Source organism: Schistocerca nitens, chromosome 5 (assembly GCF_023898315.1).
Source record: "Schistocerca nitens isolate TAMUIC-IGC-003100 chromosome 5, iqSchNite1.1, whole genome shotgun sequence".
Taxonomy (NCBI): Eukaryota; Metazoa; Arthropoda; class Insecta; order Orthoptera; family Acrididae; genus Schistocerca; species Schistocerca nitens.
The window spans coordinates 396,403,459-396,663,531 of NC_064618.1; the positions used below are offsets into that span (position 1 = coordinate 396,403,459).

Here is a 260,073-nt window from a genome sequence, read left to right on the forward strand (position 1 = left end):
GATTCCCCGTCAGGACCTAAGATATCCATACCACTTAGCCTCCAGTAATTTCCACAGTGGAATTTTTCGTTCGCTCAATTCAGTCAAAGATGGTACCCCTAGATGCTGTGTGGACTCCCCTTCTTCATGATTTGTTCCACGTTAGGTTCACAAGTACGACACCAGTAACACTTGGCCACACACCGTTTCATGGTTCAGTGAGGTGTGATCAAAAATTAATGGGAGTTTTCGTTTTTCTTAAAGAATCCTTATTTAATCACCAACATGAATTTTGTTGCCTTCAAACAAATCCCCCTCAGATATAACACACTTGCTTGGAAGTATTTCTGGAACTCACTTTTCATTATGGTGTTCATTTCCATCAGTGATTCTGCTTTTACCTGATCCCCTGGTGGCAAAACAATTTCCTTTCATAGTTCTCTTAGCCTCGAGAATAGAAAGAATTTGCAGGAGGCCATGTCTGGTGAATACAGGGGCAGAGGCAACATAATGGTTTTTTTTTTTTTTTATTTTCAAAAATTCACAAACAGGCATTGAGGTGTGAGCAGGAGTATTATCATGATGCAATTTGCATGTGTGATTTTGCCACAATTCTGGTCATTTCTTCGGACTGCTTCACACAAACGGCACACAAGTTCTAGGTAGTATTTCTTATTGACAGTATGACCATAAGGCAGGGATTCATGATCCACTATCCCATTTTACTCAAAGCAGATAGTGAGAAGAACCTTCACATGTGACTGAACTTGAATTATTTTCAGACTTGGCTCTTCAGGCAGTTTGATTGGGACAATTTGGCCCTGGTTTCAATGTCATACCCATATAACTATGTTTCATCACCTGTTATAACATTCTTTACAAGTTCTGGATCTCTGTCGACTTCACTCAGCATTTCCTGAGTGACATCGATTGTGGTCAAAATTCAAAAATTTTCAAAGAAACTTTGCTACTACATGTTTCACGCTCAAAACATCTGAAAAAATTGTGTGCCATGAGACAAAGGATATGCTGACATTGTCAGCAACCACTCTGATGGTGATTTGGAAATTTTGTAGAATTATTTTCTTTTCTTCTTCCACATTCTTGTCACTAATTATGGCAGCACGTCCAGGGCAGTCATCTTGTTCATTGTCTTCTTGACTTACTATGAAATATTTATATCATTCATAAATGCTTCTCTTACTCATATTAGATTCGCCAAAAGCCACAGTCAATCTTTCAAATAAGGCACTGCAATTTATTTCATTTTTCAAGCAAAATTCAATGCAAATTGTTTGATCTAAAATTTTCGAAGGTAAAAATTCGCCAAGCACTTGAAAACACACTTGAAATTTTCAATTGTTAACAATAAACTAAATATTCAAAATAGCTGAAAATCCAAACGCACACCAGGAACATGTGTCCTAACAAGATAAAAAAATTTTGAAAATCGGATGTATAAAGCCCATGAAATTAAAAAATTTCCATTATTTTTTGATCACACCTCGTATGACCCCATGGCCTGATAACATGTATCATATTCGTGCCTCACTACTTCCTCATGCATCACCGCCAGAAATGTAACATGAGGTCCAAGTTTTGTTTTCTTGCGTAACAAATCATTGTGCACAATGAATGATGGCTACATTGCAAATAATTTACAGTTCGCATCAGCTGCTTGTGCTTTCTTCAACTCCACAAAGTTGTGACTCACTCTTCATAACACACACACATTCCTCCTGATGTTGTCTGCATAACCTGATTTGTGCCAGCAAGTCGATGGATTGCCCCAAAGTAGAAGTTTGGTGCCCAACACATTAATCTACGTAATGAATCTTTGAACACTAGTGGTGTGGCTCAGTGGCAGTTGGCTCTCGGCCATACTTTGAAGTGGATGTGTGTGGGGTCTGTGTGGGGCTCTGTGAGCGGGCCGTTGTTTACTTTCACTGATAGTGTTGTTGTTGTTGTGGTCTTCAGTCCTGAGACTGGTTTGATGCAGCTCTCCATGCTACTCTATCCTGTGCAAGCTTCTTCATCTCCCAGTACCTACTGCAACCTACATCCTTCTGAATCTGCTTAGTGTATTGATCTCTTGGTCTCCCTCTACAACTTTTACCCTCCACGCTGCCCTCCAATGCTAAATTTGTGATCCCTTGATGCCTCAAAACATGTCCTACCAACCGATCCCTTCTTCTAGTCAAGTTGTGCCACAAACTTCTCTTCTCCCCAATCCTATTCAATACCTCCTCATTAGTTACGTGATCTACCCACCTTATCTTCAGCATTCTTCTGTAGCACCACATTTCGAAAGCTTCTATTCTCTTCTTGTCCAAACTGGTTATCGTCCATGTTTCACTTCCATACATGGCTACACTCCATACAAATACTTTCAGAAACGACTTCCTGACACTTAAATATATACTCGATGTTAACAAATTTCTCTTCTTCAGAAACGATTTCCTTGCCATTGCCAGTCTACATTTTATATCCTCTCTACTTCGACCATCATCAGTTATTTTACTCCCTAAATAGCAAAACTCCTTTACTACTTTAAGTGTCTCATTTCCTAATCTAATCCCCTCAGCATCACCCGATTTAATTTGACTACATTCCATTATCCTCGTTTTGCTTTTGTTGATGTTCATCTTATATCCTCCTTTCAAGACACTGTCCATTCCGTTCAACTGCTCTTCCGAGTCCTTTGCTGTCTCTGACAGAATTACAATGTCATCGGCGAACCTCAAAGTTTTTACTTCTTCTCCATGAATTTTAATACCTACTCCGAATTTCTCTTTTGTTTCCTTTACTGCCTGCTCAATATACAGATTGAATAACATCGGGGAGAGGCTACAACCCTGTCTCACTCCTTTCCCAACCACTGCTTCCCTTTCATGCCCCTCGACTCTTATAACTGCCATCTGGTTTCTGATAGTGGTATATTATTGTAAAAAGATCACCTTGAATGACAATGGGGGTCTTGTACAGAAAGGTCACAATAAAATTAATGTTCCACGCCCAGTATGCACAGCCTAATGCATATGAAGTAGAGTTTTTCCTGCATGAAGTAATGCAAGTCAATCCACAGGAACTTCTCAGTATACATCTTTAAATTGTCTAAAGCACAGTTTATCTAAAATTTTTCAATGAAGCAGCTTGTGAATGGCTTATTCTCTGTTCCACTGATGGATATCGTTTCCACCATTCGGACGGCAATGAGGGTGAAGTGACTGTTGACCACGCAAGACTTGGTGTTTGGAACATGTAAATCTTCAAGCTGCCATTTGAAATTCTAGCCACACTTGTTATGGACAAGCTGCAACCTTTTATGGAAGTACTAAGTCATGTAGAAAAAAGCAGCACTTGTTCGAGATGTATCCTGTTCTGGACAGAGTGCATCATGTGTGTGCAAATCGAATTGCGCAAACACATCCCATCACACATGACTTGATGGCTGTCGAGTGCAGACTTTTTCAGAGTGCGGGCAGCGAGGGCATGTTTGTACTGAATGCCTGTATAGGTGCCTCATATAGATACCACATGCAGACACGATGCCTACATGTCAACTGACGACGCTGCCTATTACATACGTTGAGATAGCACGGAACATGACAGACGTGAATCTTATTCCATACCAGTTACCGACCCCTGAGGGACTGGTTTCCGAGCCCACAACGACGTGACCTGCATTGGAACCATCGACAGCAGTGACCATGCCAGCACCCCAGCCATGTGAGGCAGGAGATCGATTCAAGCTCTTTAAAAATGGGAAACATGGAATCATAAAAGACTTGATTTTTTACTGGTCAAATTGATCACTAAGCAAATCCTTTTTAGTGTACAAATGTTTAGCACCATCAGTCCCTTCCCTTTGGAAGCATGGTGTAAAACCACTGGGTTCTTGAGTGTGGGTGGTTGGTGGCCACTGGATTAGAGGTGTTCCGCAAAGGCAGAATTATGTTTAACTTGCCCCTTCCTTGTCACTGGGTGTTCCAGAAGGCTAGTTTTAAAATCTCTTCCTGGCTTGTCAATGTAAGATGCTTGAAATTCACAGCACTTAAGTTTATATAGGCCAGAGGCAGCATATTTATCTTTTGAGGGATGCTCATTGTTAATGTAGTGATATTGTATTTTGTTGGAGCTGGTAAATACTAATCTTACATTTTGACCCTGAAAAAGTTTAGCTAGAGTGTAAGATACATTGCCTAAAAATGGAAGCTTGGAAAATTTGTAATTTCGAGGTGCAGGGCTAACAGTAGTTTTTCAGTCATCCCGTGATGTTTTCTCACATATATAATTTGTCAGTAGTCATTATTAAAAGTGACATATTTAAGATTTTCCAATTCCTTTGGAATGGATTCTGCACTAAGAGGAATTTCAGTTATAAGAAATATCATAGATCTAAAATATCTCATCTTGTACTTATGAGGATGACATAACATGGCATGTATAAATGAGTGGTTTGTAGAAGGCTTACGGTAAATGTCAAATTTGATGACATTATTAATGAGGTGAAGTTGCAGATCTAAGAAGTTATGAATAGTAAAGGCATTCTTGACTTCCTTGGTCTCACTAATAGTCTCATCAAGTCTGACACATACCTTAAGCCTTCTACAAGTGACTCAATTATATGTGCCACATCATGTCATCCTCATACGTACAAGATGAATTACATTAGATCTATGATACATTGTCTCTCTGGAATTCCTCTTAGCACACAATCCATTACAAAAGAAATAGAAATTCTTAAATATGTCACTTTTAATAATGGCTCCAGCCTACCCACCATTGAGAAATTATACAGGGTGGTCCATTGATCGCGACCGGGTCAAATACCTCACGAAATAAGTGTCAATTGAAAAACTACAAAGAACGGAACTTGTCTAGCTTGAAGGTGGAAACCAGATGGCACTACGTTTGGCCCACTAGATGGTGCTGCCATAGGTCAAATGGATATCAACTGCGTATTTTTAAATAGGAACCCCCATTTTTTATTACATATTCGTGTAGTACGTAAATAAATATGAACATTTTAGTTGGACCTCTTTTTTTGCTTTCTGATAGATGACGCTGTAATAGTCACAAACATATGGCTCACAATTTTAGATGAACAATTGGTAACAGGTAGGTTTTTTAAATTAAAATACAGAACGTAGGTATGTTTGAACATTTTATTTCGGTTGTTCCAATGTGATACATGTACCTTTGGAACTTATGCTGACACTTATGAGAACACATGCTGTTACAGCATGATTACCTGTAAATACCACATTAATGCAATAAATGCTCAAAATGATGTCAGTCAACCTCAATGCATTTGACAATACGTGTAATGACATTCCTCTCAACAGCGAGTAGTTCACCTTCTGTAATGTTCACATACGTATTGACAATGCGCTGACGCATGTTGTCACAAATTGTTGGTGGATCACGATAGCAAATATCCTTCAAATTTCCCCACAGAAAGAAATCCGAGAACGTCAGATCTGGTGAACGTGCTGGCCATGGTATGGTGCTTCGACGACCAATCCACCTGTCATGAAATATGTTGTTCAATACTACTTCAACCGAACGCGAGCTATGTGCTGGACATCCATCATGTTGGAAGTACATCGCCATTCTGTCATGCAGTGAAACATCTTGTAGTAACATCGGTAGAACATTACGTAGGAAATCAGCATACATTGCACCATTTAGATTGCCATCGTTAAAATCGGGGCTAATTATCCTTCCTCCCATAATGCCGCACCATACATTAACCCGCCAAGGTCGCTGATGTTCCACTTGTTGCAGCCATTGTGGATTTTGTGTTGCCCAATAGTGCATATTATGCTGGTTTACATTACCGCTGTTGGTGAATGACGCTTCGTTGCTAAATAGAACGTGTGCAAAAAAATCTGTCATCGTCCTTTCTCTTGTGCCCAGTGGTAGAACTGTACATGATGTGCAAAGTCGTGGCCATGCAATTCCTGGTGCATAGAAATATGGTACGGTGCAATCGATGTTGATGTAGCATTCTCAACACTGACGTTTTTGAGATTCCCGATTCTCGTGCAATTTGTCTGCTACTGATGTGCGGATTAGCCATGACAGCAGCTAAAACACCTACTTGGGCATCATCATTTGTTGCAGGTCATGGCTGAAGTTTCACATATGGCTGAACACTTCCTCTTTCCTTAAATAATGTAACTATCCAGCGAACGGTCCGTACACTTGGATGATGTCGTCCAGGATACCGAGCAGCATACATAGCACATGCCTGTTGGGCATTTTGATCACAATAGCCATACATCAACATGATATCGTCCTTTTCTGCAATTGGTAAATGGTCCATTTTAACACAGGTAATGTATCACGAAGCAAATACTGTCTGCACTGGTGGAATGTTACGTGATACCACGTACTTATACTTTAGTGACTATTACAGCGCCATCTATCACAAAGCGAAAAAAGTGGTCAAACTAAAACATTCATATTTCTTTATGTACTACACGAATATGTAATAAAAAAATAGGGGATCCTATTTTAAAAAATGCAGTTGATATCCGCTTGACCTATGGCAGTGCCATCTAGCGGGCCAACCATAGCGTTGTCTAGTTTACCCCTTCAAGTTAGATGAGTTTCATTCTTTGTAGTTTTTTCATTTGATTCTTATTTCGTGAGATATTTGGCCCAGTCACTATCAATGGACCACCCTGTATATGCAAAACAACACTGCCTGTGACAAAGAAACTACTGTTACTCCTGTACTTCAAAATTGCATATTTTATTAGCTTCCATCTTTTGATAATGTATCTTATGGTCTAACTAAACACTTTTGAGATCAAAATATAAGAATGTTGTTTACCACCTCTAACAAAATCCAATATTTTTTATGGATTTTGTGATGCCTTAGGCTATTTTCAAGTTTATAAAATGGAAGCTTTATAAATTAGTTGCATTAGTATCACTTACATTAAATTCATAAGTGATAGTAATGCATCCAATGTGTAATGCTTCCGTTTTAGATACCTGAAAATGGCCTAAGGCTGAAACTGTACAATTGTAGATCAAACAAAGAGAACAGCTGCTGAATGCATCACAAAATCGTTCAAAAAATTCATTGCAGCTGCAGGCCTTATCGCAATGATGATTATAAAATCCAATATCATTATATTCATAGTGGGTGTCCACAAAAAGATAAATATGCTGCCTCTGGTGTACATAAACTTGAGTGCTGTGAATATCAAGCACCTTACATTGGTGAGATAGGAAAGGCTTTTAAAACTAGGTTTCAGGAACATTTAGTCACAAGGAAAGGCCAGGTTAAACAAAATTCCGCCATTGCAGAACACCTCTAATCCAGCGGCTACCAACAACCCGCACTCAGGAACATAATGTTTTACACCATGCTCCCAAAGGGAATAGATTTAACCTTCTTGACAAGACTGAAATTGTTAAACTTTCAAAAAGTAAGAAGGGTACATCGCTTAATTATCAGATGTCCAATAAAAATCAAGTTTTCTATGGTTCCATGCTCCCATTTTTAAATAAAGTATGATTTTTTTAGTTCCTCTAGTTTTTTTTATGACTGAGGTCTCTGTTACTTACCTAGTTGTCTCAGTTTCTCCTTTTGTTCTCAACTGCTCCTGTTCCCGGTGTTTTTCTCTAGTCCGTTTTTATGGTTTGCTTTGTAGTTTATTCCATTTAGCATCATAATATAATTGATGCATGCCTCTTGCCAGTAACTTTTAAAAAAAATATGTAAGTTATCATATACATATTGCCATGCCATTTGTTTGGCTAGTTTTCTGATTCCTACTTTGCTGTTATTGAAGTCTAGGTTAGTATCATGCTGGGTTCAAAAAATAGTTCAAATGGCTCTGAGCACTATGGGACTTAACATCTGAGGTCATCAGTCCCCTGGACTTAGAACAACTTAAACCTAACTAACCTAAAGACAGCACACACATCCATGCCTGAGGCAGCATTTGAACCTGTGACTGTAGCAGCAGCGCAGTTCCTGACTGAAGCGCCTAGAACCACTCGGCCACAATGGCCGGCTCATGCTGGATTAATTGTAATGTCATTCTCCCCTTATATTTCCAGATAACCTGATGATGCCCTACCTATGTGAAATGTGTTGTTCTTAAGTTAATAAAGAACACTGTGAAATCTATGACTATTTGTAATATTGGTCACAACAAGGTTGCTTTATCACCACAACATGATGGAATGGGAAAAATTTTACCTCCTATAGCTCCTGCTAAGTCTTTATGAATCTCAGCCCATACCTTCCTCTATACATCAGATGGTAACTCTGAAAAAATGCATCTGATGCTCTCTACGCTGCTTCGTGCAGAAGTATGTTATTAGTATCATCACTGTATGTCAGCTCATATGTATTCACATTAAGCTCCCTAATTCTGGCCACAAAAGTCGCGATGAAGTCACCCTGCCTTTGTGACATGCTGGTTAACACATCCCTGCAGTACATGCATTTATTCTTCCTCCTACAACACTGTAAGAAGGTTTTCTTCAGAACTTCAAAAATATCTGAGCATTTCTTAACTGCTCATGATATATTATCTATATTTTTGCATCTCCCACAAAGCATAGCCTGGCCATATTTAATATCATTGTCTTTCTGATCAACAACTCATATTTACAGCTGTCAACAGGTTATCTACAAATCCTGACTGATCCCCCCCTGCCTTGCCCAAGAAAGGAAACGCTAGGGAAGCATTATTGGCATCTATGATGGGTACTGACAAACTGGATGAGGGTCTATCCTCTCTTAATGCTTCTACCTGCTTCTGTAAGTTCATATTATCTGCCTGCATTTGAGCCATTTGCTTTAGCAAAACCTGAACTACCTCCACAGTCATAACCCCTCATTTTCTGTTGTAAAGACTGTGTCTACAACAACAGGAAGAAAAAGAAAATACACTACTGGCCATTAAAGTTGCTACACCACGAAGATGATGTGCTACAGAAGCGAAATTTAACCGACAGGAAGAAGATGCTGTGATATGCAAATGATTAGCTTTTCAGAGCATTCACACAAGGTTGGTGCTGGTGGTGACACCTACAATGTGCTGACATGAGGAAAGTTTCTAACCGATTTCTCATACACAAACAGAAGTTGACAGGCGTTGCCTGGTGAAACATTGTTGTGATGCCTCGTGTAAGGAGGAGAAATGTGTACCATCACGTTTCCAACTTTGATAAAGGTCGGATTGTAGCCTATCATGATTGCGGTTTATCATATCATGACATTGCTGCTCTTGTTGGTCGAGATCCAATGACTGTTAGCAGAATATGGAATCTGTGGGTTCGGGAGGGTAATATGGAATGCCGTGCTGGATCCCAACGGCCTCATATCACTAGCAGCCGAGATGACAGGCATCTTATCCACATAACTGTAACAGATTGTGCAGCCATGTCTCAATCCCTGAGTCAAAAGATGGGGACGTTTGCAAGACAACAACCATCTGCACGAACAGTTGGACGATGTTTTGCAGCAGCATGGACTATCAGCTCAGAGACCATGGCTGCGGTTACCCTTGACACTGCATCACAGACAGGAATGCCTGTGATGGTGTACTCAATGACGAACCTGGGTGCATGAATGGCAAAATGTAATTTTTTCGGATGAATCCAGGTTCTGTTTACAGCATCATGATGGTCGCATCCGTGTTAGGTGACATCGCAGTGAACGCACATTGGAAGTGTGTATTCATCATCGCTATACTGGCGTATCACCCGGCGTGATGGTATGGGGTGTCATTGGTTACAGGTCTCTGTCACCTCTTGTTCACATTGATGGCACTTTGAACAGTGGACGTTACATTTCAGATGTGTTACGACCTGTGGCTCTACCCTTCATTCGATCCCTGCGAAACCCTACATTTCAGCAGGATAATTCACGACTGCATGTTGCAGATCCTGTATGGGTCTTTCTGGATACAGAAAATGTTCGACTACTGCCCTGGCCAGTACATTTTCCAGATGTCACCAATTGAAAACATCTGGTCAATGGTGGCCGAGCAACTGGCTCGTCACAATACGCTAGTCACTACTCTTGATGAACTGTGGTATCGTGTTGAAGCTTCATGGGCAGCTGAACCTGTACACGCCATCCAAGCTCCGTTTGACTCAATGCCCAGGCGTATCAAGGCCGTTATTAGAGCCAGAGGTGGTTGTTCTGGGTACTGATTTCTCAGCATGTATGCACCCAAATTGCGTGAAAATGTAATCACATGTCAGTTCTAGTATAATATATTTGTCCAATGAATACCTGTTTATCATCTGCATTTCTTCTTGGTGTCGCAATTTTAATGGCCAGTAGTGTATAATTAGAAAAATATCACAGGAAGAATACCAAAAGGAAAGAACTTAATACTAATATCTGCGTCAACTCATGACTGCATACACTCCAAATCCATTCACCTGAGTGCTAACCATGTGCATTGTCTACAGTGTCTAGTATATTTCCCAGGCTGCCTACATTTAAAACCAATCACTGCTGAAGGCTGTGCATATGGAGCACTACACCCCAGAAAATTACAGTGTCCACACATAACTGGGCACAGCCTCCATTAGTTTCTCTAGTGTTCAACCTAAATGCACTCAGACCACTGCCTGAGTCCAATTTCATGAACTGAACCTTGAAACCAACCTTTCAATCCTCCAACATAACCATTCTGTTGTCAATCACTAATGGAAAGCAGCCAAAAACCAGTTCGTTCTCACTTACAATGTTGAGATGACGATGCTGAATACCAGCCCACGATATCATTTGTTGTTCTGGCTCTGTCCTGACACCAGTGTAATGGGGCTGGGTGCTGCAAACACTGATTAATTACCAGGATGGCCATCTCACAACTTGGGACATGAGGCACTGAGTTTTTTAACATCACTCACTCAGTGGTTCATGGAATCAGAAGAGTTCATTTGGAAAAATTCACTATTTATCAGTAAGATGGCTGAGGTGGTGACTCAGTGGTGTGTGTTTACCTCTTGGCAGCAGAATCTACCTCAGCATTACACAAGGCGGTGTGTGCTTAGCCACGGTTGTGTGTGGACACTGGCCAGGAGAGTGGCCTCGGTGAAATACAGACATCAGCATGTGGCTTTATGGATGTGAAACTGAGGTAAGGAATTTCTGCAGCAGTAGGTGAGTGTGTATTTGACAGCAAGCAGCTCTGGCAGTGGGTCAGGTGCAATATGTGCTGGAGCACAGGGTGTTCATATGGTTAACACCTTACAGTTAATAGTGTGTATCTATTTGTGTTGTCAGCAGGCTCTAAACCCAAGACACCTTGGAGATGCCCAGAAATTGGATGTAGTTACCTTTGAGGTGGCCCTTTCTTGGTGGCTCCAGCTCCAGACCCAGAATCACATGAGACAAAGGGAAACAGCAGCAAAAAACAGACAAAAATCAGTCAAATACAGCTCTCCTCTACAAATTGCAGGCCCAACAAGCTGTCAGTGAGCCATGTCAGGTCCGGTATGGACTAAGGTCTTTTTTTTTGGGTATCCTTGAGTTCTCTTGTTGTTGCATGTTTTGTTATTTTGGTCTAAAAGTTGGTGCCTCCTTTATTGTAAAATTTTTGATCTCAGAGGGCTACATTATTAGGTTAGTGCTTCATTATTTTAGTATATGTATCCATACACCATTTTTTATGGCTGTTTAATTCCAGTTGAGCAAATATTTCATAGTGTATTATATTATCATATTAGGACTATAGTATTTGATAAAGTGAGTGCTGTTTCCTTGTTTGTTCCTTCTCATGCATGTGCTCTGCGTTATTATACTATTTAATAAAGTTACATTTTCTTAAGATTTTATAACCATACAAACCCCAGTCACTTTCCACTTCCATCATTTTCTGCACCACATGGATGAAGCAACTTGATGTAGATGGAGCTGGTTGGCCCACGTGAAACCATCTTGGGCATGAATTATGCCTCAGCGTGGCAGCAGTCAAACACAAGATACTGCTAGGTCCGAATGGTGAGTATATATAGTGGGTTTACTTTGTTATGACAGGGCCCTGCCTCTGAAGCAGCACAGCATCAGGCCACGGCTCACCACTGCAATAGACTGGATTCTAGCACCAGGCTGCATTACCAATATTGTGGCCCCAGGAGCAGGAATTTACAGACAACAGTTTTGCCCACCTCATCGCAGGTTGTGAAGTCTGCTTCATTTATACCTTTTTTTCTTATAATTTGAGTGTACTTTATGTATTCATATGCAAGAAGTACTTTCCACTACATCAGTACTAGAATCCAGAGATTTGACAATTTTTAATACGATCAGCTCTTTCACACTCTTAATGCTAAGTGGAAGTTTGTTATTAGGCAGAGTCCCCATCAGTTATTTTAAGTCCGCAGCTCATGGTCGTGCGGTAGCGTTCTCGCTTCCCGCGCCCGGGTTCGATTCCCGGCGGGGTCAGGGATTTTCTTTGCCTCGTGATGACTGGGTGTTGTGTGATGTCTTTATGTTAGTTAGGTTTAAGTAGTTCTAAGTTCTAGCTGACTGATGACCATAGATGTTAAGTCCCATAGTGCTCAGAGCCATTTGAACCATTTAGTTATTTTAAGCAGTTTATTATCAAAAATTATAATTGTCTCTAGACTTAGTGTTTTATTCACAGAAGTCTCTATGCAGTGGTGCTGTGCACTTTAAGGCCAAATCACACCAGAAGTCAATGGAGTAGAACGGCAGGCACCATCACAGTCAAATGCTGGTGTATTTACACTGGGCAGACAGTCAACACAATGTCACTTCACAATCGCCCTGTCCCAAAGAATGAAAGTGAAACTATGAGTTAGTATCTGTCTTAGACCTAACCTACACATAATACGAAAATTCAGAATACAATATTAAGTAATGTGCAATTTATTTACTAATGAGTTAAGCAAACTTCATAGTGGGTGTTCTTTTTAAAGTTTTGTTGAAACTGTTTCACACACTTACATGCGGTTTCAATTTTCTTCAAGATAAAGATGATGCAGTTAATTTCATTTGTGATTTTTATTATCGGCCTTTCAGTTTCTTAAACTGATTTCTAAATATACTTCATGAGAACATGTAGTTTCAAGGCATCTGGTTTCATAAAGTCAGGGGCTCCACTGAGGGAAATAACGGACCTAACAACATCAACTGACGTAGCTAATTTGAATAAAGACGATTTCGATGTTAATAGGAGGATCAAATGATGTCTATAGAAACAAGACTTACAAGGTTATTACAGAAATGAGGAAATGTTTAAATAATTTAGCCCACACAAATGTACTCATTGTGAACATCCCACATTGTCATGATTTAGCACCGCGGCCGCGTGTGAACCGCGAAATTAATGTTGTAAACGAGTGGATCACTGAAATATGCACTAACTTTAAGAATGTTGATATTGTAGATAGAAAAAGATTGGAGCGAAGCTTCCATACAGTCCATGGACTTCATTTAAATATGCCAGGAAAGAAATTACTAGCCGAAAAAATATGTACTCGCATTTCGAAGAAGAGTGAAGAAAAAAGTATAAGTGACAAACAAATGGAGATTAAGAAGTGCTTTAGACGAGTTACAAGCTGTGCGATTGGCCAAACACAAATTACCAAGTGGTTTAAACTGATTGGGCGAGAAACAAACAATGAAGTCATAAGCCAAACTAAAATTACGAAATGGTTTAAACCGAAGAAGACAGATGTGGATGAAGCAAAACTTATACAAGATCCAGAAGTTAACTCACCTGCTGATTGCCACCAGCAAACAGAAGCCACACACAAGGAAAATACCGAAAATTTTTTAGGGTAAGTGCTGTATTAGAAATGCCATTAGATAAAGAATCAGAAATGGTTTGAACTAAAATTACTAAATACCCACATTTTGCTGTACTACCCCATAACATTCAGTCACTCACAAATAAAGTTTCCATGTTGGAAGCACTACTCCAGTATGCACTAAATATAGACATAATTTGCATTACCGAACACTGGCTATGAAATGACGAAGTAAAATTAACCTCAATCTCAGGATATGGATTAGCAAGTCATTTTAGCCAAGAGTTTTCCAGACATGGTGGCTCTGCTATCTTTGTGAAAAAACACATAAAGTTCTGTGATGTCAGTAAAAGTTATATTGACTCAATTGAAAAGGACTTTCAACTTTCCATTATTAAATTGCCAGAGCTTAATTTCATAGTTATTAACATATATAGAGTAGAAACCTACCAGTCTTCATGAATAAACTAGAGGTTCTGCTGAACAGGATCAGTACACTAAATATAAAGATAGTGCTTTGTGGGGATTTCAGTATTGATTTTTCAAAAGACAGCAGCACCACAGATGCTTTGATAAATATGACCAACACATTCAGTATGATCCCCACAATACACTGCCCAACAAGATTAACAGAATGCACAAATTCTATTATTGACCAAATATTCATCTCGGAAACAAATTACAGATCCACAAGCAGAGTACTGTGCATGGGTTATAGTGATCATGAGGCACAGCTGATGTGTATAGAAATGCCAACAAGTTGTAGCAGTTCCAAAAAAGTAGTTGAAAAAAGAACCTTTTCTGAAGATAACATTAGAAATTTTAATCTCTTATTGGCAAAGGAAAACTGGGAAAGCACTGCCACTCAGAATAATGTTGATAGCATGTACATGAGTTTTCAGGGCATCTTTCTTTGCTATTTTAATGTAGCATTTCCAAAAGTAGTAAAAACAGTAAAACCTAACAATAATAAGCAATGGGTAACTAAAGGCATAAAAACTTCCAGTGAGAGAAACAGACTTCTGCAGTACTGTTGTAAGAAATATAGAGTAAGCCAAGAATTCACAGATTATTCAAAAGCCTACAAAAGAATCTATTGTAGAGTAGTCAAAGAGGCAAAAATTATGTGGAATGACAATTTGATAAGAAACTCATCTAACAAAATGATATCCACTTGGAGAGTTAAAAAGAAAGAAACTTGTAGTTCAGCGGCAAAGAAAAAGAATGCATCATTAACACTAGAAGGCTCAAATCATAGAACCAACTTCATTTGTGGAACAATTCAATGAATACTTCACTTCACTAACTGAAGACCTCATTCAAGTACACTGTCAAGGACCAGTCTCAAGTTTCTCCAGCAAGTCAGTGATCTCGACTGCTCCTATGTACGTTTATGAAACAAACTCCAATGAAATTATAAGTAAAATTAAATCATTAAGCAATAAAATGTCAAGTGGTCTTGATGAAGTATCTGATTTCATATTAAAAGCATGTGCTCACCACATAGCAAACCCATTGGCAAAATTTTTCAACCTCTCTTTAAAAACTGGTGTATTTCCAGATATTTTTAAAATAGCAAAAGTTTCTCCACTGCTAAAAAAAGGTTCTTCTGAAAAAATATCAAACTACCGACCCGTGTCACAGTTACGTTCCTTCACAAAAATTCTAGAAAAGCTCTTCTATGACAGGCTTTTAAGTTTCATAAATAAATATGCACCTCTTACAGGACAACAACATGGTTTTAGAAAGTCTAAATCCACACAGACAGCAATTTTCGAATTCTTAGACTGCATTTTAAAATCCCTTGATCAACATAAATTAGCTGCAGGTATTTTTATAGCTCTATCAAAAGCCTTTACAGTCTGCACCATAACATGCTGCTCGAAAAATTAGAAAGACAAGGAGTAAGAGGTGTAGCACATAGCTGGTTGTGTTCATACATTAAAAAAACACGCAGGGAGAAAGTATCACTTCAGTATGAATTCAACAAACTGAATCACACAAGAAACAACTCCTCTTTTCTAGCGAATTAACAATCAAATATGGTGTACCACAGGGCTCAATCTTAGGTCCACTACTCGTCTTGATTTATGTGGACAACTTAATTGAATATATGAGTCCCACAAAACCTATCCTGTTTGCCGATGACACCAGCATATTGCTCACTGGATCCAGTCAAGAAACTTTGCAGTCCACAGCAGAAAGTTCTATGAAAAGACTTTCTGAGTGGTTCACAAAAAACGAACTCATTATAAATACCGAAAAAACTGTGTGTGTTGATTTTCATTTAATTCCCCCAACTAATCAAATGTCTATTCAAGCACAATTAAAAAATGATCCCCTAGAAAATGTGTCACAAAATTTTTGGGACTGTGGGTTTAGCAAGACAAAGTGGGACACACATATAAATAACATGTCTAGAAAACTATCATCTGTGTGCTATGGCCTAAGAATTTTACAGGCTACAACAAGCAAAACAACAGTACTGCAGGCATAATATGCACAGTTCCACTCACTAGTCCAATATGGGATTGCTTTCTGGGGATACTCAACTCACAGTGTAAAGGTTTTCAGAATGCAAAAAAGAGCTCTAAGAATAATTTGTGGCCTTAAAAAGATGGAGCCTTGTAAGTCCCATTTTACTGAGCTTGGTATTCTAAATGTTCCAAGTTTATTCAATTATGAAACAATCTTGTTCACTAGGGACTACCTCCTGAAAACAGACAAACTGCTACAGAACAAAAATGTGCACATCTATAGAACCAGAGGGAGATCAAACATACATAAAAAATATCACAGAACAACCACGTATCAGAGGAGCATAATTAACATTGGTGTAATACTACACAATAAGACACAATAAGAGACCAGAGGAAATAAAAAATGCTACTCATCCAATATTTAAAGCTAAACTAAAAGCATTTCTAATTAAGCACTGTTTCTAGTGTCAGAGAATTTCTGAATAAGTAACAAAATTAATTGTAATAGGTACCTATTTTTAATTTGTCTACTATTTTGATTATACTATGTATTATTTAACTTATCTTTGGCCTGTCCAATATCAATTGTACAATTTGTGCTGTATGATACAACTGGACCAATAAAAAATCAAATCAAATCATCTAGGAACTTTGTGATCATTATTCCAACCATACATACTGGAAAGACCACCAGTGAATAAAGGAGGAAAGGCAAATTGGTTTATAATTTGAGAAAAGAGAGGTGAACACTCTTGAAATCAAACAATGAACTGTTTGATATTAGCGGGTGATTTGAGATGCGAGTTGAGCCCTGATTCAGATACGTCACATTGTTAAACAAAACAAATGAAGAAATATGATGAGAAAACCTCCATGGAAGAATTCCTGGAGAGCCTTCCAACACTGTCACCACTTTACTGCACGAAATTGTTTCCTCATCTGTACTTTGAGCCTGTTGTACAATCCAAACTATGCCTTTACAGGCTCTACAAATAAAATGCAATGAGGAGAATTTTCCATCTCTTAGTGTGGCCACTGACAGTTTGATTTTTGACGAGAGTAACCTTACATTATTTTCCATAAAGAAAAATCTGAGAGACTTATGTTGGAGTTGAATGCACAGGAAACTTGACTGAAGGAATTTGGAAGCACCACAGAGAACAGAGACAGCAACCAAACACAACAAGAAGAAAATAAGAAAGATATCCACTAGAAACAGCTGACTGTATACCATGAACTTTAAGTCATGAAATTAACTCCACATTTACAGGAAAACATAGTTTTTTATACAACAAAATTGGCTGTCCATAATATTATAGTGTGCAGTCTGGAACATCATGATGCAGTATTTATGTACTGTATATACTCTCTCAAGAACAACTGAGGGAAATCCTGTCCAAGGCATTTTGTTTCCTGACATCTGCATGTTAGAATAAGAATGGGACATTAGAAAATGCTCTTCTAAAAGTAGCAACTGGTACAGACATACTGATTAACAGAAGTTTTTGGAGAGAGGTCGTACTCAGATGGATGTGACTCAGTCAGTCAAGAGCAAGCTTAAAGGATGTGAAGTTATACTTGCTAGTCAATATCCCTTGATATCTAAAGACGTGAAAAACAGCCATAACTTTATGAATTGAATTTTTTACTAATGTAGTTGTTGTGGTCTTCAGTCCAAAGAATGGTTTGATGCAGCTCTCCATGCTACTCTATCCTGTGCAAAGTTCTGCATCTCCCAGTACCTACTGCAAACTACATCCTTCTGAATCTATTTAGTGTATTCATCTCTTGGTCTCCCTCTAGGATTTTTACCCTCCACACTGCCCTCCAATATTAAATCGGTGATCCCTTGATGCCTCAGAATATGCCCTACCAACTGATCCCTTCTTCTAGTCAAGTTGTGCCACAAACTCCTGTTCTCCCAAATTCTATTCAATACCTCCTCATTTGCTATGTGATCTACCCATCTAATCTTCAGCATTCTTCTGTAGCACCACATTTCGAAAGCTTCTATTCTCTTCTTGTCTAAACTATTTATCATCCACGTTTCACTTCCATACATGGCTACACTCCATACAAATACTTTCAGAAACGGCTTCTGACACTTAAATCTATACTCGATGTTAACGAATTTCTCTTCTTCAGAAATGCTTTCCTTGCCATAGTCAGTCAACATTTTATATCCTCTCTACTTTGACCATCATCAGTTATTTTGCTCCCCAAATAGCAAAACTCCTTTACTACTTCAAGTGTCTCATTTCCTAATCTAATTCCCTCAGCATCACCCGTCTTAATTCGACTACATTCCATTATCCTCATTTTGCTTTTGTTGATGTTCATCTTATATCCTCCTTTCAAGACACCGTCCATTCCCTTCAGCTGCTCTTCCAGGTCCTTCGCTGTCATAGGCAAACCTCAAAGTTTTTATTTCTTCTCCACAGATTTTAATTCCTACTCCGAATTTTTCTTTTGTTTCCTTTACTGCTTGCTCAATATACAGATTGAATAACATCGGGGATGGGCTACAACCCTGTCTCACTCCCTTCCCAACCATTGCTTCCCTTTTATCCCCCTCGACTCTTATAACTGCCATCTGGTTCTGTACAAATTGTAAATATCCTTTCGCTCTTTGCATTTTACTCCTGCCACCTTCAGAATTTTAAAGAAAGTATTCCAGTCAACATTGTCAAAAGCTTTCTCTAAGTCTACAAATGCTAGAAATGTAGGTTTGCCTTTCCTTAATCTATTTTCTAAGATAAGTTGTAGGGCCAGTATTGCCTCACAAGTTCAAACATTTCTACGGAATCCAAACTGATCTTCCCCGAGGTCGGCTTCTACCAGTTTTTTCATTTGTCTGCAAAGAATTCGTGTTAGTATTTTGCAGCCATGGCTTATTAAACTGGTAGTTCAGTAATTTTCACATCTGTCAACACCTGCTTTCTTTGGGATTGGAATTATTATATTCTTCTTGAAGTCTGATGGTATTTCTCCTGTCTCATACATCTTGCTCACTAGATGGTAGAGTTGTGTTAGGCCTGGCTCTCCCAACGCTGTCAGTAGTTCTAATTGAATGTTGTCTACTCCCGGGGCCTTGTTTCAACTTAGGTCTTTCAGTGCTCTGTCAAACTCTTCACGCAGTATCATATCTCCTATTTCATCTTCATCTACATTCTCTTCCATTTCTATAATATTGTCCTCAAGTACATCGCCTGTGTATAAACCCTCTATATACTCCTTCCACTTTTCTGCTTTCCGTTCTTTGCTTGGAACTGGGTTTCAATCCTAGCTCTTGACATCCATGCAAGTGGTTCTCTTTTCTCCAAAGGTCTCTTTAATTTTCCTGTAGGCAGTATCTATCTTACCCCTATTGATATGCGCCTCTACATCCTTATATTTGTCCTCTAGCCATCCCTGCTCAGCCATTTTGCACTTCCTGTCGATCACATTTTTGAGACGTTTGTATTCCTTTTTGTCTGCTTCATTTAGTGCATTTTTATATTTCCTCCTTTCATCAATTAAATTCAACAACTCTTCTGTTACCCAATGATTTCTATTAGCCCTCGTCTTTTTACCTACTTGATCCTCTGCTACCTTCACTATTTCATCTCTCAAAGCTACCAATTCTTCTTCTACTGTATTTCTTTCCCCCATTCTTGTCAATCGTTCACTAATACTCTCCTTGAAGCTCTCTACAACCTCTAGTTCTTTCAGTTTATCCACGTCCCCTCTCCTCAAATTCTCACCTTTTTGCAGTTTCTTCAGTTTTAATCTACAGTTCATAACCAATAGATTGTGGTCAGAGTCCACATCTGCCCCTGGAAATGTCTCACAATTTAAAACCTGGTTCCTAAATCTCTGTCTTATCATTATATCATCTATCTGATACCTTTTAGTATATCCGGGATTCTTCCATGTATACAACCTTCTTTTATGATTCTTGAACCAAGTGTTAGCTATGATTAAGTTATTCTCTGTGCAAAATTCTACCAGGCGGCTTCCTCTTTCATTCCTTATTCCCATTCCATGTTCACCTACTACATTTCCTTCTCTTCCTTTCCCTACTATCGAGTTCCAGTCACCCATGACTATTAAATTTTCATCTCCCTTCACTATCTGAATAATTCCATTTATCTCATCATACATTTCATCAATCTCTTCGTCATCTGCAGAGCTAGGTGGCATATAAACTTGTACTACTGTGGTAGGTGTGGGCTTCGTATCTATCTTGGCCATAATAATGCGTTCACTATCCTGTTTTGTAGTAGCTTACCCACATTGCTATTTTCCTGTTCATTATTAAACCTAGTCCTGCATCACCCCTATTTCATTTTGTATTTATAGCCCTGTATTCACCTGATCAGAAGTCTTATTCCTCCTGCCACCGAACTTCACTAATTCCAATTATATCTAACTTTAACCTATCCATTTTCCTTTTTAAATTTTCTAACCTACCTGCCCGATTAAGGGATCTGACATTCCACGCTCCGATCCGTAGAACGCCAGTTTCCTTTCTCCTGATAACAACGTCCTCCTGAGTAGTCCCTGCCCAGGGATCCGAATGACTGTTTTACCTCCGGAATATTTTACCCAAGAGGACACCATCATCATTTAACCATACAGTAAAGATGCATGCCCTCGGGAAAAATTACAGCTGTAGTTTCCCCTTGTTTTCAGCCATTCGCAGTACCAGCACAGCAAGTCTGTTTTGGTTAGTGTTACAAGGCCAGATCAATCAATCATCTAGACTGTTGCCCCTGTAACTACTGAAAAGGCTGCTGCCCCTCTTCAGGAACCACACATTTGTCTGGCCTCTCAAAAGATACCCCTACGTTGTGGTTGCACCTACGGTACGGCCGTATTGCTGAGGCACACAAGCTGCCCCACCAATGGCAAGGTCCATGGTTCAAGGAGGGGGGGGGGTTGTAATATTACTCCTTTTTCATTAACTGTGACCCAGTTACACCTGTAAGAGCTGTACAGCATTAGCTTACTGTTACAAATCTCGAAGCAATACGGTAGAGTCTGGGAGCTATTATTTGTTACGAGGGCAAGAAATCCTGAGACATTCAAGAAAATTTTTGGAGAACTTTCTTCCAGAAGCTATGCAAAGTAGTTCTGAAAATTAGTGAAGCCAATGGGATCAGTTACAATAACTTAAATCCATTCTCCTTAGGACTGTCATGGCTACTGCGACAGCAGTCTTTACAAAGTAAGCTCTTCTTGGAGATTACTGATTCAGCAGCATCATCTTTTGTTGCTGCTGAAGAAACTAATAATTTATTGTTGCTTGTTTAATCATTATGGAAGTATCTTATCTGCAAGCTTGTTGAGTTTGTAATTGATATCTGATGACCAAGTAAATCTTTGTAGCCATAAGCTTGACACATTCTAGATCCAAATAAGCTAATTACTATAGGGGTGTATGGAAAAAGTACACATTAGATAAAAAATAAGTCACTTATACTAGTGCAGTAATTAGAGAATGTAAACAAACATAACTTCTTTAATAGTCTTTCAATAATTAGAGAATGTAAACAAACATAACTTCTTTAATAGTCTTTCTGAAGTAATTCCAGTTACTATCATGACAATGCAGACAGCACAATAGAAGTCACAGCAAACAAATATCATCAACTTACAAATTACACCAAACAGTAGCCCATGAGGAAAAATGAGATACTTTAACGTATCAGTATAAATAAAAATAAAGTAAATTGGGCAATTTGTTGACTGTTTTGTTAGATAATGATCATCGCATATACTTCTCCAACAAATGATGACTTGAGTCACTGACAGTCCACTCAATGTCAATAATTGTTACAGATTTCCTGAAACCAAGATTTAGTTTTTTCACAGTTAATGTTAACACAATGTGGACACCGTGTCAAAAATTTTGGTGAAACTGTCTGGCCACGTTTTAGATGTGTCAAAACAATATCTGCAAGTGCTTCAATGAAAAGTGGATGGTCATTTGGGGCAGCAGCACGGCGTATTGTCACATTTCCAAGCTGAAAATAGGTAAGATGAGTATAAGTATATATAGATTGGAAAATTAGACAAACAATATAACAAATAACATTTTTACATATTATATTTGTGCAGGAATATTTAGGTCCAATCCAACTGGACCACAAGCTTCCAGATTTTAGTCTCTGTTTAAAATCCATTAGTTGCTAGAGATGTTCAAAGACCTTAAGTGAGTAGTAATTTTGGACTGGGTGAGTGGTAGGAAATGGGAAGAGAAGTGAGGAAAGGGAGGAACAGGTCATAAAGGTTTACAAAAGCTCATGTTGGGGTGGGGCAAGCAACTACCTGTGGGAAAGGTTAGGGGATGAGTATGCTGGATGGAACATTGAGATAAATAAAGGATGTGCTGTGAAGTGTAAGGAGAAGCATTCCATGTAGAAAATTAGTGAATGCCTAAGATCAACAAAAGATGCTAGTCACCCCCTAGCCACCCAAGGGGTATATAAAATTCTGTGTAGTTGTGGCAGGGTTTACACGTTTGACAGAGCACAAAAGAAACTGTCGCTTGGGACATATCAACAAATCGGCAGTAGCGGAACACGTTTTTAAGGATGGAGATAACGAAATAAAATTTGGTGAGACAAGCGTGCTAGCGAGAACGTCGCATTATTATACACGTATGTATAGAGAGGCAATTGAAATCCACAAACATCAATACAATTTTAATCGTAAAGAAGAAGGATTAAAATTGGACAAGATATGGCGGTCAACGTTGCATCAATCACGTGACAATCGATTGCCTGCAATCGAGAGAACAGACGATAGCCAGAGATAGCTACACATCGACGCCACGTGACGTGCGGTGGCGCCCTCTATGATCTCCATATAAGCGGCGGCCCCAGCTCCTAGCAGCCAGTCGTCGACTCACCTCGGAAGATGTTCTCCGTAGTTGAGAATGAAACATCAGGGAGAAGAAGTTCTACAGATCGATCACGGCAATTTAGCCCGAAAGTGTTTACTGATGATGTAAGGAGAAGGATAAAGATTGTGAGACAGAGTGATCAGAAACAGGAATAGATTGCAAAGAGGTAGTTCAGATGGTGAACTAGACATGGGACAGAGTGTGAGAGGTTAGACGGGGGTGGGGGGAGGGGGCGGGCAGTGGTGACTGAAGCCAGGGGCGGTTATGCAAATGAAGGATATGTTGCAGAGCTAGTTATCATTTGCTCAGATCAGAAAAGATCATGTAATGGGTTGATAACTGAAATGGGTTGGGTTGCGGAGCAGTTGATAACGTTATTTGCATTATTTTGTAAAGATGACACATTAAGTTGCAGACAGGCACAATTAAAAGACACTTACACATAAGGTTTCTGGCACAAGCTTCCAGAGTTGTCAGTCGTGTACATGACATTTGCTTGCTTGTGTGAATGATTGGTGTGTGTTTTCTATTTCTGACAAAGGTTGTGGCCAAAAGATTATTTGTAAGTGTCTTTTAATAGTGATCGTCTACAATTTAATGTGTGATCCTTACGGTAAGTAGCAGTCTATCTTTTCCTACATTGTTGGTTCCCAACCGTGATTCTCCATTGTTTGATTTTACATTACTTTGTGTAGGATAGTCTAAGATGGTCTTCAGCCACTATTTAGCAGTGGACTTTCATCTGGATTGATAGTTTATGCTCTTGGTGTGCAGTGCTCCAAGTGCAGTTGATAGATGATATGGAATACGAGGTGGTGGGTGACTATATTGAATAGGTCTATCATTTGGCCTTCCACAGACATAATGATTCATGGAGCCGGAAGGTTGGAACAGGTAGGAGCATGGGTATAAATGTAGGATGGATGTGTGGCAGAATACCACTGACAGTGAACTTTGAAATTTAAGTGAATTTCCGCCCATTTTACATGATTATCAGCTGTTCAGCATCTCCCCTATTTGATGAGTAGTGGAAATCTGCCCTCTTGTACATAATTTGGATTCACATATATATCCATCATAGAAATAAAGTTGATTCTAAAGTAAAATTTGTGTACTTGTTTTTCAATCTCTAATCCATTTTGTAGGAAGTACTATCTGCTTTCTACATATGATAATGTTTTTTAAAAGAAGAAAGAATACCATACTAAAGTTTAATAGCCTGTTGATGATGCGGTTATTAAAGCACACGCTCCTATAGGAAAATGATGGGGAAGGAAATCAGCAATGTCCTAGTAAACAAACCATATTGGTGTTCACATTAAATGAGTTATGGCAGTGATCGGCAAACTCATTAGTCAAAAGAGCCACATATCAGCAGTACATTGACTGTTATTAACTTAATGAAGATACTTCTAAGCTGGCCTTGCTTAAAAAGACCTCAGTGTGACTGAGGTACTTTAGCTGAGGTTGATCCCTTCCAACTCTCCCATCTACAGGTTGATCCCTTCCAACTCGCCCATCTACAGGTTGATCCCTTCCAACTTGCCCATCTACAGGTTGATCCCTTCCAACTCGCCCATCTACTTTTAAGACTCACATAAATCTCAGTTTTATGTCCATATGACTGAGGTACTTTAGTTGAGATTGATCTCTTCCAACTCGCCCATCTACTTATAAGAATCACATAAATCGCAGTTTTATGTCCATGTGACATTCCCAGATAACAAGCTGTAATTTTGAAGAATAAATAAATAAATATTTCTTTTGTCTACAACATTTGATTCTCTATAGGTCCAACATACCTCTCTCAGAATTTGACACTACATTTTCATTCACTCCACAACCTTCACCAAAATTTATTTAATTAACTCTATTTAAAATTTTAAGTCTTAGTTGAATGTCAGGTACGAGGAATAAAACTTGATATCATACTTAATAACTCAATTATTCTCTGATAAAATTAAACTGAAAGGTATCCATTAAATTATTTGCTGGCAATGACTGACAAAAACTGATGCGAATAGTGGCCATGCATCACCTTAGAAAGTTTGGGCAAGTCAAGTTTCTACATTGCTGATTTTAATTTTAAGCACAATTTCATGCTTGAAAATCTGTTCACATGATTACGTAGACCTCAATAAGGAAAGACAGAGACAGGTTGAATTGCCACCTGCAGGAGTATGGATTTTAGCTACATTAGTCTTTGCTGCTGGGATGTGCACTCAGTAGTATGTTGTAGAACATGATGCAAAGACATGACTTGATGATACACATTGACATTTTATCCTTCTGAAAATGTACATGAGCGGTGGCTGCATATGAGGTTTTGTGAAGAGCCACACTCAAAATGCCAAAGAGCTAGATGTGGCTCACACGCTGCAGTTTGCTGGCCTATGATTTAGGGACATCTCCCAAAAATTAAACCTGGATGGTCGATTGGGGATTTGAATGACCATCCTCCTGAATTTGAGTCCATTATCTTCCTGTTGTGCCATCTCTCTCAGTGATATTAAGTTTTATATGAACACTGCTCTTTTCTGCAGACTTTTCTTCAACTAAAATTGTTCATTAAATATTTTATTTATGTTTGATGACTAGATACTGCAGTCAGTGACACAAAATTACATTTATTTATGTGAGTACTCATTTTTAATTGTGAAGCTAATCACCAGATGTTGCAGAATTGTGTTTATGAATGTAAAGCTACAGGCTTGATTTGTGTGAAATGTTATACACATGTTTGATTTTAAAGAAACAATAGGAAGTTATACAAGTAACATAACTTAAGTTGTCACAAATTTACAGAGGATATGTGATCACACAACTACCTATTACATGAGAGATTTAATTTCTTCTAAATTTTCAAACATCTAAATCTTTTACTACTCAATCAAATATTATTATTCTGTCCTCTAAGGAGATGAGAGACTGTATGGATGTAGTGACTTCACTTTTCTTAGCAATCCATATGTGGAGCAGATGGTTACCATCAGGGAACAGAACCACATCATCAACTCCTGGTTTTGCAGAGCCTTTCTTCTGGCAAACTTCACAAAATTTTGAAGTACTTCTTTTCTCACCATTCCAGAAGTCTGGCATTAAATTTCTGTCAATGACACATCCTCTTTTCTGTCGTCACTGTCATAGATCCCAGGAGTCTAGGCATTTATACCAGTTTTTCTCTAAAAGAAAGTGTGCAGGAGTGAAACTGGGATAAGGTAACTGTCAGTCTGGGAAAGTTATTGGTATGTATGACTTTTGCATTTGGATTTATGTCATCCGTTACACACTAAAATTTTAAGTACTACTCGCTCTTACATTTACCCTAAGTCTTGCCCAGGTATCATAATTCCTGAACTTATCAAGCCTTATGCATAACTTTTTTTCTGATGTGTGCCTGATAATGACCAAATGTAGAAATAAAAAAATACAGATTCTATAGAAAACCTGTTCTCTTCCAAAAAGTGTATGTCTCTGTGGATCCCAATCTGCACAAGACAACTATGAAATATTTTTCACTTTATAAAAATCACAACTGTATTATTATAATTTGTTTGAGTCGAAAACTTGTGGGTACTGTTAAAATTGTTCAATTGACCCTCTACATAATGAACATAAGGAAAAATCACAGATGTTAAGTCCCATAGTGCTCAGAGCCATTTGAAAAATCACAGAAAAAATTTGAAAATTAGAAAAGGAGACTGACTATAGCTTGCACAGTTAATGTACTTAATTCTTGTAGAAGCAACAGGAAAAACAATACAATCATTACTGTAATAAGATGTGGGTTAACACTGTTCTGAATGACACACACACACACACACACACACACACACACACACACACACACGAGCGCACGCGCGACTGGGCGCAGCTCACACGCATGACGACTCTCTGGTTGCTGAGGGGTGTGTGTGTGTGTGTGAGAGAGAGAGAGAGAGAGAGAGAGAGAGAGAGAGAGAGAGAGAGAGAGAGAGAGCGAGCATGTGCCTGTGTGCGTGCGTGCATGCATGTTTTATCTAATACAAAAGAAGCCTTTTTGGCCGAAAGCTTACTTGTTTGACAGTCTTTTGGTTGTCCCCGTCTGCAACTCAACATCTCTGCCATATGGCGAATATAGCAATCTATCCTTTTCATAATATTGTCAACAGTGTTCGTTGATTATTTGCAGTAGAAGGTGTTAACAGGATTCAGTAAACTACCTATCTGTAAGTCTTGTATAATGTGTATGACCAGTGATCAACAGTATAGAAATTGCAAGTATTTTAATTTAATTAGATAACGATGTTTTTTGTGAGTGTATCAAAAACAGACCAAGAGCTCAGTATTGGCATCACTATATGGCAGAGAATAAGACATTTGTTTTTAAGAACAACTTTTCCTGCAATTATTATTTTTATTTTTTATTTTTTTGGAATGATTCACAGAAACTACAGAAGACTTAAAGCTTGGTAACTGATCTAAGTTTTAATGTAGTGTTTCCTAAACAGGAGGCAATTGGTTGACTTCCTGATCATCTTGTTAAAATATAAATTCCAACACTGACAACACTTTTACCTCTACAAATGCGTCTCTACAGATTGACTAATTTATTACGTCAAAATTTCTTGCAGCAAATAAAAGTTCAGTGAGTAATATTACCTCTTTTCCTAGGTCTTTGCAATACTCAATATCCATTTCATGAAGAGTCTCAATGTGTTCATTCACAAAAGCAATGGGAACAAGAATGAAATTCTTCCTTCCCTGTTTCACATATCCTATAAAGAAAGACAATCATAAAATATAGCTGAACTAGAAAATACAACCAAATAAAGACAGTAAAAAACTTTCAATAGGTGGCAGCAGACTTACAGATAACACAAACAGAGAATGACACTACAACTTTTGGAATTCCTTTGCCCAAAACGATGGAGGAAAGAGGGCTGACAAGGGATTGTTGAGCAGAGTGATAATGAGGGTCGCATATGTCTTGGGCTATAGGAGCTGTCAAAGGATAAACAGTAAGATAACACAATACGGCTACTGAATACTGTCCTTGCTCATAGTTATGATAGAAAACACAGATACAGAATTTTATGACATCTAACAGAAGAAAAAGAAAAACAAATAGAAATTAAAACTATCAAAGCAAAAGTTTTCCAAAAAAATTACCACTGGGTATTTTAGTCAATTATGAAATTCCATTTAAAAGTATTGGTCTTGTAACGGAAGAGCATAAACATAAGCTGATATATTTGTGATCGAATTTAGTTCACCAGATTTTGAAGTCAGTAGTTTTAATGTTACACACAGTGACACTAACGCACAGTTATAAACGGATGCAGGGGTGTGCTTGGTGAACACACCAAATAAAATCAGTTTTGAATCATTTCATATAATCTTCAAATGTCTACACTTTCTTGGGGATTACAAGTGCTCCTGTAACGAAGCATTTATCTTTTAGTACTCATACCATGTAGCACTATATTCAATGAAAAGGGGCATGGAAATCATTGAACACTTGGTTTTAAAGATTACCTGTATAGTTCCTGGGGATCCCAATGCACAAATCAGGCATAATTAATAATTTCCATACTGGGGAAGGCTGCGATATTTAGAGATCAGAACTATGGTGCTAGGGTTCTCTAAACCGTCATACTAAAAGTGGCATATTTTGAAGAGACCTTTAATGTGGTGTGTGTTAGCTTAGCTGCATGCTTAATGTTTATCACATTTGTCACATTTTCCATTTTGAAGCTGAGACATTTAACATTTTTTTGTTGGAATTAATTAGTTCATGTGATGAAACAGTGATGTTCCCTGTGATTGGCTGATAAAACCAAATGGGCAGCCCCCATGTTTGTTTAAGTATCTGTGAAGCTAACATGCCATATTTGTTGGTTTTCATACTGTACTTGTGTACTCCAAAAGTTTTTGTGACACGTTGGAAATGCAGCTTGACAGGCTATAATCCATTATTGAGAGTTATATTTTAACATATCTTCTGGGGTGGCTCCACCAGAGAGCCTTTAACTATGAATGTGCCTGGTGAAAATTAACAGTGTAGTTTCTGTGTAGCAGTGGATTCCATGGAATACAGATTCCAGGGTACCAAGTGGGAATATCATCATGCGTTTCAGTATAACTATTCAAAGAAACAAATGGGAAATAAACATTGCCATACAGACACAGTCAATAAATGTTGCAAGCTGAGTACGGTATGACATCTGGCTAATTTACCTATCATGAGGAGGCAGTGACAGGTAGTAATAACAGTTACATATTTCTACAGGGATCGATTGTATGTGGAACGTTTTTTAATATGTGTAATCTTCATTTGTGTTCAGAGAAAAGGTTATCAGTATTTATAAAATGAACACTGTAGTTGAATATAGCAATGAAAAGTGGAAGCATACATGCACTCCATAGGTGTAGTGTTTCCACTGGTTTGATTCACTTTTTGGTGCCTGTCATAATTTTTCAGTTACAGATTACAGAGGCACATAATACAAAAGGGGGGGGGGGGGGGGGTGGAATTGTTACCAGCTATAAGATGGCTGTATTGTGGTGCATTTTATGTAACAATACATTTAAATAATTTCAATACAACACTTTCAGGGGACAGGCTACTAATTATTTATGTGTGTGACACAATTAATGCATCAATGAACGAACTGTGTCAATCTGAAAGGTAGCTTAGTACAGGAAATTTACGTAAAGACACAGACTTTGTGGTTTATTAACAAAATATTGAACAATTTCAATCACAGTTTTAACATAAGGGTACAGGATCTGCACAGCTACAAAATGAATAGAAATTATTTATCATTCTATTTCTTTAGTTGCACCATATCCGGCAATCTTAGAAATGTAATTAGAAGTGAATGATTAAGAAAACTGCACTCTATTAATTTATAGGTATTACAGGAGCACAAATTTTATTAAAATGGTATCATTTTATTTTCAAGCTAAATAGAAATGCACTTGACCCAAGTCTACGTATCAACATCACGTTGCAAACTGCTTTTTTCTGTTGTAAAAAGAATAAAAACTGAAGAAAGGTCCAGTTTCACAATACAACAGTGGTGAAACATTGTGGCAATACGGGGTCTGACACAAAATATTTCCAAATAAGCAGCAACCAGTTGCAAAATCATGTTTTCTTTATTTACTTTTGCAAATCGATTTCAACTGATTAACAGCCATCATCGGTATTTGTAGCCCGATGATGGCTGTTAATCGGTTGAAATCGATTTGCAAAAGTAAATAAAGAAAACATGATTTTGCGACTGGTTGCTGCTTATTTGGTAATTTTATGGTTTACAGTTGCTGCACAACTTGGGAACCATATGTAGCCCACCATTCACAAAATATTTCATCATGTGTGAATTTAAAGAAATGTCACATTTCACAAATGTAATAAAATGTTAGTATTTTTTACTTGGGTTGAATTTTGCTGTTAAACACATCTTGTTAACATTTATTTGGTAAGTGGTATTCAAATTATTGTAATCAAGGTGTTGACTGCTTGTGCAAGAGCCATTAGCTCAGCTTTGCAGGCAAGCACCTTTCTATCCGACTACCTACTCGTGAGATATTCCCCCCGGCCCTCCTCCCCCCAGCCACTTCTGCCCATTGCACATGTCATGGCAGGCACTCAAGTTGGAACAGCATGTTACAGTGGTTATAAGCATATTAATTCCTGTAAAAAAGTTGTTTTCATTGTTTCCATGTGCAAAGATTTATAGCCTGGAATAAGGCTTTATCATGTAAAACAAATGTCTTCCAGTACCTGGAACTCATAGGTCTGACAGGTATGGGTGATGTTGACTGAAGTCAAAATACATCAGGTGTGTTTATTACATTGTTTCAGTGTTCTCTGTCCCCAGAAAAGATGTTTTGCAATTCTGAAAGTTACAAACTTTCATAAAAAATCCTTAAACTGAGATACTCAGCATAACACCCGCAAGCACTCCTTATGCACACATGACCACCAATCTCATCTCGGGTCAGAATGCAGCTATCATGTGGGGTGCAGGCAGCAACCTGGAGGGTGCAGGGAGGGGAGGGATAGTAGTATACGGGTGGGGAGAGAGACAAATGCTGTCTGGTGGAGTGTTCAGGGACTAGAATGCCAATAAGTGTAGTGTCAGGAGGTTGTGGGGCAGGGAGATGGGGAAAAAAGGAGCGAGAAAGGAGAGGAGTGGGGAAAGATGAGCAGGTGCATTGGCAGAGGGTGGCAGATAAACATGTTGGGAGATGAGAATGGGGACGGGTTGATAGGACAGAGGGGATGGAAACTTGGGTGGACAGTGTGGGGACAGTATGCTAACAGTAGGTTGAGGCCAGGATAATTATGGAAGTGGAGAATGTATTGTGAGGATAACTCCCATCTGTGCCATTCAGAAAAGCTGGTGGTGTGGGGGAAGGATCCAGATGGCTTGGGTGGTGAAGTAACCACTAAAATAAGTATGTTATGTTAGCTGCATGTTGTTATGTTATGTTCAGCTGCATGTTGTGCCACAGAGTGGTCTACTTTGCTGTTGGCCACAGTTTGGCAGTGGCTGTTCATTGTGGTGGACAGCTGGTTGACCATCATAACAATATAAAAAGCTGTACAATGATTACAGCAGAGCTGGTAAATGATAGGGCTGGTTTCACAGGTGGCCGATCCCTGATGGGATAGGATAAACTTGTGACAGGACTGGAATATGAAGTGCTGCCCAGGTGGATTGGGCAGATCTTGCATCTTGGTCTTTTACAAGGATATGTCCCTTGTGGCAAGGGTTGGGAATGGGAGTGTTATAGGGATGGACTAGAATGTTGTGGAGGTTGGGTGGGTGACGGAACACCGCTTTAGGAGGGGTGGAAAGTATCTTGTGTAGGATCTCCCTCTTTTCACGGCATGATGATAAGTAATCAAAGCCCTTGCAAAGGATATGGTTCAGTTGTTCTAGTCAGTGGTGGTACTAATCTGATTCAAGTTCAATGATGATTGGCTGGTTGGTCTGTGGGGGTTGAAGGGACCAGACTACAAAGGCCATCAGTTTCATTGATGACATCTTCAGGATCTGGACTCAGGGCCAAGATACTGTATCTTCATTCCTTCACAACCTCAATACCTTCTCTGCCATCCAGTTCACGTGGTCCTCCTCAACCCAGTGTTCCACCATCCTGGATGATGACCTCCTCCTCTCTGATGGCTCCATTCATATCTCAGTCCATATTAAACTCACCAACCACCAACAGTACCTGCATTTCAACAGCTGTCATCTCTTTCACACCAGAAAGTCCCCCCCACACATCTGGCCACCTGGGGACGGCATATCTGCTGTGATAAGAATTCCCTTGCTCAGTATGCTGAGGGTCTCACCAAGGCCTTAACCGAAAGGCACTATCCCCAGATCTAGTGTGCAAACAGTACTCCCGTGCCATTTCCCCTCACACCAACAATCCTCCCACCACACTCAAGAACAGCCACAAAGGAATTTCCCCTCGTCACCCAGTACCACCCTGGACTGTAGAAACTGAATCACATACTTCATCAGAGCTTCATGCCATGAAATGAGGAACATCCTACCCGAGATATTCCTAAAGAGGTGTTCTGTTGCCCACCCAGCCTCCACAACATCCTAGTCCATCCCTACGCCACTCCCAATCCTAGCCCCTTGATACAAGGATCATATCCCTGCAGAAGATACAGGTGCAAGATCTGCCCAATCCACCAGCCCAGAACTTAATATTCCAGTCGTCACAGGTTTATCCTATCCCATCAGGGATTGGCCACCTGTGAAAGCAGCCCTGTCATTTACCAGCTCTGCTGTAATCATTGCACAGCTCTTTATACTGTTATGACGGTCAACCAGCTGTCCACCACAACGAACAGCCACTGCCAAACTGTGGCCAACAGCAAAGTAGACCACCCTGTGGCACAACATACAGCTGAACATAACATACTTATTTTAGTGGCTGCTTCACCACCCAAGCCATCTGGACCCTTTCCTCCACCTTCAGATTTTCTGAACTGCACAGATGGGAGTTATCCTTACAACACCTTCTCTGCTCCTGTAATTATAACGACCTCAACCTACTGTAACATACTGTCCCCACTCTCCATCCACGAGTTTCAACCCCATCTGTCCTATAATCTCCCCATACTTATCTCCCATGCTGTTCAATTGCCACCTTTTGCTAATGTACCTGCTGATCTTTCCCCACTCCTCCCCTTTTTCACTCCTTTTTTTCGACCTCCCTGCCCCGCAATCTACTGACAATGCACTTATTGGCATTCTAGTCCCTGCATACTACACCAGACAGTGTTTGTCTTTCTCCCCACACATACACTACTATCACTTCCCTTTCCCCACCCCCTCCAGATTGCTGCTTGCATTGCACATAATAGCTGCATTCCCACCCAAGATGCTGGAGTTGGCAGTCATGTGTGCTTGAGGTGTGCTTGCTTGTGTGTATGAATGGTGTGTGTTTTTCTTTTGCTGATGAAGGCTGTGGCCGAAAGCTTTGAGTAAGTGTCTTTTAATTGTGCTTGGCTGCAACTTAACATGACTTCCTTATGGTAAGTAGCAATCTGTAATTTCCTACACTGCTGATATTCCTAACTGGAGTTTGCAATGTTTCATTTTCCCTATTTTCCTTAGAATTTTGAGCCTCTTGCACCATTTGACAATGCTGAATGCTTCTTCCATGTCAACAGATCCTATGAATGTGTCTTGCTTTTTCTTTAGTCTTGCTTCTGTTATTAACTGTAGCGTCAGAACTGCCTCTCTTGTGCCTTTACCTTTTGTAAAGTCAGTCTGGACGTCATCTAACAGATCCTCAATTTTCTTTTACATTCTTCTGTGTATTATTCTGTCAGCAACTTGGATGCATGAGCTGTTAAGCCAATTGTGTGATAATTCACACACATGTGAGCCCTTGCAGTCTTTGTAACTGTGTAGATGATATTTTTTTGAAAGTCGGACTGTACATTGCCAGATTCATATATTCTACACACCAGTGTGAATAGTCCTTTTGGTGCTGCTTGCCCCAGTGACTTTAGAAATACTGATGGAATGTTATTGATCTTGTCTGCCTTATTTGATCTTAAGTTTACCAATGCTCTTTTAAATTCTGATTCTAGTACTGGATCCTCTGTCTCTACCTGTTTCTTCCTCAATCACATCAGAAAAGTCTCCCTCTCATAGAGGCCTCCAATGTACTCTTTCCACCTATCCGCTCTCTCCTCTGCATTTAACAGTGGAATTCCCATTGCACTCTTAATGTTACCACCCTTGCTTTCAGTGGTCACCGAACACTGTTTTGAGTTTTCTATATGCGGAGTCAGTCTTTCCGACAATCATTTCTTTTTTGATTTCTTCATGTTTTCATACACCCATTTCACCTTAGCTTCCCTGCATTTCCTATTTATTTCATTCCTAAGTGGCTTTTATTCCTGAATTTCCCTAAACATTTTTGTACTTCCTTGTTTCATCAATCAACTAAAGTATTTTTTCTGTCACCAATGGTTACTTCGCAGTTATCTTCTTCGTACCTGTTTTTCTTTCCAGCTTCTTTGATTCCTTATCGCAGTATCTATAGCCTTAGAGAACTTCAAGCATACTTCTTCGTTCCTTAGAACTTCCATACTCCAGTTTTTTGCGTATGTCTTATAATCCAGTATCTGATATTGGAATCCCTGCCTGAGCATGCTGTAATGTAACTGATACCTTCCCATATCTCCCAGCCTTTTCCAAGTATACCTCCTCCTCTTGTGGTTCTTGAACAGAGTATTCTCTATTACTAGCTGAAATTTATTGCAGAAGTCAATTAGTCTTTCTCCTCCCTCATTCCTAGTATCAAGCCCATGTTTTCCCATAACCCTTTCTTCTATTCCTTCCCTTACAATCGCATTCCAGTCTCAGGTGACTATTATATTTTCACCTCCCTTTATGTATTGAATTTAGATAACTGTCATACATATCCTCAATGTTATTTCGATGTTTGCATCAGCATCTTGTAACCTGTGAATCAGAAACAAAATAAATTCAAAATATCCAAATGGCAATCCGTTTTTTGCTCTTCATCAGTTCTTTCTACTGGAATTTGAAACCAGCTATTTCATTAATTATCTCTGCTGTATCTATGTTTATGTTATTTTTGGCTGCACATATCTCAAATTAAGATGTAGAACTATTGTTGAACAGTTTCCTGGCAGGAAATTAAACTGAGTTGACATGATGTGTTATATGTCATATACATTTCCCGTTTCACTTATTATTCTGTCAATATTTTGAAGCAATCTAGCTTAAACAGTTTCACTCCACTCCTTAGTTGGCTGAATTGGCAAAAATAGGAAGCCTACCATTAAATAGCATATTATTTGCCTCAACATCCAGTGGCTAACCTTTGAGGTCCTACAATACAGTAGAGAAGTAAAAGTAAAAAATCCATTGTTGAAATGGGCTAGCTGCATAGACAGCAGCCGTATGAACAACATGCACTGTTGACACATAACCAAAATTATGTATGTTAAGTCCTGCATTCTAACCTCCTCCCCCCAACTCTATTGCCATTCATGGGGGAAATGTTGCAAATTGCAATTGGGCCCATCTGTCAGTAGTGTTCCGTTGTGGAGCAATATCATTGAAACTTGTATATTCTTGCATTGTTTTTAAAATAAATAAAGTAGAATGTTTGCTAAAAATACCCTTTACTGTACTAAGTACGGAAGAGAAGCTAGAAATCAAGGGGGTTAGGTGTACGTCAACCAACTACAAAATTACACATACAAATGTTGTTATTAGGTATAGTATTTTTTGAGTTAGGCACACATTTATAAATATATAATTACCATACTTACAATTTTTCTAATCTTTTTTAAGCCATAAGACATAAATGGAAGTTATATAAAAATATTCAGAGCAATTCTGTTAGAAAGTTTATTAACTTTTTTCTGGGCCCCGCCAATGAAAATGAGCACCAGCTGCCGGTGACTAGTGTGTGTACAGACCCTGCTCCCTATTTAGTGAACCGTAGTAGAAATACATTTTCTGCTACCATGGATGTTTGAGCTGAATTGATTGTAACGCCCAGTTACAACATCCCAACAACGTAAAACTTGCAGAGACTTTGTACTGTGGTGTACTGGACTATGATGAATGTTTTATTGCTTCAGTTTAATTCAATATCACTGAGCAACTGGCCATCACCGTGGCCGATTTTGCATAAATCTTTGGCTTGGATAAGGAGCATTAATTCCTCGTCTGTTTTCCCCCTTGCTGCTTTGACAAACACATATCCCCATACAAAATCATTATTCTTCTGTAAGTTTCTTTATATTTTCATTTTCACTGTTAAAAAAAGTGATAATAAATCAGTATTCTTTTATTGAGTGCACCTCAAGTGAAATAGTCTGATAATGTTATGCTGCTTATGCATCTAAACTCTATTGTCAGGTTTCAGCCACCCTTAAAGTAATTTATAACAATACCTCTTGATGCCCTTTGCAACAACACAATCAGCCTAGATGATAAAGGTGTTGTATTTTGAAATTTGGTCACAAATTTTAAGTATAATTTAAGAAATGTATATTATCAGATAAATATAAATGACATTCTGACATTTCTTAAACTATGTGGATTAGTCACACATTCAACAATTTTTGATGTCTTTTAATCTTTAAGAGAAAAACATACTCTGTCAGAGCTGAATTCCAGAAGTGTACCGATCAATGCCAAGTAATGAAAGTTAGGTAGTTAAGATTAAATAAGTCACTGATGTAGTCCAGATTAAATATATTAAAGTTAATTGGCTATCAAGTGAATTTCACTATCAGTTTGGAAAGATCATTTCCTTTACAACATCTAAAATCTTACATGTTACCCATTTGAAATGATGGTGAACTTAGTTATACTTAAAAAATAGTGTTACCTTTTAGAGCATCATCAGTAAATGGCGCAAGCCATGGCAATGGTCCAACTTTGGACTGCCATACCAAATTAAAAGGGTTGCAGTAACCCAGCTCATTCATAACAGCTTGTACAGTTGCACCAACTTCTGATGGATATGGATCTCCGCGGTTCACAGCCTGCAACATTAGGAAAGAAAATTTTTCATTTTGTCTTTGTTGGAATACCAATAATGCTGTTGTCAAAGCTTTGGGATCGTTGAGTTACAGAGACATGAGTCACCTTAATTGGATGAACTCGAAGAGTAGTTCAGTACATAAACTATAAAACTTTTTTCACTTGCACCACTCTAAAACCTTTCTTAATGAATTTCAAATAACACAATGTGGGCAACACAATAGGCATAAAGTTTTTATCCACTGGACAACTGTCTACTAACAGTCTTTCTGTGAGACACTAGAGCTTTTGGATATACCCCAGGACACTGGCATACAATCTGTTGGTCAAGATACAATAAATTTCCTCTTTCTCATTTGCTATGGTCAAAGCACAAGATATTTATAAATTAGTTACACAAAAGTAGGCTTTAATTGTGAAAAGGGTAAATAACTTACAGAAATCTCCCATGCCTTATCTTTCCAGTCTCCCACCACCTCCCAAAGTCCCACTGTCCAGCCACAGAGGAGCATTCCTCTCATAACTCAGTACCACCGAGGACTGGAGCAACTGAATTGCATTCTCCACCAGAGTTTTGATTACCTTTCATCATGCCCTGAAATGAGAAATGTCCTGCTGACTATCCTTCCCACCCCTCCCACAGTGGTATTCCGCAGTCCACCGAACCTACAGAATGTACTCATCCATCCTTACACATCTCCTGCCCCCAGTGCCTTACCTCATGGCTCATACCCCTGTAATAGATCTAGATGCAAGACCTGTCCCATACATACTCCCACCACCACCTACTTCAGTCTGGTCACTAACATCACCTATCCCATCAAAGGCAGGGCTACATGTGAAACCAGTCATGTGGTCTACAAGCTAAGCTGCAACAACTGTACTTTATTCTATATTAGCACGACACCCAATAAGCTGTCTCTTCACATGAATGGACATTGACAGAGTTGCCAAGAAACAGCTAGACCACCCATTTGCTGAGCATGTTGGGCAACACAACATTCTTCATTTTAATGACTGCTTCACAGCCTGTGCCACCTGGATCCTTCTCACCAACACCAGCTTTTCTGAATTGCGCAGGTGGTAACTTTCCCTGCAATACATCCTACGTTCCCGTAACCCTCCTGGCCTCAACCTTCTCTAGTCACTGTCCTCACCCATAAAGCCACTTCCCTATTCCCACTCAAGAACTACGCAGCCATCATTCCACCATCACACCCAGTCTTTGTATTTCTCCCCTTTTCTGCTAGTCCCCCCCCTCCCCCCTCTCCCCAGCCCACCATCTCACCTGCAGTACTTCACTGTCCAGCACCCCCACCATACTGTCCCTTCCCACCCCAGCCTCCTCCTCACACCCACCCAGTCACCACTCCAATTATGCACTGGTGCTGATGCTCGCAGTGTGGTTTCAGTTGCCTGAGACTGCAGTTGTGTGTGCGCGAGTTGCATTGTGTGTGCGCGAGTTGCGTTTGCATTTGTGTGTGTGTGTGTATGTGTGTGTGTGTGTGTGAGAGAGAGAGAGAGAGAGAGAAAGATCTATTGTTGATGAATGCCTTAACGGCCGAAAGCTTTGATCGTGAGAGTCTTTTTGTTGGGCCTATCTGCGACTCAGCATCTCCGCTATGTGGTGAGTAGCAACTTTCCGTTTCATAATATTGTTACAGTCCATCCTGGATTTTTCATTGTTTGATTTTACACAAATGTTTGATACAGCACTGAATTCAGTATATCTTCAAGTTTTATTTCTGACTAACAATGTTAGTTAACGAGCTGCGACAACAGATGATGCAAGCAGTTGCCACCATACATCAAGGCTTGCTTCATAGGATTTAGCAGGAAACTGATTTCAGATGGGACATATGCTGCATTTAAAAAGGTAACCACATTGAACATTTGTAAATAAAATTTGATGAGGTACTGCATTCAGAGCTGTATCAAACATTTCTATCCGTTGTTTACCTTTTTCACAACTGAAGGTTACTTTTTGTATAAGTAATTTATGAGCACCCTGTACTTTTGTAAAACCTTTTTCAGCCCTGGGAATGAAGCAAGGAAAGAAGATTAAGGTTTAGTGTATCAACAAAAATGAGGTCATTACAGATGAAGCTTAAGACTGGAATGAACAACGAAACTGGTCACGCCCTTTTCAAAGGGAATGTACCAACACTTGCTCAAGTGATTTGAAGATACCAAATCTAGGGTAAGGGATGGGAATTTTAACATTGTTTCTATTGATTGTACATCTACTTTCTTAACAACTGTACCATCTCAAATTCAGCCCTAGAATGATTTAGTTATCATGCCTGTGGTTGCATAGTGATACATTCATGTCAAATGGAAAATATTACCTAATAATGTTTCAGTGTTAATCAGAAATTGAAAAGAAAAAACAAACAGGTATACGAACTATTTATATAATAGGCAGTGATACAGACAATGTTATACACACAGAATCTTTACAATAAATTGTAACATCTTTGTCAGGCTACACCCCCTATACATATCATCAGCTTATGAGAAGAGCAGAATAAAACACAAGATTAGAAGATGCAAGTCATAACACACTAGCACTAGAAATAATGAAAGTGTTATTAACACTTGTATGTTAATGTACAAACTGATAAAAATTCATTCATGAGAAAACAGAAAAAAATAATTAACTATGCTTGCATTTCTTACTGCAAACAAAGTCTGAGCTTTTTTAGTGTGATTTATGGTATGAAAATGGCATGTTATAAAATATGAGTGTGGACTGGTGCGTTCAATAGAATTGTGTCCAGTTCTGTTAACTGTTGGGTAAGAACTATTCTTGTGACAATTTTGTTGAAACTTCAATACGGAAAGGATACTACATAGAGAAGGCATTGAGTCACAGACAGGCACAATGGAAAAGATTGCTTTAAATGTTCAGCTTTCAGACTATGTAATGTGAAAGCTGACCATTTATAGCATTCTGTTTCATTGTGCCTATCTGCGACTCCGTGCCTCCTCTTGTGGTGATTAGCAACGTATCCTTTCAATAATGTTGTTATTCCATCCTGGACTTTCCATTGTTTAATTTTGTTGTAACTTCAGTACAGATGAAACAAAAATGTATTAGTTGGCTGTGGTCCTAAATGGTCAGTATTATGTTTTGTACAAAGAATCTACTATGCAGAAATAAATAAGCTTCATATAAAATTATGGACTGAGGCCCAGATTCAGACAGATGCGAAGACAGTTCACTGGGCTCTACATCAGAGTTCAATACTGCTTATAAAGGAACAAACAAGCACAGCCTATTTGGCACCCAATTAAGATTTCTTCTAAGGAAATGATTGATGAAATTCTTGGTATTGTGTCACACAGCTGCAGCATTAAGGTTAACTAGATTTGTAAGATAGTAAGCATTTCATAAGTAACATCCTGGATGAAATTCTTCATACAAAGAGACAGAATGTGGAATGGGATCAGTGTTTGTCGATTACGGAAGAAAAATACTCACAAGAGGAGATTTTGAAATCATGCCTGGAAGAATAGAAATAAACAATTTATAGTGTCATTCTGTAATGGTGGAATAAACATTTTCTCCCATTCTCACAGAAAGACCCTCACAATATTGACTCTGTAAAGAAACAGCAACCACTGCACAATAGGTGTACTACAATGGATAGGGCTATAAATATGGAGATGCTGAATGAAATGCATTTGGATGTCAAAAGACTATGCATAAAGCATTCAATAACTATTGTAGCAGTATCTTCTCGAAAGAGCTCTCACAAAACTGAAAGAAATTTCAGTCACATGTATGGGCTGTCGGTGGTACCATAGTTACTGTCCAGACACCCATGCACGACAAAGAAATAAGAATTGGGGATAGAAAAGTAAAAGCAGAACTCTATTTTGAAACAATCATTTACTAAGGAAGATACAAGCATTCTGGTGAATTTTAATTCTCATATCACTACAAAGATGAGTAATACAGACATTGGTGTCAGTGGTTCTGATAAACAACTAAAATTGCTAAAACTGGACAAAGCTGTAGGGCCTGATGGAATACTCATCAGGTTCTGTAAAGAATTTGCAGACGAGTTAGCTTCCCTTCAACTGCAACATACTGTAGGTTCCTCATACTAAGAATTATGCACAGTGGCTGGATGAAGCACAAGCCATACCCATCTACAAAGCATGTAGCAGAAGTGACTAACGAAACAACCATCCAATATCATCAACATTAAACTCTTGTAAAATCTTTGTACTGAGGTATGTTAAACAGAATGACTTCCTTTGTGCCCAATAGCATGGATTTCAAAAACATAAGCCATTTGAAAAGTAATTCACATTTTTCTCACATGACGTCATAAAAGCTACAGATCAAGACAATTATATGGACAAAAAACTTCCCTGTAGGTATTATTGGCATGTAAATATCACGAAACAATGATAGGAAACCATGTGTGGAAGAGGACTGCATAGATTAGGGAAAATGAGGTAATTTAATGTTTAAATAATGTTGAACTGAAACCTGGCAGTCTGGTAAGCAGGTAGACGAATAACGAGTTGTAATCTATGTAGGTGGGATCAGACACATCTCACTGGGGCCAATTTCTTTTTCCTGTGCAATTGTTACCCCTTTCTTCCAGTTGTTAGTCACCCTTCCCTCCAACACGCTGCACACAATTTCTCCCCTCGCTCACTCCACTCAATACAAACCTTTAAGGCATGGTGCCAGTGCAATGTAGCAGTGCAGGTGTACCTGTGTGTATGCATGCATGTGTTTTACAAATGTCCCGGTGTCTCCAAAGAAAGATTCATTAAAAAATATCAGCTACACTCTTAGTCCTGTTTATGTAACTACCAATGACTCAACTACATGTTAACTGTTACCTTTATTACTTCCTTCACCAACAAGCATCTTTTACATTATTTTTAATATTCTTGCTATTCTGTCCAAGTTTTCTTCAAAAAGAACAATTTCATCTTTAATTTTGTTATTACTGATAAAACCCACCCCTTGTTCTGCACCTCAATAGCAAAAGACATTTTCTGAGAGTAGCCCTATCTGATCCCTGCTTCCACTTAATAGTATTTAGTCCCACACCCAGCTGCCTGTCATCAGTACACTGCATCCTCCAGATTTTAGTCCCTCTATGAATATGGTGTACTGACAGTTTATGTTGGTATACTGATAGTTGTTTGTTAATAAATATACAGATTAAGTTTCTGAGTTTCTTCTCTTTTGTTTATGTATGCTTTGATTTATTTAATATCACAGAAGCTTCTCCTTCTTGATGCGATCTGTGGATCACGATTAATACACTGAAATCTGGAAATACAGCTATATGGTGCAAATGTTGCATTACCTTAAGTGGAAGTGAATGTGCTGAAAATAAAATCATCACATTTTTTTGTTCATCAGGAGAAAATTCTCGTAACTCAGTGCGAATTCTTTCAGCAACTGTCTTAACTAACAGTGGATGAGTTGGCCAGCGATCTATCACACTCCATTGACAGCCTTTCCTTAATGGCCTGAAAAGGAAGTTCCATAAATTTAAGGATACTGAATTTATTCAATAACTCCACACATTGAAAATGACCATAATATTTTGATACAAAGAAGTTTAAGAAATACAGCTTTATATATCATATGTAATGCTTCTTATTTGTCAAACTGTATCTTATAATAGCAAGACAGGACACTACTCAAAAAGAAAGTTTTTTTTTTAATTTTTTTTATACAACTGTGCTGAGGTCTTCATGAAGTAGTCTCAAAAATATGTTCAATAACCCAAAATGTAACAAAATTATTTTGAAACATAATAAATATGCTGAAGCAGAAGCTCCATCTCCCAAAAGCTTCAACAATACAGTGATAATGTAGCAATTCATTCTCAAGTGTAATGCATAGTGGAAAAACAGCTAATGCTGTGCTAGGCAACTACAGTTAATAATTACATTCTTTCAGTTTCTTTTTCTTGTCATGGAAAGCAAAACATTTTAATGAGACCAAAATGGATAAAGTAACTGGAATATCATCAGGAGAGAGAATGCTGGGTGTATTTACTTGTAAGAGAAAGCAACATGTCAGTGTACCACCATCTCTAAAAATAGGGAAGACCATTTACATCTTTAGGTCAAAAGTGCAAGATTTTTTGGCTTACTGATGGCAACCAATGCAAGCCACTAATTTTCTGCAGGCATAACTTTTCCAAAGACAGTGAAGTGACAATGTATATAGCAATGGCAATTTGTAGCACGACACTTTCTTTCTTTCAAGTCTCGCTTGCTATTGCATCAAATAAAAGAATTTTATGTATTCTCACATGGCCTATTTCCCAGAAGAACTGTACCCTTTTTCCTTTGGATTTACAAGCTGTGGATTATGTAATAATGATTCCAAAATGATTTATTCCATAAGATATCACTTTAGGTGCAGTTGTGTTATGGAAAAGTAATTCATTGAAATATTGAAAAGCAGCAAATACAGAGTGACAATTACTGAAGTATATGAAAAAAATGTAAATTAGTTACAAACGACGGCATGCACACACTTTATTCAACACGTAAACATCACTACAGATATTCAGATTTAGGTTATGACAAGTTCGATATGCCTGCCATCACTGGCGATGATGTGGTGCAGATGAATAGCAAAATTCTGCATGACCCGCTGAAGTGTCGGAAATTGATGCTGTCGATGACCTCCTGAATGGCTGTTTTCAGCTCAGCAATGGTTTTGAAGTTATTGATGTACATCTTGTCTTTAAATACAGCTCCACAAAAAGGAGTCACATGTGAAACTTCCTGGCAGATTAAAACTGTGTGCCCGACCGAGACTCGAACTCGGGACCTTCGCCTTCCGCGGGCAAGTGCTATACCATCTGAGCTACTGAAGCACGACTTACCCCCGGTACTCACAGCTTTACTTCTGCCAGTGCCTCGTCTCCTACCTTCCAAACTTTACAGAAGCTCTCCTGCGAACCTTGCAGAACTAGCACTCCTGAAAGAAAGGATATTACGAAGGTTAGGTGCACGGCGGAAAGACACTCTTGGTGGAGTGGGGAGGATTTCATGAAGGATGGATCTCATTTCATGAAATCTTCCCCACTCCACCAAGAGTGTCTTTCTGCCGTCCACCTAACCTTCGTAACCTGTTAGTTCATCCCTATGAAATCCCCAAACCACCTTCCCTACCGTCTGGCTCCTATCCTTGTAACCGCCCCCCGGTGTAAAACCTGTCCCATGCACCCTCCCACCACCACCTACTCCAGTCCTGTAACCCGGAAGGTGTACACGATCAAAGGCAGAGCCACGTGTGAAAGCACCCACGTGATTTACCAACTGACCTGCCTACACTGTGACGCATTCTATGTGGGAATGACCAGCAACAAACTGTCCATTCGCATGAATGGACACAGGTAGACAGTGTTTGTTGGTATTGAGGATCACCCTGTGGCTAAACATGCCTTGGTGCACGGCCAGCACATCTTGGCACAGTGTTACACCGTCCGGGTTATCTGGATACTTCCCACCAACACCAACCTATCCTAACTCCGGAGATGGGAACTTGCTCTTCAATATATCCTCTCTTCCCGTTACCCACCAGGCCTCAATCTCCGCTAATTTCAAGTTGCTGCCACTCATACCTCACCTGTCATTCAACATCTTTGCCTCTTCACTTCCGCCTCGACTGACATCTCTGCCCAAACCCTTTGTCTTTAAAAATGTCTGCTTGTGTCTGTATATGTGTGGATGGATGTGTGTGTGTGTGTGTGTGTGTGTGTGCGCGAGTGTATACCTGTCCTTTTTTCCCCCTAAGGTAAGTCTTTCCGCTCCCGGGATTGGAATGACTCCTTACCCTCTCCCTTAAAACCCACATCCTTTCGTCTTTCCCTCTCCTTCCCCTCTTTCCTGATGAGGCAACAGTTTGTTGCGAAAGCTTGAATTTTGTGTGTTTGTTTGTGTTTGTTTGTGTGTCTATCGACCTGCCAGCGCTTTCGTTCGGTAAGTCACATCATCTTTGTTTTTACATATATTTTTCCCACGTGGAATGTTTCCCTCTATTATATTGATATCAGTAATTTGAACCCAACAATTACGTTTGTTATTGTCACTGTTGCATTTCGAAATCTTTTCTGTCATCTTATTTTCTCTTTCTGTTTTTGCCAGTAGTTTCACTTTGTATTCACCTTCTCCTTTTTACCGTAATCTGCTATACAATTTTATCCCGCCTATATATACGTAACCCAGTTCCAAACCATAACAAAAAAAATTTTTTTTACCGCTTTCAACACTACCGCTGCTATAAAATCCACCATTTCTAGTTCAGAAATAGTTCCTTTCACCTTTTAAACAAACATTTCGGCTAATTCTAATAACTTTCGATTTATTTCCATTTCCGTTTTTCCCACATCACTGATAATTTTTATCCGCTTCCCACAGGTTTTAACGTCATTATTTCCTCGTCAGACAATTGTCAGCCTCATTTTCATAATCTGCCCCCACAAAACCACTCCTTTTAATATATTACATGCAGTTTTTTCGAAATTTTCCCGAATTTCTCCGTCCTTTAACGCGTTTTGGCGGCAACACAACCACCTAACCTTTGTGCACATTGTTGTCTTCCAACCCAAGTCCAACATAGCCCAGCTGTAACCAACACCTTCTCACCTTTTTTCACACCAGATCTCCAGTTACTTTCCAGTTCACCTTTATCTCTCCCCATATATTTCTATTTTCGTTTTCATATCAGCCTCATGTACACTTTCCACCTTCTAATACCATGTCACCCTCACAACACCCCCAAAACGACCCCATTAAGTTTTATTTACATTCCCTCCGCAAACATGCCTTCGCCCTAGCCAGATTACGCTCCCATATTCTATTTTCTCAGGCTTGTCTGACATTTGGCATTACCCCCAAAGGCCTCACACTTCAAGTTCCCATCTCTGGTTGCAACCCTTCTTTCCATCAGTCCCTATACCAGTTCCAAACTGAACAATCCACTGCCCTCACCCACCTAATCCTTCACCTACACATCAACTCAGCCAATGAACATACCCGTCAACTCCTATCCTTAATAAAAGTCCTTAATCTTTCCTCTCCCACATCCACACCGGCTGTTCAGAGCATTCTCCTACAGGCCAACCGTAAATTAGAACAGCATGCCACCCTCCACCTCAAAAAACTATCCAATCTCCTGGTTTCCCACCTCCGGAAAGGCAACTCACTCACCCTTCACAACCTTTCCAGCAAACCTCAACCTCCTCTCATTGCACACCAACCCAGTCTCTCCCATCTACTCAATCTCCCACTTCCAGCTCCACTCCCTCCAAAACCTCAAAATTCCAATCAACACAACCTGGAACCACAACACCCCAATTCAGTAGTTAACCTTTCCTCCAAACCTCTCTCCCAATCCGAAACCTCTGGCCCATCCAAAGGCCTCACCTTCAGCCCCACTCCCAGATTCAACCAAACAGCCCTCGTCAAAGATTTATTGTCCTACACTCGTACTCTCTGCTGGAAATATCACTTTGCCACGAAGAAAAATGATCCTAATCCTACTCCTAATGATCAAACTCTCCAAGACACCATCCAAATTGAACCCTGCCTGGAACAGTTCCGTCCTCCGTCGCAGCGGGACCCACCTCCTCTTCCTCAAAATCACCCTCTCCAAACCTTCCAGGAATTTCTGACTTCCAGCCTTGCATCTCAATCCTTCTTAAAAAACCTTAATCCTACTACCAACATCACCACTGCTGAAGCCCAGGCTATCCGTGATCTGAGGGCTGACCGATCCATCGTCATTCTTCCGGCGGACAAGGGTTCCACGACCGTGGTACTTGATCGTCGGGAGTATGTGGCTGAGGGACTGCGTCAGCTTTCAGACAACACCACATACAAAGTTTGCCAAGGTAACCCCATTCCCGATGTCCAGGTGGAGCTTCAAGGAATCCTCAGAACCTTAGGCCCCCTGCAAAACCTTTCACCTGACTCCATCAACCTCCTGACCCCACCGACACCCCGCACCCCTACCTTCTACCTTCTTCCTAAAATCCACAAACCCAATCATCCCGGCCGCCCCATTGAAGCTGGTTACCAGGCCCCCACAGAACGTATCTCTGCCTACGTAGATCAACACCTTCAACCCATTACATGCAGTCTCCCATCCTTCATCAAAGACACCAACCACTTTCTCGAACGCCTGGAATCCTTACCCAATCTGTTACCCCCGGAAACCATCCTTGTAACCATTGATGCCACTTCCTTATACACAAATATTCCGCACGTCCAGGGCCTCGCTGTGATGGAGCACTTCCTTTCACGCCGATCACCTGCCACCCTACCTAAAACCTCTTTCCTCATCACCTTAGCCAGCTTCATCTTGACCCACAACTTCTTCACTTTTGAAGGCCAGACATACCAACAATTAAAGGGAACAGCCATGGGTACCAGGATGGCCCCCTCGTACGCCAACCTATTCATGGGTCGCTTAGAGGAAGCCTTCTTGGTTACCCAGGCCTGCCAACCCAAAGTTTGGTACAGATTTATTGATGACATCTTCATGATCTGGACTCACAGTGAAGAAGAACTTCAGAATTTCCTCTCCAACCTCAATTCCTTTGGTTCCATCAGATTCACCTGGTCCTACTCCAAATCCCATGCCACTTTCCTTGACGTTGACCTCCACCTGTCCAATGGCCAGCTTCACACGTCCGTCCACATCAAACCCACCAACAAGCAACAGTACCTGCATTATGACAGCTGCCACCCATTCCACATCCAACGGTCCCTTCCCTACAGCCTAGGTCTTCGTGGCAAACGAATCTGCTCCAGTCCGGAATCCCTGAAGCATTACACCAACAACCTGACAACAGCTTTCGCATCTCGCAACTACCCTCCCAACCCGGTACAGAAGCAAATAACCAGAGCCACTTCCTCATCCCCTCGAACCCAGAATCCCCCACAGAAGGACCACAAAAGTGCCCCACTTGTGACAGGATACCTTCCGGGACTGGACCAGACTCTGAATGTGGCTCTCCAGCAAGGATACGACTTCCTCAAATCCTGCCCTGAAATGAGATCCATCCTTCATGAAATCCTCCCCACTCCACCAAGAGTGTCTTTCCGCCGTCCACCTAACCTTCGTAACCTGTTAGTTCATCCCTATGAAATCCCCAAACCACCTTCCCTACCCTCTGGTTCCTATCCTTGTAACCACCCCCGGTGTAAAACCTGTCCCATGCACCCTCCCACCACCACCTACTCCAGTCCTGTAACCCGGAAGGTGTACACGATCAAAGGCAGAGCCACATGTGAAAGCACCCACGTGATTTACCAACTGACCTGCCTACACTGTGATGCATTCTATGTGGGAATGACCAGCAACAAACTGTCCATTCGCATGAATTGACACAGGCAGACAGTATTTGTTGGTAATGAGGATCACCCTGTGGCTAAACATGCCTTGGTGCACGGCCAGCACATCTTGGCACAGTGTTACACCGTCCGGGTTATCTGGATACTTCCCACCAACACCAACCTATCCGAACTCCGGAGATGGGAACTTGCTCTTCAATATATCCTCTCTTCCCGTTACCCACCAGGCCTCAATCTCCGCTAATTTCAAGTTGCCGCCACTCATACCTCACCTGTCGTTCAACATCATCTTTGCCTCTTCAGTTCCGCCTCGACTGACATCTCTGCCCAAACCCTTTGTCTTTAAATATGTCTGCTTGTGTCTGTATATGTGTGGATGGATATGTGTGTGTGTGCGAGTGTATACCTGTCCTTTTTTCCCCCTAAGGTAAGTCTTTCCGCTCCCGGAATTGGAATGACTCCTTACCCTCTCCCTTAAAACCCACATCCTTTCGTCTCTCCCTCTCCTTCCCCTCTTTCCTGATGAGGCAACAGTTTGTTGCGAAAGCTTGAATTTTGTGTGTGTGTTTGTCTGTCTATCAACCTGCCAGCGCTTTCGTTCGGTAAGTCACATCATCTTTGTTTTTACATATACAGGGTGATTCAAAAAGAATACCACAACTTTAAAAATGTGTATTTAATGAAAGAAACATAATATAACCTTCTGTTATACATCATTACAAAGAGTATTTAAAAAGGTTTTTTTTCACTCAAAAACAAGTTCAGAGATGTTCAATATGGCCCCCTCCAGACACACGAGCAATATCAACCCGATGCTCCAACTCGCTCCACACTCTCTATAGCATATCAGGCGTAACAGTTTGGATAGCTGCTGTTATTTCTCGTTTCAAATCATCAATGATGGCTGGGAGAGGTGGCCGAAACACCATACCCTTAACATACCGCAATAAGAAAAAATCACAGGGGGTAAGATCAGGGCTTCTTGGAGGCCAGTGATGAAGTGCTCTGTCACGGGCTGCCTGGCGGCCGATCCATCGCCTCGGGTAGTTGACGTTCAGGTAGTTATGGACAGATAAGTGCCAATGTGGTGGCGCTCCATCCTGCTGAAATATGAATTGTTGTGCTTCTTGTTCGAGCTGAGGGAACAGCCAATTCTCTAACAATTCCAGATACTGTAGTCCAGTTACAGTAGCACCTTCAAAGAGAAAGGGACCAAAAACTTTATCGGCTGAAATGGCACAGAAAACGTTCACCTTAGGCGAGTCACGTTCATACTGAGTTGAATCCCGCGGATTCTCAGTGCCCCATATACAGACATTGTGACGGTTGACTTTCCCGTTAGTGTGGAAAGTTTCTTTATCACTAAACACAATCTTTGAAACGAAAGATTCATCTGTTTCCATTTGAGCAAGGATAAAATCACAGAAATCGATTCTTTTAATCTTATCAGCTGCAGACAGTGCTTGAACCAATTTCAGACGATAAGGTTTCATAACTAACCTTTTTCGTAGGACTCTACATACAGTTGATTGTGGAATTTGCAGCTCTCTGCTAGCTCTGCGAGTTGATTTTCCTGGGCTGCGAACAAATGCTTGCTGGATGCGTGCTACATTTTCATCACTCGTTCTCGGCCGTCCAGAACTTTTCCCTTTGCACAAACACCCATTCTCTGTAAACTGTTTATAGCAACGTTTAGTACACCACCTATCAGGAGGTTTAACACCATACTTCGTTCGAAATGCACGCTGAACACCTGTCGTCGATTCACTTCTGCCGTACTCAATAACACAAAAAGCTTTCTGTTGAGCGGTCGCCATCTTAGCATCAACTGACGCTGACGCCTAGTCAACAGCGCCTCAAGCGAACAAATGTACAACTAAATGAAAATTTATAGCTCCCTTAATTCGCCGACAGATAGTGCTTAGCTCTGCCTTTTGTCATTGCAGAGTTTTAAATTCCTAAAGTTATGGTATTCTTTTTGAATCACCCTGTATTTGTCCCACGTGGAATGTTCCCCTATATATATATATATATATATATATATATATATATATAAAAAGAAAGATGATGAGACTTACCAAACAAAAGCACTGGCAGGTCGATAGACACACAAACAAACACAAATATACACACAAAATTCAAGCTTTCGCAACAAACTGTTGCCTCATCAGGAAAGAGGGAAGGAGAGGGAAAGACGAAAGGATGTGGGTTTTAAGGGAGAGGGTAAGGAGTCATTCCAATCCCAGGAGCGGAAAGACTTACCTTAGGGGGAAAAAAGGAAAAAAGGAGGAAAAAAGGACAGGTATACACTGGCACACACACACATATCCATCCACACATACAGACATTCCACGTAGGAAAAATATATCTAAAAACAAAGATGATGTGACTTACCAAATGAAAGTGCTGGCAGGTCGACAGACACACAAACATACACACAAAATTCAAGCTTTCGCAACAAACTGTTGCCTCATCAGGAAAGAGGGGAAGGAGAGGGAAAGACGAAAGGATGTGGGTTTTAAGGGAGAGGGTAAGGAGTCATTCCAATTCCGGGAGCGGAAAGACTTACCTTAGGGGGAAAAAAGGACGGGTATACACTCGCACACACACACACATATCCATCCACACATATACAGACACAAGCAGACATATTTAAAGACAAAGAGTTTGGGCAGAGATGTCAGTCGAGGCAGAAGTGCAGAGGCAAAGATGTTGTTGAATGACAGGTGAGGTATGAGTGGCAGCAACTTGAAATTAGCGGAGATTGAGGCCTGGTGGATAACGGGAAGAGAGGATATATTGAAGAGCAAGTTCCAATCTCCGGAGTTCGGATAGGTTGGTGTTAGTGGGAAGTATCCAGATAACCCGGACGGTGTAACACTGTGCCAAGATGTGCTGGCCGTGCACCAAGGCATGTTTAGCCACAGGGTGATCCTCATTACCAACACACACTGTCTGCCTGTGTCCATTCATGCGAATGGACAGTTTGTTGCTGGTCATTTCCACATAGAATGCATCACAGTGTAGGCAGGTCAGTTGGTAAATCACGTGGGTGCTTTCACACGTGGCTCTGCCTTTGATCGTGTACACCTTCCGGGTTACAGGACTGGAGTAGGTGGTGGTGGGAGGGTGCATGGGACAGGTTTTACACCGGGGCGGTTACAAGGGTAGGAGCCAGAGGGTAGGGAAGGTGGTTTGGGGATTTCATAGGGATGAACTAACAGGTTACGAAGGTTAGGTGGACGGCGGAAAGACACTCTTGGTGGAGTGGGGAGGATTTCATGAAGGATGGATCTCATTTCAGGGCAGGATTTGAGGAAGTCTTATCCCTGCTGGAGAGCCACATTCAGAATCTGATCCAGTCCCGGAAAGTATCCTGTCACAAGTGGGGCACTTTTGTGGTTCTTCTGTGGGAGGTTCTGGGTTTGAGAGGATGAGGACGTGGCTCTGGTTATTTGCTTCTGTACCAGGTCGGGAGGGTAGTTGCGGGATGCGAAAGCTGTTGTCAGGTTGTTGGTGTAATGCTTCAGGGATTCCGGACAGGAGCAGATTCGTTTGCCACGAAGACCTAGGCTGTAGGGAAGGGACCGTTTGATGTGGAATGGGTGGCAGCTGTCATAATGCAGGTACTGTTGCTTGTTGGTGGGTTTGATGTGGACGGACGTGTGAAGCTGGCCATTGGACAGGTGGAGGTCAACATCAAGGAAAGTGGCATGGGATTTGGAGTAGGACCAGGTGAATCTGATGGAACCAAAGGAGTTGAGGTTGGAGAGGAAATTCTGGAGTTCTTCTTCACTGTGAGTCCAGATCATGAAGATGTCATCAATAAATCTGTACCAAACTTTGGGTTGGCAGGCCTGGGTAACCAAGAAGGTTTCCTCTAAGCGACCCATGAATAGGTTGGCGTACGAGGGGGCCATCCTGGTACCCATGGCTGTTCCCTTTAATTGTTGGTATGTCTGGTCTTCAAAAGTGAAGAAGTTGTGGGTCAGGATGAAGCTGGCTAAGGTGTTCCATGTGGGAAGAAAAATATATCTAAAAACAAAGATGATGTGAATTACCAAACGAAAGTGCTGGCAGGTCGATAGACACACAAACAAACACAAACATACATACAAAATTCAAGCTTTCGCAACAAACTGTTGCCTCATCAGGAAAGAGGGAAAGACGAAAGACGAAAGGATGTAGGTTTTAAGGGAGAGGATTTATTTCTAACTGAGAAGCCAAATACAAATTTTCATAGCTATAGCTTCAAAAATGCTTTCATAATGAAATATTTGCATAAAACTTTTCATGTCCTTTTTCACCTCCTTAAGGGTTGAATTCCAAAACACTGAAAGAGATGTTTTTTACAATTCTGACAGAGAAGCCAAATACAAAAGTTTATGTATTTAGCTTTAAAAATTTTTTCATGAAATATTTTCATAAAGCGTTTATTCCATTTTTCAGCCCCTTACTGATTGAATTTCCAAAAGTACTGAAACACCTTCTTTTAAAAATTTGTAACTGATAAATCAAATACCAATTTTCATAGTTGCACTAGTTCTTTAATAATGATTTATTTTTTAAAAAAGCTTTCTTTACTATTTTACCCCTTAGGGGGTTGAATTTCCAAAAATTCTGAAACACATCTCTTTTTTTATTCCTTACCAAGAAACCAAATGCCAACCTTCATAGTTCTAACTTCAAAATTGTCTTACTTGTGACATATTTTCAAAAAAACCTTCCGCCCCATATTTCACCCCCTTAGGAATGGAATTCTGAAAAATCCCTTCTTTATTGATGTTATAGTGTAAGACCAACATCCTCTTCAACTTTCAATTTTCTGTCTTTTGCAGTTTGGGCTGGGTGATGATGAGTCTAGTGAATCAGTCAGGACATTTCCATTTATACACAGAGATTGCAAGCAAACATCTTCATTTCTGGTGCCTCCACCCCTTTCTTGGTCTATCTAATGATCTCTTTGCTTTTGGCCAATAGTTCTTCATTATGTTGGGTAGTTACCTTCTTTCATTCTTGTGACATGATCGCTTCATTTTTTTCTATACTCCTCAGCCTGTGTTGTTATCTCTCAAAACTAAAACTACTTATTTAGCTCATTTTTTAAAAACAGTGTGACTGTTTATATCATGAATAGGCCTTGTAATCTCAAGACAAATGTGTGCAAACTTTGAAATGAAATGTTTGATCTCTAGAAATTTTTCATTCAGAATTTTTCTCAAATCCTCCATAAAAGGAGAAGGTTAGCTAGAACTCTATGTCATGAGGAAGATTTCACTGCTCCCTTTCTCCTCCACTGATTATAAAGCACATATGCTTCATTTATTACTTAACATCCACAGTGTTTCATTACCTATACATGAATGTAACCACAATGAAACTATTTAAATTCGGAAATTTGTCGGCATTTTTCTTCTTAAATAATGCAAAAATCTTATCTATGACTGTACTGTCTTGCTGCTTGGTCCACACTGAGTTAAAAAGAGTGGAGAGCAACAAGACAGTGAGAGTGTCTCTTATTTTGTTAAAAATCTTCTTATCTTTCTTATAGTCCATGCAGTGAAACACTGCATTTAATGCACACACTAATTACCAATGGTGTAATGAGAAGTAATGTATTTCCATTGACAAACGTGAGAAAAGTAAAACTTACCTTCCTTTAAAGTATTTGTAAATGGCATTGAAGCTGGAGCCTGTTGTAGCACAGCTGTATTGTGGATACTGGGAGAATATGACAACACGTTCCACTTGGTCACTGTAAATAGAATTAATGAAGGGTGCTACAGAATGTGTGGTTAAGATTATTGACTGTTAATACTAAGATAAGTGTGGTTGTGACTATTCTTCATGCTCAGTGGAACACACCAAAATATTCCTAAGTGAATGTTAGAGGAATAATAGATAAGTCCGGCATATGAAATTATTTATTCCTTCATGATCTGTGGATCCCACAAAGAAGGAGAAACTTCTGAGATGTGGCACAAGTTCAGATATACGTTAACAAGAGTCAAAGACATCATATAAACTTAATCTGTCTAATACACTAACAATAAACTATCATTACACTAAATTTTATTGAGTAAATTAGTTAGAAAGCTGCTACTTCAAAAAAAAACTGTTGTCTATCTGTAACAATGGAAAATCTAGGATAGAATAATAATGGTATTATGAAAATGATAGATTACTACTTAGCATATAGAGGAGACTGAGTCACTGGCAGGGACAATGATAAAACTGCTATACATTTAAGCTTTCGGCCACAAGGCGTTCTTCAAATCCCCCCCCACACACACACACAACTACTATGAGCACATCACATGCACCTGACAGGAGCAGCAGTCTGGCATAGGTGGTGGGAGTCAGGAGGAGACGTGTTGGGAGGCATAACAGGGTAGGGGTGGGAGAAGGTATAGTGCTGCTTATGGGAGATTTTTTGGGGTGAGGGGCAGCAGCAAAGGAAAGAAGTAGAGAAGAGGGAAAAGATTAGTGGGTGTATTGGCAGAATAGTAGGCTGTGTAGTGATGGAATGGGAGCAGGGAAGGGGATAGAGAGGTGGACTAGAACTAGTGATGGTTGAGGCTAAGGAGGTTAAGGGAACATAGGATACATTCCAAGGAGGGTTCCCATCTGAGCAGTTCAGAGAAGCTGGTGTTGGTAGGGAGGATCCAAATGGTGTAGGCTGTGAGGCACGAATTTAAGTGAAGCATATTTTGTTGTGCAGCATGTTCAGCAACTGGGTGGTCCAACTGTCTCCTGACCACAGTTTGTTGGCAGCCATTCATGCAGACACACAGCCTGTCAGTAGTCATGCCTATGTAGAAAGCAGCAGCAGCAGTGAGGATACCCTGCCCACATTCCTCCAGAACTTCAACACCTTCCCTGTCATTCGCTTCACCTGGTCCTCCTCAACCCAGCAAGCCACCTTCCTTGATGTTCGAGCTCCACCTCATTATCTCCATCCTTATCATACCTTCCAACAACCAGCAACACATCCACTTCAACAGATGCCACCCATTCAATACCTAGAAGTCCCTCCCATACAATCTACCCAGCTGTGGCCATCACATCTGTTGTGACGAGCAGTCCCTCTTGAAATATACCAAGGGTCTCACTGAGGCCTTTGTAGACCACAATTACCCTCCCAACATTGTACAGAAACAGATCTCCCATGCCTTATCTCTCCAGTCACCCACCACCTCCCAAAGACCCACCATCCATCCACAGAGGAGTGTTGCCCTCCTGACTTACTACAACCCAGAACTGGAGCAACTGAATCACGTTCTCAGCCAAGATTTCAATTACCTCTCATCATGCCCTAAAACAAGGAAAATCCATCCCAGTTTCCTTACCACCCCTCTCACAGTGGTATTCCACTGTCCAGTATACCTATCACCTGTCCATCCATACACTCTCTGCTCCCATCTCCTTACCTCATGGCTCATATCCCTGCAAGAGGCCTATTGCCAAAACCTGTCCCATACATCCTCCCACAACCACCTACTCCAGTCCAGTCACAGGCATTTCCCATCCCATCAAAGTCAGGGCTACCTGTGAAAGCAGCCACGTGATCTACACACTAATCAACAACTACTGTGATGCTTTCTGCGTGGGCTTCATAACTAACAAGCTGCCTATTTGCATGAATGATGAATGGTCAACGACAAATTGTGCGCAGGAGAAAGCTGGGCACCCAGTTGCTTAACATTCTGCCCAACAGAATGTGCTTCACTTCAATGACTGCTTCACAACCTGTGACATCTGGATCCTTCCTGCCAACACCAACTTTTCTAAACTGTATATGGGTACTCTTCTTCCAAATACCTTACATTCCTATAAGCCCCCTCCCGGACTCAACCTTCATTAGCCCCTGCCCTCCACTTATCTCTCCTATTCCTTGTTCCCACTCCAGCATAAAACAGCATTTATTCCACCAACACACCCACTAATCTTTTCCTCCTCCTCTACTTCTCTCCTTTTCCAATCCCCTACTGAAATATACCAAATGCATCTGTCCCTGCCACATCCCTGCACTCTCCTAAAAGCAGCACTACACCTTCCCCCACCTGTCATGCTATCTTCCCTCTCCCCACCCCATGCCTCTTCCTTATCACCACCACCTACAACTGATTACTGCCCCCATCAGGTGAATTTGTTGCCCCTTTCAGAAGAATGCCTTTTAATCGAAAGCTTAAATGTGTCAAAAACCGATCACTGTGCCTGTCTGTGATTCAGTGCCCCCTCTACATGGTGAGTAGCCATCTATCCTTTTCATGCTGCCGCTATTAGTGGCTTAATATTTACTTCCATTACAAATTCAAGTAGTGAAGCACTTCTATTATATAAAATTTCTCTACAGCTGTCTCAACAATACCATATGCACTCTTATGAGGACAAAAATACTATTTTATTCATTCCTCTTCTTTTCTTTAGTGTTAAAGGAGGTTAATTATCTTAATAAAATTGCAATATTGCAAGAAGTAAATTAAACTTGGGTATACATTTGTTATAAATATTTTGAAAAAGGGCGAGTAAAAATGAACAATGAAAAACAAATTTCGTTCATAGACCTATATCTGTGACAAGTCTAGCTGATAGAAAATGCATTCACTATAAACAGTCACTTACAGAACCTAACAAAAATATGAAGCAGAACTATACTACTACATTGAGATTTTCTTCACTGCCAATAATAAAAGTAAACATTTAATTTTAAATTTTGTAAATATTTATTAATTATTAAATTCCTTTCATTGTGGGGATATCTATAATGTGCTAATGTACTATGCATTTAGTTAGAAGTTTCCTAGTAATCTTCACACATTCCAACATTTTTCTTTTCTTCTCTCTTTTTTTACTTAGTTAAATGAGTGAAAGAAACAAAGTAATGAAACAGAGTTACTGCCCAATACTTACAATCAGGAGGTGACATTTTCAAAAATGGTTCAAATGGCTCTGAGCACTGTGGGACTCAACTGCTGAGGTCATTAGTCCCCTAGAACTTAGAACTAGTTAAACCTAACTAACCTAAGGACATCACAAACATCCATGCCCGAGGCAGGATTCGAACCTGCGACCGTAGCGGTCTTGCGGTTCCAGACTGCAGCGCCTTTAACCGCACGGCCACTTCGGCCGGCAGGTGACATTTTTACTGTCACTAATAAGCACACATTAAAAGTCATGAAACTATCCTACCTTTTGAACTATTAGTTCATTCCTCAGGCTGGCCCTGAGCACTATGGGACTCAACTGCTGAGGTTATTAGTCCCCTAGAACTTAGAACTAGTTAAACCTAACTAACCTAAGGACATCACAAACATCCATGCCCGAGGCAGGATTCGAACCTGCGACCGTAGCGGTCTTGCGGTTCCAGACTGCAGCGCCTTTAACCGCACGGCCACTTCGGCCGGCCATTCCTCAGGGATGAAAGAAGAATAGGGTAGGATGGTATTGGATGCAGATTTCTGGACCTGCACTGTGGGGTGGAATAAAAAAGCTGAGAAAGCAGAGACCATTGAACTCTGGGCTCAATAAATAATGCAGAAATATCATGAGGAAAAAGTTAATAGAAATTCATGTGTATATAAAAAGATTGATGTGTGAAGTAAAAAGCTTCCATTGTCATAACATAGCGAAAGATCTTGCCAAGAAATCAAGAAAATTCTGGTTCTAAGCGAAATCATTAAGTCAATCGTGAGCTTCTGTCTAGTCATTCATCAACCATTCAGGTGTCAGTCTGGCAGGAGGATCGAAGAGACGTGCCATCGTTTGACCTTTACACAGACTCCCATAAGGAGGACATAGTAATAGGCATCTGTGGTATAGAGAAGTAACTGAAAGAATTGAAAACAAGTAAGTCACATGGTCCAGTTGGAATCCCAGTTTGTTTATACAGACATTGCTCTATGGTACTGTCCCCTTACTTAATTAGCATTTACCTCTAATCTCTCATCCACTGAAAAGTCCTAAATGACTGAAAAAATATGCAAATGACTACTGTACATAAAAGCATAAAATAAGTGACATACAAAATCATAGACCGCACAATGGAAAATCCGGAATGGAATGACGACAATATTATGAAACAAGATAGATTGCTACTCACCACATAGCAGAGGTGTTGAGTAGCAGACAGGCACAAGAAAATGACTAATAAACACATTAGGTTTTGGCCAGAAGACCTTCTTCTGAAATAAACAACATACACACACATACATGCAAATACAGCTCACATGCAAAGGAGGAGGGAGTGCATGGGTACCAGTGGGGAACGGTAAACTGCTGTCTGTGCTGTCTTACAGGGGTGAGGTGGAGAGAGTGTAGGGCAGCTAGGTGCAGTCGGGAGGATAGATGGAAGGGGGGGGGGGGGCAGAAAAGGAGAGAAGTAAAAGGACTATGGGTGCATATGTGGAACAGAAGGTTGCGTAGTGCTGGAGTGGGAACAGGGAAGGGGATAGGTGGGTAAAGAACAATGACTAACGAAGATTGAGGCCAGGAGAGTTTGGAATGAAGAATATATTGCAAAGAGAGTTCCCACCAGTGCAGTTCAAAAAAGGTGGTGTTGGTAGGAAGGATCCAGGTGGCACAGGCTGTGAAGCAGTCATTAAAATGAAGAATGTTGTGTTGGCCAACATGCTCAGCAACTGGGTGGTCCAGCTGTTTCTTGGACACTCTATGTCAGTGGCCATTCATTCGATCAGACAGCTTGTTGGTTGTCATACTCGTATAGAATAAAGTACAGTGGTTGCAACTTAGCTGGTTTCGCAGGTAGTGCAGCATTTGATGGACAGGTGATGCTTATGATTGGGCTGGAGTAGATTGTGATGGGAGGATGTATGGGACAGTCTATTACAGGGATATGAGCCATGAGACAAGGGTTTGGGAGCAGAGGTTGTGCAAGGATGGATGAAGATACCGTTCAGCTTCGGTGGAAGCGATGAGGATGAAAGTGAGTAGGACATTACTCATTTCAGGGCATGATGAGAGATAGTCAAAACTCTGGCGGAGAATGCGATTCTGATGCTCCAGGTCTGGTTGGTAATGAGTCATGAGGAGAATGCTCTTTTGTGATCACATGGTGAGACTTTGGGAGGTGGTGGGTGAATGGAGAGATAATGCATGGGAGATCTGTTTCTGTACAAGGTTGTAAGGGTAATTACAGTCTGTTTAGGCCTCAATGAGACCCTTGGTATATTTCAAGAGGGACTGCTCGTCACTCCAGATGTGACGGCCATGGGTGGCGCGGCTTGTATGGGGGGGAGGGGGGGGGCGCTTCTTGGCGTCAAATGGATGGCAGCTGTTGAAGTGGAGGTATTGCTGGTGGCTGGTAGGTTCGATATGGACGGAGGTACTGATGTAGAAATCTCTGAGGTGGAGATCAAACTTAAACTTCGGGGAAGCGGGGAAGGTGGCTTGTTGGGTTGACAACCAGCTGAAGCAAATGAAGCAGAAGGTGTTGAAGTTCTGGAGGAATGTGGATAGGGTGTCCTTGCCCTCAATCCAGATCATGAAGATGTCATCAGTGCATTGGAACCAGGTGAGGAGTTTGGGATTCTGGGTTGTTAGGAAGAATTCCTCTTGATGGCCCACGAATACGTTGGCAGAAAATAGTGTTATGCAGGTGTCCAGTGCCGTACTGCAGATTTGTTTTAAGTGATATCTTCTAAGGAGAAGTAATTCTCAGTGAAGATGTAGCTGGTCATGGTGACAATGAATGAGGTTGTAGGTTGGGAATACTTCATGCCTTGGATCAGGTAGTGTTCAATAGCAGCTAGGCAATGAGCATTAGGGAGGTGGTATAAACAGTGATGAGCAGGGCACCATGCGGTAAAGGAACAGGAAGTGTGGAGAGTCCATGGAGGAAATGATTGGTATCTTTTATACTACAGGCAAGTATTCTTAACGTCGAACTGCTGTGGAACTCATGAACATATTCTGATTTAGAAAGCATCACACGTGTAAAACTCAGCTTGCCTTTTCTTACACAATATCCTGTGAACCATGGATGAAGGGAAACAGGCAGATTTCATATTCCTAGATTTTTGAAATGCATTTGAACACAATGCCACACTAGATTGGTAACAAGGGTGCGAGCATATGAAATAAGGTTTCCACATATATGATTGGCTCAACAACTCCTTAAATAATAGAACCCAGTTTGTTGTCCTTGACAATGAATGTTCATCAGAAACAGGCGTGTTATCAATAGTGCCCCACAGAACGTGAGGTCTGCTCTTGTTTCTATATACATAAATAATCTGATAAACAGGGTGAGTGGCAATCTGCAACTGTTTTCTGATGACACTGTTGTGTGTTTTCTGGTGACTGTAAGAGGATACAGATGGCTTGGATAGAATTTCTAATTGGGGAGATGAATGGCAGCTTGCCCCAATTGTATAAAAATGTGAGTTAATGCAGACGACTAGTAAAAGTAATCCAGTACTGTTTGAATACAGTATCAGTGGTATGCTGCTTGACAGTCATATCACCTAAAAATCTAGTGTTGCAAAAAGCAATATGATACACAGTGAGCATGTAAGGTGGGTAGTAGAAAAGGCAAGTAGTCATTTTCAGTTTACTTGTAGAATCTTACACAAGAGTAACTCACATGTCAAGCAGAGTGCATATGCAATGCTGGTGTGACCCATTCTTGAATATTGCTTCAGTGTTTGGGATCCCCACAAGGTTAGATTAAAAATAAACATTGAAGCAATTTATAGGCATGCTGCTAGATTTGTTACCGGCATGCTCTGTCAACACACGAGTATTATGAAGATGCTCCATGAACTCGAATGGGAATTCCTAGAGCGAAGGTGATGTTCTTTTTGCAAAAGACTATTGAGAGAACTTAGAAAACCAGCATTTGCCATTTTCTGAAGAATGATTCCACTGCTGCCAACATACATTTCCCCATAAGGATTGCCAAGATAAGGTAAGAGAAATTAGAGCACAAATGAAGGCATACAGACAGACATATTTCCCTTGCGTCATTTACAAGTGGAATATGAAGAGAAATAACTAGTAATGGTAAAAGGTACCCTGCACCATGGATCATGTGGTGGCTTGCGGAGTATTACATAAGGTTGAAAGGGACACACAGATCACTCAAATCCCAGGATGAGAGCCCCCTCCCCGTTGTGAACATGAATGAACATGAAGGGGAACAAGAATAAAGGGGAGGTGTCAGAGAAAGTAGCTGACAACCTTGTCTGCTGCACTCATTCATGCTGCAAACAATGAAACAGGGGCTTCAACAGAAGAACAGTGGGGTGTTGTGTGTTTCATAATAATAGAAGGAGTGGGGGAACAGAAATTCATCAAATAGTGGCACAAGTGTATGGAGCCCACTGCATGTCTGTTACTAAGGTCTAGGTGTGGCGCAAGTGATTCTGAGAAGGATGGATAACATTAGCCACAGATGTGTGATTTGGAAAATTTGGAGGGTGACCAATGTTTGCTACAGGCTTATTTGGCACACTGTCCAGCAATACCATGGCTTCAGGTGCTTGATACAAATGACATTTCACTAACTTGGAATGATCATGCAGAAAGAATTGCAAGAAAAATAATAAGTTCATGTGTGCTGAATGAAACTGATTACTTTTTTCATGCTAGATTTATTGTATTAATGTACATGCAGACATTCTGTTACTTCCCTTTCTGTACCAATTTATAAAAGCAACATCACGCACATTATTTAGTTTCTTGGCACTTGTCTTTCACATCATCGCAACTGACTCAGATTTAATACTTCCAAGGAAGGCAGCTCTGCAGTAGACATGGATTTATGTTGTTCACTTTGCTACTACTTGACAGTTAATAAGGACTGACAGGCCTGGTTTCTGTTATTATGCAGGTCTCACAAATTCTCCACTCAAGTCACACTAAACTTTGCAACAAATCTGTCAGAGAAAATTCAAGGTCCTTATCATGAATTACATTTTCTTTATTTAACGTCAAATGTCTAATTTTCTGCACTATGTCAGCAAAATACTGTACAGTATCATAAAACATAAGAAACTTAAGAGGAGTAAAATAAGTCGGTGCACTTACGCCAAAACACACGAAACAGTTCAATAGTTATGGATATCTCTCTTTTGGTCCATTAGCTGTTTAAGCGTCCATGACACAATCAGACTTAAGATTACTTTCATAACATCAAAGCACTTAAATTTCAATTAATATAGGATGCATTACAATTTAGTACTTGATCATTTCCTCACTTTCCACTGACTTCAGAAAACATACTCAAGAAACATAAGCTTGTTTCCTGGACAGCATGCTGGAAGGGGTTACAGAATTATGGATATCTTAATGACAAGACATTTGGCATACAACAATGTCCAAAACATTTTATTCAGAAAGTTCTGAAACTTTTCAACAGTAGATTTGTGCCACAATAACAGAGTTATTATGGTGTAGCATCACTCCTAACTGTCTCACATGCTTTGCATGTTCTCTATGAAGTGTGTCAAAAGTTATGTTGATGGTCAGTCTCTATCCAGCAAATGGGCTGTGAGTAGACTTGGAAGATTTCTTGGTGGTAGTTGACTGTCAGCAATTCATCCCCTTATCTCCTTGCTGCATTCCAAAAATGCTCTGCAGATTCAAATTAGGTGACTCCTTTTGCCAGTCTTTTTTTGTGGACCTCTAAGGAATTCATCCATCAAAATAGCTCTATGGTGATGTACATTACTGTTTATGATGAGAATATCTAGACAAACAGCACCTCTGAAAAGTCACACATGTTGTTCCAGAATAAGATCCACCCCCCCACCCCCACCCCCCTTGTGAAATACAACTTTGAAATTGTGGGGCAGATTCCTACAGAAACCTGAAACTGATAGCAGTGACATTTTTGTGGAAAATTTAAGTGTATATTGGGGGAATACACAAATGGGAAATGGAGGTAATGTATTTGTCGCAGTAGACAAGAAATTGAAATCCACTGAGGTAGAAATTGAAGCTGTATGTGAGATTATCTGGGCAAGACTCAATATCAAAAGTGAGCATAAATTGATAATTCAGTCCTTCTATTACCCACCAGACTCATCTCCTAATGTAACTAAAAACTTTGGAAAAAACCTCATTTCGCTTGTATGTAAGTTCCCAACCATACTGTAATCATGAGTGGAGCTTTAGTCATCCAACAATTATTTGGGAAAATTACAGTTTTGTTAGTGATAGGCATGATAAGACATTCTGTGAAACTTTACTAACTGCTCTCTGAAAATTAACCAGAACATGTAGCTAGGAACCACACTCAGATGGAAATATATTTGATCTAATGGCAACAAATAGATCTGACCTCTTTGAGGACACCCATATCAAAACTGGCATCAGTGACCATGATGCGGTTGTGATAACAATTGAAACAAGCAGAAAGATATATATGTTCAGGAAACTAGATAAAAAAAATCAGTAGTGTCATACCTCAATGAGGAACTTGAAGCTTACAGCACAGGGCACAAGCATCTAGAGGAACTATAGCTCAAGTTTAAAACAATAGCTGATCCTGCATGGGATAGATATGTAGCCAGCAGAACAGTACATAATCAGAGGGAACCTCCGTGGTATACAGTCACTGTAAGGAAACTTCTAAAGAAACTGAGATTATTGCACAATAGGTGTAAAATAAAGTGTAGGGCTACAGATAGAGAGGTGCTGAATGAAACACAATTTGGCTGTAAATAGAGCAATGCATGATGCCTTCAATGACTACCATATCAGAATATTGTCATGTGATCTTTCACAGAACCCAAAGAAATTCTGCTCATATGTAAAGGCTGTTAGTGACATCAAAGTTAGTTTCCACTCCTCCGTGAATGAGATGGGAACTGAAATTGAGGGTAGCAGAGCAAAAGCTACAATGCTCAACTCCATTTTCAAATGTTCCTTAACAAAGAAAAACCCAGGAGAATTGCCCCAATTTAATCCTCATACCATTGAAAAGATGAATGAAATAAGTATTAGTGTCAGCGGTGTTGAGAAACAGCTGAAATCATTAAAACTGAACAAGCTCCAGGGCCCAATGGAATTCCTGTCAGATTCTATACTGAACTTGCAGCTGAGTTAGCCCCTCTTCTAACTAAAATCTATTGTGGATTCCTTGAACAAAAGCCATGTCCAGTTCTTGGAAAACCACATGGGTCACACCCATCTACAAGAAGGGTAGTAGAAGTGATTCACAAAAACACCATCCAATATTCTTGATGTCGATTTGTTGTAGGATCTTGGAACATATTCTGAGCTCAAACGTGAGGTATCTGGAACAGAATGCCCCCCTCTATGCCAACCAGCAGGAATTTCGACTCACACTTTTCTCACAAAATACTGAAAGCTTCGGATCAAGGCAACCAGATAGATGCAGTATTTCTTGATTTCTGAAAAGCATGCAGTGTACCACACCTATGGTTATTGTCAAAAGTCCAATCATACGGGGTATCAAGTGAAATTTGTGACTGGATTGAGGGCTTTTTGGTAGGGATGATGCAACATGTTATCTTGGATGGAGAGTCATCATCAGATGTAAAGTAGCTTTGGATGTGCCCCAGGGAAGTGTATTGGGACCCTTGCTGTTCATGTTGTATATTAATTACCTTGAAGAAAATATTAATAGTAAAATCTGCCTTTTGTAGATGTGCTGTTATCTACAATGAAGTACAATCTGGAAAAAGTTGCATAAAGATTCAGTCAGATCTTGATAAGATTTCAAAGTGGTGCAGAGATTGGCAACTTGCTTTAAATGTTCAGAAATGTAAAATTTTGTACTTCACGAAATGAAAAAATTTGGTATCCTATGACTATAATATCAACGAGTCACTGTTGGAATCGGCAAACTCACACAAATACCTGTGTGCAAGACTTTGTAGGGATACGAAATGGAATGATCACATAGGTTCAGTCATGAGTAAAGCAGGTGGCACATTTCAATTTAAGGGTAGAATACAGGGGAAGTGCAATCAATCTACAAAGGAGATTGCTTAAAAAAAAACTTGCATGACCAGCTCTAGAATACTGCTCAAATGAGTGTGACCCATACCAGATAGGACTAACAGGGGATACTGAACGTATACAGAGAAGGGCACCACAAATGGTCACACATTTGTTTAATCTGTGGGAGAGTACAACAGAGATACTGAAGAAACTGAAGTGGTAGACCCTTGAAGATAGACGTGAACCATCCCGAGGAAGTCTATTAACAAAGTCTCAAGAACCGGCCTTAAATGATCACTCTACGAATATACCACAACCCCCTACTTATCACTCGCATAGGGATAGTGGGGATAAGATCAGAAAAATTACTTTACACACAGAGACATTCAAACAATCATTCTACCAACATTCCATACGTGAATGCAACAGGACGAAACCCTAATAACTGGTACAATGGGTTGTACCCTCCACCATGCACCTCATGCTGGTTTACAGAGTGTAGATACAAAAAAAAAGTAATTTGGACTGCACGGCTGAGACATAATCTCAGATGACAACTTAAACTGGGATTAATATTGTCCATAAAATAATAACAGATATGTTTTATATACTGAAATTTTAAAACCTGCTCAACAATGTTACTGTACACAATGTCTAATCTTGTATCATTTCAAAACTACTTTTTGTAAATTTAATGTCTCATTTAAAATCAATTATGTCAGTTCAAAACAATGGTGACTACAGACCATTTGCATGCACTTCTCCATAATGGTACACCAGAATCACTCACACACACACACACACACACACACACACACACAGTCAGGCTGACCTGAGGAGCCAGAGACAGTGGTCTTGTGTGTGTGTTTTTTGTCTATTTTGACAAAGGCTTGGTTGGCCGAAAGCTCACTTTCCAACTGTCTTTTTGTTGTGCATATCTGTGACTCAGGACTTTCACTCGTCCAACATGATATCTCCTAAAACGAGGACTCCACCACAGTTAAACTGATCTCTTTCCATGACTATGGCTTCAGCAAAAGATCTTTCAGGAGGGGGGGGGGGGGATCGAAGAGCCTCACCGGTTCATCTGACAAATAGGTTTTGGGCACTGTCTGTGTCTGATAAATATCCTGAGCCAGATGCATTTGCTTGCAATGTTTCAGGGGAAGCCTCTCAGCCTGCTAGATCTGGGCAGTCATTTTAGTGTGCATTGGGCCCCTCAGGAATATGGCTGCCAAGAAGAGGAAGGAATCCAGTGTGCACTGTGTTTGCATACTGAGAGGAGTCATTCCAGATGTGGAATAGGTGCTTCTGGACACCATGAAGAGCACAGGGTGCAGCCAACTGCAGGTGGTGTCTCATGTTGGTACAAATGATGTGTGTCACTTTGGATTGGAAGAGATTCTCTCTGGTTTTGGGCCAGTGGCTGAAGTGGTAAAGGTTGCCAGTCTTGCTTTTGTGATGAATGTGGAGCTCACCATCTGCAGCACTGCAATAGAACTGACTGCGGACCTTTGATACAGAGCCAAGTGGAGGGTCTGTATCTGAGGCTCAGACAGTTCTGTGACTGTGTAGGGTGCAGATTCCTCAACTTGTGCCATAAGATGATGGGGTTTCAGGTTCTGCTTTACATGTTATGGGTCCGCTACACTCCGCTACACTCCGCTACATGAGTAGCAGGGCCTATACTGTATGGATTGGGTGGTTTCTTAGGTTAGAAGGGCTTTGGAAAGCGTAGAAATGTCTTCAGTCTCAAAGGAAGCAGGATGAAGACACACTTGGTGAACCAGTGTTATTGTACCTGTAAACTGTCATTGCTGTGTTGGGAAAGAACCAGAGCTCCAAGCACTAACCAAATGCACTGAAGCTCAAATCATTATAGGTGCACGAAGCTAGCTAAAGCCAGAGATAAATTCAGATGAATTTTTTACAAAGCACCTAACCATGTTGAGAAAGGATAGATTAAATACAGTTTGTGGTGGAGATTTTACAGCTGTCAGAAGTATTTTACCTTGTAGTTAAATTGAAGTAGATAGTTCCTGTGAGTCAGCATGGATAAAGCTTGTAGTTGATAACTGGAATAAGTTAATAATTGGTTCCTTTTACCAACCACCAACTAAGGTCAGATCATGAAGTTACTGAACAGTTCAAGGAAAACTTGAGTCATCTCAAATCCATACCTGACTCGTACTATCATAGTTGGTAGTGACTTCAATCTACCTTCGATATGTTGGCGAAAATACTTGTTCAGAGCCAGTGGTAGGTATAAAACATGGTCAGAAATCATACTGAAAACTTTATCTGAAAATTATTTTGAACTATTAGTTCAGAAGCCCATTTGAAGTGTAAATGCTTGTAAAAACATACTTGGCCTCTTAGCAACAAATAATTCTGTGCAAACAGGGAGCACTGTGATGGATACAGGGATTAGTGAGCATAACGTCACTGTAGCAAGACTGAATACTGTAACATTCAAATCCACCAAAATCTATGTAAGCATAGATCAGATGTGGTTTATGTTCAAAGAAGTAGTATTGATGGCAATTGAGATATACATACCAAATAAATCAATGAGGGATGGTACTGATCCTCCCATGGTACACAAAACAGGGCAGAACACTGATGCAAAAGCAATGATAAAAACATGCCAAATTTAAAAGAACACAAAACCCCAGGATTGGTGAAGTTTTACAGAAGGTTGCAAGTTTAGTGTGAACTTTAATGTGAGATGCTTTTAATTGTTTCCATAATGAAACTCTGTCTCGAATCTGGGAGAAAACCCAAAGAGTGTCTTGTCATATGTAAAGTACACCAGCGACAAGATGCAATCAGTACTCAGTATAGACACTGTGTGATAGCAATGGCAATGTTACTGATGACATTGCCACTAACGGTTTCCCAAAATTCCTTCATCAAAGATGAAGTAAATAGTCCAGAAATCAAATTAAGAACAACTGCTAACATGAGTAATTTAGTTGTAGATATTCTCAGTGTAGTGAAGCAGCTTAAATCATGTAATGAAGGCAATGCCTCCAGTCCAGATTGTATACGAGTTAGGTTCCTTTCAGAGTACGCTGATACAACAGCTCCATACTTAGCAATGATACACAACCACACACTCATTAAAAGATCAATACCTGAAGACTGGAAAGCTGCACAGGTCACATCAATACTCAAGAAAGTAAATAGAAGTAATCTGCTGAATTAAAAATCCTTACCACTTGAATCGATTTGCAGTAGGATTTTAGAACATATACAATGTTCGAACTTCACAAATTACCTTAAAGGAAATGATTTATTGACAAACAGCCAATGTGGATTCATAAAATATTGTTCTTGTGAAACACAACTAGCTATTTATTTCTCGTGAAGTATTGAGTGCTATCAATTGGCGATGTCAAACTGATACCATAGTTTTCAGTTTCCAGAAAATTTGTGACACGATACATCATAAGCAAGTTCCAATCAAATTGTGTGCCTGTGGAGTATTGTATCAGCTGTGTCACTGGATTTGTGATTTCCTATCAGAAAGGTCACAGTTCATAGCAACTGATGGAAAGTCATCGCCTAAAACAGAAGTAAACCTGGCATTCCCCAAGGAAGCGTTATAGGCCCTCTGTTATTCATGATCTGTATAAGTGATGTAGGAAACAATGTGAGCAGTCCTCTTAGATTGTTTGCAGATGATGCTGTCATTTGCTGCCTTGTCAGCTGACCAAAAGCACATGCAAAATGGTATAGACAAGATATTTGTGTAGTGCGAAAAGTGGCAAGCGATTTTAAATAGTGAAAACCGTTAAATAATCCACATGAGTGCTATTAAAAATCTGCTAAATTCCAGCTACCATGATAAATCACGCAAATATAAAGGCTGGGAATTCAACTAAATACTTAGCGATTGCAACGGCAAATAACATAAACTGGAATGATCACACAGATAATGTCGTGGGGAAAGAGAACGAAAGACCATGATTTACTGGCAGAACATTGAAAAATACATCCGACTGGCTGAGGAAGTGAAGGACATGTGGTATCAGGATAAATTTGACATTATACCAATTACACTATCAACTACAGGAGTCATACCACACAATATCCACCAGTACATCAACACAATACAGCTACATCCAAAGTATATATACAACTACAGAAATCTGTAATTATTGATACATATTCAATTACCCGAAAGTTCCTAAATGCAATGTAACATATACCGTACAGTTAAAAGGAAGTCACGCTTCATCAAGGTCCGCGTCACTTTCTATTTTTAACCAGACATAATGTCTGAGAAAGGAAAGAATAATAATAATAACAGTAATAAAAGAAAATCACAAAAAATGATGAAAGGCAGTTGCAGATGAATGATGTGTCAAATTTAAAAAACTGAAAAATTTACAACTTTTTAAGTTTCAATTCTTTTTATAGTATTAGTACATCTATATGTGTGTGTTGAAACACATAGACAGACAGACTATTTTCAAGTGTGCCTATATATCCACCATTTATCTTCTGTGAGTCATTTCCTGTACTCAATTTTTACTATTTCTTACATCAGCCAGTAAAAATTTATTTTCTGAGAAAATGATGTTTCACTTGTAACACTGGACTTACTTTTCTATTTTTTCCAGAGTTTCTTCTGTGAGAGGGTTAGCATATCGGAAGGCAATATAATGTTTGTGCGGAGCAGTTTCTGGTGACACACGATCAAGTTTCTTACATAATAAATTTCCCTGAAACAAAATGAAACAGTTTTAACAAAGTCATCATGCATTTTTAAATAAAATCATTATATGCTAGAGGAAATAAATAATTTATTATGTAATACAATTATTAATTTCTCTGCAATGAACAACAAAATCTCAGTTTTTTTTTAATATTATCCTGTGAGTCCAATTTCAATCAACTCCAAGTTGTTGATAATATAGGGTAAAGCTTAAGTACCTCTATGGTTGCAACATGTCATAATTGCACTGGGTGGCAAGTGTGTCAAAAAAGTATGAGCATACTGATCTTTGCCATGTCTCAAATGGCGCCCATATTGAGAACCTGTAATTCCAGTTAAAAACTAATAGAGATACTCTAACACTGATAGGTCTCTATTTTCTGTATATCTTACAGTTTGCATGTCATCATCTTCTAAAAAACCAGAGGTTAAGGGTTTTCATTACCTGCAGATCTGTCCATTTTAGAATTGGAGAGCCACCACCTATTTCAGTGTATTTCTTCTGCACTTCAGGTGTTCTTCTTTTGGCAATGTATGGACCTAATGTTCTGGTAAAATAAATCATCATTAAATTCTTCAATAAAACAATACAGAACAAATGTAACCCCATAATATCTACAATTTGTCTTCTTTATATATATTTCTCACAAGCTAGTACCCATTGCATTTTGATTTTCTTATTTTATTGGGTTACCCCAAAGTGGGTTGGAAAATAAAGGCAAATTTAGGAACATAACTTCTTATATATAACAAGAGGAGACCAATTACAAGATGGGAGCAAAGATAATCATAGTTTATTGTTATCCTGGGCATTACTGAAATAGGCCCAATTAATTAATTTTGTTACTGGATTTTGTTAGTTATTAATTTCTAACTATATAACAAATTCTGGGGAAGCTCCTTGAATTAAACAATTATAAAAAGACTTTCATCTTAGAGAAGAGAGTATACATGTTTGAATTAAAATGCAATGAAAAAATATTATATCATAAATTATCAAATAGAACTACCAACGAGATATGTATTAATTTAGAAAACAAAGCATATGGAGCCAAATAAATAAACATATGGATGATGAAGTGTAGTGCTTCCAGTTTTATATGGCAGTTTCCACTTTCTGAAAAAATAAAAACCATTATGTTACTTTGTTAAACATATAAATTTCTTTTAAATGAATTATGAAATGAACCAGTTCAGACTCATCAATGGCTATTAACTGCACAAACTGTGATGGCTAATGGTGTATGATGATGGTGGTGATGATGATGATAATCATGATCATGATCATGATGATAGGAAATAGTTTACTTTACATTGTCATCTTTAGTGCACTTACCAAAATAATGAGTGAGTGAGTGTTGATAAAAATGATTGTACATTAAAAATTATCAGTATAACAAATATTAAACACCTTTCAATCTACAGAACAAGTTAACAGATAAAAATACAGAACACTACTGCACATAGGTTAATAAACTAAAAATGGATAATACAGCCACTCTCCAACAAACAGAACATCAAATCTGGAAATTAAAACTGCAATCCAAATATCACACAGAACGACTGGGTTCTCCATCATTATCCTCCCCCTTCTCACTCCCCTGATTATAATGGAACTACTTTACTGTGTTTTTCTCTATGAGGGAAAACTTCAATATCATCAACTCACTCTTCTTTTTCTATGCAATTTTTAAATATTTTTACAGTCAGTTCTCAAGTAGAATAAGTCGTCCCCCCCCCACACACACACCATTTTCTATGGCCAGATATCATTTCTGCATGACTTATTACAGTCAGTTATCTCACTGATTCTCTGGAGATAAAAACAACCGGGTTTGGAAGCTTTCTGTTTATTTTAATGATTACTGAGTGTTCTTCATCAGTCTATTACATGTTGGATTATTCAGTGCAAGACTATCAATTAACAATTCGAATAGGAGATGCCGTAGAAAAGACATTACATGATGTAAACTCTGAGAGCGTGGTTGACTGCCATACAGGTGACGTGTTTCAGTTCTGGCCACTACCAGGGAGTATTGGAATAGGATCTACTCAGCATCATAATACCAACTGAGCTGAAGAGCTATCCATCCACACATATACAGACACAAGCAGACATATTGCAATTGAAATATGTCTGCTTGTGTCTGTATATATGTGTGTGTGTGTGTGTGTGTGTGTGTGTGTGTGTGTGTGTGTGTGTGCGCGCGAGTGTATACCCGTCCTTTTTCCCCCCTAAGGTAAGTCTTTCCGCTCCCAGCATTGGAATGACTCCTTACCCTCTCCCTTAAAACCCACATCCTTTCGTCTTTCCCTCTCCTTCCCTCTTTCCTGATGAGGCAACAGTTTGTTGCGAAAGCTTGAATTTTGTGTGTATGTTTGTGTTTGTTTGTGTGTCTATCGACCTGCCAGCGCTTTCGTTCGGTAAGTCACATCATCTTTGTTTTTAGATACATTTTTCCCACGTGGAATGTTTCCCTCTATTATATTTATATATATATATACACACACAGATGATATATATGATGATATATATACACAAATGATGTGACTTACCAAACGAAAGTGCTGGCAGGTCGATCGACACACAAACATACACACAAAATTCAAGCTTTCGCAACCAACGGTTGCTTCATCAGGAAAGAGGGAAGGAGAGGGAAAGACGAAAGGATGTGGGTTTTAAGGGAGAGGGTAAGGAGTCATTCCAATCCCGGGAGCTGAAAGACTTACCTTAGGGGGAAAAAGGACAGGTATACACTCGCACACACACACATATCCATCTGCACATACACAGACACAAGCAGACATTTGTAAAGCCAAAGAGTTTGGGCAGAGATGTCAGACGAGGCGGAAGTACAGAGGCAAAGATGTTGTTGGAAGACAGGTGAGGTATGAGCGGCAGCAAATTGAAATTAGCAGAGATTGAGGCCTGGCGGATAACGAGAAGAGAGGATATACTGAAGGGCAAGTTCCCATCTCCGGAGTTCTGACAGGTTGGTGTTAGTGGGAAGTATCCAGATAACCCGGACGGTGTAACACTGTGCGGTGTAACACTGTGCCAAGATGTGCTGGCTGTGCACCAAGGCATGTTTAGCCACAGGGTGATCCTCATTACCAACAAACACTGTCTTGCCTGTGTCCATTCATGCGAATGGACAGTTTGTTGCTGGTCATTCCCACATAGAAAGCTTCACAGTGTAGGCAGGTCAGTTGGTAAATCACGTGGGTGCTTTCGCATGTGGCTCTGCCTTTGATCGTGTACACCTTCCGGGTTAAAGGACTGGAGTAGGTGGTGGTGGGAGGGTGAATGGGACAGGTTTTACACCTGGGGCGGTTACAAGGGTAGGAGCCAGAGGGTAGGGAAGGTGGTTTGGGGATTTCATAGGGATAAACTAAGAGGTTACGAAGGTTACGTGGACGGCAGAAAGACATTCTTGGTGGAGTGGGGAGGATTTCATGAAGGTTGAGTACACATCATATCACTCCTTCCATCAAAGAAAATCTCTGGCAGTAACAGGAATGGAACCTGGCTTCTCCACATAGCAGTCCCATGACCACTTAGCTGTCGAGATGGACAGGATCTATCATGCATATTGTTTAAAAGGAGGGGTTAACTCAGCAGCAAAGTCTGACAGAATTTGAAAGGGAGTCCACTCGATTTTGGGGTCTTGTTCAATTTCAGCAATTTCAACTGTTTCTTGATGCCACTGACAACAACATCTATATCATTCACATATGCAGTGGTATAAGAACCGATCTGAGAAGGTAGTCCTGGATCCTCCTTTAGAAATAAATATTTGAAAGTTGAGTTTAGTAATTCTGCTTTTGGCTTGCTACCCTCAGTTCATGTTTCTGTGTTGTGCACAAGTGTCTGAATGCCAACTTTGGTGCTGCTGACAGTCTTTTTTTTTTTTTTTTTTTTTTTTTTTTTTGAGACAGGTCTTTCAATAGGATTTTGTTATAGTATTCATTCACGACTTTGGGCATCACCTTTTGACAGCTAACCATGTTTCATTTAGCATTCTAACCAACTTTCATCTTCAAGAGTTTCTCTCATGTTTGAACTCATTAATCCAGCTGCAAATATTCACACACCAATTTGCATTTGGCCCTACCTTACATACAAAATCATCATGCAGAAATGCTCTCATGTCAACCCCATTGATACCTCACTATAACTGGTGCACAAAACTAAACAAGTGTACGGCTGGTGTCCCACCTAGTAGACCAAGCAAGGTGAAACTTGCATGTTTTACCAAGAACTGGTGTCACTGCCAAGCACATTTCTTGGAACTGAAACAGTCAACTGCAGCATAGGAGACTTCAAAAATGAATGACCTTTGCACAAATTTCAGTATTAGCATATTAACTGTAACCTGTGCTGTTCCAGTTGTATGTTGTGATGGCTTATCTTACTTTACCCTCCTCCTCCCTACAACTACTAATCATCATCTATGTGCATTGTTCCCACCCCCTTGCTGCCCTTATTTTACCAGCATTTTATTTTAACTGTTTATTTTATACAGAGAGCAGGGAGAGTAATGACTGTATCATTGTTTAAGAATGTATTGTATTTTTCTTTGACACAATCTAGGGGAACAGAGTGAATATAATGTGTAAAAAAAAACCAAAGACTTTCACTTAATAGTTTGTCTACTTATTTGTCATGAACATTTTGCCAATCATTCTTATTCTGGAAGACAGTGACTATCTTTAATGGGAGGGGTGAATCCTTCATCAACTTATGTGTTCCAGTAAATTTAAAGATGTAAAAGTAATTTAATTATGTACAATTATTGAGGCTAACTTGGCACAAAAATCTCCATAGTAGAAGCACGCTCCACTTCAGACTATTCTAACCTAGGACAAAAAGCACATAATTTCCTGACAATTTTACAGAACACAGAAATACACTTTCTTACTTACCCTTGTACAGGCAGTTGAATCATATCTCTATCTGTCATTATTCTAAGCAAATATTCATGGACTTCATCTGTTGTCTTGGGACCACCCATGTTCAGCATAAGGATTGCTGTCTTTGGTGCAGTCACAGATTCTGACAAGGGTTGTGATGCTGCTTTTGTAGACAAATATTTCAGTTGTTTCATGTTATTAGTTACTGGAAGATGTCGACCTGACCAGAAAGAATACCAGGAGGTAATGAAGCATAGTAAAATATTATAGTGGAAGTTTTACATTTGGAAAATAACATTGAAATAACAGATTTCCTGAATGGGAATAAAACTGCACTCTTATCCTTCTGGGGACTGAATGGCTACAATTTTTAAGACACTGGTCATAAAGAGGAGTCACACTATAATAACAAAGTCAAGTGTTTCTGCAGAAACTAGGTGCACTTGCTTCAACCTTTCAAAGTAGCTGCTTTCTTCCTAATATGAATACATAAAGTAAGAAGTTACCTAAAGAGGCTACATGATAATCCTTAAAAATGAGTGACATAAAACCCAGTAACTGCCTGACACAACCATTATGTAACTGAGTTCATCTAGAAGCAAGTAACAATATAACAAACATATGTATGACAAATGCTTAAAAACTATGAGACTTTGGAAAAAGTCAAATCATGAAACACTCAGAGAGAAGATGGTCATTTTGGAGAAACAGTAGTGACTGTGGCATTCTCTCTGCACAGTGTGAATGATAAAGTGCATGTAGGGCTAGTGTAAAATAACTTGGCACCTGTGCAGAAACGCATTCTTATTCTCAACACTGGACGAGTCCACTTCTTTGTTTTGAAGGGCACTTACCTTAGTATGCTGTTGTCTGCTGAGCTGTGCACTTCACCTGCTAGAAGCAACCATCAGAGTTGTCAAATTATTTGTCTTACTGGCATATCTTGTTAACAGTACAATTCACAGGTTTGTTAGCTGTAGCTTAGAAGTTCTGCTTGTGAGTAGCCTTCAGTTTCTGAATTGCACCTCCCTCACTGTGCAATGACTGCTTGCAATTGAACCTCCACTGTTATCGTTGTCCAAAACCCTACCATGTCCTCAGTACAGGCACATGTACTCTACCAGAATGTTCTGAAAGATCCATGAAAAATCATCATAGAGTTCTTCAAACACTTACCAATCCCCAACTATCATTATCACTCAGATTTTGTGTGGTCATCAACGAAGATAAAATTCGACTTTGCAGGATGGTTGGTCGTCTTATCCGGTTCAAGTTTGCAGGCTAATTGCAAAATATCACTACTGGAATTATTGGTTGTACAGTATATGGAAGCAGGAAATACAATTTCAACTGCCTCTAGTTGTGATATGGGAAACTGTGTGTCTTTTCCTTAGTGGAGACAGCTCAGAGTGCACTGTTGAACATTGTATCTCTGAGATGTTTCATTTTTTCTGAAAATCTGCAAGGTCTATGCCTGTCATCCAATGGATTACTTATTTATTTATTCATTTACTTTTGTTAACTCATTCTAAGGGTGAAATTGAGGGTAAATCACTACAAATCTGCCAAGAGATTCCTAACAATTATCAGTCTTCTGTGAAACATTCGAGCATGCCTTGCTGATGATGTTATGATGGATGACTTTTTTTAATGTCATCGTTAAGCAGTAAATTTATCTGCAATAAATGGTCTGCTGTTTTATTGCATTTTCTATGATTTGAAATACTATCAAACAACCCACTTTCAAATCACAGTAATGGCTGTCACAGTGTGAGCAATCTCTCTCTCTCTTTTTAACTTTAACTGAATTTTCCTTTGATTGAGGTCTGCCATCAATAATACGCATAGTATCTCACAAAGATTGAGCTAGTTTATGAAGAAAATACATTTAGTCACAGTCGAGTGACATACTGCTAAATGGAAATACTGAACTCTTTCACATAAGAGTTAAGCTTATTTGAAGTTTCTATTCCATTTCTAAAGACACTGATAAAACAATATATTTTCTTCTGAATATAATAGAGGGAAACATTCCACGTGGGAAAAATATATCTAAAAACAAAGATGCTGTGACTTACCAAACGAAGCGCTGGCAGGTCGATAGACACACAAACTAACACAAACACACAAAATTCAAGCTTTCGCAACAAACTGTTGCCTCATCAGGAAAGAGGGAAGGAGAGGGAAAGACGAAAGGATGTGGGTTTTAAGGGAGAGGGTAAGGGGTCATTCCAATCCCGGGAGCGGAAAGACTTACCTTAGGGGGAAAAAAGGACAGGTATACACTCGCACACACACACACATATCCATCCACACATATACAGACACAAGCAGACATATTTAAAGACAAAGAGTTTGGGCAGAGATGTCAGATGAGGCGGAAGTGCAGAGGCAAAGATGTTGTTGAATGACAGGTGAGGTATGAGTGGCAGCAACTTGAAATTAGCGGAGATTGAGGCCTGGTGGGTAACGGGAAGAGAGGATATATTGAAGAGCAGGTTCCCATCTCCGGAGTTCGGATAGGTTGGTGTTGGTGGGAAGTATCCAGATAACCTGGACAGTGTAACATTGTGCCAAGATGTGCTGGCCGTGCACCAAGGCATGTTTAGCCACAGGGTGATCCTCATTACCAACAAACACTGTCTGCCTGTGTCCATTCATGCAAATGGACAGTTTGTTACTGGTCATTCCCACATAGAATGCGTCACAGTGTAGGCAGGTCAGTTAGTAAATCACGTGGGTGCTTTCACACGTGGCTCTGCCAGCCCCACTCCCAGATTCAACCAAACAGCCCTCGTCAAAGATTTATTGTCCTACACTCGTACTCTCTGCTGGAAATATCACTTTGCCACGAAGAAAAATGATCCTAATCCTACTCCTAATGATCCAACTCCCCAAGACACTATACAAATTGAACCCTGCCTGGAACAGTTCCGTCCTCCATCACAGCGGGACCCACCTCCTCTTCCTCAATATCACCCTCTCCAAACCTTCCAGGAATTTCTGACTTCCAGCCTTGCCTCTCAATCCTTCTTAAAAAACCTTAATCCTACTACCAACATCACCACTGCTGAAGCCCAGGCTATCCGTGATCTGAAGGCTGACCAATCCATCGTCATTTTTCCGGCGGACAAGGGTTCCACGACCGTAGTACTTGATCGTCGGGAGTACGTGGCCGAGGGACTGCGTCAGCTTTCAGAAAACACCACATACAAAGTTTGCCAAGGTAATCCCATTCCTGATGTCCAGGCGGAGCTTCAAGGAATCCTCAGAACCTTATGCCCCCTGCAAAACCTTTCACCTGACTCCATCAACCTCCTGACCCCACCAACACCCCACACCCCTACCTTCTACCTTCTTCCTAAAATTCACAAACCCAATCATCCCGGCCGCCCCATTGTAGCTGGTTACCAAGCCCCCACAGAACGTATCTCTGCCTACGTAGATCAACACCTTCAACCCATTACATGCAGTCTCCCATCCTTCATCAAAGACACCAACCACTTTCTCGAACGCCTGGAATCCTTACCCAATCTGTTACCCCCGGAAACCATCCTTGTAACCATTGATGCCACTTCCTTATACACAAATATTCCGCACGTCCAGGGCCTCGCTGCGATGGAGAACTTCCTTTCACACCGATCACCTGCCACCCTACCTAAAACCTCCTGACCCACAACTTCTTCACTTTTGAAGGCCAGACATACCAACAATTAAAGGGAACAGCCATGGGTACCAGGACGGCCCCCCTCGTACGCCAACCTATTCATGGGTCGCTTAGAGGGAGCCTTCTTGGTTACCCAGGTCTGCCAACCCAAAGTTTGGTACAGATTTATTGATGACATCTTCATGATCTGGACTCACAGTGAAGAAGAACTCCAGAATTTCCTCTCCAACCTCAACTCCTTTGGTTCCATCAGATTCACGTGGTCCTACTCCAAATCCCACGCCACTTTCCTTGACATTGACCTCCATCTGTCTAATGGCCAGCTTCACACGTCTGTCCACATCAAACCCACCAACAAGCAACAGTACCTCCATTATGACAGCTGCCACCCATTCCACATCAAACGGTCCCTTTCCCTACAGCCTAGGTCTTCGTGGCAAACGAATCTGCTCCAGTCTGGAATCCCTGAACCATTACACCAACAACCTGACAACAGCTTTAGCATCCAGCAACTACCCTCCCGACCTGGTACAGAAGCAAATAACCAGAGCCACTTCCTCATCCCCTCAAACCCAGAACCTCCCACAGAAGAACCACAAAAGTGCCCCACTTGTGACAGGATACTTTCCGGGACTGGACCAGACTCTGAATGTGGCTCTCCAGCAGGGATACGACATCCTCAAATCCTGCCCTGAAATGAGATCCATCCTTCATGAAATCCTCCCCACTCCACCAAGAGTGTCTTTTCGCCGTCCACCTAACCTTCATAACCTGTTAGTTCATCCCTATGAAATCCCCAAACCACCTTCCCTACCCTCTGGCTCCTACCCTTGTAACCGCCCCCGGTGTAAAACCTGTCCCATGCACCCTCCCACCACCACCTACTCCAGTCCTGTAACCCGGAAGGTGTACACAATCAAAGGCAGAGCCACGTGTGAAAGCACCCACGTGATTTACCAACTGACCTGCCTACACTGTGACGCATTCTATGTGGGAATGACCAGCAACAAACTGTCCATTCGCATGAATGGACACAGGCAGACAGTGTTTGTTGGTAATGAGGATCACCCTGTGGCTAAACATGCCTTGGTGCACGGCCAGCACATCTTGGCACAGTGTTACATCGTCCAGGTTATCTGGATACTTCCCACTAACACCAACCTATCCGAACTCCGGAGATGGGAACTTGCTCTTCAATATATCCTCTCTTCCCGTTACCCACCAGGCCTCAATCTCCGCTAATTTCAAGTTGCTGCCACTCATACCTCACCTGTCATTCAACAACATCTTTGCCTCTGCACTTCCGCCTCGTCTGACATCTCTGCCCAAACTCTTTGTCTTTAAATATGTCTGCTTGTGTCTGTATATGTGTGGATGGATATGTGTGTGTGTGCGCGCGAGTGTATACCTGTCCTTTTTTCCCCCTAAGGTAAGTCTTTCCGCTCCCGGGATTGGAATGACCCCTTACCCTCTCCCTTAAAACCCACATCCTTTCGTCTTTCCCTCTCCTTCCCTCTTTCCTGATGAGGCAACAGTTTGTTGCGAAAGCTTGAATTTTGTGTGTTTGTGTTAGTTTGTGTGTCTATCGACCTGCCAGCGCTTCGTTTGGTAAGTCACAGCATCTTTTTTTAAATATATTTTCTTCTTTATACAAAATTAAAAACTGCAAATGATAAACTTCAGACTGACATGGTCGACAAGGCTATGTCTTTCAGTATTCTCCCCAATGATAAAATTCCAGTCTACCTCCTCTTTTAACTATAACATTAATTTAATGGAATTACTGACATGCTGAGGAAATGCTGATTTATGAGCTCATCCTGCAAAAATACATGTTCAATGTTCATCTATAAAGAAAAATTGCATGAGTTAGTCCCATCAAATTAAAACAAGAAAATACATCTGAATAAATAGAAATGGAAATTTAGAAGAAAGCTTATGACGTCAGAATTCAGATGTTACCAGAATGATGTCTTTTATACGCAGAAACAGTGATAAGTAAAACTTAAAAACTGCAATTATTCTACAGACAACAGTGAGCCAATATGAGGAGATAACAAGGGAATGGGAGCATGCCAAGTTAAATTTCTCCATAATCATCCTCTCTGCAATATAAAAATCAAACTACACAAAGGCACATGACACGTAATCACTGAGATTTATTTCTCATTTAAAGTATGATGCACAAAAGTCACTCAAATTTAATTATAAAAATCATAGCAATTTTTCCCTAGTTAACAGTTTTGATTTACATTTGATCCTGTCTTGAGATTCACATTTATTTATCACCAATTTCTACTGCAATAAGTTGCAAATCTGATTACTTTTGATTAAAATTTCCTGAGTAGAAGAGTCTCTTGAGTGAATAGCACAAATAAGCATTCATCACTTTAATTTAGAAGCCCCTGACATATAATAACATAGCATAATCCATACCAAAATTGTAAATCCACATACCAATACTGTAAATCCACTTGGAAGATTTGTGCGAATAGCTGTCAGATTGTGAAATAACCTGTAATGCTTAATTCAGAAGCCAAGTCAGACATATCTCCAAATTCGCTTTCACCAATGATATGGAATCAACTACTTCAGATACGAAATATTCACATGAAATGCTGATCATTGCCAAATATCTCAACAAGTAGGTTAAGAGTTTCTAGCTTTTAACCCCATTGAGGGCACAGAATATAAGAACTGCATATTACGCATACTTTGTCAACATTTTTATTTGATTAAATAGCAGCTCCAGCTACATAAAAAACATATCTTATTTAGTGAAAATAAATACATTACATGCAGCTGGAGCTGCTATTTAATCAAATACAACAACAGTTGTGGATGACCTATGTCAAAGATGAGGAGTATTTTGTACAAAATAATAAATATTTTTATTTGTCCTTCAAAGAGCATATGAGCACAGTAACGAGATAACTTTATTGTGAAAAGAGGAGTTACTACTCACCATATAGTGGAGATGCTGAGTTGCTGATGGGCACAATAAAAAACTATCACACATAAAGCTTTCGGCCAGTAAGGCCTTACTGGCCGAAAGCTTTATGTGTGACAATCTGCAACTCAATATCTTCTCTATATGGTGAGTAGCAACTTTCCTTTTCATAATATTGTTACAATCCTTCCTGGATTTTCTACTGTTTGATTAATGAGATAACTTGCAATTTAGAGGAATACAAAGCACAAAATTTATCTTCTGTTTCTAATGTAACTATATACCTTCATGAATATTATGCAAGGTTAATCTGAACTCTGTCACCAAAATTTTGGAGATCATTCAGGGAAATCTCCTGTGTATTTTGGTATATGGAATCTGCAACCTCTGGCAACTGATTAGAGTGATAACATAATTATGATTTAGTCATTTTGTTGTTCCAGTTAACTTTATTTCTGTGAAAATGTCCTCACAACAGTGAACAAGTCTGTGATATGCAAACAGCGAAATGTAAAATAAAAATCACAGAGTAATGCAAGTACTGTGATATAGTTGGCTTTACAGCAGGAAGAACTCACTGGGGTGTAAATGTGCCATTTTACACTGCACAATGTGATTACTGGCCAAATCTTCCATTGCTAAACCTATCTACACTGCTGTGTATCACTGTTAACACAATTAACACTACCTTGAATGCAAGCACTATCCTGAATGCAAGCATACACTGAGGTGACAAAAGTCATGGGATAGCAAAACGCACATATACAGTTCGTGGTAGTATCATGTATACGAGTTATAAAAGGGCAGTGCATTGGCAGAGCTGTCATTTGTGCTCAGGCGATTTATGTGAAACACTTTCCTAAGTGATTATGGCTGCATGCATGACAGGAATTAACAGACTCTGAATGTGGAATGGTAGTTGGAACTAGACACACGAGACATTCTATTTCAGAAATCATTAGGGATTCAATATTCCAATTTCTGCAGAGTCAAGAGTGTGTTGAGGATACCAAGTTTCAGGCATTACCTCTCACCATGGCCAACGAAGTGCACGATGGCCTTCACTTAATGACCAAGAGCCACGGCATTTGCATGGAGCTGTCAGTGCTAACAGACAAACAACACTACATGAATAAATCGATGTGGGCAGCATGACATCATTGCAGTGCGTCTCCTGAGCTCTCGACCATATTGGTTGGACCTTAGATGACTGGAAAACAGTGGCATGGTCAGATGAATTCTGATTACAGTTGGCAAGAGCTGATGGTAGGGTCTGAGTGTGGTGCAGATCCCATGAAGCAATAGACCCAAGTTGTCAAAAAGGCATTGTACAAGCTGGAGGTGGTTCCATAATGGTGTGGCTATGTTTACATGGAGTGGACTGTGTCCTCTGGTCCAACTGGACCAGTCATTGATTGGAAATGGTTATGTTTGGCTGCTTGGAGACCATTTGCAGCCATTTATGGACTTCATATTCCTAAACAAATATGTTTTTTTCATGGATGACAATGCCACAATTGTTCATCATTGGTTTGAAGAACATTTTGAATAATTCAAGAGAATGATTCAGCCACTCAGATTGCCTGACATGTATCCCATCAAACATTTATGGGACATAATCAAGAGGTCAGTCTGTGCACCAAATCCTACACCAGTAATACTTTTGCAATTACAGACAGCTATAGAGGCACCATGGCTCAATATTTCTGCAGGGGATTTTCAGTGACATGTTGAGTCCATGCCATGTCAAATTGCTGCTTTATGCCAGGCAAAAGAAAGCCTGACGAGGAGGTACCATAACCCATGGCTTTTGTCACCTTAGCGTAAGGTCAAAGAGTGAAGTAGGCATAACTGTTGTCAAAAGCAAGTATTTTGGGTGAATGGAACAAATTTGTTTCAAGCAAGGCATATGGTAGTCCTATATATGTTGACATCTGTACTATCATACAAATATTTTCATTACAATGCTCTTGCTGAGAGAAATGGCAGTAAGAGATCAAACTAAATGTAGTCACCCTACAACAATACACTGAAGACCATGAGTGCCTTATACAAAAATATTCTGTATTTGTCTCTGAACAACACCTGAAATTATGTCAGTGGAGTTCAGGTTCATTTCCATATTAAGTCAGTTAACAAAGCTTCATGTACCAGCATTAAATGATTACTCCAGGGAATATAACAACCCTCTACGTATCGCTCACACAGTGATCATGAAGATAAGATTAGAATAATTACTGCACACACAGAGGCATTCAAACAATCATTCTTCCCGCACTCCACAAGTGAAAGTAGGTCTAACAGGAAGAAACCCTGATAACTGGTACAATGGGATACACCCACTGCCATGCACCTCAAGGTGGTTTGCAGAGTGTAGATGCAGATGTTGGAGCAGATTAACAGTACTGGTACATCCAAATACAGTCATACTTGGTTTAATTTTTTTCACAAGTCTCACAGCTGTGTAGGTACCAAATACACTATCTGGCAAGTCAAATTATGCAAAGAAACCACGTTAATTTTATGTAATGCATGGTGAATGCTATCTGTTTCCTGGATACTGTACGCTGCAGAGGGATGAAAAAAAAAAAGCAGTGGCAGGGAATGGAGGTCGAAGATACTGGATCGAGCAGGAAGAAGTAGAGGGAAATATAACTGCTACGTGCACTGTAGAAGTTTTCCCTCAAATCACATATAATTTGTTGGTCTTGTTTACTCGTCGGCAGAGCGTGACAGCTATGTCTGCACACTCTCTACTTCTAAAACTTTTTTTCGTATTATGTGACACACACACACACAGAGAGAGAGAGAGAGAGAGAGAGAGAGAGAGAGAGAGAACGTACTGCAGAAAGCACTTACCTATTACTAAGCGTATAGTGTTCATCATGGTGTGACTCAGAATTTCAGTAACTGTTTGGACTATCTATCAAAAATCTTCTCTACAATCTCGCTATTTAGTCTCAGGACGACAATCACGTGCGAGAGAACTACCCTAATGATGACACCAAAAGTGCTCGTCACTTCTCTGTCGTGATGTAACTGTGGCTACAAAAAATAACAAGCCAGAAATAATGGTTCTCTTGATAAAGAAAGTTGCTTCATGAAGATAACATTGTGTTTATATAAACAGCTGATCTGGTCTAAAGGACGCTTTCATGCTTCTCGTTTTTCATTTCACCAGCATGCTGCCAATATAACGAAAACTCTTGCATACGTCAGCCGACACTGAGTCGGGAAAGACAATACATAACATTTTATTTGGTGTACATATCATGTAGTCTATACCACAAGGCAAGAAATAACTTGAAAACTAGTTTCTGTTTGTTAATTCAAGGAAGCAGCTTGTTAATACTTTTCTTGTCCAACCGAACCTCTGTTTAGACCTAATCATAGAAACGCTGAAGCGCCAATTTTTACATCTGGGAGCTAAAATTTGCAATGGACTTCACAATAAGACTTTTACTATGTCCCGATTCGTGACATCCTTACAAGTACCAAGCAAATTTCCACTGATGTCAGGCTGTCTTTAACAGGTAAGTCAGATAACAAGACACTTAAAATAATGGAGTGGTATCGGCAGTGAGTAGCACCCTAACGTATTTATTCATTTTTGGGATAATACACTGCTAAATTTGATCAACTTTTGAGTTATTCTTCTATTAGCTTTCAGAAAATTACAGGTGTCTCGGTGCTAATGCGGACTGATATGGCTGTGGTTTTGTACAATTATATCTGATTGTGTTACAGCTATCGAAAATTTAAGTTTCCCGTAATTTGGGAGCAATAATAAGCACTTGTCTGCTGATTTAGTTCATGAATACACGCCCAGATATACATCATCGTATTTATAAAAGATGAACTTTTGTTGCAAGCTCACATCTTACACTCCTCATTCCTACGCATGACGCATGTTTTGCTTCGCTCTAGCTCTAGACGGAAGCATAAAATGTGATGGTTGTGAGTTTAGTGGCAACGCGTCGCAGGAATATGGTGGTGGCGGTACAATGTGAAATATGCTGTCAGTAGTTGGCCGCATAGTGCTATTGTTGGTGGATCTATATAAATTATTCATTTTTTTGTTATTTGTATTAAAATCATACGGGTGTCTTGTTCCAAAATGTTTTCGCTTTTTATTTCTTCAGTGTTGGTCACACATTTTCGACAGTGGTTTGTTTTTTGCGCTAAAGAGTCAAGTGTCAGAACTCAGATTCAGTTTTCTGTGTTGCAGTGACACTTTGATAAACGGTGTGCAGTTGCCGGCAATCGTGTTGAATAGTTGATTATATCGAAACGTTTAATTTGTTGGAAATAGGAGCTCACTGTCGAAGTTGAATAAGCAGGCGCCATGAAATAATAGTAACGTTATGTGGACATTGTCAAATGAGTTTGGGTTAAGTCTTATTTAGTAATTGTATAGCAAATTACTCTTAAGAATTGCAAATATTGTGCTGTCATGGAAAATAAGGAAAGTGAGATTGTGCTGCTTATTTTACTTGGTTTGCCAGCTAGTGGCAAAACAACATTATCAAAAGTGTTGATGAAGTTGAGTGGCGACGTTAATGTTTCTGGATCCGTGGGTGAAAAAAATCACAGTATAATTCATATTTGTTATGATGCATTAGTGCCACTACTTTCGCTTGAACAAACTAAGTGGAGTGAAACTCGTAAGAAGGTTGTTTTCGTAGTTGAAAATATTATTTGCCTCCTGAAAACACAGAACTATTCAGAACTAGACGACTACTTGCAGTGTATGCAAATAGAGAAGACCAAAAGGCACATTTCACAAGCTACAAATGAAACTACAATGGTCCTCATAGATGACAATATGTATTACAGTAGTATGCGGTATGAATATTTTAAAATGGCAAGAAAATATACAATAAGTTTTGCAGAAATCTGTTTACACTGTTCAGCAGAGGTGGCTTGTAGTCGCAACTCGCAGAGATCAGATGATCGTGTGGCACAAGATACTATTATTAGAATGGCAGGAAAACTGTGCTGCCCCAGTAAGAAAAATTCGTGGGAGAAATGGTTCTGTTGTCTCTCTTCAGAATCGCCATTTGATAAGAGAGATGCACAAGCTGCATTCCGGGTTATAGAGGATAGCCTTAAGGAACCAGTTTTACCTGTGAATAATGAAGATGATGAGAATGCACATAAAAAATGTGCTCCTAATCTCATTCATGAAGCTGATATTGCTCTGCGGAAAGTTATAGGTAGTAAAATAAAGCAACTATCTGCAAGCACTGCTACTGGTAAAAATAAGCAATCCTTAATTTTAAAGAAACAGTTACTCCTACAAGAATTGAAAAGTGGTGTTCTGGAGGTGCCAGAAGCCATATATAAAATGTTTGATACCAGAAGTGATGAACTGCAGGAAGAATTACAACAGTGGTGGCTAACTTTTTTTTTATGAGGAGTGTTTAGGTCCAATACAGTAAATGCAACTGTGAGAACTGGCAGAAAGCACTGGAAACACAGGTAACTTCACAAATTTTGTATTGTGATTGTGTACCAAAATAACAACTACACAGTAGTTTTTACTTTAAATCATGGTTTTTAATTAATGAGCTATTGGTGTAGTTATCTTCCAACTGAATTGGGATTGGCCAGATGGTAAATCATCTAGATATCTTTGTGTATTACTAAAGACTGGGTATAAAATGTATACTGGCTATAGCAAGGAAAGTGTTTATGAAGAAGAGAAATTTGTTAACATTGAGTATAGATTCAAGTTTCTGGAAGTCTTTTCTGAAAGTATTTCTATGGAGTGTAGCCATGTATGGAAGTGAAATGTGGATGATAAATAGTTTAGACAAGAAGAGAACAGAAGCTTTTGAAATGTGGTGCTACAGAAGAATGCTGAAGTTAGATGGGTGGATCACATAACTAATGAGGAGGTGCTCAATAGAATTGGGGAGAGGAGGAATGTGTAGCACAACTTGACTAGAAAAAGGGATTGGTTGATAGGACACATTCTGAGGCATCAAGGGATCACCAATTTAGTATTGGAGGGAAGTGTGGAGGGTAAAAATCATAGAGGTAGACCAAGAGATGAATACACTATGTATGTATGTATGTTGCAGTAGTTACTTGGAGATAAAGTGGCTTGCACAGGACAGAGTAGCATGGAGGGCTGCATCAAACCAGTCTCTGGACTGAAGACGACAACAACAACAACAACAATATTACTAAAGACTAACATGAAGCATCTGATTTGAAAGTGTATACTCTAAACCATTTGCACATTGTACACAGATGCATTATAGCTTACAAGAAAATCTGAGTTCACCACAGAAAATTAATACGTAAGACATTGTGGTAGTTCTACAGATCAAATACTATATGGACTATTATCCTAATCACTAATGCTTGCTATATTCTGTTAGTGATTTTTAGTGTCAAGAAGTTTTTGGCTACGGTCAATTACATGAGGTAATTTGTGTGCAACATCAGACACATTTTGAGAAACATCTCCTTAAAGTCCTTTCTTGAGAACATCTGACTGAGAAAATAGCACTTTCCAGTTGACACAATCATGTTTTTAATGTCCAATACTGTTCCTACAGAGACTAGGCACTACATTAAAGTGTACAATGAGTTTCTTACAAAATGACAACAAAGCACTTCACCTTAATTTTAATAAAAGAAATAATGCTGTCTTTTGTGTGCAGTTTTAATTGGTGTGGGTTCAGAAAAGGCCTAATGTATTGATACTTCTGCTGTGAAAGGTTCATCACTTCGAGAAGCAGTTATTGGGGTAGTGATACATATATGCCAAACACTACCGCATCAAGCGTGTCTGTCTGCTCTGAAAAGCAATTTCTTTTATTGCAGAGAATGTAAGTGAAACATTGAAGCAGCCCTACATAGTTTTTTATTATTTTTAACAATATAATGAAAAAGGTGGATTGCTACTCACTTTATAGAAAATGCATTACTTCAGAAGAAAAGAATTTTGGCTGAGTCATTTCGTTGCATCTGTCTGTGACAGAGTGTCTCCTCTGTATGGCAGGTAGCAGTCTATCCTTGTCATAATATTATTGTTAGTCCCTTATTTGATTTTTAATTTATAATTGTCACTGCTAGGAACACCCTCTTTCTACAAAGCAACTACAGCTTGGTAGTGCCTTGAGAGCAATTTGCGACCCTGTATGTTGTTAACTTTCAGTGTCATGCAAGGTGCACTGTTATTTTTACACATGAAAACTTTTCTGCCTGGCATAAATTGTTTTTCTGTTTTATGTTCTTATCAGAAATGGGCAGTCTGAGATTATATCTAATGAATTTTTCAGAAAATGCCGTAAAATGGAGCATTTAATGAAAATTTGTATATGATGTCTACAGAAAAGATTCTACATGTATGAATGTTGGGTAACAATAACCATAAGTTTATCCTATCTGTATAATATCTAAATAAATGTCTCTTGAGACTTCCATAACAGTTTTATAGTTCAGTTCTTGCTGCAGATCTCTAGAGGAAAAAGCGTTGGTTGTACTAAACAGAAATGCAGTCAGTGAATCTAGAAGGATGCAGCATTTCAGTGGATGCAGAAATGCTCGCCCATGAGCAAAAATAGCATCACAAACTTGGAAAATCATTTAATATCATTCCAAGATGCATGAACAATATTTTGAAGAAGTAAAAAGTAAGAGGTGAACTTTCATAATTTGGAAGAGGAACTGTAGTCATTGTTATAGAATAGATACTGTTGTAAATGATCATGCTAATAGACAGGTATACATGGATGTTTTAGAGTTTGATGCAAATTCTTGCTTATTGTAGAACTTAAATTTCACATTTTCTCAAAGTAATCTTCATGAAGTTCTTTCATCCACCAATCGCATAGTAAAGGCTCAAAAATATGATTCCCAGGAAAGTGCTATTCTGGAATTTTTCAAAACACAGTGCCTTCATGGAGATCTAGACAAGGCCTGTGTGTGCTCGAGCTGGGCAATAAGGTGGACATTTAGGACATGTTAGTTGCTCCTCATTATGTTTAAGCTAACACACTTCTTTTGACCGTGTGAATTATAATAGGCAATTGGATTCGATAGTTACAGCAGCATGGATGGCGAACTTACTCCCAAGGTACATGCACCACTTCAACACATGCCCGATCTACAATTACCATAATCTTTATGAAAACTCTCAACAAAATGCTATCATTAATATTTTCAGTTCCACCAATTAGTGAACCGAGCGAGGTGGCGCAGTGGTTAGACACTGGACTCGCATTCGGGAGGACGATGGTTCAATCCCGCGTCCGGCCATCCTGATTTAGGTTTTCCGTGATTTCCCTAAATCACTCCAGGCAAATGCCGGGATGGTTCCTCTGAAAGGGCACGGCCGACTTCCTTCCCCATCCTTCCCTAATCCGATGAGACCGATGACCACGCTGTCTGGTCTCCTTCCCCAAACAACCAACCAACCACCAATTAGTGCCTTTTATTACTGGTTGCGTACAATGTGCATACTTGTGATTGTGATGATGTTTGGTCTGTGGGGCACTCAACTGCGCAGTTATCAACGCCCGTACAAATTCCCAATCTTTGCTCAGTCCAATCTCTCCACTTTCAGGAATGATGATGAAAGGATGAGGGCAACACAAACACCCAGTCATCTCAAGGCAGGTACAAATCCATGACCCTGCCAGAAATCAAACCTGGGATCGCGTGCTCGGGAAGCGAGAACGAGACCACGAGCTGCGGACACTTGTGACTGTGTTTTTAAGAAGGCTCAGAATAATATTGCAGCAATAAAACATGATTGAGAAAAAAAAAACGAAAATAAAACTTACGTTGCAAAGGAAATGTCCCATATACAACAAAACTCAGTGCTCATACAAGTGTCTGCCAACAGCAAAATGTGTCAAACGCAGTAAGAAGACTATGTAATGCTTCATAACGACAAAGTGCCTCCGATGAGCGTGATGTCGCAGCTGTTTACGTTAGATTTGTTTGAGCAGTTGCGAGTGAACTCGTACGCGTGTGCAGTTGAGTAGCATATGAGTAGTACCTTCTCCCGCTTCTGGCGACAGAAGTGTGGCTGTATAAGTAGTAGCAGCAAGCAGTCAGATGCTACCCAGAAAAATTTTACTGGCGCGCCCAAGCTGCCAGATTCAGGCATGCACAACAGGCCCAGATTTAGGGAGTGGGTGGTTAACCGGGGTATCTTCCCCGGGCAGCAATTTAAGGGGGGGCTGGGGCGCCAAATTCATATTCTCGAGGGGAAAAAACGTTGTTTCACAAAACGCCTAGCATCCAGGGTACGTTGGTCAATGAATTATTTTTATGATTTTGAAATGCATCCCTGTTGGTTTTTGAACATTAAGTAGATTTCCGAATGAATCATAAGTTCATTTTTGAATACGAGCATAGCGTATGTGATGTCTCTGCCAGGGGAATCCCCAGTGCATCTAGAAATAAATTCCTGCAGACCAAAGTGGACGGGGCTATATGAGCTGAGCAGAATAAAGCCGAACGGGTGGATGCCAATCGCTGTTGGATGCTAATCACTGTTTGTGTGGTTGCTGGGTTTGCGAATGATCAGCATTGTTATAATTACTAGCGAAATCCGTAGGTTCAGACTACCAGAATGGAAATAAATGACTAACAGGAATAACAAGTAAGAAAGATTACGTATTATCTTTGCGTTGTATCCAAGAAAATTAATTTTGGCAGAAATTTTTTGGCCAGACCGCTACACTAGTACGGCCAGTTGTAGAGTCCCTGGCTAGCAGCCGCTTAAGTTCTATTTTGGGAGTAGCGTGGAAAATGCATTGTGCAAGCACGTAATAATGCCTAACTGGGGAATAAACGCGGGATAACTAAACTGGGTGATTGTGACAGGGCTAGTGAAGTTAACCGGAGAATAAGTTTTGACACTGGAAGGAATAGTTATAGAATTAGTGATGACAAGATTTGTTATTAGAACGAGGAAGGAGATGAAATGGAGATGTCACATAAATTATGGAAGAATACAATAATTCCAAAGCTATATAAAAATTTTGTGCTATTACTTTCCGATCTCATGCTTGAGGAACTGGAGTATATGAATGACTGCAAAACTATTTCCTAACATAAAGATTTTTGCTTCTAGTAGGCCTAATAGGTATGTCATATTGGTACTTCATGAATTATATTCTGTCGTGTTATAAAAATGACCATTTGTGCCAAAACAGTCTCGTTTATTTGGTGTGTGTTGCAACTGCTGCAATATTAGGCAGGCCCATTTTGTTTTATGTAACAGACGGTGTCAAAATACATGTAATGAAATCGAGAAACCGCACCTGTCTTGGGTACTATTTGTATTAACAGCTTTTTCAGTATTAGAGAATGACATTTAGTTTTTTCATGTAGCAAAATGTTTGACGAACTTTGATGAGGTAATAGATTCTTTCCCAGAAAGGAAAGCATGCCATGTAAAGCTGTAGCAAGAGTAGAGAGGAAAAAAATGCCAGGACTTAAGGACTGAAGAAATGTGTATTGTCTTGCTTGTCTCTTGTCTTTACTGGTTCTATGTAACCTATATTTAATTTTATGTCACACAAAACAGCAAGTTATTAGCTAATAGGCAATAGAGAGTGCAAATTTTCTGAGGAGTTCTTGTTCCCCCCGTTACAAATCATCCCGTCCAGTATTAAATGTGAGTTTGTTTTAAGATGGGCAGGATGTCAAGCCGGCCTACTGGAAGCAGGATAGGCACCACGGAACATTTTAATTTCCATTGTCCTGGATATAGTTTGATGGCATCCATTAAAAAATATTACATGTCTGAATTCCACAGAGCGAAATACAGTGACGTGCGGTAGAACAAATCTGTGTGAAGAGGCGTGGCAATGCACTTTGGCACACTTAAGACCAATAACATGTCTTACATTTCCTCGAACACATATTTTTTACGTGTCAGATTCTTCAGAAAGATGTGCGCTACAAAATGAAGATATTTTTTTGAAAAGCCGATTTTTCGTTTTTTTGGTGGGGGGGTCGTACATCAAACGCTCCGGGGAGGGGAGCGGGGGGTATCACTATCTAGTATTGCCTCGGTCCAGAAATATCGTGGATCCAGGGCTGATGTACAGAGCAGTGTGAACTAGAGTGGGGAGGTGGGTAGTCTCCACCTGAGCCGTGTTTACATTTAGTTATTTTGCTGTTTCCTCTTCATTTATTGCTCTCATATCAAATGAAAACAAAACGGATTTCTGTGGCCAGGAGCTATCAACTGAATTACAATACATTCAAATAATTACAGAAGGCTATAATATGTTGTTAGTTTCAGATTTTATTTTATTTCCACCTTTCTGACAGTCAAGGGGGAAACCACTTAACAAAAGCAAGACCTCTCTGGCCCAGCTTGAAATACTAGCCAAATTCCTTTCAGAGTATGCTGATACAATAGTTCCATATTTAGCAGTCGTATACAACAGCTCACTCATAGAAAGTTCTGTACCTGAAGACTGGACAGTTGCACAAGTCACACCAATACCCAAGAAAGGAAATAGGAGGAATTACAGATCCATATCACTAACATCAATTTGCAGTAAGGTTTTGGAACATATACTGTGTTCGAACATTATGAATTACCTTGAAGAAAATGATTTATTGACAAATAATCAGCACGAACTCAGAAAATATAATTTTTGTTAGACACAACTAGCTCTTGATTCTCATAAAGTAATGAGTGCTGTTGACAGGGGAGTAAAACTGATTCCATATTTTTAGATTTTCAGAAGGCTTTTGACATCGTTCCTCACAAGCAACTTCTAATCAGATTGCTTGCACTATGGAGTATGGCCTCAGTTGTGCGACACGGTTCTGAGTTCCTGTCAGAAAGGTCACAGTTCGTAGCAGTTGATGGAAAGTCATTGAGTAAAACAGAAGTAATATCTGGCATTCCCCAGGGAAGTGTTATAAGCCCTTTGCTGTACCCGGTCTATATAAACAACATACGAGGAAATTTGAGCAGTCCTCTTAGATTGTTTGCAGATGATGCTGTCATTAACCATCTTGTAAAGTCATTATATGATCAAAAACAATCATTAATGATTTAGACAGTATATCTGTATGGTCCAAAAAGGGGTAGTTGACTCTAAATAATGAAAAAATATTGTCATCCCACGTGAGTACTAAAATAAATCTGCTGAATTTTGGTTCACAATAAATTGCACAGATCTGAAGGCTATAAAATCAACTGAATACTTAGGGATTACAATTACAATTTACTTAAATTGGAAAGACCACATTGCTAATGTTGTGGGTAAAGTAGGCCAAAGATTGTGGTTTATTGGCACAGCACTTACAATGTGTAATAAGTCTATTGAAGATATTGCTTACACCATCCTTGTCTGCCCTCTTCTGGAGTATTGCGGTGTGGGATGTGCATCAGATGGAACTGACAGAGGACAGCAAAAAATTCAAAGAAGGGCAGCTTGTTTTGTACTATTGCAAAATAGGGGAGAGAGTGCCATGGACATAATACATGAATTGGGGTGGTAATCATTAAAACAAAGGTGTTTTTTGTTACAGCAGAACCTTCTCGTGAAATTTCAGTCACCAACTTCTCATCTGGATGCAAAACTATTATGTTGGTGTCCACATACATAGGGGGGAATTATCATCATGATAGAAACCAGTTCTCACACAGAAAGATTAAAAGTGCTGGTTTTCCAATGCACTGTTCAAGAGTGGAACGGTAGAGAAATATCTTGAAGGTGGTTTGATAAACCCTCTGCCAACCAATTAATTTTTGAATTGCAGAGTAATGATGTAGATGTAGAACAAGAAATAAAGCAGGCAAACATCTACTGACAAAATTTCAAACACTAAACGTTATTTCTCTAGGGTTAGAAGGTGCAGGTTCAGCCAACTGCTGTATTCGCTAATATGAAGGACTAGTATAAGATTTTCGAGAAACGTGCTGACTGAATCCAAAGAGTACACTTGATCTGCCTTTTCAATCACCACCTGAACCTGAAGCTTTCCCCCATTGCTAAGGGAAGATGTAGGGCAAAATTGTGAAAAAGTTTGAATTTTTTTAATTGCATAATTTATTAGATTGATTCTTTAAGAATAACATCACAAAGTTTCATAATCAATTTCTGGCTAGAAATATGTTCTAAAAAAGTTTGTTTCGGCATCTGTGCCTGTCACGCCCCCTCTTTCCATGCAGCGATCCACACCTTCTTTATGCTCGAAATTTATTGTGCCTTAATTTTTCATTCACGCAATTGAAACGAAATGCAGATGAATCTAGAAGGCTATGAGAAAGATTATCCTTGCCTGTTCCTCTGTTTACAATATGTTTAATATTATATGCTACAAACTTAATCAGTTTTTAGTCTTGCATATGTCAACCTGTCTTGCTTGAAGTGGGTCGTAACAGTGGACACATATTCAAAAAAGTAAAGAAATGTCGAATTTCAGATGTAAAAGGTATAGGTAATTTAAATAACAATGTTACAGATGCTGCTCTTAAATGCAAAGAACAGTTATTGACAACCTCACTGAGTTCATCGAAGAAGAAAATTAGTGAAGGAATTGATGATGCTATGTACAGTACTAAAGACAAGTTTTCCAGTGGACTTAGGTTGATTGACATTGAAATACTTGCCCATATGATTAACGTTTCATGTGCACATGGTAATTCTAGGCCAAAGGGCATTAGACTGTATGATGACAGTGACAGAATTGGTGTTGTTAAGTAATATACATATTTTGTGTAAAGTTTGTAAATATGACAATATTATGAAAAGGGTAGTTGCTACTCACTGTATAGTGGAGATGCTGAGTAGCATATAGCACTACAAAAAGATTGTCAGAAAGTGAGCTGCTTCGAATTGAGACAAAACACACACACACGCACACACAAACACAAACACACAAAAAACATGACCACAGTCTCTAGCAGCTGAATGCCAGAGACGGTGGTCTCGTGTGTGTGTGTGGGGGGGGGGGGCAAAAGCTCATTTCCGACAGTATTTTTGTTAGGCCTATCTGCCACTCAACATCTGTGCTATATGGTAAGTAATGTAAGGGTCTATGGATTGCTTGCAGCCGTACAGTACGTTGACACATGCTTGCCAGCCGACTGTCTGGAATGCTGACAATTTGCTTGGTCAGTAGACGCACGTCCAGCCACACTGCGACGGAGAGTACGCGACTGGCCGCCGTCTGCAGCATGCAGTATTAACTAGCGCGGCCTCGGGCGTGAACATGTCTCTTTTCTTAGCTCACCATGGAGCCTTTGATATGACCGTAATTAGCCGGCGTTTAGTATGTCAGACACAGTGATGATGGGTGCACGCAGCGTGCTTGTTTTATAATCTGCCTTTCTTAATAAAACTGTTTAAACTTATTTCTCATGTTCGCATATTACCATACCTAAAGGGACACACACACCCCCCCCCCCCCCCGCTTACAAATCCTGACAAAATATTCCTGCAATCATCATCGGGGGCAACAACACAAACTACCCTCTTGTAAAAGTGGTGTCAGCATGGGGATAATTATGGAAAATCTACAGTCCTGAAGAGGTGCAGCACAACGTGAACTTCAAGCAGTAACAGCATGAACATCTTCCGGCTACACGTGGACATCCAATGCTGGAATTCACATTGGTCTACTCCAGTTTGGCTAGAATATGAAAGGCAGTGATGGATTTTTATTTTACATTTGAGTGAATCATTGGCGTTAAATTAGACGAAATGTTGCAATCCAGTCAGAGTAACATTGTCGATCTACAAACTGTTATTAATGAACTGCAAGAAGAGAACAGCAGTTAAAAGCAGAAAGAAGCGAGCGTAACATTCCAAGAGACTTGTCAAATGATAGTTCATGCAGTACAGGTGTAACTACAACAAAGAATTTTTCATTATTGTGTTCAGTACAATGTTTAGCAGGAAACCCGAAGATGATGTGAAAGTGTTGTTTCATAAACTTGAGGGTGTCGCCCTGTTAAGCTCGTGGATAGATTCTGATAAGGTAGTGCTTGCCAAATTAAGAATTCAGGGAGCAACACAAGGTTTCATTAGCACGGAGCCTACTTTCGTGAAAACAGAAGATTACAATGAGTTTAGAATGATTGTTGTTCAGAGATTTAAACATAAAAACACGATCAGATTTTACAGAGAGCAACTTCACAGTTTGCGAATGTGACGAAAGGAATCTATTGAGCAGTTTGCCGACAGAATTCGAAACATCAACGCTCAAACGTACGAGTTAGTAGAAGGTGGAAATGAAAATCGCGTTCAGTTGTTCGAAGCCAACCAGAGAGCCTTGGACACATTCATTCATGGGTTGCACAGAGAGAAAGTAAGCAAAGCTGTTAGATTTGCACGATGTAAAACATTCCAGGAAGCAGTAGAATCATCTGTTGGTTTCATTGAAGCACTAAGACGACTGAATGAGGCGCATAAACAAGAACGCAGAGTTTTCAACACAACGGTACAATGCTACAGATGCAATAAGCTGAGTCACAAACGTAAGGATTGTAAAGAGAATCAAATCTGCTATCATTGCAGGATGCGGGGTCCTGTTTTGAGAGATTGTCGCAACAAGAAGAAAGGTAATGCGAACAACAGACAATCTGCCAGATCTTTAAATGAGTATGGGGACATACGGGCCACCACTCCGTCCACCCATTGCTGTGGACAGTGATTCCTGTTAGTTCCAGCAAAAATCAGACCGAAAAGGACTTCGTGATAGGTGCTGTATATTGTGGGACAAACATCAAACTACCTATTGACACAGGAGTACAGACCTCATTAATGTGGTGTTGCATAGGTAAACAGGATAAATTGGAACCACCGCTAATAAAAGTGCGAGGGTTAAATGGAGGAAAGCTATGTAACTATGGAGAAGTTGACGTAGAATTAACTCTTGGCCAAGGCCAAGATAAAGGTGAAAATAAGGATAAATACACAGTTTCAAATAATGAAATGCGTTACGACGGTGTACTTGGATTTGATTTATTGTCTGCTAACGAGGCAGAGATATTTGTTGCAGAAAGAAGGATCAGACTAGGCCGCAGTAACTACAACCTAGGAAATCGTTCTTCAGATCGTACTCAAAGGAGCAGCAATACTGACGTCATGGGAATGGACCGCCCAAACAATGCATCAGTTCAAACCATCCGAATCGATGTTCAAATTGATCAGCCTCAACAAATGCCCAAGGCAGCAGGAAAGACAATCTATGTTGAAGTTAAGTCACCCCAATGCAAGGAAGGATTAATTGAGTGATCCGAGAAAGTGAGTTATTGGATACAATGCATTGTTATGTTGTTAGAAGTGTAGGTGTCGCTACAATGGTGAGACAGAATGTCGCAAAAGTACAGGTTCGAATAATGAATATGAGCAATGAGGATGTTGTTTTGCCATGAGGAACAAAACTTGTTGAAATGTCTAGCGTAAGTAAAAGTGACATAATACAGATTCCAGATGAAGTAACAAATGCTGCAGTTATAAACACAGATTTTTGTAACAGTACCGCAAAAATGCAACGAGGAGACAAAGTTAATAATGAACTGAAGCAAGATTTCGAAGAAGATAAAACATTTGACAGCTGATGAACAGAAGATTTTAGCGCCTGTTTTGTTGGAGTATGCAGATTTATTCCGAGACCATGCAAATTTACCTGTCACTCATTTAGTTCAGCATCATATTCATACAGGGAATGCAGCCCCAATCACACAGAAACCTTGCGGAATACCATTCAGTCAAAGAGAGTTGGTAGAAGACATTGTTAAAGAACAATTAGAAGCCAGAATTATAAAACCAAGAGATCCTTCATACCCACCGTGGTGTTCGCCTGTTGTAATTGTAAAGAAGAAATCAATTTTTGGAGAACCACAGTACCGTCTTTGTGTTGAACACTGATGTTTGAATGCAGTGACCACACCCGACATTTACCCCTTACCATATTTAGTGGAAACCTTGGATTACTTGGGCAGATGTCGCATTTTTTCAGTATGTGATTTAACAAGTAGTTATCACCAGTTAACAGTGCATCCAGATGCTCAAGCAAAAACTTCATTTGTAACAGCAACAGGAGTATACAAGTATCTTCATATGCCATTTGGACTTCGTAATGTTCCAGCTACATTTCAACGCCTGATGGATTCAATTTTACGAGGGCTCACCCCAACACAAGCACTTGTTTACCTTGATGATGTAATAAATTTTGGTGAAAACATGAAGCAGCATACTGAGAGACTACAAGCTGTTTTTGAGCATATAAGAAGCGCAAACCTGTATTTATCAATAGATAAATGTCATTTTGCACAAAGTAAAGTTAACTATCTTGGTCATGTTATAGCTAGTGAAGGTGCTCGACCTGATTCAAAATTAATTGAAGATGTAAATAATTTTCCTGAACCACAGAATTTGAAAGAACTACAATCATTCCTGGGATTGTCAAATTTGTACAGACGATTTATAGCCAGTTATGTGAATATAGCACGTCCAATGACACAGATACTGCAGAAAGGAGCCACATTTAATTGGTCAACAGAATGCAAAAAGGCAATGGAAGAACTTAAAATTGCTCTAACCACAGCCCCAGTGTTAGCCTATCCGGATTTCAGTAAACCTTTTATTCTTTCAACAGATGTATCCAATTTTGCCATAGGTGCAATCTTGTCTCAAGAAATTGATGGTTATGAACATCCCGTCTCATTTGCTTCCAGACAATTAAACAAAGCAGAATGTAATTATACTACTACTGAAAGGAGCTTTGTGCTTTGGTTCTTGGTATAATACATAACAAATGTTTCTTATCAGGAAGAGAATTTACAGTTATTACAGATCATGCCGCACTTAAATGGTTATTGAGCTTAAAGGATCCAAGTTTCAGATTAACAAGATGGGCATTAAGACTGAGTGAGTACCAATTTAAGGTTATTCACCAACCTGGTAAACAACATGTGAATGCTGATGCAGTGAGTCGAAAAGTCAATGTTTGTGTTACAATAAGCCAAGAAGAAGAGTTAAATGCGGCTCAGGAAGAATATCCACAATGCAAATTATGGAAAAATGATCAACGTTTTGTCGAAATAGATGGTTTATTGTACAAAATCACTAGTAAAGGAAACTGCCTAGTTATTCCAAAAAGCATGAAAGAGCAAATCACGATAGAGCAACACGATTCTTTATTATCAGGACATTGTAGTAAAAAAGCAACAAACATTAAAATAGCTCAAATGTTTTGGTGTCCGAGCCGCAAAGCTGATGTTTTCGAGTTTGTTTCGCAATGTGATTTCTGTAACAGACAGAATAATGTAGGAAAAAGTAGAGCATCATTGCAAGAACAGCCAGAAACAAGTGAACCATTTGAACGAGTAGGACTAGATGTCGTAGGACTGTTGCCTAAGACTAAAGACGGAAACAAATATATATTGACAATGTTAGGTCATTTCTCTAGATACCTTCTCATGATACCAATACCTGATCAGAACACTGAGACTATAGCTAAAGTTTTTATAAAATAATGTATTCTTGAGTTTGGACCATCATTAAGTATAATTAGCGATCAAGGAACGAATTTTATGAGTGAATCACTTAAACAGACTTGTAAGTTCATGCAAATAACTCGGTTAAGTCTGCACCAGCACGCCCTGAAGGAAATGGGAGAGTCAATCGAGTCCACAGAACAATTATTAAAATGGTTAGCCATTATGTGAGCAGCAAACACGACAATTGGGATGTCTGTTTACCGTACTTGGTAAGTTGTCACAATGCCAAAATGCACAGCTCAATTGCCCTAAAACCATTAGAGATCGTAGTTGGAAGAAAAATGCATTCACCCTTGGACTTTGCACAATTGACTGCCGGAATCAGCAATAAACACGTAAGGGATCTAGCACACAAGCTAAAGGAAGCATGGAGGGGAGTGAAACAGCGGAATCATCAATCCTTTCTTCAGCAAGCAAGACAACATGACTGCCAAGCAGCAGTGCCACAGTATCAAATTGGAGATCTTATGTATCTGAGCAATGTGGTGTTAAAGAAGAGTCAAGTCGAAAAGTTTAAGAAGTTTTGGAAAGGACCATTTTCAATCTTGGAGGTATTGTCGCCAGTCACACTTAAGCTCCAACTGCCCTTTCATTTGATTGTCATTCATGTCAATCATGTAAAGCCATTTCTGGGTAGATTTCCTGTAGTATCGCAAGACGATGACAACGAGAGGCAGACCTGCTATTCTCAAACCCGGGAAGCAAGAATCGCGAGGTCACAGTCCAGACTTCGAGGCCGCGCCATCGCCACGTTCCGAGCGATCCTATTCCAGACGTCCATACAATCTACGTAAACATGTGTAGTGTGTGAGAGTGGAGTGCAATGCGTGCTTATGTGAATGTGTTGTGAACATTTAGTATTGAAGCTATTGCAGGAGTGCACAAGTGAAACTAAACCTTTTATTCTACAGGTTACCACAAGAAACTCATTTATTTTATGTTCGTTGCTAACTCTAGTATTTAGAACTAATTAACCATGTTCATTTTTATTCTAATGTTTGCTATGATAGCGTATTCTACTAATGCTGTAGTAATAGTACCACAGAGTACAGGTGTTTTGTTTGACCCAAGATCAGATATGGTAGTTTCAACAAGTAATACAAAACTTGTCCTCAAGTACAGTCTGAGTGAAATCCAGCAACAGTTCAATTCTGTAAAGAAGCAAATTGATCTAATTCATTCTGTTAAGGGCAATGATATGATTTTGGAAATGGATACATCTTGGTACTTGGTATAATAACTGGATCACAGCCAAAATGCAGGTAGAGTCTACATTTGCTAATTATGAACAAGAAATTTACTGTTTTTTTAAAGCTTTTGCCACACAAAACTCTAATTAGGCATAAACGTGCCTGGTTTGATTTTGGAGGGAGTATCCTTTGTACTGTATTTGGTACTTTAACTAGTAGAGATCTACTGGAAGTTAAAGGCAAAATATTAACTCTTGAACAACATTCCAGTATAGGTTCAACTAACCTCTCTAATGAAATTATCATATTAAGAATATGCAAAGAACCATTACTAACCACACGGTTTTCATTGAACAGATTGTAAAACAATTTATCTCACATTTCCACATAATTCGTAATGAAATGACTGCAAATATTCAAGAACTATTCCAAGGATTAAATGCTGTGAGTGCACACTTAGATTTAAACACTCTTTTGTTAAGGATTACTGATAGTTTATCAAATGCTAGAACTGATGCCCTTAACTCAAGAACAGCCTTAGAAAGTAGCTCAAATGATTATTTGAGCAGTGTACTACTAGGCCTACATCCAGAACAATTTTTACAGATCCTACTATCAATTGAACGAAAGCTAGATGCAACGTATACTATGCTTTACCCTGTTAACTCTTAAAATTTATATGCTTAGTACAAGTTAACCACCACACACTCTTTAATGATTGAAGATGAATTAACTGCTGTTGTTCCTATGCCCATTGCTAGATCAAAGCATAATTTTGAAATATATAAGATTTATACTTACCCTGTGAAATGGAGACAGGTAGGTATTCATGTAAAGTATGTACTTAATGATTATCTACTGATCAGCAAGGATTGAAGATATTTTGTGTCCCTAAATGAAGATGATTTGCATATGTATAAACGTAGTCATCAGTTAATTTGCCCTGAATCGGCAGTATTCTTAGACAGTAGAGTGTGCAGCTGTGAGAAAGAATTGTTTATGAATCACACCCAAGAGATGATTGCCCTAGAATTTTAACACATCTTTATCATCTATTTCTTAAACGATGTTCTGAAGGTATAATTTTCTCATTTAATTCCACCCTTGATGTCACATTTACATGTAAAAGCTATGATACACCTGAGCTACCCTTTACACTAAAATTGAACAATAGTGGATTAATCTTGAATGTCACACATTGTGATTTATCATGTGAACTATTTTATGCACCTAGTGTGTTGCCAACTACATTTCATGCAACTGTACATTTGCCATTAACGAGAATGTTATCTGTTTATTACAATGATTCATACATATTAACATATGGAAAGCATTCCTTATCAAGTTTCTCTGAAGGACATCCATGAAAATGTAATCTCTTCAAATAAAGAGTTAAATTTCATTGAAGCTGCAAATAGAATTAAATCCTCCGATTCATCCAGTAACTTAATTCATACTTGATTGTCAGTATTGTGTTTTTATTGCTTTTATTGATTTGTCTTTTGTCAGCAGCATTTGTCGTGTACGAAATTGTCATGTTGAAGGCATGCTTCTCTGTATCAAATGTTACTGTGTCTGCAAATGAAATACATGTTGCAATGCCTTCTGATGCCACAAATGGCGAAATAGATTCATAATGCTCGGGAGGTCATTTTGAGCCACCTATGGTTGCTCTTTTTCTCTGGGGAGAGTGATGTAACGGTCTACAGATTGCACGCAGCCGTACAGAACATTGACACGTGCTCGCCAGCCGACCTGTCTGGAATGCTGACAATTTGCTTGGTCAGTAGACGTGCGTCCGGCCGCACTGCATCGGAGAGTACACGACTGGCCGCTGCCCGCAGTATTAACTAACATGGCCTCGGGTGCGAATATCTCTTTTCTTAGCTCAGCATGGTGCCTTCGATACAACTGTAATTAGCCAGAGGGTGTCAGATACAGTGATGATGGCTGCGAGTAGCGTGCGTGTTTTATAATCCACGTTTGTTAGTAAAACTGTTTAAACTTATTTCTTGTGTTCACGTATTACCATGCCTCAAAGACCTACCGCTTTCAAATCCTGACAAAATATTCGTGTAATCATCATCTGGGGCAAGAACACAAAATACACCCCCTTATAGTAGCAAGTTCCCTTTTCATAAAAATGTTACGTTCCATCCTTGATCTTCCATTGTTTGTAAATCAGTTCAAGACTTCTGCTGTCCACGGGAAGATGTATGAACGTGAATACAAGATTGTATTATGCTATGAGATGCTTAGATGTAGGCTGAGAAAGTACATATTTGTTTTTTGGCTTGATGAACATGCCTGCACCAGTGACTAGGTTCAGTGATTACATCAGGACACTTCTCAGTGCTCTTGAAGTTAAGTACAATGAGGTCATGAAAGCAGTTGTTGAGGAAGCTGCAGATATGAACAATGAAGAAGGAGGAGGACACTGTGTAGTCAAGACAGATCTGTGTGTCTCTTGTGATGGAACTTGTTGAAGAGGGCCCATACATCACTTCATGGTGAATCATCTGCCATTAGTGTGGATTTGGGGAAAATCTTCCAAGGAATTAGCAAAAATTGCTGTCAATGTGACACAAGAAAGAACAATGATGGCAGTGAAGAAGAAAGGTGGCAGTAGGAACACAAGAAAGCATGCAGCAAGAATTACCAGGGGCCAAGGGGTGGGAGGGAAGCAGCTGGGATGAAACTAATATTCCAAAGGTCAATTGAACAATATGGTGTTAGGTACGTAAAGTATCTAGGTGATGGAGATTCCAGTGGTTTTAAGACTGATTTAGAGAGCAATCCTTATGGCTCATAAACTACAACTGAAAATCTGGAATGTGAGGGGCATGTTCAAAAGCAAATGGGAGGTAGACTTCTCAGATTGAAGGAAGAAATGAAAGGCAAGAAATTAGAAGATGGAAAACCACTGGGTGGTGTTAACAAACTGACAGACAAGGAAATTCACACTTTACAAATATATTATGGAAAATTATCAGGGATAACTTACATAGTGCGAAAACAATGCAGCAAGCCGTGTGAGCAATATTCTTTCACAAACTTTTCGCAGATGATAACCCCCAATATTCTCTTTGTGACATATTGTGGTGCGAATATCTTCAGACAGTAGCCAATGGGAAGCCAAACACTAACAAACATGGTTTGCCACTTGCTGTTTTAGATATTATAGAACCAAGTTTCAGATGCCTAGCCGATACTGAAAAAATGTGTACGAGGGAAAACACAGAATACAAATGAGAACTACAATCACCTTATATAGATGCATTGTCCAAAAACAGTATCTGTGTCTTCAGTTGTTGCAAAGATTAGCTGCATATGATGCATGTCTAGTATAAATGTAGGTAGGATTAAGTGCCTGCGGAGACTAGGCTTCCATACAGTTGCATTCACTCTTAAGATGTTCAGAAGCATCAATAAAGTGTGACTGCACAAAGCTCAGGCAGCGGAAGAGAAAATGCAAAAGTTGGCTAGGCAAAGGAGGCAGGGGAAAAGATTACTCCAGAAGATGAGGAAGAGAATAAAGATTATGGATATGGACAACATTAGTCACTAGAGGTACAGCAAAACTGTCAAAAATTGAAATAAAAACTTTAAAAGTGAACTGTCATAAACTGACTTTTTGAGCTATAATTTACCTTTTCTCAGGAACTATAAAAGCTAACATCCTGAAATTTCTTATAGTTCTTAAGAATTACGTACTGAATAAGCCTGTGCAGCACTTTCTTATCTTTTCTCTGAGAAAAGCTCTCCTTTAAATTTTGAGAGAAATAGAGCAGTCCCAGGTAACATAAAATGTGTGCATCTGCATCTACATACATATTCCGCAAGCTACTGTGTGGTGCATGGTGGAGGTCACCTTGTACCACTACTAGTCATTTCCTTTCCTGTTCCACTTGCAAATAGAATGAGGGGAAAAACAACTGTCTTTATACTTCCGTATGAGGCTTAATTCCTGTTATCTCATCTTCATGGTCCTTATACAAAGTGTACATTGGCAGCAGTAGAATTGTTCTGCAGTCAGCTTCAAATGCTGGTTTTCAAATTTTCTCAGTAGTGTTCCTTAAAACGAATGGTGCCCCCTCTCCCCCTCCCCCCTCATGAATTCCCTTTTGAGTTTGCAAAGCATCTCTATGTGCTCGTTCTATCTCATATTGCTTTGCAGCGGTACTTCTAGGTATTTTAATTGACATAACTGTCAGGGGGATTCTTTTTCCTACTCATATTCATTAACTTAAATTTTTCTACATTTAGAACTATCTGTCATTCATCATGGCAATTAGAAGTTTTCTCTGTCATCTCGTATACTCCTACAGCCACTCTCGTCTCTGATGAACACTCGTCATTGAGGACAATGCATTGGGTTCTATTACTTAAGAAGTCGTCGTCACTCACATATCTGAAACAATATTCTGTATGTTTTTATATTTGTTAACAGTTTGGAGTGGAACATCATGTTGAATGCTGTTTGAAAATATGGGAGTATGGAATCTTACCTGTTGCCTTTCATCCATTGTTTGCAAAATATCACGTGAGAAAAGAGCAAGCTGAGTTTCACACAAGCAATGCTTTATAAAACTGTTCTGATTTGTGAACAGAAGCCTTTCCATCTCAAGAAAATCTGTGATGTTAGAATTGAGGATATGTTGAAGAATTCTGCAGAAAATTGATATTAAGGATATTGGTCTATAACTTTATGGCTCCATTCTTGTATCCTTTTTATATACAGGAGTCATCTGCACTTTTTCCAATCACTTGGGACTTCATGCTGCGTGAGAGCTTCATGATTAATGCAAGCTAAGTAAAGGGCCGATGCCATAGTATACTCTTTGTAAAACCGAATTGGTTTCCATCCAGATCTGGCACCTCCCCCCCCCCCCCCCCCCCCCCAACTCTTCCTGTTGTTTTTCTATGCCAGCGATATGTATATTTCTTTGTGTGCAGTGGTCAAAGAATGGGTATGGTTGCATGATTTTCCTGCATGAATGATTTCTTAAAAGCATAATTTAAAACTTCAGCTTCCCATTTGCTATCTTCTACTGCCACACCAGACTGATCAACAGGTGACTGGATAGAAGTCTTAGACATGCCAAGCAATTTTACTTAAGACCAGAATTTTCTTGGGTTCTGTTTTGCTAAGGTTTGGTAGTTGTATGCTTCATGCCTTGATCTTTTTACAGATGCACAAATCTCTACAAACGTTTTCCTGTCATTATTTGTGCATCATGCATATTGTTCAGAGCTGAATTCAAGGTGTGGACATGTTATTCATTGTGAACTTGCATGTTCTTGGTAGGATGAGGCAGGCTGTGTAGAAAAGGAGAAATATGGGAGCAGGAGGCACATCAACACACTCATGTCTAGGGACGTAACTTGGTACGTGAGATATGGATGTACATCTGCAGACAGCAGGTTTCTTTATCTTGCGTAGTGAGAGATGACACACGCTTCAGGGGTCCCAATTTATTCTGTGTATGCTTCCTTCCACCAAATGCCTTGAATGCCCTTTTGGCGAGTTGGATCCATTGTCTCTGCATATCAGTATGTACTGTAACTCATCACAGTTCAGGTGACTTTCCATTCTTTGAGCATCTTGTGTTGATTGGTTAGCAGAGGAATATCTGTGGGATAACTCGTAGCAAAGATGTAATTCTAATTGGTATGACTACATGAGTTGTTCTGCAGTGTTAAATTGGAGATTGCTTTGTGGTTCTGCAGTCTATTTATCCAGTTTGATGATCCACGATAGCTGACTGCAACCTGTCATTAACACATTCTTGACCACAAAAGTTAACTGCTGGTAGTGATTATTCCAGAAATCAGGGTACACTCTTGTTACAGTGGCATATGGGAAGCCCATTGTGTGCAATCCCTCAGAGATGGGGTGCTCCATGTAATAGGCAGCTGTGGATAGAGCCTACTACAAACACAAACTGTATTAATATCACACAGCTTGCTTACATTATGGTTACCACGTCACACCATTCGCCAGTACAAAGTCTAACAACATTCCAGTTGCGGCATGTTGAAATACTGAATTTGCCCTGGTGATCTGGCTGCTCTTTCCCCAATATATCAACTATCTTTAATTCAAATGCTCATGAGTGTAGTGCTGCTATTGCAACAAATTTCTGGAAAGCTCAGTTACATGTAATTTTAGTGCACTGTCCTTACACACTGAATGCAGCAATTTTCACCATTGTGAGGTTATATTTCAGCATGACACACAACTCTCTCTGCAAACAAGAAATTTATTTGTATTATTATTTGAGAACTTCTTGGTGATATTTAAGAAATCATCATAAATCTGCAAGCAGAAATGAGAATCAAAAATAATGATAATTAAAATACTATTATAGAAGTAAAATTTGCATCAAACTCTTTTTATTAGCCAGTATGAAGAAGCTATAGTTTTAATTGTGTTGTATAAACAAACACAGTACAACTTGGCCTGCGTGAATGACAAAAGTTTAAGTTATAACTAAAATACATCACTCTTATGTTTTTTGTTACTCATTAGCTACTGTTACTGGATTACTGCATAATAGGTGCTAAATAAAGTGTAGGGCTGTAGGTAGAGAGATGCCGAATGAAACACATTGGCTGTCAAGAGAGCAATGTGTGATGCCTTCAGAGTCTGCTGTAGCAGAATACTGTCAAATGACATTTCACAAAATAGAAAGGAATTCTGGTCATATGTAAAGGCTGTCAGTGGCACCAAAGTTAGTGTCCGCAAATGAGACAGGAACTGAAATTGAGGGTAGCAAAGCAAAAGCTGAAATGCTTAACTGTTTTCAAATATTCCTTTACAAAGGAAGACCCAGGAGAATTGCCCCAATTTAGCACTTGTACCACTGAAAAGATGAATGAAATAAGTATTAGTGTCAGTGATGTCAAGAAACAGCTGAAATTGTTAAAACTGAACAAAGCTCCAGGCCCTGATGGAATCCCTGTCAGATTCTGTAGTGAATTTGCAGCTATGTTAGCCCCTCTTCTTGTTATAATCTATCATAGATCCCTCGAACAAAAGACCATGCAAAGTTCTTGGAAAAAGTCACTGTACTCCCATCTACAAGAAGGGTAGTAGAAATGATCCACGAAACTACCATACAATATCCTTGACATCATTTTATTTTAGAATCTTAGCACATTTTCTGAGCTCAAACATAATGAGGTATCTTGAACAGAATAACCACCTCAATGCCAACCAGCATGGTTTTTGAAAACATTGATCATATGAAACACAACTCGAACTTTTCTCACATGACATACTGAAAGCTCTGGATCAAGGCAACCAGGTAGATGCAGTGTTTCTTGATTTCCAAAAAGCATGTGACTCAGTACCGCACCTATGCTTATTGTCAAAAGTACACTCATATGGGATATCAAGTGAAATTTGTGACTGGATTAAGGACTTTTTGGTAGGGAAGACAGCATGTTATCTTTGATGAGGATCCATCATTAGATGTAGAAGTAACTCCAGATCTGCCCCAGGAAAGTTTGTTGGGACCCTTGCTGTTCATGTTCTATATTGATGACCTTGCAGGCAATATTAATAGTAAAATTAGGCTTTTTACAGATGATGCAATTATCTATAATGAAGTATTATCTGAGAGAAGCTGCATAAATATTCAGTCAGATCCTAATAAGATTTCAGCTGATGCAGAGATTGGCAACATGGTCTAAATGTTCAGAAATCTAAAATTTTGCACATCACAAAACGATAAAACATAATATCCTATGACTATAATATCAATGAGTCACTGTTGGAATTGGTCAACTCATACAAGTACCTGGGTTAACACCTTGTAGGGATATGAAATGGAATGATAACATAGGTACAGTCGTGGGCAAAGCAGGTGGTAGACTTAGGGTTATTGGTAGACTACTGAGAAAGTGCAATCTGTCTACAAAAGAGATTGTCTACAAATCATTTGTGCAACCCATCTTAGAATATTGCTGAAAAGTGTGGGGGATCCATACCAGGTAGAACTAACAGGGGATGTTGAATGTATACAGAGACAGGCAGCATGAATTGTCACAGGTTTGTTTAATACATGGGAGAGTGTCACAGAGATACTGAAATGGCAGACTCTTGAAGACAAACATAAACTATCCCGAGAAAGCCTATTAGCAAATTTTCAAGAACTGGCTGTAAATAATCACTCTAGGAATGTACTTCAACCCCCTACTTATCCCTCGCAAAGGAATCGTGAGAATAAGATTAGAATAATTGCTGCATGCACAGAGGCATTCAGACAATAATTCTTCCCATGCTCCATACGTGAATGGAACAGGAAGAAACCCTAATAACTGGTACAATGGGATGTACCCTCTTCCATGCACCTCAGAGTGGTTTGCAGAGTATAGATGTAATGTAGATTAGCTACTGAAAATACATTAGCATATAAAAAACATTTCAAGATTTATTTTGTCTGATAGCAGTATTATCTCAAAATATTACTACAGTGCAAGAGAGGCAGAAGAAAAGACATGCAGAGCGCACACAAAATACTTATGTAAACAAATGCCCTTGGAAAAAAGAATAAATTCTCAAAATGCTCATGCTAAATATGAAAAAATACGTAACTGCCACTGTGTTTCATTAATTAAATAAAGAATGAAAATTCTTTCGATGCGTGGAGGGTCCTGATGTAAGGTAATTTCCTAAGTGAACTGTTTTCTGCTGTTTATAAACTTCAAGTGAATGTTACATTTATGGCTTTTATGTTATGACCATCTGTTTGCAACTGAAGAAAGGCAGCATTTGTTTTGCCACGTGTTTCACCTCAATTTATTATGGCATCAGTAGTTGTGTTTGTTGGTACTGTTATACATGTGTTCTTGCTGAACTGCAGGGCTGTTCTGCTTGTATCACTAAACACAATTTTCAGCATGCGCGCGCACACACACACACACACACACACACACACACACACACACCACAATTTCCAACACTGGAAAAATTTTACAATAAAAGGTGGTACTGTATGCAGATTCTACGCATACAAGTGAAAACAGAAAACACACTTCCTAAAACGGTACTATGATAGGAGTGTTACGGGAGTGTCATAACCCGACATGTGACAACTTTGTACATGTTAAATATTTACATTCAATAATTTGTTGCTTATCACTGTAACCATGATGATGTATTTATTTTTACAGTCTCTTTCATTGATTATCCTATGAGCCTGATGTCGACCTCAAAATGAAAGATGTTATGTATTTATGTGTGAACTTATTTTATGATGTACAATTAATACAGATTGTCAAAGGTTCTGCCAATGAATAGATTCAGTATTTAGTTTTATTCTGGAATATCAACATAATATCTATCTACAACTGCCATAGTAACTTTATTGGATTCAAAACTTATCCAACCAGAAAATTTCTTTAGTTACAGGAATAAGTGACAGATGATTACAAATCTGGGGAAAGGACTGGATGCTCCAACAGTTTGTACTTAATTTTTTCCTGTTGTCAAAGCACCTTTGTGGAAAGTGCTTTGTCCTGATGAAACATATTTTTTCCTTCTTTTGCAGTCAAAACTAAATCTTATACATTGTTTTTGTTATTATTATTATATGACCATGTTGGTCCAAAGAATCCCATAGAAGACAAGTAATATCTCCCACATCCGTAGTCTTCAGTAAGTAATGTGTACCTCTTGGGTCATGCCACATAGTAAGTACTGGAGAGGACTAGACTGGTTTTGGTTAAGAGTTTATGTGATAAACCTAGGGTGCTTGAGCTGGAAGCTGATGATTACCACCGTCCTCTGTAACTGTAACCCCCGTGTTGGATGATTGCGGTATGGTAAATCAGTGGCACAAGGAATGTATTTATATCTAGTGTGTAGCAGACAGTGCTTCTGATAACACTACCCAATTCATTTGAAAATGTGTCTGTGAAAAATGATTGTCACTAAACCTCCACATCAGCTCTCTTTAGACATGTGTGGGAGGAAGTAATATGCTACCTGACTCTTCCCAAAACATACTCTCTCAGAATTTTAATAATAAACCTATTTGCGATTGCCTCTCTTGTTGTATCTGCTGCTGGAGTTTGTTGAAAATTTCTGTAACTCTATTGCGACAACTAAACAGTCCCATAGCAAAACACACTGTTCTTCATAGGATCTTATCTCTCTCTTGTGTGGGTGGGGACTGTCATCCATAAAAAGAAAATCCAGACCTACCACACTCCTAAACAGACACACATGATCCAGAATAATCTCCCTGCAACACTGGTGCTGTAACAGTATGTCAAGCAAAAATATGTAGTGGCATTCGGCCATTATGTATAATGCCTGCCCCCACACCATAATGCCTGAACCATACCAGTGACATTTATGGATATTCTGTGGTGTATAATGTGTTCCCCCTCTGCCCACACTAACGAGTAGCCAGAATTACTTGCCACAGTGAAGCAGGTTTCATCGGAGAACATCTTTCTCGATGATGGCATAGTTGAAGTGGGATGGATTTAACAAGCTTTTGAGCATACAAACCAGCCCAATTTAACTGTCACAAAATGGTTCTGGCAAAGAGAGATGCACTGGCACCAGTACCGGTAGCGCTTGCAAGGTCTGCAGCGACCTGCCAAGGAATGAGATGTCTGTTCCTTTTCGCCAGTAGGGCTATATAGCGATCCCCTTGTGGCGTGATGGCCTGTCTAAAACCACTGGCATGCTTTTACATATTATATCCACTTACAGTGGCCTTTTTTAATCACGAGATGACATGTTTGGACACACCCATTACTGTGACCACAGTAGTGACACTTTGACTGGCTTGCACTCAAATGATGCCTTGCACATGTGTTGCTGCACCACACACAGAACGTCGCACTAATGAGTTGTCCACCTACCTTCATCAAACACCAGTACTGCATGAACGGTCAAAAGCACACTGAGCAATCATGCACAGGCTTTGCTGCAGTTAACACGTCTCGCCCTTTGCATTTCACTTTACTATCATTGGTTGAGTGTCATGTAGTTAGTGTCAGCTATTCCTTATAGCAATTATGAAGCAGTGTTGTTCTTGCTTAATGATGGCAGTGAAATTATAGACGTACATGGAATATTGATAATCTTTCTCCTCGTATAGCATCTGCTAATAGAATAGAATAGAATAGAATAGAATAGGATGGGGGTGGAGAGGTACACTATGAACCTTCTTTCACACACTGCATAGTGGCATGCAAAGTACGGGTGTGGATGTAATAATTTGCAGATCCATCAGTTACCTTCTGCACAATCTTCTCAGTCTCTTAACTTTTTAAAAAACAGAACTACTTAATTAAAAAGCTATAATGTATTTACTTGCATTCTGTGTGTGTGTGTTTCAGTGAAGGTGAATCTATCCACTGTTGTGAAGAAGAATGTTGACTTAAGTGCCAGCATTGGAACTGGAATTGTAAAATGGTGGAAATGGTAGAGGAGAAATGCTTTTGGATTATATGGGGATATATAAACCATTGGAAGTGTTTGACAGATGCATACACAAACACAGATGTAACAAATGATAAAAATTCCATCTAAGTATCGAAGAATGGGTAGCAATTGCTGGTAAGAGTTTATAGGTTAACAACTATAGATTTTTAGAGAGAATGTGAAGGAAATAGTCAATGTTTCTCATAACAGGAAGACTGCCACATTTAAAAAAGAAGTGACAACTACATATCTAATAATTTTGTCACTTGTTAGCTGACATGATGTAAAATGTGACACAAATAGTTATTGTTTTACAAAAAAAAATATCAACTGGAAAAGTGTGGCTGAAAAAAATCTACTCACAGATAGTCAACAGTATTAACCATAACAGATGTGTTAAGAAGCATTTTCACTCCTGTCAACATGTGGAGGCAGTATGTTGGTTATCTCTGCATAGGCACTGTAGCACCCAGGGTGGGCTGGGGTGTCACACGTGTCAAAGATTCACCCTCCATTGCTGGTGGTGGATATCTAAATCTTGGATTATGAATTAAAGATGCTACCCCACAGTCCTATCCAGCAATAGAGAGAATATTTGACAATAGCAACCCATCATGCTGGTGAAATGCCAGAAAAATAATTAACCCTTAACCCACAAGGTGTGGTCTCAGAGAAAGCAAAAATTTTTGCTTTTATATCCCCACTACCCTCCTTGAATCGCAACCCTACATTTTCTCGATGTCACCTCCTTTGTTTGCTGTTTACACCTTGCAGGATCAAGTCAGTTTAAATGATCTTTTTGATGAAATTGTTTGTCGGAGGAAGATTTCAGTGATATAGATCAGAGGGCTGGAAAAGATGGTGTTTTTACAACAACCAGTGACCACAATTCTGCTGCTAGCGGAGAATCATTTAGAGACAGAAGCTTAGAACAATTGTGGTGGGGTCCTCTGTTTCCCATATAAAACACTTAAAGTGCTACTTAGAATCTAATGTATTCTCTGTGATGATAAAGAAAACGGTGGATCACAACACTGATTATAACTTCCACAAATTGTCTTTTTGTACCTATTGAGGGCAATTTTTATGTGCAAGTTTGAACCCCTGAGACATAATTTTTGAGAATGTAAAATTCAGTTCTGTTTATGTGTAGTACCTAAAAAAAACACGCAAAATGTGTGATAAAAAGTAAATTCCAGCAAGCTTAACCCTTCGCAATAAGATCAATAATATTTAAAAACACTAAAGTAATTCTAAAACTAAATGTCACTTAACTTTAATTAAAATTTTCAAATGATTTGCACCTTAAATCTGTTTAAATATAGAGGTCCAGAGACCACATCTCGTATGCATTATAGAAAAGTCACCTCGTGAGTTATGGGTTAACCATTTCATTCCCAGTGTTGTTCCTAGGCAATACAGTATATTGTGTATCAATCCTTAAAGTCATCTTGTCATTAAGGGACAGGCTTCTAGTATGACATTTTGCCACTTGTTGGTGCATGTACCCACTTCTTGCATGAATCTCTCCAGCTATGACGTCGTGTTACATTATTGTCTACACATGACTGTTGATGTGGTGTATTTATGTTTATTTTACGCATGAATTTTTATTTCTTTGGTACTATGATGAAGATTACACTTGCATTATTGCTCTGACAATGGTCACCATCAACAAAATAATGTCTGACTTAATAATATACCTTGATACAAACGTATCCATGAACAATGTAGGGATTAAAAGGTTAGTAACTGTCAAGAAAAAAATAAATAAATAATAGCCTATATTTTGCTGTTTATATTGGAAAAAAAGTGATAAATTGAGACCTTATTACTATACATATTACATTTTCTTTGTTTCAGGTTTTGCTGTGACTAGCCAACAAGCTGGGCTTCGATCAGGGGCGAAAACTTGTATATACTGCAATGACCTTTAAGACAAACTAGACTGTGACAATGGAACATTACATTAAAAAACAAATGACCATTGAAGAAATTCCTGAACTTCTTGATTTTGTAAACATGTCAGAAATTAATGCTATATCTGACAATATTGATGAACACTTTATTTTTGTATGATAAAGTGAGCTAGTGACGAAGCTCAAAATCTTGATCATACCAGTGAAGTTCATTAAGTCCTTTCTGTCCATCCCTGCAATAACTACTGCCAGTGTATCTGATGTAAATTTGTCTGTATCAGGGCCTACTACAACCACAAATTTATCGAGTAATTCACCTTCTTCTCAGACAAAAAAAAAATCATACAGATGAGTGGAATGCAAGAAAATAGATTTTGAACTGCCCAATATTACATGGTGGAATTACCTCCTGCCCCCTCCAGCAAATTTGAAAACTCCTCTCATGTATTTCAAAACATTTGTTACACACGATATTATAAAAAGAAATTTGTATTCAAAGCAACTTGTAAGCTCATCGAAAAGATGGAGAGGTACTCAACTGTACACAGGTTGAAACTGAACAGCTTATGGGACTTTTATTCCAAATGGGACTGGTAAAAATGCCAGCTAACAAATTGCACTGGCTCCGCAGCATGTAGATATCATCCTACTGCAGATATAATGAATTTAAATAGGTTCCAAAAACTTACAAGTATTTTCATACAGAGGGTAACACCAACCGAAAATCAAGAACAGGTCCAAAATATGGTAAACTATTGGAAATACGGCCATTGCTTGATACTCTTCTTCAAGGTATGAAAGCAATTTCACTAGAAGAATAAAATTCCATCGACAAACACAGTGTACATTTCAGAGGCTGCCGTATATTAGAAATTAACCACCCAAATTGGGATTCAAGATTTTCATGCGAGCTGGTTTATCTGGAATTATGTATAATTTTCATTCTTATGTGGGCAAAGATACTTGTGGTGATTTTGGACTTGGTTTTTCTGCGGACATAGTAATGGCACTTTGAAATTTTTTTCTTGGTAAATCTTGAGAAAGTATTCTTTAATAACTGGTTCTCATCCTTGCAACTGGCAGTAGTATTAAAAGTTAAAGGTATACTCTGTATTGGTACTATTAGAAAGGGCAGAACGGGGTATTGTCCTTTGGTAAATGAAAGAGATCTGAAAGAAGCGGAGCATGGTTGAGAGTTGAAACTAACAAGTGGAGGCCATGAAGTTTGGAATGTGTATTTACTGCAAATTTTGTACACTTATAGTACTCCATGAGGACAACAAAATGTGTAAGCAGTAGCGCGTACTTCTCAAGTGTTATTGAGAAAATCGCAAGATAATTTCAGTCATCAAATATGTACCTGTGTGTGGCCGTTATCACAAAGCAGGTGCAGCCAAGTGGTTAGTGTTCAAGCCCCGTAATCATAGGTCGTTGGTCGCTGGATTGAGTCCCGTTCATCACTTTTTTTTTCCAACACAGTCATATTCTTTACTATTTATATTACAATTGATATAATGGGAAAAATACTTGTAATCAGATGAACTTTTATTAAATTTACAATGTTATTTGGCAGTCTACAAAGTTTTATCATCGCAAATAATATAATATTCATAACTACCAACTAGTAAACGACCAACGAGGGGAGGGCCAGGGTAGAATGGGGATCATTTGACGGTTAACTTGTATAGCGGTGAGACCTTGCTTATGTAGCAGGAAGAAATAATGTACGTGCGAATTGTTCGTGAAGTATAAAACCTTACATCGTGACTAGAAAAATGGAAGTGGCACCTGGTTCGTTGAGAAATGCAGACGAGGATTACTACGAGTGTACGAAGTTTGCAATAAATCTGCATTCCAATCATCATGGCCTCCCCTTTTAAGTCTAACCTGTCCCTAATCTAGTGGTTTGATTGGAAAGCCGTCAATTTCATATGCTGCCATAGAGCTGGAATCTAAAAGCAAAAGGTGGTGTGCTACAGAAAAGAGTCTGTAGATGTGGACAGATCATTTGTTGTAAAATAGTACAACAAATTCATGAGAGGGATAAACCTGACGTGCTTTTGGGGTGGTATAGAAATAGAACTGACATATGATCTAAGAGGTGGTATATGAGACTGGTATTCTGTTATTGGTGTTTTTTTCTGGGGGGCAGGGGCGGGGGGTTAGCAGTCATAAAAAGTTCGCTATTGTACATACGTCATCAACAGCAGCTGGGGAAAACCAGTGAGTACTTACTGATGTAATTTCAAGCTGATATATCAACAGATTTGACACAGAGTGGAAAATTTGATATGAAAAGGAAAGGGACACCAAGCATTTGAGAAGAATCTATGGAAAAGAAAGGTGCAACAAATCTAACTGCTAATGTCAGATATGACAAAAAATGGTCATTGGGCACAGTATGATGTCAAGCAAGCATGGTGCAAACTCTGCCCAAAAAGCTGTGCACATATCTGCAGAAAATATGGTGTACATTTGTGTACGATAGCAAAAAAAAAATTGTTTTTACCACATGAAGTAATGTGCATTTATAGAAACTGTTGCTGTCTTTATATCAGTTGTCAGTTTTTCACAGTGTAGGTAATTTTTGTTTTTCATTAACTTTTATTCCATTTTTGTACCCAGTAATTCTAACAGTAAACACTTCACAAAATAAATGTTAACTTGTTTCAGATTTATAATATTTTCCATCTCTTGGGTTAGTGTTATGTTTCTCATTTCATTTGACTGTTGAGTCACCACTGTTGGTGTGCACTGTATTAATACAGAAGAAGATAGTGAATTTCAATATCTCGATTGCTGAATTCATAATATGGAAATGAAAGGTTGAACAGGTGTCAGCCAAAAATCACAGGATGACAGCAAACTGGCAATATGTTAACATGGAAATCTTGCAGTTTGCTTGTGTGTTTCTTATTTGTTGTGAATTGCTCAATAAATATTGAAATTAATTGTATTATGAGACTCTCTCCTGCATACCACCTGATATTATTATTGTTACATAATTTTACATTATGAAATTGTAACATGTGTTAGTATCATTTATCCCTTACAACTCAGCTATTGATATCACATTATCCAAAAGCTTTTATCCATAAAAGTTTTACTTCTGTTGGCTTCTCACTATGGAAATTAACAAAGCACCCTGTGTTCAACTTAACAATGCTGACAGTCTTCCAAAAGCAGTGTAATGAAATAATGCACCCAGTTCACAAATATTATGTACAATATCAGCAATTCATTAATATTTCAGGTGGTAGTTGATGTGCATAAGGGAAACTAGTCTGTGTTCCTTCTCCTCGTACACTGATGGATGCCACAGCACATGCCCTGCTGACCATCTCAGTTAACAACAACTTTGGGCAGCGTGCGAGGAAGAATGCCAGTGCACCCAAGAATGAATCTCCAGCACCCTATAACATAAAGACACATATTTATATTTTCTGTTGGCAACAATTTTGGTGAGGTATTTGACAGATACCACCAGTACAGTTTAGATGATGGGATTCGTGAATATGATGAAAACTGTGACACTCTCTTAGGAAACGCTTTTCCAGCAAACGTCCAGACTAACAAAGACAACCTGCAAACCTCTTACAAGATAGCATCTACTGTGAAGTTTAAGAGGTAGTTTGGTTTTCTGTGTTTGTTTTATTGTTTATTTTTAAATATTCTCATAATTCAAAATTCAAATGTGTTTTTTTTTTTTTTTTTTTTTTAAGCTGATACTCAACACTATTGAACAAGTTCGATTCTAAGAAAATGAATTCAGCAGATTATTTTCCCAAATACAATAATAAATTACAATCTTGCACAGCTGTATTATTGCACAATGTAAGCAAACATTAGATAAATACCCTAAAACTTTCACAGTGTGCATCCCCCCCCCCCCCCCATAAGTAAAAACTCACGTGCCCTACTCTGTCCGTAAAAAAAACCTAATGTAACAGACCTAAACACATTTATATTGAAGCAAATGACAGCACAAAAAAATTATTCACAGAAAATCTGTCTTGAAAAAAATATTTAAAATTTGTCATCTGTGGAATCTGGAATGGAGTTAGTGATTAGCAATAATTCAGTCACTTCAGCTGGTCCATTGAGTATGTGACTCATACAATGATGAGGCAAAAAATTATGACTGTCTGCTTAAAAGCATGTTGATCCAACTTTGGAACACAATACAACAGCAATTCTGTATGGTATAAATTAGGCAAGTCCCTGGTAGGTTTCTGGAGATGTTTAAGCTCAGGTCATGCAAAAATTTTGGACCAGTGGTTTCTGGACACAGAGCTGGCACCTGTTACATCCCAGATGTGTTCCACTGGGTTCAGATCAAGTGAATTTGGTGGCCAAGACACCAATATGAGTTCTCTGTCACAATCCTCAAACCACTGTAAGATGATTCTGGCCAAGTGTGTGGGCAGTTACTCTGCTGGAAGACACCAATGCTATCACCATCAAGAAAGATATTGAGCTTAAAGGGATGCAGGCGGTACACAATAATATCTACGTAGTCTGCAGCTGTCATGGTACCTTCATTTACTAAAATACATCTCTCATATCCCCCCCCCCAATACTATAAAACTACCCCAACTAGATTGCATCTTTGATGTGGAGCATGTTTCAAGCAGTAGTTCACCCGTACAATGATGTATCCGGAAACTATGATTGTCTAGGTGTAACAAGAAATGTGATTCATCAGACAAACTTCCATTGATTCACAGTCCAATCTCAATGATCCTCCGCCCACTGCATTTGTTGACAATGTCAGATTAACATGGGAATGTGCAGGGGATTGTGTGCTGTGGAACGACATGTTCAATAATATGCTGAACAGTGGCAGCCTACACTGATTTATGTAGCAGACAGTGTTCAACTTCCCCGTTTTTTTGGTGCGGCATAGATGCCCAACATCTTGTTATTTATTTATGGTTTCACCATCTTTCAACACGTTTCCATAGATGCTCATGACAGCAGCTTGCAAACAACTGACCAGCTTTGAAATTTTTACAATATCTGTCCGTAGATGCTGAGCCGCAACAATCCATCCTTGGTCTAACTTGCTTATGTCAATGGATTTCCCATGACCCTGTATCTTCGTTATAATGATTCCCCATTCATTTCTGCTCAGCTCATGTACTTTCCTTATCATGTCACATGCCTGCAACACCAACAGGTGGCAACCTATCTCGCGATGAGCTGTACAACCAACATGCCTTTACATTTTAAATGCCCCCTTACTCTGTCACTTTGATTTCCTCAATTTAAGAGAAGAAAACAAAAATAAATTGAATAAATGACCACCTCATGTTTAAAAACAGGTGCAGTGATATATAACAAAACCAAATACTTGAAAAAATAGGAAGTAGTTGATAGAACTTACTGTTGAATCGACAACTGGTGCAGCACCAAAAGTACTCTTATGCTGTGGAACTGGTATATGGATTGCATCCTTTCCTCCAGCTTCTGCAACTACTGCTCCAAATTCACCCAGTGTCAGGACGATGGAACATCGACCAGATTTGGACCTCTTTTGCAGATCTTTTGCTACCAGAATTGCTTCACTGACGGATGATGCAGAATGGCCTGATATTGTTTCAGCCTACAGTTAACACAACGAATTTGCAATTAGGTGCTGATATGATATGCTTGTAAAAGTGTTTCATTAGTGGTAGAATAATTCTCAGAGTAGTAGTGTATAGTAGAGAAATATGAAAATAAAAAGTGTACCACTAAAACAAATATAGCAGTACAATCAAAACTTAATTTTTCGTAGAGAATGTTACAGAAATTGAGCTTCTTATGGTAACTAAACAATAACTGCGTTACTGCAGATGACATTTCCAAATATTCACCTGGACTATAAGTTTGATATTTGGTTCAACAAAGATCACAATAAATATGTGCAATACACAAAAGAAATGTACCATCAAGACTTTTTTGATTACAGTGAAACCCTTATTTAGCATTTTTGTGTGGGCCAGACTTAAAAAAAGCAAAATTGAGGAAAATGGGTGAATTGAGGAAAATGGGTGAATTGAGAAAATGTGAACCCCCCCCCCCCAAAAAAAGGAGCAAAAACACATGTAATTGACATATATGATTAAAAATTGCAGTCCTCTCCAATACTCTGTATAAAATCTGACTAAGTGAAGGAAATTAACTGTACAATACAATGTTTATACAATAATTTGTGGTAATGAATTCCATCAGTTCTTTCAAAATCACATATGTGTAACAGCAAGTAAGCTACGACTACAAATTATACATTCAAAACATGCGTTTTTGAGAGATCATCCTTTGTGCTCAGCCAGAATAAACCAAAAAATTGGCGAACATATTGAACTAAAACACAAGCATCACAGCAGCTATGTGGTTAAAACACAAGCATAAATAGGGACATCTGCTTAATGATATACTCTGTCACCACTGCTGTTACTGTTTAATGCTTTTCTTATGAGCTACACTTCATATGCTCACTGCTGTTAAAATGTTATTTTATGCTTGATGAGACAAAGCAAGATGTGAAAAAATGAGTTTACTTCCACAATTGACGTCACAAGCTTATTAGAATTGGCTCAGTGCATTTCTGTATACTATGTAAAACGTAAATTTGAAAGAAAGCTCAGGTGCTACAGTTTCGCTTCATGCCCTTTCTCACTGCTGCCAGTCTTTACAATCCACAGTATGTGGTGCAAAGTATATACATGAGTAGGGCATGTAGTTGTTGCAACTGTATCAAGTCCAATTTGAACACAAAAGTCTTTAAAATGTGCTATTGCAAAACCCTTGTTTTATTTCCATGTGATGTGTCATGGCACATCATCTGCATGAAAAGTACTTTTTCAGCACTTCTCAAAATGCTTTCACCCCTACCTGCATTCCTGTCACTGCAGGGCCACTCCCTCTCTCCACATGGCTAGTAGGTGAGCCATTTTACATATGTTAGTGTGGTGTGGTGGCTGCAATGGATATTGGGTGAAGTCACCAGCCAATAAGAGTTCACTAGCCAGAAATGGGCAATGTTTCCTCGATTATGACAAAGCATATTCTTTGAGTCTGTGTTTGAATTTAAAAGGTTGCACCGAACATGGATTACATCAGTATTACCTCTTTCACAAATATTCCCTTAACTCCGCCACCACCCGTGGTGCAAACCATCTGTCTTTTGTGCCACTTATAACTCTTTCAGTAAAACCAGTGTCAACAGGAAGAAAACGGGATGAAGTCAAGCAAGACGTCGCGTAAGAACTTAGAATTGAGTAAACCTTACTAGGAGGGGGTGGGGGAACAGGGAATTTGTAGCATTAATCTTACAGGTTTTTCAAAGGGGCTATGAATTTATGGTGCAGAATTGTGAAAAACGTAAAATGGGGAATGTAAAAATCGAAGTTCACAGTAATGATTATAAAAAATAATGCCGTACCTGTGTTATGATACTAAGAAAAACATTAATTTTTGTAATTAGTGCTACTCCATTTTCCATTATCAATAAAATATGAGTGCGGCTCATGTGAGAACATTAAAAGTGTGACAAATTCAAATGAGGACAAGAATTTTTATATTTATCAACAAGCTTTTCCAAACACCAAGGGCAAAGAGCCATGAGGGAACACAATACTACCACATTTATCACAATATAGCAATGAACAACCATCCTTACCACAACAGGCACATCCTGTGTCAGCAGCTAAACACATGGGATAACTTGCAGACTGTCAACAATGATCACACTTGAGGTGGCAAAGACCCGAACATAGAATCTACCCCAATATTCACACAAACATCATTAAAGTTATGCTGATGTTTGAGAAAGTCGTTAAAAAATCTTACTCATCCTGTTGAATTCTGTTAACTCATAATTTATTTTTTTAGGTGATTGAAATATATTGGTATCATAGACTTTCATGCATGACAACTGTCTCGTCACATTTAGTGCACATACATTTTTTGCATCAAGATAAGCATAGGATAGACAAACTGCACAACAGTAGCATATTTTATCATAACCAAATCATTGGTACGTGACCCAAAGGACACTCCATCTTTTAGGTTGTGCAGTAATCAGGATTATCAAATACCAATGTGCCAAAGGTGTACCATGAGTATCGTAACTCTTAGGAAAATCTGCAATGGTGAAGGCAACTGCTGTGGTTAAGGCATATTAATGACAGTGATTGCCACTGACTACTGATTGTAACAATGGACAAATTTGTCATAATGTGGCAAAACATTCATTACTTTTGTGCTGGATGGTGATAAAAATCAGAGAGTAACTTTATCAAGAACCACCTCCTTGCATGGGGTACAGACACCAATACTCCACAGCACATCACATGACATTAGGACAGGTACAGGAACATTGTCGTTGGACATTCAAAGCAAGGGAAAAGATCTCCTGGACTGATGAGTTGCAATACACACAGACAACAGGATGTGAGTACTTTGAAACTCTCATAAGACGATGAACATCACTTTGCCAACAGTGCACTTTTCTGGCAGTTGTTAGAGAACAGTTCCATAACTATTTTTTAAAGCACAGACAACTACTGCTTAACCCTTTTGTTGCTGTGGATGTCCATACATGTCCTGCATTGCCGTTACCCAGGTGCTGTGGACATGGGTTTTCCTAGAGTGCATCCTGAGCCGCTGACCTCACTGCTGCAACAAATTGCTTCCTTATCTAGGGGGAATAAAAAAGTTTCAAGTATTTATCATGCAACTATGCACCTCATTGCCTCCTATCATTTGCAAAACACCTCGTTTTGGTATCTTAAATAATTTATGAGATGTGATGATGGTAATATCAACATGATTTGCGATGCATGAGGACATGAATGGGTGTGTTACGTGTGACCAACTGTCACATATAAAGCCCAATGACTAGAGAATGAAATGAGGTATTGTTCTGCTCTCAATTTTGAATAAAATTTTGATATCTTATGTGCATTTCACAAACTGCAGTGTATGATCTAAAACCAACTACACAAAACATTTACGCAATGCTTTTTTACCTCTGCAAAATCTGTAAAATTTTGTGCAATATTTTACTTAATTTGATGCAGCAAAGTTAAGAATGACAGGTAACAAAAAGAAATTCAGTTCTTTATTGAGCGAAGATATCAGACTAGAAGATTTGCAAAAACCAAATTTTTTCAGTTGATATTTTTAAAAAATGCACCAGCATTTGGTGAGCCATACAGCCACAGCAAAAGCTGCCCTCAGCACGGAATGCAAACATAACATCTGCAATAGTGAAAGGGTTAATAATGCTCAAATTCACCAATTGTGGTGATGAAGTCATGCTATTTCATTTTCATCAAATCAATCTTTGAAATGATCTTCTCCATCACCTTTCATGGAAAATTTTATTGGCAATTCCATAGCTGATGAAGCATTTGTCTGTAAATAGACATTTTACAGTTATGTTGCCAAAACTAGAAGCAATAATGAAAGACAGATAAATAAAGAAATAAAATAAAAACCCTGTAGTCATGGACCGTCTATTTCCAGAACAATATGGGGCCATTTTTATTTTAGCAGATACAATATTGTACTCAGAACAATGCCTCCATGACAAAATGGGTATGATTATTTAAAATGATTTCGAATCACACTACCTTTCTTTCCGGTGTGGCCGCAGGAGCCAATGAACATACATCCCCCCTTCTCATTACAGAACCTCCATCACGCTTTATTAGTTTTCCTTTGCGTGATACTCTACACATGTAAACATCTCATGTGGCGGTAATAGTATAAAAGTAGACTTACCAGACAGCTAATATGCTGCTGTTAGAGAGAGTGAGAGAGAGAGAGAGAGAGACAATAACACACAAAACAAAAATAAAAGAGAAACCACTGAAATCTAAAATACTTTGACTTTTGGTAGTGACATGTTCATTACGAATTATTGGAGTAGTCAGTTTCTGTCACTATTTCATTGACACTTTGTTTGCTTTAAGAATATCAAGTTTACTCACTTTTGCATCAGTTGTCATCCCCTTACAGACAATAGTCTTACAAGCACAAGAATCAGCCAGACAAAAATTTTGCAAGAAAAAATGTTGGTTTGGTATTTATCTTCTCCACAACTAGATTTATGTGAAAGATATAACATTTGTGATTGATTACAGTGATGTCTTGATGTTTGTGCACTCAAACAGTGTATCACCTTTTTACCTCTTAATAAACACGACACTGCACTGGTAATGCTGGTGGTCACTCTCTAACATTTGTACTAAGTACTGTTTGTAACAATTTTTCTGCTAAGAACCTCACTGTGTACTACTATATCATCTCCAACCAGCTTCAACAAGATACTAAGATGATGTACTAAATTATTTATATGTACTGGTGATAGCTGCACATACAGCACCACTGATGATTGCCAATGACACAATTATACCATATTTATCCGATTATTTCCAAAATTCATCATTAAAAAAATATGGGGTCATCTTATATTTGCAGATTAAACTACTGTTGCTGAGGTCAACATTTTCACATTGTTTAACAGGTTAATATAGGGTCATCTTATATTTACAAATGATGCTTTAGCTACTTGCTAGCGAAAGGGATTTATGAGATACTATGAACCAGCCACTACAACACTCTAATACCCTGCTTAAAAACTGGCAATTTTGTGAAACACAGGAGGAAATAACATTAAACTCTATCACCTTACAAACTTTTCTTGTATTTGGATAGGTTTGCAATAAAAGTTGTTATAAATACATACTGGGTGATCAAGAAGTCAGTATAAATTTGAAAACTTAATAAACCATGGAATAATGTAGATAGAGCGGTAAAAATTGACACACGTTTGGAATGACATGGGATTTTATTAGAAAAAAAGTTCACAAAATGTACGACAGATGGCGCTGGACAGCAAAACGTCAGTGACTGCGCATGGCAATCGTGTATAAAAGGAGCTGTAATGAGAGAGAGAATCAGATGCGCCAGCAGTCGCATAATGTTGATGGTACCTGAAACGGCGCTTTTAGTGAAGCTGTATTATCAGAATGGGGAATGTGCTAGTTCAGCGTTACGATCCTATCGCCATAGGAAGGGGATTCAAATCGGTAAAGGTCCGTTGACAAATGCAGCTGTAGCGAGAATGATTTCGAAGTTCGAAGCCATGGGTTGTTTAGACAATAGACCCCGTTGTGACCTACCGAGCACAAGGTGTAATGCTGCTGAGACATTTCAGGAAGAAATGGAGACTGTAGCGGGTTCATCTATGCATGGGGAAGTCAGTGCTCGTGTAGTCGCACGTCGCACCGGCATTCCATACACTACTGTTTGGTTGGCACTGAGGCGTACCCCCCGATGCTATCCGTACAAAATCCATTGGCATCATGAACTGTTACCTGGTGATTTAGTGAAGCGGAGGGCATTTGCGTTGTGGGCACTTCAAAAGATGGCGGAAGATGACGATTGGTTGAGTAACGTGTTGTGGACCGACGAAGCTAATTTCACGCTCCAAGGGTCTGTCAACCCCCACAACTGCAGAATTTGGGCTACCGAAAATCCTAGAACTGTCGTGGAAACTCCATTGCACAACTAGAAAGTCGCGTTGTGGGTTGGATTTACCACAGCTACTGTTATCGGGCCTTTTTTCTTCGAGGAAACGCGTGATTCTTGTTTTGTAACTGCTACCGTGACGGGTGAGAGGTACGTCGATACGTTACAGAATTGCATCATCCCCAGCCTGGCTGATAAACACCTGCTGGAACATACAATGTTTATGCAGGATGGCGCTCTACCCCATATTGCTAGACACGTGAAATATCTCTTGCGCATGTCGTTTGGTGATGATCGTGTGCTCAGCCGCCACTTTCGTCATGCTTGGCCTCCCAGGTCCCCAGACCTCAGTCCGTGTGATTATTGGCTTTGGGGTTACCTGAAGTCGCAAGTGTATCGTGATCAACCGACATCTCTAGGAATGCTGAAAGACAACATCTAATGCCAGTGCCTCACCATAACTCCGGACATGCTTTACAGTGCTGTTGACAACATTATTCCTCGACTATAGGTATTGTTGAGGAATGATGGTGGACATATCGATAATTTCCTGTAAAGAACATCATATTTGCTTTGTCTTACTTTGTTATGCTAATTATTGTTATTCTGATCAGATGAAGTGCTATCTGTCGTACATTTGTGAACTTTTGTATTTTTTTGGTTCTAATAACACCCCATGTCATTCCAAGCATGTGTGTCAATTTGTACCTCTCTATCTACATTATTCCGTGATTTATTCAGTTTTCAAATTTATACTAACTTTTTGATCACCCAGTATATTTATGCTGCTTTTACCATATTTTACAGACCAAGACACATCTTAATTTTTAATCAATTTTAATAACATTTTTACAACTTTTATTAGTAAACTGCAAATCGTCATCTGAACTTTCTTCTTCTTGCTCTTCATTGTCATCACTGTCCTCTTCATATACAAGAGAGTCTTCACTGCTCTCAGAAGCATTACTTATGCCACACTTCTTGAAAGATTTAACAATAATGTCTTCTCTCACTCTATACCACGACTGTTTTGTCCACTGACACGTTTGTTTGATAGTGGATCATTTTAAAGCTTCCTTTGGCATGGATTCATGTTGGGATTCATCCATCAACCATTTGTTCCATTCCTTTCTCATACACACTTTAAAAGTTTATTTAGCGAGAAATCAAAAGGTTACCATTGTGAAGTAAGTCCTTCCAGAATAATATCAAGCTTTGTATTCCCCGTCTCAATTTCTCTTTCACAGAATTTTTCAAATAACTACTAAACTTATCTAACACATGAAGAGAATTCTCGTTCAATAAAGCACCTTTCCTGCTCTCCCATACTCTGTTAATCTGTAATTTCAGACCAGCTTCTTCCATCCAAACCTTGTCATGTACATAAACACCACCTGGTGGTATTTTAGGCGGTTTTGGTATTGTTTTGCATTTGAAAATGGATTAAGTTTAGTACTGTCAGCACAACAGGAAAGGACAACAGTGTGGTGCAATTTTTTTCCTGTCCACGTGTGTTTACAGTTACAATTTTAGCATCTTTCTGCTACTCAGTACTTCAAATGTCAGAGTAGCTTCGTCCATATTCACTATTTGGCTTAGTTCCACACTGATTTTCTTTCAATGTTGAATAATAAAGCAATGGAAAGATAATATTTTCTCTTCGTACCCTTGTGACAATTCCTGAGATATTTTGGTTTTGGTTCACATGCTAAGTCCATGATGCTTTATAAACCCATAGCACCAACCAACTTCATCTTTAAAGTCTGCTAAGTTCCACTGTAGCACTAGCTTGCGAGCGTGTATTTGAACCATTTTCATACTAACTCCAATGCCATTTTGATGGTGTCCTTGAATTCATTTCAATACATCATATTCTAATTTTCGTCATTTTGCACTCAGTCCTCTATATGCACATATAGTCTTCTTCCTTTTTTACAATTCCGCAAATTGCAAATGTTTTTTTCTGGAGGGCCAAAATGCTGCTCAGCTTCTGTTTCCATGTTGCTCTGCATAAGCTTTTACTTTCAATTTCTAGCCAGCATCATATGAATACTTTTTTTCCATTACAACACTAGCTACTAACAAAAATACTGTACTGTTATCCATAACACAAATCAATTTCAATTCAAGGTCACTGGCACCATAGACTGCAATGATGCATCATAGGCTAGACAGTGTTCTGGGTTTGTGATGGCGGGCGTGAGGGAGACAGTGTTAGCAAGCTTTTGAATCCCCGCAACTCATGTTCGTCTCATGCCAATCGAATCCAGTGTTGCCAGACAGAGATGGGTATAGAGTATAGATATACACTGAAGCACCAAGGAACTGGTATATGCATGTGCATTCAAGTACAGAGATATGTCAACAGGCAGAACAGGGCGCTGTAGTCAGAAATACCTATATAAGACAACAAGTGGCTGGCATAGTTGTTAAATTGGTTACTCCTGCTACAATGGCAGGTTATCAAAATTTAAGCGAGTTTGAATGTGATGTTATAGTCAGCGCATGAGTGATGGGACACAGGTAGCGACGAAATGGGGATTTTCCCGTACGACCATTTCACGAGCACATCATGAATATCAGGAATCCGGTAAAACATCAAATCTCCGACATCGCTGTGGCCGGAAAAAGAACCTGCAAGAACAGGACCAATGATTACTGAAGAGAATCGTTTATCATGACAGAAAAGCAACCCTTCTGCAAATTGCAGCACATTTCAATGCTGGGCCATCAACACGTGTCAGTGTGCAAACCATTCAATGAAATATCCTCGATATGGGCTTTCAGAGCCGAAGGCCCACTTGTGTACCCTCAATGACTGCATGACACAAAGCTTTACACCTCGCCTGGGCCCATCATCACCGACATTGGACTGTTGATAGCTCGAAACATGTTGCCTGGTCGAATGAGTCTCATTTCATATTGTATCGAACGGCTGTACATGCTGGTGGAGGCTCTGTAATGGTGTAGGGTGTGTGCAGGTGGAGTGATACGGGACCCTTGATACATCTAGATGTGACTGACAGGTGACGCATACATAAGCATCGTGTCTGACCACCTTCATCCAGTCATGTCCATTGTGCATTGCGACAGACTTGGGCACTTCCAGCAGGACAATGGGACGGCCCATACATCCAGAATTGCTGCAGAGTGGCTCCAGGAACACTCTTCAACGTTTAAACACTTCCGCTGGCCACCAAACTCCCCAGATGTGAACATTACAGATTATATACGGGATACCATGCAGTGTGCTGTTCTGAAGAGATCTCCACCCCCACATACTACTACAGATTTATGAGCAACTCTGCAGGATTCATAGTTTCAATTTCCTCCAGCACGACTTCAGATATTAGTCGAGTCCATGCCATGTCGTGTTGCTGCACTTCTGTGTGCTTGCGGGGGGCATTACATGATATTAGGCAGGTATACCAGTTTCTTTGGCTCTTCAGTGTAGACATATAGTGTAAGACAGACCTGAATTTTGGAAGCAGTTTTTCAAAGAAAAAGTGTATCTTATAGTCCGTAAAATATGGTAAGTAAAGGTAACATTCAAAGGCAAGAATCTTGTCCTTAAAAAACCATTTTTGACACTGCACTGAAGTAAAAATTTTATTTGGTTATGAGCAACTAATAATTTACCAAGTGGGTTCCAAATGAGAAATTCAGATGCTGTACATGTATTAGAATTCTGGAAAAAATTGTTATCAGTTTTAGAACAAGATGATGACACTCAAATGGAACGAGAAGAAAAATTAGTCCAGAATGAAAAGTCTAACAAATTAAAGAAAGCATATTAAACTAACTGCAAATGTTCTCGCAAGAATGAATTAAACCAGAATGACCCATTGTGGAGACAGACGTCACCAGATCGCGGGATGAGCGAATGTTCGAGAATTGAACTGAACAGTGATACTGATCTTTTCTTCATGTATTAGTTGCTGTTGTTACATATGACCTGCACCCTACAAGATATTGCATCCATGTTTCACTGCTGCTGAAACACAGCATTACAGAAAGTTTGAGGGGGGGGGACAGTGATCCAGCTTGGCTAATAACTGCGACGAGTGCAGAGAGAGGAGTATGAGCAGGCATAAATTTCATCGTGCACCCAACCATGTGAATGTACACTGTGTACTTTAGCTTTTTATGAACATCTAACATGTTTTAACTGCAGTCTGCCCAAATCCATTTGCACTTGGAATCCAACTGACTTTAAAATTGCACCAACTTTCAACAATAGCGTACATTTTCGCAGGAGATGGTAAAAGTCTAGATGGGGACCAATGGTGTACTTAATGTGTTCTGTGGTGCAATGTTGTTGAGATCCCATAAAAAAGCTTGAAATTTTGATTAGTCAGAATATGTTAAAATAAATTTTCTCAAGGGGTCTCTTTAAAAAGCTGAGTTGTCATATATTCAGGGTCATCTTAATTTCCTTCAAAGGGGAAAAGAAAGTAAATTAAGAGTTTAGTGTGCAGTTGACTATGAAGTCATTAGAATTGGAGCACAAGCTTGGATTTGGGAAATAAACAGACTGTGCCCTGTTCAAAAGAACCATACCAGCATTTGCCATCATTTGCAGAAACCGCAGAAAATTTAAATCTGCATGATCAGATGGCGATATGAACACCAGTGCTGCAGCCTATATGTGTCTCCTCACTCAACTACGTGCCATGGGATCTGTAATCTCTGTTTCTCATTTACTACTGTCCATTTTACTGTACAAAGATCATACTTTAACATGGAATCATGAATTATTTAGAAACTGCATTCACAACAAAGCATGTGAATATTATGGATCCATGCACATATACAGTCTTCCAGTCTCTAATTATTTCTGATTTTTCTCAAGTTAGTTTTGCTGAGTGTTCAATTACATGCTTATTCCTTCTGCTTCTTCCTTAACAGTACCTCCGCATTGTTTTCTCCATTCAGCAGTCACAACAATGAGTCAATCACCCACCTTCACACTTATGAACTAACTTTTTAAATTTGTTTTCTTGAGGGCCTGCAGTGTGATATATGCCTTGTGGAGACATTATAGGTAGAGAAATCCAAATTTCTGCTATGTATTCAGTGCTTTATTGGTTTGCGGTAGACCTATTTTGGCCACAGTGCCATTTTCTAGCTGTCTGTGAATAAGACACAATTTTGTTAACTTTGTTTCTATTGTTATGAATAATTATTGACAATATTAAGCGATTACACAATAGTACTTACACCTAGCTGTTCTTGATGTCCATGAAGTGTCAATTGGTGCTGTCTCTGTCTAATGATTTGGTTGTTATATCTCATAGGTTATGTGATTATATGATGGTAGCAGCTGTACTGCAATACCTCAACTGTTAAAGTTGTTGCAGATGAGACTTTTTTGTTGGCTACAGCCTTTTTGTTCTGTTTACAAGTTTTTGTAAGTTGACAACTTTATTCGACAGAAAATCAACAATATTATGTGGTTACAGTTTTGTTTTAATTTATTAATCTACGAGTGATTTGATCCTTGCTGTTAATTTTATCTTCACGTGTAAAACGTCGTTGGCTGTGTTTGTTTATCCGTTACCTATATTTTAGATGTCAATAAAATTGTCAAAGTGTTTGTGTTTAAGATCTATTTGTTCATTTAATAAGTCCTGTGAGTAGTTATATAAGTGCATGTAAATTTATATTTCTTTCAAGATATTCATGGTTCTGCCCTTCTGTATTATGTGTAATCTTTGCTTTGCTTGTTCTATCTCTTCAACTTCATGCTTTTCTGTTTTCATGTGATTGAAGAAAACAGATGAATTTGTATAACTAATTCTGGTGTATTTTTGATGTATCTAATTCCAAAATTTCTTTCCATTTGTCCTGTATGAAATTTAGCACAATCTTGACATTTGATTTAGTATATGGCTGAATTTGTGTGGACTGGTGATTTTGTTTTCCCCGAGTCAATTTGTGTTTCGTTTGATAGGTCAATCTTACTCCAATATTAATTACTTTTGTATACATTGTGGGAGTGAACAGTGATAAATGTTGTTACAAATATTTACTATCAAAAACAGTCTTGATCACAATTTATTTATTCCAATGACCAGTTTCAACCACTACTGTGGTCATCTTCAGCCCAATAAGGAAGAACCACCTCCTGGTGGTAAATCACATAAACACACACATTTCCATACTAGTGATTTACCACCAGAAGGAGGTTCTTACTTATTGGTCTGAAGATGACCACAGTAGTGGACGAAACCGGTCACCGGGATAAATAAATTGTGATCAAGACTGTTCTTGATAGTAAAAATTACTCCCAAATTTTTCGGTAATGCATTTAATTTGTCAGATATATTTCCTATGTATGTTGTAGGACTGTGTACAATTTTCTGTTTCACTGGTGATTCTTCTAGTAGTTTCATTCCTTTATGGGTATCACTGTATGCTGACTTGGTGGTTTGTTTGTACAGTTGAGTTGTTAGGTTTGGGTTATAGTCATTTTGTTGTGCTATATATTGTAGAATTCCTGATTCCTTCTGATTTCAGCTTATTCTAGTGGTAGATTGATTGGTCATTTTATCATAGTACGGAAATGTGTGTGTTTATGTGCTTAGAGTGACTTGATTTTGCATTTATGTTGTTGTCTGTCATTTTGGAGTTTCTGAAAATTTCGAAGTTGTGTGTGTGATTAATATTTTTGATTTTCCGGTGGAGAAAATGTATTGTTTTATTAGTCCCTGATTTGACAGTAAACTTCATTTTCGGATGTAGCTTGTTCAATGCTTGATGTATTTGTTGAATGTCTGTGTTGGTTCTGTCTATTAAGAGCAAAGTATCATTTCTAAGTCCGAATTTTTTTCTGAGGTATTTAATAAGATGTCTGCTACTGTGCTTGCAATGGTGCAACTCATAGCTACTCCATTCTCTTGTATTTAATAGTTCGTTGTTGAATTCAAAATAATTTTTTGCCGGTTTTAATTTTAGCAGTTCAGTGATGTCTTATATACCAACAATAAATTTTTTTCTGTATTGGAGTAGGTTGTGCTCTACAGTTCTTACAGTTTCCTGGACTGATATATTTGTGTAAAGGATGGTGATGTCAAATGATACAAATTTCCCATTTGCTTGAATTTTTATATCTTTTATTTTGTTTGCCAGCATTCAAGAATTTTTGATTGTGAATTATTTGCTATATGTGCAATACTTTGAAAGCAGGTTGTTTAGTTTTTTACTCATGAGGTAGGTGGAGCCATTTGTGCAGTTGATTACAGGACATATAGGAATAAATTCTTGGGGATTTTAGGTTGGTAATATAATTTGGTTCCTTTGTTCAAAGCTATATTTGTTCTTTTTTCATCATCTGTAAATATTGTTTTGTGAGGTTTGATGGCTTTTTCAGTATGAGCTGCAAATTTATTAGTAGAGTCCCAACTGATTTTGTGATATTGTAAGCTGTCAGGAAACTGTTTACTTTGTTATGTAATCATTTTGGTTTCTTATAACCAGACTATTGCTTTTATGATTATCGCATTGTTTGTGATGAGTTTGTGGTTTATTTGATTTAGTACAGAGTGGACTGTTTTATTTTGCTGGTCATATATATGTTTATGGATTACGGTTTTTTTGTTCTGTGGGACACTTGTACTGCCATTGTGTTCTGGTGTTTTATTGGCATCTTCACTGAAGTAATTGTGACATACATAGGAAATATGTGTGACAATTTAAATGCATTACTGAAAAATACAAGAGTAAGATTAGCTTGACAAATAGGAAGAAATCTTGGAATCAGATATCAAGAACACAGCAGAAGAAGTGATACAAATCCATCCAGTTTCATCATTCACACAAAAATAGAAAACCACAAAGCAAACCAGACAGAATGAGCAATGCATGTATTACACATAATACTGAAGGGAATAACCATGAATTCTCTGAAGACATAGAATTTTATATTCACGCATATAACTACCCACAGAGCATAAAACGAAGAAACTGTTCTTAAACACAAACACATACTGAAAATTTCATTAACATCTTAAATATAGATAACAGATAAAAATGCATAGTCAATAACATTTTACAAGCAAAGATTAAATAAACAGCAAAGACCAAATCACTAATACACAGAAACTCCGAGAATAATAAATCAATACAAAATTGTAATCACATAACACCACTTGTATTCTGTCAAATAAAGCTGTCAAAAATAAACAAACAGAACAAAAAGGGCACAGCCAACAAACAAAATAGCATTTATAACAACAGTAACAATCTAGATATGGCAGTATAGCTGCCACAATCATATAACTGTGCCACCTGTAAGACACCATTACACAGGGGCAGCATTAATTGATGTTTTATGGATGTCAAGAACAGCTAGACGTAAGTTATATTGTATAATCACCCTATATTCTCAATAATTATACATAAGGTTAGCAAAATCATATATTATTTTTCAGGCAACTAGGAAGTGGCACTGTAGCTCAAACAGACATATCGCAAGCCAGTAAAGCACTAAATGCATAAGAGTGATTTGGATTTTTCTACTCATAAAGTCCCTGCAAGACACACATTGTGCTGCGGGCCCTCAACAATAAAAACAATGGCACTTAAATCATATCATGTCATGGAGCACACCCTGTGTTACATAACCTCAAAAGTAAAAATGGTTGAACTAATAACTTTACCACAAAAAATACAAAAATCAAAAAATGTATGTAGCTCACTTAAAACTTAGCAATAGTACTAATCTTTAAATATACAACCAAATATGTTGTTTATACCAGCCAGCAAGTACATGCAACCAACAAAAAGAAAATTCAGCACCTGATAAACATCTCACAAAGAAACCAGTACAAAAATACACACTGCCATTTCAATTCAATACAAGAACAAAGAAATCTAACAAATATTATACTCACAGATAATGAAATAAAACCATTAGACGAAGGCCTAAAATATAAGATACAGTCTACACCTAATACTGTAACAATACAAAAAAGGCATAGCAACAACAAAAGTCATGACTGATTCAGTGAAATTGCCAATAAGGTACAGAAAAAGACTTAATCCATCAACATACATATGAGCAACAAAAGAAAACAGACTACTCTATACTAAGTAGAATACACCATGAACACATCATAAACAATGCAACAGCCAAAAAGCACATAAAGGTAATAGTATGATTACATTAAACCAAAATGATCACATATCCAAAGTAACCATTTTCTTTAAAGCTAACAATATCACAAGAATCGAGAGTGGCCCTCCCAATAAATTTGCAGCACAGGCTAAAAAGGTCATCAACTCTCGCAACACAATATTTACAGATTATGAAAAAAGAGCAGATGTAGTTATGAACCCAAAGACACCAAAATTACATTGTTAACCTAAGATCCATAAAGAATTTATTCCTATATGTCATATAGTCAGTTGCATAGGCAGCCCCACCTACCTCATTAGTAAAAAACTGAACAATATACATACAAAGTATATCACATATAACAAAAATCCACCATAAAAAATTCACAAATGCAGCCAAACAAAATAAAAGATATAAAAATTCCAGCAAATGGGAAATTTTGTATCATTTGACATCACCAACCACTACACAAATATACCAGTCAACGAAACCATAAGAACTGTAGAGCACAACCTACTCCAAAATGGGAAAACATCTACCGTCAGTATACACGACATTAATGAACTGCTTACATTAATATCAACAAAAAAATTATAGTGGACATCTTATTAAACACCTTATAACAACAGTTTTTCAGAACCCCACACCAACAAGTAAACACACACATCCAAAAATGAAATTTACAATGGAATTAGATAATAATAAATAATAAATTTTCTAGCCCGGAAAATCAAAAATATTAACACCACACTCAACTTAAAAATTTTCAGAAAATCCGTAATGACAGACAACATCATAAATGCAAAGCATGTCATCCTAAAGCAAATAAACACACACACATTTCCATACTGTGATCAACAGACTAACCAACCAACCAATAGAACAAGCTGCAATGCAAAGAAACTAGCAGTTCTACTGTTTACAGTACAACAAAATGACTATAAAATAAAAATAAAAGAAACCAAGTACACACACTGAAACACATAAATACATGAAACCTCTAAAACAATCACCAATGACACAGAAGATCTTATGCATACCTAGAACATACATCGGAAATATATCCAACAAATTAAATGCATTACTGAAAAATACGGAAGTAAAATTTAGCCTACTGAACCAAACAAAATCTAAAAACAAGAATTCACACTGGGAAAACAAAACTACCAGTCCATACAATTTCGGCCATATACTAAATCATATGTCAAGATTGCAATAAATGTTATATGGCACAAACAGGAAGAAATTTTGGAATTAGGTACTAAGAACACACCAGAAACTGATACAAATCCATCCTTTTTCATGAATCACTTAAAAACAGAAAACCGTACTAAGAACACACCGGAAACTGATACAAATCCATCCTTTTTCATGAATCACTTAAAAACAGAAAACCACAAAGTAGACCAGAATGAGCTATGCAAATATTACTCATAGTACCAAGGGAAAGAACTGTGAATAACCTAGAAGAAATACAAATTTATATGCACACATGTAACTATCAAATGGCAGATTAAACGAACAAACTGATCTTAAATACAAACACTATACTGACAATTTTATTGACATTTTAAATATAGATAATGGATAAATGTATACTGCCAATAACATTTTATAAACAAAAATAAAATTAATAAAAAATGGTTCAAATGGCTCTGAGCACTATGGGACTCAACTGCTGAGGTCATTAGTCCCCTAGAACTTAGAACTAGTTAAACCTAACTAACCTAAGGACATCACACACATCCATGCCCGAGGCAGGATTCGAACCTGCGACCGTAGCGGTCTCGCGGTTCCAGACTGCAGCGCCAGAACCGCGCGGCCACTTCGGCCGGCAATAAAATTAATAGCAAATATCAAATCACTAATACATAAAACTCATAGGTCAATAAATCAATACAAAATTGTAAACATATAACATCACTGGTGTTCTGTCAAAAAACAACCACCAGAAAAAAGGACATAGCCAACAAAAAAGTCTCTTCTACATCAATATTAATGATTGTGATATGGCAGTATAGCTGCCACAATCTTGTAATCACCTCACCTGTGAGACTTCACAACCAAATTATTACACAGTAACGTCACCATACGATGTTTTGTGGATGTCAAGGACAGATAGACGTAAATTATATTGTGTAAACACCAAATTTTGTCAATAACTATACTTGAGAATAGAAACAAAGATTAACGAGACCATGTATTATTTGCAGGTAGCTGAAATAGGCCTTTCGCAAACCAATAAAGCACTAAATATGTAGCAGCAATTAGGATTTCTCTATTTATAATGTTTTTATGAATTCAGAACTTGTCTTTCAACATCAACTGTGTGTTTCTCTCTTCAGATTTCTTTCCACATTTTTGAATATATATTCAGCTTTTATTACCTGAGGGATGGCACAAGTGCACACACACACACACACACACACACACACACACACACACACACACACACACACACACAGTTAACTGTTTCACAGACCTAATTACCACCTTTTCAGATACATTCGTTCTGTCCCCTTTTTGGAATAATAAACCTAAAATTCTCCAAGAGTTTGCCCACATTTGGTAATTTTTGTCTTTATTCTGTGGGTGCTCCACTAGTACAACCCAAGTACGGTATTTTCTAACAAGCATTCACGATTTTTTCCACTACATCACTTTTATAACGATTAATCACTTTGTATTAAAAGACACCATCACAAAATAAATTTCTGTTTTGTTTGAACATACAATGTTATGCTCCTCTGCAACTTTTTGTGTGACACTATTGCGGTGTACTATTTACATTTGGTAACATAAAGAATTGGACCTTTTTCTCTGCTTAGTGCTTGAAGAAGGCCTGTATTCTGTAAATAATGTCCCTTGCTTGTTTATGGAGTATTTGTCATTGCAACCAAAACCCCTGACTACATGTAACAGGTTTATTCATTAAATAACTCACTACAGTCATGTTTAAGTTTGCATTGATATAGATCTTCAAAGCAACTAACCTCAAGCTGGCTGTCCAAGATCGTTGTATCAGCTACACATAACAAGTCCTAACTTGTCAGCATTTGCTTGTTACTCTGACTTTAGTCAAAGTCTAATATGATTATTCAATTTTGAATAAATTTCACCTGAATCTCATCACATTTACCAATCACGGTTCCATTCTTTTAAAGTTCAAGGATTTCAATAAGATGATGAACAAAGAGTTAGGCTACCTTTGCAGTAATAACAGCAAAATGTAATTCTTATTTGAATATTCGTAAAACACAAACCTCAACTTCATTGACACACAATATGTCAACAAGGTCGTAAATCTCTGGAGGAAGGCAGGAACTGGCTGGTGCTACATTCAGGATGGAAATTCCTGTAGAGAGAAGTGTACACAGTTAGGCTGTTTTACTGAATAACATTTATCTATCTAGGATCCAGCCAGGAGTAGAACCTTTGAATCCAGATACTTAAGAAGTATATGAAGTCCCCCTAGGACACATTCATCGGTGTACGCCATCTAAAAATCAGAATAGTTAACTTGATGAATCGAGTTTAGAGTGCACAGTGTTAAGTGCTCCAGGAGGTCCAAAATCAAACTGAACCACATTAGTAATCACAGCAGGGACATACTACTGTGTTGAGTTAACATATTTATGTCTGACTGTCACAGATACTGTAGCTGCTCAACTGCTTGTTCTCTGAGAGACTGAATGGCAAAATTTTCCAAGGTAGGTGTTATAAAACCTTCATGAGCACACAAATAATGGTAGAAAACCTAGGTGACAGACAGCCCAAACAGAAATTTTGCACTATAAGAAGCTGGCCTCCATCTAGACTAAGTGGAACTGGGACTTGAACACAAAATCTAGTTGCCAATTAGAATCATGCCCTCCTATAGCAACACATTAAGAATTTATAGATAAGAACAGTGAGCTGGCTGGCCAGTTTTCAGTAAAACTGTAATACAAAGTATCAGCTGCTCCCAGTTTCTTTGCATTCAGTAATTTAAAATATGTAGTTTCAGAGGTATGTTCAGGTAAAAAAAAACATTTTTTTTCTTTCTGGGAAATTAAACACAGCTTTTGTTGGTCACTCATCCTGGCACTGCAACACAGTAGTGTAGTTGATATGTGACTATTAGAAAAATAGAAAATTGAGAAGTCATCCACAAACAGAAAGTATTGCACCAACTCATTTCCAAAAATTACATATAAAGTAACATTTCACAACAAAGAATCACAGTAAAATGGGAAAACAATGATGGAAGTCTCTTACATACAACTGGTGGATGGGGCAATGAGTTGTACGGACTAAAATTACGCACACAGATTGTGGTCAATTATGTCCTCTTGGATCTTCCCTTGTCAAATGTTACGGGTGGTAGTGGTGATAGTGTTGTTGTTGTTGTTGTTGGTGGTGGTGGTGGTGTCAGCAGCAGAGTACGTGCATCACACCCTGTTGCACTCAACTCATTTCATTTCCTCTTGATCCAGCTGCTGCAGCATGCTTGTCAAATGTATCAAGTGTAACTGGTAAGTGCAGATCGCTGATAGATGACTGCAAGACTAGGCCTGCAGAGGGGAAAAACATAGTTATATTTGTTAATGATAATGATGATGAAAGGAAATGGGGAAAACCCAGTGCTGTCATATAGCCAATTCCTCTTACAAAGCATCGAGGAAGTGATTGATCTTAATGTCATCATCATCATTGTCATCTGCTTTCAATTCAGAAGAGATTACAGGGATATACTGAATTTAATGCAGGACTTTTGTGCAGAGTCTAGCAATTATGAAATGTATGCCACCAACTCGCCTCTCATTATCGATTAAATGTGTTGATAGAAATCCTTCCCTTACAAGGATTTGTACTGGCTAGGCATGAATAGAGAATGGCATCAGCAGAGTGCTTAGTGTCCTCATCCGTGGATGCAGATGATATAAATGTGCATGAAAACTATTAAAATAAGCACAATATTGTTGTTTTCAGAATGGATCATAACAGCACTATTTCTGTTGGGACTTTGCATGTAACACAAAATGTTATTAATTCTTTGAATGTCAAGGTAAAGATCTACTGTTAGACCCCCCCCCCCCCCCCCGCCCACCCAAAAAAATTATAATAAAATTGCCTGAACTGTCAGAGTGCCAATTTATCAGCACACTGTTTACTTTCTCGTAGCTTATAAAATTCAACACCAGATGTAGCTAGCGTGCTCAGTATTGATGCTCAACATTTAGACTTACTCATAAACCAATAGTTATCAACTTCTGAGTGTTGTAGTGCTACTGCATTGTTTGTTTGTTGATATCTCACTTTGTAATGCTTGTTTACATTTTGTTATTTCATCTGATGATGTTCTTGTGCAGTAACGTTATTTCATATTGTTTCCGTGATATTTTTCTTTAAGTTAAGTTTTCAGTTTGTTTATTTCATTCACGTCTGTAATTTATTTGTTAAAAATGTGTCCAACACTAAAATGAGTATTTCAGTGAAAGGAGCAGTGCTACAGAAGGTGACAATGATGTTCTTGCTGCTATACTGATTAAAAGTGAAGACAGAATGGAAAATACACAGTACACTGAAGTGACTGCACCTGAAATTCTACAGCCATTACCACATCCATTTCACAAGTTGCCTAGACCAAAAGATATAAGATATGCCACCAATGGAATCTTCTACAACTGAATATTTCAATTTATTTTCACTACAGCATTACTTTAACTAATTGTCACTGAAACAAATCACTCATTACTCAGTTTATGTCTACAAATACTGCTACTTTGTCCAGCCCATATGAAAATGGAAGAATGTCACAATAGCCAAGGTAAGGGGTATTACAGCATGCTTATTGAATATGGGACTCAACGGAAGTCCTACACTGTTTCCATACCATTTAACACATTCCCATGGTTTGGTAAAATGTATTCTCCTATAAAACACAAGTGTTACGTGATACGCAACTGGATACTGGGCAGATAAAGAACTGCATACATTGGGCACACTGTACTGTACAATCGAATAATATTAAAAATTTTACTTTTCTTATGTCACTTTACAAAGAAATTTGTAAAATAAATGTTATGGACATTAATTAGCTTTCCCTGAATAACGTGTACTGTTAATTATATAAAATCAAATTCACATTATTTTGTAAAAATACTTTTTATTTTGTCACTTATAATCAATTTAAAGTGAAGATGTATGACAATCAGGGTATACCATAATAACTGCATACTTATGTGGGTAAGTCATATTTTTTCATTTTTTAAAAACTGAATGCAGTATGACAAGTGGCAATTTAAACAAAACTCTGTTTGGCAGTATAAAAACAACATTTTTAGCTTTCACCACTCAAAATGGCTGATTGCAAAAAGGTTAAAGTAAGCAGCATTGTTTTTTTTTTTTTTTAAAATTGTGGACCAAGGTGTTTCAAACACACTAAATACAGTCTAACTCTGGAACCATATACTGAGACAAATACAAAGTAGCTTGTATGATAACAATGCTCTACACAAAGATGTCTTTTATAAAATATTTTCAATATTCTTGCCATATCAGAGTTGAGTAAAATCCCAAGCATATGATTTTCCCACCAGCACTGTCATATGTAACTGACAGTACTGACTACAATTGTTACGTCCTTTAACAACCAGTAATTACTCAGTAATTAGTTGACAAATATCATCATCATGGCATTAAGAAACCACGATACATTTCTCTGCTGCCAGAGACAAATTCAATATTTGCAATGGGAGGACATTAGTAATGCCACCACTCAAGTCAGGATGTATACAATACACCGAGCATTATTTTATGCTTGTGTATGTAGCTCTCACTTTCAGGAGAGTCAGTTTTACAATTTGTTTCTACTGGAACTCAGGTTAATTAATCTAATTTCTACCACTTACAGCACACATGAATATTTGGACTCTGATACAATATTGTTATGATAATGTGGACAGCTGTTTTAGGAATGGATACAATGGAATGGCTGGAACAGAAATTCATGCCTCCTAATTAATGTGACATGTGCAGTTTAGCCCACTCTGCCTGAAAAGTCCTCAGGTTCTCTGAAAATGAACTCATCTTGTATTATTCAGTCACTGCTGAACTGTAACTTAGCAGCAGAAAAATGCTGTTGAACTGAGCAATGGACAGAAAAGATGTACTTAAGAAATGGGCACAGATTCCACAGTGGATTACGTTAGTTATGTGGTCTACCCAATGCTGCATACTATTTCAGTGTTCTCAAAAATTCAACTGGTTGCCAACAATTAATTTGTCTTCCTGTGAATTAGCAGTTTGCTGTTTTCATCTGATGTATCTTTTGTGTTAACTTCATTGGTAAACAATTTTTACTGGAGAATTATAAGAACTGACTAATGTATCTACATACAGACTTGGTATAGCAAATCACCAGTCTCTTCACCCACTGAGTTTCTGACTCAGCTTTTCTCACCATTAAGAATTGTGGTTATGCCATATTGCCTGATTTAACATCTGTTTTTCCACTATTGAATCAAGAGGGCAGTACAGATGAATGTACAGGAAACACTGATAGAGTATTGTTATGAATCAGCGCCAACAGAAAAAAAAAAAAAAAAAGAGCTGTGCCAGTTGCACTGCAAAAGACATAACGCTATCCTGTGTGGCTCAGTCAGCAAGTTGTTGCCCAACAGCCTGTCCGACGCCCTGTGAATGGATTTATTTGAGTTTATAAGTTCCATTTAGGTTTCGTGAGCAGGTAGGAGATCATAAGCATCTATTCAAAACAGAGCCCTGGATGCTGAAGTGTGTAATCTTCTAGAACACAATTCATTCCTTTAAGTACGCCAAAGGGCTGGTGGCAGTGATAAGCCGTCAGCTCAGAAAAGCTGAATTCTCCAGGAACATGGATAGAACAACCAGAGCACCACCATGTGGTAGCTGAAGCTTCAGTAGCGGCATGGATAACATAGGTACAACTGTGTAGATGGAGTCTGAAGGCATTTTTCTGAAACATTTGCTTTTTATCTGCTCACCCAGAAACACGAGTCTACATTATTTCAGTGTGATTAACATTTGCCATTCTGGGCACTGGGAGGACTAGAATGATTTATTTACAATATTTATATAACTTGCATACATTCTGCTCTGTTTTATTGGATGGACATATAAACACGTTAACAGCTGCAATCTATTTGTACACTGTAGTAAAACAACCCCTGTCTCTTATTATTTACTGCTGACTCACTGTTTAGGGCAAATTTTGAAAAGGGTGTGGGAGGTGGGAGAAGTTTTATTTCATTCTTTAAAATGCAGTTTTGTATGAAACACCATATGATGAGTTTACAATGGAATATAAAACATGCTAGGAGTATGCTGATATTGCTGACATTGAACTTATAACATACTTGGCAACAGTACATAGAAATGTCTTTTGTTGTGTTTGAGAGTGCACCAGTAATATATTGCCATTAAACTGACACCAAAGTCAGCTGTAGCTAAGTATAGCTGAAACAAGTATCAGTCTCAAAAGTTATACAGCACAACTGAATATAACTGAACATTTTGGGCCTGAAACATGCAAAGCTAAAAATGAGGATAAAGTTAATTTATTGCACCAAACAAATAAAGGCTTGAAAAAATAAAATTAATGCTCTTCTGATTTGTTTAGATACATTGCACTCTAATAGTTGTACAGATATAATCTGTATTTTTAAACATTGTTTGACCACTGATAAAGCAAAAGAGAAACAAGGTAGGGGAGAATAGCGCAAAACCAGTTCGCCAGTTGGCTCTCTGCTCTCCGCTGAGGAGTCAAAACATTAGACCAACGGAGTAAGAAGAAAAATAACTGCGAGAAACAGATCGACAAGTGCGACTGTGCCGGCTTCAGTATAAATTAGTTGTATTCTCCGAACCGTATAGCACGCAGCTGCAGCCTCGTAACAAATCTAAGCGATCAGACCGCCTCTTCATTCCGAGGTAAGTGATAGGTGTGCCTCGGGCAGTCGCAGCGGCGACGCTCTTCCAGCAAGAGGTAGAAAACGCAGCAAGCGGCCTGGACAGACTTCTGTTGGGTGGCCAGATCAAGCTTCGTTAGACAGGTCAGAAGCTAGCTCGGCTGGTTTCCCGTGGCACGCAAGAACCGACCGGAACTGTATGGGTCGCCGAGACAGCGTCCATTTATTACAAATGTCTGGGGGAGGGGGGGAGGGGGAGAGGGGGGGAGGAGTAAGGAAGGAGGCACGGATGCCCTGACCAGTGAGTGGAGGCCCACCTGTCTTCTTCCAGCGGGCGCGGGGAAAGTGACAGCGGACTCGGAGCGGCCGCATGTTGCAGTCGACAGGTTCGATTGGCGTCCCGAGGGGAAGACTACTGCTGCTCACTAAGGCAGGCAGACCGACCTGGCGGTGGAGTGGAGTGGCGGTGCGTGCTCTTTTATTATCGTGCTCGCCACACCGGAACACGCGGCTGCTGCGGACACGGCGGTAAATCTCCCTAGGAGAGGATATTAGCCGCTACTGCCGGACATGAGAAAGAGAGTCAGAATGAAACAAGAACGGCAGAGAGAGAGAGAGAGAGAGAGAGAGAGAGAGAGAGAGAGAGAGAGACGGGCGGGGAGGGGGGCTGCTCAAGACAGCCGACAGTCGTTAATGCCGAGATGGATAGCGATCGCGCCCACAGTAACGAGCTCGAGGTGATGGCCTGCCAAGGCCGCGCAAAAATTGGCAGCGATTCACCAGGCTCCCAACTGCACTTGAGAGCGGAAAAGATATAACGTGCACCCTTGGTTTCTAGAGCAACTAAGTTTATTGTAGCTACTTTGCTCATAAGGTGAGAGAAGAAGTCATGTATATTCCAGTCAGTGTTGTCATCGTCCTTTATTTCAGAATGAGGGCACTTAGGCCGACCGGAGTGGCCGAGCGGTTCTAGGCACTACAGTCTGGAACCGCGCAACCGCTACGGTCGCAGGTTCGAATCCTGCCTCGGGCATGGATGTGTTCGAAAATGGTTATGCAAGAACTTCACTTAGCATCCAGCTAATGCAGGTCAGATACGAGGAAAGGCGGAGATGCTACTTACATTATGAAGGGGTACGAATATAAAACATTGCTATTACTAAATTTTGAAGCTTATGCTACAGAAGCAGATATTTACCGAAAGATAACAGTAATAATCACAATATGCAGCGCTCCATCTGGTTATTTTGAACTGTTAATGAAACAACTTGAGGCATTATTAAACTTTTTATGTCATAAACAGAATGAGATAATACTAATTGGAGGTTTAAATTTAAATTTTATGGAGCACACCTATTCTGTTGTTTTACTTGAGTCCCTTGTCATTTCACTTGATCCCAGGCCCATCACACAGTCACAGCAAGAGGTTGATGAGAACCACCAGCACTGCTCCCAGTGTGTCACATCATGATGCTCAATTTCTGACGGTATTGAAAACAACTCAACAACTAGCATGGCACATGACTTGAATAATGAGAAGTGGAAATAGCAGATTAATAACTGAAAAAGGAATTGAGCAATTCAAGAATATTTGCAACGTACAGATCAGAAAGATGTACACAAACACTTTGTGTTGACGAAAAAATACAACGCTTTCTATAAAATCATGAGACGGAATTGCTGGCTATCACTTACCTTCATGAGGCAAAATATTAAGTACTTCTTCGTACTGCCAGTATGTTACCAGACACACGAAAATGTACATGGCAAGAAAGAGAGAGAGAGAGAGAGAGAGAGAGGGGGGGGGGGAGGGAGAGAGGGGGGGAGAGGGGGGGGAGTTAAAGAGGGCAGGTCCATCAGACCCCAAGATGAGAGACACCTATCTGATGTGAGGACAAGGGGACACAAAGATCTTTCTCTTTGCCTATTATATTCTTTCTTAGGAGCACTAAACATTTGGCCTCCTGAAAGCAAATAATTACCACCAAGTATCACAGTTCTGGTTTTTTGAAGGGAATTTTCCTTTTGAGATAATGTATTCTGTAACATCGTTCATAGCCTATTATGAAAACTGTTGTTCTAAAAATTAACCCATATATGCAAATTTTGTGTTCCCAAACACTTGGTTAAAAATGAATTTTAAATATCATGCAACACTTTACTTAACATAAACACAGATTGTAAGTTCAAATAACATTAAAAATTGCATTGTAAAATTTTAACAAAGTTACCAAATCATCAAAATGTATCTACTTTCAACCAAAAATAAAATTGTATAGAAAAAGATAAGGAATATTTGGAATACAATAAAAAATGTGACAGAAAAAATGAATCTGGGAAATGGTAAAAATTCTTTTAAGGTAAATAATGAACTGATGAAAGATAACTATAAAACTGCAGAAACTTAACTTTGTTCTGACATTAGCACACAATTTAGGTTTCAACAGTTTATCACTGGTTTGTTTACAGCATTCAAGAAAAGTGCTCCAAACTGAATTTGACAAAAATCAACTACACCCTACATCCGGCTGATCTACCTTGCATACCAGCTGGCAAGCAGCTGGCAGTCAACAGTTACAAGTGGGCAAGGGTGGAGAAACAGATGACATGTGAGCAGTTGGGCAGCTAGGTTGAAGCCTTTGCAAACAGTTCTGCATTGGCCAAACACATGCAGACAGGATTGGCCATGTGATTTGTATGTGTGCAGAATGTGTCTAATAGGGTCGCCTGGTGGGTAGCCTGTACTAGCTGCACCTGCACCTGAAGGAACTGAAGAGAGCCCAGAAATGCTTGCATTCTCTGCGGTACCATTGGAACAGCGTACCCTACATGTTCAAAGAAGTTTTCAGAGTTTTCAGCATCTTCAAAAATAAATGTTTATGTGTAGTAAAGTTCAGTAGTTCAACTGAGCCTCGTAGTATATGAAGTGACCTGTGTAATGAATTTTTGCCTATTTTCTCAAACTTACTTAAACATGCTGTTTTCAAACCACTTCATAATAACGGAGATAAAACAATATTAAGAGAATTACCTCACCATCGTATTATTGCCAGTATTTTCAAACTTTTTGGGGAAGTATAATTTAAAGACACTTAGTGTGCAAAAAACATTCTTAGTTGCAAATAGCTTGAATTTCAAAAAGGATTGACAATTAAACTGACTACATTTAACTTGACAGATGATATCAAACAAGGGAAATTCCATGTAGGAATAACAACAATGTTCGAAAAGATAGGTTGCTACTTATCATAAAGATGACAAGCTAAGTTGCAGATAGGCACATTTTTTCCCCACCTCCCTGCCCTATAGCCTGACACTGCCTATTGGCATTCTAGTCCCTGCACACACTGCCAGACAGTGCTCCTCCCTTCCCCCACCCATGCACTGCTATCACTTCCCCTTCAGACTGATGATACCGTCCCACATCATAGCTGCATTCTGGCCCCAGTTTTGCTGGAGTTGGTGGTCATATGGGTGTGAGGTGTGCTAGCTTGTGTGAATGAATGGTATGTGTTTCTCTTTTTCAACGAAGGCTTTGCCCGAAAGCTCTGTGTAGAAGCCTTAATTGTGCCTTTCTGCAATGTTGCATGTTATCTTTATGGTAAGTAGCAATCTATTTTTTCCTATATTGTTAATATAAGGGGCGTTCAAAAAGAAGCGAGCTGGAGGCATAATCACAGAAACCAGTACCAGTATTTTAGAAGTATTGATCCTGGCTGTTGAGACACTTGTCGCACTGTGATACAAGGCGGTAAATGGCTGTCTCATAAAATTCCCAGGGCTGTGATGTTAACCAGTCCTGCAAGTACAGATGGACGTCGTCGTCTGAGGTGAATCGTTTGCCCCTCAGAGCCTTTTTAAGGGGACCAAAAATGGCGTAATCACAGGGAGAGAGGTCCGGACTGTATGGAGGATGGCCGGGGACCTCCCATTTAAATTTCTGCAGCAGTGCCGTGACTGTGTTGGCTGCGTGAGGCTTTGCATTGTTGTGGAGCAGAATGACCCCATGCATGAGACTGCCTGGTTGTTTTGATTTGATCGCTTGGCGAAGGGTGGTCAAAATTTGTGAGTAACGCTGAGCATTCACTGTTGTCCCATGCTGCAGCAAGTGAATCAGAAGGGGGCCATCTTGGTCAAAGAAGAACATCAGCATAACCTTTCCCGCACTCATGTCGATGGCCTTGGCTTTTTCTGGTGGTGATGACCCTGGATGCTTCCAGTGGAGACACTGTCATTTTGATTCTGGGTCGAAGTGATGACACCACAACTCACCTCCAGCCACCACTCGTCCCAGGAACGCATTCCCTTCCTGAGCATAGCGCTGCAGATGAGCAAGACATTGGGCCATTCAACATGCTTCCTGGTGTGGTTGAAGACTGTGGGGCATCCATTGGGCGCACACTTTGCGCCTGTGCAGTCGTTCCTTCATGATGGTGTGAACACTACTCACACTCAATCTGACCACAGCGGCATCCACCAGCTGGTCGATGTCATCGGTAATGCAGTGTGGTGCTCCAGACCATGCATCATCAGCTAACAACACCTGTTCTTCCCTGAAATGCTTGTGCCACACCTTGTCACCCTCGCAAGGGACATGCAGTGTTCACTGTGCACTTGTGATATTCATCGATAAATGTCTGTTCCTCCAACTCCTTCCGTTGTCAGAAAACTAACATTATCTCTTCTTTTGACACCTCCATGCACTGTTTGTAATGTGACTGGCAGCACTGGGCGATTGATGCATGCTACTGCTAGCTCCGTATAGTCGTGTGACATGCACGCGTGCCCTCCTAGCAACAGGCTGTGAACTTCCACACTCTGGTCGGAACCACACCTCATTACACACACCACGATATTGCCCTCCTGTCACTGGTTTGCGCATTCCAGACTCCGGCTCGTTTCTTTTTGAACGTCCCTTATAGGTGATATATTGGTATAAATAAATCAGAAATTACCATAATGAGAATATTTTGCAACTTGACTAAGACTTTTTGTTGTGTAATATGTACACACAAACACACACACACACACACACACACACACACACACACACACACACGGTTCCGGCAAGACTTTTACAATGGAGGAAAAATGGCTAGGCAGCCAGTAAACAAAAGGAGTGATTGAAGAAACAGTTAACGACACTCGAAAATAAGTATGTGAAATTTTAAAGTTGAAGTGTTTATAACCTAAATAAATGGTAAAGGAGGTACTATATAGAGAGCTATGAGGAAAGTTGGAAGAAAGGTTGGAATATATTTTAAAGAAGCACAAGTAATGGGTGCACTTGTAATTGGATATGTTTGTTTGTGCACCAGTGAAATGCATGATAGTGCAATGTAATCATAAATAAACACTTGTGGTCAGCTAACTGTCAAGTTCGGCAACAAGACTCACCAGTGAAGAATGTGTCAGAAACAGCACTGGAATTAAATGTGCGGAAAGGGACCGTCACCATGAGAGCATGATGGGCCGTTACGACATTGGTGTTTGAACTGACAAGGGAACCTCCCCATCGCACCCCCCCTCAGATTTAGTTATAAGTTGGCACAGTGTATAGGTATTGAAAAACTGAACACAGATCAATCGAGAAAACAGGAAGGAGCTGTGTGGAACTATGAAAAAAATAAGCAAAATATACAAACTGAGTAGTCCATGCTCAACATATATAACATTAAGGATAGTATTACCTCAGTAGCGCCGTGTTCCTGTGGTTAGCGTGAGCAGCTGTGGAACCAGAGGTCCTTGGTTCGAATCTTCCCCCGAGTGAAAATTTTAATTTTTTATTTTCAGACAATTATCAAAGTTCAGGCACACACACACACACACACAATCAACTTCGCTCTCCAAAATTCCAGGACATGTTCAGATTTGCTTGGACATATGCAGGATTTGACGGTCTACACACAGAAAAATTTGAAAACGTTAAAAATATGTTTTGACAGAGCACAGGGAAAACGGTGCGACTGTTGCAGTCATTTGTTACAGTTTATGTGACAAACTCTTATGTTTTCATCACTTTTTTGGGAGTGATTATCACATCCACAAGAAAACCTAAATCGGGCAAGGTAGAAGAATCTTTTTACCCATTCGCCAATTGTACAAGTTAGGTGGGTCGACAACATATTCCTGTCATGTGACACACTCACCAGTGTCGTATAGAATATATCAGACGTGTTTTCCTGCGGAGGAATCGGTTGACCTATGACCTTGCGATCAAATGTTTTCGGTTTCCATTGGAGAGGCACGTCCTTTCGTCTACTAATCGCACGGTTTTGCGGTGCGGTCGCAAAACACAGACACTAAACTTATTACAGTGAACAAAGACGTCAATGAGCGAACTGACAGATCATAACTGCGAAAATAAAGAAATTAAATTTTTCACTCGAGGGAGGACTTGAACCAAGGATCTCTCGTTCCACTGCTGCTCACGCTAACCACGGGACCACGGCGCTCCTGATCTCATACTGTCCTTGATGTTGCATATGTTGCACATAGACTACTCAGTTTGTGTATTTTGCTTATTTTTTCATAGTTCCACACAACTTCTTCCTGTTTTCCTGATTTATCTGTGTTCAGTTTTTCAAGGGCTATCCACTGTGCCAACTTATAACTAAATCTGAGGGGGGTGCGATGGGGAGGTTCCCTTGTGAGAAACAGAGGGTGGCCAGTGTGTATTTTGAAGGTAGGTACTACAAAGGAGAAAAAAAATATGGACATATTAAAGAATAAAGAATGAACAAGTGAGGTGTAGTTAAGTAAATAAGACAGTAACAAAGGTGAAAGGAAATGAAATGAAAGAGATCTGAATTGGCATTGCCACACTGCTGCCATGGACTGTGGTGGCACTGTGATGCTTTAGCTAGGTGAAAATATACTATGATGTCAGTTAATGCTACATTGAAAAGTAGAAACATGTAATAAAATGATGAAACCAGACGCACTATACAAACTAAGTACTGTTGCTGCTGCTGGCTACAGCTCGTTCTAAAGATTACTGCCCCTGTGCTGCTATACGTTTGTTATTGTTGTTGTTGCTATCACTGTAAGTCCGACGATTGGTTTCATGCAACTCTCCATCTCACTCTATCGTGTGCAAGCCTCTTCGCCTCTGCATTACTACTGCAACTTACCTACAGTGGAGAATCCTTGGTCTCCATCAACAAAATATGGCCCAAATGATGTCACATTTATTTATTGTCAGTGTAACTACTGTTTAAGATGAGCTACTGGAACTGAGAACAACAACTCAGACTGAAGGTTTTGCTGACATGGCTCTACTAAAAAGCACAACACAATGGGAGTTGTGGTGTTTATGCCACATTGTGGGCCATGATTTATTGTATCATATATAATTGCTTACAGTGCTGTACCTATGTGAGCCAATAGGAATGAGAGGTTGCTCACTCCACAAGTCGCAGATGATGATGTCATATGGACAGGCAGGGAGTGTGTAACAGCTATGAGCATATGACACATCGTTCTGGAGTTCCAACAGATAATGGGGAATACTGTGTCAGATTTGGCGCCAAACTGAATAACTTCCAGTATTCATATTTAATGTTTAAATGAGTAATAAACTTTTCTTACAATGCTGAACACTTTACCCACACTGATATCTACATAACTACAATTTCAATTATCCAAAATTGTCCTGCAATAATTAGTAAAACATTCAATTTAATGTTATGAGTGATCGTCAGACTTACCCAACCAATCACAAAAGTGTGCCCTGTGCACGCAGGTGGGAAAGAATTAGGACAGCTCATCCAGTACAGTATTGCCATCAAGAGTGTGAATATAAGAGGGTAATCCCAAGAGTAAGGTCTCCTATTTTTTATAAGTACATAGAACTGTTTATTTCCACAATGGTTTACATCAGTTTACAGCTTGAACATTTAGCTATTTTTCGACATAATCACCATTTCTGTAAATGCATTTTTGTAGACGCTGTGGCAGTTTTTGTATGCCGAAATATACCAGCTCACCGCCATGCTGTTCAGAAAGTTATGAACCTCTTCTTTCACCTTGTCGTCGGTGCTGAATTGCTTTCCGGCCAAATGTACTTTTAACCTAGGGAACAGATGATAGTCAATGGGCACCAAGTCAGGAATATAGGGTGGGTGGGTGATTATGTTCCACTGAAACTGTTGCAGGAGAGCAACGGTTTGCCGAGCAATGTGTGGGCGAGCGTTGTCATGGAGAATGTGTACGCCCTTGCTCAACATTCCTCTTCTCTGGTTCTGAATTGCCCATTCGAATTTTTTCAGAGTCTCACAGTACCTGTCAGCGTTAATTGTGGTCCCAGCGATTCAGATCCGACAACGAGGCGAAAGAAGAGGTTCATAACTTTCTGAACAGCATGGCGGTGAGCTGGTATGACATGGGCATATAAAAACTGCCACAGCGTCTACAAAAATGCATCGACAGAAATGGTCACTATGTCGAAAAACAGCTAAATGTTCATGCTGTAAACTGATGTAAACCATTGTAGAAATAAAGAGGTCTACGTACTTATAAAAAAATAGGAGACCTTACTTTTGGGATTACCCCCATATATGCTGACTTTTATGCTGAATGATGCAACATTTAGCACTGAAGAAATACGGAAACAGACATGATGTATTGTTTTGTGAATGTTTTAGTACTTGACGGCTTATAATCAGTCTATGTGACTGTTACTGTGATTAGTTATTTCTGACTGGCTCTCAGGAAATTCATTTTCCTAATTTTGGTTTAAATTAATACATGAGGTGGCATCCCATGTATTGAGACTTTATTATGGCACTGTAATATTGTTCCCAAAAGCCACACCCAGATTCTTTAGATTGCATGTTAGAAGCTATAGCTGAGGGAGAAGAACTTCAATAGGACAGCAAGACAACTTTAGGACAAGCAACGGTAAGCATGTCTCCTCCCGGTTTTTTTGCATTAAAAATGTTACAACAGAAGAATGGAAGAAGGAGAACATATTAAGAAGAATGCAGAAAATGAACAGACAGGCAGTGAAAATGCCAATGATGATGGTTTGCTGATGCTTCTACATCAACGTCCTCTGCAGAATGACTCTCATTGCCCTTAGTGACGATACACGGGTCAGAACAAGAGCAGAAAACATTACTAAGATTCAGATGTGTATTGTAGAGTATGTCTCACGGAAGACCATTAACCAAATGTTCCTGATTTAAGGCCATTCCTGTATGGAATGTTTTATAAGTTTTCTTTCTCTCACTCAAGGCATGAATTTTGGTTCCATGACTTTACACGATGAAACCTAGGACTACCAAGTTCAGCAATAATATAGTTGAATGTCCTCTCACCACCTGTCATAACTGAGAAATATGAGATTCTGCAGCAATTACTTCCATTTCTGCCTCCAATTTATCATCCATTCTATATAAATCTTATACCAAATCAAAAATATTTGTTCATCATCATCATCATCTTGATCTCACGGATTAGCATGTTGTCTATCCTGAACTCACAAACAAAATCATTCCCATCTTTTTCCAGGTCTTCCAGCATCTCTTTTGCCATTCAGCTTGTATTTCAGGATCTTCTGAGGAATTCTGTGCCCTGGTCTTCTCATGAGGTGTCGTCTCCAGTCTTCACAATATTTCTGAACTTTTTCATTCAGGCTGAAAATATTTAATTCTGTTATAATATCTTAATTTCCAATCATATTTCTTCTTGTGCAGTACTTCATCTTTCTTAGGAACCTCATCTCTGCTGTTTGAATTTATTTATTTTGGTAACCCAGCTTTCACTTCCGTAGGATAACACGGGAACCACCATTACTTTACAGAATTTCACGATGGTTTCTTTTTGTACTTTATGGTCTAATGTTTTGCCAATGGTACCACAGACAGCTTGGAATCTGTGTATTTTATTTTCAATATCAGAGTCAAAATAAAAACTTGAAGCAAAGCATAAATATGAGATTTGAGACACTTGTTCTGGAACTGAAGTGTCCAAAATAATTTTTGATCTGACTTGATGTTTTCCTAGGAATGCCATTATTTTTGTTTTGCTGCTAGAAATTTCATTCAGCTGTGTACTGATCTTTGGAGGTCATCACCAATCTTTCGAACAATAATGATGACATCAGCGAACCAAAATACATTCAGGTATTCATCATTCATTATCTTAGTTAATTAGTTAGGATCTTCTGTGGATCATTTTGCACAATAGTCCACAATGACGTGGAATGAGTCATTACAGATTCACATAGCAAATTAATTTGTAAATATGGTTACATTCTGAACATTTCTAATTCTTTCTTTCTTTTTTCGGAGCCACCACATTTTACACATTACAGTAATTCAAATTCTTCTATGAAATAGGAGTTGTCAAGGAGAAACTTTGTGAGTGAGACAGTTCACAGAAAACCAGTCAATGACACTTTTAAGATCTTTGTTTGCCTTTTCTTCTGTTTCTGTATGTATGCTTGGATTGATTACAATGCTAGTGTCATCTGCAAAATGAACTGATTCTGCTTGTTGTATACTAAACAGAATCAAAAGTGGACCTAAGATTGAACCTTGGGGGAACCCCACATACATGTTTCTCCCCAGTAAGAATTATGTGCCTGGATTATATTGCTTAAATTACTGAGTACAACTTTCTGCATTCTTTTGGTCGGGTATGATGTTATCCATGGTTTGCTATATCATCAATCCCAATTACCTAAGAGACTACTGTGATTCACATAGTCAAATGCTTTAGACATGTCGTAAAAGATATCAGCTATAGCTATTTTATTATTGTGCTTGTAAAATATGGTTAGTGAACATGTAAATGGCATTCTCAGTATAGCAACCCTTCTGAACCCAAAAGTGTGATTTGCTAAGGATACCATTGTTGATAACATGAGATACTATTCTAGAATACATCACCTTCTCAAAAATTTTTGAGAATGATATCAGCAGTGAAACACGTCAGTAGTTATTGACATCTCTCTTATCACTTTTCTTAAAGCGGGGTTTAACAAAGGCATATTTCAGTCTCTCTGAAAAAATGCCTTGAGTTAGTGGTGCATTACATATTTCAGATAAGACTGGACTTATTACACGGAAACAAATTTTTAGTACTCTATTGGAAACACCATCAAAGCCAGATGATCTTTTATTTTTGAGAGAATGTATGATTTTCTTAATTTCAAAAGAAGAAGTTGTAATTCATTCATGTGATTGAATTTTATGAATGTTACATTGTCAACATACTGCTGTGAATTTGCTCTTGAACTGTCTGTCCCTATGCTTTCTACTATATTTAAGAGATGATTATTATATGCATTTGCTACCCATGGTCCTTCCACTCAGTTCAGCAGTGCTGTTGTGTTATTCTGTGGGCAGTTGTCCTGTCTCTTGCTTCACTGCATTCCGTATTGCCTTAAGGCTGTTGTCGAAAGTACTGATTTCTGACATTAGGTGCATGTTCTTTAATTTTTTTAAATAACCTTTCTTAGTAAATTTGAGTATTTTTGGCAGTGTGCAAATTCTGCAGGATCCCTACTTGTTCTTGCCAAAATTTACATTTTCTTTTCCCTTTCACAAGATACTTTAATGCCTCTAGTAATCCATGGTTTTTTACCTGGCTGTTTAGTGTCCTTTCTGACTAGCTTATGTGGAAAGATATTGTCAAATAATGATATGAATTTACCATGAAACAGATTAAATTTAATGTTAGCATTTAGTTCATTATAAATTACATCCCACATCATCTCCTGTAAACTATTCTTAAAAACATCTGTCCCAGAGTCATTAATTATTCTAACTGATTTCCACTGAGGAATATCCATACTATAAGGTGCTATGTTATTTATCCTGTGAAATTGAGACAATTTGTTACTGTGGAAACAGCTTTTCTTGCTTTGAGATTCATCAAAGAAAACATTATCAATTATGATCATACTATCTTTATCCATCCATGGTGGAAAGTTAATTATAGAGCCCAAATTGTAGGATCCAAATAAGGTTTCCATTTCAGTTTTTCTCTCGGAGTTCTTTAGAACATCTACACTGAAGTCACTACAGACTGCTGCTGTCTGCCAGATAGCATATTAAGGAATCCAGATTCCTCATAAATAGTTCAATCACAGGTATCTTGCTAAGTGTGATGGCTCCCAAGTGTAGCAACAGGCCCTGCACTCATATGAGATTTCGTTTCAGTCAGCTCAATTTAAGAGTTCACACAGCTCACAGCAGCATTTACCAGGGCTGGTCATGGTGCTGCAGGACCTCCACAAACCTCTTATTTGTGTGTGTGCTACTCCTATTTCATCCAAGTCACTCCTAATGCAGTAACTACTGTTTTTAGCCAGGCTGTTCCTTGCTCCACCAACTATACGAACCTGATTCTCCTTGCCAAAACCTCTGTCCTGTGTCACCTGGCTAAGGCTAGCATTTGGCTTCACAATACTTGTGACCTGGTACTTTATTTGCCATAAGTCTATTACACCTTCCTGTGACCTACAGCTGGAAGAGCTGTACTCCTACTTCAGGCAACAAGTCAAATTTATTGAATACTGTTAGCTCAAATGTAGATGAAGTTGAAGAGCTGTTCCCCTTTTGCCCATTGCTTGTTACCTTTACCCAGTTCCCAAGATCTTTTTCCCCCTCAATTTACCTAGTTCAAATTTTGTGAGCTCTAATTCAGCCTGAAGGGCACAAATCTTTGCCTCCTGCCCAGTGATTCTCATTTCCTTGTTGCTTTTTTCTAAATTTCCATCTGCAAAGAATGAAGTAAATGTAAATGTTAAAAAGGGTGGGTGATAGTCCATACTATTGCCTAATGCCTTAGTTAATAACTGAACAATGGTAACTCTAAGGAGGAATATCAACAGTGTTGGAAAAGACAGACTGCTACTCACAATAAAGAAAACACTTCAATGTCTGCAACTTGATGTGTCTTCTTTATGGGATAGACATATCCCACAATAAAAACAAATAGGAGTATTTGTACGTATATGTTCTCAGAGCTTATGTTTCTTACTGCAACATAGTTGATTCATTTGCCTTATCCCCTTCATAATACGATTAATCAATGAAAGTTATGAGTACGGATTAATGTAGTATGTGAAAAAAGGGCAAAATAATGTACTGAATTGCTGTGGGTCATTTCAAACCTGATGATAATCAGGGTCAAAGGCATGTAAGTGACATCCTTGAAGGCAGAGGGGTGTAGACTATGGGTAAAAACATAACTGTGGACAACATGCTGAATTTAATTTTCAATGATGCTGTACATACATACAACTTCATTAATAACCACTACATATGGGTGGTCACTGTAGACAATGTAACAAATGAACAAAGAATTTTAAATCTGATACAAATATTGAAGCTCTTTTTCCTCAGAATCATGAATCTGTCACTTGCATTCCATTGCGTATACACAACTCAATTTCAAAGCAAAAGCAAACAAGGCTCAATCTTTGTCTGTATTCCATGAAAATAAGTCTTCCTGCTATAACAAACAGTATAAAAACAAACAAAAAGGGCCATTCCATTTGATTCATTTACAAATACAGTACTTAAGAAATAAATTGCACTTGCTGCAAGCTTTCGCAGTACACAAGTTTTATGATAACAAAAAACTTATTTCCTGACCAATACTGCAGAGTAACTTCACTTGATTTAGCTGGCACTGGGACACAATATGAGTGCTCCATGAACACCACAATGAAACATAGTGTTAGGTGTCTATTGGCCACTGAATGGAGAGTTGGATCTTTCTTCAACATCTTCATTAAGATAATTGGCCAAGTTGGACACAATGTGTGTGTGTGTGTGTGTGTGTGTGTGTGTGTGTGTAGGGAAGTTGGACACAATGACCAAATAATACTTAAACATTGACACAAATTCCTATAATAAATTACTACATACATTTAATTCATATAATCTTGCAAATTTAATAACTTCAGGTAGCCAAACCAATAGATTTAACTTCCAGTGGGATAGAATTAGCGAACATGAAGATGACAGGCTTAAGTTTAGTAACCAAGTATTCCACTTATTTAATCATTATTGCCAACAAATTAATTACTTAAATGTGGATCCTCCAGAAACTGCTAAATTAATTCAGCAGAAATGAAGCCTAAGCACTGCAAACATAAATCACCAGAGACCAGAACTTTGGCAGAATACCTTTTGTATGTTTCTGTCATTTCTTAATATAAATTACTAATCACCAAAATAAATGCTTTTTGTTGTCTTTCTGATTAGCATTTATACCTTTATTATTTAAAAAGAACGAGTGTCATCTGAAAATGAGGTACCAGTAGGAAACTGTTATAACTATCGCTAGTGTTTACTTGGCTTCTATCGGATCACTTATCCTTCAGAAGAAACAATGAGTTCCAAAACTAAAACATGGTTTCACTATTGTTCAAAATTTCTCTCCCTTTCACTTTTCATTGTCATGTTGTGCAAAGTAGTTAGTAACATGTCAAAATTCAGTTTTCCTTTAGACAGTGAATTGCACAGTTAATTTAATATTTTTGGATCTGATGCATTTTCTACTGTCAGTAAACCACATCCAAGCAAAAAATGTGAGCCTTCACTGAACTATGAAAAGAAATAATTCATTTCTCAACATACCAGAACTATATACAAAAATGAAAGGCGGGGGGATGAAGTTTTCTTTGCTTCCGATAGCAATTGCAACACTGACTCATAAATTGTGACTTCCATTCAACTAATGTGAAGTTTTTATTGACACTGGAATCTATTTGTGGAAACTACGGAATCCTACACTGAGACAATTTTTAGAGAAGTATATGGATGAATTTGTGCCCAGTGAATCAGTTTGCAAAAATGTTACTTAAGTGAATGTTACGATAAAGTAATGAGAAATCATTAAAGATGAGGTAAAAAATAAAAAGTAATGGAATTCAATTGAATGAGTCAAGTGATCCTATGGGTCATTTCATTGCCAATGTCATTGTTGGACCATTTGATCCTTCAGAAGGAGAATCCTGCTTACAACAGAGTGTCAGGAAAAAGCCAATAATTCAATTATCACACAATTGTTTATTTATTCATTGCAGTTAATGTGGCCTGAAGAATTTAACATGAAAATACATTACCTTCCGTCTCAGATATTGTACCATGCATAAGAAAGGCTGGGCTAACTTTAAGACTGCTATTAGCAAGCAAACTTTATGTGATCTGCATAGCACATGATTTTCACTAGTGTGAGAGAAGATATGGAATTTGTTCCCAGATGCTGACAAACTGATTTCCAGTGTTCATAAGATTTTTGTGAAAGCCGAGACACGGATTCTGACGTTTAAAGACTTTGCTTCAGATATTTCTCTGCCTCCTCAACATATCTTAATGAGATGGAGGACATGGATTTCAGTGACAGTTTACTATGTTCCAGTTTCCTGAGCATAGCTAAGCTGGTCATCAATCTGGATGATGAAGCATCTTCAATCAAAGCAATAAACGAACTTCTCGAAGCTTTGGAAGTAAGAAACGACTTAACTTTCATTCCAGCCGAGACTGGTTTCTTATCGCACACCAGTGATGTGCCAGCTTCAAGAAATAGGGCAGCAAAAATTGTGGATGACGTAGTACAAAGATTGGAGAGTGTTCGGGAAACATAGTTCATCAGTTAGAGGAAAGAGAAAAAGAGGTTTTTCGAAAAATCCTGCTTTTGGCAAACCTTGAAACACTTCAAGAATTCTACAACATAACAATTATGTTGCAGTAGAAATGGACCCTACATACAACAGTTCAATCTTTTATATTTGCTCCAATTAACTCTGTAATTGATCAGTTCAATCTTTTATATTTGCTCCAATTAACTCTGTAATTGACGGACTGAACAGAGGACGTTTTGGTAGGGAGGACACAGCATGTTATCTCGGATGGAGGGTTATTGTCAGATGTACAAGTAACTTAGGGTGTGCCCCAGGGAAACGTGTTGGGACCCTTCTGTTCATATTGTATATTAATGACCTAGCAGACACTATTAATAGTAAAATAAGGATTTTTGTAAATGATGCAGTTACCTACAATGGAGCACTATCTGAAAGAAGCTGCATAAATATTCAGTCAGATCTTGATAAGATTTCAAAGTGGTGCAGAGTGTGACAACTTGCTCCAAAGGTTCAGAAATGTAAAATTTTGCACTTAAAAAAACGAAAAAACGTAGTATCCTATGACTATAATATCACTGAGTCATTGTTGGAATCTGCCAACTCATACAAATATGCGAGTGTAAGGAATGATCACACAGGTTCAGTTATGGGTAAAGCAGATAGACTTCAGTTTACTGGGGAGGTGCAATCAGTCTACAAAGGTGATTGCTTCCAAAATCACTCATGCGACTGGTTCTCAAATATTGCTCAAGCGCGTGGGGCTGGTAGGTATTGAACGTATACAGAGAGGGGCAGCACGAATGGTCACAGATTTGTTTAATCTGTGGGAGAGTGTCACAGAAGTATGGAAGGAACTGAACTGGAAGACTCTTGAAGATAGACATTAACTATCCTGAGAAAGCCTATTTATAAAGTTTCAGGAACTGCTTTAAATGATTACTGTAGAAATGTACTGCAACTCCCTACATATTGCTCACATACGGATCATGAAGGATAAGAATAGAATAATTACTACATGCACAGAGGTACTCAATCATTCTTACTGCACTCCATTCGTGAATGGAACAGGAAGAAACCCTAATAACTCGTACAATGAGATGTACCCTTTGCCATGCACCTCACAGTAGTTTGCAGAGTGCAGATGTAGATGTGGATATATGGTCTGGGCTATAGGGAGACCTGTCGTGATGCTCTTATCCAAAAGAAATACCTAATTGTATTTATATAAGAAACAAACACAGATATTACAGACAAAACCTAAATTAAAAGTAACACAGCATAATCCATAAATGAGTGCCTCAATATAGTACAACTAATTGCCAGAACCCATAAGGTCACATACTGGGCTCACATTTAAAACAAAGGTAAAATCAGTCCTTGTAAATAAATGTCTGCATTAATTAAAAGAATATAAGCTAAATATATGATGTATTTAACTTTCTAGGTAAATATGATATGTATTAAAACTCTGCACACAAGTGTGATATGTGTTAAACCTTTAAACACAATACGATATTTACAAAAGACATAATTTGATGACTACATGCAAAAAGAAATGTAAATAAAGAAAATACTGTTGTTATTTCACCATAGATTTTACAATATCCTTTCCAAGATTAAAAAAATAGTGGAGCAATTAACTGAGGAGAACTGTAAAATGAACAATACCTTGCAATGAACTTATCTAACAAGTCAAACTGCCACTAGCACTATACAAGATTTTATGGTAACTAGAAAAATGAAAGGAAACCAAATAATACAAGATTAAATCTGAGATTTTTACAAACTAGAGCCCTTTATTTTGTATTCTCGGGAGAATGTTGGAACATGTATTTCATAGATATGGGATGAGAGGGACACCCAACACTTCTTAAGAGATGTGGAGAAAAACATTTAGGAAGAGGCAACACTGGGGATATACATCAAGGAAAAAACAAAAGGTTCATGACAGAAGGAAAAAAAGCATTGTGATAAAATATATCTGTATTACAAAAAAATTCATCATGAGGAAATTTCTAAAGCTTACCCTTATTTCCTTGCATGAGCTGAAGAGTATGCATTGTAGTCTTAAGAGGTGTCTCCATTTGGAAAAGGACAATCTTAGCATTTATAATCATTTCCTTGGCGTTATTTATGTCTTGTTCATCAAGATATGTATTAGCTCCAGGTACAATCACTATCTGGTTTTCCCCTGCAGAACAAAGGCACATGAATATTCAATTTACAATTGATATGGATTTCAAATTGTTTAAGAGATACAATTACATATGTTGCAGTAAAAAAGTAACTACTAAGATATGGACATCACATTCTCCTGAGTTAGGGTTTTTTCTGTCAAATTGACACCTGCACCAACATACAGAACCAATTCATGTTCTAACAGAACTAATGTGTAGAGTCATCTTCCTAAGATACTTGTGGAACACACAACTGCACCAACAAACAGCAATTACCCAGACAACTATGCTCTGGAGTTGTTGTCCAAAGTACTTAATGAGAAACAGATGGGAGAATAACTGTTTATTAGTCACATGCATTGACTATATGTCAAAACTAGATAAGTCACATTCACTACTGCTTAATTTGTAACACAATAATTAATTTATCGTTAACTTTGAAACCAAGTTTACCTTTGGCTTCATAGTTACAAGAGAGAGAGAGAGAGAGAGAGAGGTCACTGAATTAAGGAATAAAATATTAATTTATGGATACTAACAAAACTTAAATCAAATAAAGAAATTTGAGATGGGTAGTGAAAAGCCTCTTGTCGAACATTTTGGATTTTGAGCAACTGAAATTTTTATGTTCAATTAGTAAAAAAAGGGCGGATTTCTATCTCTAAATTTGAATGAGTTATGACAGGTTGGATAATAGTGACGAAAAGTAGGTGTTTTTGAGATAATGCAATTTAAAGTTTCACTTTAATATCACTGTTTCACTTTATTATCATTGTTTAATTTAATATATTGAAAGACAAATTATGCATATGTTAAGCTTAAAATGTTCTTTGTAAAATGGTACAGACTTTTTAAGTTAATATTACACATTACATTATTAACACCTTTGTTACAGTGTACAAAAATTTAAAGCCAAATACATTGGCCTAAAATTGATAAAAAATTGTGTACCCTGCACAGCAACTTATATGGCACAATACTGGTATTTTTATTGTATATTATCGCAACTTTGAGACTAAATTCGGATTCTGAAGCAATTAATGGGTCCAAAACTACCTAAAATTTTCAATTCACAAAAACTTCCAATATTAGATTACTGAGATTGCAGATTTTATAGAGGCCAAAAGATCTGATTTTCTGCTTTTAAATTACTTATGTCCAAAGGGGTTCAAATTTGTTCACAACCAGCATTTTTGCCTCTTCTTCTTAGGTTCTGGAATATCTGGCTGATCAGGTTCTTCCTCAGGATCATCATTGTCACTGACTTGAGGTTCTGCTTCAGAGCCTCATTCTGTTTCAGGACATAGATTGTCTTTTTATTCCTCTTTGCAATATGTCTTGATGTTTTTAAAAAGATAATCTTGTCATTGCATTGTCATCCCTGCTGGCATTACCGCACAGGAAACTGTAATGGGTCCATTTCCTTTGGGAAAGATGTGGTGCACAAATTCATTTCCATCAATTTCCATTTTCAACGTACACTGTCTTTGCAGCTAATGATGAACTCAAAGTGGATATATTTAGTTATGTGTAGTACTTTGTTAGCTTAACTACTCTTTAAGATATTTAGCCAGTCACATGTATTCACAGTAAATTCTCCTTTTTCATTTCTAGCAGAAACAGCAGAGTTAACATATGTTGTAGCTGTAGGTTTTTGTTGCTACAGTAACGTCAGCTGGTAGCTGGCATTTTAAGAAGCCAACTGCAAATAGGTAATATTTGTAGGCATTTACAGCTCTAAGGAAAAAGGGACCACTTGTCTTATTTGGTATGATTGTACTCACAAAATGTTCTTTTTTATACAGAGCTCATCTGAGTTCCTTGAAATGCCTGTAAAATTCTGGTGATACTATTTTGTGAAGCATTATATACACAGCTGTAATATTTAGAGAAGGGCCTCTTGTTGGGCCAATGTTATTTCCAATGAAATGACACAACTTCAGAGACTTTGTTGGTCTCCTACAGATATGATTTTATGCATACCAACTGAACTGGTGAGGGAAAATTTATACCTTGGTCAGGAATTGAACCCAGGTCTCCTGCTTACTGGGCAGGTGGGTTAGCCACTAAGCCACCTTGGCACAGTGGTGTGTAAGGGGGAATTTACAGTAGACTGGGAAGGCAGTGAGAATTTGGATTGAAGGGGGAGGCATGCCAGGGTAATCCATGCAGTTGAGTGAACCACTGTGGTGACATGGTTTAGTGGCTAACAGACCTGTCTAGTATGAGACCAGAGTTTGATCCCCGATCTTGGTACAAATTTTCTCTCACTGCTTCAGTCTGTATATTATTATTTCCCCACGCTGACAAGAGGTCCATTTTCAGAGGACTGACATTGATTGCTTTAATGGTGTTATTGATTCTTTTGGATTCAAATATATATATATATATATATATATATATATATATATATATATATATATATATAAAAAGAAAGATGATGAGACTTACCAAACAAAAGCGCTGGCAGGTCGATAGACACACAAACAAACACAAATATACACACAAAATTCAAGCTTTCGCAACAAACTGTTGCCTCATCAGGAAAGAGGGGTAGGAGAGGGAAAGACGAAAGGATGTGGGTTTTAAGGGAGAGGATAAGGAGTCATTCCAATCCCGGGATTGGAATGACTCCTTATCCTCTCCCTTAAAACCCACATCCTTTCGTCTTTCCCTCTCCTTCCCCTCTTTCCTGATGAGGCAACAGTTTGTTGCGAAAGCTTGAATTTTGTGTGTATATTTGTGTTTGTTTGTGTGTCTATCGACCTGCCAGCGCTTTTGTTTGGTAAGTCTCATCATCTTTCTTTTTAGATATATTTTTCCACGTGGAATGTTTCCCTCTGTTATATTCATATCATAATTTGAACCCAACAATGACGTTTGTTATTGTCACTGTTACATTTCGAAGTCTTTTCTGTCGTCTTATTTCCTCCTTCTGTTTTTGCCAGTAGTTTCCCTTTGTATTCACCTTCTCTTTTTTACCGTACTCCACTATACAATTTTATCCCGCCGATATATACTCAACAATACGTAATAATACGTAACCCACTTCCAAAACATAACCAAAAAAATTTTTTCTTCCGCTACTGCTAAAATCCACCGTTTCGAGTTCACAAACATTTCCTTTCAGCTATTAAACAACCTTTTCGGCTAGTTTTAATAACTTTTGCTTTATTTCGATTTCCGTTTTTTCACATCACCGATCATTTTTAGCCGCTTCCCACAGGTTTTAACGTCATTATTTCTCCACCAGACAATTGTTAGCCTCATTTCCATAATCTGCCACCACCATACCACTACTTTTAATACATCCTCACGTAGTTTTTTCGAAATTTTCCCGAATTTCTCCACCCTTTAACGTGTTTTGGCGGCAACACAACCACCTAACTTTTATGCACATCGTTATCTACCTACACCATTTCACCACAGGATCAACATAACCCAGCTCCAACCAACCCCTTTTCGCCTCTTTTCACACCAGATCTCCATTTGCTTCCTACTTCACCCTCACCCTTATCTCTCCCCACATATTTTTATATTCATTTTCATTTCAGCCTCATGTTACACTTTCGACCTTCTAGTACCATGTCACCCGCACAACACCCCCACAACGACCCCATTAAGTTTTATTTACATTCCCTCCGCAGACATGCCTTCGCCCTAGCCAGATTACGCTCCCATATTCTATTTTCTCAGGCTTGTCTCACATTTGGCATTACCCCCAAAGGCCTCACACTTAAAGTTCCCATCTCTGGCTGCAACCCTTCCTTCCATCAGTCCCTTAAAATTTAAAATTAAAAAATAAAAAATTGAAGTCTTTCCGCTCCCGGGATTGGAATGACTCCTTATCCTCTCCCTTAAAACCCACATCCTTTCGTCTTTCCCTCTCCTTCCCCTCTTTCCTGATGAGGCAACAGTTTGTTGCGAAAGCTTGAATTTTGTGTGTATATTTGTGTTTGTTTGTGTGTCTATCGACCTGCCAGCGCTTTTGTTTGGTAAGTCTCATCATCTCATCATCTTTCTTTTTAGATATATTTTTCCACGTGGAATGTTTCCCTCTGTTATATATATATATATATATATATATATATATATATATATATATATATATATATATATATATATATATATATATATATATATATGATGTGACTTACCAAACGAAAGCGCTGGCACGTCGATACCATATTTATATGGTAACAAACACAAACATACACAAAGAGTTTGGGCAGAGATGTCAGATATATCTGCGCTGGCAGGTCGATAGACACACAAACATACACACAAAGAGTTTGGGCAGAGATGTCAGTCGAGGCGGAAGTGCAGAGGCAAAGATGTTGTTGAACGACATGAGGCTCCTTTCAATTTCTGTCTTGCAAATAAATATGGTAAATATCTAAATCTGCACATACCCACAATGCCACTGATAATGATGTGCAGAATATGGACAAGTGTGTAGACACTTCGCTGACTGCCTGTCTAATGTTCTATGCAAAGCTTAACAACACTATCAGAACTGAATGGACACACTGCAGTTGTACCAGATGTTACATATCATGGCAATTGTCAAATCATTTGCCTACACAATGATATATGTATGTGTAAAAAATAACTAAGGCTCATTAAAAAGTGAAGTCATGTGGCATGAGTAGCAGGGAGGCCCTGAAGGCCATGTTTGGTTGACTAACTGGAAAGGTTTTTCCTATCCTCTGTGCCTGTAGAAACCTTTCCTTCACAAATTACGAAAGCTGAATGTGTAACCATATCTGTTCAGAGTAGATGACTGTAATGGTGTGTGTGCCTATTTTGTGTTGGAGGTGATCAGAGAAGGAAGAGAGTGAAACCTGCTGCTGGCACACTCCTCTCGAAGAGCACCAAGGGGTCCACCATGCTTAACGTCCCCATCTGACAGATGGATCACCGTCAACAGTGTCATATGCCCTCACTTCATGAGACACTGCAGAAAGATTTGGGATTTAATCCAGGACTTTGGCACAGAGACTGGTGATCAGGGACATTATACCACCACCACCACTCCTATCGCCTCTGCTGTAATGGCAAAGGGAAAATTGTCAACAGCATGCAGCATACCTGGGAAGTCACCCTTTCAAATACTGAACAGCTCCAATGGTGATTAACTTTGCTGATCTGACAGAAACCGGTGTATCCAACTCGGCATCACTGTTAGCTACTGGATCATTCATTCTGGGCATGCAATCCTATTTCCTCTTGAATGAGAGAGCTCCAATGAGAAGAAAGCATTGGACTGAACAGAGGCAATATGGAAGTTTCTGAATCTGCCAATCCGCTTTAACCTGTGATGTCATCTAGATGGCGGACATCTATTTCCAGCATACACAATATGGAAACCAAAATGTCACTAAATACACCTGCAAACAAAGATATAAAGATGCGAAGTATTTCACTCTGACGAAAAACAAAACTAATGGGGTAACTGAAGGCAGTAAGGGGTTTAGGTCAGGGACAAGTTAAACATACAATATTAAGGATAACATTACCATTCCAAACCAAACACAAACGAAATACAACAAACACGAAATCCTTGAGAACAAACACACACACACACACACACACACACACACACACACACACACACACACACAATCATTACTAAACAACACTGAAAACTGCCACATCCACTCATCCCTGGTTTGAGAAGCAGCAACTTCATTCCTGCACACTGCTAACACATCACACATTCCACCAAGAGGCCATATAATTGTAGAAATTCAATTGTATGCACCTTACTGTCATCCACAGCAGCAACCAACAAATGATTAGTAAATTTTGTTTAACATCCATTAAAATAAATAAACAAATAAAATAGCTTTCAAACTATTAACAACATGACAACCTAACAATTTCAGAACCAAAAACAAATCTGCAGCCAATAACTAATAGCATCGAAATAACACCCTATGAAGGCAACAAAAACAAATTCCCACAACATTGAGTGACGCTCAGCACTAAGTCCAATGCTGCAGTAATATCACTCAAAAACAATTTAGAAACATAAGCATCCCACAGTGTGTCACCGCTTACTCCAACATGCACTCTTCAAACACAATCCATTTCAAATTTGCTGCACCTCACCTCACTTATGTTGCACATCACACTACAGTGTTTCCAAGCCAACGGGTGGAATCAGGCCCTTCCACTGACCTGAACAACACACTAAACTAGCAAATTACGAAGCAGAATTGCTGGCCAGTATTTATCTTCTAAAGAGAAATTTGTAGTACTGCTGATGCACACACGGAAAAGTAAAACTGAAATACTATCTAGACTTTGGAACTTACAGCTTCTTTGCCATGTAGGACGGAGGGATGGGTTAGGGAAGACCAAAAAGGAAAGGCAGGTCAGTAAGACCACCAGAGGAGAAAGACCCACCTCGTAGTGAGGATGAGAGTGCACAAAGACAAATGGACAAAACTGCTCGGCACTGAACTAAAAACCAAAAAATATTTTAAACTTTTTATCAACACAATCATTTCCAAGAGCATGCTTTTCAGTTAGCAGCAGATTCTTCTCAAAACAATAATCATTGCAATAATCAGTGTTGTGTCCAGGACTGAGCAGTTATGATTCAATATACAGTCATGATACTGACCACTATCAGCCACTGTTATCTGGGCCATTCCACTGGAGACACCTTTCGTAATTGTGACATGCTTTGTATTAATCCCACCATTCTGTAGCTCCTCGAGGTACTCCTTTGCGAACACATCATCACCCAACTGCAAAAGTGAACATATAAACAAAATATCATCTGTTTTAAATGACTGCTTTCATAAAACTGCATTATTTTTTCCCTTAAATCATCACTACACTGGTAATGCTACAAAAAGCTTAAATTGCTCTGCCACTTCTTTTTTCTTTACTTTTTTCTGCCAGGGGTGTAATGGGACATTATATGGACACCTTTGAGATTCCATAAACAGTATCAGAAACATATAGATGCTCAATAAGTTGCAATGCAGGAGGGCAGTGGAACATAACATTAATGGCATATACTTTTAATACAGTTTTGTTCAATCAAGTAATGATAATTTTTAAACAGAATTCTGTGCCTTCTCTAAAAACTACCTAGAACATATCATTTGGAAACACATTCCTGATGAAAATATATTAGATCTGCTGGTAAAAAATAGATCTGACCTCTTTGACGCTACTGCACAATGGTGGAGAATATAGCACAGAGTCACAGATAGAGAGACGCTGAATGGAACACATTTGGCTGAAAAGAGGGCAATGCATGAAGCCTTCAACGATTACAGTAACAGAATATTATCAAAAGATTTCTCACAAAACCAGAAGAAATTCTGGTCATATGTAAATACTGTTAGTGGCATCCAAGTTAAGAGTCCAGACCCTTATGGATGAGTCACAAACTGAAAATGAAGGTAGCAAATCAAAAGGAGAAATGCTGGATTTCATTTTCAAATGTTTATTTCCAATGAAAAATCCACAAGTAATATCCCAGTTTAATACTTGTGCTACTGCACAGATAAATGAAACATATTAGTTTCAGTAGGGCTGAAAAACAGCCAAAATTGTTAGAACAAAACTCCAGGGTCCAATGGAATCCCTATCAAACTATTTATGAAAAAAGCAGTTGAGCCAACCCCTCTTTTAACTACAATATACCACTAACACCCCCCCCCCCCCCCCCCCCGAAAGAAAAGAAGTCCAATGGTTGGAAGAAAAGTACAACTTACACCTGACTACTAGAAGACCAGTCCACAGAACTACCATCCAATTTCCTTGAAATCCATTTGTTGTAAAATCTTAAAACACATTTTGAACCAAAACATAATGAAGTGTCTTGAATGGAATGACCGCCTCCATAACAACCAGCAGGGATTCTGAAAACATCGATCATGTGAAATCCAACTCACTTTTCTCAAATTATATCCTGAAAGCCATGGATCAAGGAAGTCAGGTAAATGCAGAATTTCTTGACTTTCAAAAAGTCTTTTTACTGAGCAGCACATAAGTGCTTATTATCAAAAGTCTGATGTGTGGGGTATAATACAAAATTTGTGAGTCAATTGATGATTTCCTTGTAGGGAGGATGCAGAATGTTATCCTGAAAGAAGAGTCATCAACAGATGTAGCAGCAACTTCAGGTGTTCCCCAGGGAAATGAGTTGGGACCCATGCAGCTCAGCTTGTATAATAATGATCTTGCAAATGATATTAGAGCCAACTTTAGACTTTTTGCACTTCACAAAATGAAAAGAAAATGTAGTATTCAATGCCTAATATATCAATGAGTCACAGTTGGAATCAACCAATTCATACAAATACCTGGGTGTATAACATGCAAAAACGAAATTATTAATCTAGCCACAGACAGTGAAATGTTTGGTATAATAAATCCTAATACAGCGAATGATAGAAAATCTAATTTTCCCAGTCATGATCATAGAAAAGGATGCTTAATTCCATTTATGTGTGACGTAAACAAAAACTTTGAATTTGTGAAATTATACAGAAAGTATGCTCACAATGAAAACAATCATCCCAAGTGACCAATTGGATGTGAAGCGCATATTAATTGAGATATATTAGGACGAGGCATTGTGGATAACAAAACAATGGATGTTGTCTTCTATTTAGACAGTAACAGAAGAGGCTTAGCTGAAACACTACACTATCAGGGAGGACTGATGAAAGAAATTTTAAAAGTCTGTCATTATTGAAATCTGGTATTGCAAAATCAGTGCATAGTAATATTCTGTGGTGTAAATGACGTACATAAAAAGTGCTTTTGAAGCTACTCAAACAATGAAGAGACTGTTGTTGTTGTTGTGATCTTCAGTCCACATACTGGTTTGATGCAGCTCTCCATGCTACTCTAACCTGTACAAGCTTCTTTATCTCCCAGTACCCACTGCATGCAACCTACATCCTTCTGAATCTGTTTAGTGTATTCACCTCTTCGTCTCCCTCTATGGTTTTTACCCTCCACACAGCCCTCCAATACTAAATTGGTGACCCCTTGATGCCTCAGAACATGTCCTACCAATCGATCCCTTCTTCTAGTCAAGTTGTGCCACAAATTTCTCTTCTCCCTAATTCTGTACAATACCTCCTCATTAGTAATGTTATCTACCCATCTAATCTTCAGCATTCTTCTGTAGCACCACATTTTGAAAGCTTCTATTCTCTTCTTGTCGAAACTATTTATCATCCATGTTTCAATTCCATACATGGATACAATCCATACAAATACTTTCATAAATGACTTCCTGACACTTAAACCTCTACTTGAAGTTAACAAATTTCTCTTCTTCAGAAACACTTTCCTTGCCATTGTCAATCTACATTTTATTTTGCTCCCCAAATAGCAATTAATCTGATTCCCTCAGCATCACCCGACTTAATTCAACTACATTCCATTATCTCCGTTTTGCTTTTGTTGATGTTCATCTTATATCCTCCTTTCAAGACACTGTCCATTCCGTTCAACAGCTCTTCCAAGTCCTTTGCTGTCTCTGACAGAATTACAATGTCATTGGCGAACCTCAAAGTTTTTACTTCTTCTCCGTGGATTTTAATACCTACTCTGAATTTTTCTTTTTTTTTTTTTCCTTTACTGCTTGCTCAATATACAGATTGAATAACATCGGGGATAGGCTACAACCCCGTCTCACTCCCTTCCCTTTCATGCCTCTCGACTCTTGTAACTGCCATCTGGTTTCTGTACAAATTGTACATAGTCTTTCGCTCCCTGTATTTTACCCCTGCCGCCTTCAGAATTTGAAAGAGAGTTTTCCAGTCAACATTGTCAAAAGCTTTCTCTAAGTCTACAAATTCTAGAAACATAGGTTTGCCTTTCCTTAATCTATTTTCTAAGATAAGTCGTAGGGTCAGTATTGCCTCACATGTTCCAACATTTCTACGGAATCCAAACTAATCTTCCCCGAGGTCATCTTCTACCACTTTTTTCATTTGTCTGTAAAGAATTCGCATTAGTATTTTGCAGCCATGACTTATTAAACTGATAGTTCGATAATTTTCATATCCATCAACACCTGCTTTCTTTGGGATTGAAACTATTATATTCTTCTTGAAGTCTGAGGGTATTTCACTTGTCTCATACATCTTGCTCACCAGATGGTAGAGTTTTGTCAGGACTGGCTCTCCCAAGGTTGTCAGTAGTTCTAATGGAATGTTGTCTACCCCCGGGACCTTGTTTCGACTCAGGTCTTTCAGTGTTCTGTCAAACTCTTCACGCAGTATCATATCTCCCACTTCATCTTCATCTACATTCTCATCCATTTCCATAATATTGTCCTCAAGTACATTGCCCCTCTATAGACCCTCTATATACTCCTTCCACCTTTCTGCTTTCCCTCCTTTGCTTAGAACTAGTTTTCCATCTGAGCTCTTGATATTCATACAAGTGGTTCTCTTTTCTCCAAAGGTCTCTCTAATTTTCATGTAGGCAGTATCATCTTAACCCTAGTGAGATATGCCTCTACATCCTTACATTTGTCCTCCAGCCACCCCTGCTTAGCCATTTTGCACTTCCTGTCGATCTCATTTTTGAGATGTTTGTATTCCTTTTTGCCTGCTTCATTTACTGCATTTTTATATTTTCTCCTTTCATCAATTAAATTCAATATATCTTCTGTTATCCAAGGATTTCTACTAGCCCTAGTCTTTTTACCAATTTGATCCTCTGCTGCTTTCACTATTTCATCCCTCAAAGCTGCCCATTCTTCTTCTACTGTATTTCTTTCCCCCATTCCCGTCAATCATTCCCTAATGCTCTCCCTGAAACTCACTACAATCTCTGGTTCTATCAGTTTAACGATCTATCAGTTTAACAATCTCCATCTTTTTGCAGTTTCTTCAGTTGTAATCTACAGTTCATAACCAATAGATTGTGGTCAGAGTCCACATCTGCCCCTGGAAATGTCTTACAGTTTAAAACCTGGTTCCTGAATCTCTGTTTTACCTTTATATAATCTATCTGATACCTTCCAGAATCTCCAGGATTTTTCCATGTATATAATCTTCTTTAATGATTCTTCAACCAAGTGTTAGCTATGATTAAGTTATGCTCTGTGCAAAATTCTACCAAGCAGCTTCCTCTTTCCTTATCTTCCTTTTCCTACTGTCGAATTCCAGTCCCCCATGAAAATAAAATTTTTGTCTCCCTTCACTATCTGAATAATTTCTTTTATCTCATCATAAATTTCATCAATCTCTTCGTCACCTGCAGACCTACTTGGCATATAAACTTGTACTACTGTGGTAGGCGTGGGCTTCGTGTCTATCTTGGCCACCTTAAAGTGTTCACTATGGTGTTTGTAGTAGTTTACCTGCACTCGTTTCTTTTTAATTCATTGTTAAACCTATTCCTGCAGCTATTTGATTTTGTATTTATAGCCCTATATTCACCTGACCAGAAGTCTTGTTCCTCCTGCCACCGAACTTCACTAATTCCCACTATATATAACTTTAACCTATTCCATTTCCCTTTTTAAATTTTCTAACCTACCTGCCCGATTAAGGGATCTGACATTCCACAATCCCATCCGTAGAATGCTAGTTTTCTTTCTCTTGATAACAACGTCCTCCCGAGTAGTCCCCACCTGGAGATCTGAATGGGGGACCATTTCACCTCCAGAATATTTTACCCAAGAGTATGCCATCATCATTTAACCCTACAGTAAAGCTGCATGTCCTTGGGAAAAATTACGGGTGTAGTTTCCCCTTGCTTTCAGCCGTTCATGGTACCAGCACAGTAAGGCCATTTTGGTTAGTGTTACAAGGCCAGATCAGTCAATCATCCAGACTGTTCCCCCTGCAACTACTGAAAAGACTGCTGCCTACTGTCCCCTCTTCAGGAACCACACATTTATCTGGCCTCTCAACAGATACCCCTCCGTTGTGGTTGCACCTATGGTACGGCTATCTGTATCACTGAGGCACGCAAGCCTCCCCACGTATGGCAAGGTCCATGGTTCATGGGGGGAAGCTGAAGACAATAAACAGAATAAAAGATCCAAAAGTTATTGTAATAGGGTTAAGTCATAGGCATGATGTAACGGAATAGCCTTGTGTAAACAAGTAATCCAGAAAGCCAACAAGGTTTACCAAAATAATCTGCATATCTATGGATAATGTTTTTTTTCTTGATACGATTTGGAAAGAATGTGCTTCACAAAACATGGAATGCACTTAAACAGGAAAGGCAAATCCTACTTACATTAAAAAACCTGTTGTGTTAATGAAAACCATTTACATAAACAGTAAAATATGCACTCCAATTCTACTGGGAGCAACAGAACACTCATGCAGAAGAGGTTCCACTCAAGGATGTAACCAGTAACTGGTTATTGAAGATAAGCCTGCTCTCATACATGTAGATGCCACAGAAGCAACAGCTGTAAATGAAGCAGCTTTAATAATATTGGCAGAAGGGGAATTAGTGTCAGCATCAACAGCTACAACAGCAGCAGTAACAACAATAAATGTGAAATCAGTAGGACCAGAAGATCCAAGATACAGTGAAATGGACAAAAGGAGAACAACTGTGATAAAAGGAGTGCCATTACCACAAGCAGGGCAAGAATCAGCGGCTACAGCAGCAGTAGCAGCAACTGTAAAAAAACTGGCATGTCGTAGCAGGGTTGCCCCTGTGAAATTCCCTGACATTTCCCTGATTTCCAAACAAATTTTAGGATTTTTCCCTGACAAGTTTTGAGATCTCAATAGTAAGTTAAAATGTAAGTTGACAATCTGTCTTTGCAGCTACGGTACAAGAAACAATAGTGCAAACAAGGAAATACCTATAAAAAAAACTTGCAAGCAAATGGCGTATCCTGATGAGCAAAAATCCTAGGTACTAACAGCAACATCACTTGCAATGAACTGTTTTTAGATGAAAAAAGCAAGCCAAATGATATATGTGTTTCAGTAAGACCACTGATGTTATTTTATTTCAATAAAACAAAACACATTTGGTGACAAAAATATGCATTTCCTTGGAGTCATAAGACAGACTTAAAATACCTTCACTGGTTTCAGAAATAACCTCAGGAAAAAGTAAGCCTCTTGAAGGAAGTGTGTAAGGAGGGGAAGAATTATGTAAAGTAAAACTGTAGGTGACTTCCAATAAAATGTTGGTTCTATTATGTTTGTTATTGTCGGCTATTGCCCACTGTGTTATATCTATTATTTTACAGGTATTGTGTGAATTTCCTTTCAAGAAATATTTGAGTATATATTGTACAAACCGCCAGCAACTGACATAATTCTCTTCTTCCTATCGTCCATACTTTCTGACATATAAAGTACCTTTGAAGTGCCAAAATGTACTAGAACAAATAAAAGTCTATAAAATGCCACACTGCACAACATACTTGCGATGAGACAGTTGAAGTTCCTGAAATCCATCAGCTATGGCCTCTGGTCTGTTGAAAAGCACTACAGTCCCAGGTACATGGATAAGCCACCAAAATACACTGCATTACATCACACACAAACAGACCCAGCCTGCGGGTAGATCAGTGAGACTAGATCCAATGAGCAGGGCCTGCACATTAGTGGGAAGCAAATGGCTTCAGATCAGCAGGCCTGACCTATTACAGATACCTACAGAAATGGTCTGCAGTTTTGGTCCATCTTGGAAATCCACTCATGTGACCAGCTATTCACGAGCCACAGAAAGCATATTGATGAAATGTGACCACGGTGATCAAGCCATGCAACAGATAACTTGTTCAAATACTCTGAGAATCAATAATGTGGATAAGTAGCAACTCACCATGAGCCACAGACAGGCACATAGAAAAGACAATCATCCTCTCGCAACTCAATTTTCAGCAATAACTTGTCAGAAAATGAGAGCACACACACATTCACACAATCAGCCACAACTCATGCACACATGACCACTGTCTAAGGCCACTGCATCTACCTGCTACGAGAATCAGATCCAAATAAACTACTCCTCATGATTCTTGTCGGCAGCTGCTAGGCTACTGACAAGAAGTGATGGCAGCACTGACTGGGAAGGGGAGAAGCAGTAGTAATGAGGGAGTAGGGAAGCGGCACACATATTCAGCTGCACAAGCAGGCGACGATGCACAACACCACAGTAAACAAACCATTTCATCTATTGAGGGGGGGGGGGGGGGGGGACTAGATCTTTCCAGTTTTTTTTCCAAATTTCCCTGATGTATTTGTAATTCCCTGATGTCTAGGATCTGTGGCAACCCTGGGCAGTGTGAGTAAAAGGATTTTTTTAATAGAAGAAAAGAAGAGGAAATGCCCAAAATAAGTAATTTTATTTAACTGTATTTCACCGGAGGGTCCAATCAATAAGAGACAAAATGCAACAATTAAAAATTTAACTGGGAAGCCACAGACAGCTTGGTTGTCTGCATTACTGAACACTAGTGTAAAGGAACTAAACTTGAGAATGTAGTTTCACCTTCTTATGAATTATCTTGTTACTATAGCAGAACATTAAAGAGGGATGGACACTCATGCATTTATGTTAAAAGAGACCTCCAATTCGTAGTTATAAGTGACATGATTTCTTTGAGTGAAGAAAAGCATATTGAGCTCTCAGTAATAGAGTTACAAGAACAAAATACACTAAAAAACGTTTATACTGTGCTTATATAGGTCTTCTAAAGGTGATGTCAAAACCTAACACAAGGGCTAGTTAAGGTACATAATCCTAAAGGACATACTGTTATTTGTGGACATTTAAATATCGATATGATGAAAGCTTAAGAAGTCAGCAACAGATTCTTGAATGTCATGAACAGTTATGATAACTCACAACAGGTAACAAATGCCACATGAAAAATGAATCACTCATCCTCAATTACTTACCATATTCTACCAGCCATCAACCTAAATGTTGTAGGTAGCTGTCAAAACCCCTGCAGTATCAGACCATTTTGATCAAATTGCAGAACTCAAAATACCCACAAAGAAACAAACAAATGTGCTTAGCTACAGAAGGGTGTTTTCATAATAAATGAGGTGCAAATTTCCAATGCAAATGACCAGGCAAACATGGTCAGAAGTATGTTCAGGACCACAGGTAAATGAAAAATTTAACAAATTCATGAACATATTCAGATTAAAATATGAAAAGAAATTTCCTAAGATTGTACATTCTGTTGGGGAATCTAGTAGAAGGAACTGGGTAACAAAAAGTATCAGAAAATCCACTGGATCTCTCAAATATCTCAGTTCTATTAAAGAAAATAAGAGTGACCCCACCATCTTGAAATTCTTTCTCAGATACAATAGAACATACAAAAAACTGTTGCAGGGAGCAACAAGAATCCAAAATGATAAGACCATACAGAACTAAAACAATAAAAGCAAATTCATTTAGACTACTAGTAATGCAAAGCCAAAGCAGATGAATAAAAAAATTAGAAATACAGATAGTTTAACAGATAACTAAGGACCTGCATAACTTTGTAAACAACTAGTTTAGTAATACAGCAACCAAACTGCAAAAAAGCTTCCAAAAATAGAACATACAGCTACAAATAATAATGTACCTCATACAATGCTGCTGCTAACCACCACTGGGGAGGAAATCAGTAGGATTGCACATACATTTAAGGTCCATAGGTCTAGACGAAGTCCCAATGTGTCTACTAAAATACTGCATTAACAGCATAAAAGTACCCCTAACATGTTTATAAATGAGTCATTCTCATCAGGTTGCTTCCCGGATTATCTAAAACAGGCAAAAGTTCTTGCCATACATAAAAAGGTGACACAGTAAATATGGAGAATTATAGAAAATTACAGACCAGTGTCATTACTGCCTTCCTTTTCAAAAATAACAGAAACTATTATGTAAAACACACTTATGGATTATTTAAATAAAAATAAAATTTTGCACAAAGAACAATCTGGTTTCAGATCTGGAATGGAAAAAGAAGCTGCTATAACAAAATTTACAAAAGTAATTTCAGAAGCCCTAGACCTCAGTAAAGCATTTGACACAGCCGATCATGAAATACTTTTAGGTAAAATTGAAGCACTAGGAATACTGAGGGGGTGGGGGGAGTAAATAAATGCTTTAGGTCTTACCCTGAAGAAAGGGTGTACAGATATCCCAAATTTCAAACTGCTCTACTAACATGGTGAAGCATCTTTCAGACTCAGAATAATTTGAACATTCAAGTTCCTCAAGGGAGCACGTTAGGCCCAATACTATTCTCATTTACATTAATGACTTTCTGCTGTGGGTCACTCAGGCAAAAACCTGTGCTATTTGCTGATGACAGCAACATCTAATCACAGATAGGACACCAGAAATGTTAAAAATAAAAGCTGAACCAGCACTTACGGCAGTTTGCAACAGGTCAAATAACTATTAAGTAACTCTTAATGTAAAAAAAGATTAACAACATGAACTTATACATAAATAAAAAACCTAACATAACAAAACTTAAAATACATAATGAAATTATACAGTGTGTAGCTTGCATGAAATATTTAAGTATGTATGTTGATCAACAATTAAAATGGGATGAACATAACAGGGTACTTGGAAAAAGAATTAGCGCAGCATGCTATGCCTTATGAACACTACTCACAATGTGTAATAACTTACACCTAAAAGCAACATACTATGCACGCATACATTCTAACATCAGTTATGGCATAATATTCTGCGGTGCAAATGCTCAGAATGAGGAAAATGTGCCCAAACTGCAAAAATAAGTCGTCAGAATAATGAGCATGAGTCATAAAAGAGCCCATTGCATTAGGCTATTAAAAAAAGTTCCAAGTGAATACATATTCCAAACTGCAGTTTTTTGTATCATCAACCCAGATACAGATTGTTTATAGCTGGTCTGAATGAACAGAGCAAAGATCCAAACCACTATGTGTTACCAAGGAGTCATGATACATAATAAACTACCAAAGAATTTAAAACATATCTTTAAAAAAAGTTGGTTGACAAATTACAAAGTAGACGAAGAGAATGGAATCTGCTCATAACCAACATAATATATTGTAGTTAGTAATTTACACCACGCAATACAAAACCATGGGGTAACTTTATGATAAATTTCTCTTCTGCTTTATGAGTGATACATTGTGTATACATATATTTTTATTACTAATTTCTTATGTATAGCCTCTTAAATGCATAAACACTCATCAGCAAGAACATTATGACACCGACCTACTACAGTTATAAACCCAAACAGACAATAGCAATGTCACCTGGTGAAGAATGACTGCCAGTCACACAAATGCATGGTGCCTGTAGTATCAGTGAGCGTGCTGTCTGTGTGTAGAATGCGGAAGGCGCACAATCGCTCAGGATTTGACCATAGGCAGATTGTGATGGCCTGGAGGCTTGGCACCAGCATTTTGGAAACTGAATGACTTTTGGATCTTCAAGAAGTGCTGTGGCGAGTGTCTTCAACACAAGGTGAAACTACGTCCAGACGTTGTGGAGTTGGGTGATCATTACTGATGCCGAATATTGTATGCTGGACAGACAGGTAAAACAGGACAGGCGATGTACTGTGGTACTAACATTAGACTTTAATGCTGGGCAGAGTACAAGTATGTCTGAACACACAGTGCACTGAATATTACTGCACTGGGCCTCCCCAGCTGACAACACATGTATCAGTTAATGTTAACACCACAACATTGGCAACTACAACTGAAATGGTCAGGTGACCATCGGCATAGACATTGGTGCAGTGTCAGAACACTGCATGGTCTGATAAATCCCAATACCATCTTCAACATACCAATGAGAGGGTGTGAATCCGTCGTCTATCACAGGAACAGCTCCTTGACACCTATACTGTGGGATGGAAACAAGCTGCTGGCAATTCCATTATGCCCTGGGAAACATTCACATAGGCATCCATTGGTTCAGTGGAGCTCATGCAAGGCACAATGACAGCCAAGGAGTATCATACAATGGTTGGAGACCACTTACATCTCTACATGATTTTCATGTTTCCTGATGGCAGTGCCTTTCCCAACTAGATAATGTGCCAGTCACAAGGCCAAGAGTGTGACGGAGTGGGTCGAGGAACACAATTGTGAGTTCCAATTGATGTAATGTCCCCCAACTAGTCAGACCTGAACCTGATTGAACACATTTGGGCTGTGATTGAACGTAGCATCAGAGCTCATTGGCCTCCTGCCCATAATTTATGGGAATTAGGTGACTTTTGTGTGTGCCAACTCCCTCCAGTGACCCACCAAGGCCTCACTGCTTCTATGCCATGAGGCATCACTGCTGTTATGTGTGCCAAAGGTGGACATATCTGCTACTAAGTAGGTGGTCATAATTTTCTCACTGATCAGTGTACATGAGTATAATTATGACATGCATACAAAGAAATTTGTCTACATATGAATGAATACATAAATAAATAGAAATATTGTCTAATGCTGAATATTTGTGCATTCATGTTTTACTATCTTCCAGATTTCTCTGACAAGGCAATACTAGCCAGTAAGTCACAACGGGGTTGAACAGAACTCATTTCATTTTTCACACTCTTCACCTGGTACACAGAATCCCACTTCTCCTCCGCTAGTTTGTATTTAAAGCTGGTAATGTTTGAGATATTCAGATGTTGTTTCTGTAGAACAGACTTTTCTTTTCATGGGCACTGCTGAATTTAGGTAATCTATCACCTGACAAAAGTCAGAGTAATGAAAATCCAAGATAACGAATTTTAAGTTACCTTCTTGGTGATTATAACTCTACTTAAAAGTTCTTGGTAGAATTGCATTTGCAGCTCAAGTTAAATACTGCTGTCTATTACTTCCTAAGACCTCTCACAATTTAAATAGACATATATAAAAGCTAATGTGTCACTGATTTTCCTACATTTCTCTGTCTTTTGCATTTCTTTCCTTTCTGATAAGGAGGATCACAAGTGGATTAATCTAAATTGTTGTCAATAGTACAGTTCACTGTAGTTCATTTGTACTAAATGGGCCTAGTGCATATATATGGCTGGAAGGCTATACTGAAAATCGTTAATATAACGCTAAAAGGTTGTGAATATCAAAAGGAAATCCACTTCACAAAATAAAAATATACTGCTGGGAAATTAGCGAAAATTGCAGAATAGCTAACGTTTATTTTGAAGTTCTGTGCAATCCATGTACCGGTATTGATCTATGAAATCAATTTCTGATCTACAATCATACTTATCTTTATGACTAATGCTGTCTCAATCTTAATCGCACTCATAAAACCGATGTATTAGACACATTATCCGTTTTCATTTAGAGAGTTATGAAATATTTACGAAGTGTTTACATAGGAAACCTGAATCAACTCTGTACTCTATCTCATAAACAAAAGTATGTCACAAATACTTACGCGAGCTACTAGTCCAGTTCGAGCTCCCAATCTAGCAGCCGATACACACTGATTTGCACCTTTTCCTCCAAAACCTTTCTTAAACTTGTAACCTTCCAGTGTCTCGCTCGATCTTGGTAAGCGTGACACGTAACTGTAATGAAAGAAATGGAAAGGAAATGAATATACTATATTCCTTGAATAGTATTAAGTACAAGAAAATGTGAACAGGTTTCCTCATTACCAGCAAAGATCTATCATACAGGAACCTACAATCACAATTTCTGGATTCGCCATCGCAACTTTAAGTTCGACGGCTTTAAACGTTATCTTCGCCGTTTACGTAAGAGGTTATCGCACATCTCTAGAGTGATAACCAACAATGACACTGTTTACGACCACAGTTATGTCTAATTTTGTATTCGCGCTCTGCCACTAGTTACACGTCAAAGATGGTATCCTTCGGAAAATGCGCCACTTGTGTAATTAAGTCTCAACATATACTTACCTATGACTAACATGTTAATGACAATGTGATGCTCTCAGATTGGTGCCTTCAGAAATGTTGAACGGCAATAAAGCCCTCGCAAAATAAATTTCGAGCGTTTTCCTGTATGCAATAATTGCTGGCGCCAATCCATTCCTACATGGTAGGGTGCACACTCAGTAATGATTCCGAATTATTATTTAACGCACCTTCCTATGCTAATTTTGTTCGTATCAGGCATTTCTAACTTTCCTGAAGCTACTAACACCATTTACGTTGAGGATCGTACATATAGTTCTCTAACACCCTTTAGCGGCCCACGGAATGTCAAAACGAAATAAATAAAATAATTCATTTCGTTCGCTAGATGCCATTAGAAGGAGAACCTGCAAGTGTGTGGAGTGAGTCAAGATACACATTAATAAAAGACATGGAAGTTGCAGAAACTTAATCTGTACCCAATGTCGATAATTAAGCATGACTCTACCACAGTCACAGCCAGCACTATTCGTGTCTGTGACAGCAAATGCAATGTCCTAAATTAGAACGAAAGCTGATTCTCGGAAAAACTTCTGCCTCCTCAGTTATATTATATAGCTTCTGTTTATTTTCCATCGGTATCTCATTATCTACTTGACTACATTTGCATTTTTCAAAGAAAATAACTACACAGAATCAGAATTAATACTGTCCAATAACATACAGAGGTAAATCATCACCAACAACAGAGTGTTTAAAATAAATTACTACTTGTCACAAAGTCTGACAGTAACCGCTGCTACTGGTCTTGTAGCTAACAGGAATTTTCAGTTCTTGAATCTAGATAATCACATAATTTGAGGAAGTGCCTGAGAAATTGTGATATTAATTTGATTTCGAATTGATAGGTATTTTCGACTTCTTACTTTATGGCTGATCCGAAGTTGTTCAATAACTTTGCACCAGAGTGCACAGATCTTGCACTGAGATTGTGCAAATCAATTTATTGGCAAATAGATGAATAAAATTCCAAGACACTTAAAGACACTCCTACATGGTGTGTGGTTATCTACTTTATATGATATTCTTACATGCCAGTTCTGCTGAATAAAAAGGCCTAATTTATTTGCTTTAGCTAGATTGCAAACGGAACCTAATTCCTTAAGATAAAAGAGAGGGAATATACTCAGAAGAAGACAACATTACGTTTATCTAAAGACAGGAAGACAACAGTCTTGTCTTCAGCTAAACGTAATGAGTACCTTAACGTTATTTTAACAACATTTTGTCTTGAATACTAAATATCCACAACTGCAACTGCAGACACGACAGTACCAGCTATCACTCAATTAAATAATGATATATATTTGTAAGAATTCACACCAATCTGAGATTCTTTATTAACTTATCTGTGTTTTGACTCCATATTACCTTCTTATCCCATCAGACCCCAAAGATTTTTATTCAACACTTTTATTTAGTATATGACCACTAAGGACCATTTTTCATTCAAACACTTTCGATTATTTGAATTTGTATAATACGATCTTTTTTGGTATTAACTACTACATTTTTGCTGTTAACCAGTTGTATGCCTGTTTAGCTGTCGTTTGAGGTGTATCTAGTAAGGTTGAGTTTGGACTCTTGCTTAGTATGTTAATGTCACTGAATGATACTTCATGTGGATTAATAACAAGAGTAGATACAGTACTGAACCTTGCGGGTCCCTACATGTTGTCTCCCCCTACTCCAAGGTTAGTTTCATTCCCGTGATGCTGTCTGATAATGTGACTCTCTACTTTTTGCTATGGAGGTAAGATTGAATGCACACAAATGAGATTTAATGAATTGTATTATATGTTAATTTGCTAAGTATAATACAACAGATAACAATACAATATATAATAAATGCTTTGGCAAGGACGCAGAATATATAGACAGTATAATTTTTTTGACTATTGAAGACTTTTATGACTTTCCTTGTAAAGCATCCTTTAGAAAAGCCAAAATGAAATACAGTTAACAGGCTATGCCTAGGAAAATATATCAGTTTCATTCAAGTACAATATCTACATCTATACCCTGCAAACCACTATAAAGGACATGAAATACTGGGCGCTAATGACCTCAGCAGTTGAGCGCCCTTAAACCCAAACAAACAAACAACAACATGAAATAGGCTAGGTGCTACTTCCAATTACACAAGTTATGCACATAACGCATGCAGGAAGGATGACTGCTTAAACGCCTCTGTGCGTGCTGTTATTAGTCTAAGATTTTCTTTGTGATCTCTGTGGAAGCAATACAAAGGTGATTGTAGTAAATTACTAGATTCATGACTTAAAGATGGTTCTTGAAGCTTTTCAAGTGGGCTTTCAAAGGATAATTTGCTTCTGTCTTAAAATATCTGTTGGTCAATTTTTTTTCAGCATAATGGGTCAGTCAAAACCTGTGTTCTTTTGTGCTGCCCTTCATTGTGTATGTTCATCGTCCATTATCAGTCCTTTATGGAAGGCATCCCACACACTTGCACAGTTTTCTGGGAAGGGTCACATGAGTGTTTTATAAGCAGTTCCCTTTGTAGACTTTGACGTTGACTGGATTTTCCTAGCACTCTGAAAATGAACAGGTGTCTGCTACCAAAGTCTGAACATAAGTGTTCATTCCATTTCGTATGGTATACATGCAAATTGTTGCATAAAGATTTTTTGTTAGCTGACTGATCCCTATTGTGACTAATTACTATTGTTCCCATGAAAAACAGTGCAAAATCTTTCATTTCTGAGTATTTATAGCAAGTTGCCAGTCTTTAGATAACTTTGAAACCACATCAAGATCTGACTAAATCTTTGTGCAGATTTTTTTTCACACAATATTTCTTTACAGGTGGCTGCAAGTGTAGAGTCTAGATGACTGACACAATTATTTTATCGACACTGTGGACAACACTAGAAATGCAATCCCAGACCTGAATATAGACCCTGCAGCTGTTAGAGGATATGATAAAAGGTGCACCACAATGAACTGGAGGGAAATTATAAATTAAAATAACAACAATAAAAAAGATTAAGATTGTAAAATCTTACAAGTCTTCTGACAGTCACGATATATGTATGGGGTAACCACTGATGTCCTCAAGAAAATTGTCTAATAAATTCAGTAATTCATCCATTTTATTGGCTGTTGAGCTCTGTGGCTGTGGATTATATTATTTTAATAAATGTGGCAACCAGCCACTTTGTCATGTATTTATATTTAACCTGATACATGTTTTGGGCTTTCACCTGTCTTCAGTTAGCGCAATTCATATTTGAATCTTCAGTACTATGTAACTATGCACTAACTGAAGACTCAAATATGTATTATGCTAAGTGAAGATGGGAGAAAGTCCAAAACAGGTGTTAGCTCAAATAAAAAAATACATAACTAAGTCGTTGGTTTCTGTATTGATTAAAATAATCTATGAAATTGATGGACCATTTACTATGGTAATTGCTGAGTGATTCTCTGCTGGTGTATTTCCAGATTTTCTGAAATTAGCAAGGACAGTGCCACTTTCTAAAAAGGCTGACATAGGCTTGGTAGCAAGCTTTAGACCAATCTCGATCTTTCCAATCTTTGCTAAAGTTATTGTGACTGCAGTGAAAGACCAAATCCGCAATTACATTGAAATTCATGAACTGTACACAGATGTACAGCATGGTTTCTGGAAAGGCAAATATACAACAACAGCAGCACTACATCTGACTACTAGGGTAAATCACACTTCTGAAGAAAACGTATGTTTAGCACTGACGCTTTATGACCTCAATATGGTGTTGGACAACATTCCTCATATGATATTTAAAACAATCTCAGTCAATATGGAATTGGAGGCACTGTTCTGCTTGCCCTCAGCTCTTATTTCCAAAACAGAAGGCAGTTTGTATTGTAGGATGGACAGGTTAATTTTGCTGTCTTTTAGAAGAGCCTGAAAACTATTTTTGTGGTAAGCCAGAAAGCGATGGAGAACATACTGGCCATAGTTTGCAGCCTGCAAGTCCACATTCTTCTTGTGCTCACTGAAATAAATGTTTTTACTCTCTATTTACTCATTGGTATCAGGAACTATGATTATAAACGAAAGTTTTACATTCTATCTAATTCACATATTCAGTAAAAGTTCACATGCAATACATAGTAATATTCCTGATAACGACAACAACAACAACAATAATAATAATAATACAAATGTCTCTACCATAACAGCACTATGAGCAGTTCAGATGCGACCTCAGTGGCAAGTTACAGTTAAATGGTCTTCCGCCCTGACTTCCAACCATCAAAAATTAATTGCTCACCAAGAAAGAGGGAAACAATCTTACCATTTGCCACGTGGTTTTGTTAATATTACAGGTGGCAAACAACCAGTTACTTCCGTGAAATCCAAGCGACCCAGGACGGTGTACAGTCCTCGCTTGTTCACTTCCTATTTGTACCGAAACCATGCTTTTAGTACAAGGCTGGCTGTAGCTCCTATATAACGTGCTGAACCATCCGCCATGTTTACCCCATCTCTGTGGATTCAGCAGTGATTATCTTGTGGCTGGATGGTTAACCTATTGTAGGGAAGCAGCTTACTCACGCCATATAGAATTCGCATGCTTTCCATTGTGTGCCAGCCTAGTCCGCTCTAACTAGCTGTGACATCACAAATGTTGCGCAATGCCTTAAAAGTAAAATAAATAATCTGAAAATTTAATAGCATGTCAGGAGTGATGCTAAAATAATAATGTGTTAAGGAGGTTGTTCTGTAACCAATATGCAGTGTGGCAGCTGTGCAGTCCCAGATGGGTGAGATCGTCTTTCCCCTTTCAGGTCTCACACATTCTTTAATCTTTCCTATCCCCAAGATTTCGATTTCTTCTTCCCATAAAATTTTTTGTAAATACTGCCAGTAACAAACCACAAGTTCTATAACCACTTTATCCACCGATTAGTGAATAAACTACAGGATGTGACAAACCTAACAGTGACAAGTAAACAATAGAGAGGAATGAAGTAATGAAGACGTAATATTATCTGAGTAACAAGTATGTATATATACGTTTTAGGAAGAACCTTGGTAATATTATAAGTACAAAGTGTTATTTTGTTGGAAATGGTTCTACAGCAAATTAAAAAAAATGCAAATTAGTTTGTAAGCAGAAGCTGAAGTGGGGATGAGACCTATTGTCTGCATTGGAGCTAACTGTAAATAACAGAAGAGATTTCTTCGTGTTATGGAATATATGCAGATAAGTTGTAATGATTAACTCACCTTGTATAACAAGTAATGGCAATAATAATAAAATTGAACAGTGTTTGTGGTTGAGACGCGAAGGACACGTCCTTGAAGTATTTATGAGTTTGGAGTTGGCCATTATGTTGGTGTAGTGTGTGCTAGGACATGCCTACACGTATTAAGGTTATGAGTTGGAGGCGTGAATGCGATCGTAGATACCCTTATGTTAGATGAGACAAAGCAGCTCATGGTGGAACAGGTTTAAGGAATTTAGCAGAATGCATATCCATGATTACTTAATCCACTTTCATGGTAAGTCGAGAGAGACTACCTGTGGTTTCAGCATCCGGTCGAGTAGAAATGGCTTGCCACGAGAGCAAACTGATCAGCTGCAATACACCATAGAAATGAAATCAATGTGCTATCCTGTGCTTTAAATTGTTAATAGAGTGAGTATTACGTAAGTACATACACTAGCAACGTAATTGTATAACACAGCTGCAGACGTGGTATTATTAACAGCTCAGCATAATTAAACTTCAATGAAATGTGGAACTGACACAGCAGCGAAAGCCCAAATAGTTAATTCAGTAATCAACTAATCATAGTGTGTTTTGAACACACAGCAATTGTACTACTATTAGCACAAGTTACTCAAATGTACAGAAAAGCTAAAAATGACAACTAATAATTAAGTATACTCATACCGTCACTAAGAATGAGATAATTGATGATGAGTCATCCTGTAAATAAATACAGATGTGTCAGGAATGTACCGAGCATTGGTTCAGTATTCTGGCCCAGAAATAATAATCTGAGAATTAAGGGTTTCATGATTGTATGCTTTGGGCATAATTTTTTATTTAGTACATTCAGTATTTGCAGGGGCAACAGTCTGGATGATTGACTGATCTGGCCTAGTAACACTAACGAAAATGGCTGGTACTGTGAACGGCTGGAAGCAAGGGGAAGCTACACGCGTAATTTTTCCCGAGGGCATGCAGCTTTACTGTATGGTTAAATGATGATGGCATCCTCTTGGGTAAAATATTCCAGAGGTAAAATAGTCCCCCATTCGGATCTCCGGGCGGGGATTACTCAGGAGAACGTTGTTATGAGGAGTAGGTTTAATAATGAATAAAAAAATAGGAGTGGGGGTAAGCTACTACAAACAGCATAGTGAATGCATTATTGTGGCCATGGTAGACACGGAGCTCACGCCTAGTACAGTAATACAAGTTTATATGGCAACTAGCTCTGCAGATGATGAAGAAATTGATGTAATGTATGATGAGATAAAAGAAATTATTCAGGTAGTGAAGGGAGACGAAAATTTAATAGTCATGGGTGACTGGAATTCGAGAGTGGGAAAAGGCAGAGAAGGAAACATAGTAAGTGAATATGGGCTGGGTGTAAGAAATGAAAGAGGAAGGCGTCTGTTAGAATTTTGCACAGAGCATAAATTAATCATAGCTAACATGTGGTTCAAGAATCATGAAAGAAGGTTGTATACATGGAAGAACCCTGGAGATACTGTAAGATATCAGATAGATAATATAATGGTAAGACAGAGATTTAGGAACCAGATTTTAAATTGTAAGACATTTCGAGGGACAGATGGGGGCTCTGACCACAATTTATTGGTTATGAACTGTAGATTAAAACTGAAGAAACTGCAAAAAGGTGGGAATTTAAGGAGATGGGACCTTGATAATCTGACTAAACAAGGGGTTGTAGAGAGTTTCAGGGAGAGCATAAGGGAACAATTGACAGGAGTGGGGAAAAGAAATATAGTAGAAGAAGAATGGGTAGCTCTGAGGAATGAAGTAGTGACGGCAGCAGACGATCAAGTAGGTAAAAAGACGAGGGCTGGTAGAAATCCTTGGGTAACAGAAGGTATACTGAATTTAATCGATGAAAGGAGAAAATATAAAAATGCAGTAAATGAAGCAGGTAAAAAGGAATACAAACGTCTCAAAAATGAGATCGATAGGAAGTGCAAAATGGCTAAGCAGGGATGGCTAGAGGACAAATGTAAGGATGTAGAGGCTTATCTCACTAGGGGTAAGATAGATACCGCCTACAGGAAAGTTAAAGAGACCTTTGGAGAAAATAGAACCACTTGTATGAATATAAAGAGCTCAGATGGAAACCTAGTTCTAAGCAACGAAGGGAAAGCAGAAATGTGGAAGGAGTATATAGAGGGTCTATACAAGGGCGATGTACTTGAGGACAATATTATGGAAATAGAAGAGAATGTAGATGAAGATGAAATGGGAGATACGATACTGCGTGAAGAGTTTGACAGAGCACTGAAAGACCTAAGTCGAAACAAGGCTCCGGGAGTAGACAACATTCCATTAGAACTACTGACAGCCTTGGGAGAGCCAGTCCTGACAAAACTCTACCATGTGGTGAGTAAGATCCATGAGACAGGCGAAATACCCTCAGACTTCAAGAAGAATATAATAATTCCAATCCCAAAGAAAGCAGGTGTTTACAGATATGAAAATTACCGAACTATCAGTTTAATAAGTCACAGCTGCAAAATACTAACGCAAATTCTTTACGGACGAATGGAAAAACTGGTAGAAGTCGATCTCTGGGAAGATCAGTTTGGATTCCGTAGAAATGTTGGAACGTGTGAGGCAATACTGACCCTGCGACTTATCTTAGAAGCTACACTCCTGGAAATGGAAAAAAGAACACATTGACACCGGTGTGTCAGACCCACCATACTAGCTCCGGACACTGCGAGAGGGCTGTACAAGCAATGATCACACGCACGGCACAGCGGACACACCAGGAACCGCGGTGTTGGCCGCTGAATGGCGCTAGCTGCGCAGCATTTGTGCACCGCCGCCGTCAGTGTCAGCCAGTTTGCCGTGGCATACGGAGCTCCATCGCAGTCTTTAACACTGGTAGCATGCCGCGACAGCGTGGACGTGAACCGTATGTGCAGTTGACGGACTTTGAGCGAGGGCGTATAGTGGGCATGTGGGAGGCCGGGTGGACGTACCGCCGAATTGCTCAACACATGGGGCGTGAGGTCTCCACAGTACATCGATGTTGTCGCCAGTGGTCGGCGGAAGGTGCACGTGCCCGTCGACCTGGGACCGGACCGCAGCGACGCACGGATGCACGCCAAGACCGTAGGATCCTACGCAGTGCCGTAGGGGACCGCACCGCCACTTCCCAGCAAATTAGGGACACTGTTGCTCCTGGGGTATCGGCGAGGACCATTCGCAACCGTCTCCATGAAGCTGGGCTACGGTCCCGCACACCGTTAGGCCGTCTTCCGCTCACGCCCCAACATCGTGCAGCCCGCCTCCAGTGGTGTCGCGACAGGCGTGAATGGAGGGACGAATGGAGACGTGTCGTCTTCAGCGATGAGAGTCGCTTCTGCCTTGGTGCCAATGATGGTCGTATGCGTGTTTGGCCCCGTGCAGGTGAGCGCCACAATCAGGACTGCATACGACCGAGGCACACGGGGCCAACACCCGGCATCATGGTGTGGGGAGCGATCTCCTACACTGGCCGTACACCACTGGTGATCGTCGAGGGGACACTGAACAGTGCACAGTACATCCAAACCGTCATCGAACCCATCGTTCTACCATTCCTAGACCGGCAAGGAAACTTGCTGTTCCAACAGGACAATGCACGTCCGCATGTATCCCGTGCCACCCAACGTGCTCTAGAAGGTGTAAGTCAACTACCCTGGCCAGCAAGATCTCCGGATCTGTCCCCCATTGAGCATGTTTGGGACTGGATGAAGCATCGTCTCACGCGGTCTGCACGTCCAGCACGAACGCTGGTCCAACTGAGGCGCCAGGTGGAAATGGCATGGCAAGCCGTTCCACAGGGCTACATCCAGCATCTCTACGATCGTCTCCATGGGAGAATAGCAGCCTGCATTGCTGCGAAAGGTGGATATACACTGTACTAGTGCCGACATTGTGCATGCTCTGTTGCCTGTGTCTATGTGCCTGTGGTTCTGTCAGTGTGATCATGTGATGTATCTGACCTCAGGAATGTGTCAATAAAGTTTCCCCTTCCTGGGACAATGAATTCACGGTGTTCTTATTTCAATTTCCAGGAGTGTAGATTAAGGAAAGGCAAACCTACGTTTCTAGCATTTGTGGACTTAGAGAAAGCTTTTGACAATATCGACTGGAATACTCTCTTTCAAATTCTAAAGGTGGCAGGGGTAAAATACAGGGAACGAAAGGCTATTTAAAATTTGTACAGAAACCAGATGGCAGTTATAAGAGTCAAGGGGCAAGAAAGGGAAGCAGTGGTTAGGAAGGGAGTGAGACAGGGTTGTAGCCTCTGCCCGATGTTATTCAATCTGTATATTGAGCAAGCAGTAAAGGAAACAAAAGAAGAATTTGGAGTAGGTATTAAAATCCATGGAGAAGAAATAAAAACTTTGTGGTTCACCGGAAGTTGCGTTGCATTGGTGCAGTTGCCAGGAACAGCCTTGGATACCGTGTTACGTAACTCAAATGCACTTAACAATGAGCTCGCATTGAGGTAAAGTGTTAATTATGGAACAACTCCAGTAATTTAGTCTCAGTCTACGTCTGTCGTATTTTCACTTGTCGCCACTGGACAGACCTTCTATCATTATAGCGTGGCGTTTGATGAGTATTAATATCAAATTTTGGCGAGCATTCACTTGGAACATTTACACCGATAACAATTATTGAACAGTTTAGTTATCTAGGGATAATACGATCCGTGCAATAGACTCTGAACAGCTCTGATAGTACAATAGCTGATATGGGTAATCAAATGTCTGGAATTTTACGCTTTGTCGTTTTCAGAATATAGTGAAAATTGTTATAGTAAACTGCATTTTCTATAAATCCCAGACATCATCCTAAATCCTCAGAGTAATGAACTTAAATAATCAGTAATTTTTTTCTCCATCAGAGTGGTCACAGTGAAATTTAATTGCAGGCATCACGTTTTTGCTAATCACTTTCTGGTTGCCAACATTGTAGTTAGAGAGCCTGTCTTGAGAACAGCAAAAAATAAATATAATAATAATTCTTCATTTTCCACCTACTACCCCACACTTATTCATACAACTTTTTACAGCATTTCTTATAAAATATTTGATATTTCATGTATGAAGTGAACTGGACAGTAATCAATGTTTATAGATATATTTAGAATGCCATTTCTTATAACAGAAAAATTGAAACGTAATATTACAAAGCTATGGAAATGTAAGCTTGGAGTTTGCATGATAGTTTGCAAATATTAAATGTAATGTGTTAAGAACTTGGTACCATTGTCTTCAAATATGGGTGTTATGCAGTAACACCCTGTGGCTATTTATTAGTTTTGACTGTATGCAGCTACTTGTAGAAGAGGTGTGTATTTTTTATTCAAAAGGGCGTACTTTAAGAATGCCGCATTTTTAATGAACAAAGGTGGGAGAAAGTACAGTTTCATCTTACAACTAAACAAACTTTTGTTAATAGTTTCATCCATCAGTATCCAGTATTCATTTTATGTACTTCATGACAGGTTTGTTGGTTGTTGAGTTTTAGTAAAAACTTTTATTTTTTTTCAGGTTATGTTACTTGTGCAGGTACCTTCAATCAATTCGCTATAAAAATTCCTGAATTATGTTCGTTCTACAGTGCCTACATAAGAAATGGGCTTAAAAATTACTCAGTTTGTGTAAGTATTTTTATGATAAGACGTATAAATACGTTAAGAGTATTTCTCTCCACTTTTCCAACTACGAAAATATCTCAGGAATCAAAAATTTTTGAGATGAACTGCTTTAGTATAGTTTTCGATTGGAAAGAAAATGGCATACAACTTGTTTCATGTTTGTAATTACTTTTAGTAATGTATATTTACAATAAACAATTGAGTGCCGTGCGGCACCCAATTGTCTCTCAGGCAGTCAAGCGCCCATCTTTTTCTTCATTAAGATCATTAGGAAATCTAAACATGTGAAGAAAATTTTTGCAATAGTTAGTGCAGTTCACAGCTGAACAGCCACCCATATTTATGACGAGTTATTCAGTACATTTAATTAGTAATCTCCACTCCCATCAGGAGTCCTATGTAAATGAAGCTTATTGTATGAGCCTAATATCGCGGTTACAAGCAGGTTCAGTGTGCAATCAACTGTGCAAGATAAGAAACATTGTGCATGTGAAAAAAACTAACTTCCGAGCTGAATATGAAACTACAAATACGCGGAGTGATACATACAAAAGAATGCCTAACAACTCAACTATTGTTATGAAAGGAAATGAAACCGATAGACCTGCACACTTGCGTGACCTAAATATCAAGTGTCTGTCCAGCGCTGATACTAAATTGTTTGGCCATAACGCCGGTGGGCCTTCTAAACAGGCAGGGAAACCTAAACAAAGAAAAGTAGTTGTGATGGCAGACAGTCGTGGTCGTGGATTTGCTCGCCGTCTGAACGGTCAGTCCAGTGTACAAACTTTCGCTTACACAAAGCCTGGTGCTTCTATGTCCTAAGTTTGCAAGCATGTACGACCCACAGACGTTGCTGACTTATCCTCTGAAGACTTTGTTGTGCTAATTGGTGGGTCAAATGACGTATATAAAAACGAAACACACAAAGTAAAACAAGAACTAAAAAGGTGCTTAGGACAGTTGACAAACACACAAATGTTTTAGTGCTGAACATCCCACATCACCATGACTTACCGTCTTGGTCATGCGTAAATAAAGAAATAATCAATGCCAACCATAAAATATCATGTTGTTGTGGTCTTCAGTCCTGAGACTGGTTTGATGCAGCTCTCCATGCTACTCTATCCTGTGCAAGCTTCTTCATCTCCCAGTACCTACTACAACCTACATCCTTCTGAATCTGCTTAGTGTATTCATCTCTTGGTCTCCCTCTACGATTCTTATCCTCCACGCTGCCCTCCAATGCTAAATTTGTGATCCCTTGATGCCTCAAAACATGTCCTACCAACCGATCCCTTCTTCTAGTCAAGTTATGCCACAAACTTCTCTTCTCCCCAATCCTATTCAATACTTCCTCATTAGTTACGTGATCTACCCACCTTATCTTCAGCATTCTTCTGTAGCACCACATTTCGAAAGCTTCTATTCTCTTCTTGTCCAAACTGGTTATCGTCCATGTTTCACTTCCATACATGGCTACACTCCATACAAATACTTTCATAAACGACTTCCTGACATGTAAATCTATACTCGATGTTAACAAATTTCTCTTCTTCAGAAACGATTTCCTTGCCATTGCCAGTCTACATTTTATATCCTCTCTACTTCGACCATCATCAGTTATTTTACTCCCTAAATAGCAAAACTCCTTTACTACTTTAAGTGTCTCATTTCCTAATCTAATCCCCTCAGCATCACCCGATTTAATTTGACTAAATTCCATTATCCTCGTTTTGCTTTTGTTGATGTTCGTCTTATATCCTCCTTTCAAGACACTGTCCATTCCGTTCAACTGCTCTTCCAAGTCCTTTGCTGTCTCTCACAGAATTACAATGTCATCGGCGAAGCTCAAAGTTTTTACTTCTTCTCCATGAATTTTAATACCTACTCCGAATTTTTCTTTTTGTTTCCTTTACTGCTTGCTCAATATACAGATTGAATAACATCGGGCAGAGGCTACAACCCTGTCTCACTCCTTTCCCAATCACTGCTTCCCTTTCATGCCCCTCGACTCTTATAACTGCCATCTGGTTTCTGTACAAATTGTAGATAGCCTTTCGCTCCTTGTATTTTACCCCTGCCACCTTCAGAATTTGAAAGAGAGTATTCCAGTTAACGTTGTCAAAAGCTTTCTCTAAGTCTACAAATGCTAGAAACGTTGGTTTGCCTTTTCTTAGTCTTTCTTCTAAGATAAGTCGTAAGGTTAGTATTGCCTCACGTGTTCCAACATTTCTACGGAATCCAAACTGATCTTCCCCGAGGTCCGCTTCTACCAGTTTTTCCATTCGTCTGTAAAGAATTCGCGTTAGTATTTTGCAGCTGTGACTTATTAAACTGATAGTTCGGTAATTTTCATATCTGTCAACACCTGCTTTCTTTGGGATTGGAATTATTATATTCTTCTTGAAGTCTGTGGGTATTTCGCCTGTCTCATACATCTTGCTCACCAGATGGTAGAGGTTTGTCATGACTGGCTCTCCCAAGGCCATCAGTAGTTCTAATGGAATGTTGTCTACTCCTGGGGCCTTGTTTCGACTCAGGTCTTTCAGTGCTCTGTCAAACTCTTCACGCAGTATCTTATCTCCTATTTCATCTTCATCTACATCCTCTTCCATTTCCATAATATTGTCCTCAAGTACATCGCCCTTGTATAAACCCTCTATATACTCCTTCCACCTTTCTGCTTTCCCTTCTTTGCTTAAAACTGGGTTTCCATCAAAGCTCTTGATATTCATGCAAGTGGTTCTCTTTTCTCCAAAGGTCTCTTTAATTTTCCTGTAGGCAGTATCTATCTTACCCCTAGTGAGACAAGCCTCTACATCCTTACATTTGTCCTCTAGCCATCCCTGCTTAGCCATTTTGCACTTCCTGTCGATCTCATTTTTGAGACGTTTGTATTCCTTTTTGCCTGCTTCATTTACTGCATTTTTATATTTTCTCCTTTCATCAATTAAATTCAATATTTCTTCTGGTACCCAAGGATTTCTGTTAGCTCTCGTCTTTTTACCTACTTGATCGTTTGCTGCCTTCACTACTTCATCCCTCAGAGCTACCCATTCTTCTTATACTGTATTTCTTTCCCCCATTCCTGTCAATTGTTACCTTATGCTCTCCCTGAAACTCTCTACAACCTCTGGTTCTTTCAGTTTATCCAGGTCCCATCTCCTTAAATTCCCACCTTTTTGCAGTTTCTTCAGTTTCAATCTGCAGTTCATAACCAATAGATTGTGGTCAGAATCCACATCTGCCCCTGGAAATGTCTTACAATTTAAAACCTGGTTCCTAAATCTCTGTCTTACAATTATATAATCTATCTGATACCTATTAGTATCTCCAGGATTCTTCCAGGTATACAACCTTCTTTCATGATTCTTGAACCAAGTGTTAGCTATGATTAAGTTATGCTCTGTGCAAAATTCTACAAGGCGACTTCCTCTTTCATTTCTTCCCCCCAATCCATATTCACCTACTATGTTTCCTTCTATCCCTTTTCCTACTGACGAATTCCAGTCACCCATGACTATTAAATTTTCGTCTCCCTTCACTACCTGAATAATTTCTTTTATCTCGTCATACATTTCATCAATTTCTTCATCATCTGCAGAGCTAGTTGGCATATGAACTTGTACTACTGTAGTAGGCATGGGCTTTGTGTCTATCTTGGCCACAATAATGCGTTTACTATGCTGTTTGTAGTATTCATTATTAAACCTACTCCTGCATTACCCCTATTTGATTTTGTATTTATAACCCTGTAATCACCTGACCAAAAGTCTTGTTCCTCCTGCCACCGAACTTCACTAATTCCCACTATATCTAACTTTAACCTATCCATTTCCCTTTTTAAATTTTCTAACCTACCTGCCTGATTAAGGGATCTGACATTCCACGCTCCGATCCGTAGAATGCTAGTTTTCTTTCTCCTGATAACAACGCCCTCTTGAGTAGTCCCCGCCCGGAGATCCGAATGGGGGACTATTTTACCTCCGGAATATTTTACCCAAGAGGACGCCGTCATCATTTAATCATACAGTAAAGCTGCATGTAAAGCTGCATGTCCTCAGGAAAAATTACGGCTGTAGTTTCCCCTTGCTTTCAGCCGTTCGCAGTACCAGCACAGCAAGGCCGTTTTGGTTAATGTTACAAGGCCAGATCAGTCAATCATCCAGACTGTTGCCTCTGCAACTACTGAAAAGGCTGCTGCCCCTCTTCAGGAACCACATGTTCGTCTGGCCTACACAACAGATACCCCTCTGTTGTGGTTGCACCTACGGTACGGCCATCTGTATCGCTGAGGCACACAAGCCTCCCCACCAACGGCAAGGTCCATGGTTCATGGGGGAATATCATTACTTTGCAAATACTTCAGAAATGTAGAACTCGTAAATGTTAATAATATTGGGCGCAGATTCCACACATTACATGGATTTCACGTTAACAACAGAGGGAAAAATCTGCTCGTCGGAAAAATTGAAGAAATTATCATCAAGAGGCATCAAACACTCAAAAGCAAAATCATCCTGGATTGGTCCCCCAAGTATTCGAAGGAAACAACGCCAGCAAGACCTCACTCACCAACATCAACAACAAAAGAAGGAACAAGGTGCCTCCAATATTTAGGCACAGCAACAACAATGAATGCAGTAACAGTTATACCAACTGCAGACCCAGCTCTAACACCAGCAGCAATATTATGAACAGTCAGATCAGCAGCTGAACAACTACCAGGAGAGCCAGACACAGAAGAAAATTCTGCTGCAGATGATAATAGAAGAATAAGTGCAGTTGGGAAAAGAAAAGCAGTACTTCCAGCACATGTGAATGATTTTTAGTGGCAATGTAAAGGTAAGTGATCAATTAAATATGACAAAGTCTAACAATATGCCAAAGCCTAACAAATCCTTCAATTTCATGCTAGAAGGAGCTTTAAATACTATAAAAAACATCAACAAAACAGTGATCATATGTGGAGATTTTAATATTGATTTTCAAGAAATCTCAAAAGACCAGCAAAGCTTGATGACCCTGCTGGAAACATATAACATAAAAGCCACCATAGACTCTCCTACAAGAGTTACACCAACAACTAGCTCAACAATTGATCAGATATTAATAAACACAAATGTAAATCACAATTTCTGTGCCAGAAATCTTAATGCACAGTTTATTGCTTTGCACACCCCAAGTGAAACTACTGAGAATGAGGAACTTGTAAAAGAAGCAAGGAAATTCACTAACAAACAAATAAACCTTTTTGTACAGAGACTAAGTGAAGAAACGTGATATGAAGTGTATACTTCTGAAAATACTAACAAAAAGTTTGAAAAATTTACGAAAATCTTGATGTCATACTTTGAAGCTGCATTTCGATTAAAAAAAAAACAAAAATGTCAACGTAACTCCAAAAAGAACAAATGGATTACAACAGGTATTAGAATCTCTTGTGCAGAGAAAAGAAGATTACACGACATAGCAAAGACACAGAACATGCCTCATGAATTTCATTTGTACCTGAATAATTATAAGAGGATCCTCAAAAACGTTGTAAGGAAAGCTAAAACAATGGCAAATGACAAATACATTGAAAATTCAAAAAACGAATCTAAAGCTCTATAGGAAGTTATAAAAAATCAAACAACGAGTGGAACTAAACAATATAAAAATATGAACTTATGTTATGAAGGACAAATGATTTGTTGCCCAACAGAAATTGCAGGGACCGTCAACAAATATTTTGCAAACATAAGTGAACAGTTGGTGAGTGGACTGGAAGAACACAACAAAATATCACCTCCATCATGCAATAGTGTGATAAATGTGTCTACATCTTTGTGCCTTTCACCCACAAATACTGAAGAAATTTTATCAGTTATAAAAACCTTGAAAACAGGGTACTCATGTGGAATTGACGGAATACCAGATGCAATTATTAAAAAATGCTGTCTTGCCTTAGCTGAACCCTTGACACACTTGTGCAACAGCTCACTGGCATCGGGAACCTTCCCTTCATGATTAAAAACAGCAGAACTGAAACCACTGTTCAAAAAAGGAAATCCAGAATGTGTTTCAAATTATAGACCAATGGCCCTGCTGCCTGTATTTTCAAAAATTTTAGAATTTTTTAAAGAGATTGTCTAATTACCTAAATAAAAATAAAATTCTCTCTCCTTCACAGCACGGCTTCAGAAAAGGCTGTTCAACTGAAAGTGCAATATTTGAATTTATTAATGAAATCTATACTAAACTGGATGCAAGTGAGTTGGTGACAGGCATATGTCTTGATTTATCTAAAGCTTTTGACGTAATTTTTTTTATTTTTTTATTTTATTTATTTATTGTTCCGTGGGACCACATTTAGGAGAAGTCTCCATGGTCATGGAACGAGTCAATACATGAAATTATAACACGATTGTAGAAACAGATGAAATGAAATATAAGAAACATATTCAGGCGACAAGTCGTTAGTTTAAATAAAGAAAATCAAGAATGTAACACTGGAATTTGCTTAATTTTTTAGCTCTTCCAGGAGCTCCTCGACAGAATAGAAGGAGTGAGCCATGAGGAAACTCTTCAGTTTAGACTTAAAAGTGTTTGGGCTACTGCTAAGGTTTTTGAGTTCTTGTGGTAGCTTATTGAAAATGGATGCAGCAGAATACTGCACTCCTTTCTGCACAAGAGTCAAGGAAGTGCATTCCACATGCAGATTTGATTTCTGCCTAGTATTAACTGAGTGAAAGCTGCTAACTCTTGGGAATAAGCTAATATTGCTAACAACAAACGACATTAAAGAAAATACATACTGTGAGGGCAATGTCAAAATTCCCAGACTATTGAATAGGGGTCGACAAGAGGTTTTCGAACTTACACCATACATAGCTCGAACAGCCCGTTTTTGAGCCAAAAATACCCTTTTTGAATCAGAAGAATTACCCCAAAAAATAATACCATATGACATAAGCGTATGAAAATATGCGAAGTATACTACTTTTCGTGTTGAAATGTCACTTATTTCAGATACTGTAAATAAAGCGGCATTTAGTTTCTGAACAAGATCCTGAACATGGGCTTTCCACAACAGCTTACTATCTATCCATACGCCTAGGAACTTGAACTGTTCCGTCTCGCTTATAACATGCCCATTCTGTCTGATTAAAATGTCAGTTCTTGTTGAATTGTGAGTTAGAAACTGTAAAACCTGAGTCTTACTGTGGTTTAGCATCAAATTATTTTCCACAAGCCACGAACTTATATCATGAACTACATTATTTGATAATGTTTCAATATTACACACAAGATCCTTCACTACCAAGGTGGTGTCATCAGCAAACAGAAATATTTTTGAATCACCTGTAATACTAGAATGCATATCATTTATATAAATAAGAAACAGCAGTGGCCCCAGCACCGACCCTTGGGGAACGCCCCATTTAACAGTGCCCCATTGGGACTGAACATCATTACCACTCTCAATATTGCGGAGGATTACCTTCTGCTTTCTGTTCTTAAAGTAGGAGGCGAACCAATTGTAAGCTACTCCCCTTACTCCATAATGTTCCAACTTCTGCAGTAATATTTTGTGGTCAACACAGTCAAAAGCCTTCGTTAAATCAAAGAAAACACGTAACGTTCGCAACCTTCTATTTAATCCGTCCAAAACCCCACAGAGAAAAGAGACTATAGCATTTTCAGTTGTTAAGCCATTTCTAAAACCAAACTGTACATTTGACAGCAAATTATGTGAATTTAAATGCTGCAGTAACCTTGTATGTACAACCCTCTCGATAACTTTAGCAAACACCGATGGCGTAGAAATAGGTCTATAATTGTCAACATTATCCCTGTCTCCCTTTTTATAAAGTGGCTTCACTACCGAGTACTTTAATCGGTCAGGAAACCGACCACTCCTAAAGGAAAAGTTACAGATATGGCTAAGTACTGAGCTAACATACGTGGAACAATACTTCAGTATTCTGCTAGATACCCCGTCATATCCATGAGAGTTCTTGGTCTTTAGTGATTTAATTATTAACTCAATCTCCCTCTTGTCAGTATCATGGAGGAGCATTTCAGGTAACAGTCTCAGAACACTTTTTTCTAAGAGTGCTATATGATTCCCTGTTGGGACTAGGTTTCTATTTAGTTCACCTGCTATATTCAGAAAGTGATTATTAAGTACTGTACATATATGCGTCTTATCAGTAACACGGACATCCCCACTACGCACTGATTCTATATTCTCGATCTGTCTCTGCAGACCAGCCACTTCCTTTACGACTGACCATATGGTTTTAATTTTATCCTGAGACTTAGCTATTCTATCTGCATACCACATACTTTTTGCCTTCCTAATAACTTTTTTAAGCACCTTACAATACTGTTTGTAATGGGCTGCTGCATTTAGATTGTGACGGTTTCTAACGTTTTGATATAATTGCCACTTTGTTCTGCAAGATATTCTTATCCCTTTACTCAGCCACCCAGGCTACCTGTTTGTGCTAGTACCCTGTTTTGAACGTTCTAACGGAAAGCAACTTTCAAAGAGCACGAGAAAAGTCTTGAGGAAAGCATTATATTTATCGTCTACTGTATCAGCACTATAAACATCTTGCCACTCTTGTTCCTTGATAAGGTTTACAAAAGTCTGTACAGCAACTGGATCAGCTTTCCTAAAAAGTTGGTAACTATATTTAACATGTGTTGCAGCACAAAAATCTTTTAGACTTAAAATTTGTGCATCATGATCTGAAAGGCCATTCACCTTTTTGCTAACAGAATGCCCTTCTAATAATGACGAATGAACAAAAATATTGTCTATGGTTGTTCTACTGTTCCCTTGCACTCTCGTTGGAAAGAATACGGTTTGCATAAGATTATATGAATTAAGGAGGTCTACCAGCATCCTTTTCCTTGCACAATCACTTATACAATTAATATTGAAGTCACCACATATAACTAACTTTTTGTATTTCCTATAAAGTGAACCAAGAACCTCCTCTAGCTTTAGCAAAAATGTTGTGAAATCTGAGTCTGGGGATCTAAAAATAACAACAGTAAGAAGTTTAGCTCCACTAAATTTAACCACACCTGTACAACATTCAAACACCTTTTCAGTGCAGTACTTTGAAACATCAATTGACTCAAATGGGATACCGTTTTTCACATACATGGCTACTCCCCCACACCGCAAAGAGCACCTAGAAAAGCTGCCAGCCAACCTGTATCCTGGTAAAGGAAGCCTCTGAATTATCTCCTTATTTAAGAAGTGTTCAGATATACCAATAATTTCAGAGTCAACATCTATAAGCAGTTGACTAACTTTATCTCTAATGCCTTGTATATTTTGATGAAATATACTAATTCCCTCATTAATCGGATACCCAAGCTTTGTAGAAAGTGGTTTCTTTGTTAGAGAGACTTCCCTTAAGCAGGAATACCTATCAGCTGACTTCAATCTAAAAAAGGTACAGCTCTAACACCCACAACTACCGGAATTTTCCCATGAGTGATCCCACCACCCCCACCTATGCTGTCACCTATAAGTTTTGCCAACCTCCCCTTCCCATACCTGTTGAGGTGCAGGCCATGTCTAGTGAAACCCGTCCTGCTGATAGACTCCACCGACACCACTGAAATGTGACTCATGCCTTCTGTCATCAGCGCACCCCCAAGTCTCATGTTATTACGCCTGATGGCTGTATTAAGATGAGGCCGATCGTGACGCTGAAACAGTTCCACGAAATGCACATTCGTGTTGCCAGTCTGAGTGGCTATCTTTTCCAGGTCACCATCTATGTCATACTCCCCATCCATATCAAATACTATTACCAGCCCCACCCACAATCACTACCTGATCCTCTTTAGTAAAATCCCTACATAACCCCCCTATGTTAAAAGTAACCTGAGCCAATCCTGCATTAGGCTTCACAATGCTGGTGACCTGGTACTCACTCCCCAAAACTTCCTGCAACTGCTGGCCTACACCTCTACCATGAGAACTACCTAACAGCAGAACCTTCTTCTTTCTCTTAGACTTTGCAACTGTCCTAGCCACCGTAACTGCTGAGGTCTGCTGCATACTTCCTACATCTACAGCTACAAGAGATTCCTCTCCACTAGACTCTGACAGTTGGTCGGTCATATCTATTACAAACACCAATAGTAAAACTATCTGAAAATCTCCTTCTCCTAGCAGATCTCTTGCCAACAGCCAGCTCCCATTCCCCAACCCCCTTCTCCCTCCTCATCCTATCTAGCTCTTCCTGTGCGTTTTTCAACTGCACCTGAAGGGCACAGATCTTACGCTCCTGCTCCTCTATCAACTTACTCTTGCTACATAACCTGCAGTTCCAGGGGAGGATCACACCAGAATGCCCACTGGCTTCCCCACTGCATTCCCCCCAGTGAAAATACTTCGAACAAGTCTCACACCGCAATCCACTGCTCACGAACCTACGGCAAAGCCCACACTTCTCACTCATGGTAAAATTTTACAATTATTGAAACAAGAAAACAACTTTATCTAAGTTCCGCTACTACAATAAGAAGATGTTAAAAACTGACTACAATAATCACAAACTTGCTCTACAAGGGAAGTAACTACTATTATTGACAGTATTAATCAACAACAAATGAGAATATAACAAATTACTAACACAGAAAGAAAATCAAACGTCTCTTGACCGTAACGAAACTGAAAGTAGTTCGCAAAAATTTCTTCTGAAGTTATTTCACCGGAAAACACCAAGAACACCGGTTGAAGACTACTAAAGTTCCTAAATAAACTACTATAAACAAACAATTAATTAGTACTTAGCTTTCAATGCGCCGCTACAGCTGCAACTGGTCAGCGCGAAATGTAAACACGGGTAAGAGGTTAAGTTGCTCGATACGAAACACTCACAAATATCAGGCCACAACACAAGAAATGCAGAGGTGAATGAAGAAACCACTAATAAGTCACTTATATAGTAAATATTATCACAAAAACGGTTAAAATATATATCTGAAACCTAAAAATAGATGAAAACTTAGAGAGCGATCTCACACGCAGTCACGCGCTTATGACGTCACACCAAAGAATTGACCATAATGCCCTACTGCAGAAGCTTGACCAATTAGGAATTAGAGTTATATCCAATGGGTGGCTCAAGACATACCTATGTGGTCGAAAACAGGAGGTTGAAATGCAATATACTGACCATAACAAAATCAGCTACTACTATTCAGGATATGAAAATGTGAAATATGGCGTGTCTCACGGATCAGTATTAGGACCCATTCTGTTTCTCCTCTATGTCAATGATCTTATGTACAACAAGTATTGCCAAACTAGCCTCCAATTTGCAGATGATACAAGCTTCCTTATTAGTGGTAAAACAAAAGAAAAACTAAAAGACTCCGCTATCCAAACAATGAACAGTGTAGAACAGTGGTTCAGCTATAACAAGCTAATTATAAACAAAGAAAAGACAGTAACACTAAACTTCTATAATGTAAAAGGAAGACACCACCCAAAAATAGAAATAGAAGTTATGGACAGAGTTCTTGAAAGTGTTGACACCATTAAATTTCTGGGACTCTGGCTCCAGAACAACACAAAATTGGAGGTACACAGTGAATATTTGCAAAGAAAACTGAGCAAAATCTGTTACATGATACGGATGTTAAAAACTTGTTGCAGCAAAGCCAGCCTGTTAAATGTATACTACTCCTATGCACATTCTGTAATTAAATATGGCATAATCTTCTGAGGCAATACAACAACCAATATTAAGCTTTTCAGGATGCAAAAGAGAATACTAAGAATTATTGAAGGGGTAAACAATACGAAATCATGCAGACCCATATTCAAAAAACTGTCAGTTCTTCCTCTTCCTTGCATTTTTGTCTACGAAACATCAGTTTTCATCAAACCATACATTGATAGACACCCAGATATCTTATTAAAAAATTAAGATATACATGCACACAAGAGAAGGCAAAAATCTGACATTCATATGAAACAGGTGAGAACATCATTATGCCGATAATATACTGGGATAAAGATTTTCAATAATCTACCTAACCATATTAAATCAAAAGATAAACTCTGTAGTTTTAAGGCTGAAGTAAAGGCATATTTAATTGATCATTGCTTTTACAGTCTGACAAAATATATAAAAGCCAAACAACAAAAATAAAGATGCATTATTAATATTCTACTTTGTATGTTGCCTGCAATGTTTGTTGTATGTGTGAATCACTGCTAAATTATTTCAATATATAGTCCTTAGGATTGCAATACAAACTGTATTTTATCTTGTAAATACCTAACCATGTCCAATATCCTTGTATACATTCTGTACATATAGGATTTGACGGACTAAATAAAAAAAGTATGAACATCCTATACTTTGGGGAAAACATGGCGGTCAGTTCAGCTCAGGTTAAGTCTGGCTGTGACGTCACCCAGGCAGCGTGCAGTCTGTAGTTTTACTGACGCCGACCAATTGACAGATGGGTGCGAAGTTTGTCTTTTTTCAGAACTCTAAACGATCCAGGACGGTATACTGTCCTTGCGAGTTCACTTCCTGTTTGTATCGAAAACATGCATTTGGTATCAGCCCGCCTTTGACGTTATCCGAGGCAGTGGTTCAAATGGTTCAAATGGCTCTGAGCACTATGGGACTCAACTGCTGTGGTCATTAGTCCCCTAGAACTTAGAACTAATTAAACCTAACTAACCTAAGGACATCACACACACCCATGCCCGAGGCAGGATTCGAACCTGCGACCGTAGCAGTCTCGCGGTTCCGGACTGAGCGCCTAGAACCGCGAGACCACCGCGGCCGGCCCCGAGGCAGTGTAAGCCAGCATTTGACTGACGCGTACCGATTGATAGCGGAATTTGAAGTGGGAAACCTCTCAAAATCCTCAGCAAGGGTTTGTTGTCGTGCTTCTGCCTTTGTTTTGAGTTAGTCCTTGTCTTCTGTTATGCGTTTCAGAAGGTCTGTCTTAGGTTTTCTATGGATTCGCCATCAATCGCTATGCACTCTTTGACGATTTTTGGCCGTAAAGCATGCTTGCATTGTGCTAATTTGAATTCTGTGTGAGTATAAAGAAGCTCTGTTATTAGCGTTTTGTTTGACGATTCTGTTTTTGCCTATTTTTACTGTTAGAGCGATCATCTGTTTGTTATGGGGAAGACTTTCGTGTTTTGGTACACTATTTTGTTCCTTGTTCTTCTGTCTAGCTGTGCTGCTATCCATAGAGTTCTCCTTTGCAGTGCTAGTAATTTTTGCTTCTTATATTTGCTTGCCATCCAGACTGGGGTGGCATATTCTAACGCAGGTCATATGAAGGCTTTACAGGTATGAATGTCTCTTAGTAGTCTAATTAGGTTGCATCTATTGTTAGCTTTATCTACTGTTTTTTGTATATGTGGCGTCCAGGTCATTGATTTGTCTATCATTATGCTGAGAGAGGTAGCTGTGTCTTTAGGTTGTACTGTTTCACCCTGAGTTTGGATGTTGGTTTGTGAACATGCACGATTTCTTGCTTGCGAGAAGTATTTGTGGTTGCAGATAATTAACTGCGTTTTCTGGGCATTCGGCTTTATTCTCCACTTTCTAGTTTACTGATGTGGCTATTTGTTTTTCTATTGATTTCTTCTTTGTTTTGTGCATGGCAGCGACAGGCTGTGTCATCAGTGTAAACGGTAGTAGCCATTCACTCCAGCTTGTTGGGTGTGGAAAGTCGGAGATATAAAGACGATAGAACAGTGTGTCTCTCCACTTACCTCTCTGGCTGTATTTATAATGGGCGCAGTGGGTGGCCGAACGGAACACTTGCCGTCATCTACTCAACGCCCAAGTAGTAGCATCTAACTGGCTCCTTTCTAGGACACATATTATTTAATAATTCGGTCATGAATCAATTTACAATCTTCGAAATTTTTATATGAAGGGAGTTAAGTTGGCCTTAACTACAGAAAAAGCTTTGGCTTATCTGCATTTAAGCTTTGCTGGTTAGAATTTTTAGCATGAAACCGAAAGTACAACATGGTCTCTGAACAACTTCTTTAAGAGTTCTTTATTATTTAATGAATGTAATCTAGTCCTGTAATCAGAACTTTCTATCATTAATACAAATAACATTTAATCTATTACAAAGAAGGACTTTTTGTTCCAAATTTAGTTTTCAGCAAATTAGTTGAAAACTATTAGAGGTAGCTTAATGGGGCTCACATAGTTAATGTTTTTATATCAAACTGAAACATCATACCAATTTTCATCTTTCTAAACTAATATTTTAGCTCCTTCAATTTTTCGTAAAATCGCCAATTTTGGCCAAAGTATTGCTCCTATCGAGCTGAGACTTGTAACAGTTGGTTTTGACACATTTGCACATCCTGAACAATTTTAGCTTTATTTAGTGCCACTTGCTTTTTACTTAAAACAACGTATTTAGTGAAACATTTTCATCGAACCATTCGGAGATTTGACAATTTTAACATTAATATACAGAAACATATATTGACAACGTCTGGAAAAGACACTTTAATTTCATTCTCAGATTATGGTGCAAAACCTTGTATGCTACACAGTACAGGCACGTTATGACGACGTGGCACTATAGTTCAATTCTTTTATCTTGGCGGCTCGCGCATGCCCGCCCAGACGCGGGAGATTGCTGCGTTGCCAGTTGCACACGACGCACGCGCCAATAGAAGCAGCGCCATAGTATAGCATAGTTCGCAAGCTTACGTTTAGGGGGGAGCGCGCAGTTCATGAATTAAAGCCACCACGGCCGCATTAACCCTTTCGCTGCTACAGAGACGTGCACCCCGGATTCCGCGCTGTGGGCGATTTTGTCACTGCACTGCTCACCTGTGCAGACACACGGTGTTCTGACTGCTTTGACACTCTTTATCATTCGATTCCACAAAAACTATTTGGCTCAAAAATTAGATTTTTACCTATCTTCTTGACTGATACCTTCCCCCCATAAATGACTTAATTTTGTTTCGATGTTCAACGCAGTTATTATGCAGCATTAAATATAGTAAACCATTGCACGAAATTTTGAAGAGTTTGCAGAGGTAAAGTCCATAGAGTATACTTTCCGTATGGTCGATTTTAGTTGCCACAATGTTGAGAATGAAATGTGGACAAGATACCTATATATTTCATTTAATTTAAGTACCACATAAGTGTCGTATGTAATATTGAGAAATATTCCACCTTTCGCGACTGTAACAAAAGTTTTACTTACACTGGGCATGTTTGGCTTTATTTTAAAGCACTTCAATCAATCAAAAGGAAGTAGACAAAATACATTAAACAAAACTGTGGACTTACAAAAACATTAGGACTTGAATATACCGTCTGTCAGTGAAGTGCTCAGAGCTATGTCAAATATAATTTTGTGTGTGGCACACACAAACAGCATTTATTTGCTAAAACACTGATCAGCCGACAAAAACGTTGAATATTGTGTTACCGCAGCACAAAACTACGAAAGGTGACTTGGCAATGGAGGAGACAAAATACTGTCCACTGAAGATGCTTCAAAAGAGAGAAACGCGTCTGGTCTCAATAAGTCGCTTATTACAGTTGCAGAAGAGGAATATATTTCAGTACCATAGGTAAAACTGCGACTGTGGAACAAAAACAAGAGAAAGAACATGAGTACCATTGTGTATGTACCATACCTTTCATTGATTGAAGTGCTTTAAAATAAAGCCAAAAGCGCCTGGTGTAAATAAAACTTTTATTACAGTCGCGAAAGATGGAATATTTCTCAATATTACATACGACACCTATGTGGTACTTAAATGAGATATTGTTATACAGTAAATTTTATATGAAATTGAGGTATCTTGTCCACATTTCATTCTCAACATTGTGGCAACTAAAATCGACCATACGGAAAGTATACGCTATGGACTTTTACCTCTGCAAACTCTTCAAAATTCCGTGCAATGGTTTACTACATTTAATGCTGCACAATAACTGCGTTGAACATCGAAACAAAATTTAGTCATTTATGGGCAGAAGGCATCAGTCAAGATGATGTGTAAAAATGAAATTTTTGGGCCAAATAGTTTTTGTGAAATCGAATGATAAAGTGTGTCAAAGCAGTCGGAACACCGTGTGTCTGCACAGGCAAGCAGTGCAGTGATGACAAAATCGCGCAAAGCGCGGAATGCGGGGAACACGTGTCTGCAGCAGCGAAAGGGTTAATGAAGAGACAAAGCACTAGAAATTTCAAAAAACTCCATTCAAACGAATAAAATTCTTGAAGTAAGACACTTCGATATTGTTTTTAAATAAAGAAAAATTTATGCACCACACAAGGTTTGAACTCAAAACTTTTCGCGTAGTAGCTCAGCACTTCGACCGTTACGCTATCACAGCTCGCATGGCAGTAACACTCCATAAGGATTCTAATATGTCAAGCAAAATACTGACACACACTATTGGTATGACTATGAATTGCTCATGCTTCGTCGAAGTACAATAGGAAATAAACAATTACCGCTGTTCTTTATTGCGAAAAAGCGGTTCGTGAGATTGATACAAACACCTTCCCTTGTTATCGCCCGAATTAGGAGTCTTATTGCTTGTTTGGTTTAATTAATTAATATAATATGAAGCAATTGGTATAAAGAACACTTATTACAAACTTTCTATAAAAGAAAGTCTGCTATCAAGACATGGCTTTTGTTCTATTACTTTATTTATGACTGAACGTTTCTAAAACTGAAGACACTCGTCCGTGCTCTGCACTGCAGCGAGATCTGGCAACGTCGTTCTCTGTTCATTGGCTGACTGTGTTTTGTGACGTCAGATGCGCAGAACGAACCTAAACTCGGACGCCAAGATATATGACGCACACTTTAGTAGCAGTGACCTGAAATAAGTCCCAGCACACTCGCTCGCCTCTTTATCTCTCAAGTTATACAGCACTTTTACATTATCAGTACTTTGAATATTATCAACCGAATGGAAGTTGTAATCTGGCATGTCACAGGGATCAGTAATGACCCCACTCCTGTTCCTAGTTTTTGTAAATGATTTAAGCTGTCATGGACAATTCTTGCAATTTGCAGCTGAAACGATTCTGTACTCAAAAAGCATCAATGCCAGCAAGGCCCAAGAAAAAGTAGATACATTGTTTGATGTGACAAAGGAACTGTCTTTTATAAACAAAACGAAAATCAATGAAGAAAAAACGCAAAATTGGTATTTAGTCTCCATAGCAAACAATACCTAAACTGTGTAGGTGGCTGTGAAACATCTGTGGTAGAAGACAGACAGCAAATTCAGTTGGCAAGGACACTGTTGCTACACACTAGTGAAATCAAGGACACAGTAGGACTTCTGCTCACACACACACATTTTTCTTTCACATGTCCATTTTACATTTAACAAGTTATATCCACTGCAAAGGGCAGCACAATGTACAGACTTAACAGAACACCAAAAGATGGCGTAGGAGTCTTCATTACCCGACATCCTCCCCACCCTGGTCCACCTCGAGGGGGATGACCAGCTGGACCGGTCGACAGATCTTCATACCATCTGGCTGGCGGAGGATGATCCACTATAGTTTATTGTCCCTGCTGTGCCGCACTTCTTCCACCACAGCCCTCTTCCACAAATGCCATGGTTTGCTGTCTTCTTGGAGTAGAACAACCTCTCCAATTATCGGTTTCCTTTTCGCCTCATGGTATTGTCTAAGCAGCAGGAGGTATTCGGTCTTCCACCTATGCCAAATGTCCTCATTGACCTTTTGTCTAAGTCGGAACTCCTTGGCAAGGTCCCTTCTAGTTGTTGGCTCTGGGCCACATGGAATTGTTATTAATTTCCTACCATTTAGAAATTGGGCTGGCGTCAATGCAGCATCGCTCTCACCTTGAGCGATGGGTTGTGAGTTTATTGCGGCTTCTACACTGATCAAGGTGGTGTGCAAACTCTCTTCATCCACCTGGGAGCGACCAAGAACTTTCGTCAGGCAGCGCTTGCCAGAGCCTACCATGCGATCCCACCAGCCTCCCCATCAATCTGCATGTGGTGGAATGATTTCCTAGTGATTCCATGGTGGGCGCAGTAGAGTTATATGTTAGTACACTGCTTGGTTCTGAAAAGCTCTGACAGTTCTGAGTTGGCTGCATGGAATGTTGTAGCATTGTCTGAGCAGACAGTGATTGGTAGGCTCCTACGTCTTGCAGAGTGTTGCACCGCCTTCAAAAATCTGTTAGTGGACATGTCAGTGGCGTGTTCAATATTAATGACCCTTGTGAGGCACATGTGAATAGGGCTATGTAGGACTTCTTTGTTTTATGTATAGATTTGACATATAATGGTCCAGCAAAATTGATGCCCGTTACTGCAAATGGTCTCGAAGGCTGAACTCTGTCCACTGGTAGTGGAGCCTCAGTCTCGTCATACCAGCGACTGTGTATTATCTTGTATGACAAGCAAGAGCGAAGAGCTCTCCAAACAGCTTGTCGTCCTTGCAGAATCCAAAATTTTTCTCACAGTTCCCTTAACACAATCCGCACACCAAGATTATGTAGTCTTACATGTGTGTGTCTGATGATTTCACAAATGGTGACGTCCAGACAACATAACAGGATGCTTCTCTGAGTGTGACAGTGCAGCACATTGCAGCCTACCACCAAGTCGAAGGGTACAATCAGATATAAAGGGATTGTATCGAGCGATCTTTGATTCCTTGGGAAATTGTTCTCCCTTATGCAGTGCTGACAGTTTAGCAGTTAATAGTTCCTCTTGAACTCTTCTGATCCAGTAGGCGTGGGCATTTTGTAATTCCAAAGCACTCAAACTGCCTGAGATTCTATTTTTATTTCTTGTTGCGCTGATAAATCGAAATACAAAGGCAGTTGTATGCAGTACTCGCCAGTATGAACTAAACCTTGCTATGCCCAGTAGTGGTTCAGTGATGGTGATCAGATTGATATTTGCTCTCATTTTGGCTTCTGGCATTGATGGAGGTGCGGTTGGGATGTCCAGTGGCCAGAACTACTTCTCTTCTGAAAGCCATGCTGGATGACACCACCATTTATCAAGAGTGGCTAGCAGATTTGCTTCTAGTCCCCTTGTGAGATGATCTGCAGGATTTTAGCTTCCCGGACAGTGTCTCCATTGGCTGGATTTGGTGTATGTCAATAGCTCTGTTACTTGATTACAAATAAAGGTTTTCCATTTGTTTGGTTCACTCTGTGCCCATTCCAAAGTGACTGTTGAGTCGCTCCACAAGATAGCTCTGCTGGCATCAAACCCTGTTTTCTGGCAAAAGTAATGAAGGAGTAGTGATCGGATCAATGCAGCAAGTAACTCCAACTTAGGTAGAGTTACCTTCTTGATAGGAGCCAGTCTGTTCTTGCTACAGACAATGCACACAGTGAATTCAGTTTTGGTAGCTGTCGTTATATACAGAATAGCACTGTAGACTCTTTCAGATGCATCGCAGAATACATGCACCTTTGCAGAGCCACCTGTGCCTGGCATCCCTATCCATCTAGGAACATGCAATGATTACAAGTGATGAAGTTTTGAGACCCATAAGTGCCAACGACTTGCAAGATCTGTGGGCAAAACGTCCTCCCATGTAAGACCCCTCAGCCATGTGTCTTGGAAAATTAGTTTTGAAACGATGCAAAAAGAGTGAATACACCAAGGGGGCCATAAAACTGAGCAGCTGTTCGAAGAACATTTCTCTTGGTAACCAGTTTGTCTATTAGATCTTTAGCTATCGTCTTGTAGTCACTGCAGATAGTCATTTCCCGTGTTCCAATTAATTCCTAAAACTTGGGTTGTGAACATCGTTTCAAGGTCTTTGACATCCAATATTGCCTTCAGATAATATGAATTAGTCATCCATTCGGACAATGGAAGACTTATCTGTTGGAAGAGTTCTGTCAGTTCATGGTAAACAGTTCAGCGGTGTTGCTGACTCTAACACTTGCTACGAAATCGTCCATGAATACTGAGTTGTTTACAAGTCCTGAAGCTTTTGGATATTTTTCACTATTTAGTGCTGCTTCCTTATGGTAGCAGACAAAAGGAATGGGCCTGGTGCAAGTCCAAATGGCAAACGTTTGAAGCGATATGTAATCACGTCGTTTGTGGTTATGTAGGCACCATTTCCAACTTGCTCAACACGATTCCAAAGGAACCTCATGAGGTGTGTGTCCCCTTCGTTCAACGTTAACTGCAGGAATTCTTGGTCCACATCAGACACTAATCCCACTGGAAGTATGTGGAATCGTAATAAGATTGCCAGAATATCCGGAAGTAAATTTGGTCCCTTTTCGAGGGCTTCATTCAGCGATAGAGACTCTAGCTCATGTGAGGATGCATCGAAGACTATTCTGTACTTCACAATTCCACTGTTGCATTTCTTCACGATGTGGTATGGCAGGTAGAATGTGTTTCCAGCAGTGCCGTCCTCAGGAGCTACTTCTACTTGATCCTTCTTAAAAATACTTCGACATGGTCTCATGGTAAATGACGTTCAGCTCTTCATTCCCTTGCAGCTTCTTTTGTAAGGAACGAAGGGGCGCTTCTGCAGTTACGCGATTGGAGGAGAAAAACATATCCTTCTTTCGAGGCAGGGATACAACTCTGCGGCCATATTCCGACAATATGACTCCCAGAATTCTTAATAAATAGGGTGGTCCATGGTGGCCATGCTCGCTCTTGATGTTCTGTTATCCCGATTGTCTCCAGGTCCCAAAATCGGAGAAGAACCAATGATGGTGATACCTTGATTGCTTGCTCCAAAGTCACGATTCTCCAGTAATAATGAGCTCCAGTCAGGATCTCCATAGGTAGATCTTCATTGTCTCCTTTAGGATCTGCGAGTGGTGTGCCACACAGCAAGGGCATATCTCCTACATCTTGTGGCGCTGATGATTGCTGTGAACAATTATTTGTGCTTTCAAAGGCTGTCACTGATATGTGGGAATTAGCGAAGCACCCCATCATTTTCAACTGCACCTTCCTTCTTGAAAGGGATGAACTGTAAATGGATTCGAAAGTTGTTATCTCCAGAGTAGTGCTTCCAATGACTCTAAGTTGGAGAGATTCAGTCAGTGAATGGTGAATGAAACTTGAGTGACTCCCGGTGTCCACAATGGCAAGTGTCTGTTTGCTCTTACCAGTTTGTCCTACGATACTCACATGAGCAGTCTGCAGGTATGTGAAGTTAGAAGTCATAGTTCCAATTTTATTTACAGTCTGGTATGGCTACTACAGATGGAAATGTGATGCTTACCCTTACATTTCGCACAGGACGCCTTTCCCTGTTTGAAACACTGATTTTTGTAATGGCCACGTCTCAGACATAGGAAGCAACAGTTCATTGTCTTGAGGACGTCTATTCTTGCCTGCAAGTTCGCAGTCTTTTGGCAGACTTGGCCCAAGTGCCGTCTTTCGTCACAATACACACAGAAGGCTCTGAAGTTTGTTGTTTCTTCTTCTCGACCCTCTTCGTTTTAACCTTAATATGGAAGCCAGATGCTGTTGGTATATAGTTTTCGTGTGGTACAGTATCTCCACGAATTTTACGTTTGTTGATAGCTCCTTCCACCTCTTCATTTAAGAACTCCTTAAGGCATGTGATGTTTCCTTCTTCAATCTTTTGCCTTCAGGCATGCATGAGCCAATTTTTACAAAATTCTTCAGGAAAGGCTCGAAGAAGTTTGGGTGCAAGCACTCTCCCATAAGAGTCCACATTTTCTCCTAGTACTCGTAGTGCTTGGATACGCTTATAGCACTCAATGTATGTGGAATTGAGAGGCTTTGGACTGCCTGAAGTCGAAGTGTTAAGATTCTCCAAGAAATCCAGGTGAATTTGGATAATTCTTTTCTCATCCCCATATTGGGATTTCAAAATTTGCTTAGTCTGCTCATATGTGTCTGCTGTAACAGCAATGCCATCGACCAAGTCCTTAGGTTCCCCATCAAGATAACCTCAGAGGAATACATGCTTGTTCATTGTTGACACCATTGTATTCTCGTCTATGGAAGCTATGAATTGTTCCCAAAATCGAGGCCAAGCTTCTATGTCCCCTGAGAGTGGGTGCAGTTTGATAGTAGGCAATTTTATGTCCATACAGACGTGTTTTTAAGCCACTGACGTCGCATTTCTGCCTCCTGAGCGTGCTCCCCCTAGAAGGCCTTTCCCCTTTTGGAGGGCGCGTTTGCATTTATCAGTATGTTCCTCACAAACTTCTGTGTCAGCTTCGTGTTCAGAGTCAACCAGCAAGTCCTGTATTGTATCGTTGAGTCGGGCCAACTCTTCCATTGTTTCCTGAAGGCGTTCGACTTCTTTTTCTGCAGTTGAACCATCGAACGCGTTTATTTGGCTGACGAAATGCGTCACGTTCGATCGCAAAGTTGTCCGCTTTCGCCGCAGCCTTCCCAAGTTCACAGCTACTGCTTCTATCATGGCGAGTTGGTGGTTTTGCCTTCGGTCGCGAGAGTGCGTTCTAGGTCAAGACACCCTCGTCAGTCGGATGCTGTCGCTAAGGGATGATGCCGTCCTGGAGTGTGAGCTGTCAGTAGCCACTAGTGATGTTTACAGATCAACAGATGGCGCGGCCATGCAGTATTCAACTTACACTACCTTTACCACTGGACGCTGTTGCTAACAGTTGGCACTGCAGTCTACTAAGTATTAATGCTTTGGCAGTCCCCTTTGTGCATTGCAAATAATACGCCAACTGCCCTCTATTGCTCTGCCACCAACAAACATTCACCAAGTAACACCATATACAAATCAATCGACCCCTAGTGTCCTTTACTACAGTTTCAGAGCAATGCTGCAACTTATCTGTGTGAGCTGAACGTGGCGTGACGTGACCGGATTTTGAGATTGAAGTCGCTCAAAACCTTGTCTGCCGGCGTGAAGTCCTCTTAATGTGTAGTAGCACTCTATCTCTTCATGTAATACTGCGTTTCGGCTCCGAAATGTTGCTATACACTAGTGAAATCAAGGACATAGTAAGACTTCTGCTCACACACACATTTAATTTCACAAGTCCATTTTTAGAGTTAACAAGTTACAACCGCAGCACAGGGCAGCACAATGTACAGATTTAACAGAACACCAGCACACGGTGTAGGAGTCTTCATTCCCCGACAGACACACTGTACATGTGCATGACAAACTGTCTTGAGTCATATACATCCCGGGAAACTGAAACGTGATTAGCATCTGCTAATGGTACGTTATTTACTCTTTCACACATGTATCAGTTATGGCCTGTTACTGTGGGTCACTCTGTCACTCTGAGGTCTGGAGGAAAGTATATATATAAAAAAAATGCAAGACGAATCATAACATCAAACAGAAAACTGGAATACTGCAAACCCATCTTTACACATCTAGGAGTGATGACAGTTTTCAGTCAATAAGTCTTCACCTGTCTCAGGTATGTGAAGGAAAATCATGAAGCATTCAGCAACAGGATTGATATCCACAACTGCAACATGAGCTGCAAGGAAAATATAAACATGTTAAGCTGTCCACTCTCCATTACACGTAACAGTTTTCCAGCAGTAACTATTAAAATCTTCAACCACCTAAATACTGAAATACAGTCCTTGGAATTTTTAGGAAAGATGTTACACAATCTGTGCCAAAACCTGCTCTACAGTTTCAGTGAGTTCTTTGACAGTGGGCTGCTTAAAAAGTGCATTACTACATGGAATCAAGTGACAATTTAGTAAAAAAAGTATTTTGTGTAAAGAAAACTTATGTTGCAGTGACATGTTCCACATCATTACGAAATGTCATATTCATGATCTGTGTGTCACGAAGCAAGCTGGGCTCTCTTTACTTCTTCTCTTGTTTTGCCATCTGCCTCCTTAAATTCATTTTATTTTCATTTTTGTCTAATTACGATTAAAATGCATGAGTGTAATCTGCATTTCCATAAAAGAAAAGGTTGGCCTTCAGTCATAAGGAATGAGGCCCAGATTTAATTTTGTGTTTAGATTTTTTTAAATGTAATTAATTTCCTAATTTATTTTGACCATTCCTAGTTAATATCTTTTGCTACAGATCACTATAGAGTGAAATCAGTAATTGTTTCATGACTTAGATTCTATTGTTGACTTATAAACAAATATAAATTCTGTACTAATTATAAACATTCGGAAGAAGAACAACTAGGATTCTTAAAGTAATTCATCATCATTTTCATTTTCATTTCCCCTCTATACAACATCTGGTCGGGGTATCAATGGTACTTACCACTTTACTCGGTCTTTCCACCATTCTTCTTCCACAATTTGGTTCCATAGCTGGTTTCTCCTCCTTAAACTCATCTTTATTGTATCAATCCATCTTGTTCTCGGTCTTCCTCTTGGCCTTAATCTTGAACACCATTATTCTTCTTGGTATTCTTCCCTCTCCCATCCTCTTCACATGCCCAAACCAATTTAATCTATTCTTTTCAATTTTATCAATACTTCTCCACTCCAATTTCCTTCCGAACATCGTCATTTTTCACTCTGTCTCTCCTTGTCTTTCCTAGCATACTTCTCAGAAACTTCATTTCACTGGATTGTATCCTACTCTCCTCTCTTCTAGTCATAGTCCAGGTCTCTGAGCCATAAATTAGTATGGGTGTGAAGTAAGTCTTGTATAGCACCAGCTTGCATCACCACACCAAGCCCCTCACACATTGGTAAAATGTATTACTGAGTTGTATTCTTTTGCTAATTTCTGTCTCAAAACGAGCATTCCCCATTAATATACTTCCCAAATATTTAAAGTTGTCCACTATTTCAATACCCCTTCCCTTAATATGAATTTGTCCTTTGCCCTCTCTATCCCCTCTGATTGGGGTATCATGGTACTTCACCACTTTACTCGGTCTTTCTACCATTCTTCTTCCACAATTTGGTTCCATAGCAGGTCTTGCTTTTCTCCAGATTAAATTTCATTCCATATTTATCGACCTTATCATTTAGGATCTCTAATTGTTTTTGTACCTCCTTACTGCTTGTTCCCCACAGCACAATATCATTGGCAAATAGCAACAGCTTCATCTCGCTTCCTCTATGGGCTTCTTTCGTCTCTTGGCTATTTCATCCATCACCATTATAAATAGTAGTGGTGATATCATACTTCCTTGTCTTAGTCCCGTAACATTCTTAAACCATTCAATTCTTCCAACTGGTGTCTGCACACAACTAGAGCTTTTTTCATACATTACCTGAATGACTTCAAATGTTTGCTTTCCAACTCCCTTTCTCTTCAAGGTTGTCCATACCTTTTTCCCTGGGAACACAGTCATAAGCTTTCAATAGGTCGAGAAGTGTCATCACCAGATCTTTCCCACACTCCCAATGTCTTTCCATCAACTGTCTCATACTAAAGATTGGGTCCACTGTTGATCTACCATGACGAAAGCCATACTGCTCCTCTTCTAACTGCCCTTCCACTTTTTCTCTCACTCGTCTTTCCAGTATTCTCTCCATTATTTTTGCTACTTGGGATGTGAGTGTGATCCCTCGATAGTTGTCATGTACTTTCCTGTCAGCCTTCTTGAAAAGTGGGATTATTATTCCCTTTCCCCATTCTTTATGTACATATTTTTGGGTCCAAATGCATCTTATTAGTCTATATAGCCACTGTAGCCCAACTGGTCCAGCTGCCATCTCCACAGTAATTTCATCTATCCTAGATACCTTTCCTGTTATCATTTTTCTCAGAGCTAGTTTCACTTCTAACATCTTTATATCCTCCTATTCTTCCAGACCCCTGCCCCTCTGCCATACTTCTATTCCCTTTCCATTGCCATTCTTCACATTTAGTAATTTATCAAAGTACTCTTTCCCTCATTTCCTTATCTTCTCTGGTTGCATTAATAGCTTTCTGCTTTCCCCTTTCACTAGCTTCGTGTATGTCTTTTCCTTCCTCATACTCTTTGTAATTCCATACATCATCCTCTTACCACAAGTAACATCTTTTTCCAATTCTCGGGTGAATTTCTCCCAGCTTCGCTTCTTTTCTTCTGCTACCATTTTCTTACACTTATTTTAACTATCCAGGTATTTCCTATTACTTCCAGCTGTTTGGTCTCCGTTCCATACATGCCAGGCTTTCTTCTTTTCTTTTACTGCCTTCTTCACCCTCTCATTCCACCATGGTGTCTCCTATTCCTCTACCCTTCTGGACAATCCGCCACAGGTCTTCTCAGCAGAGCTTACAAATGCTTCTTTGAACTTACCCGATTCCTCTTCCACATTTCCATACTCAGTGTTAAGGATTTTATGCTTAAGTAACTCCTTAAACTTTTCTTGTATGATGCCATCCTTTAGTTCCCACACTTTTATTTTCCTTTCCCTTTCTTCCTTTATGTCTTTGAATTCATATAATCTCATCTTTGCCACCACCACTCAGTAGTCTCCATCAAAAGCCTCTCCTGGGAGTGCAGTTCCATCCATCAATTGTCTCTGATTTTTCTTTCCCACCAGGAAGTAATCGATGACTGTCTTTGCTGTCTACCATCCCATGAACCATGGACCTTGCCGTTGGTGGGGAGGCTTGCGTGCCTCATCGATACAGATAGCCGTACCGTAGGTACAACCACAACGGAGGGGTATCTGTTGAGAGGCCAGACAAACGTGTGGTTCCTGAAGAGGGGCAGCAGCCTTTTCAGTAGTTCCAAGGGCAACAGTCTGGATGATTGACTGATCTGGCCTTGTAACAATAACCAAAACGGCCTTGCTGTGCTGGTACTGCGAACGGCTGAAAGCAAGGGGAAACTACGGCCGTAATTTTTCCCGAGGGCATGCAGCCTTACTGTATGATTAAATGATGATGGCGTCCTCTTGGGTAAAATATTCCGGAGGTAAAATAGTCCCCCATTCGGATCTCCGGGCGGGGACTACTCAAGAGGATGTCGTTATCAGGAGAAAGAAAACTGGCGTTCTACGGATCGGAGCGTGGAATGTCAGGTCCCTTAATCGGGCAGGTAGGTTAGAAAATTTGAAAAGGGAAATGGATAGGTTAAAGTTAGATATAGTGGGAATTAGTGAAGTTCGGTGGCAGGAGGAACAAGACTTCTGGTCAGGTGACTACAGGGTTATAAACACAAAGTCAAATAGGGGTAATGCAGGAGTAGGTTTAATAATGAATAGGAAAATAGGAACGCGGGTAAGCTACTACAAACAGCTTAGTGAACGCATAATTGTGGCCAAGATAGATACGAAGCCCACACCTACTACAGTAGTACAAGTTTATATGCCAACTAGCTCCGCAGATGACGAAGAAATTGAAGAAATGTATGATGAAATAAAAGAAATTATTCAGATTGTGAAGGGAGACGAAAATTTAATAGTCATGGGTGACTGGAATTCGAGTGTAGGAAAAGGGAGAGAAGGAAACGTAGTAGGTGAATATGGATTGGGGCTAAGAAATGAAAGAGGAAGCCGCCTGGTAGAATTTTGCACAGAGCACAATTTAATCATAGCTAACACTTGGTTTAAGAATCATGATAGAAGGTTGTATACATGGAAGAACCCTGGAGATACTAAAAGGTATCAGATTGATTATATAATGGTAAGACAGAGATTTAGGAACCAGGTTTTAAATTGTAAGACATTTCCAGGGGCAGATGTGGACTCTGACCACAATCTATTGGTTATGACCTGTAGATTAAAACTGAAGAAACTGCAAAAAGGTGGGAATTTAAGGAGATGGGACCTGGATAAACTGAAAGAACCAGAGGTTGTACAGAGTTTCAGGGAGAGCATAAGGGAACAATTGACAGGAATGGGGGAAAGAAATACAGTAGAAGAAGAATGGGTAGCTTTGAGGGATGAAGTAGTGAAGGCAGCAGAGGATCAAGTAGGTAAAAAGACGAGGGCTAGTAGAAATCCTTGGGTAACAGAAGAAATATTGAATTTATTTGATGAAAGGAGAAAATATAAAAATGCAGTAAATGAAGCAGGCAAAAAGGAATACAAACGTCTCAAAAATGAGATCGACAGGAAGTGCAAAATGGCTAAGCAGGGATGGCTAGAGGACAAATGTAAGGATGTAGAGGCTTATCTCACTAGGGGTAAGATAGATACTGCCTACAGGAAAATTAAAGAGACCTTTGGAGATAAGAGAACCACTTGTATGAACATCAAGAGCTCAGATGGAAACCCAGTTCTAACCAAAGAAGGGAAAGCAGAAAGGTGGAAGGAGTATATAGAGGGTCTGTACAAGGGCGATGTACTTGAGGACAATATTATGGAAATGGAAGAGGATGTAGATGAAGATGAAATGGGAGATACGATACTACGTGAAGAGTTTGACAGAGCACTGAAAGACCTGAGTCGAAACAAGGCCCCCGGAGTAGACAACATTCCATTGGAACTACTGACGGCCTTGGGAGAGCCAGTCCTGACAAAACTCTACCATCTGGTGAGCAAGATGTATGAAACAGGCGAAATACCCTCAGACTTCAAGAAGAATATAATAATTCCAATCCCAAAGAAAGCAGGTGTTGACAGATGTGAGAATTACCGAACAATCAGTTTAATAAGCCACAGCTGCAAAATACTAACACGAATTCTTTACAGACGAATGGAAAAACTAGTAGAAGCCGACCTCGGGGAAGATCAGTTTGGATTCCGTAGAAATACTGGAACACGTGAGGCAATACTGACCTTACGACTTATCTTAGAAGAAAGATTAAGGAAAGGCAAACCTACGTTTCTAGCATTTGTAGACTTAGAGAATTTTTTGACAATGTTGACTGGAATACTCTCTTTCAAATTCTAAAGGTGGCAGGGGTAAAATACAGGGAGCGAAAGGCTATTTACAATTTGTACAGAAACCAGATGGCAGTTATAAGAGTCGATGGATATGAAAGGGAAGCAGTGGTTGGGAAGGGAGTAAGACAGGGTTGTAGCCTCTCCCCGATGTTATTCAATCTGTATATTGAGCAAGCAGTAAAGGAAACAAAAGAAAAATTCGGAGTAGGTATTAAAATCCATGGAGAAGAAATAAAAACTTTGAGGTTCGCCGATGACATTGTAATTCTGTCAGAGACAGCAAAGGACTTGGAAGAGCAGTTGAATGGAATGGATGGTGTCTTGAAGGGAGGATATAAGATGAACATCAACAAAAGCAAAACAAGGATAATGGAATGTAGTCGAATTAAGTCGGGTGATGTTGAGGGTATTAGATTAGGAAATGAGACACTTAAAGTAGTAAAGGAGTTTTGCTATTTGGGGAGCAAAATAACTGATGATGGTCGAAGTAGAGAGGATATAAAATGTAGACTGGCAATGGCAAGGAAAGCGTTTCTGAAGAAGAGAAATTTGTTAACATCGAGTATAGATTTAAGTGTCAGGAAGTCGTTTCTGAAAGTATTTGTATGGAGTGTAGCCATGTATGGAAGTGAAACATGGACGATAAATAGTTTGGACAAGAAGAGAATAGAAGCTTTCGAAATGTGGTGCTACAGAAGAATGCTGAAGATTAGATGGGTAGATCACATAACTAATGAGGAGGTACTGAACAGGATTGGGGAGAAGAGGAGTTTGTGGCACAACTTGACCAGAAGAAGGGATCGGTTGGTAGGACATGTTCTGAGGCATCAAGGGATCACCAATTTAGTATTGGAGGGCAGCGTGGAGGGTAAAAATCGTAGGGGGAGACCAAGAGATGCATACACTAAGCAGATTCAGAAGGATGTAGGTTGCAGTAGGTACTGGGAGATGAAGAAGCTTGCACAGGATAGAGTAGCATGGAGAGCTGCATCAAACCAGTCTCAGGACTGAAGACCACAACAACAACATCCCATCCATATCTCATTATCTTTTGGCCACTCTTTTTATGGAACCATGTACTACCCACAATCAGCTCGTTTCTTTCACAGGAATCCACCAGTTTCTCTCCATTTCATTTTTCCTCCCCTTAAAGTATTTATTTGGCTTTATTTGAATACATATTAACAAAGCGAGCTGTTAATTAATTCCAAAATAATTACCATGTTTCTCAAAACTATAGTTTATACAACTATGTCTGTTAATTTTATTATTTAAGTAAATATTTTGGCATGAACTTTGTGGTAGAAGGAACAGTTAAAAAGAAGGAATTTTTTGCTGTATTGAGTTAATTGAATGAGTTATGTTTTGATCGTAATTTCTGTAACTTAAACATTGAACAATGTATAGTTTCAGTGCCTATTATTGTGAGGATATATAAAGGACCAATTTTTGGTCGCAAGACAGTCAGTCAGTCCATGGGCAATTTTCAGTCTTGAAACATGTATTGGTTAGATTAACAAGAATGCACTAACTTCTCAGTGGAATAAGTGAACACAAATAGGCCATGCGTTAGAACAATTAATGACAATGTCTGTTTAATTTATTTGAAAAATAGTGCCACATGTAACATATTATTCTGCAAGAACTGTGAACTGTGTTGTTATGTTTTTACTACTCATAGATGTTCAACAGAAAACTATTGTAGCAGTGTGCTGATGTTGCCCGCAACCTATTAATGAGGCTTATCAACTTTCTACCAATAGTGAACTGGCTATATAATTATGTAATATTGGATGTTGTGAACGGTGAAAGTAAAGAACTGTGAAAAACAATTGTGCAACTGTTGGCTACATCATTTACAGAAGTCAGTGTTGAATTTCCACCCCCCATTTTTCAGCCAGTATTACAATGCAGTACATTGACACTGAGGACTTTCAACTAAGAAATAAAGCACTTGAACATCACATTTGGCTCCCTTTCGGGTGAGGAATGTTATATTTGGACACAATAACAAGGACTCACGAAGTTTGAACAGTGAACAGTGCAGTTTGAACGGAGTGACTGAATTTAAAGTATGTGTGACACCAGTATTATTGAGAACAGTGGAAAGTGATTAAAGTATTCCAAAAGTTTGATCATGCATGAACAAGTAATGTGATAGGATGCATCAACAACACAGCATAACAACAGAAGATCGTTGGCTGAGGTTATGGAGGCAGCCATTACAAAGTTGGACACAACAGCCAATCTGGAATTAAGCACATCGAAGCAGCCATTATGGAGGACAGCCACAGCAGTCAACTGGGAATCAGGCTTGTCAAGCCAGCCATTATGAAGAGAAGCTACAGCAGCCAATCAGCGCGCCAGCTGGACTCGACCCACCTGATGAGAATGAGCGGGTTTTGGACGAGTGAGAGTAACTGCAGCAGCAGCAGGAGACAAGTGACAAAAATAATGTAATTCATACCAAAAGTTGTTTTATATTAAGTGATACATAATGAGTGGCCTTAACGAACAAGACAGAGTGATGGGGGAGAGTGGACAATAGGGGAGTGATGTGACTGATAATAAAGCTGTAGAGGTTAAGTTTTTAAATGAACAGAAAGACTTTATTTATTTATTTGTCATTAGCCAACATAAGTTGAAATAGACAATTACATACTTAAAAGTTGATCACCTTTGATAGTTTACGTGTTTAGCTTTACTATATACATTCAAATTCCTTACTACTATATTATACTATATACCTTCAAATTCATTAATACTATAAACACACTTATCAACTAATAATTTGTGTATGTGCTTACAGACGGCATCACATGGTAAGTCTCTCACTGGTGGTGGTAGCTTGTTATATAATTTAATACCTACTTGTTTAAAGCTACTTTTGACGTTACACAGTCTTGTAAAATCTACATCTACGTTATTTCTGTATATAGTTTCATGTGAATGGATGTCTGTTCTGCAAGTTATTGTGTGTATTTGATATTTTGTAGAGAGACATGTTTTAATGTAAAGGGAAGGTACAGTCAAGATGCTGAGGTCTTTAAAATGCTTTCTACATGATTTTTGGTTTGTAATACCTATAATTGCTATTATGGCCTTCTTCTGACACATGAACACTGTCTTAGCACCGTGAGAGTTGCCCCATAGTTTTATGCATACTGGAGGTGACACTGAAAGAAGGCAAAGTAAGAAATTAAAAGTTGTTGTTTGCTAACTAATTTTTTTAATTTCTTCAACAAGAAGACTACTCTCGATAGTTTGGTACATAAATGTTCGGTACGGCAGTTCCAAGTCAGTTTAGGATCCAGGTGGATTCCAAGAAGCCTTACTGAGTCAGATTCATTTACTTTTTCGTTAAGCTTGTAGAAGTAGAAAAACATAGTCTCAGTTTTGCTATTGTTTAGGATTAGCATGTTACTGCGGAGCCATATGGCACCCTTTCCAAGACTAGCTTTTGTTTTTTGTTTCACCTCCTCCAGTTTGTGGCCCACAGTAATCAGGGTAGTGTTGTCAGCATATATTATTGGCTTGTCAGGCAAGAAAGTAGGCAAGTCATTCATGTATATTAAGAAAAGGAATGGCACAAGCACTGAGCCTTGTGGCACACCTCTAACTACTGGAAGGGCATTTGATTGACAGTTATTTACTATGACCACTTGAGTTCTGTTAGTCAAATATGATCCAATTAGTGTCAGTTGGTTATTCTTGATACCATAGTGCTCCAGCTTATTTATGAGTATTTTGTGTGACACAGTATCAAATGCTTTGCTCAGATCTAGTAGTAAGGCACACGTGTAGGAATTGTTCTCAAAACCATTAAGAATGTCTGTTACAAGAGTTTCTGCTGCATTTACTATAGACAAACCTGGCCTAAATCCAAAGAGCGATTAGGAGATAAGATTGTGATCATCAAAATAGTTGCAAAGTTGTAATTTAATACAATTTTCTATTACCTTGGATATTATAGGTATGAGAAATATTGAGTTATAACTTTCAGGTTTGTTTTTTCGCCTTTTTTATAAATAGGGGCAACAATAGTAGCCTTCAGGTCTTCCGGAAATTTTCCAGTTTTAAAGGTATTATTGATCATTTATTTATTTATTTGTTTATATCCCATAAATCCAATACTGCGAGGCATTGGCATGGATGTAGGATGTGTCAGAATTATTACAAATAATACAATAGGAATACATAAAGTACCTCTTGCAAGAGGATATGTGGTATAAGACAACATACACATTAATAGGTATAGAAAAATTACATTAAAAATATATTAGATCTTAATAGCTAAATGAAAGACAAAGTAATTTTAACAGTGATTGTGATTATCGTAATGCACAATAGCACATCTAATTAGTAAATGAAAAAATCAATTACAGTTAACTCTTCTGAAATATTCTTCTACCGAATAGAAGGAATTATCTAATAAATACTGTTTGAGCTGTTGTTTAAATTTGGGAAGCTCGTGGATAGGTAATTTCAGTGATGGTGGGAGAGCAATGAACACCTTGCAGCTCATGTAAAGGACTCCTTTTTGTACAATAGTAAGGTTTTTTGATTGATAATGGATGTCCATATTCCTCCTGGTATTGTGGGTATGGTATGAATCATTGGTTTTGTATGGTTGTCCATTTTTACCAATGAAACATAACAGGGAGTGGCATGCAGTTTTCAGTATCCCTAATTTTCTGGAAAGGTTCCCACAAGAATGTCTAGGCTGGACTCCGCTCATTATCCTAATAACTCTCTTTTGGGCAATGAATATTTTTTTGGATAGTGGCTGATTACCCCAGAAAACTATGCCATACAGCAGTAATGCATGGAAATAACTAAAATAAGCAGTTTTTGTGGTGTCTTGGTCACATACAGTGGAAACAATACGAACAGCAAATGTTGCTGAGCTGAGTTTTTTGTGGAGGTGCAAAATATGTTCAGACCATTTTAGACTGTTGTCAATGTGTAAACCCTGAAACTTGGTTGACTCAACTTATAGTAACTCACTACCATTCAGTGTAATACTTAATTGATCCTCAACTTTTTCCTGACTTAGAAATGCACAAACTGGGTCTTATTAACATTTAGTGATAACCCATTATTTACAAGCCAATTACATACTTCACTAAAGACAATATAGGCCGATTCCTCAAGATTGAGGTTGGGAGTTTTGTTGATGAGGATAGAGGTGTCGTCAGCAAAAAGAGTAAAGTGAGTTTTAAAGCTAGTACACAAGGGAAGGTCATTGATAAAGATGAGGAAGAGAAGAGGGCCAAGTACAGAGCCCTGAGGAACACCACAGACAATAGAGCCCCAGTTAGATGACACAGAGTACCCTTCAGAGTCGTTCAACATGGTCTTCTGCTTTCTTCCAGCTAGGTAGGATTTTATCCATGAGCCAACTGAGCCATTTATACCATAATATTCAACCTTTGCTAAGAGGATTTTATGATTAACATTGTCAAAGGCCTTAGAAAGGTCACAGAAGATACCAACAGGAGATAATTTATTATTGAATGACTCTAAGATTTGATGGGTGAAGGAAAAAATAGCTTGTTCTGTTGATACATCCAGCTGAAATTCGAACTGGCTACTGTTTAAGACCTTATAATGCATGAGGTGTTCAATAAGTCTTTTATGAACCAATTTCTCAAGAATTTTAGAAAAGGTTGTTAAAAGGGAGATAGGCCGATAGTTGGTATTGTCGGCTTCATCGCCTTTTTTAAAGAGAGGTTGGACAACAGCATACTTTAGTCTCTCAGGAACAATCCCATGCTGGATGGATTCATTGAATATGTGGGACAGTATTTTACTTATCGGCTTATAGCACTCCTTCAGTAATCTTGAAGAGATACCATCTATGCCAACAGAATTCTTGCTCTTGATCTCTCTAATTATATTCTCAATTTCATGTACTGTGACAGGAGACACTTTAATCTGCTTGGTTTTTTTATTAATAGCTTTTTGAAGGGATAACATGGCTTCATTAACAGAACATATTTATCCAGTTTGTCCTGCTGATGCCAGAAAGTGATTGTTAAAAACGTCAGTGATTATTTCACCACTGTCATGAATGGTATCATTTGTTTTAATTTCTATTGTGTTTTCTGCAGCAGGGATTTTACCTGTTTTCCTTTTTATTATGCCCCATATGGTTTTAATTTTGTTATTAGAGACATCAATTTCTGATTTTATACAAATACTCTTTGCCCTTCTTAGAACTTTTTTAAGTATAGAGCAGTATAGTTTGTAATGTTTTTCCTTTTCTACATGAAAACTGGATTTGAGTGAGGCATACAGATTCCTTTTCCTTCTGCAAGACTTTTAATGACCAGAGTTAGCCATTTTTTATTAGAGTAGGTCTTGTGTTTGGATTTGACCGTCCTTTTAGGAAAGGCCGCTTTGAATAGGCAGATAAATTCATTTAGAAAAGCATTGTACTTGTCATTAACATTGTCAAAGAGCTCAATCTGGTTCCAGTCTACTTCTTGAAGGGAATTACAGAAGCTATTGACAGACTGTGTGTTTATTACTCTGAAACTTTTACTGCTGGAATTTTTCTTACAAAGAGGGCTAACATTATCCATTGAAAGTAGTTGACCATCATGGTCTGAGAGCCCATTCACTATACATTTTACACTTATGTTTAGAAATCTACTGCTGTCTAAGAAGATGTTGTCAATTCAACTTGTAGAATTAGCTGTGACTCTAGTGGGAAAATCCACCAGTGCTATTAAGTTAAAAGAGTTCATTAAATGTGATAAATCATTTCTTTCCATGTTATCTGTAAGAAAGTCAACATTAAAATCACCTACAATTATAATATCTTTTGTTTTTGCAAAGCAATGAGAAAGGTAAGAGGGGCAACAATTATGTCAATTTATTTATTTCCTGACGAAGCAACCGGGGGTTGTGAAAACCCGAAATTTTGTGTGTGTGTTTGTGTGTTTTTTTATTGTGCCTATCTAGCAGCACTTTCCCATTTGGTAAGTCATGGAATCTCTGTTTTTAATATATTTATTTATTTACATTTTCTTTGCGTGGAGCCATCGTAATGATGGCTTTTGCAAATGTCAGACTTAATTCTATGGTTATATTTGTACTTATAAAATACACTATATTCTGTAGCTGTTGCTTCTTATGTCTATTTTTTACATTTACCTCATTACAGCTGATATGCTAATGCCTCATGTTACAATCAATTATTTGTTTCAGGATGTTTGAGATACCATACAGATCTTCACTGTAAGATGGTTGTAGGTTTGTGACAACTTTGTGTACAATTTGGCAGGTAACCTGTTTCCGTTTAAAGGATAAGTTATTGTCAGGTATGCTATGGAAAAAGTTTCCAGAAGTTGCATCATTTGGTGCAGAGGTAGAAGCAGCTTCATACTTAGTGCTGTTTACAAAGAATTCATTCAATTTATCTGGCAGTATTGGAATTTCTTGTCTGCTTTTATGTTTTCCTGCTGTTGTGTTGATTACCTTTCACGCTGCTTTGCATTTGTGCTGGAATTTTCTATGAAAGTATCATTAGCTCTTTGCTTTGCTGTCTGCATTTCTGTCCTGTACCTCTACCTGGCTACTTTGTACCTCTGTTTCCATTCTAGATTACCAGTTTTAGACATTTTATGTAGGGCAATAAGAGTTTTTCTATGGTCACACAGGTTAGGAGTGAACCAGTTGTTCCACTTTTTCTTGTTTGATAGACCATCTGTTTTCACGTTTTTAGTTACTTGTGGGCAGCAGCTCTGAACTAATCTCATTAGTAAATAAATATGTTAAAAGCATTTTCTTTGCTGTAACAGTTATATACTCTATCCCACTCAAGTTCTGATAATTTTTGTCTTAGCTGTGTGATGTTGGCTGGATATAACAGGCTGATTCTCTTAATGTGTTTAGTTTGCTGAACAGGGTATCTTTCATGATTGACCATCAGGTATAGGCCATGGTGATCAGATAATATTGGATCCATCACTCCATACTGATATTAATCTTTTGTTAAATTGGAAATTATGTTATCCAGGTATGCTGCTAATTGTGTTGACTGGTCATTCACACAGTGCAAGTTGTTGAATCTTAGCAGGTTTTGAAAATGTGTGACAGTTTGTGCTTTTTGTACAATCTCAATATTAATATCACCAATGCATACTATCTTGTGGTGTCTGTATTTTAGCAACAGGTACTTATTTAGGGTCTCCATGTGATCAATAAACTGATTTGTATCAGAGTTTGGGGAGTGATAAACAGAGATGAGCACTAACTTTTGTTTTGGAAGTAGCACTACAACATTTTAAAAAAGTTGGCCTTTGGAAAAATGATCAACTTTTTGTGCTAAATATTCAATGTTAGAGTTTTTGTTTACAACAATTGCAACTCTTCCATGTTTGTTTTTGTTTCTACTGTATGAACTTGCTAACTCAAATCCTTCAGGGGTATACTGAGTAGGCTCATCAGGTGCGAGCCAGTGTTCATTTACACAAAAAATGTGGCATGGGTTTGAAACTAGGAATATATCTATTTCATCTGTTTTGTTTCTAATTGACTGTACATTTATATGCAAAATTAAAATTCTGTTGTCAGCAAGGATAGGCAAAGAATTTGATACTTCTATACTTACAGTTTTTGTGGCACTGACTGGGGCATAATAGTTCATAAAAAATCTTCACTACAACTAGTCACTTTCCTGGATGTGGTAGATGAGTGAGAGGCGGTATTATCCTTCCTCTAGGGTGTTGATGTGGCTGTATCTGCATTTCTGGCTGGTACACTTCTGCTGCAGTCTGGTGAGGTGGCTGCTGCTGTTGGTTCAGTAGTGGATTCATGCCACCCTAGTTCTCTGATAGTCTTTTGGGACTTACAGTTAATAGCTTCATTTATCATCTTTCCTAATGTATACTTTCCGTTATTGTTCAAGTGAAGTCAATGTCTAGTGAAGCATGTTCTGTCAAGTGAGCTGACATCTATTAGTCTGACATTACTGAATGTGTTGCAAGTGCTTTTAAGTTTAACATTTATTCTATGAATTTCTTTGTTTATTGGTGAGCTTTCAGGCAGGTCATATCTGAGGCTTAAGTTCACGAGTACAGTGTTTGTATTTGTTAAGAATAATATAAGTCTCATGAGCCATTTAAACATGTTCATGGCACTGTTTTTGTAGATGTCATTTTCTCCAGCACAAATCACTACATTGTCTTTTCCGGTATAGTTATTTTTTGTGATATTTTTCATCACTTCTTTCAAGTCAGCACCTGGTTTAATCATACCTGTAGCTGCCAGAAAAGTATTGATACTTTTAAGTTCTTATGAAAGTCCCTTGGCTTGACTGTATCCATATTTTTGTTTCTTTCTTCTTCATGGCACATAGTTCATTTTTATTTACACTTTTTACTCATCTCTTTGGGTCATTTCTTCTGGAGAAATTAGTAGAAATGGTATTGTTTGTTCATCGTGTTTTCTTTATATTGCTCACATCTAGAGGTGGGAATGCACTTATCGTTCACATCTACCGGTGGGAAAACACTTTCATTATTGTTCATTTCGTTGCATTTTTCTTCAAGTTCAAGACCATCAAATTTATTTGTGACACTTAATATATTCACACTTTTAGTTTTGTTCTGTGCAACATTCCGTGATACACTGTGTTTTGGTCAGTGCCACGTGTCATTGTTTACATTGGAATTCCTGAAATGGCAACAGTCTTTTTGAGGAACTTGCTTCTCTAAATTTGCACATTTTTCACTCAAAGCTTTGTATTTCATTATTAACGAGTCAATTTCACTTTGGAGTTCTTTTATTAACTTGCCTTTGTCCCTTAAAACTTTATTGATGTCTGAAAAAAATGGTTCAAATGGCTGTGAGCAATATGGGACTTAACATCTGGGGTCATCAGTCCCCTAGAACTTAGAACTACTTAAACCTAACTAACCTAAGGACATCACACACATCTATGCCCAAGGCAGGATTTGAACCTATGACCATAGAGATCACGCGGTTCCATACTGTAGCCCCTAGAACCGCTCGGCCACACCAGTCGGCATTGATGTCTCGTTGGCACATTCCTGTAATGCAGTCCTGACATGACCACACAAAATCATTTGTTACAAATTTTACACACACTTTTAAACACTTCTCGTGGAACCAAAAGCTACATATGGTGCACCGAATGCCTTTCACTGCTTTTTTTTATGCACAGTTTACACTTGTTACTGGTATTAATTTTATTTTTTCTCATGATTGTTCTCACTTGCATCTTTAATCTGCACTATCTTACAATTTAAGCATGAATTGAACAATGCTCTAGGCGCCGACTGAATCTGTATCAGATTCTATAATGAGAAATTAACATTAATCAGTAGCAAATGTGTAGAAGAGTGAAAGAAACTTTGTGAAGACTATAGTAGGAGGGTGGAGGCTTCTGAGAAACAGTGTTAAGATGAAGTCAGAGCAGCTAGGAAATTTTGTGCTGAAAATAGAGTTAAACTTAAGAACCAAATTGGTCAGTGTGCAGTAGTGGTGGAGGAAAAACTGCAAAAGTAAATAAAATGCAGATTCAAAACTGGCTGAAATGGAGAAAAACGTGGAAGTGGTACAAAATTTAAAGCATAGAGTGTGCAGTGTCCCAAACAGTCCTTCATTTGTTAGCTGTAAGAAATTTAATGATTTTGAACCATAAGAGGAAGTTCATTAGGGAATTTAATGATTTGCCTGAAACATGGAATGACAAAGAGAAAATGTCGTTTGTGAGAGATTTTGTGAAAGGAGATGCTTATGGATGGGCAGCTAAGACAGCTGATAGTTGTACTTTGTGGCATAGTTTTAAGAAAACATTTTTAGATGAATATTGGTCCAAAGAGAAGCAGCAGTGAATTTTGGAAAGGAGAGAGATTTGACTGGAGGAAGGGTACTGTGAAACATTTCTGTCTATTTTGGACAAGCAAACTGAAATGAAAAGCTAGGTAGTGAATCAATAATTATGTGTTTAGAAACTAAGTTGCCTCAGAAAGTTAGAGAATTGCTTGTACCTGCCACTAGGTGTAATATTAGTGACTTTTTGAATTATGTTGATAAAGTGGACAGGATGAAGCCCTCAGTGGAAGATTGTAGGAGGAATTTTGACGATACTAATCAATCAAGGAAAAAGTTTTAAGTGAATAGGATGAACAGAACTAATTCTAGTAGAAATTCAAGGAATGATTGGGTGGAGGATAGCCAGAATGGGCACAGATGTGGTAGGAGAAATTCAAGGAACAGAAGCAAGTAGGCAGTTCAACATTCTGTATTGGATTTAATTATGTGGTGATAATGCTTACCCAGTTGTCTGCCTCATTTTTCGTGTTTCCTGAGGCAGTAAAACTCTTCACCTATCTTATCTGTAGTTCATAAGTGAATCAGAAACATTCTATCTTCGACTTTCATGTGATTTTGTACAGCAGGATACTTTAATATAGGAATATTTTAGAAAAGGTTTCTCCAGTATTATCTATATATATTGCGTTTTCTTAGTGATAAATAATGGAATCATAAGAGGATGGAAGAAAAGGCAATATAAAAAAAAACAGCAATGGTATTTGGTAAAAATCTATAAGATATTGTATTTATTCTGGTTTTATGAAATATGATGAAAGTAAATTGGTGTAATGATTAAAGAATTTTTTCAAACAAAAAGCTAAGGTAAACAGAAATGAAAGGTGTCAGCTTATGTGGAGGAGAAGGTTCAGATTATCTGAAAACTGTAACTATCATTTGAAATAATCAGCTCATGTGTTAAATTATTATAATTTGATGGAGCAGCAGAGGCAATAAGCAGTAAAAACCATATTGAATACTAGGTCTTAATATTAATTGTGGTATAGTAGAAGTGTTTGTGTTCAGTGCAGTCAATATATGGAGATAATTATCTACAGAAGCGTGTCATGGTCAATGGTGGGACTGACTGCATTGCCACCCGCATTGCCCCCACCAGTCAGCCCGCACACTATCAGTTGACTTGACTGAATCGAGGTATTGGGTAGTTGTACTTTCCTATGTTGCACACTCACCCTGACATTGATTGGCCTACTGACAATGTAATTAACAACTTTATCAGGAAGAATAGGCGCATAGAATTCATCATTTAAGGAAGAGAACCACAACTGTAACTTTTGTATATCATAAGATGGCATTGTCTTGTATATGTGTGTAATCAGTTTAAATAAAACTTCCTTAAACTTTGCATGTGACTTGATTATTTTCAGCTAAGGCAAATGTAAAGATAGCTCAAGATATCTTTAATGCCCCTTCCTTGAGGTTTTATTTTTGTATCTGCTACTGGTCATGGTACAGCCTCTTCTAACATTAAGGAAATAAATCTTTAAACATAGTTGTCTGGAGTAATGTGTGTGGAAAGAATAAGCAAGATTTGTATGTATATTGCCCTTCAGGCTAGAATCTCAAGCAATTTGATGGAATACAGTGAAATAATAGTTTTTCTAAGTGATAATTTTGTCTGATCAGTAATGAGAGTTAAGTTTGCCTAGGCATAAGGATCTGTTACTGTTGAGTGTTTTTCAGTAGAATCAGTTTTCCACTGGATAAGCAGGAGCTTGTCTCTGCAGTAGGGATATTTTTTTGAGAACACAGTCCACTAGCTAATGAGGTAAGAAATGTAAGTAAAATAATGGAGCTAACAGACATGATTGAGTAATGAAGAATTTATTTATTTATTTATTCTTTGCCCATGGACTCCAGCTTAGAAAATCCAGCTGAGAGTATTGGGTGTGTCATATGATAGGCTATAAACATCAAACTTTATTTCATTATATATAAATGAAACAAATAATTAAACAGAAATAGTCTATAAGCATACAAAGGTATTACATGTTTCACATTATATATACACACAAATCCAAACAACATAAGGAAATGATAATTTTTTAAGGTACATTTCAGTAATGATATAACATATTGAAACCATCTTAGTATTCACTCAAACTGTATATACATTTCTCTGTGAGATATAGTTCCAAATGATTTTTAAAACATTTTAGGTCTGTTTCTTTTGTAATGATTTTGGGGAGTTTATTAAAAAAACCTTTTGCCTGCTTCTTCAGGGGCAGTCATAGACAGTTTTAGATATCTGTTTATCATGTAGTAATTTTCATTTCCTCTTGTACCGTGTTTGTGTACATCTTTATTTAGGAGGTGTTTATCGCTTGACCTTACTGCCATTATGCTTTTGTATATGTACAGTGAATATACTGTCATAATATTATAGTGTACAAAAGCTTGCCTACAGGTCTGCCTTGGTGGTATTTTTTCAATACATCTCACTGCCCTTTTCTGAATTGTGAATATTCCTTTTAAGTAGCCAGCTTGTGCACTTAACTGAATAAGACAAATGTGGGACAACAAGTCCATAATACATAATACACTGATCTGAGGACTTTATCATCCATAGTCTTAGCTGTTTTATGCATGATGAAGATCTGTTTGTTTATCTTTTTGCACAGTGCATCTATGTGCTCCCCCCATGCCAAATGTTTGTCTATTATAGTTCCTAGAAAGTTTGTGCTGGTTACTTCTTTAAGAGCCTTTCCATTTATATTAACAGTTATATTATAATTTTCACTATGCTTGGTCTGAAATACTACATTCATTGTTTTAGACTGATTCATAAACAGGTTGTTTTGTGTTAAATATTTATTTGCATTTTCGATATTCAGGAGTGCTTCCTTCTCAAGCTGCTCCTTTGTGTCAGCTGTGCAAATGATTGTTGTGTCATCAGCATACATTATAAGTTTTTGATTTATATAGCTAGGGAGGTCATTTATGTAGAGTATAAATAGTATTGGCCCAAGAACTGACCATTGTGGCACTCCGTGTTTAACTGTTTGCAATTCTTGTGTTTAACTGTTTTCAATTCTGATCTGTAGTTTGTTATATTTCCCCCACTAGTATGTCTGATTTCCATGCATTGTTTCCTATTTGAAATGTATGATTTAAGTATGTCATAGCATTTTCCTCTAATTCCATACTGGTATAATTTCATCATTAATTTTGAGTGGTTCACACAATCAAATGCGTTAGATAAGTCCATAAAAATCTCACAAGTCTTTTGTTGCCTGTCAAGTAAATTAAGAATGTGCTCAATTATATCTGTTGATGCTATTTTTGTTGACTTCCCTTCTCTGAAACCATGTTGTGATGAATGCAGTATACTGTACTTTGTTATAAAACTTACAATTCTATTCTTTATTATCGTTTCATAGATTTTAGCAAATGTTGAGATCAATGATATTGGCCTGTAATTTCCTAATTCATCCCTGTTCCCTTTCTTAAATATTGGCTTCACTTTATTTACTTTCAATGAATCTGGAAATATACCTTCTTCTATCGCAGCGTTCAGCATGTGTGTCAATGGTTTTAATATACATTCTCTGCATTCCTTTATGAGATGTGATGTGACACCATCCAAGCCAGATGAATGTTTAATTTTAAGTTGTATTATTATGTTTGACACTTCTGTATCTGTTGTAGGTTTGAATACCATAGTTTGATTTGTATGTGGGGGGTTTAACAATTTACTTACTGCATTTGTTTTATTTTGTCTTATTAATTCATCTGCTACAGTAATACAATATCTGTGAAAAGTATTGGCTATTTCTAGAGGGTTTGCGTTGCTTTTCCCATTCATCAGTGGGCAGGTGTCCTCTGCCCGATTTGTTACTTTTCCTCTCTCTTCATTAATGAAAGGCCATAAACCTTTTGAGTAGTCCTTTTCCTTATCTATGGACATCCTGATGAATGATGCTTTAGTTTCTCTGATAAAACTACAGTACTCTTTCTTTTTTATTTTATACAGTGTGTTGTAGGCCTCAGTATTTTTTTGTTTGGAGAGGTCATAATACACTTTCAGATTATTTCTGGCATGGATTACCTCTCCAGTCACCCAGCTTTTCTTTTTTGTTTTGTTTTTGACAAGCCTTTTACTAACAGGACTTGTAATATCATAATAATAATTGAATAAAGAAAAAAATTGGTTCCATTTGGTGCTTGCATCTTTAGCTGCATATATTGTTTCCCAGTTTTCTGCCTCTAATGTCTTTTTTAGCAGATTTATGTTATGTGGATAGTCCTATCTTCTCATCTCCCATATCTTCTGCACTGAATCACTAGTCTTTATATATATGTCTATCATGATTGCAAAATGGTCTGCTAATGTGGAGTTTATTACCTGTGTGTCACAATATCATGTAGGAATATTTGTTATTACATGATCAATTATAGTTTCACTATGCTTTGTTAGTCTGGTTGATTTATCTATTTTTATTTTTAGATTGTATATGCACAATAAGTCCTTTAGGGTCTTAGTATTGTCTGTATTTTTACTTGCGTCTATGTTCAGATCTCCTATAATGATCAAATAAGCATATGTTTTGAGAGGTGTTGGATTGTACCTTCCAGCTGTTCAAAGAAGGTTTTAATTACACCATTTGGTGATTGATACAAACCTAATACACAACAAGGTAACTGCATACAAACAAATGATCTATTTTTGAACTAGGCAACATTTGGTACTGTGTATATTGTGCAATTCATGACACTGCAGCTGGGAATGAGAGCTTAACAGAGAGAGAGCAATATTGTAGTGAGGTACAAGTCATATAATGCTGTGTTATCAGATCTATAAGTTATCTGGAAACTTCTATTTGTATTCTGAGGAATTATGAGCTCAAAGTGGTAGAAGAGAAGTAATTTTTCTGATTAACTGATAACCCTGGTGCTAGAGTGATGTGAATATTCTGACAGGTCACCTATCTGGTAACATTTTATAATTTGGTGAGTATTTAATTTTCTGTTTCAATGAGAGTAGTACTCAGAATTGTGTGGAGAAGAAGGGCAATGATTTGGTACAACTTCCATCCCCTTAATTTTTATTTGAGTAGTAATTAAATTATGTGATGGTGACTATGTATTCTTTTTTCATAATGCAATGATTTGGAAATCCATGCAACTGCACATCTTGAGTTTTTACTAGAGGTAATATACGTATTTTGGACATGAAGGTGATATGTGTTCATAAATGGTTTGACTTTCAATCCAGGACTTGGCATTTTAGTGATTTTGCAAATGGAAAAGAAACCCAAATCTTTCAAGCTCAACCAGTTTGAGACAGAGTTATGACCTAGAGTAATGTTTTGTAGTGCAATGCGCATTTGATTTTAAAATTTTTGCTGGTCCCCACCCTATGTACTATAGTCAATTTTAGTGTTACTTATTGTGATGTTATGTGTACTGTGTAATGTATTTATTTATGAAGTAATGACTATTATTTGCCATTAGTGTGAAACATTATTTCCTTATACTCAGTTAGTGGTAAAAGAGAGTCTACTGAAGTAGGGTGTTTTGTCCGATTTTTTTCATGTATGGCGGCATGGGAAAACCACCTCCAAGTGATCTGATAGCAGTGCATTCCCTTACTAATTGCCACTTGGATCTGTTGAAGGTGTGGACAACTTGATGATAAAATGTGTTAAAGCTCATTAAAAGAGTGAAAGTGCTTGTGCAAAACACAAAACATTGAAAAAGTGAAATTTTCCATCTGAAAATTAACTGCAAGGTGCAGTGCATTTACATTTTTGCAACCCATGATCATTTATTCTTTAAAGCAAGACAGGACTTGTATAGAGTTATATGTATCTTAGAACATAATCTTTGTTTATCCAAAAAAGGACATCACTTACGATGAAGATGCCTATTTTTATTAAAAATATAATTTGTGGATATTTTGTGTGATTGTACAATACTCTATTTGTAAATATTTTGTAAGGGGATTTTCATGTGGCCAGTTCATGTATGTATAAATTTGAAAACCATATGTACTGTAGTTTTTGATATTATCTTGTGTGTAGAATGTTAAACCCAGTTTCTGGGGTCACCTGTGGTCATTGAATTGCCCAGTTAGCTATTTGCAATGCCTATCTGATCAGTCCAATGATGGGGTAATGTAATGAAGCAAGCTGGGATCTCTTTACTTCCTCTCTTCTTTAGCCATCTGCCTCCTTAAATTCATTTTATTTTCATTTTTGCCTAATTACCATCAACATACATGATTATAATCTGCATTTCCATAAAAGAGACAGAATGGCCCTCAGTCTTAAGGAATATAGCACCAGGTCTAATTTTGTGCTTAGTTTTTTGTAAATGTAATTGATTTCCTAATTTATTTTGACCATTCCTAGTTACTACATTTTGCTACAGATCATTATAGGGTGAAATCAGTAATTGTTTCATGACTTAGATTCCATTGTTGACTTATAAACAAATACAAATTTTGTACTAATTATAAACATTTGGAAGACAAACAACTAGGATTCTTAAAGTATTTATTTGGCTCTATTCAAAAACATATTAGCAAAGCCAGCCCTTAATTAATTCCAAAAAATTACCTGGTTTCTCAAAACTATTGTGTGTATAACTATATCTGTTAATTTCATTATTTAAACAAATCATTTGTCCCAACCTTTGTGGTAGAAGGAACTATTAAAAAGAAGTAATTTTTTGATGTATTCAGTTAATTGAATGAGTTACATTTTAATTGTAATTTTTGTAACTTAAACATCAAACAACGTATAGTTTCAAAGCCTATTATTGTGAGGATATATAAAGGACCAATTTTGGGTCAGTCCATGGCTGATTTTTAGACTTGAAATATGTATTGGTTAGATTAAAAAGCATGCACCAACTTCTCAGTGGAATAAGTGTAACACAAATAGGCCATGTGATGGAATAATTAATGACAAAGGCCTGCTTAATTTATTTGAAAACATCTTCTGTTTTGAATGTGTACACTGTTAGAATTACTATCTTGTATTTTTCCAAGTACATTACTGAGGCATGGAGCTGAAAGAGCTGTTTGATGCAGTAGTTATTTAGGTCTGTGGCCTGGGACATAGTCGCACTTTTTGTATGTATAACTGGCTGCTACTACTCCCTCTCTTCTTTTATGTCTAAGGTCATGAGATACCAACTTTATCTAATGCTCTGTTCAATTTCTGTGACTGCCAAATGATACTGTATTAAGATTCTCAATTTCCTGTAATGATATGAGAAAGCCATCTTTCTCATTTAATGAGCTTGATGACAAAATTCGAAGTATTTGGATTCTCACTCTTTGTGCTGTCCAAGTTGTTGTTTTTTGTCTCTATTCAGCATTATAATGGGGCCTATAGTTATTTGGCAGATCCATTTTTTGAAACATTTACTCTGAAAAAAACCATCATGGGAGGTGAGTGTTATTACATGAGCAGACTATGAAATTTGTTATACACTGAACAGCCAAAGAAACTGGTATACCTGCCTAATACCATGTAAGGCCCCCGCAAGCACACAGAAGTTCTGGAACACAATGTATCATGGATTTGACTAATGTCTGAAGTAGTGCTGGAGGGAATTGACACCATGAATCTTGCAGGGCTGTCCATAAATCTGTATGAGTGGGAGAGACCTCTTCCAAACGGCATATTGCAAGGCATCCCAGATATGCTCAATAATGTTCATGTCTGGGCAGTGTGATGGCCAGTGGAAGTGTATAAACTTAGAAGAGTGTTCCTGGAGCCACTCTGTAGCAATTATGGATGTATGGGGTGCCATATTGTCCTGCTGGAATTACCCAAGTCTGTCAGAATACACGATGGACATGAATGGATGCAGGTGATCAGATAGGATGCTTATGTACATGTCACCTGTCAGAGTCATGTCTAGACATATCAGGGGTCCCTTATCACCCCAACTGCACAGCCCCAAACCATTACAGAGCCTCTACCAGCTTGAACAGTCATGTGCTGATATGCAGGGTCCATGGATTTATGAGGTTATTTCCATCCACTCAATACAATTTGAAATGAGACTTGTCCAGCCAGGCAATATGTTGCCAATCCTCAACAGTCCAACATTGGTGTGGAGGGGACCAGTTGAGGCCATCACTTCAAACACCTTCTGTAAATGGACATTCATGCAATTTTTCTGACCTTCGTTGACCTTCAAAGACCTTACTGTTACACATCATTAGATTCATCTTCATAGCCGCTATCAGAAAATAAGTAGCAAACTATAGTATTCCATTTAAGAAAACAAAGTTGACCTTCATATCTCTGAAGCGACCCCACCTAGCAACAGAAAACCATCGTCATATTATGGAACCCCTTTGTCCCATGCAACATTTGTCCCACAAACTTTTCAGCTCCTATCATACTTTCAGAATTATTCTTGGCAGCAATAGTTAGTGACTCACCCTTTATTAAGAATGATGCAATAACACTCACATCTGAAAATAAAATGTAAGCCATGTGGAAGATAATTAACGGCAATGCTAATGGTGGTAGTAGTAGTAGTTTATTCACCCAGAAACAGATTACAGTGCATAGATTTTGTCAGAAAATGCATAGAAAAAAAAGAAAATGATAATAATAATGATGATAATAACAAAACATAAGGATATATAGCACCTATCACAATGCAAGGGTGCATAGTACACTAAATATCTCATATTAAAAATTGCACATACAGCTTTGACTAATGACATAAATGCATGAAAAGTCTATTTTACATTGAATAACAGTTGACATTTACATACACACACATAATAATCCTAACACTTTTGTTCAAAATATTCATTCATCTTGGCAAGCACTTGACACATAGTACGTGAGTATAATTACTTTCTACAATGTTATTGCAGATATTCTTTTACACTACAATAGCAGTTAGTCATTAAAAGTGTGGATGCTGCTTTCTTAAATGAAGACCTTTTTTAATTCTTTTATTTGTGCTGGAAGTTTGTTGTGGAATCTAGTACCTTGAATGTTTGTGGGTTTTGTGCTAAAGCCTAGTTTACTCTTTTTATATGGGTATTGTTGCACATTCTTGTATTGTAAGAATGAAGATCTGAGTTTCTTTTGAAATTGTGAATCAACCTTTATATATTAATTACACTTTTTTGTATACAGAGGTGAAGTGACTCTCACTATATAGGGTGTCCCATTTTAATCTATACTCTGCTGATATCTCTGAAGTGGAACAATTCTGCCAAAAAAGTCTCTAGTAAAAGTTGTAAGGTTTGAAGGGGATCATGGAATGGCTACCTCAAAATGACCTTGAATCCTGTTTTCAAGATCAAACCAAACTCAAGTTCATTTTTATGAATGGTAATCCCTATTTTTTATTCTATATTCATATTCTTCATGAAAAAAATTTATGTTTGTAGGGAACATTTTTTTAAAATAACTTAATTGTTTGTTGCCAGGGGGCATTTCATTGTAACTTTTCCAGGTCACCAGTATCTCAAGAACGAAGTGAGATCAAGAAACATTTTCAATCAAAATATTGTATGGTTTCTGATCACTGTCCACTGGTGAAATTTTCGTGAACTTGAAATGACCTTGAAATTATTCGGTAGGGATTAACCTGAAAGCAAATACTGTTGGCTTTACTGGAAACCAATGTGCATTACATGGTGGTTGCCCAGCAGACTTTGCACATTGTTAGCCCTGAAAAGGGCTGATTAACTTGGTTCTCACTGGAAATTTAGGATCTCAGATGCTTGACCAACTGCCCGTTCTGCCTAATGCACATTTTCACTCTCTGTTAGAAAGTAGTCTCGACATCATACACTGTCTGAAGGTTCACAGACAAGCTCCTGTGAAGTTTGGAAGGTAGGAAACAAGGTACTGGCAGAATTGTAGCTGTGAGGCCAGGTCATAAGTCATGCTTGGGTAGCTCTGTTGGTAGAGAACTTGCCCACAAAAGGCAAAGATCCTGAATTCGAGTCTCGGTCCAACACACAGTTTTAATCTGCCAGGAAGTTTCATAGCAGTGCATACTCCACTGCATAGTGAAAATCTCATTCAGGAAATTTCCCTCAGTCTGTGGCTAAGCCATGTGTCTGCAATATCCTTTCTTTCAGGAGTACTAGTTCTGCAAGGTTTGCAGAAGAGCTTCTGTGAAGTCTGGAATCTAGGAGATGAGGTACTGGCAGAATTGAAGCTGTGAGGCCGGGTCATGAGTTGTGCTTGGATAGCTCAGTTGGTAGAACACTTGCCCGTGAAAGGCAAAGGTCCCATGTTCGAGTCTCAGTCCAGCACACAGTTTTAATCTGCCAGGAAGTTTCAGCACTTTGATGTCATGCAACAGACAACTTGACAGAAACTCTACCAATTGTTTTACTAGGATTGCAGATGGCCTTCAGTCCTGACCTTCAGGCCACAGTAGCAGAGTTGGTGTGTAGCCAGTCATTATGTCTTCCCAGTGAGATCATCCATGGGAGATGAAACCATCAGTGCACCAGACTTTGCTCCCAATTTGTGATCCCACATACATCAGTTTCATTCAGTACAGCCTCGGGAACAAACTGGACGCAGCGTGTTTGTCTTTGTGGATTTAGCCACCTGTTCATATGTGCTGCTATGTGATGACATAGTATGCAGACCACCGCAACTCCTGTATGAAGGAGTCAAGGCATACCTACCATCATTGCTCTAGACCATATCAAATTGGCATTTCAAGATTCACATCTAACAGAAAAAGAACTGGCATTGAGAAACATGAAGAAGGGAGAGGCAGCAACTAAAGATCCTCCTGAACAGCGAGCTACAGAGGAGCCTTGATGAGCATAGATGCTGCCATGCATACAGGAGACACAGAATTACAAATTACCCTGAAAAGTCCAGTCTCTTGTCTGTAAACCAAGATGGTTTTTGCAAAGGTCTGAGTACAGAATCACTTATTACATGATTCATTGAAAATGTCATAATGGGGCTAGATAGAAATAGCATTACAATAGGGATAAACGTGGACTTATGGAAGACATTCAGTACTGTTCAACATGATATCTTGCTACACAATTTAGAAGCTACTAGTATTTGAGGAATGGTGAAAAAATTGTTTCAGTGAAAGGTAGGAAAACTTACCCCACCAAACATTAAAAAACAAAGTATTGTTTACACACTTGATATTCAAACTGTACCATTTGGGGTATCACAGGGCAGTGACATAGGCTCTCTCTTATTTCTTATTTATTCTAATCAGTGGTACTTACATAACGCTATTTGCCGATGATGCAAATGTTGTCATAACTCATATAAAACAGGTACTCCCAACATCTGCAACTAGATTTTTTGGGTAATTACAAAATAGGTTTGAAATGAGTCAGTTAATCTTAAATATTAAAAAACCTAATTATATTTGTTAAAGGAAAACAAAATCATACCATGACCTGGACCTCAGAATACAAAATAAAGAAATGAAGAGGGTAGCTGTGGCAAAAATTTTGGGTGTGCATACAGACAAAATTTTAGACTGGGAACCCCATGTCCTCTATCTCACTTGTTTTGCACTTTTTGTAATTAGTAATGTGTGTAGTAGACAGCGTAGCAGAACTATCTACTTTGTTTGCATCCTCTCTGCTATTGCCTATGATCTTGCATTCTGGGGTCATAATAAGGCAAACCTGAAAACCTTCTTCACTCTACAAAAACAATCTTTGTGATAATTACCAGCAATTCAAGGCTATCACCCCCAAGTAGTTATTTCAGCATCTACCTATTGTACCCTTACTATACCTCTACACATGGTTGATCCGTGAAAACATTTATTTCCACATATAAATAAATTACACAGAAGGGCGCAGTTTGCATGACATTCAGTGTCGATGAGACAAAACAAGAAAGAACTATGTAATCAAAAGCAAAGAATAAACACATTGCGGTATGGTACCATGGAACACTTTTACAGTCTACAACGCCTTACCATGGAAAGTATGTAATGAGAGTCACCACAATTCAGCCTCCCAGTGTCAGTGACACTTCTCATTAAATTTTATCGTATCATCACTACTTTCTTGAAACCTAGGGACTTATCCATAGGATCAGTTTGTTCTTCTAGCTGTGCATTGGTATATTGCTTTTGATTTGTCTTTTATCCCCATAATTAACTTGTCATTGCTCATTGTCTTAGCTCTTTTAATTGTTTACCTGTAAATTTTATTATATCTTAACATAGTCTGTGAAATGTACATCTCTATTATCTTTTTTGAGTTGATTAACATGTTTTCGAGTTTTGTTAGCTGCTCAGATAGCACATGATATCCACTGGATATTATTCCTTGGCATGACATTAATTCTTTGGAGTTTTTTTGGAAAACACATTTCAAATAGGGATATGCAAGTACTAGAAAATGCACTGATGCATCAGTTGGTAGTTTTGCAAGTACATTTTCCCACATTTCTTTTGCTAACAGTTGAATAAAAATAGTCACTTTTTCTGTGTAGATCCACCTTTTACATTCCCGCTTATATTTTAAGCATATTGCCTTGGTATAGAGGAATTGATACATGTTCTAGTGTGTTGTGATTCAAAAGACCTAAGTTTTCATTTAGAGCTCAGTGCCGTCAGGGAAGGTGACAACTCTGTTGTTATAGTGGGGTCTGTAAAGAGCAGTTTCATGTGAAAGTTGCTTGGGATACTCAAAAGTTGTCACATATGCAACCATGAAAACATAGACAATATTTTCAACAAACTTTTCTTGTCAGTTTCAGAACAAATAGGCTGCGCAGGGTCTGTTAATGAAGCCTTGAGTCTTATGCAAAATAATATTCCCAGAAATATCGGTGAGGTTCATATTTATCTTGTCACAGCATCTGAAATTGAAAGAACTATCATCGCTCTGCAGATGAAATTTCCCCTGGAATGGATAATCTCTATAACAATTTGTTGAAACAGTGCTGTAATTCTTTAAGTGATGTACCAACCACATTCTCAATACATCCTTATGACAAGGAACTGTGTCTCACAGACTCATATATGCTGATGTGAAATCCCTTTTCAAGAGAGGCAAAAAACAAAAGATACAAATTGCAGGCCAATTTCTGTCCATACTGTTTTTTCAAAGATAGTAGAAAAGTTCATATACTCAAGAATCTTTGAACATCTAGATAGATTTAATATTTTCAGCAAAAGACAGTTTGGTTTCTGGAAGGGTGTGTCAACCAAACAAGCAATGTATTCTTGTATAAATAAAGTTCTAGAGTCTCCAAGTGATGAAGTGGTAAAAATAGGATTATTTTGTGATTTATCAAAAGCCTTTGACACTGTAAACTACCAAACATTATTACAGAAATCTGACACTTAAGGAATTGGTAGGTATATCAAACAGGTGGTTATGGTCATGTGTCAAAGATGTGAAGCAGAAAGTAGTATTAGCCAGTGTAGACAATTTATGTAGTGGCCTGGCTTCATCAGAATGGAGAAGCGTCAAATGCGCAATGCCACAAGGATCCATTCTTGGTCCTTAACTGTACCTTATATATATAAATTAATTACTGCAATGTACAAAGCCACAGTGCAATTTTACCATTTTTGCAGATGACACCAGCACTATGACTGATGATCATACATCTTCTTCAAGGCAAAACTGAGGATGCCATAATAAATGTGGCACACAGACAATATAAATAAGTGAAACAATGAAGTTCCTGAGTGTTGTGATTGACTGCAGAGTAAACTGGTTTCATCATATGTTAAACCTTCACAAGAGACTCAGCTCATCAATTTTTACCATATGTACCTCTTAGAGTGAGAACTTAAACATTATGACAGCAGCATACTATGGATACTTTAATTCTCTAATGACCTCCAGAATTATATATTTTGTGGAAACCAATGAGTAGCAAAGAAAATATTTTTGGCTGAAAAACTTGTCAAGAGTAATGAGTAGTGTAAACTGTACTTCTAAATGTAGAAACCAAATATTTTTACTATTACTTCTAAATTTATATGTGTTTCATCAGTAAAAATACTGACCTGTATAAAAGAAATAATGAATATCATGAATACAATACAAGAAGAATGTGTAAATTACACAGTGATTGTGAAAATTTGACAATGATCCAAAAGAATGTACAGTACACTAGCACATGGCTTTATAATGCTCTCCCTCCAGTTATCGAATATAAATTTGATAAAAGGTCCACATTTATAGGGAGCCTCTGGTGCAATTTCTTCTGGAAAGGTCATCTTAAAGTTTGGAAGAGTTGTGTACTCACAATAAAAAAAACCATAACTTTAAAATATGTGTGTGATATAATACAATGTAAAATCAAACTATTATATAGATAATCATTTCTTATTTTTAACTTTCAGTGTCTAAATTATGTATAATGCAAACATGTTCTAGTATTACTATTGTCTTTTTTGTAGCATTACTATATACATATTAACTAGTTTAGAAAGATTACACAAATTTTTGTATAAAAGAATTCAATTGACACACTGTGTTGCCTTGTGAACTTACACAGAAGGATTGATGGAATAAGAAACAAACAAATAAATAAAATAAATAAGTTTCTACATTTTCAATTAATAAGTCAATGTTAAAATACCCACATAATAATAATAATTCTACTTCATTATTCTAAAAAGTGTTTAACACTTTCTCCATCTTTTTTAAAAAATGTATTTTTATCGCACGGTGGTGATCTATATATTTACATGACAGTTAGCTTTTTACTCTTCTCCTGAGATTTTATCTCTGTGGCATATGATTAAAATGTTTTTTAATATTTAAATGGTCCTCTTCTCTTTTTGTTCAATCTGTAAGTCTTCTTTTATGTATATTCAAGCTCCACTATTTTTAAAAAACAATGTAGCAATAATGAGAATCTAATTTAAAATTGCATATATTTATAAGACTTAATTCATTAACTTCACACCAATGTTCATATAAACAAATACAAGAGACACCGGCAAACTAATTTAAAGCTACTTCTAAATCTAGCACTTTGCTCTTGATACACCGAATATTCTTACACATTACTGAATGTATTACAAGTATTTTTACTTTTGTCATTATCTGGTGGTGCACTGCTGTTTTCTGATGGATGTAACTTTTCTGCAAGTTTTGAGGCTGATTTTTCTCAATAATTTCCTTCTCTTGGTTTGGACTGATTCCAGAGTGCCTTTGGGTTATGTGGCATGCATCCATCCTCAAAGGATGAAGGTATTGCATACTTGGTTCAGAGTCTGCAACATATGTTGTGGCTGAAAAGTCCCACTCAAAAGGTGCAGTTCCTACTGCAGTATGGGGATGTGAAACAAGAGGGATTTCAAACAGAAGCTGCTCTCACTTTGCATCTTGTCCTTTTCCTGATTTTTTTCTTATGTGTGTTCATCCTGTGCAAATCTGACCTCATTTCGCGTGGTTAGTCACCACTAGACACAGTCACCAGAAGTACTTTCCAAGTGAATTGGATTGATACTGGCCTTGATCAGATCTCTCCTCCAGACATCCTGGAATTGAAGGTGTGGTCTTCCCACTGGCCTCACACTCTCCTGAATTTCTCTGCACAACAGTTTTTTCAGTATTCACTCAGAATATATGTGCCTAACACGTCCAGTCACCTTAGACATCGGTGGCTCAGGAGCGCATTAATGCTGGTTTTAATTACGAGCAGTGTGTGATTTGTGCTTTTACCAGTGGGGGGGGGGGGGGATGTCTTAGGGGGTTAGTATAATTACATATGTTACTAGCTTGGACCATGGCATTACCCATGGTTAAACAGTTATTTATAAATAGATGTTAATGCCGAAACTCACTATTCACGCGTATGCACTATCAGAAAAGCCATCCATTGTTATATCTTTCAAAGTACATTATAGGTAAAGCTTATTTACAAAATCATCTACATACAGGTATATGATGGGAATTCAAAAAGTAAAAGCACATTTGTGAAAAGCTGTACTTATTCTGATGATAGAAAACTGAAACATGCGTTATTTTCCTATGTAACCTCGATGGACTTCAATGCAGTTTTCACGACGTTTTGCAAGTTTTTTTTTTTATTATTTCTTCAGAAAATATGTTTTTCGGTTGCATCTGTAACCAATTTTGCACCGCAGCAATGACGTCTTCATCACTTTCAAATCTTCTACCCTGTAGTGCTTCCGTTAAGGGTCCAAACATGTGAAAATCATTTGGAGCCAGGTCTGGACTGTATGATGGTTGTTCCAGCACCTCGAATCCAACTCCTTTATTGCGTCGGCTGCCCATTTAGCAGAATATGGGTGAGCGTTATCTTGCTGCAGGATGACACCTCTTCACAGTTTTCCAAGACGTTTGGATCTGATTGCAGGTTTTAGTTTCATACGCAGCACATCACATCCACCATACAATACAGACCTGGCTCTAAAGCCTTGTTTACGCTGGGGCGGCGTTTTGCAACATTGTGGCATGCTATGGAAATGGGGCGTGCGTCGTCTTGTAGCATGCTACAACAGGCAACATCTTGCGGCGTATGTTCCATGCGGCAGGTTAATTTATACCAAAGCAACAGAATTTGTGCCACACGTGTGTCGGTCTTGCAATATAAAGGATGATAAAGTATCGCAGCGGCGGCCTACTTGGTACATGCACATGCAGCTAACAATGGAAATGAAAGCCAAAGGAAAAGAAAAGGATGGTGGAAGAGAAGAGTATTTAAAGAAGGTCCACGAAATAGTATCCTAGGAACTAGAAGCAGACGATGGTGCGTTATTTAGTTATGTGTGCTTTCGTCCCAGGCGCGTTAGTCCGCGCCATACCATTGCCAAAAGGTGGCCTAACAGTAACTGTTCGCATGGGCACTGGGCCGGTCACCACCCTGTGTCAGGGCCCGGGGTGGGACTTTCAGCCCCCAGGTCACCCAACTCTGAGGTATGACTGCTCCGGTATGACTGCCACACTACTTCCCTCACAAGCTCGCAAGTAAACGGATGACGCACCTTAGACGAAAGCAACAATGACAACTGAGAATGATGATTTAGTTCTAAATGTTTTGAAATGCTTAACTGCTACATAACACTTTTTCAAAATTAATAAGCAAACATATTAATAGTATTAATAGTAAGACCGTATTAAAAACTTTCAGTGTTCGGCACCACAAATTTAAATTATATGTCAAGTTTTACTCCAGTGCATGGGAAATAAACATCCCAGGTTGGAATGCATAAACTACAGCCAGAGGAGGGGATGGTCTGATGCAGAGGGGGGGAAATCCCCCCCCCCCCTGCAAATCGCACACTGCTTATGAGCTACAAGACTTCAATGTTAAGTACTCTTTCTCTCAAAGAGATCTGAAGGATCCTTCAGAGAGAGCAGAGATGAAAGCTATTCAGTTGAGATTCGTGCTTATTTTGTCCATTTCTCACAGCTGTATAGAAGGGTGCTGATAACACAGTGTTGTATACTTGTAACTTAGTATTTATTGTGGGCAGTCCATTGCTGAATACTCTGTTTTCGGTCTGGGCATGATAGATGATGATTTTGTGATTCTGTCTGTAATTTCAGTGTCCACAGATAAGATGCAACAAATTGTAGATCCCAAGGCGGTGAAGTCATCAACTACCTGGAGAGAACTGCTGTCAGTGCCAATGGATGGAAGGTAGGTGGTGCCCTGCGCCATAATCTTATACTTTTGGAGGCTGATGGCAAGACCAAATTTTTCACAATCATGTGATAATTTGTTAATTAGATACTGCAGCTCATATTCTGTGTTTTCTGTCAGAGCAGCATCATCTGATTATAGCAACTCATGAATAACAACTGAGTTTACTTTGGTCTTGAGCTTGAGGCAGGCAATGTTGAAAAGAGTTCCATCATACCTAGTATGTACATGTACTCCCTCCTCAGAGTCTTTAAAGGCAAATCTCAGCAGAAGGGAAAAGAATATCACAAACAGAGTAGAAACTCACACACATCCCTGCTTTACATTGCTATGAACAGGGGATGCTTCCTATGTTTCACCATTGAAGCATACTGTTGCTTGATTTTATCATGGAAAGAGACAGTTATTTGTAGTAGTTTCAGCAGCATCCAGTCTTTTACAACATCTTGATGAGCCCATTTGTGGTCACTAAATCAGATGCTTTAGTAAAGTCAATAAAAGCAATAGAAAGTGGCCTCTGGTGCTCATGGCACTTCTGTTGGAGCTGTCATAGAGAGAAAATCGTATCCATGGTTGATAGGCCAGGTCTGAAGCAGCATTGAGATTCTGGGTAGATTCTGGAAGCTAGGATTTGTAAATGCATTAGGAAGACTCTTGCATTTGCCTTCCCAGGTACATTTAGCAGTGAAATGCATCAGTAATTGTCTTGGAGTAATCACAAAGAAAAAGTGGTATGTGAAACTACTAAAGATATATTTTTACTGAGGAACATACAATTTTGTGTTAACGTCTAAGTGCTGAAACTTGTCATTATGCCTCTGTATGTAGTTACATATAGTATGGTAACATTCTGTTGAGCCACCAAAAATGCAAGCAATGTACTTCAATTAAAAAAGAAGGCAGTGATGACAATATACAGCATGGCATCTAGTGCCCATTACATACCTAATTAAAAAAATTAAAGATTATGACTCCACCATCATTATATATCTTTCAGTGTGTAATGCATATGAAGGAGAGCTATTGTAGGTACCAGCAGCATGACATGTGCCATAAGTACTGTACCAGGAACTATAAATGAAAAGCACAATACTTTTTATATTCTACAGTATTATTTTGTTAACTGATTTTTAGTTTACAAGCGTATCATCAAACATTAACTGACTATTATTGTCGAAGAAGATAGACAGTTAAAGTGTTTTGTGTCGTTTTTTGTTTACACACAGCCAATCTTGCATTCTTGACAAATTTAAAACATTCTTTAAACCTAACTGTTCTTCGAAACTGACCATGAGTGAGAAATGTGGGACCTGTTATAGGGTAGTGAGTAGAGGGATTTGTTACCAATCTTGTAGGAAATATTTTCACTGGGAGGGGGGAATGCAGTGGGGAGAATGTTGGGAGAACAAAAGAGGCTCTCTCCTGGAACTGCAGAGTATCCAATAGGAACATTTTGATTGAGGAGCAGGAAAGGAAAATCTGTGCCCTTCAGCAACAGTTGGAGGAAGCAAGGAAGGAACTCATAAGGATCAAGAGAGATAGAGGGGAGGAGGGTGGTTGGAAACTGGTAGTTGATAGGAGGATAGGAGGAAAGAGAATGTGATCTGACAGTTTTATCGTCAACACCAAAAACAGGTATCTACCACTCCCAGAGTTAGGTGGAGAAGAGCCTCAGGTAGAACGAGGTGTAGGGAATGTGCAGCACATTTCAACTGAGACCAAGAAGCCTAGGAATGTACAAAATGTTAGGAAGGAGAAAGTGCTGCTGCCAGGTAGTAGCCATGGGTGAGGTGTAGGCCCTCAGTTACAGGAAGGTTTAAGGGCAGCATACCAGGCCACCAGTATCTACAAGCCAAATGCAGGACTAAGTCATGTGATAGAGGACCTAGGGTCTTTACATAAGGACTTTACAACAGAGGACCATGTAGTGATAGTGGGTGGAGTGGGAAACAGTTTGGAGAGGGATGGGGAATATGACATAGGTGGTGACCTGGACAAGATAGCTTCCCTGACTCATGGCACCAACGTACACTTTGTTGCGCTGTTCCAGCATCATGATTGACCACACCTTGATGGAGCTGTGAGGTGAATCAGTGTCGGGTTAGGGATGGCTCTGAGGACAGCCAACTTTGCTCATGTTTCTCTGGTGCCAGTTGGGACTATCAACAGATGGGGTTTCACTAGGCATGGCCTACATCTAAACAGGACTGGGAAGGAAATATTGGTACAGCTGATTCATGAAAGTGTAGGGGGTGGATCTCAGGCCACACATGGTCAAATACATGTTGTCATAGATAGGAAAAGTAGGACCTTTTTTAGGATAAATCCAGACAACAGTTTCCCCTGCCTAAAGAGTATCTCCAGCAGTTTAAAAAATACTGAAACAATCACTCACAAGACAGATTTCAACACTTCAAATATCACACATACCAGATGTTACAAAGAAAAACAAACCATTGGAAAGAATAACATGGGGCATTTCACAGACTTAACAATCCTCCATCAAAACATGCAATCAATAAAAAATAAAATACAACTATTAGAAGTTGAGCTCCAATCTTTGAATTGCACAGTAGTTGGTATTACTGAGCACTGGTGTAGAGACACAGAAATCCAACATGTACTATTATCATTGTATGAAAAGGCAAACTCTTACTGCAGAACTACTTCAAGTGGTGCAGTATCATGCATTTATATCAGAAAGGGAACACAGTTCAAATCAAGACGAGGCCTCAGTACAGTAAGTGAAGACAAACACTTTGAAATATCAGCTATCAAATTAACAGGGCTTGGTATCACCGAGAAATTAATCATTTTGTGTGTGTATAGATCTCCCAGTGGTAGTGTGGATACTTTTTTCAATAAATTAACAGAAGTTCTAGATAAAGTCTCAAGTACAAAAGTCAACATAATTCTGTGTGGGGACATTAACATCAACATTAATATCATAAATGAATCCAGCAGCACTTTCATAAACATCCTTCAAAGTTTTGGCATGTCCCTATTGGTCAACAGTGCAACAAGGGTTACTACAATGATTGCATGTGGCCACAAATATGGACAGGGGAAAATGTGATGCAGCTGTAAAAGATCTAGGACTATCAGACCATCTCTGTAAAATAATAACAGTAAAATCAGGCATTGAATCATTCCCTAAACTACAAGCCTACAAACAACATCTATCACAAATCAAAATAAAAGATTTTTCAATCTGGGATGAAGTGAATAAGGAAACTAATGTGAATATGAAATTCACTAAATTCTCCACATTGTTTAAACTGAACTTTGAAAAGGCATTTCCAAAAGTATGCATGTCTGTATCAACATCTCAAAAAAGCAGATGGATAATAGCAGGTATTAAGTCCTCCCCAACACATCAGTTCCATAAAAAAGATTCACAGTGATCCAGAATTCTTAAATTTCTATCATAGATACAAAAAGATCTATAGGAAGGTGCTGATTGCTGCAAAATAAAGTCATTTAATGACAAAATAATATATAATGCAGAGAATAAAAACAAAGCAGTCTAGGATGTTATACAAAAGGAAACGAGGAGAGGTAATCAAACACAGAATAACATACTGCTAAGGGAGGAGGATAAGTTTATAAATGATCCACAAAAATTAGCAAACTATGTAAACAAGCCTTTTCAAGCATTGCAGAGAAGTTACAGCAAAAATTCCCCCCATTCCCCCAAACAAATATAACACCTGCAAATAATGTTGCACTAAATACAATGATGTTACTTCCACCCACAGAGAATGAAGTCAGTAAAACAATTCAAACACTAAAAAATAAAACGTCAGTAGGCTTTGATGATGTACCAATGTGTATACTGAAAAAATGCATAGGGATTATACAAAGCCCCTTAACAAATATAATAAATGAATCCTTCACATCAGGGACATCTCCATAGCAGTTAAAACAGGCAAGAGTTGTACCTTTGTTTAAGAAAGGTAATGCAGAAAACAGAAAACTACCAGCCCATTTCCCTGCTGTCAGCATTCTTAAAAATAATAAGAGCAATTATGAAAGACAGATTAATGAATTACCTGAATAAATACAATATTTTAAGCAAATCACAGTTTGATTTACAAAGTGGCAAAAATACAGAGTCAGCCATAGTAGAATTCACAAAAGTTGTACTTGATGCTCTTGATAAAGATGAGTGTGTCACAGGCATATTTTTGGATCTTTCTAAGGCTTTTGATACAGTTGACCACAAGATTCTGTTAAATAAATTAGAAGCATTAGGAATAAGAGGGGTAGCTAATGACTGGTTTCAATCATACCTAGCAGATAGGGTACAAAGAGTAGAGATAACAAATACTTCAAATAGAACTAAACATTTAGTAAAACACTTATCAGAATGAAAATACATTATACTCATGCTGAAAAAAATTCTCTTTGCTGATGACAGCAATATTATAGTCACTGAGGAAACAAGAGAACTCCTTGCTGAGAAAGCAAATGAAACTCTCAAGGAAGTTTATGATTGGTCAATAAGCAATAAAGTGACATTGAACGTAAAGAAAACCTATGCCATGAATTTCAGATTGAAGAGGAAAAATGACAATGTTAAATTAAATGTAGATGGCACCTCTATAGACTGTGCAACAAATGCAAAATTTCTAGGAATGAATATTGATTCTCAGTTGAAGTGGTGTGAACACACAAAGGTACTTGAAAACCGAATGTCATCACAATGTGATGCCCTTAGAATCCTATCATCCGCATGTAACATTCAGTGTCTTTTAGTTACGTGTTATTCGTATGTACACTCAATTCTTAGGTATTGCACTCTTTTTTGGGGAACAAATGCACAAAAATGAACACAATATTCAAATTCCAGTAAAGAGCCATAAGAATAATAACCAAAAATGCTAGTCAAGCTCATTGTAAAGAGCTGTTCAAAATGCCAGGGATTTGATCAACTCCATGTGAATACGTTTACCAGTCAGTTGTACACATAAAAAATAACATTGGTAATTACTGCACAAACAGCTCTGTCCATGACCATGGAACAAGAGATAGACTCAACTTACATTTACCAAGAAAAAATAAACATAAAACTCAAAACAGCATTTTCTACCAAGGAATAAAACTGTACATGACTGATAGTGAGATATGAGTGAACAGTGTGGCATTATGTTATTTAATAAGTTATTTTTTTTTTAAAAAAGTATTGTATACCAGGAGTAAATCTAATGATTGTCTCTAGCTAGAAGTCTGTAAATATATGTGTATACAATTAGATTATTTCAAATTGGTCTAAACTTGTAAATACTTTGACATGTCCTATACCCTTATAAAAAGAGATCTACGGATGAATAAAGCTACTACTACTACTAGTACTAATACTACTACTACTGAAGTCTGGCTTTGTAAGCTGAGAAGCAGTTAATGAAATAAATAAATACTGTCAAACTTGCACTACGTTGTACTTTTCATTTATAATTTTTAAACTACCTACCAAAAAGTGAGAGAAGAATCAGTAACTATCTTTGGCCAGTGTCATTCCATTGTACCTATAAAAAGATGCAAATGTGCTTTGTAAACAAATCAGTTAAACTCTTCAATGTCATACCTCACTATATCAGGGAGCTACCAAATCAAGAGATCAGAAGAAATATCAGAAAATTTAAGTTAGAGCTTAGTCCTTATGAAGTTGAAGAATTTGTAATTGAGCCCAAGAAAATGGCTTTGTGGATAAGGCATACAAACCACATAAAACAATGTACACAGAACTGTAGCATACAAAACCAATGGAAAAATAATCCTGTCAGAGGACCAAAAAGGTGAATGTGTTCCTCTTTAAAAGACTCTATGAGAAAAGTGGGGAACCAGCTACCTCAATCCTCATTCTGCCCTCCTCACCAAAAATTTTGGCATGCAAACATATTCATGCTATTTTAACTCCAAACATTCTAAATCCTTTACAATCATTCTTTTGTTACCACTGCTACTATCTTCATCCATCTCATTTTTTTTCACTGCCACTTTCTCCCTCCTACCATAAGTCTCTCCTCTCTCTTCCACCATCATTGTCTCTCTGCTACTCTCTTTTAGCACAAAAAAGTTTGAATATGTTCACACGTCAATATTTATGGTGAGGAAGATGGAACGAAGATTCAGGTAGCTGGTTCCCACTTTTCTGTCAGAGTTTTTAAGAGGAATATATTTGCTTTTTTCTATTCTGACATGAGCATTTTTCCACTGGTTTTTTGCAGAGTCTGCAGCTTGTATAAAACTCATATTTCAATACATATAAACATAAAAAAGTTGGAAAAAATGAGTTTAACACAAAATCATTTGCTTTATATTTTTCTGGATGCTTTGCTTGTTGATCACAGTTTGTCAAAAACAACCAGCTGATGATTGTATCTTAGAGTAAAGTGTTGTTAGAAATACTTTACTGAATTTGCAGTCTTTCCAGTTTTATATAATTTTTGGCAGTCATTTTAAATTTTTTTCAGGTATGTTATGACCCTTTTTAGCCTACTGTCTGTCACTGAAGTACCAAATTAGGCATATTTGTACATCCATGAAGTGCCCATTATACATAGACAGCATGCTGAAAAGTTTTATTGCTGAAAAAATGCTGACTAAAATACATACAACAATGAAAATGCTCAGTTTTTGACAATATCATAGAACTGGATAGATAAAAAATCTACTCACAAAGTGGCAGCAGAAGAATACAGATATAAAGAAAGGTTTTACTTATGCAAACTTTCAGAGCCTGTGGCTCTTTCTTCTGGCAGAAGGGTTGAAGGGGAAGGAAGACAGGTGAAGGAAAAGGAACTGGAGAGCTTTAAAAATGGGGTAGAGTTTGGAAAAGTTACCCAGAACCCTGGATCAAGGGAGACTTGCCAGACAGGTTGAAAAGGAAAGAAAGAAGAAACCAGTCTTTCCTTCTCATCACATCCAGTAAGTCTCCTCTGACCTGGGGTTCTGGGTGACTTTTCCAAACTCTTTCCCTTTTTCCTAAAGCTCTCCAGTTCCTGTCCCCTCCCCCCTCATCCTCCACCTTTAACCCTTCTGCCAGAAGAAGGAGCTACTGGCTCTGTAAGCTTGCACAAGTAAAATCTTGGAGAGGTGATTTTTTTATCTATCCAATTACATTATATACACTAAAAATATAGTTTTGTGACCCCAGAATCCTTATGATGATGCTGAAACCTTCACTCTGTGTTCACTACAACAGTTAAAACTACATTTACACCTCAGACCAGATATTAAATGCATATTTTAGGTGCATAAGTATGGTAACTTTGAACCTCTGGATCTCGGTAACAGATAATGATATAAAAAAAAGTTTCAAAGTTCCCCAAGAACATATTCTTAAGAATGTGTGGTAAAAGTTTCAGCAATTTTCCATGAATAGAAATTGTAGAAACGGTCATCTTCGCAACTTGTGCTTGTGGTATCTGAAAATCATAGGTTCCCAGTTGTATCTTTATAACGATAGATACAGATTTTTGAAAACAGGAAAATAGCATTTCTAGATGAACATCTAAAGAATGTATAGTTAAAATTTGACTCATTTTCTATGGTTGGTTGTTTAGATAGTTGTAAAAATTCTGATGGTTTGCCATGGATAAAAATTATATAAGTGGGCATCTGCAGAAATGGTTCTTTTTGTACCCAAAACTTGAAGTTTTTTGCTGTTTTTTCCAGGAACCACCCATGAAAAAATGGTGCTTTTACAAGCCACATATGGTCCACCCTAGACCACACCTAATGCAAAAGAGCCAACCGATTTGCTCAGTTCACTTGCGGTGGAGGAAGTATGTTATGTTTAAATGTTGACCCATATTATAGGGTAGCTATAGTATGCTCATTTTTACAATAGGTATTCAAATGGCAAATGTATACTAGGCTAAGGGTTATCCTAAACAATTCATCACTAGTCTATATTATCAATGGAATCTGAGATTTTTGTGTGCAGCTTTTCAGAACATATTGGTACCTATTACTTTTTATTTCTTGTATAACAAATATATATTCATAAATGGCCACAGATAACTCAACACTGAAAGTAATGTCAAAGATAATCCTTGTGCTATAGGTACACTCAGTTGCTGTATTAATTATAAAATACCCCCCCCCCCTTCCCCCCACCACCCTCCTGCCATCCCCCTGTCCCAACTTTCCACACAACTGCAGGTGATACCAGGTGTGGTAAGGCTTGCGGTATCAGTGTGGTGTCTTTTAGGGATGACGCCAGATAAGTTGATAGCATTTTTAAATCACATTGGGGTCACTAGTTATGTTAGTAATGCTTGCACACCACATAAAGTAATGTACACAGATTTGAAGCATATAGAATTACTTTTTATTAGCTGTAGAAAGAGCCATTAAGATTACTTACTTCCTTGATGTCAGCATGTGTTTTGGGATGGTATCGATGGTGATATTGAACATGTTGTCATGGCTGCTGTCAGTGTGCTACACAACATGCGACACCATGGGGAATGCTCACCACAGTGAGTGTGGGATGTGTCCATATTAATTTTGCAGGACCCTTCCTAAATTGTTAGTTCTTGTTGGTTGTTGATGCTTGCTCTAAACTTTCACATGTTATCCAATATCCTACGATGTCATCTGTGGTTATGATTGCAGCCCTCCCCAAAATTATTTCTATTGAAGGATTGCCATATACACTTGTGACGGATAATGGCCCACAGTTTGTGTCTCAGAACTTCCATGATTTCTGCACCTGTCAAAGCATTCACCATGTGACTGCTCTTCCATTTCATCCCCAGTATAATAGGGAGGTGGAACATCTTGTATTCACATTCCAGGTTCAAATGAAGAAGTACATTGTATACTCACCCATGGATGATGCCTTGACATACTTCCTGAAATTCCTACAGTTTAACATGGGTGGGGGGATTAGTGTCTCATTGAGGTGCTCCATGGTCACTAGCCATGCACCCTTCTTTGTCTCCTCATGACAGCCTACCACGACTATCAGAGAAGCCCTTGCCGCAGTTTGCTTCCTCGTGGCTTAGTGATCTGGGCTCGAGCTGCAGACCAAAGTAGATTCCACAGGTGCTGAGACTGCTGCATCTCTATGGGATCCACCAGTGATGGGTTGGTGGCACATCACCATTACCAGCTGCATCTTTGTGCCATTGCGAGGGTGGCGGGTCCACAAAGGCATGTCCCTGATTCACAGGGCATCCATGCTGTGGGGGTGGACTCACTCTCCTTGTGGGTGTCACTGCCTTCTGCCGCTCCTCTGGGGTCCAGCCCCTCAGTGCCTACTGCTGGGCCTTCCCATGAAGATTTATTGCCACTGGCGATTCCTGTTCCCAGAATTCCCAACTGAGTGGCAGTGCCTTCACCATTGGCACAGTGCCATCATGTTGAGGGACTGGATGTCAAGATGCTACTAGCTCCCTTGTCGCTGGTCCTCTCTCATGGTACTTCGCAGGGGAGCTGCCATAAGAATCCACAGCCATACCACATCCACCCCTACTCTCTAGTTCTGACCTGTAAACTGCCCCTGCTGCTGTCGTCATCACCTGTGGCATCAACTACAGAAGCCATGGATGTTTGAACAGTCATTCTGACACCTGAATCAGTGGAGTGTGCTTTCCCCCAGGAAGGAGGGGTGCTATAACCCTGTACATAATACTTGGATACCCACCGTGGCACCAAGCTGCCAACGTGTTACACTTCAAATATTCTGCTAATAGCAGAGCCCTTCTCTTCACAAGCACAGTGCAGCTTCTGCTCGCTCTCATATTGTATACGTACTTACTGTCAGCAGCTGCTTGTATCAGTACCTGGATTGTTTCTGTGTTTGTGTCTATGTTCTCAACTGTTGATGAAGAAGAAGAATAAACTTTGGTTCATT

General features: G+C 38.7%; 3 protein-coding genes across 7 annotated transcripts; 1 reads left to right on the forward strand and 2 right to left on the reverse strand.

The window, feature by feature from the left end:
* Positions 1-21,760: 21,760 nt before the first annotated feature.
* LOC126260060 (ferrochelatase, mitochondrial) lies at positions 21,761-84,873 on the reverse strand. Its single transcript, XM_049957251.1, has 9 exons — positions 84,585-84,873; positions 75,121-75,328; positions 70,640-70,742; positions 70,083-70,201; positions 54,193-54,294; positions 42,521-42,686; positions 37,024-37,180; positions 27,760-27,875; positions 21,761-22,237 (listed from the first exon to the last, which is right to left on the reverse strand). The coding sequence occupies exons 1-9, from the start codon at positions 84,610-84,612 to the stop codon at positions 22,037-22,039; spliced, it is 1,200 nt and encodes a 399-aa protein (XP_049813208.1). The 5' UTR covers positions 84,613-84,873; the 3' UTR covers positions 21,761-22,036.
* A 118-nt stretch (positions 84,874-84,991) lies between these two features.
* LOC126260062 (L-seryl-tRNA(Sec) kinase) lies at positions 84,992-114,903 on the forward strand. Of its 5 annotated transcripts, XM_049957255.1 has the most exons (4): positions 85,935-87,206; positions 88,457-88,567; positions 112,791-113,010; positions 114,739-114,875. In XM_049957255.1, the coding sequence occupies exon 1, from the start codon at positions 86,179-86,181 to the stop codon at positions 87,139-87,141; it is 963 nt and encodes a 320-aa protein (XP_049813212.1). In that variant the 5' UTR covers positions 85,935-86,178; the 3' UTR covers positions 87,142-87,206; positions 88,457-88,567; positions 112,791-113,010; positions 114,739-114,875. The 5 variants fall into 5 exon arrangements, 3 of the variants coding, with proteins under 3 accessions (XP_049813212.1, XP_049813211.1, XP_049813213.1); XR_007546598.1 differs by lacking the exons at positions 85,935-87,206; positions 88,457-88,567 and adding an exon at positions 84,992-85,258 and having other exon boundaries at positions 114,739-114,902; XM_049957254.1 differs by lacking the exon at positions 88,457-88,567.
* Positions 114,904-116,321: 1,418 nt separating this feature from the next.
* LOC126260061 (ribokinase-like) lies at positions 116,322-181,982 on the reverse strand. Its single transcript, XM_049957252.1, has 7 exons — positions 181,777-181,982; positions 181,554-181,686; positions 168,784-168,910; positions 162,002-162,166; positions 138,702-138,793; positions 120,181-120,399; positions 116,322-118,207 (listed from the first exon to the last, which is right to left on the reverse strand). The coding sequence occupies exons 1-7, from the start codon at positions 181,827-181,829 to the stop codon at positions 118,025-118,027; spliced, it is 972 nt and encodes a 323-aa protein (XP_049813209.1). The 5' UTR covers positions 181,830-181,982; the 3' UTR covers positions 116,322-118,024.
* Between the last annotated feature and the right edge of the window lie 78,091 nt (positions 181,983-260,073).

Excerpts from the sequence above, each read along its gene's own strand:
- LOC126260061 (XM_049957252.1), bottom strand. The coding sequence starts at position 181,829 with ATGGCGAATCCAGAAATTGTGATTGTAGGTTCCTGTATGATAGATCTT. Across the intron at positions 181,687-181,776 it reads TGTATGATAGATCTTTGCTG|TTACGTGTCACGCTTACCAA; the intron begins GTAATGAGGAAA and ends CTTTCATTACAG. Across the intron at positions 138,794-162,001 it reads GCTCATGCAAGGAAATAAGG|GAATTTCCATCCTGAATGTA; the intron begins GTAAGCTTTAGA and ends TTCTCTCTACAG.
- LOC126260060 (XM_049957251.1), bottom strand. The coding sequence starts at position 84,612 with ATGATGAACACTATACGCTTAGTAATAG. Across the intron at positions 42,687-54,192 it reads TACAAATACTTTAAAGGAAG|GCCATTAAGGAAAGGCTGTC; the intron begins GTAAGTTTTACT and ends CTTCCTTTTCAG. Across the intron at positions 27,876-37,023 it reads TACTGATGATGCTCTAAAAG|GATATGTGAAACAGGGAAGG; the intron begins GTAACACTATTT and ends CTTTCTTTATAG.
- LOC126260062 (XM_049957255.1), top strand. The coding sequence starts at position 86,179 with ATGGAAAATAAGGAAAGTGAGATTGTGCTGCTTATTTTACTTGGTTTG.